This window comes from Dromiciops gliroides, chromosome 3 (assembly GCF_019393635.1).
Source record: "Dromiciops gliroides isolate mDroGli1 chromosome 3, mDroGli1.pri, whole genome shotgun sequence".
In the NCBI taxonomy this organism is placed as follows: Eukaryota; Metazoa; Chordata; class Mammalia; order Microbiotheria; family Microbiotheriidae; genus Dromiciops; species Dromiciops gliroides.
This window is the reverse complement of record NC_057863.1, coordinates 503952500-504183664: the sequence shown is the minus strand read 5'-3', so window position 1 is coordinate 504183664 and position 231165 is coordinate 503952500. Positions and strand designations below refer to the sequence as shown.

The window sequence follows — 231165 nt, the reverse complement described above, 5'->3', positions numbered from 1 at the left end:
AACACATTTTTCTATGCAGGAGAGGAGAGGGAGTGCCTAGCTCAAGTGGGTCCGGGTGAGAGAGAGAGAATGCAAGCCTCCTTGGTCCACCCCTGTTCCTTCTTCTGTCCGGGCAGCTCTTACATATTGCTCCAAGCTAGAATCATTCAATTTCATTGGTTGACTTGACTTAGGGGTGGTTTATATTAAAATGAGCTGTATTGTGCTGAGCTCAGGGTCCAGTGACAGACAGACCCCCTGAGGGCAATGGTGCTTTCAGGTAGGTGTGGTCTTAATCTAGTCTGAATTCCATTTCTATTGATTCTGGGCTGGCTTTAAAAGAGATCTGGTAATGGTCCTGAGCTAAGCCCTCCAGTGGGGGGGGTCCCTGTGTCCCCCAAAAATCCATTATTAATAATTATTTTCTCAGAAAAGAATGTCGACATACAGATAAAAAAAAATCACAGAATTTTGAGAGTAGGAAAGGACTACTGTGGTCCTCCAGTCTCTCCTATGCCCATAAGGAATCCTTGCTGTAAGACACCGAAGTAGTCATCCAGCTTTTGCTGAAAGACTTCCAAGGAGAGGAAACCCATCACCTCTCAAGGCAACATATAACATTTTAGACAGCTTTAATTGCCAGGAAGTTTTTCCCAACATCAAGTCTAAATTAGTTTTGTTTTGTTTTTTTCTGTAACTTCTACCCATTATTCTTGCTTTTAACCTGTAGAGTCAAACAGAACAATGTCAATCTCTCCTCCACATGATAGCCCTTCCCATATTTGAGGATAGCTATCCTCACCCCTCCTCCACCCCAAATCATCTCTTCTTCAGGATAAACCTCCCCAGTTCTTGTTTGTCTTTTTTTTTTTTGAGGAGCAATGAGGGTTAAGTGACTTGCCCAGGGTCACACAGCTAGTAAGTGTTACGTGTCTGAGGTTGGATTTGAACTTAGGTCCTCCTGAATCCAGGGCCAGTGCTTTGTCCACTGTACCACCTAGCTGCCCGCTCCCCAGTTCTTTAACTGGTCTTCATATGCCATAGACTCAAGGTCCTTGACCAACCTGGTTACCCTCCTCTTAGTGCCATTCAGCTTGTCAATATCCTTCTTAAACTGCAGCCCTGCAGATCTGAATGCAATGCTCCAGATAAGGTCTGCCAAGAACCGGGCACAGAGGAACTAGTAAGGAACATATTAAGAAGACAGGAGTAATGAGAGTTGGCATCATCCCAGCTGAGGGCTTTTTGTCAACCTGATATTAACAACTGAGATCCTTACCGTATTCCCAGCACACGTATGCAAGACATACTGGAGGACCTCCTAAGACATTCCAAACCCTATGGCCACTACCCACTTCTGTTGATCCACATGGACTGGACGCAAATGATACAACCAAAAGAAAAATGAAGTCTATGAGGTCCTGGGCAAGAAACTGAAGATCTTAGGGGGCATTTTAATCTCTGCTTACACTTGAAGGCAAAAAAGAGAAAGGTAGATTGGGTAGGTGAAGAGCTCAAAAAGATGATGCTTTCTCAGAATGGAATTTGGATTTTTGAACCCTGGTTTATGCAGACATCTGTTGGTATGTTCCCTCTCAACCAAAAATAGAGCAGTAGATAAGTTTTAGGCCTGGATGATAACTACATTCTTTCAAAGGTAGAAGAAGTATTAGAACAGCCCACCATCACTGGAGAAAGGTAGACTGGAGACCAAACAGTAAGAGGAGAGAGGATATTCTAGATTTTCTCTACCAAGTATGTCTGGCCAAGAAAGGAAAAGGAGAAGAGGGTACCAGCAACAAGGCTAGGTGCATGCTCTGGGGCAGGAAAAGGTAAGGAATTATGCTATCTATCTATCTACTATCTATATTTTTTTTAATTCCAATTTTTAAAAAGATGGAGAAAGCAGTAAAAGAAGTTGTTATTCTTGACTAGGACGTGACCAACAACATAGAACCATTTTATTGAAGACTAGAAATGATTGGGAAGGTGGTGAGGAGAGGGGGAAGCAAGTCATGAGTCCAGTTTGGAATTTGTAATGGAAAAAATAGAGGCATAGTATAACATCCCACAACAGGTTGTGAGAGAGTGAATTTCAAAGGGTTCAGGAAAAGGACGAAGTTAGGGTCCCATATCTTAAAATGCTACAAAGGAAGGGAGCCAAGATGACTCTGGGAAATGTAATTCCAAAGAAAAATAACTCCAACGAGAAAGAATTAACAAGGACAATAACCGACTTTTATATATTGCTTTAAATTTGCGAATTGCTTTCCATACGTAAGACCCCCAGGCTAGGCAAGGTAGCCTAATTCCTAGCTCCTTTTTTTTTTTTTAATTTTTGTGGGACAATGAGGGTTAAGTGACTTGCCCAAGGTCACCCAGCTGGCAAGTGTCAAGTGTCTGAGGCTGGATTTGAACTCAGGTCCTCCTGACTCCAAGGCCAGTGCTTTAACCACTGCACCACCTAGCTGCCCCCACTCCTAGCTTCTTAAACTATAAGTCACAACCCCATATGGGGTCCTGTAATGGAATGTGGGGGGTTATGAAAAATTTGGCAACACTAAAATGTTTCTTCATACCTATTTTATATACCTATAGACCTGGGGTCATGTAAAAATTTCTTGAGTGAAAAAGGATCTAGAATGGAAAAAGTTTAAGAAGTCCTGACCTAAATGAAGTAGCAAGACATCTTCAGGTCACAGAGGTGGCAGGTACCAGGTGGGTCAAACCCCTGACCTTGACCATTACTTCCCCTAAAAGCCCAGAAGGACCCAACATCTGAGAACCCCAAGAATTATGTACCCCTTCCCCAGCTGCTGCCCCTGCCCTAGCCTGTCGCTCACAGGCAATTACAAGACCAACCCTGGCAGAGAAGGGCCCCTCCATCCCTATGATTATCAACACCAACTGCTGACCAACTGTCACCAATGCGAAGTTAAATCTATGAGCCCTTGGAATAGTGGTACCCCCAGATTCAACACCCCTTCTGTGGCGAGTAAAACTATGTGTGGTTGCCTTATTTCTGTCCCAAGTTTGGGGAAAATTAGGTGGGGTTCCTAATATAGTTGTTACTTATAAATCAGAAGCTTTAGCACCAGTTTGAGGGCTTTAAGCATTTATTAAAGTATATTAAATATTAGTAAAGAGAGCACACATGTCTCTGAAAGTTAAGAAAAGGCCTATTTAACCTAGAGGAGAGAACAGAGCTCAGCCTGGCCTGCTTCTTCCTCCAAGTCCTCTGCCACCAAGAGCACTTAAGAGAGTCTGCCTTTGAGTAACTACATGTGGAAGCTTTTTCTGGGGCCTGAAGAGAGGTGGTCCTTACACACTGCTTCAAGCTAATTGGTTAGCATCAACCAAATCTGTTGGTTCACTGGACTTGAGGGTGGTCCCCTGTTGAGGTCAGAGTTCACACCCTCTGAGAACACACCCTCTTGAGGGCCAGGCAGGTGTGGTTTTAATTAAATTAACCTTAAGTGAGTTAATCAGCAAAATCGGTCAATCCAATCAATCTTAATCCAATCAATTTCCTCAGTGGAGGGCCTTGGGGAGTTCCCAAAACCCTATTATTTTCTCACATTCCTTCCCTCTCCTTTGTTAAGAAACAGGGTTTCCTTAAATGAAGCAATAATATTTTACAAAGGTCTCTCAACCACAGGACTTATGATCATTAACAATATAAAGGGGAGGGGGCAGCTAGGTGGTGCAGTGGATAAAGCACCGGCCCTGGATTCAGGAGGACCTGAGTTCAAATCCAGCCTCAGACACTTGACACTTACTAGCTGCATGACCCTTGGGCAAGTCACTAAACCCCCATTGTCCCACAAAACAAACAAACAAACAATATAAAGGGTAATGAAAAGAAAGAAGAGAATTTGAGCAACACGTAGACAAAAAACTAAAGGGGGCAGTCCCCTTTAGGAGGTGGATATTACAAATAGTGTATGCAATAGGAAAAGGAAAACAGGAAAATGTCCATTTAAGTCTTTCAAATTTTTATCTCAGATGATTCTTGGGATTCTGGTTGTGGCTTTGGATTTTGGCTCTGGATTCTGGGCATGGTCTCAGGTGTGGCTGTCTCAGTTGTTTCAGATGCTGATGATCAGCCAGAAAGTCTCAGATGGAAAGTTTTGGGTGTGTTTGTAGAGAAGTCTCTCGGGTGTTTCAGATGCTGATGATCAGCTAGATAGTCTCAGCTGGAAAGTTTCCTACAAAATTGATCTAGGGGCAGCTAGGTGGTGCAGTGGATAAAGCACCGGCCCTGGATTCAGGAGTTCCTGAGTTCAAATCCAGCCTCAGACACTTAACACTTACTAGCTGTGTGACCCTGGGCAAGTCACTTAACCGCAAAAGAATAAAAATAAAAATAATTGATCTTAACACAACTTTAAATAGCTTTGCCAATAACCAAATCAAACAATGAGTGTTCTCAAAAACATGTCTAAAGAAATTCAGAATCTTTTAGAGATTTTACAATTATTGTTCAGTTGTTACACATGAAACAAATATAAAAACAAAAATTAAAACATTTTCTAAAACTTAATATTACTACAAATATAAAAGTAGTCAGATTAATTTCAATTACAATAACTCCTTAACAAAAGTGAATGTCTCCTTAAGTTACTTGCAAAAGAGTCCATAAGCTTTGCTGGTATACCCTTCTTTAATACAGGGCTAAGACAATTTCAATATTAATTAAGAAAAAGGATTTATATCTTAATTTCATCACTTTTTGCCATCACGTGCCTAATTATCCTCATGCCATTATGAGAAAGTAAAGAATCTAATATAACTAGTAACAGATGCCAAGACCAAATTCAAAATCATGTTTATCATGACATCTGAGATAATTATAGGGTTACCATAAAAGAACAGAGAAGTAAAGAGAAATGAGTGTTGCCTAAATGTGGCTCTGCAGACAGCCAGTGCAGTATATTGAGGGGAAACTGAGTCAGGTGTAATTAGATGCATGGGATTGAGATATCCATGACATCAGGCATATAGGAGGGGGGAATCAAAGTCAGGTGTAGAATGAGATGGTAATGAGATGGGGGGATAAATTCCCATAATCCAAGGCTCATATGGATTTAACAACTGAGGATAATGACAACAGAAAAGAAAATGTGAATAGCTTTATGACTCAGGATATAATATACAATACACAATAATTCCAAATAATAACTACAAATATATAATCACAATCCATATAGTAGATGATAAATGTAAATGAGTGACAACATTATTATTCATTGCTACATAATTTCCATGAATGTATTACTTATCAAGTGTTGGTACTGGTTTTATGTGGGAGCAATGGATCCAAGAGTCCTTCTCTCTGATTTTCATGGCAGTTAGAGTTGTCAGCAATACCTGGAAAGAACTTTCCCAAGCTAGCTGGGTTAGAGATATAAGAGGCTTAGTAATTTCACCAAAAGAGGGTATCCATTGTCTGCAATACCCAGCTGCTCCCAGAATAACCCTAGCCTCTTCACTGCTGCTGCTGTCATCAAGGGAAATGAACCTTGTGGAGATCTGACTTGTCATCTGCAGGTCCTATAACTTCTACCTCCTCTGCAGCCATGGTGACAGCTGACCTAGAAATGAAATGATAGTGTGTTTATGTAACAGTTCATTTATTTGTTTATTTATTTATAGTGCCTGGAGATTTGAAAAGACCTTTACAAATATCTCATTTTATCCTCACAACAACCATGGGAGGTAGGTGCTATTATCCCCATTTTACACAGGAAGAAACCTAGGCTAAGTTTCCTCATTAGGTCACAAAACAAGGGAGAAATGGAGTGAGGAGGCCTTGAACCCAGATTTCTCCTGATCCCATTACACTGTACTGCCTTGCATCTTTCACATTCTGAAATCCCATTTGGCAGTAAGTTATATAAGATGAGACCAATTATGCTACTAATGACCTGCTTAGAGGAGAATGGCTCTGTCTGTGCCTTGGACTCTGACCCTGCCAGTTGTTGGGTATTGTTCCCGAGCTAAAAATTCAGACAAGGGAGATCAGTGTGGACTGAAGTGGTTGGCGGTGGTTTCCATAGAGAAAATGGGTCTTTTTCATTTTTATCACGAACCTAATAATTGTCAACAAGCTCAAACATTCCAAAATGTAAGGAAGAATCAAAGCCTTACAGCTTGTTTGTTTTTTAAGTATATATAAAATTTAATAAGGTGGTAATAAAACTACCTTGTTTGTGTAACATTCTGAACTTTTTCTTTTCCCCTCAGTATTTTTTTTAATGTTTTTGGTAAACATTTCTCTTACTTCCCACTAACTTATCTCTCACCTTCCCTTCACCCTAGAAACCCCCTTTTATATCAAATACACATAGTCAAATGCCAAAAAAAAAAAATCAATGCATTGGTAATTCTGAACCTCTAGTCCATCAACTCTCTGCAAAGATGCAGGAGGCATGTTTCATCATCATCCTTCTCAAGTCAAGGTTGACCTTCGTGTTCACAAAGGGGTTCTGAAATATTTCCAAGTTGTTTTCCTTCACATTATTATTTTTTTTTTTTAGTGAGGCAATTGGGGGTTAAGTGACTTGCCCAGGGTCACACAGCTAGTTAAGCGTTAAGTGTCTGAGGCCGGATTTGAACTCAGGTCCTCCTGACTCCAGGGCCGGTGCTCTATCCACTGCTCCACCTAGCTTCCCTTTCCTTCACATTATTATGGTCAAGAGGTAACTGTTCTATTGGTTCTGTTTGTTTCCCTCTATATCAATTCATATGGGTTCTCAAGATGAAGCTTATAGAAGATGGGTAGAATTTGGATAGGTGAAGAAGAGGGAGGACAGCATCCCTTCCATATTGAGAGAACATCAAGGACACAGTTTGTTATATCCCCAGAGCCATATGGTGACCAGCCTACCTGGAACAGAAGGGGTCACCTAGAAAGGTAGCAGATCTGGTTGGATATACAATGTGTGCCCGGATAATAAAGGGTATTAAATGCTAAGCTGAGGAGTTTGAGCAGAATTCAGATGTCTAGAAGCCTCCCGTGTATTTATGTATGTTTGCCATTAATTATAGGCTCCTAGAAGACACAGTTAGATCTGTATAATGTGTTTTGTTCAACACTTAGCACAGAGCCAGGAATCAATCAATAAACATTGATTAAGCACCCGCTATATGCCAGGCATTGGGCTAAGTGCTAGGGATATAAAAAGAGGCAAAAGACAGTACCTACCCCCAAGGAGCTTATAATCTAATGGAAGTAGACAACATGCAAAACAACATGAATCAGTGAATACCTGATAAATTATTTTTAATGGTCACTATGATTCTCACGGTTTCAAGTTTTTCCCCCTGGTGAGAGAAAAAGATTCAGGTTAAGCACCTTTAAAGGCATTTATCTTTAATACAGAAAGGCCAATTCAGTGTCTGGTTGTACCACCACTAGGAAGGCCTGAGAGCAGCTATAAAACATATACACACACTCGTACACTCCCACACTCACACACCAGCCTTTTGGTGCATGTTTTCAGCAACTCCTAATGAGGTAGTTTTCTCTCTGGCCAGGAGGTTTTCCAAATGTTTTCCAACAGCATGTGTGAATGTCTCTGGTTCAGAAGAGTTTCGGGTTCTTAGCCACACCCCAGAGGGTGAGATGTGATGGACTGTCTCACCTCAGAGTTCAAATGTAACCCCCTTGGAACTGAGGGATGGGGAATGGGTAGTGAGAGGGGGGTTAGGTGGGTCCCCACCACAGGCAATGTAGCCACCAATGATCACTCTGTTTGAGGGCAAAATCCCCAACAGTACCACTAGCCCAGCTGCCTCCCTCCCACCCTCCCCCAGTACACACATACATACAGGCACACACCCAGCTAGCTCTTTGAAAACCACTAATTTACTCGTTGCCTTTCTTATTGGAAGTATATTTTTTAGGTCAAAGTGTTGACAAGTTTGTCATTTGCAGACTCTGCCAACATACCCCACCCCACCCCACCCCCACCTTAGTTATTTGGTATTTTACCCCTCCTGTCTTTCAAAGAAAGGAAAAAAGTGAGCTGTGCAGGCAAAGAGTCTTATCCAAGGTGTCTGGCAGTGGCTCAACACTCTGGGAAAGAGAGATTTATGTTCCTGTTCTCTGGTTCTGTTTTGCCTTAGCTCACTTAAAACAACTGGGTAAATGAGTTCACTTTATCCATCAAGATGGAATGGGGGGCCCTGCACACTCCTGAGATTTGGGGGTGGGGTACAATTTTCATGTCTGTGTCACTTACCCTGAGATAAGCCTATATTATGTCTGTCTGAGGTCATTAAATCAGAGGGTTGTGGTGGAGGTGGGGGTTGAATGACATGATTCAAGCACACCACTTCATGGCTGGGTGGTTGCTTCCCTTTCAGAAGGTTGCCTATACTCTGAGCTACTCTCAGTATGAGCACCAATGGACTTTGATGACTTCTTCCTTGGAGGGACTCGGCTGTATTTCTGTTTTCAAGCAACCTGAGAGCAGGAATATGGTTTACTTCTCCACAGGTATACCTTGATACATCTTGAACACTGGTAGGTAGGTAAATTCAGTAAATGTATTTTAACGATGTGAAAATGAAACCAAGATGGCTCTCAGAACTAAGGTCTAATAGCTCTTCAGTTCCCATTAATAGGGAGAGGCAATAAGGTGGAATGGAGAGGATACTAATAAAATCAATCAATCAATGAAAAGACCTAAATTCAAGTCCCAGCCAATATATTTACTATGAGCAAGTCTGTACCTCTCAGTGCCTCAGTTTATTTATCTGTAAAGTGGGAATCATAACACTTGTGCTATCTACCCCATAGGGCTGTTGAAATGAAAGTGTCATAAATGTAAATCTACTATTATTAACAAGTTACCATCTGTTATCTGGATGTGAATTATCTACACAATAGATTGTGTGATAAATATGTAATCCCAGCTTTATTCTCTTGACACTCACCCCCACCCTCTTCCCTTCTGGCCTATGGCCATTCCTCATAAATGATAGGGCCAGAAAATAGAAATAATAGCTTTAATAAAAAAGGTCATCCTAGGCTCTGATGATGGCAATAGAGCACAGACTCTAGTAGGTTCTATCACACTGGAAAAGTTTTGAGCATAGTCTCAGCAATAGACTACGCCTGCTTCTTGAAAACTAGCTAAGTTCAGAGAAACTCATTATCCCTTTGGTGATTCAGTCTTCCCTGGACCCATTTGGTTTACCAGCAGCTGACTGCCTTCACTCTAGACATACTTCCTCTTCCTGCCCTTTTCTAAAAACTTCATGTCCCATGTTTGTGTAGTCAAGTCTTCCCTCCCCTAGCCAATTGCTAGCCTCTCTATCCTTGAGAGGTCAGAGAGGGCAGAACAACCAGATGTGCCTGAGAGATAACATATTCCCTACCTATAATACTCATGACCCTCACCAGCCTCAGGATGTCGAGGAGATGAGAACCCAGCCATCTTGCACATCAACTAGTAGGAGTAATGGAGAATTGACAAAACTAAGCATGCCAAGACCAAGGCTAAGGGAAGCTTATTTAGTGGTGGTAGTGGTGGTTGTTCAGTTGTGTTCAACTCTTCTTGACCCCGTTTGGGGTTTTCTTGGCAAAGATACTAGAGTGGTTTGCCATTTCCTTCTCCAACTCATTTTATAGATGAGAAAACTGAGGCAAATAGGGTTAAGTGTCTTGCTAGTCAGTGTCTAAGGCCAGATTTGAACTTAGGAAGATAATTACAAAATCTCAGAATCATCAAGTCACAGGACCAGAGATCTAGAGCAAGAAGGGATCACAAAGACAATCTAGTTCAATTTTTTTTCTTTTCATTTTACAGATGAAGAAAACCAAAGGAAACTAAGTAATTTGCCCAAAGTCAAATGAGTAATGACCATCAGAGTCAGGGTAAGTCACTTAACCTCTGTTTGCTTCAGTTTCCTCAACCATAAAATGAGGATAATCATAGCACTTGAGTGCTGCACAGGGTGTGGGAAAGATCCAGAAGGAGTCCAGAGAGTCTTGGGCTGAACTATGTCTGGAGTAAGCATGACTGACATGGCTGCTTCCTAAAATGGAGGTCCAGAGAACTCACCACAAGAGGAGACTGTGAGGTAGGAGCATCCCCATTGTGGAGATGGCTATTCGGGATAAGCTAACCTTCCCCCTCTCCCTCTCCAAAGCTTACCTCCTAGTGGCCCACTCCAACATACACATTCCACATAGCTAGACACAGAGAGGATGAAGAGCATTTAGCCCACATGCCCCTGAATCTCTTTAAAAACAACCCTTTCTCGGGGCGGCTAGGTGGCACAGTGGATAGAGCACCAGCCCTGGAGTCAGGAGGACCTGAGTTCAAATCCAGCCTCAGACACTTAACACTTACTAGCTGTGTGACCCTGGGCAAGTCACTTAACCCCAATTGCCTCACTAAAAAAAAAAAAAAACACCAAAAACCCTTTCTCCAAACCCATGTGCAACTTTCAATAATCCGGATTGATGAACCTGGATCAGGAAAGTACACTTTCTGAAGATGGAGACACGAGGCAACAGAATGAAAAATGCCCAGAACTTCAAAGAGGGCTGTTTAAATCCTGACTCCAACACTTGGAAGCTGAGTCACCCTAAGCAAGTCATAGAATCTTTCTGAGTTTGAGTTTTTTATTTGCAAAATAAGGACAAAGGACAAGATGATCTCTGAGAAGCTCCTTTTGGCTCCAAAGTCCTATAATTTTAGGCTAAATCTTATGAAAGACAAACTGCCCAGACCCCAGCCTCTGCCTTTTAAAAAATGTACTCAGCAACTTATTTGCTCTCTTACTATTCCTCTTATTATTGGCAACAGCCACCTCTCTCTGTGTTCTAGAAAAGCCAAGGCTTCCCTAAGACATTTTCTCAACTTCCTGACCCTGGGTAGGGACTGCCCCACCCCTCACCTCTCACCTCTCACCCTTCACCTCCTGGCTTATGAACAATCCTCTCTTTGAAGTCGCTTTCCCTAGGCCTTGCCGACAGCCCTCATCATATGAAGCTAATCAGAAGGAGCATGGTACTGCAGGAGGAATGATAAACTGTGTTTCTCATTTCAATAAAGTTTGTGCTGAACATTGGAAACATCTGTGGGCCAGGGCAGTTGAGCACACCAGAGCCTTTTGGGGGGCTGGTTAAAGATAAATTGGAATGCCTGTAGGCCCCATGAGGTCCCATTCAAGGGGGCTTTGCCATTCAGAAGCTAATTATGCACATCTTATCCTTCTACTGGATAGTAAACTACTTCAAGTCAAGGACTAGGAACATACCCTTGCCCTACCTGAAAGGAGTTTGTACTAGATATGTGAGAAAGGTGATTTAATTTATGTATGACTTGCAGAAGCCATCATCTCTGGAAGCTGGATGCAAGTCCTGGAAGCCATGTATTCTTTGGTTTGAAAAAGATATCCTGGAAGAATTGTAATTTTGGAAACACCAATGCATTGTTGGTGGAGTTGTGAACCAATCCAACCATTCTGGAGAGCAATTTGGAACTATGCCCAAAGGGCTATGGGACTGTGCATACCCTTTGATCTAGCAATACCACTTGCTAAGTCTGTATCCTGAAGAAATCATAGAAAAGGGAAAAGGACCACAAGTATAAAAATATTTATAGCAGTTCTCTTTGTGGTGGCAAAGAATTGAAAATTGAGGGGATGTCCATCAATTGGGGAATGGCTGAACAAGTTGTGGTATATAAATGCAATGGAATACTATTGTGCTGTAAGAAATGATGAGCAGGCAGATTTTGGAAAAACCTGGAAAGACTTATATGAACTGATGATGAGTAAAGTGAGCAGAACCAGGAGAACATTATACACAGTAACAGTAACATTGTGTGATAATGAACTGTGATAGACTTAACTTTTCTCAGCAATACAAAAATCTAAGACAATTCCAAAGGACTCATGATGGAAAATGCTCTCCGCATCCAGAAAAAAAGAACTGTGGAATCTGAATGCAGATTGAACCATACTGTTTCTACTTCCTTTTTTTCTTTTTTGAGGTTTTTCCCTTTTGTTCTGATTCTTTTTTCACATGACTAATGTAGAAACACGTTTAATGTGATTGTACATATATAACCTATATCAGATTGCTTTCTATCTTGGGGAAGGGGAAGGGAAGGGAAGGGGGGGGGGATTTGGAACTCAAAATCTTATAAAAACAAATGTTGAAAACTATCTTTACATGTAACCAGGAAAAAATACTATTGACTGGGAAAAAAAGAATCGTAATTTTGTTATTTCACAGACTGAGGATTGCCTGCCAGTTCCATTCAGTTCAATTCAGATGAAGCCAATGAATACTTATGTTTGTAACACTGTGGGAAATAAAAAATGAACAAGACAAAATACCTGCCCTTGAGGAGCTTATAGTCTACATGGGAATATACTGCATGGACACAAAAGCAAAATTAGCTATATTAAGAACACCTAGAAGGAGTGAAGTGAGAGTACCCATCATATTCTGCCCTATTCAGACCATACCTGGATATTGAGTTCTGGTCTGGGCACAGCATTTTAGGGAGGATGTCAAGTCAGAGAGTGCCCAGTAAAAGAGACACCAAGAAGGTGAGGAGGCTGAAGACTATGACATCAAAGACAAGGTAAAGAAAGCAGATATTTAGCCTGGAGAAGACTTAGAAGGGATACAAAAGTTATCATCAAGTATTTAAAGAGCCAGGAAGTAGAAGAGGGGTTATGCTTTTTCTATGTGGTCCTAGAGGGTGGAGCAAAGAACAATAGGTGAGAGCTGTGTGTAAGTAGCCCTTGAGCTGAACCTACAGGGAGAGGGGGAAAGATTATCAGGAAGGGATGAGAAAGAAAGGAGAAGTCTGGGGGCAACTAGGTGGTGCAGTGGCTAGAGCACCGGCCCTGGAGTCAGGAGGACCTGAGTTCAAATCTGACCTCAGACACTTGACACTTACTAGCTGTGTGACCCTGGGCAAGTCACTTAACCCTCATTGCCAAACCAAACAAACAAAAAGAAAGAAAGAAAGGAGAAGTCTGGTATAGGCCTGGGGGAGAGAATACTCTTTGAGTATTTTGTGGAAGGAGTAGTAGACTGCACTAGATAGTTTTTAAAGCCCCCTTCAACCCTGAGATTCTGCAAAACACTGATATTGTAAGGGGAGGAACTATGGTGGAATGTTAACACTTGAGGAGACCAAGGACAGAAGGAGGGATTGGTGAGGTCTGGCAACTGTCCCACAGCAGCCAAACCATTTGGGGAGCAACTGGTTTCCATCACAACATACAATTTCCTTCGTTAGACCAACTGAGATAACTTCTAAATGGTTGATGTGACTGTGTTTTTATTGTACAAATTTGTTCCAGGTCTACAAGCAGCAGACAGAGAAGCCAGTCAGAGAAATGGGCAAATCCTACCTCAACCTGCCTTTCTTCTACTTACTTGTGAATGTGTGTGTGTGTGTGTGTGTTTAAATGTAGTCTGTTAAAGAATACATTCAGGAGGCAGCTAGGTGGTGCAGTAGATAGAGCACTGGCCCTGGATTCAGGAGGACCTGAATTCAAATGTGACCTCAGACCCTTGACACTTACTAGCTGTGTGACCTTGGGCAAGTCACTCAACCCCAATTGCCTCACCAAAAACAAACAAACAAACAAAAGGAATACATTCAGAAGATTTAATATTATTTCTCATAAACACCTGTGGTTAGATGCTTATGTTGCTAGGCATCCCCTTGTTTGCAGCTTGAGGGTGCAGTAGAGCCACACAAGAAGAGAGAGGGATCTTTCCTGGCCAGGGCTGGGAGCTCAACCCCTAGCCTATTCAGAATCTCTGCTCTCTAACCAGAAGCAAAAGCAGGAGCCATTTCATAACTACCTTGTTAAGTGCAGAATTAGAATGAATATGGACCACATTTTACAAATTTGTCTCATCAACATAAGCCAAGGATACATACATATATTATTATATACAGCATTCATGCAAAATAGATACAATGTGACTTTGGGGAGAAAGTTACTTAGAAAGGGCAGACTTGAGCTGTACCATGAGTGAAACAGGGGTTCTAATAGGTGTAAATGAGGAGAGGCTCGCATGCATTTCAGGAAGGGACCTTTTGCAAAGGCAAAGAGATGGGAAATAGAATGTAATGTAGGAGAAAACCAGTTTGGCTAGACTGGAGTGTGTGTATGCAGGGAAGAAATATGTAATGAGGATGAAAGATAAGTTGGGGCTAAGATTTAGAATGGTTCTGTATGCCCAACCTGAGTTTATATTTATTCTGTTTCTATTTATTCCATATTTATTTATATTGTTGTCTTCCCATTAGAATGTACTTTCCTCTTAGTAGGGATTGTTTCTTTCATTATATTTGTATCACTGGGGCCCAGCACAGTACCTAATGTGACAATGGATGCTTGTTGACTGATTAGTTGTGATCTCATCACTGTAGGTACTGTCTCCCATTGTAACCCATATACATTTTCCATCTAGTCTAATTTTTATCCCTTTCCTCCTTAAAATCCTCCACAATGTCCACTCAAAGTACTACAACTGTCCTCTATATCTCTTGACATTTCACGGAGAGCCAAAGCTGTCCATCAGTTACCCCATTCCCACCACATGAGACTAGCCTATTTCCTTTTCCAATCATATACACCTCTGAGTCATATACCACTTCTCCTTCATAAGTCTTTTGTTAATATTTAATTTTTTTCCAATTGCATGTACAAATTTTTAACTTTTTAGAAAAATTTTGAGTTCTAAATTATCTTCCTCCTTTCTTCCCTTACCTTTTTCCTAAGATAACAAGCAGTTTGATATAGGTTATACATGTGTAATCATGAAAATATATTTCCATATCGGTCAAGTTGTAAAGAAAAACACAGACAAAAAGAAAAGAAAAGAAATATTTAAGTATGCTTTTCGTTGGAGGAAGATACATTTTTTATCATGAGTCCTTTGGAATTGTCATAGATCATTGTATTGCTGAGAATAGTTAAGTCAATAAAAGTTGATCAGTTACAATATTGCTATTACTGTGTACAATGGTTTGGTTCTGCTTACTTCAGTTTGTATCAGTTCATATAAGTCTTCCCAGGTTTTTCTGAAATCATCTCCTTCATCATTTCTTACACCACCATAGTATTCCATCACAATCATATACTACAACTTGTTCAGCCATTCTCCAATTAATGGGCATTCCCTTAAATTTCCAATTCTTTGCCACTACAAAAAATGCTTTAAATTTCTTTTCTTTTTTTATCTCTTTGGGATACAGACCTAGTAGTGGTATTGCTGGATTAAAGGGTATTCACAGTTTGGTTGTCCTTTGAACTTAGTTCCTCATTGCTCTTCAGAATGGTTAGAACAGTTCACAACTCCACCAACAGTGCATTAGTGTCTCAATTTTCCCACATCCCCTCCAACATCTATCATTTTCTTTTTCTGTCATATTAGCCAATCTGATTAATGTGAGGTGAAACCTCAGAGTTGTTTTAATTTGTATTTCTCTAATCAATAGTGATTTTGAGCATTTTTTCATATGATTGTAGATACCTTTGATTTCTTCATCTGAAAACTGCCTGTTGATATTCTTTGACCATTTATCAACTGGGGAATGACTTTATTCTTATAAATTTGACTCAATTTTTTATATATTTGAGAATTAAGGTCTTTACCAGAGAAATTTGCTGTTAAAATATCCTAGTTTTTTTACTTTTCTTCTAATCTTGGGTTGTTGTTTTTGTTTGTGCATTATTCTGGAAGAGGAGCATGACATTGGGGTGATTTCATGACTTGCACTGAATTGGATTTAAGTGAGGGAGGGCTGTGCAAAGTGACCAACCTCATTCTCTCCTCCAAAGCCATCTGGGTCCAAATGGCAAGATACATATCAGGACGACTGGAAATGGCCCCAGATGTTTAAGGCAGTTGGGGTTAAGTGACTTGCCCAAGGTCACACAGCTAGTAAGTGTCTGACGTGAGATTTGAACTCAGGTCCTCCTGACTTCAGGGCCAGTGCTCTATCCATTGCATCACAAACAACAATCTTGGCTATATTGGGGGGGGGGGGGTTTGCAAAACCTATTTAATTGTATTGGATCATTGTCCTGCTGAAAATAACTACATACTTCCCAGCAGATCATTGTTTAATTTAATGTAACAAAAATTATCCATTTTGCATCTTGCAATGCTTTCTATATCTTGTTTGGTCACAAATTCTCTTCTCCATAGATCTGACAGGCAAACTATTCCATGCTCCCCTTATTTGCTTATGGTATAACCCTTTATGTCTAAATCATGTACCCATTTTGACTTTATCTTGGTATACAGTGTGAGAAATTGTTCTATACCTATTTCTGCCAAACAGCAGTTTTTGTCAAATAGTGAATTCTTGTCCTAAAAGCTGGGGTCTTTGAATTTAGCAAACACTAGATTACCAAGGTCCTTTACCAATGTGTATTGTGTACCTAATCTATTCCACTGATCCACCTGAATAAGTCTTCATTTTTAATCTTCTACAGCCTATTCATGTTCACCCTGGGCCTCTGGTTTTTGGGTCACCTGCAACTTTCATTTTATTTATTCATTCATTCATTCATTTATTTATTCATTCATTCATTCATTTATTCATTCATTCATTCACTTATTCATTCATTTATTTGTTTATTTATTCATTCATTCATTCATTCATTTATGCATTTATGGGGGCAATGAGGGTTAAGAGACTTGTCCAGGGTCACAAAGCTAGTAAGTGTCAAGTATCTGAGGCCGGATTTGAACTCAGGTCCTCCCGAATCTAGGGCTGGTGCTTTATCCACTGCACCAGCTAGCTGCCACCTAGCTGCCCCCGGGGTCACCTGCAACTTTAACTCTTTGGAGGCTATTTGTTTTTGGTTTGTGTGTGTGTGTGTGTGTGTGTGTGTGTGTATGTGTGTGTGTGGCAATTGGGGTTAAGTGACTTGCCCAGGGTCACACAGCTAGTAAGTGTTAAGTGTCTGAGGCCGGATTTGAACTCAGGTACTCCTGACTCCCGGGCCATGCTCTATCCACTGCGCCACCTAGCTGCCCCCCTGGAGGCTGATATTTGAAGGCTCTTACCCATACTGCATCATCAGAAAAAAATGTTGGCATCTAGATGACCTTATCTGCCTCTTAGGGGCCCTAGGATACCTCTCCCCCTATGACTGGAGAAGATAGAAGGTAGATATCAAGAAGCTCCTTGAGATCCTGCATTTAAGGAGGGGGCCCAATGTAGCCAGGATACAGGTCTTCATCATGTCCCCCAGACTTGGTACTCCTCCTTTTAGCTTCTTTCTATATGCTGTTTTCTCCCATTTGATTCTGCTCCTTGAGGGCAGGGATTGTCTTTGCCTTTCTTTGGCCTATAATAGCTGTTAAAATAAATGTTGACTGAGTGACTCTAAGGATTCTCTCTATTTGGACTCCACTGGACATCCTCTATATGAGAGAGGCAAATAACTTTAGTCAGTTGACAATTTATGCCTAATTTTAATACCTTGATTAATATTAAGAGAGGGTTGAACAAAATTATTTTTGTAGTGATCTCTTTCATAAGATCCTTAGTAGAGAAAAGTTTTCAAAGTATCATTTAACTTCACTAAATCAAATGCGTTTTTTATGATACTTTTTTGAAAAAAAAAATCACAATGGGATCTTTCATTCTCATGTTTCAGTCAATTTTGTGGCTGTAAAAATGTTATCACTATAAAATATCATCTGTAACAGTCTACCTTCATCAAGGTGTTCTCAGTGCCTAAAGTAAATTATTCTTACAGAGACTGAATGGAGATGGGAAAGTGGTATATGGTATCCTCTTCTTTTTCATATATCTTGAGAATCAGTCCCTCAAAGCCCTTAGGGCTGTGTCATCTGCAGCACAGACTTCCACTGTGTATATAGCTGGTCAGATCCAGCTGTTTTTCCCACCTTTTTTTTTCTTTTGTGACATTCCTACTTCCTCAGGCAACACATCGGGGACTGTGATATTAGATTCCACATGTGGTGTCTCCATAGTAATTGATGGGGAAAAGAATTTGTCATAGAAATCTTGACAGATCTTTTTTTTTTTTTCCATTTTCCATTTGTTTTGCTGCCTTTCCAACTCCATCCTTAAATGCCCTCAGGACAAGTGGATTCAGTTGGCTCTCTTGCCAAACTTTCTGGTTTTTCCTCCAGGGCTTTTCACAGTTTTATGGGGTGATATTGCTCATAATCTTCCACCAGCCTCATCTGTAACTTTTTAATCACAACGCAAATAAAAAAAGTAAAAGCAACAAGAACTTTCCACTTGTTGAAGGAAACACCCCATAACTTTGAAGGAAGAGATTGTGCTGTACACATCTTTGCCTTCTCTGCAGTGTCTAACATCCAACAAAGCAGACAATAGCTTGGTAAACATGATGCATAGCAATAGTGAGTAGAGAGCATACCCAACATCAGACTCTCACTGGCTGTGTGTGACCCTAGGCAAGCCACTTAATCTAAGTCTCAGTTTCCTCATCTGTAAAATAAGTTGGACTCAATGTCTGACGTGCTTTCAACTCCAAATCTATGAGCTACCTTAGTCTCCAGTGGCAGAGCCATACTGTCCTTGGAGAAGAGAGAAAAAGCAAGAACTCCCACCTCTCATCCCCTAAGATTAGGGATCTGAGTACCCTCATTCAAGCAATCACCAATCCAATCACTAAGCATTTCTTGAGAACCTACTACATCAGCTTGTACCTCAGCAAACCTTTAGCTGCCTGGAGAACAGAGTAAGAAATCAGAATAAAGGAATGAAGAAAGAAAGGCTTTTTCACTCCCCCTCCTCTCTTTCCCCTTTCCTCCAAACCAGGTGGGTAATAATTTGAAGTAATGAGTAATTGAATCATTTTAAAATGAGCTGTGGAGCCCCAGGGCAGGGATTTCTGGGGAAGGGGACCTGGTGCCTGTTTACCTTGGCTGTCCTACAGAACTCCCTTCTACCCCCACCCCCATCCTTATTTAGTTGCTGGTTGCCAAGGAGATGGCTGACAATTTCCATTTTCCAAGTCTCTCTCCTGGAACTCCACCGAGACACTTTGGAAACTCCCCACTCCTCCCTGCTCCCCAGGCCAAAGAACTTGGGGATGCTGGCCAGGCAGGGGTGGCTGCAAAGTTTCCCGAGACCTCAGGCAGAAAGGAAGAGGGAGGGAGAGTCATACAGAGAGTGACTTAGAAAACTCTACTTAGTCTAGTAAACACCACGCTCCTCCTAACTCTTTCCCTATCCTGGCAGTTGAAGAAAGTGAGGCCAAGGTAGGTTTGGTGATGTGCCTCAGGTCATATACAAAGTATGTGGATTCCCTACAGGCCCAGTCCTTTCCCTTAAACCTACCTCCCCTTCTGACACCCCTATTTCTGAAAATGATGCCACCATTTTCCCACCTCCATTCCTTCCTGCAGCCCATTCCCCCAAGCCTGGAGTGCAGTCTCTCTCCACATCTCCACCTGTTGAAATACAGCTCAGATGCCATCTCCTCCATGAAGTTTTTTTTGCATCCACCCAACTGAAAGTGATATTCCTCTCCCCAAATCTCACCTTGATTTGTCTGGCTCTATCCTTTCCATTTATTGCATTTTACTTGTTTTAACACATTTATCACTATCTATTGCACCTAGAGAGTCAGTGTGGCATTATGGGTAGGGCACTGGATAGGGAGTTAGATCATCAGGTCTTCCATCTCTGACGTTTACTCGCTATGTCACCTTAGGCAAATCACTTAAAACTCTTTATGCCTCAGTTTCTTCATCAGTAAATTCAAGGGGTTGGGCCTGATAGATTCTAAGTTTCCTTTCAACTCTAAATCTATAATGTAATGACCCTGAAGAAGGAAACTGATATTTTTCTTCTTTGTAGCCTAAGCACCTAGCACAGAACCTTGCATTTAGTAGATCACTTAATAAATATGCAACATAATGTGCTTTCTAATAGGAAACAGGTGACATGGGCATCAACTGTTAGTACTAATTAAGAGCAGACTAGGGTTGGATACATAAATCTGGAAATCATCTGTGCTGTTCAGTTGTTTCAGTCATGACCAACTCTTTGGACCCCATTTGGGGTTTTCTTGTCAAAGATACCAGATTAGTTTGCCATTTCCTTCTCTAGCTCACTTTAGCAGATGAGGAAACTGATGAAAACAGGGTTAAGTGACTTGCCCAGAGTCACACAGCTACTAAGTAGTTGAAATTTGAACTCAGGAAGATGGGTCTTCCTGACTCTAGGCCTGGCACTCTATCCATTGTGACACCTAGCTGCTCTCATCTGTTAGAGATATTAAATCTATGAGTACTGATGATATATCACCAAGTGAGAGAGTAGAGAAGGAAAAAAAGAAGAAAGCCTGAGACAGAGCCTGGGAGGGCAGGGGGAACCCCATGGTTAATAGATGTGACATGGATGAAGATCCAGCTAAGCAAACTGAGAAGGAAGTCAGAATAGGAGAACCAGAAAAAGCAATATCAGAGAGGAGAGAATATCTAGGAATGGAAGAATGTAGACAGTGTCAGATGATGCAGAAAAGTCAAGAGGATTGAGAACTGAGAAAAAGCCATTATATCTAACAACTTAGAGGTCACTGACAACTTTGTAGAGGGCAGTTTTATTTGAGTGATACAGCCAGAAGATAGATCACAAAGGTCAGAGGAGTGAGAGGGGAAGAAACAGGCATTTGGTATAGATAACTTTCTCAAAGAGTTTAGTCAAGAAGGGGAAGAGAGATATAGGATAACAAGTGAGCATAGATGGTTAGATCAAGTGGAATTTTTTTTTGTTTGTTTTTGTTTTGTGAGGCAATTGGGGTCAAGTGACTTGCCCAAGGTCACACAGCTAGTAAGTGTTTTTTTGTTTGGTTTTGTTTTCTTTTTAAGGGTGAGGAGACATGAGTGTGTTTGAGGCAGCAGAGAAGGAGGGGAAGGGAGTAAGCATTGGACAAATGGCCTCAATTTTTTTAGTGATGTACGAGTTAAGGTCCTCAGCAGGAAGAATAGGAATAAGGGGTGCCATGGGACGCTTGAGAAGAGATAAGGTTTTGAACAGCCAACTGGGATTTCAAATCCATTAGGAAGTACTATAATCATTGCCTTGTTGCAGTGAAGGTCCAGTTGAGATTAGGTAACATCAATTGTAGTACACCCAATGAACTTGACTTTGTTATTTCCTCCAACTCTATTCAATAGCATGTGAATAGGAGCAAAGGGAGTATACAATGTGACTACTCTGGGGCTGAGGGTTGGCAAGTATGATTCCTGATAAGATAAGGAGGCTACAGGTAGCAAAAGTCGAGGCTAAATGTAGAGTTGAACTGGTTTACCAAGAAGTCAAGATGGGGAAAGGACAAAAGTATGACCTGTGAAAGACTGGATATTGAAGTGAGGGTAAAAAACACAGTTAGATTTTATAAGGCCTATATAGGGGAAGATAAAATGACAAAAGCTTATACTCAGAAAAAGGAATTTCAGAGTTCACATATATGGAAGTAGATTATTTGTGGGTGATGGTGAGATTCAGGGTATGACCATTTCTTTGTATAGCTGAGATAGAGTGGAAGAGTCGATTACAGAAACTGAATAGATTGAGAAACTTGAAAGTTAAGATATTCAAGGGAGCATCAATGGGTATGCTGAAATCCCCTAGCAAGAGAGCAGATGCAATGGAGAGACTTAGTCAAGCACCAAACTCATTGAGGAAAGAAGGAGAATATCCTGGGAGGTCAATAGATAATGACCAATAATATCTATACTGGGTGATAAATTTGTATATTGTGAACCTCAAAAGAGGAAGAGCTGTTGAGTAATGATGGTAGAGAAAAAATCAGAATATGACAACAGGAAGCAAGGAATATTCCAACTCCTCCACCTCAACCAGTGAGTTGGGGATTAGGGGAAGTATAAGAGAAAGTATAGCCAGTACTAGAAAGGGTGTTGGAAAAAGTAGTGTCTGTTAGCCAGGAGCCAAGTATTGATTGCAGTCAATAGAAAAAATAAGAAAGGAAAAAGTTTGAGATGAAAAGAAGTCTGTTAATCATAGAGCAAGCATTTCAAAGGGCACAGTGAAAGAGGTGGACAATATTTGGAACAGGATATTGTTCAGGGGGTAGGGTTGAAGGGAATAGAAATAAGGGAGCATGCAGTTATGGATATGGAATAGTATTTATACATTGGCAGAATCAGTAGAATGTGGAGAAATAAGAGGGTAGGAGTATGCTAACCACTGAGGAATGAATCCTAGCAGAATATTACTGGTTGCAAAGAGGACTGTAGAGGGTGGAGGTGGGGGAATAGACTGTTCAAAGTCCTCCCTCAGAGTCCAGTTTGAGAAGTCCTTGGGGTCTAAGACAGAAGCCAGTTGGTAGGTGGTGGAGTATTGTCATCATCCTTCCTAATATAGACCCCCCCATATGTCCAGTGTCCCCCAAGCCTCTCTGCCTCCACTACTATCCTGACTCAATATAAAATTACCAAACCATAGCTACTTCCACAGTGATGTTTTTAGCCAAGAGTAGAAGATACTGTTAGAGTAATAGGGAGGGGATCCAGAGACCCAGATGGATAGACCTGGGTTGACAGGTAGAGTACCTATTCTTATTCCTTTTGACCTTGAGAGATAGCATGAGGTAATGGGAAAAGCAATGAACTTGGAGTCAGAGACCATTGTTTCAGTCTCCAACACTTACTAAGATCTGAGTTCAAATCCAGACTGTGCTATTTAGTACCTGTATGACCTTGGGTAATCATTTCTCTAAGTCCTAGTTTCTTTTTTTTCCTTTTTTTTTGGGGGGGGACAATGAAGGTTAAGTGACTTGCCCAAGGTTACACAGCTAGTAAGTGTCAAGTGTCTGAGGCTGGACTTGAACTGAGGTCCTCCTGAATCCAGGGCTGGTGCTTTATCCAGTTCTAGTTTCTTTATCTGAAAAGTAAAAGTAATAATATTTGTTGGCATGACCCAAGTATTTTATTCTTTAAATTTATAGGGACTTAGTCTGGTTCAGCCTTAGGGACTTATTCCAAAATATCACCCTCTTTGGATCACTATTTCTTTACTCAGAGTTTAGGAAAATATCCTAATATAGCCCATATCTTTCTTCCCTTTTTCTTTCTTTCTTTTTTCTTTTTTGTGGGGCAATGAGGGTTTAGTGACTTGCCCAGAGTCACACAGCTAGTAAGTGTCAAGTGTCTGAGGCTGGATTTGAACTCAGGTCCTCCTGAATCCAGGCCCAGTGCTTTATCCACTGCGCCACCGAGCTGCCCCCAGCCCATATCTTGATACCTACATATGTGGTAAAAAGTGTCCCACAGATCCCATACAAACACACTCAGAGTAGAAATACATATAACAGGACTAGGACAGTATAGGGTGCCTCCCATTTACCTTGTTACCTAAGGGGAGGTATGTGTACATGTGAGTCTTTCAGGCACACCACCACATCCTTAGCCCATCCTTGACAGTCTTAGAGACTTTCTTATCAATAGTTTCCCAGGGAAGTATAGGTGGAGTGTGGGAATCCAAGACATGAAGAACGGAATATCCAAATTAGGAAGAGACTTCTGTTTGGCACTTAAGGTGCATACTGTATGAGCTAGCCAAACATAGGGAAGTCACACAACTTTTTGACCAATCAACCTCCTATGCAGGTGCCCCTATACCTCTGATTCAATCTTGCACAATCAAAGAAGGCTTTCTGCCAAGTATGCTTATATAATCTACATGTATAAATATCAGGCAAGGTTGGGGAGGAGCTAGACGGGAATTCCCATAATGTCTGCCAGTCGGACGGCCCTGACACTGACGACACCCCCCCCCCCAAATCCTTCCACCCACGTAAGTAAGTCTCCTTTAAATAAATTCTCTCTTTCACCCTGGAGTGGCCAATGGCTTTTGTCAGTATCAAGCTGTTATCTAGGGGGTATAAGGGAGGTATAGATCTGAGCCCTGTTTGTACCCAATAACTGACATCATCAGCAGGATACTGTACCCAACAGACAGCCTCTATTTGATCATGCAGAAAATGCAAAAGTTCATCAGTAAGTCAGCCAATAAGCATTTATTAAGTGTCTACTATTTGCCACACACTGTGCTAGACACTAGGGATACAAAGAAAGCCAAAAGCAATCCAGAAAAGCTTGGAATCCAGGGGTGAGGTGATGAGGACATACACCAGGGTGAGAGTTGTGACAGAAGAGAGAAGGGTGTATACAAGAGATGTTATAAAGGTATAATCTACATGACTTGACAACAGATTGGATGTGTGGGTGGGAGGTGGGAGGGAGTGCAGAGTCAAAGCTGACATCTAGTTTCAAGCCTGAGGAACTGGATGAAGCTGAAATAGGAGAACAATTTAGATAATGACCAAAATAATGTAAAAGAAAATAACTTGGAAAAACTACAGAACTCAGACCAATGAAATGACCAATCACAGCTGCAAAAAAGAAAGATAATTAAACCCCTGACCCACCTCTTAGCAGAGAAGTAATAGATTAAAGATACAGTATGACACATAAATCTTCAAATCTGATAAAGGTGTTGATTTGTTCACTATATTTATGTTACAAGGGAGGGTTTCTATTTGACAATGAGGATGAGTTATTGGGTCTAGAAAGAAGGAAGGAAGGAAGGATAGATGGAAGGGAGGGAGGAAGGGAGCAAGGGAGGGAGAGAAGGAGGAGGGAAGGGAGGGAGGGAGGAAGGAAGGGAGGGAGAGAAGGAGGAAGGAAGGAAGGGAGGGAGGGATGTAGGAAGGGAGGGAAAGAAGGAGGAAGGAAGGGAGGGAGGGAGAAAGGAAGGAAGGGAGGGAGGAAGGAAGTGAGGGAGAGAAGGAGGAAGGAAGGGAGGGAGGGAGGAAGGAAGTGAGGGAGAGAAGGAGGAAGGAAGGGAGGGAGGGAGAAAGGAAGGAAGGGAGGGAGGGAGGGAGGAAGGAAGGGAGGGAGAGAAGGAGGAAGGAAGGAAGGGAGGGAGGGATGTAGGAAGGGAGGGAAAGAAGGAGGAAGGAAGGGAGGGAGGGAGAAAGGAAGGAAGGGAGGGAGGAAGGAAGTGAGGGAGAGAAGGAGGAAGGAAGGGAGGGAGGGAGGAAGGAAGGGAGGGAGAGAAGGAGGAAGGAAGGGAGGGAGGGAGGGAGGAAGGAAGGGAGGGAGAGAAGGAGGAAGGAAGGGAGGGAGGGAGGAAGGAAGGGAGGGAGGGAGAAAGGAAGGAAGGGAGGGAGGGAGGAAGGAAGGAAGGGTATGATATGATTATGGATTTGAGTCAGATTAAACTCTGAGGATGGGGTCTGGAAGGTACCCAGCCCTGCCCCAGTATAGTTCGTTTAGAAGTTTATTGCTTGTCAAATTCTCACTGTCTCCTTTAAGTTTTATTGCCAATTAACAGTATTTTTACTTCTGCTCAGTCTCCCCACTTGTCAGCTACATATTAGTTTTGTCTGCAATCCATCATGTGTCAGAACCCCAGTCCCTGTTGAGTCCCTGGGTCAGGGAGTTAGCCTACCAATTCAATACTCGGGACTCAAGAAGAAAGGACAGGGCTCGGCACAGGATGCAGCAATTAAGTTGAGACCAGATGTTAAGTGACATGTCTCTTTTTCTCAGAGCAGAATCCCCTTGACCCTAGGGTCCCAACAATATGTTATTCTTTTATTCTTTATTCTATTTTTTTGACTTCCCAACATAGCCGAAGATAAATTTTAACCCTGTCATCCTTCTAGAATTAACATGACTACAGAACAATGCTGAAGCACCTGAGTGACTCTTCCTGTTATTCAGGTTGAATATCTTTAGAGACAGGGGCCGGGAGAGGGGAGTCAGTGGAAACCGTGAGATCTGAAACATCTGACTGTCACTCCCCTGTTTCCTCTTCCTTTGGTTTGACCTTGTTCCCCCTCCCCTTTTCCCCCTTGCTCCTGGAACATGTATGCATGTCTCCATACATTGATCACAAACTGAACACACACCCTGGGTGAGAAAGGATTGCATGTTAGATTGTGAGCTCGACCTAGTGTGTGTGGGGACTTCCCCTCTGACCAACATTCCTATAAAAGGTCAAGGCATGTATTAGCTGGCGCGGCTCAGGCATTAAGCTTGCCCATTCCTATGGGAATGTAATAAATCTGTCTCTGCTTGACTTGGTGGTCTCCTCGAGTTATTTGGGTAAACTGAGACAGTTTGCTCCATACAGAAGGAAGGAAGGGAAAAGAACTCTAAGGTGAAGAGTTCTCGGAATTTGCCCTTTAGTCAAAAGGAGTGTTTCTGGGCAAAGCTAATCCCTTGGAAAAGATTGTGTATGTGATCTCTGAAGCTGTATGAATCACTAGGAACCAAAATGAAAGTATCTAAGTTACTGTTCCCATGAGTTACTCAATGTGGGTCCATTGGGAAAAGGATTGTTTATCTAGTGACCCAAAGGAAGGTTCATCTTCCTTCCAGGAAAGTTCATGTCCTCAGGGTAGTGCCATAAGGCTAGATGCCTGAATTAGTCTTCTGGGTGACAGTGAAAGGAGCTCGCCATGTTAGGGTGCTGCCTGTCTCGAAACTCCACCACAGAATGCATGCACACATCTGTTGTATAGAACTCATCAGCCTAGAATGTAGAAGGGGCTACCTCAAACAACCCCAAATTTGTTTCCTTCTCAATCGGGGTTCAGATCTTAGGATTTAGCTATAAGTTTGAAGTACTTTAGACCCCTATGAAAATGGGACTCACTGAAAAGGAAAAAAATGTGTATATATGTGTGTGTATAGATATATATGTATATGTATATAGATATATAGATATAACCTATATCAGATTACCTGCTGTCTAGGGGAGGGGGGAGGGAGGGAGAAAAATCTGAAATTGTAAAGCCTGTATAAACAAAAATTGAGAACTATCTTTACATGTAACGGAAAAAATAAAATACCTTATATGTTAAAAAAAAAAAAGAACATTCCTATATTCTTCAATTCAGATCAGTCCTGGTCTTCTCTCTGTCCCTTACATGTAATACTCTAGTTCCCATTTTCATGTCTTTTCATAGACTGTCTCCCATGCTTGGAATGCATTTTATACTCACTTCTGGCTCAAAGAATCCCTCTTTTCCTTCAAGATGCAACTCCAGCACCACATTCTACATGCAGCCTTTCCTGATCTCCTCAACTGCTAACAAATTATTTTATTCCTGCTTCAACTGGGCTCTCACCACAATAAGGCAATCCTTTTATTCTTTATTTGATTTCTGGTCTTGCTCCTCACAAAAGCTTTTCCAAAACTTCTCTCCTCAAGAATCTCACACTGCCCATCCTCTCCCCCTCAAGCTATGGACTTAGCCTCTCTTTACTGAGAAAATTGAGGCTATTTTCCCTTCTCCCCATCTCCTTGACATTATTCCTCACCATCTCTTCCTTTCCACCAGTCTTTGACAAGCAGATGGACCTTTTCCTTGTCAAAATCAACTCTTCTACATGTGCTCTCATTTGCATTCCCTCCTCTTCAGCAGATTGCAACCTCAATTATTATGCTCCTCAACATTTCAACTTCTTTCAACTAGTTCTGTTCCTATTGCCTTCAAACATGCCTGTCTCCTCCAACTGCTCACTGCTAAATTACAAATTATCTCCTAATTGTTTCATTTACATGGTTGACCATCCTCTCCTCCTAATCCTATCTGCCTACCCTTTCCTTTTCAATCTCCAGCACTATACTAGCACTATACTAAGTGACAGGCACTATACTAAGCACTCTACAAATATTATCTCATTTGATTCTCACAACAACCTATTTATTTATTTGTTTGTTTGTTTGTTTATTTATTTATTTTTAGTGAGGCGATTGGGGTTAAGTGACTTGCCCAGGGTCACACAGCTAGTAAGTGTTAAATGTCGGACGCTGGATTTGAACTCAGGTACTCCTGACTCCAGGGCCGGTGTTTTATCCACTGCGCCACCTAGCTGCCCCCAATAATTTCTATAATGCTTTTTTGGGGGGATTTTTTTTTACAGGCTATGGGGGTTAAGTGACTTGCCCAGGGTCACACAGCTAGTAAGTGTCAAGTGTCTGAGGCTGGATTTGAACTCAGGTACTCCTGAATTCAGGGCTGGTGCTTTAATCACTGGGCCATCTAGCTACCCCTCCTCCCCATTTTAAATTCTAGGAAATGGAGGCAAACAGAAGTTAAGTGACTTCCCCAGGGTCAGACAGGTAGTAAGCATCTGAGGTCAAATTCAAACTCAGGTCTCTTTGACTCCATCCATTTGAATTCTGAATAGTTTAATTGCTCAGTAATAAGGCAGATAAGATTCAGTTTTACACCAATAGTAGCAATCCAAAATACTTTCACAATGCCCTGAAGGCTATTTATGGGCCAAAGATATTTGGTGCATCTCAGTTACTCAATGCTGATAGAGCCACATTGATTACTGATAAGGACATGATCTTAGAGAGATGGGCTGAACAATTCCCTTGTGTTCTCAACAGAAAGTCATCAACCAATGATGAAGCCACTGGCCACTTACCTCAGGTTGAAGTCAATCCCTTTCTAGCCAAACTTCCAATTGAGGAAGAGGTTTTGAATGCCATTAGGCTCCTCTCAAGTGACAAAGCACCTGGTGCTGATTCTATTCTAGCAGAGATTTACAAGGCAGGGGGTCCACTGCTCATACAAAAGCTGACTGAGATCTTTGGGGTTAATAGCAAGAGGAGATTAATCCCAAGGAGTTCAAGGATGCCTTGATTGTCCTTCTCTATAAAGGAAAAGGAAATAGATTGCCCTATGATAAGCAAAGAGGTGGGGCTTTCTCTCTTAGTCTTTGCTGGCAAGATTCTTGCTAGAGTCTTCCTCAATAGTTTGATCCTTCATCAGGAAGATGGTCATCTACCTGAGAACCAGTGTGGCTTCAGAAAAGGGTAAGGAATGGTGGATATGGTATTTGCTGCCTGGCAACTTCAGGAGAAAGGCCAGGAGCAGAACAGAGGTCTGTACACAACATTTGTTGATCTCACCAAGGCCTTTGATATTGTCAGTCGGGAAGGCTTATGGAAAATTATGTCACAATTTGGTTGCCCAGAGAAGTTCACAAGTACTGCACATCAGTTTCATGGTAGCATGCTTGCCCAGGTTCTGGATAATGGACAATGCTCTCACACTTTCCCAGTCACCAGTGGAGTGACGCTTGCTTATATGCTTTTTAACATGATGTTTTCAGTGAGTTTGTCAGACACCTTCAAGAGGATAAAAATGGCAAATGGCTGCATTGACTGTAAATTATTTAACTTGAAAAGGCTATAAGCCAACACTAAAGTGAAGGGATAATTGCACTCAATGCAGCCTCTGAGGCTGAGATGAAACAGAGTATGGATAGATTCTCTGCTACTTGGGCTAATTTTGGCCTGACAATTAACACCAAGAAAACAGAGGTGTTCCACCAGCTAGCACCACATTATCCATATATGGAACCACTAGTTACAGCAAATGGAGAAATTTTGAAATGTTGTGGATAAGTTTACTTACCTTGGCAATATATTTTCCCCTTTCGGGGAGGAGACCAATGGCATGAGCTACGCACGCCAGTCCACCTGCTGCACACATCAGACTGCCTGCTAGCACTCTACTTCTGGGGTGCGAGCTTAAAAAAACTGGCGTCTTTCAGTTATCCTAACCGACTGTCAAAAAAACTTTCATATTTTTTACCACAGTATACATAGATGAAGAGGTTGATGTAGGCATTGCCAGAGCTGGCTCAGTGATTGGAAGGCTCTGAAGGAAAGTGTGGGAGAGGAGAGTTACTAGACTGGCTACCAAACTGAAGGTCTACAAAACTGTTGTTCTGACCTCATTGTTGCATTCCTATGAAACCTGCACAGTCTACAAGCACCATGCCAGGAAACCGAATCTCTTCCATCTAAATTACCTTAGGAAGATTCTGAAGATCACGTGCCAAGATAAGGTACTGGACACTGAGGTCCTTTCTTGAGCTGAACTGCCAAGTACTCAATCTCTTACCAAAGACATCACAACTCTGGTGGGCTGGTCACATTGGCCTAAAAGACTATTTCACAGAGAACTCACACAAGGCAAGTACTCACATGGAGGTCAGAAGAAGCAATACAAGGATACTCTCAAGGTCTCTATCAAGAACTTTGGAATCCTTTGTGAGACATGGGAGACACTGGCACAGGACTGCCCAGCATGGCATGTCCACATCAAAGAAGGCACTGTGCTCTATATGCAAGGCAGAATTGCAATAACTCTAAAGAAACATGAGATGTACAAATTAAGAGCCATCTCCTCTCCAAATGTCCATATGGACTATTTGTGCCTGACCTATAGTAGAGCCTTCTGGGCTCGGATGAGTCTGATCAGCCACAGCCTAACCGACACACTGTACCTTGACCCCTACATAGTGTTGTCATTTTGGTCTTCTTCAAGAATGAAGGACAACCAATTGCCTCAGGTTCTTCATTTGTAAATTGAGAGAGTTGGACTCAATGACTTTTAAAATTGCTTCTAGTTCTAAATCTATGATCCTCTAAATCTGTGATCCTAAAGACAGGGAATTAGAATAGTAATGCTTAGGGGGCAGCTAGGTGGCACAGTGGATAAAGCACCGGCCCTGGATTCAGGAGTACCTGAGTTCAAATCCGGTCTCAGACACTTGACACTTACTAGCTGTGTGACCCTGGGCAAGTCACTTAACCCCCATTGCCCCGCAAAAAAAAAAAAAAAAAAGGAATAGTAATGCTTTACAGGCTTTTAATGCTCCCTGTACATTATCTCATTTGATACTCACAAGGGAAGCAGGGCAAGTATTGTCCCCATTTTCTAGGTGAGAAAACTGAGACCCAGAGGGTTTAAACAACTTGCACACGGTTATACAGAAAACAGTTCTGGTTCTTGGACTAGAACTCAAGTCTCCTAGACTCCAGTGAGAAGAAAGCCAGCTAGCTCATCAGGCAGGCTTCCCCTTCGTAACTGTAGTACTTTGAACCCCTTCTTCCCTCCCATTCCCTCTCCCCTGGCCACCCTGATCCTGTCAGGGCCTTGCTCATTTCCTCTCTTATCCTCTGGGAGCAGTTTATAAAGAGACTAAGCTGTGAGTTCTGGGGTCTCCTCTGCCCTGGATCCCCTCCCTGTCCGTGGCCTCTCTACTCTATTCCCTCTAATTCTTCCTCCCCTTCCCTTCCCACAAACTAGGTCTCAGACCCTACCTTCTCTGTTCCCCCTCACAAAGGCTGTATCAGTTCTCAGAGCCCATTTCTACTGCAGTCCTGCCCCATCTCCATCACTCTTTTTTCTGCAGGGGTCCCTGGGAGGGTCACAGACAACCGGTACATGGAAAAACCATTTGTCTTCTAGAGGAGCTGTTTCCTCTTTCCATTTTAGACTTCTCAATCCATCTCATCTCTAACAGCACCTGGAGGGCTAAAGCTGGGAAAGGCCAGTCAGGATTCCAAAGGACCTTAACAAGACTGGAAGGAGAGCGGAAACTAACAAGAGACCATTCAAGAGCTGGACAGGACTGCCCAGCACAGCATGTCCACATCAAAGAAGGCACTGTGCTCTATATGCAAGGCAGGATTGCAATAACTCTAAAGTAACATGAGATGTGCATGAGATGTGCTGCTGGAGCAACAAGTCCAACCTTGCTTTGAATTTGGAGATCCGCTCTGCAATATCCCTGACAGGTGGGCATGGGGCCACTGAACAACATCAGGGAGAGGCCACAGCCTCACAAAGTAAACAAGGGCATTGCTAGAGAGCACCTCCTTACATTGAGCTGCACCCTTCCTCCCCCCACCCCCCTTCCTCTCATCATCGCTCTTAGTTCCATAGGTTCACAGTAATGGTCTGCTCACAGTAACATCTCACATATTCAAACTCCTTCACAGGCTTGCCCCCATTGTTACAGGGACATTGGTGGGGTTTGGGGGTAGGGGTTCTTTAAATAATTACAGCCTCTTGAACACAAATCCAATTAGAATAAGATAATAGTTTATTTAGGGTGCTAGAGAAAGGAAACCAAGAGAGAAATCCTTGGACTTCTTCTCATGGGGAGAAGGCGTGGCTCTGAGATACCTATCTCCTGGAGCAGGAGACAGGGAAATCCTTTTATAGAGGCCTTATGGTGGTCCAATGAGGTCATCATCTGACTATGGAAAGTTCCCTTATTGGGAGAGGACCATCTCCCACTGGTGGTGGCTGGGGGAGTTGGGTGAGGGGTGGCTGTGGATCTCTCAAGCCATCTCTCTGCTCCTCATGCCACAAAGGCAGCAGCCACACCTAATCTTATCTCCCAAGGGTGGGGGAGACTGGAATGAAGGGTGGGGGTCCTGGAGCTAGCTCAGTCCCAATCAGGTGCCATTTATCTCTTTAGGTGTGTCTGTCCTTTGGTTTAGTTTCTCAAGAAGAAGGTTCCTTGATTTACCCCAGAGAATTTCTGGGGTACGCTAGGCCCATAACACAGTCTTCTTACTCTTTACTTCCTAACCTACTCTATGACCCAGTGACACCAGACTCCTGGCTGTTACACTAACAAGACACTCATCTATTGGCTCCCTGGCATATCGTCTGGTTGTCCCCCATGCCTGGAACTCTTTCCATCCTTCTCTCCAACCACCAGCCTCTCTGGATGCTTCCCTTCAGTCCCAACTAAAATCCCACCTTTCACAGGAAACCTTCCCTCATCTCTCTTAATTCCAGTGCCTTCCCTCTTTTAATTATTTCTTATTTATCTTGTAATTAGCTTACGTCAAATATAGTCATTGCATGTTGTTTCTTCCTTTCAAATGTAAGCTCCTTGAGGGCAGAGACTGGCTTTTGCTCCTTTTTATGCACAATGCCTGCCCTGTAGTAGGTACCTAATAAAATGTCTACTAGGGGCAGCTAGGTGGTGCAGTAGATAGAGCACCGGCCCTGGATTCAGGAAGACCTGAGTTCAAATCTGGCCTCAGACACTTAACACTTACTAGCTGTGTGACCCTGGGCAAATCGCTTACCCCCAACTGCCTCATCCAAAAATAAATAAATAAATAAACAAACAAACAAACAAACAAATAAATAAATCAATAAATATGTCTACTAAATGAATGAACAATGACCTACCTAAACAATACATATATCTTGCTATCTGCTTTCTGAGTAGGAAGCTATGAGATGCTGTTTTCTCCTCACCTAGGTGAGCTAGTACACAGACTACTCCTTTTCTTCTATAGAACCCTCCCCAGCAAAAGCCTCACTTTTCCAGAGTTTCTTTTGTCTTCCATGGGATATCCCTCCATGGGATTGCCATTCCCTTTCCAAGAGCAAGGGTGATGTTGATTTGCTTATTGTTCCAAAAACCAGAAATGGCAAAGGAGAAGAGGGATGCACATCAGAAAGCAGATAGCAAGATATATGTATTGTTTAGGTAAGTCATTGTTCACAAGCACCTGGCTTGTAGGACAGCTCCTAGCTCTATAGCCCTCTAGGTCCACTAACCCTGAATGCTTTGGCCCCAACTCCCTTCCCTTCCCACCACTCCCCCATAAGGTGTTTTAGCTTGCTATCAGAATGTCAGTTCCTTGAGGGCAGGGACTGTCACTTTTGCACTTGAATTTGCATTTGAATCCCCAATATCTTTTTTTGGCCGGGCAATGAGGGTTAAGTGACTTGCTCAGGGTCACACAGCTAGTAAGGGTCAAGTGTCTGAAGTCTGATTTGAACTCTGGTCCTCCTGAATCCAGGGCCAGTGCTTTATCCACTGCACCACCTAGCTGCCCCCCATTCCCAGTACCTTCTACCCAGAGGAAACTGAGGAGGTGAGAAGATCTTAGAACTTGTCTAGGAGTCTAACGTGTCAGAATGGGAATCTGAACCTCTGGCTCAGAAATCCAAACTTCCTATTGAGTGTAACGATTGGAATGACGCCACCTGCTGGAGACTTAACTGTAGAAGAGTTCTGCCCATGAAGCGAAGGTCTTTGAGGGCAAGACCAGGAGTCAGGAAGTGACGCGGGCTAGTGGGAGGAGGAAGGAAGAGACTGGCGCTAGCTCTCGGCGCTCTTTCCTCTGGACTCGGGTGGAGAGCAGAGCTAGAAATGTGCTCTCCCTTTAATAGATAGGAATCTAGGCCTTTTTCTCTCTCTTTACCAAATTCTTATTCTCCTTAATAAATGCTTAAAAGTCTAACTCTTGCTAAAGCTTATAATTTATTGGCGACCACTGTTTAACCAGACAAATGGGAGATAAGATCATGTTAATGCTTTGTTTTTGTGGATTTTCTATTTTTCTTTTTATTTTTGTTAAAAGAGCCAGTAACTTACTCACAGGAGGAAATATCTCTCCCTCTCCCAACCATGCTTTTTCAGAGAAACCTGAAGAGATTCCTGCTGCTTTTCCCAGTTCCAACACTAATTGTTGCTCTAATTTTGCATGCCTGGAGGCAATGACCCACCCTCTAGAAGCTTTTAATCCCCTAGCACCTGGAGGCAAAGTGGGGGAAGAGGAATCCAGGCCTGAGTTCAAAATCAAGTCTGATTCAAATTGCGCTGGTCCCTCCCCTCCTCTCCAGACCCCACCCTCTACTCCTCCCATGGCCAAGCCCATTGCTTCCCCTGCCCGGGAAGTCCAGAGATCTGATGCGCATGCTCAACTTTTTCTACCTGCATTTGCAGCTTCAGGCTCAGCCCTTCCCCGGCCTGGCTGTGCTTTTGAGACAATCTTAGAAAACTCTTTAAATTCCAGATATGCTTGTTTTGTTCATAATTTTGCTAACCTGCTTTTGTCTTTAATTAGTAATCTTATAAAGCATTTGTATGGTGAAAAGACTGACAGACAATATAAAGGGGTTAAAGAAGAAAAACTTAAGCTGAATAAGAATGACAACCATCAACATAGTTCAAGACTCTGCTTCTTTTGCCATGGAAGGGTATATATTTTAGAGAAATGTAGAAGTAAGCAGCAAGGTATTGATATGAGTGTTGGGGATTTTAGATATCGGAATCAAAAGTGTTCTGAATTCACTCAGAGTATTAATGTCAGTTCAGAGGTTACATAGGATTTCTATGCTATTATATATACATTTTGAAATTAATGGTATGGGTTTATTTTCATAGAGATTTTCATGCTTTTGAGATTGTGTCTTATACTTAGTTTTTAAAACAAGGAGAATATTTGTAAAAGCTTTTTATAGTCATGTGATCAAGTTTATATTTTATAGTACTCTTATTAATATTAAATTCATATTCATTTAGATTTCCCTAGTTTGAATTTCATTGTCTTTTATTATTCCACGTGTATTTTCTTCTATTCATTCATCTATCTAATTTTGAAACATGGTTTTGATTTCATAATACAATGTTAATTCTAGGAGTATTGTGCTCCCATATTCTGAGTTGTTTGTTTTTGTTATTTTTTTTTCCTCAACTGATTATTTGATCAAACTCTTTAAAGCATTTCCCTGGCAAATTGGTTGCCATGGCAAGTGTAAATTGATTCTAGAAGTATTATTTTTGATAAGCATATTCCCAAAAAAAAAAAAAAAAGAGGGGAACATTTGTAAAAGTTTTCTTTTTTCAAAAAAAAAAAAGTTCTTTGAGATTCTGTTGTGCTTTAACTTGTATTTAAGTATGTTCTGATTTTTCACAAAAGTAATTGTATACTAAGTAAAAAAAAGGGTATTATTTGAAATTGTTGCATAATTATATATTATATTTTGAGTCAAGATGTATTCACATTTTTTGCAATCATTTATTATCCTCAATTTTAAATCCATATGAGACTTGGATTATGGGAACTTATCATTTAAGACATTAATTGCCTTTATTCTGAGTTATCAGATGCCAGTTGGCCAAGATGCCATCCAATCACAAGAGGAATACATGCAAGAGCAGACACTGAACTGTCACATGAGGGGAGACATGCATGAAGTCAAGGTATGGCCGAGGGAACGGCTTTTGACAAATGTTGAGGTTGGATTCTCTTGGTTTAATATTTTATTCTCTTTTTCCCCACAATATTGTACAGATGGCTGGAAGTATTCATCCCACCCATCTCACTTCTACACCTGGCTTCTATGCTCCCTCCTATATGCCTGATGCCATGGACATCTCAATCCCATGCATCTGATTAAGTCTGACTCAGTTTCTTCCAATATGTTTGGTGGCATGGACATATATTCCATCCACCTATTTTAAGCCTGGCATACTGTATGGGCAGTACATATTGCTCAAGTGTGGGAATGCTCATATCCCATCATTTCTCTGTTCTTTTATGGTAACCCCCATAATTATCTCAGGTGTCATGATAAATACAGTGTTGAATTTGGCCTTGACACCTGTTACCAATTATATTAGATTTTTAAATTTCTCATAATGGCATGAGGATAATTAGGCAGATGATGCAAAAAGTGATGAAACAAAGATAAAAAATTATTTTTAATAATTAATATCGCAGCAATTGTCTTCTCAATTACCCTCCATAAGGGGGGGGACTATAGTAATATTATAATTTTAAAGAATGGTTCAATTTTTGTTTTATTATATGTTTCATGTGTAACAACTAAGATTCTGAATTCCCTTAGACATGTTTTTGAGAACTTTCATTGTTTGATTTGATTATTGACAAAGCTATTTTAAAGTTGTGTTAAGCTCAATTTTGTAGGAAATTTTCCTGGCTGATTACCAGCATCCACACATCAACCCCTGAAAAGACTTCCATTCCACGACTACACCTAGAGGACATCTGAGAAAAGACTTTCAGAGACTTTAAATGAACAGTTTTGATTTGTTGTTTTTTTTCTCTTTCTGTTATAATATACACCATCTGTAATATGTATTCTCTGCAGAGGCCCTCCCTTTGCAGGACTAATGTCAAAGCGTCGGTTCATGAGGACAAAAAAAAAAATCGCCCCTCTGGACAAAACTTTCCTCTCTTCCTTTTCTATATTGTTGTTCACATATTATTAGTTAGCAATAGTTATTATATTCTTTTTACTGTTCCGTCAAGGAAACATTTTGTTTCTTGAGGAACAACAGGGGGGACTGTAATGATTGGAATGACGCCACCTGCTGGAGACTTAACTGTAGAAGAGTTCTGCCCATGAAGCGAAGGTCTTTGAGGGCAAGACCAGGAGTCAGGAAGTGACGCGGGCTAGTGGGAGGAGGAAGGAAGAGACTGGCGCTCGCTCTCGGCGCTCTTTCCTCTGGACTCGGGTGGAGAGCAGAGCTAGAAATGTGCTCTCCCTTTAATAGATAGGAATCTAGGCCTTTTTCTCTCTCTTTACCAAATTCTTATTCTCCTTAATAAATGCTTAAAAGTCTAACTCTTGCTAAAGCTTATAATTTATTGGCGACCACTCATTAGATATTTTAGACAGTTTAGCTAGAATTTTAGCCCTTAACATGAGCTAGTCTGTAATTCATAGATGGCAAGACCTGGAGGGTATCTTGGAAGTCATCTAATGACCTCATTTTACAGAATTACAAACTGATGCTCCGGAAGGTAAAAAGTGACTTGCCTAGAGGTGCCACAACTAGATATTGACATAGCTAGGAACTCAAACCTAGGTACCCAAGCTCCATCCTAGACAGAGTAAATCTAATCTCTTTCTCACATGCCAGCTCTTCAAATATTTAAGGACAGTTTTATTTCTCACATCTCTTTTTTTTCAAGATGAATTGCATTATTTATCATCTGAGGTGGTTGGGAAGAAGGCACTTTATAACTTTAAAGAGCTATGCTCCTAGTTCCTCTGATCATCCTTCCTATGACATGGTTTCCAAACCCTTCATCATCCCAGTTTCCTTCTTCTGGGGAAGATCCAGTTTATCAGTATCTTTTTTAAAATATGGAAGCCAGAGTTGGATTCAACACTCTAGATGTGGTCTGTCCAGTGCAGAGTGCAACAGGGCTATTACCCTTCTCATTTTGGATGCCATATTTTATTAATGCAGTTTAGCATTCAATTAGCTTTTTCCATTGCTACACAATACCACCAGTTCCATATTGAGATTGTAATCCACTAAAATCCTCAGGTATTTTTCTTTCAAGTAAGGTCTCCCCAGTTCTGAATCTGCATAAATGGTTGTTTTTTTAGTCAAAGTGCCTATTGGATTTCATCTTGCAATATGGGAAATTTAAAATTTGTGTAAATTAAAAAGGATTTGGGAAACTCAGTGAACCACAAGCTCAGCATGCATCTACAATGTGATGCAGCAACAAAAAAAGAATTAAAATATTCAAAGGCTGTATGAATGATCAGGTATTAACAAAACTAATTAGGATTTCTGATGGCCAGGGCAAGTCTCACAAAATACACCTGTGGTGAGTAGCATGAAGATGTTCTCAAATCAAGTTTTTAAGACTAAGTTGAGGGGGCAGCTAGGTGGCGCAGTGGATAAAGCACTGGCCCTGGATTCAGGAGGATCTGAGTTCAAATCTGGCCTCAGACACTTGACACTTACTAGCTGTGTGACCTTGGACAAGTCACTTAACCCTCATTGCCCAGCCAAAAAAAAGACTAAGTTGATTGATTGGGAGACTTCAGATAGATGTTTCAGCCCTCGGGACATAGAAACCCTGAAGTATCCCATGGAGGACAGAAGGAAACTGGAAAAATGAGGGAGGCTGTTGCTGGAGAGGCTTCTACAGAGGAAAAGGAGTTTTTGTTGTTGTTTTTCAGTCATGTCTGACTGTTCATGACCCTGTTGGGTTGTTGTTGTTGTTGTTGTTTTAGCAAAGATAATGGAGTGGTTTGCCATTTCCTTCTCTAGCTCATTTTACAGATGAAGAAACAGAAGCAAATAGGGTTAAGTGACTTGCCCATGGTCACACAAGCTTTTAAGTGTCTGGGGCAAAGGCCATTCTGGTCATGCTGCTCTTGCAAGAGTTGTGACTAGGGGGGCGGCTAGGTGGCACAGTGGATAAAGCACCGGCCCTGGATTCAGGAGTACCTGAGTTCAAATCCGGCCTCAGACACTTGACACTTACTAGCTGTGTGACCCTGGGCAAGTCACTTAACCCCCATTGCCCCGCAAAAAGAAAAACAAAAACAAAAACAAGAGTTGTGACTAGGGTACTGCAGTCCCTTCTCAAATTGAACTGCCAAACATTCAAACCCTAGCACAGAAAGAGCAACTTTGATGGGCTCCACTCCAAGAATATGAAATATTTTCTTAACAGTTGTTTGGCACCAGTAGGCACGAGTCAGGTCCTGGGTTTTTGCAACTGACTGGGAAGCAATATCTAGAGTAGCGAAGGAGTTCCTTAAGCCTAGAGACAGAATATGGAGTGTGGAAAAATTATTAAATGTTTGTGGAGTGATAGTAGAATATCAGGGAGTAAGTTTGCCAGAGAGCAAATGCTTTGGAACCTCAGCACTGCTGGGTCAAGAATGAATGAGAGAATTAGTCTTGAGTCGTTGGCATGTGGGAAGAGAGTGGGGCAGGAGGCAAAAGCAGGCACCCCCAAGCCTAAGTAGCCAGCTGGAGAGGTTGGCTGGCCTTGGGCATGAATGAGGGGCCCTAGTGAGTTCTGAGGACAATGATGACAATTCCTGGCAGTTGTTGAGTAATCTGAGTAGCATAATTTCAAGCTCTAGTCATCTCTATAATGGAAAAGAAAGTACCGGAGGGTTAGGGTGGAGACAAATGGACCCTGAGCCAGAGAGTTAGAAAGTGCATGAGAGAGGTCCTGAGGCAGTAGAGGAAAAGGAGGGTGGGTTAAGGATCAGAGCTTCCCTCTTGGCTCTTCCAGGAGCTTTCTTTGTTACAATAACAACAATAAATTTTGTTTTTTAGGCTTACCATGAACTTAAACATTTCATTTAAGCCTCACAAAGATATTTTTGTCCCTGTTTTTCAGATCAGGGAACTCGAGATTAAATGATTAAGCTCACCATACTTCTACTAGGAGCAGAGATGTACCTAGCAAAGGAGATTCTGCCAATGACAGTCCTACCCGCTAGACCCTGGGTCTCCAGCCTCAGTTTTCCCAGTCAACTTCCTGGAGATTTCTCTTCATCCCCCAAAATGATACAGGGGATCTTTACTTTGACCCTGGGGCTATCATCTTTCATTACTTTTAAAATCTTCTCTGATCACATTGCTGCTCCCCAGTCCTCTCCTCCTCAAGAACTTAAAACCCACAAGGGTAGCTTCCTAGTGGCCCCTGGCCCCTGAGCCCTCTGGGCTTCTTGGTTTCAGAGATTTGTGTCACCAGATATCTAATTACCTTTTCCCTTCTGCAGCTGCCACAATCACTGGATACTCAACCTACTAACACGTGTTCTCTCTTACCTTTCTTAACCCTTGTAATCACACACTCCTGAACTGGAGTAAAGATTATAGGGTTTTATTGACAAGGAAATAGAATATATATTCATTCAAAAATAATGTGCCAAGGTAAAAGAATTGCAAGTACAATAAAAGACAAATTAATGAAAAGTTTAGCAGTTTAGTGGGAAAAGCCCTGGACCTGGACTGAGGAGACCTAAGTTCAAATCCTGGTTTTGATACAAGCAGTCACCATGGGCAAATCACATAACTGCTGTCTCAGTTTCTTCATCTATAAAATGGGGATACTCACCTTACCTACCTCACAGGGTTGTTGTGACGAAAAGTACTTTGTAAACTTCAGAGTCAGTTCTTAACTGACATACCCATGGACCTCTATCCATGGACCCAATAACTAGAGGGCAAGGGCATGGGCTTCAGGGCCTCTATTTAAAGAGGGGGCTGATAACCTGGAAATTAAGGAAACAATCAATATAGGAGAAATAAGGTCTTTAATCGGGGAAGAGGAACTATAGCTCATGGGTATAGCAAAGCTAGGAATACCCAAAGATGGGAACAGAGTACAGGGTTTTTATGGGGTAACAGAACAAAAAGGGAACCAAAAGATTGCTCCCGAGTGACAAATAGCTACTTAATGTAAATGAACCTTTAACAAAAGAAATAATAGAACTGCTTCTAAGTTAAGTATAGGTGTTACTGACTCTGAATAGGAACTACTTAATTTAGATGGACTCTTTTACCATAAAGTCCAGGGAACATTGGGAGGGAATAAGTTACTTGGGGGAAGGTCTGGAAATGACAAAGACAGTTGGCCCCAGGCAATTCATTTGCCTGGGAAAGAGGGGACTGGGTGGGGAATCAGTTCTCAGTAAATTTTGCTGTTCTCAGGGCACAGCCAGTTTTTCTCCCTATTTCTCATCAGCTACCCTGATTTTGGACTTTTCTGGAACCCTCCAACATACTTTCCTTCTTTAGTCAATCCATCTCTGGGAAATCTCATTATGCCTTTAAACTGAATAGTAGGCTTCTGCCAGTCACGGACGACCATGGATCAGCACCTTGAAGAGCCACAGGCCACAGTGTGGCTGTGCAACCCTGCAACATTGGACATTGGAAAACTGTGCTCTCTGTTGCCTGTCGGTTCCTGGGTCTCATTCATTTTTCTTCCTCCAGAGTTTGGGGGCCCATCTCAGCTGTGTGCAAGCTGCTCCTGAGTACTGAACTCCATCGGGCACGGTCCTTGGCCATCTCCTCCCAGCTGCTGGTGTCTATTCCCAGAGCCCTCAAGTCTTGCTTGCATACATCTCTGTATCAAAGCTGGGGGTGTCCAGCAGGTCTTTGGCCTGGGACTAACTTGCCATAGAGTAGGTCTTTAGGAATGTGCCCATCTTGCATGCGGTGCACATGACTGAGCCAGCGCAGCTGTCTTTGTTTCAGTAGCGTGTAGATAGTTGGTGATCCTATCTGACCAAGATATGCCAAGGATGCACTGAAGGCAGCGCATGTGGAAGCTGTTAAGCTTCTTCTCTTGTCTAGTGTATGTAGTCCATGTTTTGTTGCCATACAGTAAGGTACTCAGGACGCATGCTCTATAGACAGCAAATTTGGTTCGTTTCTTGTCAGTTTACTGTTTGCCCAGACATGTTTGAAGTAGCTTTCCCAATGCTCTGATTGATCTCAGAATCAAGTGACAAATTGCCACTGACAATAGAGCCAAGATATTGGCTTATGACATCCAACTGGTAGCTACCGATGTGTATCAATGGAGGCAACATAGCGCTCTGACACATGACTTTTGTCTTTTTAAGATTTGTTTTTTTGTTTTTGTTTTTTGTTTTTGTGGGGCAATGGGGGTTAAGTGACTTGCCCAGGGTCACACAAGTTAGTAAGTGTCAAGTGTCTGAGGCCAGATTTGAACTCAGGTACTCCTGAATCCAGGGCCGGTGCTTTATCCACTCCACCACCTAGCCGCCCCTCATCTTTTTAAGATTAATGGTTAGGCCAAAGTCCATGCAAATTTGGGAGAAGCGACAGGCAAGCTCGGCATCATCAGCAAAAAAGCAGGTCTCTAAGGGTGCTACCTCTCACTCTGGTTTTGGATCTCAGATGTGAAAAGTTGAACAGGCCTCCGTCTGACTGGGAATGCAGATAGATGCTAAACTGAATAGGCCTGGTATATTCCTTACCTTCTCAGCTTCTTTTTGTGTGTTGTCTTCCCCTATTAGATGGGAAACTCCTTGAGGGCAGGGACCCTCTTTGTATCCCCAGTGCTTACTTAGCACAGTGCCAGGCACATTATAGGTGCTTAATAGATGCTTGTTGAGTGACTCCACCCAATTGGTCTATGAATACATTTTTGGAGGGTCACGAATATGGATTGAGAAAAGTGAAATCTTTATTTTTTACTAACCTCTACCAGAAATTTAGCATTTCCTTGAGTTATTTAAAAACATTCTTCTGAAAGGGGGCCCAGAGGATTCACAAGACTGCCAGAGGGGTCCAAGACACAAAAGAGGTTAAGAACCCTCACCTTCAAACCCTATATAAATGTAAGTCGTTATTATTATTATAAGTAAAAGGAAACTATCCCAAGCCACATTCAGTGATACTTAAGGTATATGCTATTCCATTGAGCTATAATTCAGATGAATACAGAAGTAAACTCCATACTGCCCAAGAAACAAACCCTCTCCTTATAGGCTTTCCTAAAGTCTGGTTTATTTGTTAATCAGACCTTGACTCTCCACACACACTCTTGCTGAAATTTAGTTATCTGTCTGACTTCTTTGCCAGTAGCTTTAAGGGATGCAAAGCCAAGAAGGAAATGGGGTCCTTTAGACCCTAATGTGGGGATTTAAAAGGGCATTGTCCATGGAGCTATCCTAGAAAGGGTCTATAGGGCTCATGAGAGAAGGGCATGCCATTGTGAACATCTCTGTTGTTCTGGGAAGGAGTAGAATCCCAAAGAACTCAAGACAAAGAATGAGATCCAGTTGTTCTAATCTGAACCCATTCCTCTCCATCTATGCCTCTTTGTCTATCAGGAAAAAATACCCTTTTCCCATTCCCCACCCAGCCCTTGTGGATAAGTGGTACATGGTCAGACACCCAATCCCCCAACTCTCATGGCCTGGAGAGTCTACCATCTCGGCTTGCTCTGCCACAGGAATTCTATGTCCCCTATGGAGGATGGAAAACTCTGACCCCCATCTGTTTTTGTCATCCAAACAGGATGCTCCCAGGCCATCTGTGCTTTGGTATCAGAGAGCTCAGAAAAGGGGCCAGGAAGAAAGATATATTTCTAGACCTTCTGGGAGGACAAAGTCTGTTCCATTTCCCATTCCCAGGACTGCGCTAAGCTGGGGTCTTTGGATGGTGGCAGTGGAGAGGAATTTAGGAACTAGTAATTTATAATAAAAGGTGACTAAGATGTATCAGGCGCATAGTAGTGCTTCATTGCACATGAGAGCTACATGATACCTGTTGCTGGGGCGGATAGAGAGGGAATTCCTATATTGGGCAGAGGAATGTTGCTTAAGAGGACCTTCAAGTTTCTCTTCTCATACTAAGATTCTAAAATTCTATAATAGCCACTTAATGCAAAAAAGCAGGACATCTAGTAGGCCTCAACCTCTCCCCTTACACCCCTCTGAAACCTTGACCCTTCCCCTCTCTAACCAGTGCCCCTGGCCCCTTTCTGAATTATGGATGCTGTGAATCATCTGGTGTAAATAATTCACAATGAGTCCAGCCCAGAGAGTAACAGGAGAGCAGGAGAGTGAGGTGGGTATCCTAAGAGGCTGGAGAAGGCAACCTGAGCCCAGCCCCCAAGTCTCCTGGGGGCTGGTGTTGGGGCTGGTTCCTAGGATAAGGAGCAAGAAAGCCCAGGTGGGAAGTCGAGGCTAAAGTTTTATGTCTGGAGTTCTTGGGGGTGATGGAGCCATGGCTGGTGGGCTGGTCAAGGACCTATACCTATCCCTCTGCTTCCTGCTGCAGCTCCTTCTGTGGAGCTTAGGTAAGTGATGATCAACCTCCCTTCCCCACAAGCTGTAAGTTTGCTCCAAGCTCAAGCCTTATTCCTTCTTTCCCCACCAGCCACCGTCTGCCTTTCCTGGATACAGAATAATTACTGCCATTAGATAGAAGTTGCTTTTCAGATGACATATGGATCAAACTGATTTGGTGGCAGCACCCCAGCATTTGGTAGCCATGCTTTATACTTTCCATGATCTCAGTTGAGTCCACGAAACAGGTGGGACAGGAATTATTATTCCCATTTTATAGGTAAGGAAACTAAGGTCTAAGGAGGTGAAATTACTTTCCAAAGGTCACAGAGGCATTTAAGTGTTACTCAGAGAATCCACGTCTCTCAATTCCCAGTCCAATGTTCTTTCCAAAAACTATGGATTCATCTGCACTCTTCTTGTGAAATGAGGATTTGACTTGAGGTATTATTCTTGGACAGCTAGGTGGTGCAGTGGATAGAGCATTGTGGCTGGAGTCGGGAGGACCTGAGTTCAAATGCAACCTCAGACACTTACTGGTTGCACAACCCTGGGCAAGTAGTCACATAACCCTGTTTGCCTCAGTTCCTTCATCTGTAAAATGAGTTGGAGAAGGAAATACAAACCACCCCAGTATCTTTGCTAAGAAAACTCCAAAAACAGCCATGAAGAGGCAGATGCAACTGAAACAACTTTACAATAATATTTATTCCCTTCTTCTCTTTCATATCTTGTTCTTGTCTTTCTTTTCTCTCTTCCCTACTCCCATATTTTTTTTTTGTTCCCTGCCTTGGGGGAAAAGATTATGGTAATGATATAACCGAGCATCCTGTCTTGGAACCTTCTCAGAGGATCTCAAAGCACTTTGTAGGCAAGCAGTCATACTGGTAGCTTAGGGGAAATGGAGGGAAAGGACTTTTTAAATGGAGGGCTTTAATGGGAAGAATGGTTTCCACTGATGGAGAAGGATGGGGTATATACTACTCTATTCCAGAAGTTAGAAAATATGAGAGAACCAAGAGTTCAAAGTGAGAACTTGAGGGGCAGCTGGGTGGCACAGTGGATAAAGCGCTGGCCCTGGAGTCAGGAGGACCTGAGTTCAGAGCCAGCCTCAGACACTTAACACTTACTGGCTGTGTGACCTTGGGCAAGTCACTTAACCCCAATTGCCTCACCAAAAAAAAAAAAGTGAGAATTTGAGACCTTTCTAAGGAAGTTAAGGAATAGTATAGGCCCAAAACTCAATAACTACTTTGATTATTAGATTAATAGAGGGTGTCTTGTGCCAGGTTTTCCTAGAATTGTGATGGAAATAACACCAAATCACCAAGTCATCTCTTTTATGGGGGGGAGGGTGAAGGGTTGGGAGGAATATTGGAGATGAATGACTTCCCACTGATCACTATATCTAGTCACAGAATGGAATCTGGATAGCCTCTTATCAGGCATGTTGTAGAGGGGATTTCTTTTTCAGGTAGAGGCTGGATGAGATGTCCTCTCAGCTCCCTTCCAATTCTCAGATTCTGTTTTCTCCATTCTCTGAACAGGCACTGAGTATTAGGTAGACTCATTCCACTACAATTTTAAATGACCCCCTGGAGTCCTTTAGTTCATGCCTGTGACTCCAGAGGAGAATAAGGGAAGCTTCTCCAGACCTATGTGCAAATTTCTTCAGAGAAGATACCTTCCCTGAGCACCTGTCCCCGTAACTGTCTTAAAACTACCACCATCAGAAAGCTCTTAATGTCTAACTTAAATATCTCTCCTTGCTAGTTTAGTCTTTTCCCTGTAGATCTGGTCTTAGGGAGTCTGCATAGTAGGGAACAGGAGTACGGATTCAGAGAGCTGGAAAGACCTTAGCAAGCTTGTGTCATGGACTCCTTCTCAGAATCATGTTTTTAAATGCATAAAATAAAATACACAGAATTACAAAGGAAACCAACAGTTAGAACAACAAAAATTTATTTTTTCCTATCTGTGGTCTAAAATCTATCTATGGACCCCAGGTTAAGATCCCTTAACCTTGGCCAACAATCTCTTCATCTTGAAGATGAGGAAATTGAGATCCAGTGGTTCAAGTGACTTATTGCACTAGTTATACATCAAGCTAGAAGCAAAATGGGATGAATTCAGGTCTTCTGACTTCTGACAAAATTCCCTTGGTTTTAAACCATGTTGCCTCTTAGGGAGTAGAGAGGATGACTTGCCAGGGATTTTATGGAGGGGATGCTTCAAGGAGTGTTGAACTAGATAATCTCTGACATCCCTTTCCAGTTGAAAAGTGTTTGATGCTGGGATGCTGATATTCCAGCCAGGATATGCTGCCAACCCAACAGAGCTCAGGAACTCTGGTTTGTCTTTTTTCTTTCCCAGGACAGCCTCTTCCAACTTTAAGTGCCCCATCCAGGGAGGTGCCTATCAAAGGAATTCAAGGAGATGCTCTGGAGCTGGCATGTGCCACAGTTCCCGCTCCCCTGGTGGTCTTCTGGAGCTTTACCCCACCAGGTTCCCTGGCCCCCCAGCCTATAGCTGTCACCAATGGAGCTGAGGTCAAGGTGGAGCCAGGGGCTCTAGCTCTGGGGGCTGTGAGTCTAAGGAATAGTAGCCTGGTGCTGGAGGGTCTTCGGATAGCAGCCCAGGGGCGATTTCTGTGCCAGGTCTTGTATTCAGCTGGTGGTGAACTCCATACTGCCTATTCCTACATCCTTTTGTCAGTTTTGGGTGAGTGGGGGCGTGAGTCCAATAAAGAAGAAAGGTAGACTGTTCTCAGATTACTGATAATCTGCAATATTGTCTTGAATGGGTTTGTACATCATTTGCATATATTTGCATGTGGTTAATTTACTAGGCACCACCCACCCTTCTATCTCCTCCCCACTAATCACTAGAATGAGAAAAAAGGTGAAACTAGAACTCTTGAGGATCAGATTATGGAGAGGAAGGGGCTGTAATTCTGAGAAAGAAGTAGGCAGATGATATGGGACAAGAAGAGGGGGCTGAGAAACAGGATTTCTGCATCTGTAATAAAAGAGCCCCCTTTCTTCTACCAGTGCCTGTGTCCAAGCCCCAGGTGCGCCTGAGCAGCCCATCTCCAGTGGAGGGAGCATCCCTGGTTGTGGCATGTGTGATCCGAGAGGGCACAAGTCCTGTGTCCTTTTCTTGGCAACATCAGGGGCCTCAGGGATCCCGAGGGGTCCTGACAGAGAGAACTGAACAGTTGCTCCATTTGGAACCTGTGAATAGAACTCACACTGGCTGGTACATCTGCAGTGCTCAAAATGAGGTCAACAGGCTCAACAGCGAGAGAGTCTACCTAGATGTCATCTGTAAGTTGCCAGCTCCTGAGGGGCACCCATAGGGCAGGACCTCGCTCTTCCTCCAAACACTAATCCAATCCAAACCCTAGGCCTGAGAACCTATCTCCCAGTGTCAGTTCTCCCAGGTAGGAAGCCCAAGTGATACTCAAAGGAGAAATCGTCAAGGAAGTCATTCATTCATTCAACCAATACATTTATTAATCACCTACTACGCACAAGGCACTATGTTAGTCAGCAAGGGAGATACAATGATAATTAAGACATGGTCGGGGGCAGCTAGGTGGCCCAGTGGATAAAGCACTGGCCCTGGATTCAGGAGGACCTGAGTTCAAATCTGGCCTCAGACACTTGACACTTACTGTGTGACCCTGGGCAAGTTACTTAACCCTCATTGCCCCACAAACAACAACAACAAGACAACAACAACAAAAAAGACATGGTCTTTGTCCTCAAGAAGGTTACGATTTAGTAGAAGGATAAAGTATATACACAAATATCTATAATATAAAATAGAACATAAATATATGACAGATGTGAACATCTTTGTGTTATGAGAGACCCCAGAAGTAGAGTGGGGATAAGGGGAAGCTTGGTAAAGAAGGTAGTTTTGAGCTAAGCCTCATCAAGCAGAAACAGCATGAGGCATTTCAGGCATAAGAAACAACGTGAGCAAACACAGAAAAAGAGGAAAGCATAGAGCACCTAGGGAAGATGGCTACCACACCCCACAAAGTCTGATTAAATATAACCATTAGGTTTTTTGTCTTTTTGTCCCCAGTATCCAACATAGTGCTTGGCACATAGTAGGACATTAACGAATGCCTGTTGGCTGATTAGTTGATGAGGTCCATTCTTTGTTTCTTTCCTGCTTAGAGACATTTGTTTGACTGGATGTTGAGTGGACTGGAGGGGAATTAGCCTGAGGTTTCAAGAGCCCAACTAAACACTCATGGCTTGGTCAATCAATAAACATCTATTAAGTACCTACTATGTGCTAGGCACTGTGCCTGTTGCTGGGGATACAAAAAGAGGCAAAAGACAGTCTAGCTCAAGGAGCCCACAATCTAATGAGGGAGAGAACAAGCAAACAAATATATACAAACACTTTACATATGAAATCATTAACAAAGGAAAAGCACTAGAATTAAGAGTAGTTGGAAAAGGCTTCCTGTAAAATATGCGATTTTAGTTGAGACTTAAAGGAAGTCAGGGAAGTTGGTAGATGGAATTAAGAGTTGGGAGAGCATTCCAGGCATGGGACACAGACAGAGAAAATGCCTGGAGCCAGAGGTGGAGTGTCTTGTGCATGGGACAGGCACTAGATCAAAGAGTACATGGTGGAGAATAAGGTGTGAGAAGACTAGAAGGGTAGGAGGAGGCAAGGTGATGAAGGGCTTTGAATGCCAAGCAGAGGATTTTGTATATGGAAACGGGACCTAGAAGTTGGTGAGGAAAAGAGAACAGTGATCCAGTAAAAAGTTAGAGGTTATGAGATCCAAGTTCAAAGTCAGAGGGTGGGGGCCTTTCTATGCAAGCTAGTGAACAATACAGCCCCATGGCTCAGAGACTTTGGAAAACCAAGTGTGAGGTGCTTTTTTTTTTGGTGAGGCAATTGGAGTTAAGTGATTTGCCCAGGGTCACACAGCTAGTAAGTGTCAAGTGTCTGAGGCCAGATTTGAACTCAGGTACTCCTGAATTCAGGGCCGGTGCTTTATCCACTGCACCACCTAGCCGCCCCAGAGGTGCTTTTTTTTTTACATGGATTAAGATGTGGAGAGTATAAGAAACAAAGAGAAAAGGAACCCACTTTCTGAGAGGTCAAGGGGACTTTGAGAGCTCCATCTTGGGTTGATCCTATAAATCACTGAAGCAGAAAGGGAAGTCCAAGAAGAAGCAAGATTCAGGGACTGGATGGAGGGATCCAACATTCTATTCTGTCACATCCAGATCATAACTAGAGTCCTGTGTTTAGCTTAGCACTGTATTTTAGGAGGGACATTAATAAATCAGAGAAAATCTGGATGTGGGCAAACAGGATGATGAAGGACACTCAAAATGATATCATATTCATGAAAAGAATATTTCCTATCCATTGAAGCTGTTTAGCCTGGAGAAAGGAATACCTGGGACTTTGGGGGAGTGGGAGGGGAGATGGGATGTGATAAATGTACTCAAATTTTTGAAGGTTGTTAGGACGGTAGCAGGATTCGATTCCTTCTGGTTGTCCTCAGAGGACAGAACAAGGAGAAATATCTAGAAGTTTCATAGAGGGATCTCTCAATAATTAGAGCTTCCAAAAGTGGACATAGAGTCATTCAGGAGGTAGTAGATTCTCCACCCCCACCCTTCATTGGGCTCTTTTAAGCCAGGGCCATGTGACCACTTGTTGGAGATAATGGCTTTGAAGTCTCTTCTGTCCCTGATATTCAGTCATATAAGGTCTGTAAGAATATTCAAACATAATTCTTTTTTTTTTTAAATAAAGAGATTTATTGGGGGCAGCTAGGTGGTGCAGTGGATAGAGCACTGGCCCTGGATTCAGGAGGACCTGAGTTCAAATCTAGCCTCAGACACTTGACACTTACTAGCTGTGTGACCCTGGGCAAGTCACTTAACCCCAATTGCCTCACCAAAAAAAAAAAAAAAGAGATTTATTAGGAGAGGAACATATGGTTGGGGAACAGATCACCTTATTGACTGTCCCCTGCTGGAGTAAGAGAAGATTGGTCTTTTGTATCTTTACAAAACAAAAGGGAGGGAAGGACATTACAAAGAACTAGGAGGGAAATGCTCCACACATAATTTTAAACTGGACAAAGCTGAACTCTGACTATGCTGTATATCTGTTATCAACTCCTTATGTGCAATACATGTCCTGGTCAACTCTCACACTGGTAGTAAAAGGGATTCACTGTACTCAGGTCTCCTGGGTATTTGTTATTCAGTCATGTCCAACTCTATGTGATCCCCATGGATGACTGCATGACATTAGTGTTCATGGGGTTTTCTTGGCAAAGATATTGGAGTGGTTTGCCATTTCCTTCAATTGATTAAGGCAAGCAGCAATTATGTCACTTGCCCAGGGTCATGCAGCTATCAAGTGTCTGAGCCTGGATTTGAACACATATCTTCCTGACTTCAGGCCCCCTGATATATCCATTAAGCCACCTAGCTGCCTCCCTCATTAGTATACCTTACCTTAAAAGAGGGTATAGGCGAGGAAAGTTAGTACAAGGTTAAGTGTCCAAGGTTATAATACCTCTGAAGGAATTTCCACACGGCAGGGATTGGCAGGGTCACTTTCCATCTCTCTCTCTCACACACACACACACACACACACACACACACACACACACACACACACACGCACACACACACACTCCTTCCAACTTCTGTCCAGCCCCCAAAGACCTCCCTCTTCCCCCACCCTGACTTTCCAGGGCCATTTCTTGAGGAAGGGACCTGATCTACTTTCTCTTGCCCCACAGATGGCCCAGATGAGCCCATGATCAGAGTGGAGCCTCTGGCAGTCAGTGAGGACAGCTACTGGGCAAGTGAACGGGAGGAGGTGACCTTGAGCTGTCTGGCTCCTTCCAATCCCCCCAGCCGCTACATGTGGCTGCATGATCACATTCAGGTCTACTCTGGGCCCACCTACATCATCGCTCGTGCCCACCAGTCCCATGCTGGCCGCTACACTTGTCTGGCCCACAACAGCCACCTGGATACCCACACTCAGGCCACCATTCGGCTCACCATCTTCTGTGAGTAAACTCAGAACAGACCCAATTCCTCTTCTATTCAAGTCCTCCAGGACCCAGCAGACATTATCTAGCGTCCTCTTGCCTTTCCAGCATCTCACTTTATTTCCCACCCCCTCCACTGAGGAGGTTTCCTAGTTTCACCTTTTGGGCTCCTAGACCCACATCTGTGCACTGTCCTGAGTTGGGTCGGACCTCAACATTCTGGGAACAGGGCTAAATGAGGGAAGCAAGTGGGGCTGTGAATGGGGTTGTGAATATGTTCCTAAACTTAGAGCCCAGGCGAGAGGGAAGTGGGGTTTGCAGAGCCAAACTGACCCCCAATAAGGTATAGAGAAGATGGGATAGACAAAAGGGGGTGATATAAAGTTAGGAATGATGAAGAAGATATGACGAGATAAGGAGGTTTGGTCACCCACCTAGAGAATAATTCTCTCCATGGTGCTGAAGGGTTTAGGAGCAGGGGATAGAGGCACAGAGAGGAACAGAAGCAATTTTTTTAAAAAACAAAGAACAGACAAAAATGGTATCTTGGTTCCCAGATACATAGTTGCTGAGAAGAGGCAGGGGTTGGAGACAGGTTAGGTCAGGGTTTAGGGTTGGGTGGGAGTCACCTATTCCTTCTCAGGCTATTTGGAGGATCTGATTTCTGTCTTAGAAGTCAGCTGTGTCCTCTATTCCTTGGTGGAAATCTGGGGTGGGGGAAGGGTGAAAGATATATATCCTTCCCCTCCCCCTAACCTTCTCATTTCAGGCTCAGGATAAAGCTAGGTAGCGTGTTACCTTTCCTCTCTCCTTCCCCTCCTCTCCCCTATGTCCCACCTACCTTGCTTAGATCCTCCTCAGGGGCAGCCCACCTGTGCTGTGTTCCCTGACACTGGGGCTGTGGTCCTAAACTGCACCTGGCCTGGGGGACTCCCAGCAGCCCAGCTGCAGTGGGAGGGGCCTGAAGGTACCAGCCCCTCTGCCCCTACCAACCTCACCTGGACCCATCTGTCAACCCATCTGCCCAATGGAAGCATCTTCACTTGCATCGCCCAGCATCCTGCTCTGGCTCGACCTGTCTTATGTAGGATTACCCTTTGTGAGTACCAAAGTAACCAGATGGTGGTCAGGGATAGAGGGGATACAGTGTAAGGGGAGGGGGAGGGAGGAAAACATAGGAGTCAAAGGGCTTGAAGCTCCCAATTGGAGATGGGGGGATGCAGGGCAGAAGACAAGAGAGCCTGAGTTTGGGAAAGGGGAATATGATAGATCTTTTTTTTGTTTGTTTTTTGGTGAGGCAATTGGGGTTAAGTGACTTGCCCAGGGTCACACAGCTAGTAAGTGTCAAGTGTCTGAGGCCAGGTTTGAACTCAGGTCCTCCTGAATCCAGGGCCAGTGCTCTATCCACTGTGCCACCTAGCTGCCCCGAATATGATGGATCTTAATACTGCAAGTTAAGGGGGCTTTGGAATAGTTGTTGGGTCAGACTTCAGGTCTAATGAGGAAAGAAGCCCGGAACTCTAGTATACTCCATTAGATAGTGGGGAAATGTTCCTCTGGAGGAGTAGGAGGGGAGGGCTGCCCCAGGCCTGCTTCCTTGGTACCCCTCCCCATTCCTATGTCCTGAGCCATCGTTTCTTGTTCCAGGGGAGCCCAGCAGTAGCCCGACCTGTTCCACCAAGGTTACTGCGGGAGATCAGTTTGTTATGTTGAGCTGTGAGTGGCCTGGGGGGGCAGCCTTCCAGCTCACTCACCTGGTACAATACAGAGGAACAGTTACTGGGAAGCAGTAGAGCTTCACCTGCCATCCAACTCCTGAAGGCTCACGAAGGCCTAGCTGGCAAAGAGTTCACCTGTAGGGGAAGCCACCCCCTGCGGAGTCCTGACCCGGAGTGCAGACTCCAGCTAGGTATGCAGCTGCTTTGGAGGAGGGGGGGGTGCTGGGGCACATTCACAGGATAATGGCAACAAGGGACTTTAAAACCTTGGCCGTATTGCCCTGACGTTGTCATTTGCACTTGTATGATCTGTGTGTACTCACTATGTGCTTTGAGGTTTCATATATTGCACTTTTTTTTTTGGCAGGGCAATGGGGGTTAAGTGACTTGCCCAGGGTCACACAGCTAGTAAGTGTCAAGTGTCTGAGGCCAGATTTGAACCCAGGTACTCCTGAATCCAGGGCCAGTGCTTTATCCACTGCGCCACCTAGCCGCCCCCCATATATTGCACTTTTAAAAGTAGTGAAAAGGGAAGTTGGGTATGGACTATGATGTAGTAGGATGTCAGAAGCTCCCCTTCTTGGAGTGATTGACCCACCATCCTCATTGCTGGTCAGGCTATATCTGCAATATGATGTCCTGTTTCTGGCACCATATTCTAAGAGAGGAATGGACAAATTGAAGTACACCTAGAGGACACTGACCAGAATGACAAGAATGCTAGAAACCACACAGCTCAAGGATTGGCTGAAGGATCTAAGGATGTTTACTCTGGGGAAAAAATAGTCTAATGGAGGACGTTACGGTTATCTTCAAACATTTGAAAGACTGTCTTGTAAAAAGAGGTATTAAATTTATTCTATTCTTCTCTAAAGGGAAGGACTAGGAGCAAGGGTTGGAGGCAACAAAGAAGCAGAATTCAGTTCAATACAAGGAAAAATCTCCCAGTACTTTGAACTTTCCAAGAATAGAATGGGTTACCTCAAAGGAATGAGTTCCCGTATGACTGGAAGTATTCCAACAGAGGCTGGGAGACCACCTGACAGGGATGTTGTAGAAGGTCAGGGTTGGAGGTGGAATTGATTTTAGAATCTCAAATTTGGGATTACTGGCCTGGATTGTTCCCTGGAATTCCACCATTAGGGATTCATTGGGTGTTGAAGACTTTGGGGTCTTTAAAGACCATTATTAATCAGTCAGTATTCACTAAGTTCTTGCTTTGTACCCAGAATTATGCTGGGCACTGCTGGGGTGGAGTAGGGGCTAGGAGTGCCACAGAGGAAGAATAATTGATCAAAAACACCTATTAGGCACATAATTTCATGAAGGGGACTGTGCTAGGGAGAAAATGTCTAAGAGATAGGGCTTGAGGGGCAGCTAGGTGGCCCAGTGGATGGAGCACCGGCCCTGGAGTCAGGAGGATCTGAGTTCAAATTCGGCCTCAGACACTTGACACTAGCTGTATGACCCTGGGCAAGTCAACCCCAATTGCCTCACCCACCAAAAGAAACAGAGAAAGAGAGAGAGAGAGAGAGAGGGCTTGCTCTCAAACTTACAATCAAATGCCCCTGAGAAAGAGTTTTGCTGTGAGTGACCATGGTGCCACTTGTCTCTTCTTCATTCATCATCTTGAGAGTTATGCCTGTGTAATAGGAAGATTAATCTGGCATTGAGAAGAGCTAGAGGGGTTGATTCCATGGGAGACTAATCATTTAGTGGGGGTGGGGAACTTTGGAGCAAAGAGTCTTCAAGTATTAGTTAGATTAGATGGCCTTTGAAGTGCCTACCAATTCAGAGATTCTGAGAGGCTCCTAGAGGGTCAGGACCATATATATAATTTTTTTTTTTTTGGTGAGGCAATTGGGGTTAAGTGACTTGCCCAAGGTCACACAGCTAGTAAATGTTAAGTGTCTGAGGCTGAATTTGAACCCAGGTACTCCTGACTCCAGGGTCGGTGCTCTATCCACTGCGCCACCTAGCTGCCCCCAGGACCATATTTTAATTATTCTTATATCTATCTCATCTGAGTCTCAAAGGGTCTTACACATAGTCATTGTACACCATAGTTAATAAATGTTCGAAGAATAACTGAATGATATGGATGGAGCATGGAGGTATCTCCATTCTACAGATGAGGAAAAATGAGGCACTAAGAAGTTAATAATTAGCTCATGATTATACAGGTTAGTAATTGTCTGAGGTGGGATCTGAACTCAGATCTCCTGAGTCTAAGTCTTTGAAAGTACTGTGCAAGTCTGAGTTGTCATCTTGTCCTCCTCCTCCGTCTCCTCCTTTGCTTTATCCTCCTCTTTCTTCTCCCCTCAAAAGGTAGTGTCAGGTCACTACACCAACCCTTCCTTCTGTATCTTTGCAGAAGTCCCTCGGCTGGTAGTTGACCAACCTCGTGTTTCAGTGCTGGAGGGAAGGGAAGCCTGGCTGGGCTGTCTGCTGCAGGGGGGCAGTCCACCTCCTCAACTCCTCTGGCTGGGTCCTCAGCAGCTTCCTGTGGAGCCAAACACCCCCCACTATACGCTACAGCAGAGTGGCTCCCGGCTTAGCCTCATCCTCCATGACGCTGACCCTGTCCGTCATAGTGGCATCTACCACTGCTTAGCTTGGAATGCTTTAGGCAATGCCAGCCACAGCATCCTCCTGGAGGTTCAGAGTGAGTGACTGGGGCAGAGGGTACTGGGAAGGTCAGATCCAGTGATGAAGACAGAGACTTCTTTCTTATAAGCTCCTAGAAAACAGAGACTAATTGCCTTTGTATTCTAGCACCTAGCACTGTGGTAGGCACATGGGTGTCTAGCAAATGTTTCTTGGACCAAAGGGAATGGAATGGAATTAGGCTCCCCTGCTTCCAAGGAGAGAACAGTATGTGCCTTCCTGAGGGGTACTTGAAGGTGCTTGTGCTGTACTCTATCTTGCAGGCCTGAGTGTGGGTCTAACAGAAGGACCCAGAAAGCTTTACAGATGAGTGAGCCTGCTCACAAAGGGGAAATCATTTGCTGAAATTAACACAGCTAGTTAGAGACAGAGCTGGGAGGAAAACCCAGGTTTCCCAATTCATGGCACAGTAACCCCAGCTCTCCTCCATATGCCTCATTTGAGGTGTGTGTTTATTTGTGTAGATGTGGGGTAAGAAGGTGGGTAAATGTGGGTCGTGTGCATGTCCCTAGGGTTCCTTCCTAACCTTTCTTCTCTCTCTGCTGCTTCCCTTAGGATACCCTGCCCCACCCAATGTCACTATCAGCAGTCTGACTTATGGGAGACAGCGAAGTGAGGTGAGACTGCAGTGGGCCACAAAGGGTCCCGGCAACCTAACAGGCTTTATGGTCCAACGGAGGGCAAGCCCCCCCAGGCTCAGGGGCTGGAGTCTGGGAGAGAGCAGCTGGAGACATCGAGCCAGAGAGCCGAGGGCGGCGGTTGGGTGGCCTGGATCCCGGGGTCCTCTATTCCTTCCGTGTCTTGGCACTGAATCACCGCACAGCTGGGCACCCTTCTGAGGTGAAGACACCAGGTGCTGGCCCTCCTCTTTCCACCAAGGCACCCCCAAATCTTGTCCAACTTCTTCATGGAAAACTCTCCATTATTGCTCCTTTTGCTCAAATAGGGGCAAGCAGATAGAGCAGTCGATGGAGCATTGAGCTTCAAGTTAGGAAGACCTGAGTTCAAATTCAGTCTCAGATACTTACTAGCTGTGTGACCCTGGGAAGATCACTTCATGTCTTTCTGCCTCAGTTTCCTCCTTTATAAAATGAGGGTGATAATAGCACCATTTCCCAGGGTGGTTATGAGGACCCAAATGAAATAATAATTGTAAAAGTGCTTTGTGGGGGCAGCCAAGTGGTGCAGTGGATAAAGCACTGGCCCTGGATTCAGGAGGACCTGAGTTCAAATTTTGCCTCAGACACTTGACATTTACTAGCTGTGTGACCCTGGGCAAGTCACTTGACCCCAATTGCCTCACCAAAAAAAAAAAAAAAGGTGCTTTGTGTGGTGCTAGCATATAGTATTTGCTATATAAATGTGAGTTGTTATTATTATTTCCCAGTTCCAGCTTCAATTTCTTCTGCCTGATCCCAACATTGGTTACTGTCTCTTACTCAGTGTACTGGTAGTGTCATCCTTAGTATTTTTTTCTCTTTTCAATACTGGGAGGCACCAAAGGCTCCTATGTTCCTGAAGGCCAGCAAAGGCCAAGTTCAGTTAGACCTGAGGGGGCTAGAAGTGTGAGGTGGCTGATAACGTGGTGGTGTGTAGAGAGTGGATAGTACTGGAAGGCCTTGGGTTCAAATCTCACCTGTGCCACTTGTTATATGACCATGGCCAAAGTCACAATGTCTTTGAGCTTTAGTTGCCTCATCTGGGGTGGGGGTGGGGGTTATTTGGTCTGGACCTACAGTTTCAATCATGTTGGAAGCTCCCTGACATTGAAACTTTCTCCATTAATGGTAAATCAGCAACTGGTCTGTAATTTATATCCTCAGAATGTGGGGCAAAGAGAGACTAAAGGGAGCGGCCCATTATGGGTGACTAGTCTCCCACATTGCTAACCAGTATAAGATATAGGATTTGAACCCAGGTTTTCCTGATTCCAAAGCCCCTGCCCTCTCACCTTCCAATTCCCCATTCACTATCCTTGCTTCTCATCTAGTAAGTGAAAATATCACTACTATACCTCCCTTATAGTACTGTTGTAAGAGTCAAATGAGATTATATAAGCAATCTGTAAGCCACAAAGTGCTCCAAAATATTAGTACAGGCCCACTCCTGCCAATGGCCCACTCAGCCTGCACTACAGGTTGGATCCCCCAGGGAATAAGTAAGTATCCCAGGCTCACAGTTTTTAACTATAGCTCATAAGACCCCACCAACATATTTATATTTTGATAGCCAGAGGATACAATTAACTCAAAGCAAAAGCACATACTAAAGTGACATAGTAAGAAAAGTAGCCAGAAAACAGGAGCACACTCTCACAAATAGTAGGAAGAGTGGATGTCCATTGAGTTTGTAAGTGGAGATACATGTGGCCAAGACAACTCATACCTCGGCCACCACCAGAGACCCCAACATCTTCCTGTGATGTCCTCACACTGCTCCTTGTGGAGCAAGCCACTAGACAAGGTATAGGTACATGGACCTGATGAGAGGCCTTAGTGTCTTCGCTATCTCCAGCTACAAGTAGCTGAAATTCTCTTTTGGGGTACTGCTATATATTTTATATATATTTTCAGAAAGAACCATAGATGATCTATACCCTAGGACCAGCAGATTGTCTCTACTGTCTCCAGCTTTGGGCACAGCTGAATTTTGGGCCCAGGGTACTGCTAAGCCTTTTGGGGAAGAGATGGCATTTATACACTAGGACCAATAGGATTCTTGGTCCTGAGGCCTGTCATCTCCAGGGCAAGATTGCCAGAGTCCTGACTCTTCCCAACTCTGAAGCTGTCATGTTCCTTGGACACTGCTTATGCAGCAAGATGCCATGGCCGACTGGGTGGGGAGAGAGAAGAGATAAATCCCGGCCTCTGCCTGCTGCTCTCTCCAAGAGGCACAAAGGAAAGGATGAAGAGGGAACTCAACAGTTGGGTCTTTCTTCCAGAGTTGTCTAGGCCCTCTCTACCAAGGTTGGTGGTGGTTGTTGGGTTTTTTTGGTTTTTTTGGTTTTTTTGAGTGAGGCAATTGGGGTTAAGTGACTTGCCCAGGGTCACACAGCTAGTAAGTATCGTCTGAGGCCGAATTTGAACTCAGGTCCTCCTGACTCCAGGGCTGGTTCTCTATCCGATGGTTGTTTTAAAAACTTACTCTCTCCCATTTCCTCATTTCCATGAGTAGGCAGGGAAAAGGCAGGGCAAGTCCATCGTCTGCCCATCCAGAGCTTGGGCAGGCTTAGGGTTCTTAAAAGGTACAAATGTGCTAACTCAAAGTCCAAGCTCCTTACCAGGTGGGCTACTCAAGCATTCATAGTCTTACATCTCCCTTTCATCAAGTGGATCGAACTTCTCAGCTCTTGCTTTCCTTCCTTACTCCCATACCACACATAAATACACCCTTCTGATATGACAAGGACCACGGGAATTCTGCGTCTTGTACTTCAGCCTGGAAATCCCCAGGAAACTCCGTCAGTCCGTAGACTTTCATACGGAAGAGTAGAAGGGGGTTTGTAGAGACCAAAGAGCTCTATAGCTAACAAAACAGACATAGCTTTTGCTCCTTCAGAGGACCTCATCTCTTCAACTACCTTCAAAGAGGAAGGGTAGTACTGGGCAATGCAGAGAAAACTGAACTTGAAATAAAGGACTTGGGACTCTGCAACACAAAAGCTGAGTGACTTTGAGGAAACTGCCTCCCTGAGCCTTTGTTTCATCATCTGGAAAATAGGGATAATGTATTTATTTGTACTATTTACTTCATAGAATTGTGAGAAGTGAAACCACTGAATAAATGTGAATTATCAAGCGTTTTCTCCGAATTCCAAAGGTAGGCAAGGACGCAATTGGGAATGGAGTACCTTTTAGACAACTCTAGAGTTTGATGATCTTGTCTGCTAGCTAACTGGAAAGGAGCTCTTACTACTAACTCGAATATTGTTCCCATGCTCATCCAATGAATCTTGCCCTCTCCTCTTCCAGTGGATCCTCCCTTCAATGCCTACCCTGCTGTGCTGGGGGCAGCAGGCACTGGAATGGTAGTGGCTACAGTGGCCTCCCTGCTGGTGTTCCAGTATGCTGCTCGGCACCCAGAGACCTTCCCTCGTGAGTGGGAGTTGATAGACATTGCCTATTCTTGCCAACTCAAGCTAGAGTTAGGCAAGGGATGTAGGCAATCCTTGAACCCTAATCCTCTGCCCAGCTGTGGTTTCTACTAGAGGTCCTTTCCCTTGAGACACAAATGGGGTAACCCTCTTGGGTATAGTCTCAAAGATCTAGGCCAACTCCCACCCCCACCTCTGGGACCTGAGTTTCAACCTAGCAACATGATGTTGGGAAAAGGATATTAAAATTGTGCCTCTGGCCTTCAATGTCCCTTCCTCCCTAGACAACCCTCCCCCCACTTCGTTCTAGTATTGCCAAATTAGGGTGCTGTGGCTGGAGGGTTCTGTTGATGACTGCTTTTCTTTTTACAGGATTGGGCCGGCTGCTGTTCTTCACGTGAGTGTGGATTTTCCAGTCAGTTGGTGGGTGGGAATAAATGGACTCTCTTCCAACTGGAATGCCCTAATAGTAGTTGTTACTGGTGTTCTCCTTTTTCCCCTTCAGTGCCAGGGGGAGTCGTCAGGACAGGGGGGTCATGATGGATGCAGAGATGCAGGCAGGTGAGTACCCTACTCTAGGGTTTCCACTCTAAGCAGGGGAGGGACTGTCTATTTCTGAGTTTCGTACCTTGGCATGCACTATAATTAATCTTTTTGTTTTGTTTGTTTGTTTGTTTTTTGGTGGGGCAATGAGGGTTAAGTGACTTGCCCAAGGTCACACACCTAGTAAGTGTCAAGTGTCTGAGGTCCTCCTGAATCCAAGGTTGGCGCTTTATCCACTGTGCCACGTAGCTGCCCCCTATAATTAATTTTGGATACACAAGCAACGTGTCTTTGCTGAGGACCTGAAAAGCAGGCTACCCTCTAAGATTCCTGGCGCTTTCAAGTCTTTCATGTATTCCCTCTGTAGGTGAAGCCCCAGTCTCAACCATGTCTCCAGGCTCGCCCCTGGAACCTGATGATACTCCTGTGAATGTCACCATTACTGTGACTGCAACGCCATGAAGTTCTGGGGAAGAAAGACTGTGTAAATACAATTAAAGAAAGGAGGAGGGTGGAAGATTCAGGGGATCAAGGACGAATGACCCCATTTTAATTCCAGTTGATCTCATAAATTCAGAGGTGTGATTGGTAAAATAAAACCGCAGATGAAGTTTTTCCCTCTTTTACTGGTAAAAAAAAAACTTCAAATGTATCACCTACCATCTTTATAATTGAATTTCAAGCTCAATTCTGTCCCCAGTCCAAAAGAACAATTCCCCCCCCTCCCCCCTCCCCCACCAAGGTGGCATCTGCTTGAAGGATACAATCAGAAAGCCCATGGAAAGGGACATAATCACCAGATGAAGGCAAACGCCCAGGAACTAGGAAGAGATTCTATGCAAGTTAAGGAGGAGGAAGTACTTACCAAGAAGGAACTAGAGTTTTGTGGATAGAACAACTCTTTAATAAACCACACATACTGCTGTCATTAATTGGAAGCTCATCGTTATAATCCTTGCACTATCTCACAGGGTTTTAAAGAAAAGTGCTCTCTAAACCTTAAAATGCTCTTAAAAGGTTAAGCTGTTGAAACGATGTTTTTCTATACTCATATAAAGCAGGTTGACAGCCACCAGCAAAAACTGCAACCAGGTAATCTTTTTATACTTCCTAACTCACCGTCCCACTCACCACAAACTTTTTTTAAAACCTTTTTTCCTCCTCTTCAACCTCTCCCTCCCATAAGACTCCCTCCTTGCACACTCCTCATCTGAGAAACTTGTCTTATATTGCCCCCCCCAAAATGGAGACCATTTGCCAGGAGCTCTTTCTTGGAACACTCAACTCACTTCTCCCAGGTGCCTCCTGCCATTATTTCCACCTTCATCCATCTCACATGGCCTTTCTTGCCAATGCTTAACCCCTTAGGTGCAAGAGATCCCATTTCATTGTTTTCTCCAGTTAAAAATTGCCCCTTCTGTGACCCCCTATTCTTTTGATTATCTTCAATCTCTCCGTATCTATTGATTACTTCCCTACTACCTCCTGGTTTCCAGGGTTTCCTTTTAAGTCTCAGCTAAAATCCTACCTTTGACAAGAAGCCTTTTTTTTTTTTTGCAGGGCAATGAGGGTTAAGTGACTTGCCCAGGGTCACACAGCTAGTAAGTGTCAAGTGTCTGAGGCTGGATTTGAACTCAGGTCCTCCTGAATCCAGGGCCAGTGCTTTATCCACTGTGCCACCTAGCTGCCCCGACAAGAAGCCTTTCTTGACCCTCTTCATTCTAGTTCTTCCGGTGATTGTCTCCAATTTATCTTGTATATATCTTGTTTGAACCAACGGGCAACAGAGAACGCAGTTTTCTGATGTCCTTGTTGCGGCAGGAGCTGCATCTCCCGTATTGGACTGCAGTCACACTGTGGCCTGTGGCTCTTCAAGGCGCTGATCCATGGTCGTCTGCGACTGGCGGAAGCCTACTATATCTTGTTTGTACATAGGGGTTTGCATGTCTTCTCCCCCATTAAAATGAGAACTCTTGAGAGAGCAAGAACTGTCTTTTCTTTCGTTTTGATAATCCCAGCACTTAGCACAGTGCCTGTCACATAGTAGATACTTGATAAATATTTGCTGACTGATTGATTGACCAATGCTCTTCAGGAAACTAAAGTTAGTGGCCGGTCTACTTATTTGGGTTGGAAGACTTAAACCTCTATTCCCTCGATGCCACTGCAACAGAAGTTATACTTTAGAAGGGAACTGGGGAAAATCCTCCTAACTCTAAAGAAATTGAAATCCTTGTTATAAGACCTTGACTCCTACTGGGAATTTGAAGTTTGAAATGGTGAGAGGTACATGGAGTTATCTCCCACCAACTGTGCAACACTACCATTCTTTTCCCCCTGTTTCAGGAGCTATCACAGTCCATTCTGATACAAAGGGCTGGAAAGTACATGATTATTTCATCCCCATTCCTGTGCCAGAAGCCAAGTATAGAGGCATTACTGATATAGCCCCTGCCACCAGGCTGGGGGGGAATAGGCTGCCAGGCATGCTGGCTGCTCTAAAGTTACACTTCTGCCAACATGACTAACTGGTTCCAAGAGCATGTCTCTGAAATCTGGGTGAGACACAAATGTAGGCTTGTTTAGCTGGCCTAAGAAGACAGGCCTTGGAGAAGCTCAGCAGGAGGCCTGGATGAGAAGAGACAGCAGAATAGCCAACAGGACATCCTGCCAAAAACAAGGCGTCTGGAGATTGAAAGGCAGCTCATGGAAAACTGGCAGGAAACTTGAGATGTTAAAGGCTCGTGATAGATTTAGGCCATATTAGAGAAACTGTTTCCAATCCCCCCCTCCCCAAACCCCCTCCGACCCCTGCTTCCCTCTCCCCACCCTTTAAATGCTATTAGCTTTGGGACAAACAATTTGGGTCAAAGAAGCAGCATGGTGTAGTAGAAAGAACTGAGTTCAAACTCTGACTCTATCATTTACTGGATGATTTGGGAGCAAAAATGTTACCCTGTTACCTCATCTGTAAAATGAGAGGGCTGCACTAAATGATCCCCAAGTTTCCTTCCAGCCTCAAATCTATGATCCTAGGGTTGACCATACAAGTCAATAGGAAGTATTGGGGGAAAAAAAGCATACTAGTGAAAAGTGCTCCCCAACATATTCTGCCCCCACCCCCAACCAAGCAAACAAAATCCTATGTTTTTTGGGTTAAGAGAGGCACCCTTCTGGCTTTTTTTTTTTTTAAACACAATGGTTTGTTTTCAAAGAGTCTGTACAGGGGCTGGACTCAGGACAAATTATGGAAAAGGTGACATTTGTGTTTGATGTGACTCTGACCTCTGCTTTATCACTCACTTTCTTTAACCCTCATGTTACAGTGGCTATGTGGGGGGCAGTTAGGTGGCGCAGTGAATAAAGCACTGGCCCTGAATTCAGGAGGACCTGAGTTCAAATCCGGCCTCAGACACTTGGCACTTACTAGCTGTGTGACCCTGGGCAAGTCACTTAACCCCCATTGCCCCAGCAACAACAACAACAACAAAAACACAAAAAAAAGCAAAACGAACAAACAAATACAGTGGCTATGTTCATTCTCATCTGCCCCCCTCAGACACACAGGGATTTGGCTCAAGACATTTTCCATTTAACTGTCTTGTAGTTTGTACTCGGTTTTTCAATCAGAAATGATAAACTAACTGCCTTTGCTCAGGGATGAGACTTCTATTATTTCATGGCCTTTCTGGATGGAGACTCTATGTTAACCCCAAACAGTAATTCTAATGGTGGGAAGGAGCTGCAAGAACTAATTGGAGGTCAACAAGGAGATAGTCTGGGGATAGGAGAGGCCATTCAGTACATCTCAAACACAACACAGAGGTAGCAACAGCTCAGCTGGCTTGACTCTGCGGCTCAAGGAGTGTTATCAAAGCAGCCACCTCTTTAATGTAAATCATACCAACAATGAAAAACAATACCACAATCCACCTGCCAAAACTACATCTTTTAAACTATGTACAATTTCAAAAACAATATTACAACTTTTTGTTGTTTTTTTAGGAAAATATAACATACTTTTCTATATGATACAAAACATGCACCTCAAAGTCATTGCTTTCAAAGACAGCAAGACAGGTGAAACTCAAATATAAAATTTCTCTTCTAGGCAGTACTGTAGCTTGAGTGGATTTGTGACAAGGGATCAACCAGGATTCCATGTATAGGTCCTTACAGTCTCCATAGTGTCAAGAATATAACCCATGTTGAAAGGCTTTCCAAAAAGCCATGATCAAAGTCATTATTTGCTATTAACCTGTCTCCTGCACAGTACCTGCTACCAGATTCAGTATGTAAACCATACTCATATAATTTGCAGTGTATTCACCAGGAAATGATACAAATGATACTTTGAGTGGAAGGAATAATGGAGAGAACATGGAGTTAAATATTCAAATATAAAATCAAAATGAACAGAAAAAGGACTCTGGGAATAGATGGTACAATATTTTCAAGACCTAACAGTACATATAAAAAAGTATACAAGAGAGAATCTAATTTTCAGTAACGTGCAAGGAATGAGCAGCAAACAACTAGGTAAAAGGGAATACAGCTCTACCAATAGAGGATACAAAGCAGTGCTTTTGTTGATAAAATCAAGGCCTCAGATGGGAACAACAAGGGCCAAAGAAAACAGAGGCGGCAGCAAACAGTCCAACCAGATCTTTTATAAATTTTGGCCAACAGTGCCAAAGACAATGACCTCTATACTGTATCATCTTATTTCCTGGTGAAATGGTACTAAGGTAGAAGTGAATATAATAGATTGCTCCCAGTCATTTTGGGAGCTGTGCAGGATTTACAGGCTCACAATGGTCCACTGGTTGGTTAGAACTCACAACTCCTAAACATAAAGGCAATTATTATATATATATATATATATAATATATATTTTTTATAAATAAAATACCATAGAAAGGACAACACTTAAAACAGTGTTACTAATAACATAAATAAAACAGTCCACGATGAGATTGTGCTAACAAGGTAGGGTCAAGCGCTCTCTTCCTTGTGGGCAAATCCCATCTCCAAACTTAACTCTTTTAAAGCAGTTTATGACCCAAGGCTCATGCTAACCCACTTCTAGTTTTCTGAATGGCTGCCAACAAGCACTTGGCCCTCTGGCAACCCTCTAATATCCTACTCTGACAAGACCACACCAGCGTCATTTGAAAACACAGGGCTTGTTTTCATGCTCCGTGTTGTAGGAGGTTGTCCCCAGCTAGGCACAAGAAGTGCCCATCCCCCACCAAAGCTAAATGAATCTGAGGACCATGAAGAATGAATCCAGCATACTGCAGACATGGACATCTGGAATATAGAACCTGTTTGTCCAGCAATGTCCCCAGCACCCTACCATGAAACTGCGATCAACTATTTTCTACTGGAATAAACTCTTGCATAGTGAACAAGGTCAAACAAAACATTTTCACTGGAGCTTCTACTTATAAAATATCTGGACATTTCTATAAATCTATACATTTGTATAGACAGACATTTAACACATTACTGTGTTTATATATGTTGTCATTTCAGGGGAACTAGATTCTTTCCCCTCCCTTATGGCACTAAAACGACACGACTTAATTCAACTTAGCTGAACAGAGCACCTTCTGCTTCCCATCCCACCCCCACACCCCAAGGGATAGGCAACTTAAACCAGGAACAACATCCCATAAAAGCTTGACTCAAGTTTGCTATTAAACACACTTATCACTGATCTTCTCTTTTTTAAGTGAAGTCTCTCAAAGGCAGCTGTACTTGTCCCCATTACCCAAGGGCAACAGTAACTGAGATTAACAGGCCTTGTTAGCTAAAGCTCTAGATGGTTGTGTATTACTATGATGATATCTTTAAAGAATGGGCAGGAAGTAACAAACCACCTGCACCCTTGTCTTCTACATATACCTCACCAAAAATGCTGGTTCCTGATACCTGTTTTCTTTAAAAACCCGTATCTTCTAGGCAATTGGCCATGCTAAGCAAGTTGGAAAATGCCCCTTTTTAGATCATGTGGTACACCCTGGCTACAATCCACATGCTCCCCCTCCTCGGATATGAGCTGCAGTTCTCCCTCCTCCTCTTTAAATGTATGGTCTTTTCTCAAATTCACTTTGTAAAGTTTGGTTTTCTTCCTACCCTTTCAGAATGGCAACCGATTTTGTTTTGGGGGGGGGGACCTTGTATCTTACTGTCTATTAAAGTATATTAAGAGGGTTATTGTCCCTCCTGGCCTGTTTTTGGATGCCAATACTGTTATTGTATTGTAGAAAGTGCATCCAAACTTGTGTTCAACTACAGAGAGCAAGTTAACTCATTATTCCAATACCTGGGTGATCAGCGCTCTCACAGCTCATGTAAGTCAGATCTGTCAGGTCAAGGCATCCCCTTGTAAAACATTAAACTGTGACTGACATAAAAATGTCCTCAGATCTTGCTGCAAAAAGACCACACCAACCAGACAGCTCTCCATTTGACAACAATGTGACTGGCAGCAAACTTCAAAATGCCTGTGCAATTGCCCTTTGGCTCTAACTGCCAAAAGTCAAGATTCTCTACAGATAGAGTCCTCCCATAATTAAGGTTATTGGAAAATATGGGATGATTCCATTGGCTTTTAGATTCTTTTAAAACTATACAGAACAACACCACTTTGTACTGTAAGGGAGAAAGGGATGAGGAAGGGAATTTTTCAAGGCATAAATAATATAAAAAGGCAAACATTTTAAGATACATTCAAATGACATTACTACTACAAGAAAATAAATAATAACTTTGTCTCTGTTTTGAATTAATGTCTTTCCTGTAGTCCCTTCCCATGCCCATGTTGTGCAGTTACTGGCTTGAAGTTGGAACAAAGTCGCTTGCACACATTCAGGTTTCCTGGGATTGCTGAAGGTCCCTTGAAGTGTTGTCTACAGTAATATCAGCTGAAGACCAGGCTGTCTTTTCACTACAGTCCCTTGAAAGAGATGGCAAAATAAGGGAGCTCCAACTCAAAATGTGATTCTCGGTTTCAGAATGTAGACAGCTGTCTCCTGAAAGGCAAAGGAGCTATAGAAGTATGAAATGACAAAGGCAAATTCTTCAAGGCTCTCTCACTAATGCAACTTAAGAGTAACAAATGAAGGAATATGAGAGTTGGATTATCAGCTCAAGCATGGCCATTTAAAATGGCTAATCTTAACCCCTCCTATCTTCTACAGATGATCAACCCTGGTATCGAACCCACTTTTTCTAATCTTCAGTGTCTCCTTATCTACTAGTTCCTTCTGTTTTGCCTAAAAACACACCCAGGTCTCCCCCAACTAGATCCTACCATCTCTTTTCTGATAATCTCCTTGAAAAAGCTGTCTACAAAAATACCACTTCTTTTCCTTTCTTCAAAGCTCTCTCCAATCTAGCTTCTTATCATTAAAGTGAAACTGCTCTCTTCATCACCGAGCTTAATGGTCTTCTCTCAATCCTCACTGCAGCACTTGCTATGGTTGATCAGCTGCTCATTCTGCATACTTCCTTCTCTCTGGGTTTTTAGGATCCTCCTTTTTCTTAGTTTGTATCTCCAACCTGCCTGAAAACTCCTTCTCAGTCTCCTTTGCTAAATCTTTTCCCATATCATGTCCATTACCTGTGGGCAATGGTCTAAGGGTCTACCTTTCTCTACTCTCCCTCTCACTTGTCAATTTCACCAGTTCCCATGGGTGCAACAACCATTTCAATTCTGATGTTTACCAGATCGATATGTTTGCCCTAGTCTTTTTCCTAAGCTCCAGTCCCTCATCTCCACTACTTACTGGACACTTTGAACTGGACTGTTGCACTGGCATCTCAAATTCAATACAAGCAAAACAGAATTCATTATTTCCCCCAATCCTTCCCTGCTCACCTTATTTTGAACTTCCTAATTACTGTTTAGGTTACCATCATCCTCCCAGACACCCAGGTTTGTACCCTCAGTGCTATCCTTGTCCCCTCTCTCTCAAACTTCCCATATATGCGATTCATTGGCAAATCCTATTGTTTCTTGCTTTCATAAAATCTCCTGTATATGTCCCTTTCTTGCTATTTACATTGATACCTCCTAAGATAAGCCTTTCGTGACTCCTACTATGGTAACAGCCTTAAAATAAGGTTCACGGTCTCAACTCTCTTCCTACTCTAACCCACCCTCCATACAGCTGCCAGGGATTTTCCTAAAGTGAAAAGCTGACCATGTCACCCCATTCAAAACTCCAGGGTCTCCCTATTACCTTTAGCATCAAATATAAGCTCATTTGCTTGGCATTTGAAGTTACGACCTTACGACTTTCTCGGTTTTCTTACACATTACTCCCTTGCACACACTCTACAGCGGTTCTGCCAGGCCAGCATCATTGCTGTCCTTGCACATGACATACCACCTTGTATTTCTGAGCTCTCATACTGGATTTCTCGAGGGCCTGGAATGCTCTCCTCTCAAATTCTAGCTCCCTGAATCCCTAGATTCCTTCAAACACAAGCTCCTGTAGAAAGTCTTCCCCTCCATGGTTCCTTTCCATGCACTCTGCTGATATCCTGTATATACTATTTATTTACGTTTTTGGTTTTTTTCTGGCTGGGGAATGAGGGTTATGTGACTTTCCCAGGGTCACACAGCTAGTAAGTGTCAAGTGTCTGAGGTAAGATTTGAACTCAGGTCCTCCTGAATCCAGGGCTGGTGCTCTATTCACTGTGCCACCTAGCTGCCCCTATACTATTTATTTACAATCATGTTTCCCTCATTAATATGTAAGTTCCTTAGAGGCAAGGATTGATTTTTTTGGAGTTGCTTTGTTTTGCTTTTGCTCTGTATCCAGTGCTTAGCACACAAGAGACTTAAAGAAATAGACATTTGTTGAGTGATTGAATTGGGTGGGGATTAAAAAGAAATACCAACTTTCTGAGGGCATAATCTTAAAAAGCCTCAAGTTAAATACCTTTAAGAAAGGTTACAGAAGCAGAAGCAATTCACACCATCAGCCTTCTCCCATGAATTCTGGTTCAGATAGCAACTGGAGTCTATTTAAGTTTAGTACTTGTGATCTTATGAGATCACACCCCAACTAGAAGGGAATGAATAATAATGGAGTTTTTAGCAATCATTTTTTGCCATTATCTTTGACAAGAGTACTTGATAGCCCTAGTCCTTTGGGAGGTATTTATAAAGGATAAAGAATTCTATCACTGAAAGTATGCCCCGTTCCAATCAGAAGTAAGTTTCTGGTACATAGCTACCTATGTCCAAGAATGGTTACAGGACGGGGCAACTAGGTGGTGCAGTGGATAGCGCACCGGCCCTGAAGTCAGGAGTACCTGAGTTCAAATCCGGCCTCAGACACTTAACACGTACTAGCTGTGTGACCCTGGGCAAGTCACTTAACCCCAATTGCCTCACTTAAAAAAAAAAAAAAGAAAAAGAAAAAAATGGTTACAGGAGGCTCCATCCCCAAATCCAAAATTTGCTTCCCTGTTCTGTTGAATTCTGCTTACCTTCTGTGCAGTCTGAGTCAATCTGCTTCATGTTTTCCTGACAGCAAGGATGTTGGGTGGTTGCTGGTGCCAATTTGTCCTTGATGACCTCCTCAGGTAATTCGCCACATTCTGGAGCTGTGGAAGCTAGGCACATGGGTACCATCATGTGACTCAGGGGCTTCATCTCTAAACTATCTGGTTGATAAGGTGCTACCATCGGGATCACGGGAAGGGGACTGTTGCTGAAAGTGCCATTGGTTTTGGTGAAACACCTAAAATGTTTAATTTAGGGCAAAGAATTAGAGTTGTGTCCAACCCAACCTATAGTGAAGATATTTTCTATGCGTAACAGTATACAAAAGAGGAAGGGTACAGTGAAGCTGGCCAGGGTGAAATCAAGGCGGCTTTGCCATTTACTACCTGTGTGAAATGAGGCAAATCACCCTACCTTGCTAGGCCTCAGTTTCCTCATCTGTAAAATGAGGATGAATTGACCAGATAGCCTCTGGCATTCCTTTGGGCTCTAATCTATGACACTATGAAATTAAGGCAGGTTGGAACTGAATAATTACAGCACTGGACTATTAGTTACAAAAGCAGAAACATTCATGATTTGAGACACCAAGCAGTCAAAAATTCTGGCTGAAGTCAATAATCAAATGAGTCAGTAATACCCCAACAGCATTTGGAAGCTTCTAATAGCTTGTCACAAACGCACTCTTTGCCTCAGTTCAACAGATGCACTGGTATCAAACAGGTGTGAGAAATGGAAGATGTATGTTGAAAATTTGTTGATAAAACTCACTACTTTCAATTGGTTGTTCTCCTTAGTTCTCAGAGAAGACCAATATGACATCACTATGTTAAAGTCAAGTTACATCGTGTCCAACTATGGCTGATCGGACCAATACAAGCTCAGAATGCTCTATCACAGGTCAGGCACAAACAGACCACGTGAACATTTGAGGTGGATTCTCTACCATCTTGAGTTTGATTTGAGCTACTTCAATTCTGCTTTTCTCAAAGAGCACAGCACCTTCTCCAATGAGAGCACACCATGCTGGGTTGTCCTGTGTGTGTCTCCCATGTTATGCAATCAATTCTAAAGCTCTTCTTGGAGACCTTGAGAGTGTCCTTGTATCCCTTCTTCTGACCTCCATGTGAGTGCTTGCCTTGTGGGAGTTCTCTGTAAAATAGTCTTTTAGGCATTTGAACAATGTGACCAGCCCATTCTGGTTGGGCTCTCTGCAGTAGAGTTTGAATACTGGGCAGTTTAGCTTGAGAAAGGACCTCAGTATCTGGTAGCTTATCCTGCCAGGTGATCTTCAGAATCTTCCTAAGACAATTCAAGTGGAAGAGATTCAGTTTCCTGGCATGGCATTGGTAGAACTGTTCAGGTTTCACAGGCGTACAACAATAAGGTCAGCACAACAACTCTGCAGACCTTCAGTCTGGTAGTCAATCTAATACCTCTTCCCTTCTACACTTTCCTTCGGAGCCTTCCAAACACTGAGCCAGCTCTGGCAACGTGTCTATCAACCTCATTATCAATGTGTACATCCCTGGAAAGTGTACTGTCAAGGTAAGTGGACTTATCTACAGTATTCAAAACGTCTCCACTTGCTGTAACTGATGGTTCCATTATGGATGGTGTGGTGCTGGCTGGTGGAGAACCTGTATTTTCTTGGTGTTGTTAGGTTAAAATTAGCCCAAGCAGCAGAGAATCGATCCATACTTTGTTTAGCCTCAGAGGCTGCATTGAGTGTGCAATCATCTGCAAACAAGAAACCATGCACCAATTCTCCCTCCACTTTAGTCTTGGCATTTCTTTCTTTCTTTCTTTCTTTTTTTTTTTTTAAGTGAGGCAATTGGGGTTAAGTGACTTGCCCAGGGTCACACAGCTAGTAAGTGTTAAGTGTCTGAGGCCGGATTTGAACTCAGGTACTCCTGAATCCAGGGCCGGTGCTCTATCCACTGCACCACCTAGCTGCCCCTTGGCATTTCTTTCAAATACCATATATAAGGAAGAAGGATCAGCCATTGGTCAGGGCATAATGAGATGCCAGGGAGCACATAATCTCTGATAACAAAAAAGATATGGAAGAAGAAGCAACAAAAATACACTGAAACCCCTTGGAAGACACTTGTCAATTGAAATTGTTTTCAGTTCATTTTTGGCAGAATTAATTACTGAGTTTTACTAGAAGACTGTTGAGTTGCCACTTCAGCTCTGGCCTTTTTTTCTGTTGCCTTTCCCTAAAGGACTGTGTTTGATGCTCTTATAAATGGAGGCAGAGGTGGAATTTGGGGCAATGCAGAGAACTGTTTCAGTACTTTTTTTTTTTTTTGGCGGGGCAATGAAGGTTAAGTGACTTGCCCAAGGTCACACAGCTAGTAAGTGTCAAGTGTCTGAGGTCGGATTTGAACTCAGGTCCTTCTGAATCCAGGGCCGGAGCTTTATGCACTGCACCACCTAGCTGCCCCCAGTATATTTTGTTTTGACTTGGGCATGTGAAATGAAAAACACAGGATACACTAGTGACATGTTGGAGCCAGGGCCAGGAGAGAAGAAAAATGAGGAATCCTCAGATTTCTTCCCCTCCAACATGTCCCTGAGGCACATGAAAAATAAGAGGAAGTGAATCTGGGCAAATGAGATTAGTCCAAGTTATGAGAGCAGCAAATGGGAAGTATGGAGAAGATTCCTAGACCTGAAAAACAAATGAGATATTTGTCAGTAAACCAAGTTCTTAATTAAAAATTCCAAATTTAATTCAAGTAAAAAACACACTCACCACACACTTTAATGGAATCCAGGAACTCAGGCGAGTTGTCTGAAATACAAAAATTTTGTCAGGCACTTGTATATAGAATAGGATTTTAGTGCAAAGTAGGATGGCTGCAATTTTAATTTCTAAACACACAATAAAAATCCACACCAGATTTAAATGTGACCTGAGGGCCTGAAGCTAATCCCAATATCTACTTACACTACATTTTCATCCAGAGATGAAAAGCTGGCAGTTTTCCCCAAACCAGTTGTCTGTATTTATTGTTCTTCCCCAACTATCTACTCCTCTCCCTGACTTCACCATTTGCCAGTGTTTCTAGTCTCTCATGTTCTATACTTCTCTCCCTCACTTCTCCTATCTGATCAATCAACAAATCTTATTGCTTCTGCCTCCACACTTTATTTGAATAGTTCCACTCTTCCCATGTCTCATGGCTACCACCCAAGACTAACCTAAAGGCCTCCTAATAGGTCTTCCTATGCCTTCCAAACCACTTGCCACACTATGCTCAATTGTGCAATGAAGAGAACACTGGGGGGGCAGCTAGATGGCGCAGTGGTTAAAGCATTGGCCCTGGATTCAGGAGTACCTGAGTTCAAATCTGACCTCAGACACTTGACACTTACTAGCTGTGTGACTGTGGGCAAGTCACTTAACCCCCATTGCCTAAAGAAGAAAAGAAAAAAAAAGAGAACACTGGGCCTCGAGTCAGGAAGACCTGATTTCAAACCCAGCCTCAGGTACAACCTGTGTTACCCACGACAAGTCACATCACCTCGGTCTGTCACAAGTCTCTCCCCTCTAGTGCATTCTCCAGTCAGCTGTCAAACTGACCTTAAGTGCAGAACTGACCACATCAACTCTCTTCCCCAACCCACAACCCCCATTCAATAAATTCCAGTGGCTCCCTATTATCTCTTGGGTCAAATATAAAATCCTCAACTTGATATTCAAACTGCTTCAAATCCTGCTCCCTCCTATCTTTCGAGTCTCTCTCTTTTTTTTTGTTTTTGAGGCAATTGGGGTTAAGTGACTTGCCCAGGGTCACACAGCTAGTACGTGTTAAGTGTCTGAGGCCGGATTTGAACTCAGGTCCTACTGACTCCAGGGCTGGTGCTCTATCCACTGCGCCACCTAGCTGCCCCCTTTCAAGTCTCTTTATACCTTATCTTCCTTCTACCCCCTGTCCAATCTACAATCCACTGACTGGTTTCCTTGCTATTTGTTCCCATTAAGGAACGTGAAGGGGTTCCCTGAACTTGTTTTTTTTAAATTGTCATATTTTCCAGAAACACTGGATCCAGAGTATGCAGGAGGTCTTGAATGTGTCAAGGACAAAGCCCCTCCTGAGCTGACATAATTTTTGTTTGCCCCCCCCCCCCCCAAACTGGACTCTCTGTGTGTCCCTGGGAATCAAGATAGGTATCAGTCTGCACTAGACTAGAAACTACTTGTGCAGTTGGTGCCCTTATAGATGTCTAGCAGTTCCAGAAGGTAAAGAATATGAGTTCTGCCATCTTAATTATTCATGATTTCTCCTCCCCTGCCACTCCCATTTAGGCAGAGATTCCCATTTCTCTTCTCTTTGTTGCAGTTTCATAAACATGCAAGCTTCTGTTTGTATTACAAACACTTTGCCCTGGCTTAGGGTTCCACATGCATGTTCATTTCTCTTGTAATAAATCTAGTTGCAACACAATGTCTCATGGACTTGTGATGATGTTTTTGGTTAACATTCCTTTCACTCATCTCCCAACTCCAGGCACTTGCACTGGCTGTCCCTCATGCCTGGGATTCTCTCTCCCCTAGCCTCCCTGGCTTTAAGTCCTAGCTAAAATCCCACCTTCTCTAAGGAGCTTTGCCCTCTGCTGATTATCTCCAATTTATCCTGTACATATAATTTTATAGATAATTGTTTGTATGTTGTCTCCCTCATTAGACTCCGAGTTCCTTAAGACCAAAGACAGGTTTGTTTGGCGCTTTTTTTTGGCCTTATTACATACCATGCATGTGGTTTTGTATACAAAATTTGATAAGTAGGAAAAGATTTGGAACAATTTCACAACCACCTGTTTCTATGAGTGGCCCAATATGATTCTCTGCCTACATTACTGATTTATAACTCACTATAAGGTTTCCAAATCAGAAAGCTGAAATTTCTGTTTTTGAGGTGACAAATAAGGCAGTGGACAGTATGTGGTCAGGGGATCTGGAATCCAGCCCTGGCTCTGATACTAACTAGCTGTGCAATCCTGGACAAACTACTTAACCCTTCTTAACCCTTTTCCTTAATTATATATTCTAAAAGCAATGAAAAGAAAAAGAATGTATAAGCTTGACTCTCTGGTAAAAGTAAACTACACCAGATATCACTAAATCACCAGTAAAAGATTGCAAAGAAATAAGCTAATAGGAAAAAAACAGACAAGCTACCATTTGCATCAGCTCAAATTGAAAGCATGGGCAAACTTTTGCTGAATCCTCCTCCTCAAAGAAGGGCTTCTAGCTACCCAGAGTAGGGTCTTGTAAGCATTGTGCATTTGGAGAATGGAATTTACCATACATTTCCAGAAAGGAATTCAAGCCAAAGAATGAAGATAAGTGTAGATGTCCCAAAATGGAATGGGCTAAAGGATGGTAAACTTGATGGGATTTGTGCCTTGCGTTTTCACTGGCCTAGATGAAACTAGGGCTATGGCACAACACTACTTGAATTCTGCCTAAGCATACCCTGGGTGAAAATTATTAGTGGAGACAAACAAATGGTGTAGGACTAACTTTATTTTCTTTTTTGATATAGTTAGTAGATTGATAAATCAGGGAATGATGTAGACAAGGGAGACATGTAGGCTAGATGATCACAGAGTTTGGTGGTTTCAGAATTCCTTGACTATCTGAATTCAAAGAGTAATCATTAATGACTGGATGTCAGCTTAGAAGGCGTCTGGAGTTGAGTGCCTCAGGGACACATGCTTATCTGCTGCACCCTATGCTATTTAAGATTTTATCTATAACTTAGTGCTCAACAAGTATTGTCTGGCAAACTAGTTTCAGCTAAGCGTTCATCAACTTATACTTGCAATTATCTGTATGAATTTTCTGACTGGTATGACAGTGGTACCAAACTCAAATGGAAACTGGGTCACTAAACCATACATAAGGATCAAAGTGAGCCACATACTGACTGAGAAAACCATGTGTCAACGTAATGTTTTATTGTATTTTCATTTATTTTGTCAAATATTTCCCAATTATATTTTAATCTGGTTCTGGCCACATTCTGGTGTGTTGTGCTATGGGTTTTACATCCTTGCTGTTTGTTTCATACACACACAAAAATTTGTGAATCACTGGCCTAGATGGAGGATAGGGATGTAGGGTCGATAGTCAACATGCTGATTCCCAAGTTGGGATTCCAAAGTCATCAGTACAATGGTGTGCCAAATCTAGCAAGATTAAACTTAATATAGACAAATGAAAAGTCTGACATAGGCTCAACTTTGCAAGTACAAAAAAAGAGAGCTGGGCCTAGAAACTTGTCCACCTGAAAAAATAGCTCATAGCTTTAGTGTTCAGCTCTGGATACCAGATTTTAGGGAGGATATTGAAAAACTTGACAGTGTCCTAGGGGAAAGCACTCAGGATAGTGAACATTTTGAGATCCTGCCTTATGAGAAGGGACTGAAGATATCAGCCTGGAGAAGAGACAATGAGGTAGAGGTAGGGGGACATAACAGGTATTTTAAGAGCTATGATCAGTCAGTCAACATTTACTAAGTACCTACTACATACCAGGATACAAAAAGAGGCAAAAGACAGCACCTCTACCATAGATAGGAAGAACTAGACATATTCTACTTGGCTGCAGAGGGCAGAACTCAGAGAAGTGGGTGGAAGCTGCGAAAAAAAAAAAAAGCAGCTTTAGACTTTTAATATGAAAAACCTTCCTAACAATTAGTGTTTTATAAAGTGCTAAAGATACAGAATGAACCACTTGTTTATGCAACAGTCTATTTGTTTCTTTTCAATAGAGGAAACATAAAGATATAGGGAGGAACTAAGAAGATGTGAACCTAAATACAGCCACAAAAATATCTATCATAAAGGGAAGTTTTAATTAAGTAATAAGTAAGTATACTTGCCACAATTTTAAAGATGTCTGGGAAATCAGTGTAGCCATCTGAAAAAGTGGATATTTAGGTTAAATTATGTCTTTTAAAAGGTCTACCATTAATGAAAGCTAAAATTTTTGACATTTCAACAGAATAACAAGGACTCACCTGATAATGGGATGCTTTTAATCTTCCTGATTCGCTCTTGCATTAAAAACAAAGGACCATATTGGAGATTTTAAAATGAAGTCCGAGGATAGTGTAAGGCTTGGTTATAAAATATTCTTGTCAGGTAATAAAGCTGAAGTTTAACTGTCTAGAATTAAAAATGACTGGACAAGACTTGAAAGCTCTTGGGAAACTACAATGCATGGAAAGTATTTTGTAAAAGAGTTTATATGTAGCAAAATGATTTTATAAAACCCATAATATATAGAAATTTTAAATGAAATTATCCACATATGTAGCAACAGTGAAGTGAAGTCCAACTCATATGTACCATCTTCTGGTATAATTGCTTTCTCCCCTTTGGAATGAGAGTACTGTTCCTTTAAATAATAGACAGTTTTCAAGTATTTTCTCTGGATAATCTGACTCACATTTTAAACAACTTCAACTCAATTTTCAATATATTAAATAAAAATGGATTTCAAATCATTCCATTTCCTGAGCTTTAAATATATCATATAGGCACTCAAATACACATTAATTTACTTAAATAATGTGAAACAAACCAAGTCCCTTTTAAATTCAATTTCAATTGTGTTAATGTATCAGTACAAAATGATTATATCTGTAGGTCACATATTAGATTTAGACATAGAAGGATTTAATTTACTAAAGGAACAAAAATATTATGTTTTGAATATATATGGTTAACTTTTTTAAAAATTTAAGTACAACCTGAGTACAACAACATTGCTAATTTCAATCAATGAAAGGCCTGAAAAAGTCCTTATTTTCTAAGAACAACCACATAATTACCAAAATATTACACTTATGATAGCCTGAAAGAACCAAATAAATAAATAATAAGAATGAATCATACACACATTCTGCATAACCTATCACATCTGTGTTCAAAAAGTTATTCCCACAGCAAACAGTTTACAAATAGTTTGTGAAGGCCCTTTAGCCTGAGCAGTCACTGGGTTACTGGTCTTATAGGAGGGGGTTTTCTTCAAAGTGGTTCTGGTTCAAAGAAATGATTCACGATAATCCTAAATTATACAAAATTGGAAAAACTGAAACCCATGCATCTTGCCACAGACAAAAAAAATTGAGTTTTGGGTTTTTTTTAAACAAGAATTCAGGTGGTTAGTCACTGGGCTCAAAATACTACTCAGTAAATAGGGGAGGTCTGTTTTACTGCCTGCAAGGCAGTAAAATGACTCAAATTCTATTAGGGCTTCATGCTAAATTGGAAAATGCTTCCTATCCTCTAAACAGAAATTTTTGTGTCATTCCTTGTCAGGATCATCAACTATGAAATTAGAGAATCTACATGAAGCACTTTAGTACTTGCTCAAGGATAGCATTAGATATTCTCGACAAACTACACTTACAACTCTTAATTCTTTTCTGCATCAAGTAATCCATGGTTGAAAATACAGTGAAAATAAGGATTTACTGAACAGCTATCATTATTAAGCATACAGACAATTTCAAACTTATCTATGACATCTCCCCTGTCAAATGACAAATTCTTTTCAGGGTATGGACCATGCATCTATCTAAGTCCTTGACACCTAATAAAACATTGTATATTTATTACTTCTTTACTGAGTATATTCTCTCTCTCTCTCTCTCTTTTTTTTTTTTGTGGGGCAACGAGGGTTAAGTGACTTGCCCAGGGTCACACAGCTAGTAAGTGTCAAATGTCTGAGGCTGGATTTGAACTCAGGTACTCCTTAATCCAGGGCCAGTGCTTTATCCACTGCACCACCTAGCTGCCCCCGTGAGTATATTCTCAATTCTTTATTTCAAATTTAATATCTTGGAGATATCTTAAACCCACACATCTAAAATTGAATTAATTCTCTTTCCCCCAAAACACCTTTCTTCCAAACTTCCCTATTGTTGTTGAAGGCATCACCACCTTTCCAGTGTCTCAGGTTCAAAATCTTAGCATTATGCTGGATTCCTCACATTTCTGCACTCTATATACACACCATTAGTTGCCAAATTTTGCTGTTCCCATCTCCATATCATCTCTTTCATACAACCCCTTTTTGCTACTCACACAACTACCTACCACCTTAATTCAGGTTCTCATCACCCCTCATCTAGATTATTATAGTAGGCTCCAAAATAGTATTCCTATATTGTTTCTTCTATTCAAGACCATCCTATACCCTGCAGCCAGAGTAACTTTCCTTAGATAGGATAGAACACTTAAGAACTTTCACTATGTTAAGTACCCAGAATATAAATTGCAAGCAAAAGGATAGTTCTTATCCTCAAGAGTCTTACGTTTTAATGGAAGAAGACAATACATAAATGGGAAAGGAAACATGAAGGTTGGGGAAAAGTACACACATCAGGGTAAGGTATAAAAGTCTGGCCTAGGCATTTTCTCAAATGGAGGTTCCATATGGGAACTTGCCAATCGGAAGAGATCGTTACAAGGATAAAGTTACATCTAGGGTAAGAAGGCAGTCGTGATGATGCTGTCTCCCATTGTTGGAATACCCACCCCTCTTACCTGCACCATACAGAATCCCTCTCTTGCTTTAAGATGTACTGCAGACACAATCTTCTGCATGAAGCCTTACCTGATGCCTTCAAATGCCCCACAACCTACCTTGTATTTAACTATTTCACATACACACACACACACACACACATTTATCTATTTATTCATGTACTGACTAACTTTATATTAGTACTAATAGATGTATACAAATACAGACACATCTGGTTTTTTTAAATATGTACTTCTTATATCCCTCATTCAAATGTAAGCTCTCTGAGAGTAATAATTGTTTCATTCTTTGTATTTTTATTCCCAATGCCAAGCACAGAGCTGTACACATTACAGGCACTTAATAAATACTTGTTGATTGATTGGGTAGCTTTTGTTTTGTTTTGTTTTCTTTTCTTTTCTTTTCCCTATAGATATTATATGAAAACTGTCATATGAGCTGATTGAAATTAACAAGCATTTCAACCAAGAAGGTTTATTTAATTACCTATTATATGCCAGATATTGTGCCATGGGTTGAGGATATAAATGCAAAAGTGGGACAATCCCTAACTTCAGGAAGCTTATATTCTTATTGTTTGTTTGTTTTTTTGCAGGGCAATGAGGGTTAAGTGACTTGCCCAGGGTCACACAGCTAGTAAATGTCAAGTGTCTGAAGCTGGATTTGAACTCAGGTCTTTCTGAATCCAGGGCTCATGCTTTATCCACTGCGCCACCTAGCTGCCTCCAGGAAGCTTATATTCTAACGGGAACATACAATATGTTTGTACGTAAGAATATCAGGTATATATATACAAAATAAGTATATAGTGATGGGGACAGGGGAGAACATGAACCCACTGAAGGGAAAAAGACCTGCTAAAGGAAGTGGCACTTGAGCTAGGTAGCAAGGGTACTTAAGGGGACATCAACATGTTAAGTTGAAGTCCCCAAGGCTGGATTTTGGGAATAGAAGATGACTAGGAGCCAGATATTGAATTTAGCTCTCAAACTGATTTTCTAAAGTATAGGTTCAACTTTGTTACCCTCCTACACAATAAACATCAGTGGCTCCCTATCACCTTCAGGATAAAAAATCCTTTTGTTTGTTGTTTAAAGCTCACCACCACCACCCCCTTCCTGTACCTTATTCTCTTCCTCATAGTTTTTGATCCATATCCAGTTCCAATTCCAAGTATTTCATTGGCTATTTCTCATGCATAGAATGCTCTCCCTCCTCATCTTTGCCTCCCAATTCCTCTTAATTCTAGTGACACTGTTCTGTTGATTATTTCCTATTTATTCTCTGTAACCTTTGCCTTTCTTTGCATCCTTGGTGCTTAGCACACTGACACGTAGGAGGTACTAAATAAATGTTTATCGAATGATTTACTGACATGTGTTTCTTTTACATATACCCAGTGCAATAAGAATAATTTTGGGGGGGGTTGCCATTACAGAGAAACTTGAAGATCATTTGTTGTCCAAGTTTTCCAAGACATTATTTTCTTGAAGGTCTGTTTGGGCTTTGTTTTCACTATCAGCAATGCTGCTTGCTTTTTCTCAGATGAATTCTATACATTTTTCCAAGCTGATTTTTGCTTGGTCATTTCCTGTACCTTTCTAATCTCTGTAGGAAGCCTGATGTAATTTCTTTCTCCTTCCTGATGGGAGCTCCCAATTCAGTTATCATCTGTGAATTTCATTAGTGTCCTGTTTACTTTCTTTTCTAGATTATCAAGGACGATGTTAAATGGGACCAGACCCAGCATCAATCCCATGAACCCAACCATCCATGCAGCTGAAAAACGAAATTTAGCTTGGGTGTCCTGGACTATTTTATTACCTCCTAGGATAAGGGAGAGGTAAAGAAGAAAGGGGGAAGGGTGTAAGAAAAGAAAGAGATTAGTGATGGAAGCATCAGGCTTTTGTTTATTTATTTTTTTAAACAAAAGCTCTGATTAACCCTCATGCTGCCAAAATAACAAAGGAAGTCTTCAAACTCAAAAAAGGTTATTTATTAAACCTCTGGCTCCTGAGAGTTATTTGCAAACTCTATTTACATGTATATTATACCCTGGGAAAATATGTCATAGCACATTCCTCTTAGGGATTTATTTATAAGTATTCATATTAACTAAACAGAACTATCCCTTAAAGATATGCCACATCCATGGTGCTGACCAAATCTCTGTGTTTAAACATAGCTACCTCACACCCTGACACATGACAGCACTCTCCTTTTTTACCTAGCCCTAAATTTCCAACATCCAAATTAGAATGATACCTTAAAGGCAAAGGTGGTGTTTTCATTTCTGCTGCCTGTTAAAGTCAAGGGATTCGGAAGAGAAAGAGATTTGGGAACAGCTAGTTAAGACAATGGTACACATTTTAAAAAAAGGTGTATGGTTTTCTGTACCACAATTTAAAATAGAAGAATGGGGGGCAGCTAGGTGGAACAGTGGATAAAGCACCAGCCCTGGATTCAGGAGGACCTGAGTTCAAATCCAGCCTCGGACACTTGACACTTACTAGCTGTGTGACCCTGGGCAAGTCACTTAACCCTCAATGCCCGGCAAAAAATCCCAAAACAAAACAAAATAAAATAGAGAAATGATAGATTCTTGGCCAGAGATGCAGTACACCTAACAAATATAAAAAGTAATAATGTTTTTGCTTGGAGTCTTGCAAATTAATCAAAGGAGCCGTAAAATGAAAAGGAAGGTAGAAAGAAAAAAACTACTTTTTTTTTTTAATCAAAGGACAAGCCTTTATTGCCTACCATGTGCCAGGTACTATGCAAGGCAAAGGCATAAATAAAACAGTCCCAGCCATCAAGGAGCTTATATCCCACAGGAGACAATGTGTACATATGCAAGTATACAGAAAATAAGGACAAGGTAATTTGGGAGAGATGGCACTGTCCATTAGGAGGATTAGGAAAGGCTTCATATAGGATGCAGCATTTGAATTGAGCTTTACAGGACACCACAGATTCTAAAAGGTAGAGGAGAGGAGGGAGAACATTTTAGGGCACAGAGACAGAACTTTCTATTGAATAACTGGAAGTACATGAAGAGGAAGAATGTATAAAAAGGCTGGAAACTAGGGTGGGCCCAGGATAGGAAGGACTTTAAAGGTCAAACAGACAAGTAGCCACTGGAATTTATGGAGTAGGGGAATGGCACATTTAGACTACTTATATGTTGGGAATATCATTTTGACAGCAGTGTGAAGGACGGATTGAAGAAAGGAGAGACTATAGGAAAGGAGACCAATTAAGAGGCTCTCACAATAATCCAGGCAAGAAGTGATGAGTGTCTGAGCCGAGGTGGTGGCAGGTTGAGTTGTTTGTCCTTCATTTGAAGAGGATCCTGACTTGAGGGAGGTGATGTCATGACTTGCAGTGAATTGGATTTAAGTGAGGAAGGGCTGTGCAAAGTCACCAACCTCACTGTCTCCTCCAGAGCCATCTGGGTCCAGTGGCAAGATATAGATCAGGATGAAAGGAGATGACCCCAACGCAGTGGGAGACCTTGACCTTTTTAAGCTAAGGTCAGGTTTCAGTTTGCCTGAGGCAATACACATTCAGTGATTAAGACTTAGGTAAGAAAAGAGGTGAAGAGCAGCCTCTTTTAAGAAGTCAAAAAGAAAGAAAAACACACAAATCTTTGGGGGGTGAGGGTGTGTGTGTGTGTGTGTGTGTGTGTGTGTGTGTGTGTGTGTGTGTGAGAGAGAGAGAGAGAGAGAGAGAAAGAGAGAGAGAGAGAAAAGGGTGGGGGGGGGGGAGAAGGATGGACCATCAGGGTCTCTGGCCAAAATATAAACAAATGCTATTTACACCCACTCTGAGCCACCCATGGCCAAACAGGCTGGGACCTATTATTGGCGAATTAATGAGAGCCAGAGTTATTTGGGTTTAAGGCCTGGTTGAGTACAGACTGGAACAGTTATAAGAAATGTTACAGAGGTAGAATCCACAAGACTTGGATGACTTCAAAATTGTGAGCCTGATTGACTCGAAGGAAGGTGGTATCCTCAACACAAATAGATTGGTAGATTCCTGCTGTAAGGTAACAAATTTGGTTTTGGACATGCTGAATTTGAGTTGCCTACAGGAGAGCTAGTCTGAAATGTCCAATAAGTAGCTGTTGGTGAGGAAGTGGAACTCAGTAAAGAAATGAGGGTTGACTATAGAGATCTGAGCATCATATACATTGAAATGATGACTAAAAGCAAAGGAGCCAATGAGATTATGGAGAATAAAGAAATACAGGGGATGTGGCATTAATTATAATCCAATAAAGAAGACTCAAAAGAAATAATTAAATGCCAGGGAGGAGAATGAAGAAAGGGTGCTGTTACACAAACCCAGGGGAAGAGGAAGTGATCAGGTAGAGGGGGTGGTCAACATCATCAAAGTAAGGTCAATAAATATGAGGATTAAGTAAAGGCCACTGGATATGGCAACAGAGATCATTTGGAGGGAACAGTATCAGTTGAGAGATGAGATCAAACCCATGAGCAATCTGAGAGGCAGGAAGAAAACCAAGAGAAATCAGTGTCTCTAAAGTCAAGGGAAAAGAGAATATCTAAAAGGAAATGGTCAACAATGTCAAAATCTGCAGAAAGGGAATAAGGAAGAGGATTAAAAAAAGATCTGTTTACAAATAGTAGGTGCTCAGGTGCACCAAGTAATAAAGTAATCACATCCCAAATTAAAATGAATAAAGAACAACAATATAGCTATAAATTGTTTTGTTTTGGTTTTGTGGGGCAGTGAAGGTTAAGTGACTTACCCAGGGTCACACAGTAAGTGGCAAGTGTCTGAGGCCGGATTTGAACTCAGGGCCTCCTGAATCCAGGACCAGTGCTTGATCCACTGCACCACCTCGCTGCCCCACTATAAATTGGTTTTAAAACAAATTCACTGTTTTGAATTTTTTCTTCTTACATAGTCACTAAGTAATATGACTAAACTACCATTTGCTTGGTACCATGTAGCCAGGAGACATGAGGCTTGGAGTAAGGAAGAGCTGAGTGCAAAACTAGCTTCAGACATTTACTAGCTTTGTGATCCTGGGAAAATCACTTACCCTCTATATGCCTCAGTTTCCTCAATTGTATAATGCAGATAATAATAGCACATACTTAGCAAGGTTATTGGGAGGCTCAAATGAGATTTGTTAAGTGCTTAGCACACTGCTTGGCACACAGTAGGCATTATATAAATGGTAGTTATTATTATTACTATTATTATTCTTTCCTGTCTGTCTGTCTAATACTGTTCCAACTTAGAACAATGACAAAAACCTGAAATAGGATTAGGAAAATGTGATTTGCCACAATTCTACATAACATCACTAAAGATTTAAATGCCAGAGCTATCAAAGACCCAAATAATGAATGAGCATGCCAAAGAATACAAAACAATACAGACAGATGAATCTTGCCAACATAAAAAACGAGCATATACACTAATGGCCAGGGGCAGATGCAGTGGATAGAGCACTGGGCCTGGAGTCAGGAAGACCTGAGTTCAAATCTGGCCTCAGTCACTTAACCATATTTGCCTCAGTTTTCTCATCTGTAAAATGAGCTGGAGAAGGAACTAACAAACCACTTCAGTATCTTTGCCAAGAAAACGCCAAATGGGGTCATGAAGAGTCGAGACACAATTGAAATGACTGAACAACAACACTAATGGCCACCGGGTATCATAAAATTATAAGCCATGAAGCCTCCTTGGCCCTTCCCTTTATCCCTAATATGTGCAGGCAAATATATTAAAATACTTTTTAAAGATAATGGCATAATTTAATATTTTTATAACTCGGAGACAACTTTTATATCTGTAAATCATTCCAGAAGTATAAGGAGGACAGTGTGGCACAGTTAAATAAGCATTGGACTTTTGATTAGGAGAAACGTAGGTTGGAATCCTCTCTCAGATAATTACTGGCTGTGCACAAATCACTAAACCTCTGAGCATGGTTCCTCGTGTGTAAAACAGGGATAATAATATTTGTGGTACTTACCAGAGCTATCACAAAGATCACAAGGGAGAGTGTTTGTAAAAGTGCTTTGTAAGTGCTAGTTATTACAAATGCTTCATTACAAGAAATCTTTGTAGAACAAGACTGCCAAATACTTTATGGCAAACTTCTTTCCTACATCATAAGTACAGTAAAAATTCTGGTAGGACAGAAATTTGGTGATCCTCTTGGAGAGAGCGATAATGAAACCTGACCAAGGTTAACATTTTCATCAATATGGGAGTTGCATAGCAAATAAAGTGAAAATAAAGTAAAAAGGTATCATTTATCTTAAAGTTGTTCATTTGAAAATTCTAACATTACTTTAGGTGATTCTGTAAGAAAACTTTCATCAGTATACTATGAGGAATACAGTCAAGTACATTCCAGTGCCCAAACATCCACTTATATTCACAAAACATATGTGAGATAGGAAAAAAGACAGTATTAGATGAAAAAAGATAATAATATTTTTATTACCATTTTAACATAAAAACTTTAATAGCTTATTGATAACAGAGAAATTAATATTCTCATACTATTCCTAGAGAAATTGAGGCATATGAAACTAGGATTTTAGGGAAAGAAAAACACAATGAGTCAGGACTTCATCACTCAAAAGTCTCCACCTTAAGGAAAATAAACTCTAGACTCTATGTGCATACTTATGTGTACACAGTCACACTCACCTGTTGTTGTTTCTACAATTTCGGCAGTTAACACACTCCAAAGGGTCGGTCTGGGGCACTGCTGTATACATTCCACCGCTCTTGTTAAGGAAGACATGAAAAAGAAGATGACAAGTTATTAGCTCAAATAACCCGTCTACAAAATAGGTTTATGGTAAATAGATTATACCATAAGATAGATTTTAACAATGATACTCGGTAATCACACAAAATCAGCTTCACTGTCTTTGCGGCTGAGATATTACAAAGTGACATGATACTAAAATAGTACTCCATCAAATTAAATGGAGTATTTCCCAAGTATTTTGTAAAAATACTTGTAAAAAAGCAAATAAGCGCAAGGTAGAAAGAATATGATCTTATCTCTTCCCTGCTTTGAATCCAATATGGCCAAAATACATTTAATATGCACTTTACATAAAGTGAATATTATACTTTTTAATCATATATGAAAGAATTTCATGTGATCCCAGCTGGGAGAGAGAGGGTGTAAAGCCTGTTCATCTGATGTCACAAGATAAAACCTATTTTCATTTTCCTATAATTATTATGATTAGGTTGTTTCCCTTGACTATGGTGAGTTTTGAAATACGTTATATTTTTCCAGATGGAGTAGATTCCTAGCCAGCAATGACTTGAAGGGGAGTGTAATATTTTGGTGTTGCTTTTGGCAGAAACTGCCTGGCAATTAAACAAAACAACCAGATTAACACATACCTCATTGTGAAATGCTTACTTGACATTCACAACAGCAAGACTGGGAAATGCTTCTAAGAAGTGGGCTAAGCTTAGAGCTAGAATTCTGCTCTGTGACAAAAAAGTCAAACAGACACTGATAAACAATGGAAGAGGCTGAATTACACTTTGCCCAAATCAAGTCTTAAAGGTTGGGAAAAGTTCAAGCACAATACTTTTCATTTTTACGTGCCTCAGAAATATCAGAGTCCAAGTAGAATAAAAGCCCTCAAAATTTCTCTGAGGCACAGGGCTTCCAATCAATCAGAAGCAGGGATTACCTTTTTTAAATGTGGGAGAGAATAATCTTATGTTCTTTTCAGAGAACATAACTACACTCACAAGTCACCATTAATTTATAAATCCATGTATTTAATATGTATCTGAAAAAGTAAAAATTTACAAAATAAAAGTAAAAAAATCTCCAAGAAAATGAAAGAGTTTGAATCAAAGATACAAACCTCTAAGGAAATACACCTAGTGTAGTAACTACCACAAAAGTAGCAACATACTCTTCCAAAAACCCAAACTACTTGGGTTTAATTACTAAAGCAGACAATAGCTCCATTTTTCTTTATAGGAACAGCATGTGATCCTCAAACTTTCATGCTGTCTTCAGTTTTCTTGGGCAATTTTCAGTGGTTTTTGATTAGGAAGAAAAAGTTACAAAAAATTTGGTAATTCTGGAAACAAACCATTTGTTTCCACATGCAATAGTGAAATCACTATTCCCTTTCAGAAACGAGATATATTTAGGCAAATTAAACATTTTTCCATAGCACGCAAAGGCTGTTTTAAAAAGATATTTAAACAAATATATAATTTCAAAGCTTAAAGCAAAGCCTCATTAAAAGAGAATTTTATTTTTTGTTCAAGTTAGAAAAACAACAACTTGTATCTCTTCAAAATTTTGCTTGGTACACCTCATGACAAAATCATCATTATTCCACTTAAAACAGTAATATGGGAAATATACCAATGCTTAGTTCAATTAACTGTCATAAATTTTCTGACAAAATGGAAAATATGGACTCATGGCAATGTAATAAATCTAATTTTCTAATAAAGAGAATGAACCTTTAGCCAGAATTCATAAAGTATCTTACTCATGCATAATGTATCTTACTCAAATTTTCAATACCAAAGTAGATCAAACACCACTAAAAGAAAGCAGCTTTACAACTATTTCACTCAAGAGTGTGATATGATAATGTTAGATAGGAAATGAGAAAAACATAGGTGAAACATGTTTATCAGCCTGGTCTGTGTGCAATAACATTTTTGGCTGAGTGTCAAGAATAAACTCCAAAATCTATGCTGTGGAGTTGCTCTAGATGAAATGTTACCTACTAAATACAAATAAATTAACTCATAACAACTTGTACCTAAGAATTTAAAATTAGAATTATAAAGGAGAAAACGATGACTACCCTGTATCAAGGCACTACTAATGATACATTCCACTGAAGGGAACATGGAACATACAGTGCTTTCATGGCCAAAAGAAAGATATGCCGACCCTTTTTCTATACCTTGGCACCTTGCTGTTCATAGAAGGCTTTTTCTTATAAGTGGAAAGTCTCTTACATTCACTAAGTGGTGAGGATGCTCATATTCCACATGAGTTCTGGTAAGGGAGTTGTGTCCAGGGTAATGTCCTCCATTTACATTCCCATTCACGATCCCATTGAGTCCATTAGGAACTTTATGGTGGAGATGTGGGCAGCCATTGCTGAGAGTTCCATTGCTGATAAAGCTTCCATGGACACTGCCATTGATTCGGCTTGTGCCAGGCAGAGTGGTATATTCCATCACTGGTCCATTCATATCTGAGCCCTGATAGAGGTATCCTGGTGGGTCATATTCTGTTAAGAGAATGTGAGGGGTGAAAAAGTAAGAAGTTGAAAGGGGTATCAGTAAGTTTTATTGATGAAACTGAGCAACCAATCAGAATTTGTATTTATTCACTTTATATTTATGCTGTATAAAATTTTATATATACTTGCTTCCTCCCCCCTAGAATGTTAACTCCATGTGAGAAAGGATTGTTTCATTCTTTGTACTTGTATCCACAATGCCTAGCAAATGGCGGACACAATAAATATTTGCTGATTGATTTAGAATACAAAAACTAACCTATTCTTTGCTTAGCATCTAATGTCCCCATGATAAAAGAAACAATGGAAACCTTAAAAATAAATAGTACCCTATAAGCTACTACTTCAAAGCTCTACTATTTGGGAGACAAAACTGAACAAATCATCACTGTTATTTCCATTATATACTCCCTAGGCAGCTCTGAATCCTCCTGAATCAACTTTGAGATTCTTGATGAGAAGAAGAATTACCTAAAAGGCTCAAAAGAAAAAGCCACAAGCTGTGGAATATGGAACTACTCAAAGAAATACTGAGAAAAGATGCTTAAATTCACACAGACTTCAGTCTGGTAATAAGTTGGCATGCAGCATAAAGACTTTAGATTTTTAGGGAATAAATTTCAAAATAAGCATTCTAAAGCTTTTTTAGCATACCCCAATGGATAATCAAAGTATTTCAAGAGCCAGTTTTCAAAGGAAGAAATCCAAAGTATCCATAAACACATGAAAAAAATTCTCTAAATCAGTAATAATTAAAGAAATTCAAATTAAGACAACTCTGAGGTTCTACTTCACACCAATCAGTTTGGCAATGATAACAGAAATGGAAATGACAAATATTAAAGGGGCTGTGGGAAAACAGGCACATTAATACTTTGTTGGTAGAGCTGTGAAAATTGGGTTAGCCATTCTGGAAAGCAATTTGGAATAACACCCAAAAAGTCACAAAAACATGCACACCTTTTAAGGTTGCAATACCACCACTAAGAACAGACTCTTCCCCATATTTACCAAAAAAAATGTAGCAGTTCTTTTCATAGAAGCAAAAAATGAAAACTATTGGGAAATAGCTGAACAAACTGTGGTATATGATTATAATGGAATATTATTGAATCATAATTAATTACAAAATGAAGTTTCAGAATTTCTATGAACTGATGCAGAGTGAAGATAAGAACTAGGAAAACAATTTATACATGACAACATTATGAAGAAAAACTTTGAAAACCTTGAGAACTCTGATCAATGCAATGATAAACCATGATTCCAGAGGAGTAAAGATGAAGTATGATACCCTGCCAGACAGCTGATGAACTTAAAACGCAGAATGAGACAGTTATTGTCAATGTGAAAAGTCATTTCACTTGACGATGTGTATTTGTTATGAGGGTTTTCCTTTTTTATTGTTCAGTGGGGAGACGGAAAAGGAATGGGAGAGAAAATACATTCCTTGTTTTTTGTTTTTGCGGGGCAATGGGGGTTAAGTGACTTGCTCAGGGCCACACAGCCAGTAAGTGTCAAATGTCTGAGGCCAAATTTGAACTCAGGTCCTCCTGAATCCGGGGCCAGTGCTTTATCCACTGCGCCACCTAGCTGCCCCCAAATAATGGGTTTTGGGGAGACCCAATGACCCTGCCCCCACTATTTAACTTTTTTTTTTTTTGGTGAGGCAATTGGGGTTAAGTGACTTTCCTAGGGTCACACAGCTAGTAAAACTGTCAAGTATCTGAGGCTAGATTTGAACTCAGGTCCTCCTGACTCCAGGGTCAGTGCTCTATCCACTGCTCCACCTAACTGTCCCACATTACTTGTTAATTGAAAAATATTAATTGGAAAATTAAAATTTTTCAAAAAAGAGAAAAAAAGTTTTATAGTTATAAATTAGGCACCAGGAGGAAATTATCTGTCCATTTCCTAATAGTCTATTTACACAACTCCTAGAATATTGTAACTAATTTAGAGAAAAGACAAAAAAATCCAAGATGAGAGAAATGTCCTATTCCCTTTGTTAAAGAAATAAATTTAGGGGGCAGCTAGGTGGCGCAGTGGATAAAGCACGGACCTTGGATTCAGGAGTACCTGAGTTCAAATCCAACCTCAGACACTTGACACTTACTAGCTGTGTGACCCTGGGCAAGTCACTTAACCCTCATTGCTCCACAATAAATAAATAAATAAATAAATAAATTTAAAAAGAAAATGATACATAATTCTATTTTCTAATGGCACATGTACCAAAAGCAAGAACCAGACAGATATTTCCTGAAAGAATGGCATCTGAATATCCCATGACCCATTTGGTTTCTGAGAAACCCTTCCATAGCATCAACACTATTATAAAAACCCTCACTGAATGCTTTACTATGTCTTAAAAGAAACATGTTATAACTTATATCAGATTACCTGCCTTTTCAAGAAGTGAGGGAGGGGCAAGAGAAAATTTAAAACTCAAAATTTAAAAATTATTATTAAAAATGCTTTACATATAGTTAGGAAATACTTAATAAAATTAAAAATTATTTATTAAAAGGAATGTTACTTCACACTAATCTGGCCATATCAACCTGCTGTTGTTTGTCCTTTGCTTTCAGAGAGGACCAATGACATCACAGGGTGATGTCTTGACTTGCTCTTGGATTTAAGTGGGGCAGAGTTACACAAAGTCATCAGCGCCACTCTCTCTTCCAGAGTCATTAAAGTCCAGTGGCAAAGTCAGGATGACTGGTGACGGCCTGGGATGCAGCGGATGACCTTGGCATCTTCAATGTATGACCAAGCTCTAAGCATTTCACAGTGCCTACTTTAGCCATCTTCATGGTCACTGGAACAAATTGTTATCCACTCATTCCACTGGGGAAAGACTTCACGAGCTTGTGGTAGACACCCCTTAATTTACTGATAGATTTGTGGCCTAACAATTACCCTCAACCTGGTTTAGTCCATCTGCCAAGAGTTTGCCACAGTATGGCCACTACACATGCTACAGCTTCTTGGAGCCCCAGGTGAGATTTGAGTGTCAGGTGGACACCAAAGGTGGATGTGCAACCCTCAGACTAGAGATGCTTACCCTCCTTGAACACCCACACATCTCCCATGTCAATCTAGTCAAAAAGTCTATCAACATTTCAGGCATCACAGAGTATAATCAGATGTCTAAATGACACTGCTGTATCCACACAATTTATGACGGGAAAAAAATCCTGTTAATTAAATGTTCACTGCCAAATGGCACAATTTTCCATTGTAAATTAGAAGAAAGGTTCACTTCAAATGGAACTTGGTTGGTGTCAACTTCTGCCATTGCTGGCCATACTTCTACTGGGCCTCCCTTCCTTTTAAAATATTTCCCTTTACTTGAGTGAGGACAAAGGAATCTAAATTAAGACTGCAAATTTCACATTTAGTTAAAATCTTGAAAAGAAAATGGAGAAAGTGGGAAAGAAGATTAAAATCTACGTTTCACAATGGTACCTATGTAACTGTTTTCTACATAATCAATTAGCCCATAATATTTTCATGGAGAACCAGTCAGAAATTGGTTAGTTATCCCCTAAAACCTTACGTTTATGAACTATAAGTACCATGCAGTGTGATGGGGCTGATTTTAAATGCTGGACAATCCAGACAATGGTAACTTAGAAATTCTCCAGCACCTTCCTTTCTACTATATAGTGTTAACAAATGAAATTTGTAATACTAAGAAAATGGCTTGCTGTGGCTTCCTTATTGTTCTGTGCTGGTGGTCTAAAAATGCCAGTATTTCCCAGCACTAAATCAGTTATTTGTTTAGGGGCCAGGTTACTTTTGGCTTTGTTAGTATTGTTGATCAGAGCATTTCTTTCTTTTTCTTTTTTTGGAGCATTTATTTCTTCTGGGCAATTTAATTTAATGCCCTACTTATTTGGTTCACAAGTGAGAGCAGTAAGAGAACATTAGTGTTACACACTCTGAATGGATAGTTTTAAACATGTCTGTTTTGGTCCATGACACTTACATCCTATGGTAAAGATATTGTAAGTCAACATTTATTCCAACAATACTTTCTTGCCCATCCTTTTTTTGGAAAGATGAGTAATTTCTGAATTACTTACTCTGTATGGTATTTTGCTGTCGATTCTTCCACAAGCACATGGCAATGAAAACCATGAGAATAAGCACCATAACTCCAAGGACACAGCCTACAATTAGATAAAGCATATCGCTGCTGCGGGCAGGACCCAGCGCCAGACCAACATTCCCTCCACCTCCCAAAGAAGTCGGAGGGGTGCTCAAGTCCTTGACAGGATCCTCCGAAGCTCCAGGAACTCGCTTCACTAAGGGAAAAACAATGGAAAGCATGGCCTCAGAGTGAATATGGTGAAATGGCTTATTCATTGAAGGAGATTTGGATAGGGATGCAAGCCTGTCTGCTTACTCTTGTCATTGAGATGATCTGACCCTTGAAGCAACTTTAATCCTGAACAGCTTCAGTTTATAAAATTTAAAAGAAAAGAAAAAAAAAATCTGGTCTGCTATAAGCCTGTTTTGGCCATTTTTTGGTAAATATAGGATATCAATTTAATCATTGAATACATAATCTCCCAAAGGGGTAAAATATAACAAGTTTTTAAACTGTTAAGGAAAAAAGAATTTACTGCTGCTATTTGACCTCATCTGAAAATAGCCCAGAATGCATAGTTTGTATTTTTATCATATTATTAATATTAAAAGATGGTTTTTAGATGAGAAAACTGATCAGAATGCAATTTTTAAACACACTGAAAGTAATGCTTCAAACTAGACAATCCAAAAGAAAAATTTTATTCATGCTCTGAAATTCTGGTATATCTGAGATTCAAATTAAATAGTACTTTAAAATTTTGTTTTTAAAAGCAGCATAAATATCAAGGTCATTAACAGGGATAACATCCAAGTACATAAAATCAGGCACGAATATATCCAATGAAATCCACACTGATAACCTCACTTATCTTGTTACTTCAACTATCTGCAACACAGTTGAGAAACAGGAGGGTATGAGATACCTCCAAAAAAAAATTGAACCTTAAGTCTTACTTCTGATGTATAATGGCAATGTAATTACAAGCAGGTCACTTAGCCTCTCATTATTGCAGACAATTCTTTAAGGCAGAAACGAAAACATTAGCAGACATTCATATGGTGCTCTGAGGTTTGCATGCTCTGAGGTAGATGTTCCAAGTACTCTTATCGTCAGTTTGCAGATGAGAAAACTGAGGATTTCATAGAATCTAATAGTTACAAGAGGCCATCTAGTCCTGAAATGAATCCATACTGTTAACAGGTCCAGTGATATCTAAGATCACAAAGCTGATTAGAGGCTGGAAGTGGACTCCAGATCTCTGAGTCCAAGTTTGGCATTCTCCACACAAAACTGCAACAACCTCTGGTGGGGTGTAATAGCATCATAGTGAAGTGTGATATTCGGTACCCATAATGAAGGCATCAAACAAGCAGAAAAGGTTGTTTCCTATGTTTAGGAGGGCAAGGAAGTACATAATATTGTAGAAATACCTTCATCTTCATAAAGCATTAAAGAAACATTTTGTGGGAGAAAAGTATTTTCATTCAAAGGTAAATTTAGAAAAGTTTGAGTGTTTAAAGGGGTAATGTCAACTATCAAAATGCCGTTAAATCAATCATCTGATTGCCTGATATTCCTAGATAAATGAGGCATTATGTGTATTTTATATTTGCTGACATATTACATCCTCACTATTCTTATGCCATTATCATCTGTTGTCTCTCTAATGGAGAATGAAAGCTTCTTGAAGAAGGAATTTCTCTATAATCTCCCTTGATGAATAATAGAGTACTCTATATTCAACAAGAACTTGATATATGTTTAGTACCTAAACGAAGATAGGTATGTATACAAAAGCTGTGGGTACATTTTTTAAAACCATGGGTTCAGTATATTTGTGCATTGCTATTCTTGGTTTTTGAAGATGATGCTCTTTGGCACTGAATTTGTATGTCCAGGCAGGGCTGGAAAGGCCAAGGTGACACTAACGAGTACTTCTAACAACTTGAACTTAAGAGTGTTTTAAAGTTCACAAAAACTCTTTCCTTATAACAACCCATAAGGTAGGTTACATATCATCATCCTCATTTTAAACTGAGGCATAATGAAATGACACGTGCAGGTTCACAAAGTAAACCTCAAAGGCAGGACTCCAAAATAGTTTTCTGACTCCAGAACCAATGCCTTTCTCACCACACCTTGCCAACAGAAGGTCATGGGTTGGTGATTCTAATACTGGGAAGTTTAATTGCCTCAGTGAAAAGCACAAACACCCCTGCTCCTTACCTACCTTTGGTTTCACAGATCATCACATTGCTGAATTCACTTTCTCCCCCTTCATTAAAGCATTGCATTTTAATGTCATAAGATGTTTCTGGTTGCAGGTGACCAATCACATGCCATTGTTTTGAACCTGGAAGGAATGATATTTTTTAAAACATTAGCCTTGTTCACAATCATGGAGCAGGAAGGAACCTCAGAAGTACCCATATCATGAATCCTATCTACAGCATTACCACCCTCTGCTTAAAGTCCTCCAAGGACTAACTCCTAAGGTGCCCATTCCATTTTAGGACAGCTCTAATTGTTAGAAAGTTTTTCTTAACACCAGGCCAAAAGCAGCCTCATACTAACTTCCTCCCAATGGTCTAGTTTTACCTTACAAAGTACACATGATATAAAGGAAATACATACATATATATGTATGTATTTTTTCTTATCTCAATACTTCTAAGATCTATGTTTTTGCCAGTGTGGGGATTCTCTCCACTGAAAAAGATCACATGTACTCTTCCATGACTGTATACACGGTTTTTGAGAGCTACTGTGACCATCCTGGTTATGAGACAATATGGCTATTATTCAATATTTCTTGGGAACTGTGCTCATTCATCACAACGTGTATAAGATCTACTTGGCACAAAAGACAAGCATTTAACAAATGATTTTTATAATTTTCTTGCTATCTCAGAGAAATGAGTTAACAATATTTCTAACTATTAAGAAAATATTAGAATTACTTTAAAACACACTTATAGGATGATCTCAGGGCCAAATAAATATTTAATTTTTCCAAATTCTTATTTCGGTCTCAAATCATACAAAAAAAGGTATTAGTCTGTCCCTCTACCAGGAAACATACAAATAAGTGAGACCAGTCTTCTTTATCTTAAATGACAACTCACACAAAACAAGCAAAGATATCTTACTAAATTCTCAAATCTTCAAAAGGTTGCAGGCACATAAGATGAGCTACAAACAGGGACTTAGTAGATACAATCTCCTGAATGATAATGCTCAAATAAACTGTCCCACTAAGGGAAAGGATAGGCTCTTCCCCTCTTCTCCCAGCTTCTCTTCAGTCTCTTGAGTCAGAGACTCCAAACCAAATAAGCATGGCTAATAGAATGATTTTGTTATCACTGGCTCACTGCCAACTTTTCATTTTGAAACTCTCCTAAACCGAGCACTTCAGTATAACTCACTCTCCATCTTTGCTTTCATGGACTTGTGACAAATTTTAATAAATAGAGACCCTTCTTGGGTTTAATTAACCATTTGAGTACTTTTAATCCCTCTCAGAAAATGCTTCTTCCAACTGTTTCCACTGTTTCTTAGAAACTCAACTATACCACCTACTGATTTAAGGACTAATTAAAGGGTGAGTACACTCATGTGTGCACTGTCACTTGCGCGCACATGCACATGCACACACATCCACACACACCCTACTCAGCTTATAGGACCTGGGATCCTTTTTAATTCAACAGAGACAAAAAAATATTTCAAGCTGGAAACAACTTCCCTTACCAGAACACCAAACAAAACTCTCCACACATAGAGATTCACATTTTAAAAGGATTAAGATCTGCTTGTTTTAGAATTAAGAGACTGAAAGGTTCATTCAAAAATAATTCTATGCCCCATTTGTAAATGGTAAGAGGGCTCAAAAGAATATTTACTTAAATACTGGTTGAAGCTGGAAACTGGCCTATTTCTTAAAAGCCAACATTTTTCCAAAGCCCTCCTCCTCATCTCTTCTCTGTCCTCTAGGGTCTCTGACCCTGGCCCTACTCCCACCTTCCCATAAACATTCTTCTGAGTAATTATCACACCAGGTTTGAGGTTTCTATTTCACACCATTAGTGGAAATAGAATTAGTACAGAACTGTGCATCCTACACAGAATTATCTAGAGAAAGAATTTCAAACCATTCACTGTATTTCATGTTAAGTTAATATTCAATTGCCATAATGAATCCTCTAGTAACTGAAATTCCACAGCACAAAAGCAGGAGACAGATTCTTCTTTTCTTTAATATTAGAAAATTGCAAAAACAATGCATTTATTTTATTACACATTTTATTTTATTTTTTATTATATACTGGTTTAATTCTAACTAGAGCATCATCTGCGAAAAAAAGATTCTTTGCTAAGAGTAACTTAGAAAAGTTAAGGATTTACAAGAGGAAAGAACTAAGCACATGCTTAAGAATGATTAATGCTTTGATTTATTCAGTACTTAATCAGGCAAGATTAAAAAAAATTCCCCTCCCATCAAAATTTTTTTAAATACCCCAGAATCCTAGAAAGCAATTTCAGTTTTAAATGTTGAGCTTAACCAAGAGGATAATTTAATGAGTTTAATGAATTATTGTTCTCCTACAGTATGCTTTTTAAAAATAACTGAGTTTTATTTTATTTTATTTTTGCAGTGCAATGGGGGTTAAGTGACTTGCCCAGGATCACACAGCTAGTGTCAAGTGTCTGAGGCCGGATTTGAACTCAGGTATTCCTGAACCCAGGGCCGGTGCTTTATCCACTGAGCCACCTAGCTGCCCCTAATAACTAAGTTTTAAATGTTCTCCAAATGACTGAACAATTTTAGATTAAAAGAACATCGGGCAGCTAGGTGGCGCAGTGGATAAAGCACTGGCCTTGCATTCAGGAGGACCTGAGTTCAAATCCAGCCTCAGACACTTGACACTTACTAGCTGCGTGACCCTTGGGCAAGTCACTTAACCCTCATTGCCCCCCCCCCCCAAAGAACATCAGTGACTTAAAGCTTAATTTCAAAGAAAATTCTATCTAGGAGGGAGGGACACTTTAGTTCCCAGTGTTGAGAGAACTAAGCAGACTCTAATATCTTCAAAGTGCCACAAAAGGAATTCCTAATGCATAAACTTGAAAATCAAAAATAAGCAAAAATTTCACAGCATACTCAAGCGCACTTAAACATCTAATTATTCAGTGGCTTTCACTTGCACACAATTTCTGTGTACTATAAGACATTTACAAACAACATTCATGATTTGGAAGATTGCAAAAATTCAAAGTCCTAGTCAGAACTGAGCATACAGAACTAGTCAATAGCATAAGTATTTTTCAGCACTAGAAACTTCTGAGTTTCCTTTTATTTAAAACAGACTTTAGGAAAACAAATTCTTCTATGGTATTTCAGACTCAAGAAGGTGAACTCACTATATTCAGAGCTCAGACAAAGGACTTATTGTTTTTTTGAAAGAGAATTAATTTGCTTAATAAAAACTGAAATGATTGTTAAAATATCCAGAAAGTTGATACATCCCAATTAAAGGGAAAAGAGTAAGTAGCTGACAGATATGTATGTGGGGGCGTGGGGGGGGGAAGGGTTGGTTGGTTGTTTTGCCTTTGTAAGCAGAAGCAGAGTATTTGATCAAGAAGTCATTTGAAAAAATTTTTTCTTCAGGATCCATCTGTTAGGACAGTTAACATGTCAGAGAATCTATCAGGAGGGACTTAAGTCAACCTTCCCAATGTTAGAATATCTCCTAAAATTTTCCTGACAGATGTGCATTCATAAAAAGAACAGTGACAGAGAGCTTATTTCTCTGCAAGAGAATCCATTCCCTGGCTGAACAAATTGTACTTTAAGAAATGATGAGCAGGATGATGGGAGGGGGGTTGTTTGTTTGTTTTTGGTCTGTTTTCCTTCATGACATGACTAATATGGATCAATGAAGGGGGAGAAAGAGAATTTGGAACTCAAGATTTTTTTAAATGAATGTTAAAAATTGTTTTTACATGTAATTGGTGAGGAAAAGACAATTCACTCCCCATTGCTAATCATTTCTAAATGTTAGAAAGTTCTTCCTTATTTTGAGCTGAAAACTATTTCTTATAAATTACTTGTTCTGCCCTATGAAACACGCACTTGTTTTTCCCACAAAAGCCCTTCAAATATCCAAAGAGACCTATCGCATTTTCTAGTCGTCTTTTTCAGACTGCCTTTTCCTAGTTCCTTGACCTCTTCATCATATGACTTCCAGAATCGCTACCACCAAAGCCCTTCTCCTTTGCGTGCCCTGACGCTTACTAGTAATGTGTGTGACTTTGGGCATGCCATTGTACTTCTCCAGGCCTAAGTTTCCTCGGGGGTGTTGGGGAGTCGTAGATGACTGCTGAGGTCTAGTCTATTTCTAACATTGTAACACTGTCATTTTTAAATATCTCTCATAAATTTGACACCTTGGACCAAATGCACACCCCAGATATGATAAGACCAGTGAAGAAAGAGCTCAGTGATATTATCACACTTCTTTTAGGGGAAACTCTATAGCTATTAATGTAGCCTAAGAAAAAAACAGTGTTTTGTTTTGTTTTGAGCAGGTGCATCAAACTCTTGGCTCAAACTAAATTTAAGATTCACCAAGACCACTTACACCAGGTCTTTTTTGACATGAATTTATCAATATGTCTTCTCTATTCTTTTTTTTTTTTTAGTGAGGCAATTGGGGTTAAGTGACTTGCCCAGGGTCACACAGCTAGTAAGTGTTAAGTGTCTGAGGCCGGATTTGAACTCAGGTCCTCCTGACTCCAGGGCCGGTGCTCTATCCACTGCGCCACCTAGCTGCCCCTCTCTATTCTTTTTAAAGTCTAAATATAAAACTTAATTTACATTTATCCCAGTTAAATCTGAAGGTTTCAGTTCTATGGAAGAAATTACACGACAATGATTCAGTCTCATTGAGGATGGCTGGATTCCATACTGTTCAAAAAAAGACCAAAACATTTTTTTTTTTCATTTATGGAATATTTCTCATTGATCTCAGGTTGATTCTAAGTAGAGAGCACGGACAGAGAAATAAAGGCTCAATGAAATACAATGGGCAGGTTTATGATGGGGCACAATGGAAAGATACTGTCTAGAAAGAGAAGCCAGCTAACATCCTATTGGTTGCTGTCTTACGTAAGGCAACACTCCTATGTTGACCTCCTATGTACTACTGAATATCATGGGTTAATAGAGCACAATTAGGGATTTAATAGGAACCAATTTATGCTTTTGCACCTAAGGATTTAAATTCCTCCTTTAAAGTGCCAGCACATCTTAATGAGAAATAATAGCCCCTAACATTAAAAAATAAACTGGTAAGTTGTGAATAGAAAGTCAATACACCTCAAAGCCAGAACAGAGCATCCTTAGATATCAGCCAATCACTTGTACTTCTCTGTTAGGAACATTTCAACAGACTGATTTTAAATATATGGGAATCACAACGGAGGGAAAAAAAACTGCTTTCAAATTTCTCATTTCTACATCTCCCATCCACAATCTCCCTAGAACTCCTTCTTGGTCCTCCAGCCTAAAGACACTGACTTAAAAGGACTTACCTTCTACAACATCCCTCTTGTAATCACTGTCATTATCACTATCTGTTGGTCGGTAATAGATATAAAATCCTTGGATAGGTGTGTTATTGTTGCTTGAAGGAATGTACTGAAAAACATTAGGAAAGACTTATCAAATACAAGTTTCATTCATTCCAAAATCCTTCTGGCTTTATCTTCCTATCACTATGCTTGTACTTGAGATTAAAATAGAAAAAAAAAAAGAAGTCTATTTGGAATGCATAGCCTACTGCAGGGATAAAATAACAAGCAAAATAAAACAATTCACTGTGCTAAGCCCAACAGCATAAAAGTATATCTGGTCCCAAAATTTTCAACCATAAAATATGGTAGTGAACACAGCAGTTGGAAGGGAGCCAAAGAGAAAGTCACTTCACTTTCAGTACTACCATAGTTGTACCATGTGATTTTAAAAAGCTATTTAAAAGCTCTATGCCTCAGTTTACCCTAAATAAAAAATTCAAAGGCCTCCTTATCCACCATAGAGTTATCACAAGGCTATCTGATTACAACTACAAACAGAACAGAAAATGTGCCAAAGAGAAGATACTGCTACTCACCTTCCATTTCAACATAATCTGAGTATCACTGACAGCTTCGGTATATGTGATGTGAGGTCCGGCAACTGGAGGGTTGGAAAAGCGGTTGGGGAATCCAGCTACTTGGTAAGGGCGAGACGCAGAGCTTCGAAAACTCTCACCATAATGGTTGATAGCAATTACCCTAAATTTATATGTGGACCCTTTTGGAAGGAAAACACACAGCTTAGAAAATCATGAGCAGATAACATTAGACAAAGTATAATTTATCATTAAATATTTAAAATAATCAAGTTTCTTTCGGCTGCTGTCTTATTTACTCTAGGTTTGCCTAGTTTCCTTTTGACAGCCTCAAGACAAGTAGGTAATGCTCAAAAGTGACCCTGAAAAAGGACAAAGGTGCAGCTTATAAATTTCCATGGTACCAAACATTAACTGGAATTAACAGAGTTTGTGCCATCATCAGGACCAGGAAATTTTAGTCCAAGAAAATTCCAATTATTTTTTCTGTTAAAAATATGCACCCCAAATCCAGAATGATATAAAAGACTGATGTCAAACATAGATGTCTGGTAAAAGTACCTGGTTCTAAGCTACGCACTTCCACAGAAAGTTTGGAAGGAGGGATATCTTCAGCTGCCACTAGCCAATCACTATTCTTCATCCTTTTATATTCAACCTTGAAGGCAGTGATAGGAGAACCTCCATTTGCCCTAGGAATCCAAGTGACATACACAGAAGTCTCTGAAGCCATAGAAATAGTAGGTCGATCTGGTGCTTCTGGAACTAGAAAAGGAAATACATCGATAAACCACTTTTGAACACTAACAGAAACAGACCAACATGGTTTGAACAGTGTAAGTAAGTCTGAAACATCATTTTATTCAATACTCTGAACCTCTATTCTCATCAAATCTTTTATCACAGTTGTCAACCAATGGTAAAATTGACAAGTTTTGCCTTGCTTCCTTTCCTGACCTCTATTCAAGCTACTAGTAAGAAAGTAAATGCTCATGAAAAAAAAATGCACAGGAAGGTGGGTTAGCTGTACCAAGTCTGAAGCTCTACTATAAAGCGGTAGTCATCAAAACTACCTGGTACTGGCTAAGAAATAGAGTGGAGGATCAATGGAATAGGCTAGGCACAGGAGACACAGTAGAAAATGACATTAGTAATGTACTGTTTGATAAACCCAAAGACTCCAGCTTCTAGGATAGAACTGTTGGGAAAACTGGAAGATAGTATGGCAGAAATTAGACATAAACCAACATCTTACACCTTATACTAAAATAAGGTCAAAATGGGTACATGATTTAGACATAATTTACCATAGGTAAATTAGGAGAGGAAGGAATAGTCTACCTTTCAGATCTTCGGAAAGGAGAACAGTTTATGACCAAACAAGAGATAGAGAATATTATGAAATGCAAAATGGATGACTTTGATTACATTAAATTAAAAAGTTTTTGTACAAACAGAAGCAATGCATCCAAAATTAGAAGGGATACAGAAAGCTGGGAAACAATTTTTATGGCCAGTACTTCTGATAAAGGCCTCATTTCTAAAATATATAGGGAACAAAAAAACATTTATAAGAATCCAAGTCATTCCCCAATTGAGAAATGGTCAAAGGATATGAACAGGCAGTTTTCTGATGAAGAAATCAAAGCTATCTATTGCCATATGAAAAAATGCTCTATTGATTAGAGAGATGCAAATTAAAACAACTCTGAGGTACCACCTGACACCTATCAGATTGGTTAATATGACAAAAAAGGAAAATAATAAAGGTTGGAGAAACTGTGGAAAAATTGGAACATTAATGCATTGTTGGTGGAGCTGTGAACTGATCCAACCATTCTGGAGAGCAATTTGGAATTATGCCCAAATGGCTATAAAGCTGTGCATACCCTTTGACCCAATAATACCACTTTTGGGTCTTTTTCCCAAAGAGATCAGAGAAAAGGTTAAAGGACCCACATGTACAAAAATATTTATAGCTGCTCTTTTTGTGGTGGCAAGGAATTGGAAATTGAGGGGCTGCCCATCAGTTGGGGAATGGCTGTACAAGTTGTGGTATATGAATGAATGTAATGGAATTCTATTGTGCTATAAGAAACAATGAGCAGGAGGAGTCCAGAGAAACTTGGAAAGACTTGCATGAACTGATGATGAGTGAGATGAACAGAACCAGAAGAACATTATACACAGTATCATCAACATTATGTGTTGATCAACTGTGATAGATTAGATTCTTTTCACCAATACAATGGTACAAGAAAGTCCCAAAGGACTCATGATGGAAAAGGCTCTCCAAATCCAGAAAAAAAAAAAAAAGAACTGTGGAATATGGATGCTGATTGAACCATACTATTTCTTTTGTTTTTGGTGCTATTGTTTTTCTTTTTTGAGGTTTTTCCTTTTTGCTCTGATTCTTCTCTTATAACATGACTAATGCAGAAATATGTTTAATGTTAATATATATATCCTATATCAGATTACCTGCTGTCTAGGGGAGGGAGGGAGAAAAATTTGAAATTGGAAATCTTATTAAAATGAATGTCGAAAACTATCTCTACATTTAACCAGAAAATAATAAAATACTTTTATTTAAAAAAAAAAAGAGGAGGCAGCTAGGTGGTGCAGTGGATAGAGCACCAGCCCTAGATTCAGGAGGACCTGAGTTCAAATCTGACCTCAGACACTTGACACTTACTAGCTGTGTGACCCTGGGCAAGTCACTTAACCCCAACTGCCTCACCAAAAAAAAAAAAAAAAAGAAGAAGAAGAAAAAAAGAAAGTAAATGCTCAAAAGGCAAAAAACTATTGTAATGATTAGAAGAATCAGAGGCCATGAATTGTCTATAAACTAGATTAAGTATTTTCTGATAAATGGAAAATTGATAGGATATAATCATTATAACCATGTTATTTGTTATTTATAGACAAAAATTGCTAAAATTCAGCAATTTCTACTTGGCTTCTAATGTCAAATGGTTGCGATTTAGAATATGTCATTAAATATATTATTTCCCTTAATATACCTGAAGAATGAATACATTTCTGTTAGAGCATCCACCACCATAGTAGTATGCAGACAAATTGACTTAACAGAGCATCCTACAAATATACAGAGGTGATATTCTAAGAAAACACATGGACTGATAAAAAAAAATTGGTAAAAAAACATAAAATGATGTATGTTAACATTTTCTTGAGAGTCATTCCATCTTAACATATGGATACTTACAGAGTACTACTTACTCCATAAATTTCTTAAAGTATGAAAAAAGAACAAAATTAAGCAGGCAAATTTCATAAATACTTACTGGACTCACTTCAAATTAGAAAGCAATGGGAACAGAAAATGAATAAAACTGTTAGTAAATCTGATACTTTATAGTAACATTTGACCTTCATAATATTAACATATATATATATATATATACACACACACATATATATATATATATATATAAAACTAATGCTTATCTAGGAACAATCACAAAACAGATAAGTAAACTATTAAAGAAAATACAAAGCAAAAAATACATTTTAATAAGACTATGCCCAAGGAGGCCTAACAACTACATGTGAATAAATAGGATAGGGACAGTAAACATTCAAATTATAGCTTTCAATATAGGGAATTCTTCTTAGGTATAGACATACAGTAAAGCTTTTCAGACAGCTGAAGCCTTTCAGAAGGTTATTGTGCCAAAAGTAACAGCAAATTAACAAAGAGAAACTTGTTACTAGAGAAGCAGGTAAATTCTAGAGGGCAGAGTGAAAACTGTGAAGGTTTATACATTGTATGTACCATCAGTCCATATAAGATTAAAAAGAATACAGATGAAATGTTTGCAAACTTGCATAGGTAAGTGCAGAAATCTTATGCCTTTCAAAGGAGTCATGATATATGAGGCAATGCAACAAATGCAAATTATATTTCAACTGTGGGGCTAGTGAGTATCAAAATTTAACCATCAAGAAGTAACCTGAGCAAATCTTGGTGTTTAAGATTGCTAAAAACCACAAAATTATATGGGGCATTCACTTAATTTTTTAACAGGAATATTCTCAAAAATGGAATCTTTTAGAGCAAATGCTAAATTCTATTATACCAGAGAAAATATTCCAAAGCAACAATTAAGAACATGTCTCTGGGGGAAAAAAAAGAGGTGTTTAGATGACAATTTACTATATAAACTGGATGCAAATGACCAATTTCCAAATTTTTTCCCTTTTCCAAATAATAGCCATAAAAGCAGTTTCTATGAGCTTTGAAAATAGGATAACCTTTTAGATTCTTATATAAGAATTCACTTGAACACTATGCAAGACAAAGGGTCACCAATAATTGTGTACAACAATGTAATAACCCAAAGGGAAAAAAAGGACTCGACAGACAGAAAGTGATAATGTAGCATATAATTTAAACAACAAACAAAAGATTATGTTGAAAGAAAACATTTAATAAGAGATCTCACTTTATTTGATTATATAAAATGAATAGAAATACAAAGAAAATTACTTTTTTACCTCCACTATGCCTGGAGGGATCTGTAAGCACCACTCCAAAGTTGCTATTGGACCCCTCTGAAACAACAGGATGTTTCGGGATGCCCACTGGTGGAGAGGAAGCCTGAGTGTTTTTTGATGATGGTGTTTTCTCTAGCAAATTTACGAAAAATATCATGAGTTCAAAGAAAGAAATTCTGGAAAATTCCAATTGGATTACATGTATATAAATTTTTCTCTTTTACTAAATGTATAGTTTTAGTCAATTTTAATTTTTAGCTCATTAAATCTGATTTTGACATACACAGAATAAATATCTAGGTAATGTTGAGGTTCTCAAAAAAAGAAAGTTAACATGCTTCCTCTCATTTAGTACTTATGCAACCTTAGGCAAGTTATTTAACTCCTCTGGGACTCAGTTTCCTTACCTGCAAAATGAAAAGTTGAAATAGATGGCCTCTGAGGTCCCTTTCAACTCTCAATATCTGATTTTATGATCTTTAATTCACAAAATAACCTGATTTTATAGTTGGGAAAAATAGCATGCAATGACCAAGTCACATAGTGATCCATTCAATGAAGGCTCATGACTAATTAAGTCTCATTACTAATTCAGTTTTCTTTTCATAGAATAAGTCTCTTAATTCTAGAAATCAAAATCTGTTATCAAATAGTCTCTAATAAATGCCCTCTTGAGCAAGATACCAAAATTTTTAAATTAGAAAAAAAAATTGGTTATTTTAACAATTGAAAAGTTTATTGCAGGGGGGGGGCAGCTAGGTGGCTCAGTGGATAGAGCACAGGCCCTGGAGTCAGGAGGACCTGAGTTCAAATCTGGCCTTAGACACTTAACACTTACTAGCTGTGTGACCCTAGGCAAGTCACTTAACACCAACTGCCTCACCCCCCCCCCAAAAAAAAAAAGTTTATTTAGGAATAAATAGCATGTAGGTCAAAATCCAAAATTAATCCCAGGGATTACTTGCTAAAATTCATTACAAAGTTCTGATATATTCTGATACATACATGTATATACCCAAACTGTTATCTTTCCTCAAAAAGCACCTACCTATCACACTGCTATACTAGAACAATTTAAAATCTTCCTATGGGGGATAAACTATCCCATGATCATTCTTTTTATGGCCTCCCTTATAAGTATCATGCTACTCAGATTTTGCGAATGGCTGATAAAATAACATCCAGTTATTCCATTCCTCTAATGGCAGAGACCAGCTCCGTTACCTTTGCTAGTTCGGAAGGTAAGCATAGCAGGCTGTCCTTCACCTGCTGCACTTCTTGCTACCATCAACACTTCATATAGACTGGAAGGTTCCAGTTCTGTCAGGTGGAGTTCATTTTCACTTCCAGGAACTCTAACTGTGTGCCAATTTCCCACTAAACCAACTCCATCATCCAGCTGTATAAGAGGAAAACCAGAGGTGAAAACAGTGTCCGGCTAAGAGGAGTGAGGCTAGTGGAGAGAAGGAAAGGGGAGTCCAGAACAGAAGGATCATCTTCTTCCCTCTCCTTTCAATTAGTACTAAGCACTTGGGATCAGAACTGGACCCCAACCAGCTCCAGAAGGGATGTGGCATTTGGTAAAGCATCTGCAAGGGGAAACAAAAAACTACTTCATATTATACAGAAAGGAAAAATGGGAAAGGAGACCCAGTAAGTTCAGTCCTCTTAGTTAAGGACTCACTGAATTATAATTAACCACAAGGAGATTAGGTGATTGAAGATTCTACCAATTGAATTAACTATTTCTTCCAGAATTATTAAACTTTCAGATATTAGTATAACCAGTTAAGCTTACTATTATTATCACGATTATTCTTATTAGCAGCATAATGAATAACAATACCTCATATTTTTATAGCACTTTAAAATTTACCAAGTGCTTCGAAAAGTACTAGTTTACTATAGATTGTTCTAGTGATTTAATCAGGAGATATGACTTGAATATTTAACTCCATAAAAATGGTTTTTTTTTTCCTGTGCCATTTATGTTCAGGGAACTTGCTTGTCCCTCAAAAAAAAAAGCAAAGAAAAATGTTCATTTCATTCTAATGCATGACCCTAAGATAAAAACATTACCAAAATCCAACTGAAAAGGACCTAGAGTCCACCATATTGTCCAGTCTCCTTTGCCAGATCATCATTCATGCCATAACCACTGAGTGTTCTCCAAGATTCTAGGTTCCTGCTTTTCTTTCTACAATTTCTCACTTGCTAACTCCATCAGTTCCCATAGATCCAATTATCATCCATCATTAGGAGATGACGCTTAGTCTCTCCACTAAGCTCCGGTTCCATTTTGAATTGGATCTACTGCAAGTACCTCAAACTCAACTTGTCCAAAACAGAACCCTTATCGCTTTCCCCCTTCCCCAACCCATTATTCTTTCAAATTTTTCTATTACTGCCATCCTTCCATTCACCTAGGCTCACAATCTCCCATAAGTCTATCTTTACTCCAATCCATCCTTCACCCAACCCCCAAAGGGATTTTCCTAAAGCACAGGTTTAACTATTTCACAGTAAACTCCTGATGAGGCTCCCTATTACCTCCAGAACTAAATACAAACCACTCTGTTTGGAATTTAAAAGCTCTTCATAAACTGGCCAGTTCTTTCTTACCTTTCTATTCTTCCTGTACATTTTGTACATTACTCCCCCTTCCAAACGATATACAGTCTGGCCATATTGACTTCCTTGTGATTCCTTACACTTCACTGATACCCTGCTTCCATGTCTTTGCTCCCCACTCCTGGAACGATCTCTTTCCTCGATTCTACCTCTTGGAATTCCTAGCTTCCTTCAAGATGTCAAATCTCAAGTGCTACATTCTACAAGCTTTTATTGATCCCCCCATCCCAGTGCTAGTGCCTTTCCCCTCCCAAAATGACCTTCCATTTGTTTTATACATATTTTATATGCACTACATGTATGTCCAGGGAATATTTATCATGTAAGTTCTTTGAGGGCACAATTCATCCCAGGTCTTAGCATTACACCTGGTACACAGTAGAGACTTAATGAATGCTGTTTGACTGATGGATGACTCCCAGAAACTAGCTTTCAGTTCTAATGTTAATTGGCACTCCCTTGTCCTCAATTTTCCTACCATCTCATTACTTGGGGATATTTCCAACCTAGTTCTTGCTTCTTTTTCTTAAACTGGTGTAAAGGAGAATATATTTGTCCTATAAATTACCCTGAAAGGTGGTAAGATAAAGAGAAAAATATCTGAGAGATGATAAACACACCATTACCTTTCTATATTTCACAAAGTAGGCATTGATGGGTAGTCCACCATCTTTCCCTGATCTCCAGATCAGGTTGTAAGCATCTGGTTTGTGGGTCTGTGGGGGGCTCATTATGATGGGAGCATCAGGAGCAGAGAAACTACTGGTATTTCTTTCTATTGATGCCTCTGTTGTGTTGGAATATAACTTCATTGGAAAAATGTTCAAAGGCCTTGTTGCAGAATCATCCTTTTTACGTCCATCACTCTGTGTGGCATCAATAGGTGTAACTGTTTCAGCGTTAGTGCTTGTTTCAAAAGGAACTGCAAAAAAAAATACAGGAAACAAGAAAGGAGGTTATGATAAGAGAGTTTTTAATCAAAATTCACAACTTCAATGTATGCCACTCAATCAGAAATGCATTTTTAATTGGCTATTTTGTGAATATTACTGCAATCTGAGAAGAAAGAATTAAGACAGGCAACATCTGAATACCAACTAATCTTCCAAAATTTTGGAATTTGCTTATCTGGTTTCTGAGTTTCTTTTGACAGCAAGGAAAGCCTAGAAAGAACAGAAGAAAGTACAGGCATAGAAGGAAAGGAGATGAATATTATTCTGTAGGCTTTCCCCTGGTCACAGGTTTGTAATTAATATGGATAAAGTATATTTGATAACATTAGTTTAGAGTTTTTCTTTCTCATTCTATTTACTGAAACAAGCAAACAAATGAGAAAAATATCCTGAATGTGTTACTTTTAAAGAATTAAGAATGAATATTTCTGTAGCTTAAAGTTGAGTTATTTTTGTTCTTTCTTCCCTAGGGAGTAATCCTGAAAGAAAACTCTTAAAAAGCTGAAATACAAAAGTGAAAATATGTAAAATGAATGGGAAAACAGAAGAGTACTTTGAACTTAGCCTGCTTAAACTGTACTTAGGTTTCAAATATGAGAAATAAGTCATAACTTTAAGGAATGCTTTCTCAAAGAAACTTCTAAAAATTCTTTGTCTTTGAAAATTGCAGTTAGTGTCAATCATCTTTCATGTTTTCTTGATTCTCCCTTCTTAGAGGACTATCACTTCAAGTAGTGCTTTCCAAAATCCTTTTACTTCTCCTTCTACTAAGTCTACTAATGGCCTTTTAGTTTTAAACTTCTATCTATTTCTCTCAAACATAACTAATTATTAAGGCTTAGAAAGAAAGTTGGGGAAGGACCTTTTATTCAAGAAATCAACAGAATATCTGTTTTGTATTTTTAGTTAGCGAAATGTAAAACTTCAGTATCTTCTGTTTATCTTCCTGATTCCCTCATGAGAGAGAAAAAGGGTAATAGCACCTATGCACTTTTTTTTTTTTTTTAGTGAGGCAATTGGGGTTAAGTTACTTGCCCAAGGTCACACAGCTAGTAAGTGTTAAGTGTCTGAGGCCGGATTTGAACTCAGGTACTCCTGACTCCAGGGCCGGTGCTCTATCCACTGCGCCACCTAGCCGCCCCACCTATGCGCTTTTATACTAAGAAAATTGAAGTACAGGGCAAATATGTAACTTGAGCTATTATCATATATTGAATTTTATTTAATTCTTTAATACTACTCCATGCTGCCACTTCCCTAAATAGTTTAATATTCATGCTATAATCACTTGGCCATATTTTCTACCTTGCCTGTCCCACCAACTTGAGAATTGTTTTTAAGATAAAATGAGAACATGTGTGTAAGCAGTTGAAAAAGTACTATAAAAGATTTAGATGCAAGGTGATGGTATATATAACACCTATTATATTATGGGTACTCAGTTTATGTTAAAAGATGAAAAACTAAATTGAATTATCTTTTAATAAGATTTAGAAGAAAATCTTATTGTCTTGAATAACAAAGATTAATTTATAGCAAATAGAAGTTGAAATTTAACACTCATGAAGTTGGGCACTGTAGCATTCAAAATTTTCCCATGCCACTGAGTTGTGGTGACACTGAAAACCACTTCCCAGTGGTGGACTACCCAAAAGATCACTGGAAATAGTAATGGTAAAAGCTTCTCTCCTTCCTCACCACCCTAAGCCACAGCTAATTATCTCCACTAGTAAAGTCTAGTTTCCTACACTAACTCACACTCATAACCACTAGTCTACCTTCTGACTCACTACATAAACACAGTTGTTCCAAAAACAATATTCTTAACTTGTGTCCATGAACTTAGATTGCTTCCTAATTTTTTTTTTTTGCAGGGCAATGGGGGTTAAGTGACTTGCCCAGGGTCACACAGCTAGTAAGGGTCAAGTGTCTGAGGCTGGATTTGAACTCAGGTACTCCTGAATCCAGGGCCGGTGCTTATCCACTGCGCCACCTAGCTGCCCCCCCCAACTAATTTTTAAAGAATTAATTTCTCATCTTCGTTGGTGGAGAAATTTTAAGGAATACTTGTTCTATCTCAAATAGAATTGACTTTTATGATATCAATCCTTTTCTTTCCAGATTCTCTACTAAAAGCTTTTAGTCTTACCACAAACCTTATTTCAATGTAGGGGGGAAAAACATGTTGCTACTTCTGCTCTTTCCTCTTAAGAAGTAGCCCCAGACAGAAGATGCTCTGTTGTTAGCATTTGACAGAACTTCCAAGGCATTCCAATGTACCTGTGGCTGTCCCTGGTCAAGTTTTATCATAGTAGAGCCATTTCTTTTGCAAGCTTTGTCCAAGTCAGTCCCCATACAGAACCATCATCACCAACTTTCTCTTTGGCCTATCACCTACTTTTTACCTCCCTGAATACTTTTAGCTAAGTATTAAGAATTGCTATTTGTCTTGTGTACACACCTTTGAGATAACCACTTAGAGGTATTGATTTAGTCATAACTTTGACCAGACTTTGAGAATAATTTGCCTGGAATTAATTATTAAATATTTCTTACCTTGTGAATGTCAGTTCTACTAACTTCACTTCCTTTTTATGTGGCTAAACGTTCCCTTTATATGTCTGTAACATTCCAAATAGAACTTTCTCTTGGTTGTCTCCTGACTATCCTTAGCGACTTCTACTCAACTGAACTTGGCAGTTTTCATTAGCAGTTGTCACTAAAGCTTCATAACAACTGATATTACATTACCTGCTGCTGCTAGTTATAAGTAGAAGAATTAGAGGGAGGGAATTAAAGAAAAACAACAAGTTTTACGTATCAATCAATCAACATTTATTCAATGCCTACTATGTGCCTGGCACTGTGTTAAGTGCTGGGGATACAAAAAAAGGGCGAAAAGTTAAATTTATAACAAATACCAGGTATCTCAGTAAATTTTACCATCTCCCTTATGCCAGACTGTGTATCATCCACGCAATCTGATAAATATGATGTTTACAGTCTAATGGAGGAGATAACATGCAAACAAATTATATACAAAAAAAACCCTAAAAACAGGTTAAAGAGGAAATAATTAATAGAGGAAAAACATTAGAATTAAGAGAGGCTGGGGAAGGCTTCCTATAGAAAGTAAGATTTTAATTGGGACTTAATAGGAAGGGGGGGGGCGCATGCGCTCGGGGCTAGATGGCACAGTGGATAAAGCACCAGCCCTGGATTCAGGAGTTCCTGAGTTCAAATCCAGCCTCAGACACTTGACACTTACTGGCTGTGTGACCCTGGGCAAGTCACTTAACCCCCACTGCCCCGCAAAAAAACCCAAAAAAACCCAAAAAACCCACAAAAAACAAACAAAAAAAAGGAAGCCAGGGAGGTCAGTAGTTGGGAGTGGAAATGGGATACTATTCTAGGCATGGGGGACAGCCAGAGTGTAGCTGGTATATCAAGCGATTTATTTTTCTTGTATCATTGCCTCTTCCATGTGTACAAGAGAATTCCTCTTAAAAAGAGAACATGTGTGTAAACCTTTATATACTGTAAGAATTTAAGCTAAACCTTCTCAACTATCTCATTATTTTGCAACCTAGAATTAAATAAATCTACTGAAATTTTTGCTTAGAGGTCCCAAAGTTAAATTTATAACCAATACCAGGTATCTCAGTAAATTTTTTTTTTTAATTTTATTTTTTTTGTGGGGCAAACTTGTAAGTGTCAAGTGTCTGAGGCCAGATTCGAACTCAGGTCCTCCTGAATCCAGGGCCTGTGCTTTATCCACTGCGCCACCTAGCTGCCCCTCTCAGTAATTTTTACCATCTCCCTTGAGCCAAACTGTGTCTCATCCATGTAATCTGACAAATATGGTGATGAGATCAAAACCCAACTGACTAACTTCAAATTAAGTCCTTTAGTCTTTTATTATTTTTTACCAATACTTCAATGATAATAGAAGGTTTCCAAGTGACTCACACCAAAGACTGATGAAGAAAACAAGGATAAAAATCTGTTAATATAATAATGTTGTATAACCAACAACATTAACAAGTATTTAGTATGCCCTCCTTTGTCCCAGGCAGAGGAACAAGTTCATAGGTATTGTCTGACTAGACCCCAGATTGATGGTTCTTATGGAAATAACCTGTTAACACTCTAGACTTTAAACATCTGGTCAAGAACCGACTGGTGTGGGGTAGCTAGATGGTGCAGTAGATAAAGCACCAGCCTTGGATTCAAGAGTACCTGAGTTCAAATCCGGCCTCAAGACACTTAACATTTACTAGCTGTGTGACCCTGGGCAAGTCACTTAATCCTCATTGCCCACCCCACCCAAAAGAACTGACTGGAGAGAAATATATTCCTAAAATTGATTTATATCACTTTCCATCTACTTCAATTGTCCTTCAAGCTTCATAAAACATATTTACCATTTTTGTTTTTAATATGTAAATGTTCAAATGGCTATAAGGAGTATACTACAAAAAGATCTATGATAAAAGTTCCCCCATCCAACCTTTCTTAGAAATCTAAAGCATTAAATTCTAGTAAGAAGCCAATTTCTTCACAGTCTTGGTCTTAATATGAATCAGATTTCCATATGCTAATTTGTCAAAAATAGAGATGGAAGTCAAACCAATTCCAATTAGCCGAAGGACTAAGCAATACCAATCTAGATACCACCTTAGTATGAAAAGATGGCACCTCGATACCAGAAAATATTCACAAGCATACATATTATTATTTAAATATTGCTTGACTAAAGTATATTATCTCATAACATCCTCCTCCTTTTCAAAAAAAAAATCATTAAATAGAAAACAAATATCATGTCAACTCACCAACTGTAAGGAATGCCTCTGACAATGTAGAACCATGTTCATTTGTGGCTTCACAAGTATATTTTCCAGCATGTGCCAGAGTGACAGCCTGAATATATAGAGAGCTTGATCCAGCTCGAGACATGATGAAGTAAACAGGCTCTAATGTGACATCTCCAGATTTCGCCAAGTGTGATTTTCGTGACTTAGAGCGAAGTACTTGGGAGGGATGGCTGGTTATCAAACCATGGCTGTCATACCAACGAATAACGGGAACTGGCAGCCCAGTGGCATTGCAGGATAAAGTGACAAAGTCACCGCCTATCACCTTTGTGCTTGCTGGTGGTGTTACTATAATTGGTTTGGATCCACTGCCTATTAAAATGCAATCCACATACAGAATTTAAGAATACTGTCAAAACCCAAAGAAAAGTACTACTAATAGTTATATCCCCTCCACAAGTAAAAGGTCCATTAAAGATGGTCTTTTTCATAGTTAAGCTCCTAAACATTTCCTTTTTTTTTTTTTTTTTTTTTTTTTGGTGAGGCAATTGGGGTTAAGTGACTTGCCCAGGGTCACACAGCTAGTAAGTGTTAAGTGTCTGAGGCCGGATTTGAACTCAGGTACTCCTGACTCCAGGGTCAGTGCTCTATCCACTGTGCCACCTAGCTGCCCCTCCTAAACATTTCCTATGCAGGTTTCCTGTCCTTCAGAAAAGACATATGGATAAAGCAATATACTGAAAGCTTTCCAGGAATTGTCCTATGGCATTATTTGGAGTTATTTTTTGGAGTGATTGTGTTATGAGTTCTGAGAGCTTACTGCCTTTCTTCCCTTTCCAACAGGCAGGCTTACTAGGCATATATATGACTACTACAAATATGTAATATGAGAATATGTACCTCTGACACCAAAATCTCACACATTAAATGTTATATAATCTGTGAGAAATATAGAACTAAATGTGATTCCCTTGGGAAAATGATCACACTTTTAACCTAAAATTCATCAATCAAATCACAGATAGAGATGAACTGGCCAAAATAAAATGTATCATGGCAAAAAACATTTGACCATTTTGTATTACACAGGAATGAAAATCTACAAAACATATGAAGAAGTTCTTTATCTTAATTCCAAAGTAACTCCACCTCCTAAATGCTTTTATGGTATTTTTCTTTTGTTCCTAAGTTGTCAATTCTACCTCAACTTCTGAACCGACATGGAGGACTTTTTCAAGTGAATCCACAATGAAACACTGATTAACACTGATGTTCTTTTCCCTGCTACATCTTTATCCTTGTGCCTTGTCTCTTTCAAGTTTAAACTTTGTGGTCAATCCAATGCTCTACATGGTTTCTGTCCATTTCCTCTTTTTTTCTATAGCTGCCCCCCCCACCCCAATAACCTGCACAAGGAAAAATCCCTCTGTGATTTCAGTTATGGAAATGTATTTGAAATACCTAGAATGAGTTTATCACAAAACAGAAAAGAATCACAACTTCTTTAAGTATGACCGTCTCTGAAGGGTTTCCCTGGAGGACACTGTTTTTAATTCCATAGCTTGATCAGAAGCGATCTCTAAAGAAGTAGAAAAGGAAGAATCTTCTCCTGTTGGTTTATGAGTTTATTTTAGTAAAAGAAAGATAGAAAAGAAGTTTTACAATAACTTATATATTGTTTATCCAACTAAACAGGTAAGTCTCCTATTTAGAACCTTTATTAAGGCAGGGAGGTAAACAAAAACCTAATTCTTTGAGGCACTAAGCTAAAGGCTAAACTGAGTTCTCCAAATCTGTAACATATTTACAAAGAGAGACTGTCTAATTGCATACTGCCATGAATACATGGCAACATATAATTTGAGGAATGTAGAAGATGCTCATTTGTGGCTAGAAGCGAAAAAATCTTATTAAAATTTTAACATTATCTACTTTAACCTATATTTCAATCTTCATCAAGTACAAGATGAAGATGTCTACAAGTCATAAAAAGAATCTTCTACTCACAAAACAAGGCTAGCATTTTATAAAAGCCAAACAATTTTTAAAAAGTGAATGGTCAGGGGGGCAGCTAGGTGGCGCAGTGGATAAAGCACTGGCCTTGGATTCAGGAGGACCTGAGTTCAAATCCAGCCTCAGACACTTGACACTAGCTGTGTGACCCTGGGCAAGTCACTTAACCCTCATTGCCCCACAAACCAAAAAAACAAAACTTAACATAAAAAGTGAATGGTTGGGGGCAGCTAGGTGGCGCAGTGGATAAAGCACCGGCCCTGGATTCAGGAGTACCTGAGTTCAAATCCGGCCTCCGACACTTGACACTTACTAGCTGTGTGACCCTGGGCAAGTCACTTAACCCCCATTGCCCCGGAAAGAAAAAAAAAAAGTGAATGGTTAGGGGGCAGCTAGGTGGTGCAGTGGATAGAGCACTGGCCCTGGATTCAGGAGGACCTAAGTTCAAATCCGACCTCAGACACTTAACACTTACTAGCTATGTGACCCTGGGCAAGTTACTTAACCCCAACTGCCTCACCAAAAAAACAAAAACAAACAAAAAAGTGAATGGTCAGGGGCAGCTAGGTGGTGCAGTGGATAGAGCACCGGCCCTGGAGTCAGGAGGACCTGAGTTCAAATCCAGCCTCCTCAGACACTTGACACTTACTAGCTGTGTGACCCTGGGCAAATCACTTAACCCCAACTGCCTCACTTAAAAAAAAAAAAAGCGAATGGTCAGAGATGAAATGAAATGTATTCAGACTTACTTCTTGATATATTAAAAAAGACATGTTTACTATTGAAAGGAAAAAAGGAATATAAACTGTTAAAAATTAAGTCAGATTTAATAAACAAACAAGCAGAATTTGAGTGTTCTAAGCACAAGTAGAGGGAGTACTGCTACATAAGATATCTTTAAATTAAAAAAAATAAAAGTTTTTCATCCAATTTTTAGATAAAGGTATTTTGCAACAACCCTATGAGCTATTTATCAATAATCTTTAAAATTTTATCGATACTATTTGTTTCTGCATTACCTTCATTTCTGACCATATTCATCTCCCCTCCCCTCCCCAGCAAACCATCGCTTATAAAAAAGATTTTTAAAAGGGGTGGGGTGGGGTGGGAGGAGCAGTTCAGCAAAGCTAACCAACAAATCAACCAAATCTGACAAGATAAATGCTGTTCCAGACTCTTGTGTCCCCTCTCCCAATTCTGCAAAGAAGAGAGGTGATCAAAAACTTAACTAAGATAATTTTAACAAAATCTAAGAAAAGCATTAAATCAAATACTAAATTGAGTTCTGTAATATATTTACAAAAAGAGACTGGCTTCTCTGCATACTACCATGAACACATGAAGGCATATAATTTGAGGCATAGAGAAGACATTCAAGTTTGTGGTCACAAAAGCCACAATATTCCCCCAAAACAATCTGCACTGTTTGGCATAATAAACCAACCTATAAGAAATCAGGTTTGCTCAGATAAGGTTATTTTCCTCAAAACACAATGAATCTGCAAAACAAAATTTCTTCATTGTAACAAGACTTAGGAGCCTACCTGTTTCAATTTCAAGTCTCCCAGTAGACTGCATAAATCCTATCCCATTCTCCACCACACATTGGTATAACCCTGAGTCTTCCATGGCAACACCACTGATTCTCAACGTGTTTCCTACTATCATGTGCCGCAAGGAAGGGTGTATGGGCTCTGCATTATGAAACCAGGTAAGACTGGGAGCTGGGTTCCCATGAACAGTACATATGAAATGCACTGTGGCACCCAAGGAGACTGTCTGGTCCCTCAATCCTTTGGAAATTGAGGCTTGTTCTGAAAATAACATACACAAATTAGATACCAGCCCTCAAAATGCACTTTTTAAATTATCACATGTGAGTCATATGAAATGTTCTATATACCACTAACTTGCTAAGACTACGTTGTATTGTTTATTCACATTTTCTCATTTGCTGTGGCCATCAAAAAAATTTTAAATGCATTATAACTTGTCTCTAACAGAGCCCTTCATTAAGTTGAGGTCAAAGTCATATGTTACTAATAAGCTATAGTCTTCTTTTAATAGATCTCTCAAACCAAAAAAACATAAAAATAGCTTCCAACCCTGTATTCCTGTAAGTGTTTATGTTTCGAGCTGTTGGCTCCCTCTGTCATTCTCCCACCAGAATGGTAGTTTCACTGGATCTCACACTAAACAAGGGCTGAAACAAAAGGAATATATGTGCCCAGAAGTTGGATAATTTTCCTTTTAGGGTCTAAGAAGTAATATTTTTGTCTTGTTAGCTAAAAAAAATGTGTATATATTTGATCATTACTTGTGGGACACCAAGGGAAAAAAATAAATCCCACTTATTGTAAAGCTTTTATAAATTATTTCTTATTGACATAGACAATGTCAATGTTGGACAAGACATGTCCTAACAGTAAATACCTACAAAGAAACTAAAAAATTGAATTTATTTGGACCTTCCTTCCTACTCTATTTTTTTCTGGGTTTTCAAAGAAGTACAGGTAGAAGGGAAATATATTTTCTTTGAATAGCCATTTTATACAGTGACCTCAATGGCAAAAATTCAGGATGGCCAGGAAAAAAGAAGGGTTATATATAAAAATATGGCTGGAATCAAGGCTATTTATCAATTAGAGATACAAACAAAAGATGAAATTAAACCAGGTACTGTGTAAAGAGGTGATATTTTACAACTTTCCACATTCTTGCTAGCCTTTTGCCTTCATTGCCACCACTAAATTCACAGGATTTAGGGCTGGACAGCTTTGAGCAGCCCACAAAACTCTTGAGTACACCCAAACCAGATTAAAATGTAAGGGTCATGGTTTAACAAAAATATATAAAAATACAATAAAACATAGATAATGTTAATTTGTGTTTTTCTAAGTCAATACCAGCTCACAGGATCCCTTTCCATTTGACTTGGACACAAGTTATTTTACAGCTGGTGAACTGACTTGTCCAAAGTCCTAGAGAATTGTGATGCAAACCAAGGACCCTGACTCCAAATCCTGCTCTTTTCCACTCCTCCATCTGGCCTGTCTACTATATCATGCTTACTCTTGGGTAATTCTTCTTACATTCTCCTGCTATATTTTTCCTTTTTTATATATTTTATTTTTTCCCCAATTATATGTAAAACCAATTTTTAACATTTGTTGTTGGGGTTTTTTTGAGTTCCAAATTCTTCCTCCCTACCCCATTGAGAAGGCAAGTAATTTGATATAGGTTATGAATGCTCCTGCTGTATTTTTCAATGGACTGATTAACCTCATATCTACAGAAACTAGTGCTTGACAAGAGCAAAATCAAAGAAATAATCTAAACTAACTGACTTAAAAAAATATCCATATATATAAAATGTCTTACCAAGCACATTAACTGTGTAGGTCACACGTGTGAGTTCTCCAGACTTGTTTCCCACCACACAGGAATAGTTTCCAGCATCAGATGGGTCTATGCTATCTGTGACAAGGTGGGAATACAACTGTCTCCAGTTACCTCCCAGTAGAGAACCATGACCATCCTTTAGCCACTGCACTTGAGAAGCAGGCACCCCACTCACCACACATTCCAGAGTTACAGGATTGTGAGAAATAGCTGCCAATGACTGGGAAAAGATGGGGTGAATGATTCGAACATATTTTGACGAAGGGCCTAGAAGAGGTAAGCAAAATAGAAAAAAATAATCTGAAAAGGTCTCTCTCTTCAATCTATTTTCCCCTTTGACATCCTTAGTAAAGTTTTGAGCATTCCCAACATCTCATTGATTCTCCTTTACTTTCCTATCTACAGGGCTTTGTTATAGTTAATGACTATATAAAATAGATGACTAAGACGAATTGTTTCTGTAATGATGGCTGTTCCTGCTCTATGGAATTACAGAATTTTCAGGAAGTCCAGATGTGACACTCAGTTTGTAGTTTGGATATTCATTTTCCCTCAATCTACTTACCATCTCTTAGTCCTCTGTGCCCAGCCACAGACTGGCAGCCAGACTTTCTAGTTAAGGTCTATTAAGATGTGGAATACATGACATTAGTGAATTTATAAATTGGAGGAAAAAGATATACAAACACCATGAATTTTTTACCATATTTCCCTTTATACCATTTATATATTGTGCTTCATGAGAAGGATTGGATGGCACTATAAACACCACATCTTGGTTACTCCAATATAAATTAAGGAGAAAAAAAAGATGCTTTGATGGTACATTAGCAGCATTCTTAGCTCTTTCAAGCACTTGGCCTTTTTTTTTTTTTTTAAAGTGAGGCAATTGGAGTTAAGTGACTTGCCTAGGGTCACACAACTAGTAAGTGTTAAGTGTCCGAGGCCAGATTTGAACTCAGGTCCTCCTGACTCCAGGGCCAGTGCTCTATCCACTGCGCCACCTAGCTGCCCCTACTGGGCATTTTTTTTTATTCTTTAAAAAATATTTTTATTAATCTTGTTTTAATATCAATTAGATTTCCCTGAGTCACTTCCATTCTCCCTCCCCGAAACAATTTTTTAAAGAAAAAAAGAGAAAATGATCAACAAAATAAATAAAAATATTGGAAATATCTAACATCTTATGCAACATTTCAGTCCTGTAGCACTAGAACTTTGCAAAGAATTTGGGGGCAGGGGAGGGAAATACTTGTCTCTATTTCTATGGTGCCAGTTGTTCTTTTTCATTTTGCAACATTCAATTTCAATTGTCTTATGGTCACTCTTTCCATTCCTATTGTTGTAATCATTGGCTCTTACTTCACTCTGCACCAGTTCATACAAGTCTTTCCATGATTCTCTGTGTTCATCATGTTCACTGTTTCATACAGCTCAGCATTCCATTACATTTATGAACCACACTTTGTATAGCTATCTCCCAATCCATGGACATCTGTATTGTTTCCAGTTCTTTGCTACCATAAAAAGGCTGCTATAAATATTTTTTGTGTATGGAGAGCCTTCCTTTCTGTCAGTGACCTCTTGGGGATATATACCTAGCATTTGAGTAAAAGGGTTTAAAACTTTTAGTTTCTTTCTTAACACAATTCCACAATTTTGGAATTTCCAGAATGGTCAAACCAATCTACACCTTCACCAATGATGCATAAACTGGCCTGTCTCTTTATCAGCTCTCCAATAATGGCTATTCCCATATTTTGTCATATTTGCCATTTTGCTGGGTAGGTGAAACCTCAGGATTATTCTGATTTGCATTTTTATTTTTAGTAATCTGCAGCATTCTTTCATATGATTAATAGTTCATAATTCTTTGAGAAGTGTTCACATCTTTTGACCATTTCTCTATTGACATCTATAGTCTCTCATTTTTCCTTTGGTGCTTATGATTTGTAAGGAGTTCATTAAATAATGGATACTTTAAACTGTACCACTATGGTTGCCTTTTAGGGAAAAGGAGAGTTTCAGGCAAGAATAAAACCATGGGAGGTGAAGATTTATGTTATATGGTAATCTCCATAGTTTCTTTTCTTTTCTTTTTTTTGTGGGGCAATGGGGGTTAAGTGACTTGCCCAGGGTCACACAGCTAGTAAGTGTCAAGTGTCCGAGGCTGGATTTGAACTCAGGTACTCCTGAATCCAGGGCCGGTGCTTTATCCACTGTACTAACTAGCTGCCCCCTATAGTTTCTTCTATTGACTAATAAAGCTTATGGACAACATTATAACAGAGAGGAGGGCCTGCCATGTTTATCTTTGCATCTCAAACCCTGAGCATAATGCTCAGGACATAGTAGGTACTTGATTATTCCTGACAGGGACAAGGACTAAACTTGTGATTTTGTTGGTAGTTAAGTCAACAAGCATACTTGAAGGAAACTAGGCAGAACAAAAGATGGAGGTCAGAGGACAGAACACTGTCTACGGAACTCCCAGAGGAAGAACGGCATAGTCAAGAGGGCATCAGACCAACCAGGGCAAGTCATGTCACTTCTGTTTCTTTACCTGTAATACACAGGGCTTGGACTCAGGGGGCTCCAAGGTTTCTTTCAGCTCTTAAGCTCCCATCCTAGGATTTCAGAGCAAACAACATCTACCAAAGCAGGTCAGAACCTTCCTCCACCATCAAGTCTAGAAGAGTGGCCTAGAGCACTATGTAAATAAGGGCCTAAATCCTTCTTCATCAGCAAACAAGAACTAGCAGTTATGTTGCTGTTATAGAATCAAGGAAGTGGTTGTGGTGTTGGAAGAGGTGCACATGCACTACTATTCATTTGAAAAGCAAACCATCTTCCATCAGATGCATTTACTGGGGCAATGGCTACATCAGTTGAGGGGTACTGCACATATTCAGTGCTTGATCTCAATTTTTTTTGGGGGGGGGGCAATGGGGGTTAAGTGACTTGCCCAGGGTCACACAGCTAGTAAATGTCAAGTGTCTGAGGCCAGATTTGAACTCAGGTACTCAGGAATCCAGGGCCGGTACTTTATCCACTGCACCACCTAGCTGCCCTTGAGCTCAATTTTATCAACATAAATATGCAAGTTTCCACATTTGTGAACATTTTTCAATCACATCTTTAATCTCTGTATCCCAAGGTCACACAAGCGGCATTTGAATTCAGATCTTCCTGGCTCCGGGGCCAGCTTTCTACCCTTGCTTGTTGAATGAATCTTGGCATTTATTTTTAAGGATTCACTCCATATTAAAAAATCAGAACAAAATTTTACCTATGCATAGGAAAGCACATGAATACTCATTTGTCAACTTTTCGTGAGAGTAATTACCAAAGGATTTTTTTCCCTTAAGTACCACTAAAGGGAACCAAATACTTACGGTTCACAATGAGCTTGTGGCGTGTGGGTTCAACTTTTAATTCACGTGTGACAGGATTGTAAGCCGCACATTTGTACGACCCTTTGTCCTCTGAAGATACATTCAAAATCTGAAGATTTCCTGACGGAAGGATTAGGTAGTTATCTGGAAGGGGAAGGAATATGATTAGGGGTTCTTTTTTTGTCTTTACAACATAATTATAAACCAATTGGACAGTTGTTATAGGTTTATATAGAGATTGGCAACCTATAAGCAAGGAACAAAAAACAAGAAAATGCCTTCATAAAAAGCAAAAATGATTAAAGAAAAGAAAATGAGCCCATCAGTAACAATGGACCCACACTACACCATTATGCAGTAAGAAAACAAAAAACCTATTCAGCTACACAGATATGGACATGTTCAGTTTTGTTCACTGACTCCTTGCAACAGATCTTACCTGTGGAACTTTCCAGCCATTTTCCCCGGACCTTATAGCGCACCTGTGCTGAAGGATTACTTTCGGGTATCTTGCAGCCAATGAACCCAGCACTTTGTTCTTCTGCTATAATAACATGTTTTGTTGATGTACCAAAATCACTAAGGCCTTGGAAGTAGAAACCAATTTAGAAAGATTAATAAAGTTTTGCTTCTATTTTTCTGGAAGACATAAGTACTAAAAATTACATCTGTCCTCTAAGTCTATGTTTTCTGCTAATTCTAGAGAGTAACATGATTTTCTTCCAAAAAAAAATTAGGGGCAAAAATTAAAGAGGGGGCAAATAATAACAAAGGGCTACCTCCTTGCTTCTCTGTATAGTATTTAAAACCCATAACAACCTGACCCCTTGCTACCCTGAGTCTTCTTACACTTGAGTTTCCTCCACATACTCTATGATCCACTTTTAGACTACAGTCTACTTGCTGTTTCTTACACACAATATCCCATCGCCTGACTCAGTGCCTTTGAATTGGCCATCCCATATGATGGAATGTTCTGTATTACCTACACCCCTTCAGCACAATCTTTAAAACTCACTCATCCTATATGTCCTTATCTAATCCACAGCATTTCTTACTGCAATATCAAGTGCTAGACTATTTCTTAGTGCACCGCTTGAGTCATCTGAATATCAAAGCTATAGGGTCACAATGCCTCTCAGCCCCCCCTTAAGAAAACAAGTCTTAAACTGCTGGACCTTGTTCTCCCACCTGTGTGCAAGTTACTCTTTGTTATCTTCTCTTAATCTAAAAGCTTCCAGCAGCTTAAAGTTACTGCTTGGCGGGAACTAAATTAAAATGTAACTGGAAAGCACTGAACAAAATAAAAATACAATAAAATATAAGTAACATTTTACAACTAAATCAATATGCGGCCCGGCATAAAGGTTACTGGGTCCCATTTCTACCTGAGTTTGACACCAGTGGTCTAGGGTATTCAACCCTTTGTGTACTTATTGGAATACTAGCAGCCACCTCTTTTTTTTTTTGCAGGGCAATGGGGGGTTAAGTGATTTGCCCAGGGTCACACAGCTAGTAAGTGTCAAGTGTCTGAGGAGGCCGGATTTGAACTCAGGTACTCCTGAATCCAGGGTCAGTGTTTTATCCACTGCATCACCTAGCTGCCCCAACAGCCACCTCTTTTTGAAAGACAGACAGTTCAAACTAAGAAAACCACTTGCTCCATATTTTCTACCTCCATAGTTAGCACTCCTTTCCTAATAGACAATTCAAACCTTTTCTTGTGCTGTTTTTTTAATTGAATTCAAATCAATTCAGCAACCAAGGCATAAGAAGTCTATGTGGATAAGGCAATCAGATGTTTAAAAAAGATAATGGGTACTACAAAATAAAGGAATTCAGTGTCAAAGCAAACAATGAACTAAAATTGAATTTCAAAGTTTTAAAATATTAACCCCAGAAATTCACATGGGAAATTTGCTCACATTCAAATGGCTTTCAAAAAAACAAACAAAAAAATAAACCCAAAACCCTCCCAAAAAACCCAAAACCCACATCACTGGGTCTGCCTACTGTTTTACCTGTGGCAGGACTTCAAACCATAATGGGTGACACCAACTGAATAACTCATGCCATTTTAGGGATATACTATACATCAAAAGTTGAAATATCAAACTTACCTCCAATGGATACTGTCCCAGGCTTACTCACAATTGCACCAATGCTGTTGTTAGCGATGCACTGATACTGCCCAGAAAGAGAAGGGCTGAGAGAAAGGATAGTTAAAGTCCCCTGCTGAACCTCAATCTGCTCCACATTTCTGTCGAATTTTTTTCCATTAAGCAACCATGATATGTGAACAGTCACAGGTTGAGCAGAACATTGTAGTGTTACAGGTTCACCAAGTTTCTGGACAATAGAGTGTGGCTCAGAAATAAAACGATGGTACCAAATCTATAAGGAAAACCCCCCCCAAAACGGAAAGGGCATTACACTCTATTCCATTCACTTAACATTTTAAACATTTATTTAGTACCTAATAGGGCAAGTGACTCTGTTATGTATTGGTGATACCAGAAAGTTACCATTGTTGTAGTGCTTTAAGATTTCCAAAAGTGCTTTACTGATGATATTTCATTTGATCCTCACAGCAACTCTATGAGATTGATACTTTTGTCATCTCTCTTTTACAGAAGAGAAAACTGAAGCAGAAAAGTTAAGTGATTGGCCTATGTATAGAAAAATATAGTGGTTCCTGCCCTCAATGGGCAGGATTTTCTACTTATTTAATTTGATTTTTCTTGATAGCAACATTCTTATAACCCATTTTTAGAAGCAAAAAAAGATAAGAGTACTAGTTTGAGAATTAAGACTCTACCCTAAAAATTATAATAATTTTGAGATATCACCTCACACCTATCAAAGGGGCTAATATGATGAAAAAGAAAAATGTTGGATATTGGAGAGGATGTGGGAAAACTGAAACATTAATGCACTACTGGTGGAGTTGTGAACTGATCTAGCTGTGACTAAAGGGCTATAAAACTATGCCTCCCCTTTGAGCCAGCAATACCACTGTTAGAACTATATTCCAAAAAAGGGGGGAATGATGTATTTGTACATAAATATTTATAGCAGCTATTTTTGTGGTGACTAAAAACTGGAAATCAAAATATACCCATCATTTGGGGAATATGGTATTTGATTGTAATGGAATATTGTTGTGCTATAAGAGCTGACAAGGAGGATTTCAGGAAAACCTGGAAAGACTTATATAAAACTAATGAATAGTGAAGTGAACAGAATCAGGAGAATGTTGTACATAGTAACAACAATATTGTTAAGGTCAAAATGGCTATATGATTTACACATAAAGGCTGATACCATAAGCAAATTAAGAGAGTGTAGAATCATTTATCTGTCAGATTTATGGACAGAGGAATAATTTAGGACCAAAGAAGATATAGAGAGTAAAACAAAATGTAAAATAAATCATTTTGATTATATAAAAGTAAAAAGCTTTTGGGGCAGCTAGATGGCACAGTGGATAAAGCACCAGCCCTGGAGTCAGGAGTACCTGAGTTCAAATCCGGCCTCAGACACTTAACACTTACTGGCTGTGTGACCCTAGGCAAGTCACTTAACCCCAATTGCCTCACTAAAAAAAAAAAAAAAAAAAAGCTTTTGCACAAACAAAACTAATATAACCTAGATTACAAGGGAAGCAGAAAACTGGGAAAGATTTCTGAAACAAATATCTCCAATAAAGGCCTCATTTCCCAAATATATGGAGAACTGACTCAAGTTTTTAAAAATACAAGTCATTCCCCAATGGATAAATGATCAAAGGAGATGATCAGGCAATTTTCAGACGAAGAAATCAAAGCTATCTATAGTCACATAAAAAAATGCTCTAGATCACGATTGATCAGAGAAACGCAAATTAAAACAACTCTGAGGTATCACCCCACACCTATCAGAGTGGAAAATATAACAAAAACAGAAAATGTTGGATGTTGGAGGGGATGTGGAAAGCTAGGATGCTAATCTACTTTGGTGGAATTGGGAAAAGATCCAACCATTCTCGAAAGCAATTTGGAACTATGCCCAAAGGGCTTATAGAACTGTACATGCCCTTTGATCCAGCAATACCACTGCTAGGTTTATATCCGAAAGACATCCCCCAAAAGAGAAAAAGACTGATTTGTACAAAACATTCATAGCAGCTTTTTTGTGGTGGCTAAAAATTGGAAATGAAAGGAACGCCCATCAATTGGGAAACGGCTAAACAAACTGTGGTATATGATGGTGAGGAAATATTATTATTGTGCTATCAGAAATGACAAGCAGGATGACTTCAGAAAGGTCTGGAAAGACATGTATGAAATGATGTATTGTGAAGTGAGCAGAACCAAGAGAACATTGCACACAGAGACAGCAATATTGTTTGATGAAGGAACTGTAAACGACTTGACTGTTCTCAACAATACAATGATCCAAGACAATCCCAAAGGACGACTGATGAAACATACTATCCACCTCCAAAGAAAGAACTGATATTGAAGGAACAGACTGAAGCATGCTATTTTTCACTCTCTTTCATTTTTTCTTTTAATTGTTTTCTTGTACAAAATGATAAATACAGTAATGTTTTACATAGTTATACATGTATAACCCATATGTGATTGCTTGCCACCTCAGATACAGGGGAGGGAGGGATAAAAACTAGAACCAAAAACTATAAATAAAAATGTTTATTACATTTTTAAAAATTAAAATTTTTTTCATAAATTAAAAAACACAACAATATTGTTCAACCAAGAACTGTGAATGACTTAGCTATTCTCAGCAATACAATGATCCAAGACAATCCCAAAAGACTAATGATGGAGTGTACTATTTTTCACTTTCATATTTTTCTTTTTTTGGAATCTTCTTGTACAAAATGACTAATGTGGAAATGTTTTACATAATTGCACTTGTATAACCTACATCTGATTGCTTACCATCTTGGGGGGAGGGGATAGAATTTGGAACTCAAACTTTAAATAAAAATGTTTTAAAAATTGGGAAAAAAGACTCTGGGGTACTTGAGAGGTTTAAGAATAAAAATGTGTGCATTACTAGGCCTATATCCAAAGAAAAAGGTCTCATATATACATTATAATTATAGCAGTTCTTTTTGTGGTAGCTCTAACTAGGAAACTAAGGGGGTATCCATTAATTGGGAAATGGCTAGGGAAATTATGGAATATGATAGTATTGGAATACTAGTACATCACAGGAAATGTGAAAAGAAATTATTTCAAAGAAACCTCATAAGACTTGTATGATGTGATACAGAGTGAAGTGAGCAAACCAGGAGACAATTTCTCCAATAACAACATTATAAAGTTAAACAACTTCGAAAGACTTAAGAACTGAGTTAATGTAAGGACCAACTACATTAGATAGAATTCTAGAGGACTGATGATGAAATATACCTACCCACCTCTTGACAGAGAAGTAATGGATTCAGTGTGCTCAATGAGGACATATGGACATATTCTTTGGATGTAGCTAATGGGGAGATTGTCAGGCTTGACTATGAATATATTGTTATAATTATTTTATTTTTATTTATAGTTGGAGTATGGGAGGAAAATAGGGAGAGAAAATGGATTTTTTTAAGTAAAAGAAAATTTAAATTAGAAAGTTAAGCAATAAAAGAAACTCCTAATATTCACAAACAAAAGGATCTAGAATAGAAGGCAACACCCTATAATCTACAGCAAAGCTTCTTCTTCTTCTTTTTTTTTTTTTTTTTTTGGGTGAGGCAATTGGGGTAAGTGACTTGACCAGAGTCACACAGCTAGTAAGTGTCTGAGGCCGGATTGAACTCAGGTCCTCCTGAGTCCAGGACTGGTGCTCTATCCACTGTGCTACCTAGCTGCCCCTGCAGCAAAGCTTCTTAAACTATGGGTTATGACCCCATATGGGGTCATGCAACTGAATGTTGGGTCACAAAAAATTTGACAACAGTAAAAGATTACGTATACCTATTTTATATACTCATATACCTGGGGTCACAAGTGGAAAAAAGTTTAAGAAGCCCTTATCTACAGGACTTGCTCCCAACCTGGGAACCATAGACCCCCTAGGAGGCCACAGAGATATTCAAAGACTTCTAGATATGTTAATATGTTAAATATATTAAACAAGAATTTTCATTTTGATCTTTAATTCTAAGAAAATGTGTAGCATGATTCTGCATATTAAACATACCTTCTCTAGACCAAATGTCTTGCATATATATGTATATATAAAGTGTGTGTGTATGTGTTTAAACATTACTATTTCTCAAATGTAAAGAGATGCTTTGTGATTTTTAAAACAATCCATTGAAAAGCATTACTGATTTTATGGTAACTTTTTGTCATTTTCTCAATGTTAATTAGTAGCACATTTACTATAACAATACAATTGTCAAATTTTAGAAATTAAAAGGAGGTCCTTGGATTTAAAAAATTTCAGCACCATTATGCTACAGGATGCTCATACACTAACGATCTAGGTGACTGGTCAAAGCAGCCCTTGACTATGAAATCTGGTACCATTTCTACAGACTTACCTGAACTTACAGAAGAGCACAGGATCATAAAAGGAACATACAACAGTGTTTGTAATGATCCAAGATCTGGATTCATAGCGCCAGAATACAGGGGCTGATAGAATAGACTTCCAGAGTAAAAAACAGTTCTTGGCACACTGAAACAAATGAAAGAGAAAAAGAAAAACCTTTAATCATCTTTGCTATAAGTAGACAGAAGTGATGGCCTAAATCCTAATCTTTTTGTTAACTACAGATAATCATACTCTGGGGTCTTAATGACATAGATTCTCCTACAATATCAACTAATTTATGGAGACTAAATTAGGCATCTTAAAAGTTCCACTATGTGACAATTAAAAATATGAGAGACATAGTTTCTGGGTAATTTAATAATTTTATTAATAGGCTAAAAGGTTATTAATAAAAGGATAGTCAGTGGCTGTCTCTCTCAGACCAAAGATCCCTAATGATGGTGAACTCAAAGTTTATATACCCTTCTAACTATAGGCGGTTCATCTCATAGCACTTAAATCTAATTGGTTGACAATAGTGGAAGTGAGTTATATTAAAATCAAGTCTGGAGGCAGCTAGGTGGCATAGTGGATAGAGCACCAGCCCTGGAGTAAGGAGAACCTGAGTTCAAATCCAGCCTCAGACACTTGACACTTACTAGCTGTGTGACCCTGGGTAAGTCACTTAACCCCAATTGCCTCGCCAAAAAAAAAAAAAAAAGCAGTCTGGGATATAGGACTTAAGTCACTCAAATCTTGGTAAAGAAAAGACATCAGAGAAAGAATGTAGACCCCACTCAAGCTGATTGGAGCAACATTAGTTTCTTATCAGTAAAGTCCTTCAGTTATCTAGATAAACTGATTTGTCTCCATCCAAGATTCCTTGACCCAGATGAATCTTACTTTCAAGGAGAACTAGACCTTGGGGTGGTATGGGGTAAGAAGGACTAAGAAAGAAAGGGAGAACATTGGGTCCTCCCCAAGATATTAGTTATAATTATTTCTCACAACTAAATTTTCACATCATTAAGATTCCATTTTGTACCCAAGTAATTTATCTTGATATATCAGGCAATTCAATTTTCATAATCACCCAAATTAGTCATAGTTGCCACAGTTAGACAATGGAAAAACTGTACTTGCAACTGAATTATGATTCAAAATACAAGATCATGATGTTAAAGCCTTGATACCTTAATGATGCTGAATATAATGAATACTGTGTTGTTCTTTTGTAACATAATGTTACCAGTGGCCCACCTTTAGTGAGGTTTATTTTTAAGAGTTTTCAGCACTAGTGAAGAATTCTTAAATTTACCCATCCATTCTCATGTCACTCATTCATTTTCCTTTTGACTAACAGTATGCATTCAAGGTAGCTGTGTTAGAAAGGGAATGTATTGGCTATGCGATACTTTAAATTACAGTTTCTTTAATGGCATTTTAAAACTGCTCGAGATTTAGAAATGGGTATGGATATGGATATCTGCCCTATACTATAAGAAAAATACTTATACTTGATACAATTATAACATACTTTATTGTTGTTGTTCATCCTTCATTATATTTGACATAATCCCCAAATGGTATTACTTGGTATTACAATTTAATAGTATGAAGATAGAAGAAAGGATTCATCTAAGCATTACTTTCAAGAAGTCACAAATATTACCAGAATCCCTGAACCCTCAACAAAACAACATGTTTTCATTTTATATGAAAAAAAGCACCAGAGAAGGCTAGAAAAAGCTGTATTATAGGCTAATATTTAGCTCAGAATATTAGGTCCTCTGACAAGACTTTTTAGAAATTCTCCAACTGACCTTTTTAGTGAGCAAGAAAGGATATTTTTGGTAACACTCAGTTGTCAGAAGGGGCCAGCTGGGCAAAAATTTCTTCAGTTTATTTGAATTCTCACTCAGTTTCAAGGGCAAGAATTTCCACATTACTAGTAAGGATTCAGGGCAAAGGTAAACATTCAAATAACTTGTTAACAGGAGATACTTCCCTCAAAGGGTTGGGGGCGGGGTGGGGTGTAGGGGGATTCTTTTCTTCCTTTTGCCAAATCTTTGTTCACGTATTTATTTATAAAAAGCAATGAAACATATTCAGCATCAACTTTAAACCCTAGCCCATGAGCTACTGACTTCAGCTGCAGCTGTCTTAAAAACAAGGCAGAGGGGGGCAGCTAGGTGTCGCAGTGGATAAAGCACTGGCCTTGGATTCAGGAGGACCTGTAGTTCAAATCCAGCCTCAGGCACTTGACACTTACTAGCTGTGTGACCCTGGGGAAGTCACTTAACCCTCAATGCCCTGCAAAAAAACAAAAAACAAAAACAACAAAAACAAAAAACAAAAACAAAAACACAAACCCAAACAAGGCAGATTTATTATTACTATCTAGATAATATCCTATAGGAATACCTTTACCAACCCATTTTTACCCTATTGTTTATTGGGGTCTCTGCTTCAGATGTCAATATAGATGACTTTTTATAGCTATTCCTGTTTGATTTTGTAGACTAGAATAAAACTAATGTCAAAAGATAATAAGCTTGATATTTCAATGTATTTATGACTGCAATTCTTGTTATTACTCCCCACAATGGTAGAGATCACAACCCAGTCTCTCTCATATTCATGCTCCCATTCTTCTGCCCACTTGTAACTCATTGGGCAATCTGAAGTAAGTACTTACTAAAGATAAGGACTATGCCTTAATTACTTTTTATCTCCTCCAGGCCTCTAGGTACTTAACAAAGAGTGTTGAATGAATATTCAGCTATCTAATGAAAGCCCAAAGGTAGATGAATGGGTGAAATATGAATTCCCAATTCCATAATGAATTCCATGAAGCTGCAGGAAAACAACACTGTTGGGACAGCTAGGTGGCACAGTAGATAAAGCACCAGCCCTAGATCAGGAGGACCTGAGTTCAAATCTAGCCCCAGACACTTAACACTTACTAACTGTGTGGCTGGGGGGGGGGGGAAGGAAGGGGAGGAAAACAAAACTGTTGGTGGAATGGTGAATTGGTTCAGCCATTGTGAAGAGAAAAATGAAACTATACCCCCCAAATTACTACATTGTACATTTCCTTTTTTAAATCTTAGTAGTATTTTATTTTTGCTAATTATATGTAAATAGTTTTCAACATTCACTCTGTAAAATCTTTGAGCTCCAAATTTTTCTCTCTCTCTCTTTCCTCTCCCCTCCCTAAGACAGCAAGCAATCTGAAAGAGGCTATACAGTACAAACATGTTAAACCTATTTCCACATTAGTCATGTTGTGAAAGAATATGAACAAAAGGGAAAAACCACAAGGAAAAAAAAAAGAAAATAGTATGCTTTGACCTGCATTCAGATTCCATAGTTCTTTTCCTGGATGTTGAGAACATTTTCTATCAAGAGTCTTTTGGAATTCTCTTGGATCACTGCATGCTGAGAAGACCTAAAATCCATCATAGTTAATCACTGCACAATTTTGCTGTTATTGTGAACAATGTTCTCCTGGTTCTGCTCACTTCACTCAGTATCAGTTCATGTAAGTGAGAGAAAAGATCATATTTGGACCCTTCTCAGAGCCCTAAAGGCAGAGAGTGAGTCTGGTTTCAGGCCCTACAGCTTTGTTGCCCAAACCTCCCAGCAGGGGGCTGTCTGGCACATGAGGCTCTGAGGAGCCCAGGCTCCAGGGCCTCAGGCCCGAGCAGGGCCTGGGTTTTGTGGGAGTCGGGCTTGGCTGGGAATTCACCTTGAGGTGCCCGAGGATCCCCAGGTGACTTGGAGCTCAAGCCCTGATTTGAGTTTTGTTTTGAAAGGTTATGTTTACACAAGCACTGTTTGGGGGGAATGGGGACATTCTTACATTTTTTAAAATATCTAATGAGTGGTGGCCAATAAATTATAAGCTTTATCAAGAGTTTAGACTTTTAAGCATTTATTAAGGAGAATAAGAATTTGGTGAAGAGAAAGAGGCCTAGATGCCTATATCTATCTATCTCAGGGAGCCTGCATTTTTGCTCCACTCTCCATGAGAGGTCCTGACAAAAAGAGAGTGTGAGAGCGAGCCTTGCCCCTTCTTCATCCCACAAGCCTCCTCTGAAACTGGGAACATCCCATACACACACACACACACACCCCTCCAAGCTAATTGGCTGATAGCTTTGATAAACAGTAGTCACGAGCAAATGTCACTTCCTGACACCAAGGAACTGACCACATGGCTTGCCCTCAGACACCTTCTCCTCATGGCAGAGTTTTCCTACAGTAACTCTCCAGGAGGTGGCATTACTCCAATTGTCATATACTCTAGCTTGGGGTTGGGGCCTAAGGCCGCAATCTGATTGATCGATAAATGGAGCAATCTGATTGGTCAATCCTCAAGTCAGGTTTTCTCTCTTGAAGAGTTATGTAACACAGAATTGTTCTGAAGAAGAGTGGACACTCTTGCCCAGAATAGGTTATGACCTGGTATCATAGTTTGTAAAATCTGAATTGATCGATGGTACCACCTGACTAGTTTCTAGCACTGTGATTGGTCCAAATGGTACAATCTGATTGGTTGTTATTGTTATGCTGTATGCTGATGGGGGAAAGTATGTAAATGTGGAATAGTAAAATGCCTTATAATGTGATTGGTCTGAGGGGACCCCTTGAGGAGTATAAATAGAGGGAAGCCTTCACCCACCAACTGTTGCCTGCTTGGATTCTTTGAGCAGGGACCTGCTAGCAACACTAGAGCTGCCAACACTTGAGCGGCAACACTAGGGCCACTAACACTAGAGCTGTGCAACACTTATTTGAGCTGTTAGCCACGTTTCTAACATAAGTCTTTACAGGTTTTTCTGAAATCTGTCTGCTCGTCATTTCTTATAGCACAATAATATTCCATTACATTCATATACCACAACTTGTTCAGCCATTCCCAAATTGGTGGACTATCCCCTCAATTTCCAATTCTTTGCCACCACAAAAAAAAAGCTGCTATAAATATTTTTGTACATGTGGGTCCTTTTTCCTTTCTTTGATCTCTTTGGGATACAGACCTAGTCCTGGTATTTGTGCATTTTCTTTGATCCAACAATAACACTTCTAGGTTTCTATCCCAAAGAGATCCAAGAAGGAAGGGACCTTTACATATTAAAGATATTTATAGCAGTTCTTTTTATTATAGCAAAGAACCAGAAATGAAAAGGAGTAAACATTTATTGGTGAATGGCTAAACAAAATATGGTAAATGCATGTAATGGAATATTATGGCAGTATAATAAATGATGAAAGTTTCAGAGAAACCAAGGAAGTCTTTATGAACTGATACAGAGTAAAATAAGCAAAAACAGAACAATTTCTATCATAACAACATTGTAAAGGACAAACAACTTTAAAAGACTCTGATCAATGTAACGACCAACAATGATTCCATAGCACTAATGACATCTGACGGCAAGGTGATTAGAGTCAAGATACAGAATGTGACAATTTTTTGGACATGGCCAATGTGGAAATTTCTTCTGACTATGCTTATCTGTTATAAGGATTTTGTTTTGTTTTATTTTGTTTCCCCAATGGGAAGAAGTAGAAAAAAGAAAATGCAATGTACAAGTGAATAAAAGTTCAAAAAAATTTAAAGAAATAAATTTATGGGGGCAGCTAAGTTGCACAGCGCAAAAATCACTGGCCCTGCATTCAGGAAGACCTGAGTTCAAAACCAGCCTCAGACACTTGACACTAACTGTGTGACCCTGGACAAGTCACTTAACCCTCATTGCCCCGTGAAAGAAAGAAAAGAAAGAAAGAAGTTTATATAGTTAATATAGAATAAAGTAACTTTTTGTTTGTTTTTTGGTTTTGGTGAGGCAACTGGGGTTAAGTGACTTGCCCAGGGTCACATAGCTAGTAAGTGTTAAGTGTCTGAGGCCAGATTTGAACTCAGGTCCTCCTGAATCCAGGGCGGATGCTCTATCCATTGCGCCACCTAGCTGCTCCGAATAAAGTACTTTTATCCTTATTGGGAGGGCCAAATGAATTCCTTTTGAATCTAAGCAATGGATTGGGTGATTAGGGATGATGTTATAAAAAGAGATAAATCAAGGTAGCAGGAGAAAGCATTTAAAGTTGCATTCCCTTAAGCCTTGTGAAACTCAGAAACTCCAATTACAGAGTAACCACCCCTGACATAAGACCTCTGCTCTTTACCCAGAGCCTTTGATGAAATAGGGTAAAAAGTCACTGCAGATAAGTTACACAGCATGGTTTCAATTTGTTACATGCATATTCACAGATTTCATGACTGAGCATAGTTTTTCTTTCCTTCTTTCTTTCTTTGGGGGGGGCAGGGCAATGGGGAATAAGTGACTTGCCCATGGTCACACAGCTAGTGTCAAGTGTCTGAGCCCAAATTTGAACTCAGGTCCTCCTGAATCCAGGGCCAGTGCTTTATCCACTGTGCCACCTAGCTTGCCCCTTGAACATAGTAGTAGGCCTCCACCAGTCACGGACGACCATGGATCAGCGCCTTGAAGAGCCACAAGCCACAAGCTACAGTGTGGCTGTGCAGTCCGATATGGGGAGCTGCAGCTTCTGAGTGACTTATAACTGGTAACTGCCACATCCCGTGTTGTAATCTACCCCATGAGGAGTAGCTGGAAGTGTCCTCTCCAGGGTGCTGGCCTGGGCAGATCAATATGGAAAACAGGTTTTCCCTCTCCACGACATTGGTGGATCCAAAGGAGAGGCAGAGCCAATACAGTTTGGCACCAGTGCCGCAGGAGTTGCCAGAGGGATGTGATGTCCAACATCCAACTGCCTAAGGGACTCCGACTCCTGATTTTTCTTCGGGGTTAACTCCTGAAGCCTTTCCCATATATGGGTATAGCCGCAAGGCAGTGGAAGTTTAAAATCAGGGTTTTCTTTCCCCTAGGCAGGTTGCCTGCGAAGGGCTAACAAGCCCCGCCTGCCCAAAGCGACTGGTTTTAAGGTGCCAGTGACTCGCCCTTCGCCCCTTCTCCTGTTAGTGGAAACAGTCCTGCCACGAGAAGGCCAGGAGTTGGGCTTTGGTTGTCAGAGCCTATTTGAGACGCATGCCATTGGAGCATAGTTTTTTCTAAAAATACATACATATATTTTATTAACATTCAAAAAGGTACTGGCACTTCATGGAAAATTCTGAAGGCAATTTATTCAAAACAGCAAATTAGGAAACTACATATGTTTATATATATATATATATATTTGGGGGGGCGGGGCATGGGGGTTAAGTGACTTGCCCAGGATCACACAGCTATTAAGTGTCAAGTGTCTGAGGCTGACTTTGAAACTCAGGTCCTCCTGAATCCAGGGCCAGTGCTTTATCCACTGCACCACCTAGCTGCCCCCTATATATTTCTTTTTCTTTTTTTTTTAATATACATTTCTTTTTCAAAAAATCAATATCACCACACTAAAATTAATTCTAATGAAATATCATTATTTTAAGTATTTTCCTTTCTTTTCTCCACCAATTTTACTACTGGCATAATATACACAATCCCACAGTACCTTCAGTTTCCCTCAGTCTCTATCATCATCATTGATAGTTTTTACATAACAATTTAAGATTTGCAAAGCACTTTCCCTATGTGGTCATTCTGTCCTCACAATGCTTAAAGTTAGGTGCTACAGTATTCCCCACTTTACAAATAAGAAAACTTAGAGAAGTTAAATGATTTGTCCAGGGGTCACACAGCTATTGTAGGAAGCTGGCTTTGAACTTAAGTCTTCCTGATTCCAACTCCCACCTCTACCACCTAATTGCCTTCCTCAACCAGCAATGTTATTATTGTTATTGTTCAGTCATAGCAGTCATCACAGACTCTATATGATCCTATTTGGGGTTTTCTTGGCAAAGATATTTCTCTAGCTCATTTTACAGATGAGGAAAACTGAGACAACCAGAGGTTAAGTGACTTGCCCAGGGTCACACAGCTAGTACATATCTGAGGCCACATTTGAATTCAGGTCTTCCTGACTCTAGGCCTATCATTCTATCCACTGCACCACCTAGCAGCCCGGACCAGCAATAGAAAAAAAACAAACTCAGGAGAATGGAGAACAGGAGTGAGACATAAACTAAATCCTCAGCCTCAGATACTGTGTGACTAGTTAAACATGGCCTGTGTGATATCTGAAATAATGGACAAATTGTGATCATCTAAAATAATCTAGTTCATTGCAACCAAAGAAATATATTTGATTATCCACTCATACAAAGGAATAGAACTGGAAGAAATGTAGTCTTCCACTCCAAACCAGAGTCATTATATAGATGCAATACTTTTTCTGTGCAGTTCTGAAAGTGACAAAGAAAAATACTAGAGCAGGTTTTTAGAGCTGTCACTACTGCTCACAGGCACCTAAGAGTGAGCACTATCCTTCTTTATACACCTGTAGGAACCAAGAAAATGGGACAGCTAGATGCAATATCACCTCCAAGTATAAAGTATTTCCCCCACTAGGGAAAAAAATCTTAAATCTTTATGACAAAGCCTTTACTTCAGAGGGTGTCCTTAAAGTTATAGTCTTCTTCAAACCATTCACTACCTAGATGAAAAGCAATCTGCCAGTTTCTAATGGAAACAATGCAGAGTAAAGGGATAATGAGTAGGCCATGTAGTTAGGAAAAGCAGGCCTCACTGTCTTTTCACACTTCCTCCAGCAACTTTCTAAAAACTTAAAAACCTACTCATCACTTGTTTATCAGCATCAGTAGACGTTTCCACAAAAGGCATTTTGCATACCAATGAAATAAGAGGTTCAATTTTTTAAAAAATTCATGTAGTTTTCATAAAGATCTTTAGACTTAGAAAGTCTTCTGTTGAAAGAAGAAAAAAGAACCTGAGACTTGACTAGGATTTAAAAGGGAAATATTACCCTAAAGTTTACTTAACTTGCTTTTCAGGTTGTGAAACCTAGTGCTTTTATAACCTCTTTCCACTATGCTGTCAAGAAAAACCCTTTGGGGCGATAAAGTTGTGCATACCCCTTTGACCCAGCAATTCTACTTTTAGGTCTTTTGCCCAAAGAAATCATGGAAGGGGGAAAGGGACCCACATGTACAAAAATATTTATAGCTGCTCTTTACGTGGTAGCAAGGAATTGGAAGTTGAGGGGGTGCCCATCAATTGGGGAATGGCTGGACAAGTTGTGGTATATGAATACAATGGAATACTATTGTGCTGTAAGAAATGATGAGCAGGAAGAGTTCAGAGAAACCTGGAGGGTCTTACGTGAGCTGATGATGAGTGAGATGAGCAGAACCAGAAGAACATTGTACACAGTATCATCAACATTGAGTGTTGACCTACTGTGATGGACTATATTCTTCTCACCAATGCAATGGTACAGAAGAGTTCCAGGGAACTCATGATAGAAGAGGATCTCCAAATCCAAGAAAAAAAAAGAAAGAAAGAACTGTGGAGTATAGATGCTGATTGAACCATATTATTTCTTTTGTTTTGGGTGCTGTTTTTTTTTTCCTATTTTGAGGTTTTGCATCACTGCTCTGATTTTTCTCTTGTAACAGGATTAATGCAGAAATAGGATTAATGTTATTATGTGTATATATGTGTGTGTATATATCTATATCTATATGTATAGAGATATATAGATATAACCTATATCAGATTACCTGCTGTCTAGGGGAGGGGGGAGGGAGGGGAGGGAGGGAGAAAAATCTGAAATTGTAAAGCTTGTATAAACAAAAGTTGAGAACTATCTTTACATGTAACAGAAAAAATAAAATACCAATAAAACACTTAAAAAAAAAAAAAGAAAAACCCTTTGGGAAAAGCTGTTCCTGAATCTTTAGATTTATTTCCTTTGGTTTTGAAGCAAGGCCTTTGCTTTCACAAAGGTTGACTGCTGCTCTCTTTCTGAATCATTGTCCTTATATTAACCCTTCCCTTCATTTCATTTAGGCTTAGGAAGTAAGCAGGATGAATTTATGAACACAAACCAACTCTGGCGCAATATAATTTTTCAGAAGCATGAATTTTTAAAATTGAATTAATTTCCTTTTAAAGAACAACAGAAGAGATACTTAAAAGAAAAGAATCATTTCCCTACTCAAAAAGTACAATGGAGTCTGAACAAAGGATTATAATTTATTTTGAAATATACTGTGTCAATGTGTAAGTGGGGAAATTCTTCATTAACCAAAAAAAAAAAAAAATCCCATGTCTAAATTCCATCTCAATGCGATAGGTAACTCTCTAAAACTATAAGTTGCCAAGAAGGCTCTGTCTGACTTAAGCTGGTAGAGGAAGTTTCTTTTTTTATTTTTTTTTATTTTTATTTTTAGTGAGGCAATTGAGGTTAAAGTGACTTGCCCAGGGTCACACAGCTAGTAAGTGTTAAGTGTCTGAGGCCGCATTTGAACTCAGGTATTCCTGATTTCAGGGCCGGTGCTCTATCCACTGCGCCACCTAGCTGCCCCGGAAGTTTCTTATACCAATGAAATCACAGGTCCAGACCCTATGCCTAGGAATTCTTTATTAAGTTAGGTAATGGGGGACACAGCTAGATGGCGCAGTGGTTAAAGCACCGGCCCTGAATTCAGGAGTACCTGAGTTCAAATCCGAACTCAGACACTTGACACTTACTAGCTGTGTGACCCTGGGCAAGTCACTTAACCCCCATTGCCTGCAAAAAAACAAAACAAACAAAACAAAACAAAAAAAAAAGAAGTAGGTAATATCTCTGGTGCCATAACCCAGGCTGACTACCATCTCTATATATTGCAGTCCTCTACTGGCCTGAGCAGAGCAGAGATTTCAATCCCTCATGGGCATAGACCAACACCCCCTAGGATCCAATTCTATATCACTCCCCTTCCATGATCTCCTATTCTCTCTCCCCAATTTTAAAGCCCAGTTTCTCCTTCTGGCAGTGGGAAATTTTCTCTCCTAATGCAACTACAACCCAACAATAGTCTGTCCTCTGCACTACACCACATTCTCCTAAACTGCTTTTCTCCATGACAGAATTTCTAGTTATGGCTCATATACCTGGCCCCAAACTTCAATTTTTACATCTTTTTTTCATCCAGCACTGGAATTGAACAATTTTGTGAAAATCTCTAGATGTATTCTTAGCATTTGGGGGGGGGGCAGGGCAATGGGGGTTAAGTGACTTGCCCAGGGTCACAAAGCTAGTAGGTGTCAAGTGTCTGAGGCCACATTTGAACTCAGGTCCTCCTGAATCCAGGGCCGGTGCTTTATCCACTGTGCCACCTAGCTGCCCCAGCATTTTTTTTTTTTGCCAAATTTTATGGTTCATCACTTTTAGAATATTCCTTGTTCCCCCATTGCCATTTTCATAGTTCCTTCTACCATTATCACATAGCAACCTATCTTTTTTCTAAGATACTCATTATTTAAATTTATCACCTAATTCAGAGCCTGATGACCATTATCTACTGAACCCCCAGAATATTCTGTTTCCTTATTCAATGAGTTCAGTGCCTGGATCATACACAGTCTGCCAACTCTTGCTCTCATGCTAGAGGACTTCAATATACTGATGTAACCATAACAAGTAAATAAACTCCCTCAAAAACCTTAATTTCCAAGTTCCTCAACTGATTCAGTTTCTCATGACTTCTCTACACCACCTCAACCAAAAGGTGATCATAACCTTGACTTAACCATTACCCACAGATATTCTCTCCCTTTTGACTGGAGGGGTTGGAGAACTGAGCAAAAAATTCCTAAAGCCTCCCTTTATAAAGGGCTCAGGATTTTTCAACCATCTCTCCATTTCCCAACAGTTGCTGTGCTTGGTTTTGACTCTATGAACATCATGCTTTCTCAGAATAAGCTCATCCAGAAAGAAAGAAAAGAAAGAGGAAGAGAGAAAGAAAGAAAGAAAGGAAGGAAGGAAGGAAGGAAGGAAGGAAGGAAGGAAGGAAGGAAGGAAGGAAGGAAGGAAGGAAGGAAGGAAGGAAGGAAGGAAGGAAGGAAGGAAGGAAGAACTCATCATCAGAAATCCCATCTTCATGGCCATAAATTGCATCAGCTTTTTTTTGTGGGGCAATGAGGGTTAAGTGACTAGCCCAGGGTCACACAGCTGGTAAGTGTCAAGTGTCTGAGGCCGTATTTGAACTCAGGGTCCTCCTGAATCCAGGGCCGGTGCTCTATCCACTGTGCCACCCAGCTGCCCCCTGAAATTGCTTTAGCTTTGATACTCAACACCTTATAGTAACCTCAGTGACCACATCTCCCCTTTGACTGAAGGGCTGGAGCAAAGGGCAAAAAAAAACTTCATTTTGTGTATTGTCTTTACCCATCAGATTATAAACTCTTGAAGGCAACGACTGTATTATTTTTTTTTTAATTATTCCCAGCACTTAGCACTATGTCTGACTCAAAATAGGCACTTATTTACTATATCAACTCCTCTACTTTTATCATTCTACTTTTCTCTATGCCTTACAACCAGGAAGATTTAACCACTACCTGCAATCTCTCCACCCCTCAATTTTTTTCACAGAATAACACCTTTACACTGGCCATACTGTCCTCTCTCCACCTCTTGATTGAATCAGTTTAAACTATTGTTCTACACTCAAAATTTTTGTATCCTTTTCCCATCACCTCGCCAAAACCCCAAACCTTGGTATATCCTCCTATCATCTGCCTCCTTTGATCCTATTCTCATGTGGTACTGAATGGAGCCTGAGAAAAATCATAAAACATTACTTCCTATACTACAGAATGCCAAGTGATAAAAAAATACCTTTTAAGTTGATATTTGTTATAACTTATCAAAATGTCTTGATCTGACATTTTCTAGATTTATTTCCCTTTTAAAGTATATTTTCTTCTAAACACAATTTATTTAGCTAATGAAAAATCATTACTTAATTACAGAAAATTTCCAAGTGAAGGTTCTTCTACATTCTTCTGTGATGATTAAAAATATGAGACAGAGTTTCTAGGGTATTCAATCATTTTATTAATAGCCTGGCAGGTTATGTAACAAAAGAATTGTCAATGGCCATCTCTCAGAGCAAAGATCGCTAATGGTAGTGGACTTATAGTTTATAAATCCTGCTAACTGTAGGAGGTCATCACATAGCCATTAAATCTAATTGGTTAACAATAAAATATAATTGGTTGACAGGAGTGGAGGTATGTTATATTCAAATGAAGTCACTGGCAGCTAGGTGGCGCAGTGGATAAAGCCCTGGATTCAAGGAGTACCTGAGTTCAAATCGGCCTCAGACATTGACACTTTACTAGCCTGTGTGACCCTGGGCAAGTCACTTAAGCCCCACCCCCCCAAAAAAAAATTAAGTCAGGGATATTGACTTAGATCACTCATAATTTTGGTTTTAAAAAAAAAGACACAGAAAAAAGAATATAGACGCCCCACACCCAAGCTAATTGGAGCACAATAGCTTCCACCTAGTGTGGTTTGGTACAGGCTAAATCTCATCAGTAAAATCCTTCAGTTACAAACAGATCTGTTTCCCAAGATTCTTTGACCCAGATGAATCTTACTTTCAAGAAGAACTGGACCTTGGAGTAAGGGGTGGGGAGTGGCCGGTGAAGAGTACTGAGAAAGAAGGGGAGAACACTGGGTCCCCACCCCCAAGATATTGGTTAAAATTCTCATACTCTCAAAAAGTATTTAATCATTGCTTACTGTGTAAAGCAATGGGGGATGGGGAGACATCCTTGCAAACCAAATATTGACTTAGAAAACCCACATATTAACAGTATATATGTTCTATGTTTATTTTATTTATTTTGTTAAATGTTTCCTGATTACTTTTTAATCTGATTCTGCACTTGGGAGTGCTGTGGGAGACATGTTTGGCACCGATGGTGTAAAGCACTGCAGGTGCAATGCAGAATTCCATTATGAATCCTCCCCTCAACGTGCTTACTATCAAGTAAAGGAGATAAAATGTATACTTTAATACATAAATGGCTTGTAAAGAATCATGACTTAGAAACCCCTGCTTGCACCCTGGCTGGGGCTCAGGCACTGAGCCTCCCAACCAGCACAGTGCTCCACCCACCTCAGGCTATACGCCTATGTGGGCCTGTCCAAATTATGATGATGGGAAAGCCGGGTGAGGGCAGTCAGGTGACCATTCTACTACCGCCCGTTAAGTTTGTCAATCAGGGCTGTCAGCCAATTAGCTTCAGACTGTGTGTGTGTGTGTGTGTGGGTGTGTGTGTGTGTGGGGGTGTGTGTGACTGCTCGGTTTACTATGAGAGAGGGGGTGGGGCAGCTAGATGGCGAAGTGGTTAAGCACCGGCCTGGATTCAGGAGTACCTGAGTTCAAATCCGGCCTCAGACACTTGACACTTACTAGCTGTGTGACCCTGGGCAAGTCACTTAACCCCCATTGCCTGCAAAAAAAAAAAAAAAAAAGAATGAGAGAGGGGGTGCCTGGTAAGAAAGGAGGAGATTTGCCATTCTGGCTTGAGCTAGAAAGAGACAGGACGCAGCTGTGTGTTCTGTTGAGCCCCAGGCAGATTCAGGTCGTATTATTTTCCGTCCCCCATTCCTTTTTTTTTTTCCTTTCCCTTGATTCTACTAATCTTACTTGTGTTTTTAAGTTCGTTCTTGTTAATAAACATGTTCTGTTTTTTAAAAAGGCTGTTAATCTCCTTCCTTGCCCAATATTGCAGAGAGCCACCTAACAAACACTCCCCAATTAAAATTTGGCCCCTACAGGCTAAAGTAAAAGGAAATGGGGAAGTGCCTGTACGAGAGGTATAGCCTGCTACAGAAAATCAGGGAAAAAATCACTTTCAGCTATAGGAGGGCAGGAAAAACAGTAGGGTAGGAGAATATAGATAGATATGAATAAAAGTATATAGAGGGAAAGACTATGGATGATGTGTCATTCCAGCCTGGCACAAAGAATGGCTAGGATTTTGACAGATAGGAAAGCACTTCTGCCTAAGGAAAAGTTAGAAGCAAAGACACAGATATTAAAGCACAAAGAATGTCTAGGGAATAGCATGTACTCTAATTTGATTAAAGCATGGTGTAACATGTAAGAGGGGGAATAAGAGAAAATAAGGCCTCAGAGGGGAAGTTGAGGGAAGATTGTAGAAGGGTTTTAAATGGCATGCTAAGGAGTTTGGACTTTAGTCAGTAGATAATGGTGAACCAATAATTCACCCAGATCAGTAAAAACTAAGGAAGCCTAAAACTAGATAATCTCTGAGTCCTTTCCAATTCATAGCCACTCTATGATTTTTTTTTAAATTAAGAGAAAATATATGATCAAAGTTCTGCCTGCAGAATAGTTAATCTTGTCTGGCATACAGGAGGCACTACAGTAAGAGAAAAGAACTCAAAAAAGAGAGGTTAGTCACAACATTACTAGAATAGTCTAGGTGCATCTCTCTCAATCCCTTCTAAATGCTAGCACTTCTCTGCCTCTTCCAAACACAAGGGACTTCTTTTCTCCCCTCTCATTTCCATGACAGCTTAAATGACAATGTTGCACACAAAACCCCAGAATATTAAGAGGTGCTTTCTAAGATGCCTGCCATTTCAAGCAAAAACTGTGAAGAGCTTCTTGTCCTGTTGACAAATTAGTGATCTAGATAGGCAACAAAATCCACTACCTTCTACCATGTAAGATAGGAGAATTTTAGGAGCTACTTCTTGACCATGATGGAAGACATGCATAGGAATGCAATGAACTTTCAGTAACCTCACCTTCTGCCATACTAATGACAACAATCATTGTTTTTTCACTACAAATTTTCCTTAAAAACTTAAAAATAGAAATGTTCAATCAACTTAACAGAATAATTCCATGAAACATAGTTACCAACAAAAGAACAACTATGCCATATACACTATCCCTTTTGGAACAAAATAATTTAAAATTGCAAATGACTACATTCTAGATAGAATGAGACAGAGCATGATTCTTTTTTTTTTTTTTTTTGGCAGAGCAATTAGGGTTAAGTGACTTGCCAAGGGTTACACAGCTAGTAAGTGTCAAGTGTCTGAAGCTAAGATTTGAACTCAGGTTCACCTGAATCCATAGCCGATGCTTTATCCATTGCACCACCTAGCTGCCCCCAGAGCATGTTCTTTTTTTTTTTTTTTTAGTGAGGGCAATTGGGGTTAAGTGACTTGCCCAGGGTCACACAGCTAGTAAGTGTTAAGTGGTCTGAGGGCCGGATTTGAACTCAGGGTACTCCTGACTCCAGGGCTGGTGCTCTATCCACCTGCGCCATCCAGCTGCCCCAGAGCATGATTCTTAAATGACTATGCCAATGAAAACAAACTTTAAAGAGTTGTGTATAAAGAAAACCTATGACCAAACCTGGTTTGTTGTTTTTTTTAACTAATGGAATTAGGGAAGAACACAACAAAGGCTGCCAATTAATAAATTCTGGATCAAAACTCACCTCCAAAATTTTTTTTCTCTTTAATTAATCAAGTAATATTACTCCTTATTCTATGTTAATATTCCATTTATTGATACATTGTTTTGTAATTACTTTGCAGTCATTCTATATGTGTTATGTACCTCCCAATAACTATATAGTAAAGTCCTAGAAGGCAAAGTATTTAATAAGGTATCTTCTCCAAATCTAGTAGATAGATATTAACTACATAAAAATTTAAATAAAACTAGCTTTCTTCACATGTAATGAATAGGTTGTTTGTTCCGGTTTTTTATGCTTCCCTTGTTTGACATGAACGAGGGTTTTTTGTTCTATAACAACCATGGTAGCAAGGCAATTTTTAAGACATAACCTAGTTACAACAAGCAACTATGAAAAAGTCAAAGAAATATGGAGAGATCTGTGATGCAGAATGAACAAAACAGGAGTAAGAGAACAATATGCACAATTGCTATAAATATATAAATAAAAGCATTTTAAATAACAGACAAATTGACAACATTGATATTAATTTGTAAAGCACCCTAGATACAATTATATGCATTATCAGTTGGAATCAATATACTACACTTAACCATTTAAGGAGATTATACATTTTGGACATTTAAATGAGGACACTGGGGTTTGTACAATGTGATGAAACAAAATTTATTAATGAAAAAAGAAGGAAGAAAGCTTTCTAATGGGACAAAATTTAAGTATATAGCAATTTATTTTTTTATTTACTTTTTATATTCCAAATACAGTTGGCTCACATGAAAAATAGTTTAAAGGACCTTCAGACAAACAAATAATGGTCCAAGGGATGAAACCAAACACTCAGGCTTTATTTAAGTGAGCTGAGCAATATCATTTCAATTTCACACACCAGAACCCTTTAAAAGGTCCTGGAGTCTAGGGTTGTAAGAGAAAGTAATCAGACACATTCCTTTAGCTGTTGACTCCTCCATGATCACCAGAGCCTTTGATCAATGACTGTCTTCATGCTACCCACATGGAGTCTGAAAAAATGAGAGTAACAGCTGGTACACATCCTTCCCTGATTTTAATTGGGGACGGGTTAGGAGAAGGAGGAGATGATTAGCAGTCCAGTAGCAACAGATATACTGCCTAATAGTAAAAGTTCTACCCTTGCATGGGTTATTCTTAGTTCTTTTAAAAGCTACGAAATCCTTTAAAATAGTCATGCAATTGACACTGATGTATTCCTTGACACACCACACAGCTCAGTTAGTGGGAAAACACTTATCTATCTTATAAAAGCAAAGCTACTGGATATAAAATATGCCCCCCACAGCCTACCATCCATAACTCAATACCCTTCCCTTCCCAGTACTAAGACCCTCTCTCAATTTAAAAGGCAGCTTCTGAAATCCCTTCTCAAGGGCCTATTTTTTTTTAATACTTAATGATCTCATCAATCATTCACATGAACCTTTAAAAGAAAAACGTAGCACCTACAGGCTTCAATGCCCTTCCCCCAACTTCTCCCAGGCCTCAATCAAGTCAGCCAAGCATACAAACTGATCCTGTGGCCAGCAAAAGCATTTCCTTTCACTGTGGAGAGCCAAGAGCAGGGGAAGAAAATGGAAGTGACTTGGAATTATGGCACCAAAAAGGCCAGACGAGCAAGGAAATAATCAACTCCACATGAGCCACTTCAACCCTATCCCAAAGAAAGGGCCTGAGAACTAACCCCAGGAAAGGTCATTGGGATCAAGGGTCACAAGCAGAAAAAGGTGACAGTGACTGGCTGCCGGCTGCAATCAGAAATCAATGTGGTCCATAATACACACAGAGAGGGGAATGAGATCTGAGTTAGGGTTTATTAACAGCATTACTGCATTAAAAAAAAAAAAAAAGTCAAGTGTTTCCTGCTGTATTCTCTTCCAAATAGCCACTAAACTGACTATTTCTTCCTGCCTCTAGAACACAGGAAAACCAAGAACTCTGAGGAGATAAGACAATTCTGGCATCCACAGTATGTTATATACAAAGCTTTGGCCTAAGTGGGTATTAAGAGGCAGAGGTTAGGGATACAGAAATTATAAAAAAGGATTTAAGGAGATTATTCTTAAAATGACAAAATGTGGCAAGCATCAAGGGGATTTACTTTTCAAGTAGTATGCAAAATCCAGCATTTTACAACTAGGTAAGATTTGCAAGTTTGTCTTTGGGGGATTGGCTTTATAAGGGGAAAGACAATAACCAGCAAAACTAAAACACTGAAAGCATCTTCCAATTCTTGACAACAAATTCATCAATATGCCTAAAAAACCGAAAAACTAATGGGGAAGAACAGATACAAACTACATATCTAACTTGTGCTAAATTAGGGGAGGGGCAATGGGAATGAGCCCAGTTTTGTTTATCATATCTTAATAAGTAATATTGTTCCTACTGATTATTCCCTAAGTATAGTTTTTCTTGGGCAAATATTGTAGTTGGATCTGAGGTTGTAATTAACCAATTAAGAAATGGAGAAAGAGAAACCCTAAAAATACCCACATTTCTATAAAGCATAATCTGGGAGACAATGACAGAAGTAGAGAAACAACAGGCAAAATAAGGAAAATGTGGTACGCTAGAAAGGCACTAGGATTTCTGAAACATTACACACCAAGCACATTCCATCACAAACCCCTCTTTTTACAGTGATGAACTAGAACTCTGCAATTGATTTATGTGTCAGCTAAACCTATATTTTAAAAAATCTTAGGTACAGGTGAACTTTACCAACGTGAATACTGGAAAAATTGTCACAAAGCCTTTCTATCATATTCACTTGTTTTCTTGAGGTTGTTTCCTGAGGCCTGGAACATATACAGTACTCTAACATAAGCTTCCAGAGGTTTCAACAAGAATACTTTAGTATGACTACATAAAATGATTCAATAAAACTATATTCCTTGTGCAACTCGGCTTTGCTCCACTTATGATGGGAATTCGGTCAGGCAACATTACATGATCAATTTGCCACACTATCATAGAGTAGCTGCTGTACATCGCTGACAGAACTCTGAAAATATACCTGACATGTAAACCAAGTCCATGGATTATAGTGTGGTAGTAACAGTGCAAAAACTACTACAGATTGGTAAACCCAAATCCACCTGAGGATAAGTACTAATCTTCACCAAAAAAATCCTAGTGGAACAGTGAAACATTGCTAATGAAATCTGTTACCTTATGCTGTACTAAGCACATGATAACCAGAAAAAAAAAATCAAATCAATAAGAAAAATAAAGTCCTTTAGGGAAAATGAAAATATGGCATCCTAAGTGGCAATCCAATTTGAAGACTTACTCAGATGAGGTCATATCATACTTCTTATATGGTTGTGAGTCCTAGATCCATGACAGCTGTCATTATTATTATTACATAAGCATCACCTAAAAGGTTTTAATTAGCATCACCATACATTGAATGGCAAAACAAACAGACAACAAAAACTATATGTAACTCTCAGGTGAAGTATGAGAGCAATGAGCAAGTAACAAAGAAATACACCCATTTTAGATGTGCAATTTCTGTTTCACCTTATTTTTCTTTCTTTCTTTCTTTTTAGTGAGGCAATTGGGGTTAAGTGACTTGCCACGGGTTACCAGCTAGTAAGTGTTAAGTGTCTGAGGCGGATTTGAACTCAGGTACTCCTGACGTCCAGGGCCGGTGCTCTATCCACTGCGCCATCTAGCTGCCCCTGTTTCACTTATTTTTAAAAAGAAATGCAGGGCAGCTAGATGGCGCAGTGGCTAAAGCGTTGGCCCTGGATTCAGGAGTACCTGAGTACAAATCTGGCCTCAGACACTTAACACTTACTAGCTGTGTGACCTGGGCAAGTCGCTTAACCCCATTGCCCCACAAAAAAAAAAAATGCATATGGGGGCAGCTAGGTGGTGCAGTGGATAACGCATGGCCCTGGATTCAGGAGGATCTGAATTCAAATTTGACTTCAGACACTTGACACTTACAAGCTGTGTGGCCTTAGGTAGTCACTTAACTCCATTGCCTCCCCCCAATTGCATATTATATTGAATCTTTAGTTCTAGAAAATATATATATAAATTCTACCTATAAGAAGTCATATAACTTTGATGTTAATTTTAGATTTATAAGATATTGTTGGATTATCCCTTAGCTGAATCTATTTTTTAAGGTCCACATGGTATGGAAAATGAAATCAAACATGTATATGGACAAAAAGAAAAGTCTCAGTCTCTTACATTAGCACTACATAATATCCTTCTGGATGGCTTCATGGTTAGGTGGAAAGAGCACTGGCTTAATTAGTCAAGGTCTTGTGCTTAAATACCACCTCCAATGCTTATGAGCTGTGTGACCTTGGACAAGTCACTTAAAATTCCACCTGTAGTGGGGTTTTCAGTTTCCTCATCTGTAAATGAGGGGGATTAGACTAGATTGCCAAGGGACTCCCTTCTAGTTTTAAATCGGTGATCATCTGACTTGAATTACATATAAATGGCATAATTTTGTTGTTTTTGCTCTAGGAAATCTCCAATGTGACAAGGGAACTGAACTGCTTTGCATTTCAGATTACAAATGAAGCACAATGAATTATTTTCAGTCTTTTTCCTGGAAAACTTCTAGTAATATAAGTAATTATTATTATGGGACAGTTTAGGTTTATAGGTAGAAGAGAAATCTCAAAGTCCTTCCAGCCTTAGAATTCTATGTTAAATATTAAAAAACAGACTAAGAGAAAGAGAGAGAGAATGAAAAGCCTGGTCCATACTTATGATGCTATAGTTTTACATCATACTGACAGGATATTCCTGATGATAAACTAATGTGATGTGGCCCAGGAAGGGGGGGTGGGGAATGGGAAACATCATAAAATTCCAAAACCAAAATTTCCACTCTATAAATCAATCAAAACCGACAAGCAGCATTTAGACAAAGCTTTTTATTATACAACAGTACAAAGAAGACACTTTATAGATAAGGGTTAAGGGAATAGACTAACACCTCTATCAGAATAATCTGGGAAGGTTCCAACCACCTTCTTGGTGAAACAATAGCTAGGACAGGCAATAAAGCAGTAGAAACATTTTAGAAACAGATATGAGCACCTGGTCAGTTAAGCTTTCATAAGAAGATGGCCTCATGATTATGTCAAGTTTTTGTTTATAAAAAAATAAGTATGGGGGGGGCAGCTAGGTGGCACAGTGGATAAAGCACCAGCCCTGGATTCAGGAGTACCTGAGTTCAAATCTAGCCTCAGACACTTGACACTTACTAGCTGTGTGACCTGGGCAAGTCACTTAAACCCCCAATTGCCCCGCAAAAACAAAACAAACAAAAAACAAACAAAAAAAATAAGTATGGGTTATAGACAAAGTAACATTTGGTCTGGCTATTTGGCCAGTTGTTAATCTAACTGCACTTTTATCTAGCCCATATCTTATTCAGGAAACTTTACCACTTTACTAAAATATAGGCAAATTTTATCTATAATATGTCCTTGATTCAACTTGTCTAATAACCCCTGTCAAAAAAGGAAAGTAATGTTTAGCATAGCATCACCTTTTTCCCATAGCACCATTGTCAAATCACAACCCTTGGAACGACAACATATAACATTAATTTTCATATAACAGTCTATATAAGAAGGATGTCAATTATGTCTCCCTCTTATCAATGACATAAAGGGGATTATTCCAACATAATCAGTGTACTACACCAAAGTCTTCTTACTTAAAATCACAGGATCTGAGTTCACATTCCCCCTCTAATACTTGGCAGCCACATGGCATAGGGAAGTCAGAAGATTTTGAACTGCTATAATATTTCCTTTTTCTTTGAATTCTTTGTGGATACAGACCTAGTAGTGGTATTGCTGGGTCCAAAGGATAGGTATAGTTTTTTATAGCTCTTTGGACATAGTTACAAATTGGGCTCTAGAATGGTTGGATCAGTTCACAACTCCACCAACCAAGTGTGCAACAATTGAGTGACACCACCTACTGTAGGAAAGCTCCGCCATGAGGAGAAGGCATCTGAGGGCAAGCCATGCGGTTTTCCTTGGCATCAGAAAGTGACGTTTGCTTGTGGGTACTGTCTATAAAAGAGGTGAGTCTTGCTGTCTTGCTGGAGGACCTCAGTGGGGAGAGGAGCTGGAGACATTAGCTCCCTGAGATGACAGCTGAATCTAGGCCTCTTTCTCTTCACCAAATTCTTATTCCCTTAATAAATGCTTAAAAGTCTAAACTCTTGTTAAAGCCTATAATTTATTGGCTACCACTCATTAGATATTTTAGACAGACTAACCCTTACAAATGCATTACTGTACTAAAGGAAGAATGTTAAATATATTAAGGAGCATCATGGACCAAACTACAATTAACAGACACTTCCTGAGATCACTGAAATATATCTATACCATATCTGATTGCAAAGCTTTTGCTGATGCTTTGAAACACATTTTGTAAAAATAAAATAATATTCAAAGAAAAGCAAGTCTTCTACATAATGCTGAATTTACAAATATCAAAGTCCCAACTTCATTATCATTTGACATTTCAAATGCTTTGTCTATGCTTAACAGAACTATAGTATAAAAAGCAAAAGTCAAATGACCATATAGAAAATGGGGGGAGGGGCAGGGCAATGAGGGTTAAGTGACTTGCCCAAGGTCATACAGCTAGTAAGTGTCAAGTATCTGAGGTCAGATTGAACTCAGGTCCTCCTGAATCCAGGGCTGGTGCTTTAACCACTGCGCCACCTAGCTACCCCCTAGAAAAAAATTTTAAACTAAGAACATATTCTTTATTATCTTATTCAAAAATGATTTTGTTTTTAAGAAATGAAAACATTGTTTTAGAAACAGAAAATTAGCATAAGCACAAGAATTATTAGTTTCAAATTCAAGAAAATAAGAAATATATTCTCCAACTATATTATACTATACTGCCTGGATTAACAGAAAGAAAAGGAAAAAAAAAGCTAGATATAATGGCTTTTGTACTACTCTTCTCAATTTACCACCGACTTACTGAGCCATCTTCACAAATTTACTATGCCTTGGTTCCCACTCTCATGATCCCTTAATGAAATTGGATAATACTTACCACCAAACATCCCTGTGATAGAGAATGAGGAAACTTGGACTCAAAGTACAAATATCCCCATGATACAGAATGAGAAAACTTGGGGCTCAAAGTAATAACCTAATACCTATATACAAAGTATTGGAACTTAGATCTCTGACCCCCCCCCCCCCCAATCCAGTGCTTTTTTCCAGTTGAGCATGTTGAGAAGCCATGAAGAACAAAGGAAAAAATGTTAAGAACTTGGGGTCAGAGGAACTGGGTTCTAAGACCAGGGCTCTGAAATGGTTACAATCTGTGAGACCATGAAAAAGTCCAATTCCCCTCTAAGAGCCTCAGCTCTCCTCAGATGTAAAATGGGGGGAAATGATACATGCATGGGCTTACCCTCACAGGACTACAGTGAGGAAAGCCCATTGTACACTCTAAAGCAAATTATATTAATTATTTGTTTAAACTTAATGCAACCCAGGTTTCCCCATTTTCCTTTGTCTTTTGCCAGTCAAAGCATCCCTCAAATATTGGCATAAAACCACATTCACAGTCCCAGGAAATTGTTTTCTGTTCTCTAAGTCTTACTATAAGGCAAAAGACCAACTTCATAAAAGGAAAATTAATAAAAGATTAATGCAACCAACTTAACTGGAAATATTCTCTTAATCAAAGTGAACTTGACAAGAGGTAGCTAGGTGGTATGGTAAAGTGCTGACTTAGAGTCACGAAGACCTGAGTTCAAATACTATCCTAGAGACTTAATAACTTTTTGATCCTGAGCAAGTCCCTTAACCTCTCTGAGCCTCAGTTTCTTCATATGTAAAATGGGAGTAATAATATAAGCTACTTACAGCTACTTTTGTGAGGATCAAATGAGGTAACCACATCTGAAACACTTACAAAACTTTCAAGTTCTATATAAATATTAGCTATTATTATTATTATTATTACTCTACTAATTCTAAGTATGTATAAACCTAATCAGGTTCCTCCCCTACCCTATTTTAATTTTAATCAAACCACTCAAATGGATCCATGAGCTCATCAGTTTGGGAGTTATGCTCCAACAATACATTTCTGTTCATTTCTGCTCGTCTTGTGTGACTCCTATCCACGTCCCCTCCCCCCAAAAGTTCTCCAAAAGGTTCAAACCAATGTGTTACAGGCTTTCTTCACTTCCTCCAGATGCTGTATAGGTGCCAACAAAGCACTAGGCCAATCTTCTATCATCCATTTCTCTCACCATGTCAACAATCAGCCCATCTGCTCTTTCTATCAAACATTCTTTGATGACATCATTTATTTCTGTTCTTCTCCAGAGTTCCTTTTTGGTTATATATTGTGGTCTGTTTATACCATCACATGCCTTTTCCTTGCCTTCTGTGTGATGTTCATCTTTAGTTCCTCAGAAGCAGTGATGCTGCAGGTGTCCATCATAGAGGCACATCAGTAATTTGTTTTCATCAAAAAGATGGGCTTTGCTGTTATGGAAAGCTGGAGAACAATAAGTGTATTTTGCAATTTCTGAAAGCAATCCAGCCTTTCCTCCTTTTCAACTCTGGTCTCACTCACCATCTATCTGTGCCATCTTCACCAGATATATGTACTATTGGATAAGTTCTATAGGGTGTTGAAAGTTGAACCAAGGCAATAAACATTCTTCAACTTTTTAGTTTTTTCCTATAGGATGAACAGTCCAAACTCCTTTGAGTGATTACAGATCTCTTCTAGAAGCCTCTGAAATGTCTTGGAGCTTATGCAATCGACATAATGTCATCAGCAAATAGATGCATCTGAAAGACTGACCATTCAAGGGGTTCCTTCCTCAACCTGATTCTGTGCTGGATCTCCTGCATCACAGTGATGAATAATTTTGGCAAGCATATATACTCCCTGTTTTATGACTCATCTGATGTCCCTTATCAGAGCACCCTGGAACAGGGTTTTTCCTGTTGTAACATATTCCAAGGAATTTTGGACAATCTTGGCATGTGAAAGGGAGACATGTTTTTGTAAAAGAGCCTAAAAGGTGGAATGTTGTTCTACTGAGTCAATGCTTTTTCATCATTAACAAATAATAGCACACTAGAGTTCTTATTTTTTACATCTTTCAGTCACCTGTGAGATAATAATGATTTGGTCCATTGTTGAATATCATGTGTAAAAGCTTAATTGTTCCCTACTCATACTCAATATTCTCATCAAGGATGCCCTCAATTTGTATGTAGCTGGACATTTATACAAAGATTTTGTATAAATGCTTGAGTAGACATTAAAAAGTTTATAGCTGATTTTTTCTTGGTCACTATTTTTGGTATCAATAAGATCTAAAAATTTTTTCCACAGTTGACAATCTTCCCTTCCTTCAGATATCCTGTAATCAATTTCTCAATGCCCTGATAATTTATTGCCTCCAGAATATACCTCCATTATCTATAGTTGAAGCAATCCAGTAACTATTCCCTTATTCATTATCTTTAATTCCATTCTTGTTAACTCCGTAAATGCCTCAGGGACTGTGATGTCCAATAGACCAAGCCAATCAAGAAGTATTTATTAAATGCTTATTATGGGGGCAGCTAGGTGGCACAGTGGATAGAGCACCAGCCCTGGATTCAGGAGGACCTGAGTTCAAATTCGGCCTCAGACACTTAACACTTTAAAGCTGTGTGACCCTGGGCAAGTCACCTTAACCCCAACTGCATCACCAAAAAATAAATAAAACTAATAAAAATTTTAAAATGCTTATTATGTGCAGACACTGTCTATGTGTAGTAGTTCCACTATCTTGTTGGAGAAAAGTTTATTTTTTAATAATTTCGGTACATCTTTTCCTTTTTCCTCCGTTGTAGTATTCTTTCAATTTTTATTCTTGAATGACCTTGGGATGACTTTACTTGGCTATCTTAAACAAGCTTTATTTAAACTGATTTTACATTCTAATGGTTCTGTTTTATAAAATGATACTGCTCCTAACTGTACATTAGCATTCTTCACAAGAATTTACAGACAAATTTATATTCTTTTTTTTCTTTTCTTTGTGAGGCAATTGGGGGTTAAGATGACTTGCCCAGGGGTCACACAGCTATGTGTCAAGTGTCTGAGACCGGATTTGAACTTCAGGTCCTCCTGAATCCAGGGGTTGCTTTATCTACTGCGTCAGCTAGCCGCCCCCAAATTTATATCTAACTCCGTGTTGCCTTTGGCAACCATTTCTCTCTCTCTCTCTTTTTTTTGTTTTGTTTTTTCGGGGCAATGGGGGTTAAGTGACTTGCCCAGGGTCACACAGCTTAGTACGTGTCAAGTATCTGAGGCCCGGATTTGAACTCAGGAACTCCTGAATCCAGGGCCAGTGCTCCTATCTACTTGCGCCACCTAGCTGACCCACATTTCTCTCTCTTAAGCAAGTAAGTCAAATGTTTTCTGACTCAGTTGCTTTCTGGGCTTTTTTGGTCTCCTAGTTATAGACAGTAATTTACAATGGTTTGAAATTAATATAGTATATTGAATGGATGAAATTAATATAGTAGTTGTCATGTCCATGTCTGTTGTTTCATTTCTTTTTTATTTTCAATACCTTGTTTAGATAATTCCAAGGTTAAAGCTTAACACTGCATGACATAATTTTAACCTCCTTTATTTTTTTAAGGCAATAAACATTGCTATTTTGGGGTGTGGGTTCCCCATTTTTATTCCTCCTTCCCTCCATCCCTGAGGCCATAAGCAATCAGATATGAGCTATACATGTATGATTATGTAAAAACATTACCATATTAGTAATTTTGGTACAAGAAAAAACTTGAATAAAAGAAAAAAAAAGGAAAGTTAAAAAATAGCATGCTTCATTCTGTTCCATCAATATCAGTTCTTTCGTGGGAGGTAGATAGTATGTTTCAATAGTCATTTTGGAATTATCTTTGACCATTGTATTATAGAAATAGTCCAGTCATTCACAGTTCTTCATCAAACAATATTGCTGTCTCTGTGTACACTATTCTCTTGGTTCTGCTCACTTCACTAATACATAAGTTCATACAAATCTTTTTCCAGGCTTTTGCTGAAATCATCCTGCTTGTCATTTCTTATAGCACAATAAGATCCCATCACCATCATATACCACAGCTTGTTTAGCCATTCCCCAATTGATGGGCATTCCATTTGATTTCCAATTCTTAGCCACCACAAAAAGAGCTGCTAAAATATTTTTGTTCAAATAAGTCTTTTTTCTCTTTTGGGAGAATTTAACCTCCTTTATGAATATGAAGTAGAAGTGATTAATAGATTTAAGGGATTACATCTGGTAGACAGAGTGCCTGAGAACTACGGACAGAAGTTTCCAGTATTGTATAGGTATTAGCAACAAAAAAAAACATTCCAAAGATAAAGAAGAGTAAGAAAGTAAAATAGCTGTCTAATGAGGCTTTACAAATAGCTGAGGAAAGAAGGAAAAAAGGAAGCAAAAGAGAAAGGAGAAAGGGAAACATACACCCAATTGAATGCTGAATTCCAAAGAATAGCAAGGAGAGATAAGGTTTTCTTAAGTAAGCAATGCAAAAAAAAAAAAAAACAACAAAAAAAAGAACAAAACAATAGATTGGGAAAGACAAGAGAACCCTTCAAGAAAATTAGAGATATCAAGGAAAAGTTTCATGCAAAAATGGGCATGATAAAAGACAAAAATGATAGGTACTTAATATAAGCAAAAAAAAAGAAGTGGCAAGATACAAACTAGATCTTGACATCAATGATAAACATGATCTTGGTTGTGCTTACTGATCTAGAGCCAGACACCCTGGAGACTGAAATCAAGTGACCTTAACAAGCATTGCTAATGGAAGTGATTGGACTTCTAGCAGAGCTATTTAAAACCCTAAAAGATGCTGCTACTACAGTGCTTGTATTTAATATGCCAGCAAATCTGGAAAACTCAAGAGTGGCCATAATGGAAAAGATCAGTTTACATCCCAATCTTATAGAAGGGTAAGGCCAAAGAATGTTTCAAATTACCAACAACTGCACTCATTTCATATACTAGCAAGATTATGCTTAGATTCCTGTAAGCCAGGGCTTCAATAATTGTGAACTGATAATTATCAGAAGAGAAGGCTGGTTTTCAAAGGCAGAGGAAGTAGAGACCAAATTGCCAGCATTCACTGATTATGGCAAAAGCAAGGGAGTTCCAAGAAAAACAACCTCTTCTGCTTACTGAATACATTAAAGTCTTTGACTATATAGATCAAAACAAAATGGGCAAGTCCTCAAAGAGAAGGGAGTACCAAATCAATCTTATCTGTCTCCTTAGGAACCTGTATTGTGGTTCCAGAAGCAATCGTTAGAACTGAACATGGAACAACTGATTGCTTTAAGGTTGGGAAAGGAGTGTGACAAGGCTGTATATTGTCACCTCATTTAACTTACTTTAGAGTACATCATGTGAAATGTCAGGCTGGATGAATTAAAAGTTGGAATTAAGATTCAGGAGAAATATCAACAATCTCAGATATGCAGACAATGCCACTCTGATGGCAGAAAGGGAAGACGAATTAAGAACCTCTTAATAAGGATGAAAGAGGAGAACATAAAAGCGGCTTTGAAGCTTACCAATCAAAGTAACTAAGATCTTGGCACCTGGTCCCTGTCATTTTTTCTGCAATCACAAAGGGAGAAGAAATGGAAAGCAGTGTCGATTTTATATTTTTGGGCAGATGGTGACTGCAGCCATGAAATTAAAAGATGCTTCCTCCTTGGAATGAAAAGCTATGGAAAATCTGGACAGCATACTAAAAAGCAGAGCAAAGGTCCCTATAATCAAAGCTATGGTTTTTCCCGTAGTAATGTATGGCCTTGAGAGCTGAACTAAAAGGAAAGCTGAGCTTCACCACAGAATCAATGCTTTCAAACTGTGGTGCTGATGAAAGACTTTGAGAGTCCTTGGACAGTAAGGAGATCAAATGAGTCAATACTTAAAGATATTAATTTCAGACTCTTCACTGGAAGGTCAAATACTGAAACTGAAGGTTAAATGCTTTGGTCACATAATGAGAGGATAGGGACTCATTGGAAAAAAACTGATGTTGGGAAAAATTGAAGGCAAAAAGGAGAAGAGAACAATCAAAGGATGAGATATATGGATAATGTCACTGAAGCAACAAACATGAGCTTGGACGGGCTTTGGAGATAGTGGATCTGAGCTCTGATAAGTGGATGGTATGGACAGTGCAAAGAAAGCTGCCTCAGGGATGACTCCCATTTATGTATAAAGTCTTCATGTATGTAGTCCCTATTTCATTCTTAAGCTGTCACTTAGTGCTTCCCATTTCCATCAACTACCATTCCCATTTTTTGAAGAAACTGTTGTCAGATAGTGACCTGAGGCTTCTGCTTTATGGCTACAGGGACCAAGGTCCCTTTCTGGGTAAAGGCCACTCCCCAGATCATAACATCTTGAAGCACTGAAAAACTTGTAGACCCTCTAGGACTAGTTCTGAAAACAGTATCACAAAAAAGTTTGAAACTTGGAACAGTGCCTCCCCACCCCTAGGTGAGCAAAGTCCAAATTTAACATAAAATTCAAAGTTAAGAAGTAGGCTGGAAAAATAAGCAAACAACAACAACAACAACAAAAAAGTTGATCATAAAAAGCAACCATTGTGGCAGGGAAGACCAAGACATAAACTCAGAAGACAACAATGTGAAAATAGCTACAAGCAAAGCCTCAAAGAAAAATTGCTAATTAGATATAAGCCCAACAAGAATTCTTGGAAGAGTTAAAAAAAGAGATAAGAGGAAAAATTGGGAAAAGAAATGTGATGCAATAAAATTAGGAAAAGAAAATTAACAGCTTGGTAAAATAGGCAAAAAATAAAAAACAACAAAACAATGAAGACAGTAACACCTTAAAAAACAGTTGGCCTGATGGTAAAAAAAAAAAAAGCGCAAAAGTTCACAAAAGAAAAGAACTCCTTTTAAAGCAAAATAGAACATACAGAAAAGGACCTACAAAAATTCAGTGCAAAAAAAAAAATAGAATTGGGCAAGTGGAAGTTAATGATTCCATGAGACAGCAAGAAACAATAAAATTAAAGAATGGGAAAAAATAGAAGAAATTGTGAAATATCTCATCAGAAAATTAACTGACCAAAAAATAGTTTGAGAGAAATAATTTAAGAATTATTGGACTAACTGAAAACCATAATTTAAAAAAAGAGCAACAAACTATCAAGGAAAACTGCCCAATATCTTAAATCCAGAGAGTAAAACAGAAATTGAAAGCATCTACCTATCACTTCCTAAAAGAGATCCCAAAATGAAAACTCAGGAATTTTCTAGTCAAATTCCAAAGCTTCCACATCAAGGAAAAAATATTGCAAATAACCAGAAAGAAATCGTTCAAATATTGAGGAGCCATAGTCAGTATCAAAAAAAGACTTAGCAGCTTCCATGTTAAAGGAGTGGAGGCTTGGAAATATATAGTCCAGAAAGCAAAGGAGCTAGGAAGGATTATAACCAGAATAACCTATCCAACAAAACTGATTATAATCCTTCAGGAGAAAAAAAAACCTGATATTTAATGAAACAGAGGACTTTCAAGTATTCCCTGATGAAAAGACCACAGCTGAACAGAAAATCTGACATTCAATGCAAGACTCAAGAGAACCATTAAAAAGTAAACATGGGGCGGCAGCTAGATGGCCCAGTAGTTAAGCACTGAGCCCTGGATTCAAATCTGGCCTCAGACACTTGACACTTACTAGCTGTGTGACCCTGGGCAAGTCACTTAACCCCCATTGCCCTGCAAAAAAAGAAACAAAAAAAAAATTACAAATAAAAAGTAAACCTGGGGATGGGGAGGGGGGTTGCAGCTAGGTGTCTCAGTGGATAAAGCACCAGCTCTAGACTGAAGGCCCTGAATTCAAATCTGACCTCAGACACTTGACACTTCCTAGCTGTGTGACCCTGGGCAAGTCACTTAACCCTCATTGCCCAGCACCCCCCCCCCCAAAAAAAGTAAACATGAAGAGTAACTAAGGGACTCATAAAGTCAAACTGTCGACATCCCTATATGGGAAGATAATACATGTAACTCATAAGAACTTTATCATTATTAGGGCAATTAGAAGGAGTCTCCATATAAACAGGTCATGAGTGTGAATTAGTTATGTCTGGATCAAAAATTTCTCACAAAAAAGAAACATACAAGGAAAAGCTTTTATAGCAGAGGGGGAAATGGGGAATGGGAGTGTGGCAAGCAATGCTTGAACCTCACTCTCACTAGGATTGATTCAAAGAGCAAAGAATATTTATATATACTCATCTTGGGTATAGAAACATCCTGCCCAATACAGAAATAGGAAAGGAAGGGGATAAGAGATATGCAAGGGGGAAGATAAAAGGGAGGGTAGATTAAGGGAGGCAGTGGTCATACACAAAACAGACTTTTGAGGAGGAACAGGATAAAAAGGATGAATAGAATATAATAGGATGAAGGAAAATATACTGTAATCATAACTGAATGGGATGAACTCACCCATAAAACAGAATTGGATAGCAGAATGGGACTAGCAATCAGAATCCAACAATCCGTTGTTTACAAGAGACACACTTGAAACAGAAAGGACGCAAGGTTAAAATAAAGGGCTGAAACAGAATGCTACCCTTGCTTTTTTTTTACTTCAGCTGAAGTAATCATGATCTCAAAGTAAAAGCCAAAACAGATCTAAGTAAAAGAGATAGTCAGGGAAACTATATTTTGTTAAAAGGTATCACAGAGGGGCAGCTAGATGGCACAGTAGATAGAGCACTGGCCCTGGATTCAGGAGTACCTGAGTTCAAATCCGGCCTCAGACACTTAACACTTACTAGCTGTGTGACCCTGGGTAAGTCACTTAAACCCAACTGCCTCACCAAAAAAAAAAAAAAGAAAGAAAAAGGTATCACAGACAATAAAGTAATATAAAAAAATTTTACAGCAAGTTTCTCTAATAAAAGCCTCACTTCTCAAACATATGGAAAACTGAGTCAAATATATAAAAATAAAAACCATTCCCTAATTGATAAATGACCAAAAAATATGAACAGGCAGTTTTCAGAAGAAGAAATCAAAGATATCAATAGTCACATGAAAAAATGCTCTAGATCACTATTGACTGTTGTTATTGTTCAGTTGTTGTTCGGTCGTTTTTCAGGCATGTCCAATTTTTTATAACCCCATTTAGGGTTTTCTTTCTTTTTTTTTTTTTTGCTGGGCAATGAGGGTTAAGTGACTTGCCCAGGGTCACACGGCTGGTAAGTGTCAAGTGTCTGAGGCCGGATTTGAACTCAGGTACTCCTGAATCCAGGGCCGGTGTTTTATCCACTGTGCCACCTAGCTGCCCCCATTTAGGGTTTTTCTTCACAGAGGTTCTGAAATGGTTTGCCATTTCCTTGTTCAGCTCATTTGCAGTTGAAGAAACTGAAGCAAACAGGATTAACTGACGTGCCCAGGATTCACACAGTTAATAAATCTGAGGCTGTATTTGAGTCTTCCTGACTCCAGGCCCAGCACTCTATCCACTGTGCCACCTAGCTGCCCCTACAACTGATGAGATAAATGCAAATTAAAACAACTCCGAGGTACCACCTCACACATATCAGAAATGACAAATGCTGGAAAGAATGAGAGAAAATAAGTACATTAATGCACTGTTGGTGGAGTTATGAACTGGTTCAACTATTCTGGAGCACTATCTGGAACTAAGCCCAAAGGGCTAAAAAAAAATCCTTTGATTAAGCAATACTACTACTAGGGTCTGTACCCCAAAGAGATCAAAGAGAAGGAAAACGACCTACATGTACAAAATATTTATAGTAACTCTTTTTTTATGATGCCAAAGAATTGGAAACTGAGAGGATACTCATCAATTGGGAAATGGCTGAATAAGCTATGGTATATGATTGCAATGGAGTACTATTGTGCTATAAGAAATGACAAATGAGGTGGTTTTAGAAAAATACATAGTAAGATCTATATGAACTAATGCAATATAAAGTGAAAAGAACCAGATCATCGTGTGCATTAACAGCAATGTTGTAATATGTTCAACTGTTTTGAAAGAATTGGCTGCTCTGAGCAATACAATGATCCAAGACAATTTCAAAGGACTAATGATGAAAAAATGCTATCTACCTCCAGAGAGAGAACAGCTGAACTAAGTGCAAATTGAAGTACAATTTTTCTCTTTATTATTTTTATTTTTGTGATACAGATAATAAATTGGAAATAAATTTTGTGATTTCTTATGCATAACTGATACCATTTTGCTTGCTTTTTCAGTAGTCAAGGGAAAGGTAGGTAGGAAAGAGGAAGGAATTTAGAACTCAAAATTTAAAAAGAAAAGAATGTTAAAAAAAATCAATATTTAGGGGGCAGCTAGGTGCACAGTGGATAAAGCACTGGCCCTGGATTCAGGAGGACCTGAGTTCAAATCCAGCCTCAGACACTTGACACTTACTAGCTGTGTGACCCTGGGCAAGTCACTTAACCTTCATTGCCCCACCCCCCAAAAAAAAACAACAAAAAAACCAACAACAATAAAAATCAATATTTCTTAAAATAAAAAGAAAAATATAGATGTGAAATAAATTTTGGTACCAGGTATGATGGCACAAGCCTACAATCCCTGCTGCCAAAAAGGGATTGCTGGAGGATTGTTTGAGTCCTGAGCTGAAGCAGGTTAGACTAATCAGTTGTCTACACCAAGTCCTGCATCAATGTAGGGAACCATCAGGCTTCCTAAAGAAGCCTAGTTTGGAAATAGAGCGAGTTCAAGCCCCTGTGCCAATCAGTGGTGGGATCAGGGCCCATAAGTGGCCACTGTACTTACCAGCCTGGGGGAGGTGGGGAGACCCAGTCTTTAAAAAAAAAAAAAAAAGTTTAGCATAGTGCAAGTAGCCATTATATACACCTCAGCACTCTCCTGTAATGTGGATATTGATTGAAATTCCAGTTCAGGGTAGAGAAATAAAAGTACTCTATTTCTAATGTGTAGGCTACACTTACTTCATAGACCTAAAACAGTTACTTGGTCTATCAGTCAGGCAAGCATTCACTACTTCTAAAAATTCCATTTATGCTGTTTATTGAGAGAATGGAATTTTAATCACTAACAGTTATTTTCCAAGATCTACAATTGAGAATACTTATTTGTGCTTTCGTGCTGATTTGATTTTAAAGCCCATATCCTACTCTCTTAAGCATAAGGTATAGCTCATGCCATTCCTGCCTCAGGGGTTCTTAATCTGTTTGGTGTTATGGATCCTCTTGGCAATCTGGTGAAGCCCATGGCCCTCTTTTCAGAGTTATTTTAAATGTGTAAAATAAAATACTATATATAGTCATCCCACTATACTTCAATTTATGAAACTGAATCTTGAAAAGCTGAGTATAAAACAATACTTGAGGGACTTAAAATTTTTTAAAACTTTATCCAGAATCACAAACTGTCAGATCTCTTTATTTTGCAAATTATTAGCTCTAGAACTTTTAAGTAGGTATCTAATAAATGTTTGCTGAATAAATTAGACTGCATGATCTCTAAAGCCCTTCCAGCCCTAACATTATTCTGTAATTCTGATACAGATGTTTCCTAAATTCTGGTTTTTGTACATCAGATTTTCTTAAATCGAGGACATATCTGTCAAAAATGTGTCTGTGGACACATAAACAATGTGTGTCAATAAAAGTATGAAAGTCATAATTTGCTTTCTTAAAGAAAGAATGATTACTAAGGATTTTGTGATTGCCTTTTTAAAAAAATCACCCTGGCTACACTAAACCAAATAAGTCATTATGACAAAAGAAAGGTAAAGATGAGTATAATCAGTCCAGATAAACTGGATCACAGATAATCACTAAGAATCAGTGAATAGGGAAGCACATCTACATCAGCAAAGAAAACCTGCAAGTTTGGGCTTCATACTTAAAAGTTCTGTGTTTGTTTTAAATGTAAGGGGTTTTTTCTGTTATGTTTTTGTTTTTGGGGTTTTTTTTGTAGGGCTATGGGGGTTAAGTGACTTGCCCAGGGTCACACAGCTAGTGTCAAGTGTCTGAGGCTGGATTTGAACTCAGGTACTCCTGAATCCAGGGCCAGTGCTTTATCCACTGTGCCACCTAGCTGCCCCTAAATGTAAGTTTTTAACTAAAAAGGTCTACTTAGGTAGATATCCTACAATTCATTTTCTAGACAGGTTGCAATGGAAGAGATCAGACTTGAAGTCAGAAAGACCTGAATTCAAATTCTGCCTCAGAGAATCAAGAGGTAACACATTCACCACTTCCATTTTTACTAACTGAAATTCTCTTATCTGATCACAATCTACTGGTATTCCACCTCACCCTCTGCCTTCTATAATCAAACCTTATTTTTTGTCACACAGTGACCTCCTATCCCTCATCCCTCATATCTCTCCTAGACCACCACATCCATCTTTCCCTATTTTGATCCAGTTCAACTCTTCATTGTCCTTTTATCTTGAATCCTGCCAAGCATCAGCCTTGGATTATTCTCACCATCGACTGCCTTCACTCCTACATATGCCACCGAACAAAGACAGAAAGTCAGGAAGCCATGATGACCTGGGTCCACTACAAATATGGGTTACATAACCTCAAATGGTTACCTCAACCTCCTTGCTACAAAGCAATTCTTTTAGACCTCCCTAGTTAACTCACTATCTCACTCACCACAGCCACTCTTTCAAACATTTTCATCATTCCTCAAATTTCTATGGCTCACTACTCTCTCTTCACCTTCTCAGCTGAGAGCACTACCTCATTTCCTGGGAAAAAACAAAAAATTGAATCCATTCATTAAGAGCTCCCTCTTCTTCCCTCCACCTTACCTCACAACACCTAAAATGCCTTCTGCCACTATTTCTTTCACCTGTGCCTCGACATGATGAGGTGGCCCTTCTCCTTGTTAAGCAAACCCCTCCACATGCAAAAAGAAGCACCCTTTCAACGGGTCTTTTCTAAGAGATTGCCTCTTCTGCCAGGGAATTTTAAGGGACCTAGTAGCTCAGTGCATGGGCCTCACTAAGGAAGATCTGGATTCAAATCCGACCTCAAACTTTCACTAAGTCTAGATAGCAATTTTCCCATTTGTCTCAGTTTCCTCAACTGTAAAATGGGAATAACAACAGCACTTCCTTAAAAGGGTTGTTGAGGTTCAAATGAGAATATTTTAAAAATTTTTAGCACAGTGCCTAATACAAAGTAGATGCTATATAAATAAATGTTTATTCTTTTCTTTTTTTTTTTTTTTAGGCAGGGCAATGAGGGTTAAGTGACTTGCCCAGGGTCACACAGCTGGTAAGTGACAAGTGTCTGTGGCTGGATTTGAACTCAGGTCCTCCTGAATCCAGGACCGGTGCTCCATCCACTGTGCCACTTAGCTGCCCCCTATTTATTCCTTTCTAATATCTTCCTTCACCGAATCACCCATTATTCTTACTCTCTCACTTATCTTCAATCTCTCCCAGCCTATTAGTCACTCCCCTACTACATGCCTATGTCTCCACTATCCTCAAAATATTCTCACTTGATCCATCCATACCTATTAACTATTATCCTATATCCCTCCTCCTTTTTGTGACTAAACTTCTTGTGATTGAACCAAATTTTCCTTTGCTGTAGCTATTAATTATTCCTCTAAATGTGTAACGGTCAACTAAATTTTTTTTTCTTCTCACTCTTTTCTTAAATCTCTGAAGTCTGGCTTCTAACCATTCAACCAAACCACTCTCTCCAAAGTTACTAATGATTTCTCAGTTATCAAATCTTAGGAGCTTTTCTAGATCCTCATCATTCTTGACCTTTCTGCAGCCTCTGCTATAGCCTATCAAACTCTTCTTCATACTTTCTTCTTTCTAGGTTTTCATGACACTCTGATATCTCCAAGTTCTCTTCCTATTTGGTTAACTGCTCCTCTTATGGTGGATCACTATTTGGCAGAATGGGTAACTATAGTATTTTTGTCCACTACCCAGATACTAGATAGCTATGCTTTTATTACTGGGATACAGTCTCTTTAAAACTCTGAAGGACACATGAAGGTATAGCTACATCGTGTAAAACAGAGTTGCCAATTAGCTGGTATTTGACTTGACTTGGTCATTGTGCTATCAAGAAAGTCCACTGCTTTTCACTGATGATGTTAATGTTATGTGTACATTATGTTAAGTTAGAGTTTCCTATTTTTTAAGTTTTTATTTTTATATACTGGCCCAGGCACAAAGCCAATGGCGGAGTGTTACAGCACTGACCCAAACTCAGGTCTTCTGGATTTCAAACTCAGTGTCTTTCCCACCATACAATGCCTCGTTTACAAAATGTTGCTAACATCATAAATGTAACTGACCTAGGCATAAGTGTAACAATGATTTACCATTCAACACAATCACCAAATATTCCTTTTCTATAGCTATTATTCCTCCAGATATGCAAAGAATATTTGACTAAAAAAAGAAAAGAAAAGACCAATACAAATAAATTAAGCGTCTATGGAAATTGCATTTGAAGTCTGAGGATAGTAGGGTATCTTTACACTGGGGAAAAAAAAAAACCTCAACAGCATTTTAAACTACTAAAATAAACAAATATAATCTTGAGGACTCTGGCCCAATTTAGCATCAATTCTTACTTGGCTGGGGTGTGTTGGTTCAATTTACATAATATTTACCTGCTTAATGCTTTTTACAAACCCTCATTTTCACTTCCAATTCAATGAGAGAAAAATTACTATAAGAAATACACTAAAATTATGGAGAACACAAAGGGGGGGAAATCATTAAACAAAGGGAAAACTGTTCCTACTAAAATACTGACCCCAAAGACAATATATCACAGATCAAAGAGGTCACTTAGTCTTGCACTTTACAAATGAGCAAAACCCAGTGAGGCTCAGGAAAAGGTTAAGGGACTTGCCCAAAGTTAAACCACAGTAGTAAAAATAGAAAGTTAGGATTTGAATCAAGGTCATTTGACAACAAATATAATGGTCTGTACTTTGTTATCTCTTCTATGAGCAGAGAACAGCTCACCGGTTAAGAGTCCTCCCCCCCCCCAGGCAGCTAGGTGGCGCAATGGATAAAGCACCGGCCCTAAATTCAGGAGGACCTGAGTTTCAAAATCCAGTCTCAGACCACTTGACACTTACTAGTTGTCTGACCCTGGGCAAGTCACTTAACCCTCAATTGCCCTGCAAAAAACCAAAACAAACCAAACAAACCAAAAAACCCTATACTTAGGGGCAGCTAAGTGGTGCAGTGGATAGAAGCACTGGCCCTGGAGTCAGGAGGTACCTGAGTTCAAATCTGGCCTCAGGACACTTAACACTTACTTGGTGTGTGACCCTGAGCAAGTCACTTAAGCCCAATTGCCTCACTTAAAAAAAAAAGAAGAACAAGAGTCCCCCCCCCCCCCCCAGTGCCTTGGATATTTCATACTGCCAACACAGTCAGAAAGTAATCATTATACTTTTGTTGGCCATTCCCATTATTAAATACAAAGTATAAATTATAATTTTAAAACAAAGATGATAATACCATTACTGAACTAATTCTATTCTTGCTAGAATATGATCAAATATTCACTTGATTTGATATTTTTACACATTAAAAAGCTATTAAAAACAGTGACCATTCAAAACTTTAAAAATCAACCATGCATTTTTTATCATCTTACAACAATCATCTAATACTGCAATCTTATCAATCTTAACTCATTCTGTTCAAACTTGTAGTGATCCTTTTTCCCCATGATCCCTAGAGGAAAATACAAACCATTAAACTCACACTATAAACCAAAGTTTTTAACAATCCAATCTGGTGTTGTCTTAAGTCATAAAGGTAGTTTAGGAGCTTGTAAAACATCAAAGCCCAGAAAAGGATAAGTGAACCTAAATTATAAAGGAAAGTTCAACTTTTTTTCCATTTGACAGACAAATCCTTAGCGATCTAGTCTCTTCTGATGGCAATCAAAGTCTCATACTTTAAAAGCAAGAAGAAGAATACTAATTTGTATCAGGACTTTTGAAGTTCGTGAAGCAATTTACATATGTTATTTCATCCATGCATTCTCCTCTATATATTAAGCCAAGTTCCTGTCCAAACAAATACCTATCTTCCTGGTCCCCTGAAGAAGATTCTATTTACACTACAGTAGGCATTCATTTAATCAACCAGCATTTTATTAAGCACCCATGTAACAGGCAATGTGCTATTTAATTCTGTTTAAATTAACTAGCAATAGCAAGTTAAACTGCCCAGTTAACCAAAATTAGTCTAAATTATGTATTTCATTAAGTCAAATTACAAGATTAATTTCCTCACATAGCTCAAAAGCTCATAGCAAACTGTAGATTTAAGAATAAAGAAGGGAGACAATAGAGTCAAAGAGGAACAGATCAATTAGCTTTGTATGTTTCATTTATTTATCTTTTTTTTTCTTTTTTCTTTTTCTTTTTTTTTGGTGAGACAATTGGGGTTAAGTGACTTACCCAGGGCCACACAGCTAGTAAGTGTCAAATGTCTGAGGCTGGATTTGAACTCAGGTCCTCCTGACTCCAGGGCCCGTGCTCTATCCACTGCACCACCTAGCTGCCTCTTGTTTCATTTATTTATGGAGTTCTCTGACATTTGTACAAAGTTAAAATGTCTACATCAAAACTCAAGCCTTTATCTATTCATGGCTATTTTCAGTGATCTACATATACACAACTATACAAGTTATTTGCTGATTTCACTTGGAATAAATTAAGTTGTTTTTGTCAGGCTGACTTATTATCAAGAATGTAATTTTTAATACCATATATGTACTTCATAGTCACCTTGGAAAAATGCAGATATATTAGTGGAAAGCATATGATTTGCCAAAAAGAATTTGTTTTATAAGATTGATAGTCCTAAAAAAAAGAAAGGACTTTGATTTTATCTGTCAACTTCAATTTCAAAGTAAGGCAAAAGACAATTCTCATTTTAGTAAGAAATTAATATCCTCTCTAGCTTCATTTCAAGTCACAGCTGCTTTTATTTTACAAATAATAAAAAAAAAGACAGCTATTCCCTGAAGCAAGGAATAGTAAAGAGAAGAAAAAAAGCATTGTGTATACTGTTTGTAAGGGCTAAAATTCTAGCTATACTATCTAAAATCTAATGAGTGGTTGCCAATAAATTATAAGCTTTATCAAGAGTATTTAAGTGTTTAAGTATTTATTACAGAACATTAGGATCTATTTCTTTTTTTTTTGGTTTTGGTTTTTTGGTGAGGCAATTGGGGTTAAGTGACTTGCCCAGGGTCACACAGCTAGTAAGTGTGTAAAATGTCTGAGGCAGAATTTGAATTCAGGTCCTCCTGAATCCAGGGCCAGTGCTCTATCCACTGCGCCACCTAGCTGCCCCTAGGATCTATTTCTAAGAGACCCCATCATCTGATCCACCATAGCAAGGTCAGGAACCAAAAGAAACAGCACCCTTTCATCCGTGTCTGCTTCCTACTTCGTGTCCTCCTCCCAGAAATAGGAGGCTCCTCCAGTTGATTGGCTGGTAGTCACTTTGCTAAGGACCTTGACCACATGGCTTGCCCTCAGAGGCCTTCTCCTCATGGCAGAGCTTTTCTACAGTATGTCTCCAGCAGGTGGCATCATTTCAATTGTTACATGTTTAAGGGTGTTTAGGTGGTGCAGTGGATAGACCAGGATAGTCCTGGAGTCAGGAGGACCTGAGTTCAGATCCAGCCTCAGACACTTGGCACTAGCTGTGTGACTCTGGGCAAGTCACTTAAACTCAATTGCCTCAGGAAAAAAAAAAAGACTAATAATAACGAGCTTTTATATAACGTGCCAAAGTTTATTATGGACTTTAAATTTTATTTAAGCCTAAGATACCTATTATCAACCCATTTTTGCAGACCTAGCTTGTCAGTGTCTGAGGCAGACTATGAACTTAGGTATTCTCTGACTCCAAATGCAGTGCTCTATATACTGTCCCATCTAACTGCCTCCTAAGGTTTAGACTAAGGTTGTCAGGAGAACCAAGTGAAGTTAGATTTTAGTAATAAAGCACATATTAATTTCATTACTATATATCAAACCAAGCATTGCTAAGAATGAGTTCAAAAGATGAAACAATACAAATGTCCTTAAAAGCATCTCTGAAAGTTTGGAGAAGAGAAATATGGCCTGTAGTACAACACAGTGGACAGAAAGGTAAGTGGTCTCAAATTCAGAGAGATCAAAGCCTGATTCTGCCTATGAAGTACGGGCCTTGAGGTAGGGGGATATTTTGAAATCTTCCCACCATCTGTTTCCATCAAGAATGGGGGTAATAGGGTCACTGTGTTACATATGGAAGTAGTGTCCTCTCACAGTCTATACCTCTCTCACCCCTCAAATCCTCAATCATTTATGTTAGCCAGCTCTATGCCCCACTGATCTTTCCACTGAATCAAAGTTGGTACTAATAAAGTGGGGGGAAAGCATGTGGTGACAGCAATTTGCTGTTCTTCCTCCGTTCCCACCTCCACTTAGTTGCTCTTCTCCCACGGATTACTGCCATGATTGATCCACATCCCACTCACAGGACTGAGGCCAAAGAAACATTTCCCCAGGAGGAATAGGTATGTAGAACTAGCATGTTCACTTATAGTTGGCAAGTTTCAAATCAAAGGGAGGCAGGAGGGCAAGCCACTATTGTTACCAGCTTAAAACAATCATCTCCTGCTTTTGACTAGTTACTAGCTCCCTCTTGGGGGAAAAAGCCAGGGTGGGCACTGCCAACAGGACAGGTGGAAAGAAGTTGGGAATTACAGGGGACCACTTGTGGATCTGTTGCTTCACCACTTCTACCTCCTGTATTTAGCTTCCCTTCCACCAGGGCATACCACTTCTGCCTTTCAGGATCTCCTTTCGGACAAATAACACCAGTGATGATGATCTAGAAGTAAATGGGAATGTGACTAGAAGTGGGGGTGCCAAAAATTCTCCTAGTAATATCTCTATCTGATGAGTACTAATTTTAAATGTTATATATCTTCTTTTGGAGCAATTCACAAATGATGATCCCAATAACAAAAGACTCTCCTTTTCAACATGATGTGCAAACACAAAATGCCTGAAATTTTTAAAAAGTACACAAAAGACTAAAGATCATTATTAAAGTATACAGACACATATTCCAAGAAAGGCAACATTTGGACTTTTAAAATAAAAATGTATCATTTTTTTAAAAGGTGGCAGAAGCTTCCAAAAATAACTACCCTTTACTTTTTTAGAATGGATGCATTCCTAAAAGTTTAGATACAAAATATGCCCATAAGTAAATTATATTTTCCCAATCATAAGAGAAGAGTTATCTTCATATAAAGAAAAATACTACAAAAGACCAAAATGAAAATTTAAGATAAGAACAACCAAGACAGTATCTGGATTGTCTCACTAAATTCAGTAGGCTCTAGAAAAATTACCGAGCTTTTCATTTTCCTTCATGGACCCAACCTTACTGTGCCAAAGTAATTCTGTCCATTCTCATGCACACTTGCAGCTGCCAGATTTTTTTTTCTTTTTAAAACTTTTTTATATCTAATAGAGCTGAACTGCAATATCCTACTTTGCCAGTCGGAGAATCCCTTAAGTTTAATGTTTCAATTAATATAAAACTTGTTGAGCCCCAGTTTTATCAATTCAGTAATCATAAAAATCTATATATCACAAAATGAAGCATCTAATGCTTCCACAACCATGTCTGGTAGGATAAAGATTAAACTAAAAGTCACTACAAAATTTCCCTTAATTGGAATCACTCCACTGTAGCAAAAAATATGATCACACTCAATATCATATTTGTTAGCAGCAGGAATGAAACAAGGAATTGTCTTAAATTTGCAAGTGGCCAGGAGTACCATTAGTCAGTATTAATAATATAATATTCTGTTGTACTTGTCAAAATCATTTTCTTATCTTATTGAATAGCTAAAGTTAAAGAAATGTCCCCAGATTAAAAACAAACCACTTCAAAATGAATCTTTATTTTATTCAAGTATTGTGGTGAAGGGGAAATCCATTATAGGTAAAACACTCAGTGGATCTGACTTCAATGGAACACCACAAACAAGATGTTTAAAGACATGAAATAGGATCTTCAGAAATGTAATTAAATATTTTAAAAGCCAAATTAAACAATCTTTAGGTCTACAAATATTACTTTAATACTCTAGAGCCACGTAGTTATTTGTTAAAAATTATAGTACAAAAATTAATGCCATTCACTATAGTATGAAACTATTATATGTATGATAGTACAACTATTTTCATCTTAGTTTATACTTGTTCACCAGAGAGCTACATAGGTAGTATTCATTCTTGTTCAGTTTTTTCTTTTTTTCCTTATTTTAAGCTCACAGAAAAAGCTCATCAATCACAAGGGGGGGAAGGGGACAGATCCTGATATTATATGAGCTCTGTCAGCTTTAATCAAATTGCTTGCCAGATCCCAGATAAGTAATGACTTGCTTAGGTTAAGCAAGGCCAGAGTTTTCCTTCTGTCGTATATACATTTCCAAAGTGAAAATAAACAGCCTCACACCTCTTGCTGGGAGCTGGTCTCTGTTCCCATTACAGCCTCACCCTGTTCTCTACCATCCTAAAGAAAGCTAGTAAATTTAATTTTTAATAATGTTTTATTGTCTTTAAATCTGCTCTATCAAATTAGAACTCCAGTTTCTTGCAGATACTTATAATCTTTTACTTTGCTAAGTGTAATAATTTTAGGTTCCTAAATGTCACTGACTTTAAGGTCAATGACCAAAAGTCCACACTACAGGAGGCTATCACCAACTTAAGCTGCTAAAACCATGCCATTTTACTTTTTATTTTAACTCAAGATTGTATGGTACTGGCATACATAACCCCAAATATCTATCTACTGCAGAAAGCAGGGCATTAAGCTGCAAGATTCGGTCAAGCATCCTATTGCATCCAAGCAATTAGAACAGATTTTTTTAAATCTCAGTATTTACCAGATACTGAAGTAGTCTCTTCTGGTACAGAAGGTACATTATGTTATTAAAAGAGAAGAAAAAGGGGCAGCTAGGTGGCACAGTGGATAAAGCACCAGCCCTGGATTCAGGAGTACCTGAGTTGAAATCTGGCCTCAGACACTTACTAGCTGTGTGACCCTGGGCAAGTCACTTAACCCCCATTGCCCTGCTAAAATTTAAAAAAAAAAAAGAGAGAGAAGAAAAAGAAATACAACAGCAGTCTGGATTTTACATTTAGCTTGCCACTAACATCACAGAAAAACAGCTTTACTGAAAAATCCCTTTATGTTTTGCTCAGGTTACAAGTAAATTGGAAAAAAAGCTCTCAAACCCCATAGAGTTAAAATGTTATTGCTCCTAAGCAGCCAAGTATTTTCAGTGCTGTAATGATATGCCTGCTTTGAAAAATGTACTGAAAAACATTAAGGTTTCCTACAGCTACAAGCAAAAGTGAAAGTCACTTAGGAGTCAAAAGAAATAAATTTGGGGGGCAGCTAGGTGGTGAAGTGGATAAAGCATCAGCCTTGGATTCAGGAGGACCTGAGTTCATATCCGGCCTCAGACACTTGACACTTACTAACTGTGTGACCCTGGGCAAATCACTTAATCCTCATTGTACTGCAAAAAGAAAGAAAGAAATTTGAAGTAACCTCTTCAAATAGAAGGGGCTGGGTGGTATGTTCACTGTACCATGGGCAAAAAACAACTCAATATTATGACAATAAAATCCATAGTTTAGGACACATTTATAAATGGCATCATTTTTACTTATCTTAAGAGAAAAACTCATGGCAAATATTTACATTTTATAATTTCAATCATTTTAATCTATGCTTAAATCCACAATTTCATGCTACAGAAATTTCAAAACTATTTTATATGTTACAGTGGGACTAAAATTGTGATTTCAATGTTATTCAGAACTTCCAGGTAAGGAAATGCAAGTCAACTGTGGAAAATTTATTTTGATTTGGAGACCCTACCTTTAGGCTGAGATTAGAAAGCCTTAGGCCCTCAGAGTCTCCCCCCTCCTCCTCAGCTTCAGCTGAGTGAAAAAGCCCCGTGGCCTATACAAGACGCCAGGTCAGACAGCTGGGGGAAAAAAAAAGCCCCCAGCTCCCTCCGATCTGAAGGATCCCGGATGGCCTGTGCTGAGGCATAAGGCTCGAGAGCACCCCGCCCCCCCAACCAGCTGCAGCCCTGGCTGGCGGATTAGCTTGGTCTGTGGGGGTGAAGGAAGCCCCGAGATTTGAGTGGAGAGAAGAAAAGGTATATATAGACCTGGGAGTTAGATAGAAAAGAAAGGAGGGAGACTCGGAGACAGACTAGAGGGGGGAAACGGAGGAAGGCTGACTAGAGCAAGGGAAGCTGACTAGGGGGACGGACTAGAAAAAGAAGGAGCGCGGACTGACGAGATAGACAAGATTAAGGAGAGAACGGCTGACTAGAGCGAGGAAGGAGACGGATGGAGGAGACGGACTAGAGAAGGACGGACTAGGAGAGAAGCTGATTAGAGGGGAGCCCAGACAAGTACGGAGGAGAGTTCCGTTCGGAAAAGGAGAGACCGGGCTGACAAGGTTACGGGCCTTAATACAAACCAGGGGAAAGTGTAACTTGCCCTGAGGCCGGAGGCGGCTAAGGCCCTTATTGTATTCAAGAAGTTCAAAGAGCAGCAGGGTGCGAAAGAGAGAGGAAAGAAACCCCAGGAAAGCAGTCAGGTTGTACACTTTATTTCCCTATATTTCCTGTTTTGAAATAGTATCTCATAAATAAACTCTGCTTTGATTATTTGGTTAAGAGGCTTCTTAATCTTTAGTCTATCAGTTTGGGAGCAGTGTGGTGGAACTTTATCAACGGCCCATATTAAATTAGCGAAGTCAGCAAAATAGTCAAATGTCCCCAGTTTAGTCATCCATAGCAGCAAGTCCCCCCAAATTAGGCTCAGTCAATTTAAAAATATTTCACATAGCATTTTCTCTCTAACTTAGAGTCTTAGAGAGCTACCTAGACCAGGACTACTTAAACTTTTTCCGCTCACAACCCTTTTTTGCCCAAGAAATTTTTATGTGACCCCGAGTATATATGCATATAAACAGGTATACATAACCTTTTACTGTTGCCAAATTTTCACAACCCCCACAATTTAAGTAACTCAAAACCCCATATGGGGACTCACAGTTTAAGAAGTTTTGGCCTAGACCACCGAGAGATTAAATGACTTGTCCAGAATAACACAGCCAACGTGTGTTAGAGGAAAACCCCTATCTTCCTGGTTCTGTGGGTTCGTCTTTTGCCCATTATACTATATAGCTTCTGATATCAAAAAGGAAAAATGCTTAAGCATATGCCTCTTATCCCTACAAGCATCAGCATCTAACTTTGAAGTGGATAAGAAACCCTCAAACTTTCTCACTAACTACTGCCTCCATGTTTTTGCTACTCATGGAAATACTACCACCTACTAATCTTAGACATTTATTGTGAGAAAACAAAAGGAAGGCAAATAACTGAAAATATATATGCTCAAAAATACTAAAGGAATGACAAAATTATTCCAGTGCAGGGGAAGTGAGAAGGAAAAGTATGCTGTACATAGAATAAAAAAGTCCAAAATAATAGTTTCAATTGTTAAAACAGTAGCTTCTCAATAGGGAACCTAACTAGCTCAAAAGAGAGAGTTTGTTCTGATTCCCCACATCTATGCATGCAAAACCCAATGATTTTCCCCTTCAAGTCCCCTGGAAAACCATTCTTGTGGGACTGAAGGGCTTGGAAGTAGACAGGCTTGCTCTGAAGAAGCAAGACTTGTCACTTCTTTGTTACCACCCAACCTGTCTAAGCCATATGATTTACTATTAAATTGTCTAAGGGTACCACAGGATGTATACTCTCTCCACTCACAAAAGATCCTATCATTTCTCAATGAACTAGAGAAGACCTTTACAAGCAATTACACTTTGTTTAACCGCTAAACGTCAACTATAAAAGGGTTTTTTCTTCCAGAAAATTCACATTTCAACAATGAAGAATGAAAAATCCTAAATTCTGAAATATAGAAATCAGTGTCCTACTCTTTGATTTTAAAAGCTTCCAGAACATGATACGGGACTCTCGTTAATGTGACTCCACAGCCAACGAACATCTATAATCATGACCAAGCTCAGTATTCTGGATATAATCCCTATCTAGTTTAAGCAAAGAGGATGTTCAGCCATTAGTGTTCTATAGTGCTAATACGGTTCTTCTCATTTCCTTATTAACCTCTTATTTAAGGTTGGAAGTCATTAAAAAGGACAACCAAAACAAGGCTTTTTTTTTTTTTTTGCGAGGGGCAATGGGGGTTAAGTGACTTGCCCAGGGTCACACGGCTAGTAAGTGTCAAGTGTCTGAGGCCAGATTTGAACCCAGGTACTCCTGAATCCAGGGCCGGTGCTTATCCACTGCGCCACCTAGCCGCCCCCAAAACAAGGCTTTTTAAAAAAGGTTTACACCACTGCTCAAGGAGGGGAAGAGGGGAGGGGAGAAGAGAACCACACCGTGGATTTACCAAAGATTACATTTAGCATGACATACAGAGATTTAAGCTGCAAAATTCCAGTTAGCATTAATAAGAATCATGTAGCTAATTCCTAAGCTGCAATCACTGGAAAATGTCTTACTACATAATTAAAAGCCCTACTGTGGGTGCTGTCACAATGTAACAACTGTCAAATTATTTTAAGACCTAACCACGATAACAAAAACTTTAAAAATGAACCTCAAACACAAACTAGCAATATTGTTGGCAATACAAATAACACACCAATATCAACAACACTTATAATAACTTCAAACTGTCTTTCTGTGCTCTTAGAAACTTCAGCAGTAAAATATGTACTAAAAAAAATCACCTCAAAGAATATCAATCATAAAAAGGCCTGTATTGTTGGTGGAGCTGTGAACCGATCCAACCATTCTGGAGAGCAATTTGGAATTATGCCCAAAGGGCGATAAAGCTGTGCATACCCTTTGACCCAGCAATACCACTTTTGGGTCTTTTTCCCAAAGAAATCATAGAAAGGGGAAAGGGACCCACATGTACAAAAATATTTATAGCTGCTCTTTATGTGGTGGGCAAGGAATTGAAAGTTGAGGGATGCCCATCAATTGGGGAATGGCTGGACAAGTTGTGGTATATGAATACAATGAAATACTACTATGCTGTAAGAAACGATGAGCAGGAGGAGTTCAGAGAAACCTGGAGGGTCTTGCATGGGCTGATGATGAGTGAGATGAACAGAACCAGAAGAACATTGTACACAGTATCATCAACATTGAGTGTTGATCTATTGTGATGGACTATATTCTTCTCACCAATGCAATGGTACAGAAGAGTTCCAGGGAACTCATGATAGAAGAGGATCTCCAAATCCAAGAAAAAAAAAAGAAGGGCAGAGTATAGATGCTGAATGAACCATACTATTTCTTTGGTTTTGGTGCTGTTGTTTTTTCTATTTTGAGGTTTTTCATCATTGCTCTGATTTTTCTCTTATAACATGACTAATGCAGAAATAGGATTAATGTTATTATGTATATATATATATATATATAACCTATATCAGATTACCTGCTGTCTAGGGGAGGGGGAAAAGGAGGGGAGGGAGGGAGAAAAATCTGAAATTGGAAAACCTGTATAAACAAAAGTTGAGAACTATCTTTACATGTAATGGAAAAATAAATAAATAAATAAAAATGCAAAAAAAAAAAAAGGCCTATAGATAAAACCTGACCAAGGTATATATAATACCCAGGGATATTTAAGCTCTCTTAGCAGAAATCTAGCTAAACAAATAATCATCTTTAAAAAACTAAATATTATTCAGTCTATCTTTCCAGTCTTATTTCACTTGACTCCCTTTCCTACACTCCACTATACTGACTCACATCCTTCTCCTAAATCTGCCATCCCTCACCAAGCTTCCCTACAATTCTCTCCATAGTTCTTCTATTCATTGATATGCATCTCTCCACTTCCAAGAAGTCTTTCCTGAACCATTCAGCCCAAAATGCTCCCTCCTTTCCCCAAATTTCTAGTAGTACAAATTCTGGAACACTCCTTTACCCTTATCACATCCTGTTTCTAACTCTTGCTTTATCAAGTCACTTTAACATCGTTGGGCCTTGGTTTTTTTCATCTTTAAAATGGTGATAACATTTGTGCTACATTGTCATTATCACGACAACAAAAACTGAGAGGAAACATGGAGCAGCAGATACAGGGATAGCCCTAGAGTAAGAAGCACCCTGGATTCACCTCCAACACCCATTAGGCATGTGACCACAACTTCTAGTACTAGAGCTCCTCAAGAGCTGCCCATTTGGATAAATGAAAGAAGGTCCCACGGGAGTTCTCTACACCAATGAAATCACAGATCTGAATCAAGAAGTAACTGACATGGAGGTAGTACTTTACAAAATATTTTAGGGGCACCTTTACAGGTCATAGATTTTATGATAAATATATAGATATATAGATATAGATATAGGTATAGGTATAGGTACAGATATATACACACATGTATTTATTTGTTTATCTAGTTAGTTAGTTTTGGCAGAGCAATGAGGATTAAGTAACTTGCCCAGGGTCACACAGCTAGTAAGTGTCAAGTGTCTGAGGTTGAATTTGAACTCAGGTCCTCCTGAATCCAGAGCTGGTGCTTTATCCACTGTGCCACCTAGCAGCCCCCAGTCATGGATTTTAGAGCTAAAGGGGATGCAGAGATTATCTGGTCCAACTCTCCCATTTTACAGAGCGGGGAAATGAGACCCAGAGAGGTTGTGATCTGTCTAATGTTACATGGGCAGTAATAGAGGCAGAATTTGAAATCATGTCCTAAGACTCTGAATTCAATGATCTTTCCACTCATTTTTTATTATTTTATTTATTTATTTATTTTTGCAGGGCAATGGGGTTAAGTGACTTGCCCAGGATCACACAGCTAGTAAGTGTTAAGTGTCAGAGGTCGGATTTGAACTCAGGTCCTCCTGAATCCAGGGCCAGCACTTTATCCACTGAGCCACCTAGCTGCCCCCTTTCCACTCATTTTAGCCTCATATCTACTCTGGTAGGTATTATAAGAATTATTATATTCACAAGTGCTCATGGCACATAGCTATAAGTGTCAGAGGCAAGATGTGAACACGTATTTTTTTGACTCTATGTCTGGAAACTCTCCATTCCAAGTTGCTCCTCATTTTTTATGAAGAAACACTCTGGGGCAATTAGGTGATGCAGTGCATAGAGCACTGGTCCTGAAGTCAGGAGGACCTGAGTTCAAAACAAGTCTCAGACACTTTACTAGCTATATGACCCTAGGCAAGTCACTTAACTTTGCTTCTCCAAAAAACAAAAAGAAAACACTTGGTAGGTCTTAAATTATTGAACTGGTTTATTATATCCTTATATCATATCATATTATATTATAACCTTATATCACATTTGCATCTTTATTCCCCTTTACATTTGATTGTAAATGCCATTTATGTATCCCCAAATACTTAATAATTATCTGTTCAACTGTGACTAATGATTTAAGATTTTAAAAGGATAATAGATTTAGATCTGGAAGACCTTAAAGGTCAACTAGTCCAAATTCTCTCATTTTACAGATGAGGAAATTAAGGCCCAGAGGTTAAGTGATTTGCCCAAGGTCATTTAGGTGGAGGAAGAAAAGATAATTTCCAAAGGAAAAGCCAGACAAGGCTTCATACAGGTCTTTGAATTCCCTTTGAGCTTCAATGACGATTGGGAACAAAGAGCAGAGCTGATGGGTATCTTGATTTAAATGAAAATGGAAGTGGGTTTTAATATTTCAATAAGATAAAAATATATTAAAACCTCAAAACTATATAAATTACTCTAATATGCTACATATTCAAAATTTTTATAAATTTGGTCAACTGGAAGTAAAATGTTTAGTTTTGTTTAGAATCTATTGAAACCAATTCAGAACCAACCACAGGGTAACTTGCTATAATATGATATAATTTTCTAAAGAGCAGAAATAAGAACTTAAGGTAAATTATTACTGAATTGCACCTAAGCAACTAAATGAAGTACCAAAATGGCATTATAATAAAGATGGTCTCACCAATAATGAGCAACTCACTGAGAGGAGCAGAACCAGGAGAACATTGTACACAGTAACAGCAACATTGTGTGATAAACAATGGGGACAGACTTGGCTTTTCTCAGCAGTGCAACAATCCAAAACAGTTTCAAAGAACTCAGAATAGAAAATATTCTCAACATCCAGAAAAAAAGAACTGAATTATGAACGCAAATTGAATCATACTGTTTCTACTTTTGGACTGTTTTTTTCCTTCTTGTTTGAGGGTTTTCCTTTGTGCCCTGATTCTTCTTTCCCAAGATGACTAATGTAGAAATATGTTTGATGTGACTGTACATATACAACCTAGATCAGACTGCTTTCTGTCTTGGGGAGGAGGGAGGGAAGGGAGGTGGGGAGAAAAGAAAAATTTGGAATTAAAAATCCAGTGTAAACTAATGTTGAAAAATATCCTTATATGTAATATGTAACTGGAAATAATAAAATAAAATTTAAAAAAATAGACTATATGAAGAAAAAATTCTTTATGTTAAATTCCATACTAAACATGTATGTTTTCCTTTTATTTCCAAATCAGATCTGGAAATCTGAAGGGTACAGAATATGTATAACAGTTTAAGCTCTAAAAGAGTTGGCTAGTTAGCAGTTTGCAGTACAAATGAATACCAGTTGAAACCATTCTCCCCCTTTCCCCCCACAAACACCCCAGTCTTATTGCTTGTTATCAACTGTGATGTTAGTTTATTGTACAACACATGCCCAGAGGCCAAGACCATGAAAATAAGCCAAAATAAATGAGAAAAGAATTAATGCCTCACCCGCAGCTTGTGATGCTATTTTTCTTTTTATTAAAGCAAAATAAACTGCCAAGTTCTGATGTCACAACAATTTCACAGCCTGATAAAAGTAGCATTTTATCCATTAATCATTTCCCTTGCCAATTTCACCTCCAAGTAGGTAGTGCATGCAATTATCTACAAATAGACATCAAATTATAGTACAGGAGCAAATACTAATTGCTTGCGTTCTGTTACTTTACACAGAAAACAATGCTCAGTTTGTTTCTTGGCAAGAGAAAGACCAGGATGTAGTTTTAATATTTAAACAACCTAAGACACTATGAATGACATTAGTTCACATTTATGTTTTGCAATTTACAAAGTTCTTTCCTTGTAACAATTCTGCATTCTTTTAACCAGACCTGTGATTTTTATTACTATAGAGAACTCAAAGGAAGAACTCTCTTTTCCAATGCAGATTAGTACCTTTTCTAAAGGCCTTAAAGAAATGCCTGGACACTGAGATATTAAGCAAACTGCCAGGGTCACACAGCCAGTATGTATCAGGGTAGGATTTCAACCAAAGTCTTCCCAACTTTAAGGCCAGCTCTTTAAGCACCATGCAACTTTGCCTCTAGTGACATTATTATTACCATCATTAAACCATTGATAAAACTGACACTCAATGAAATTAAATGATACAGGAAGGTCAGAGCTAGAAATCAATCCTAGGTAGTCTGGGTTCAAGTCTCAATGATGCTACTAAATTCCATATATATAAAACATATATATTTTTAAATTTTACCATTGCCTTTTATTTTTAAAGCCAGTCACTGCCCCTTCACCCACAAGAGCCCATTTTGTAACAAAGAACTAAGCAAACCAACCAACATACTGGCCACAGGTGACTAGGTAGCCACATTTCATACCCATATTCTATCACCTCTCTAGCAAAAAAAGAGAAAGTGTGTTTTATCATCTGGCCTCTGGAAGCATGAGAGGTCATTGCATTTAACCTGAGTTCATTCAAAAGGCATTCATTAAGTGCCACTATGTGCTAGGCTCTGGGAACAAAAAGTCAAAACAAATCATTCCTGGCCTCAAGGAGGTTACTTCCCATGGTGAGGGGAAAAACAACATGTATATAGAAAAGTAAATACAAAATACATACAAAGTAATTTGCTGGGGGAAGGGGGCGGGGGTTTGGGTTAGATAGTTACTAAGAACTAAAAATCAAGAGGTACTGAGAGTGTGCAGGAAGTGGTACTGAGAGTGTGCAGGAAGTGGCACTTGGGCTGAACTTTGAAGGAAGGTAGGGATTCTACTAGACAGAGTTTAAGGGGGTACATTCCTTATACACATGACCTTAGCAAAAGCAGAGGAAGAATAGCAAGTAGGCCTTTATTTTTTTTTTACCATTTGTATTATTGATAAGCTTCTCCAAACTTAGCTATTCTCCAACAACTCCTTGATTTGAAGCCTTTCCAGCTAGGTTGGGGCTGTTGGCCTATATTCTCCTTGGACAGTCTTGGATTCATGCTATATGATTAGTGCAAGTAGGTAGGAGAGTTATCTTTCATATTTGTATTATTGTAGTTATTGTATATAGTCTCCTGGTTCTGCTTCTGTCACTGCATCAGTTCATTCAAGTTTTCTCATATTTCTCTTAATTTATCATCATATTCATCATTTCTCAAGCACAAAAAAATTCCATGACATTTATACAATTTGTTCAGTCATCCAACAAATGGTGGGCATCTAGTTTGTTTCCAGTTTTTTGTTACCCCCAATCATATATTTCAAACATCAATTCTGTGGATAAAGTACCAGCCCTAGACTCAGGAGGACCTGAGTTCAAATTTGGCCTCATACACTTGACACTTACTAGCTGTGTGACCCTGAGCAAGTCACTTAACCCCCATTGCCCTGCCCCCCCCCAAAAAAAGACAGAATTTCCTATCACAGTTTTTCCATTTCCTTTGACATCCATGACATAACAACTTTCCAAGTTTCATCACCCTACAAGATGGAGGGTGATGGTATTGGCAAAAAGGTCAAGTGAGGAGGGAGCATGGTACATATATATGTATATGATTGATAAACATACATATTTAAAACCTAAATTAAAGGGATCATTTAATCCCCTTTCTGTTTAATAGCAGGATTTTTACAGCTTTCAATACAAAACTTTCCATATAATATTATAGTCTGATCCTTGGAACAAAACAAAGAGACAGGGAGGAAAAGTATTATTTTCCACTTTTGACAGAGGAGAAAATTAAACCCCAGAAAAATTAAGTGACTTGCCAAAGGTTACAGAGCATAACATGCTACAGAACATAATTTAGCCCTTCCTTGATGTTTCAGGGATTTACAGGGACTCCAAGTCATCATTCTAAACATCAATTGTCACTGAAAAATATAGCTGTAGATTAGGAGGTATAAAATATTGGGCTAAATGTGCATTCTGACCTCAGTATACTCTGGAAAATGGTTTGAATAAATCTTTCATTTATTAAAAATAATTTTATATAAATGACTTGCTTGTTTCTCCTAATACTCAAAACACCAAAGGAAAAGAAAATCTGCTTAACCGGAGTGAAGGTCTCCTTAAGTTCTAGTTAATGGGTTCGGTTTTTTTATCACTTATGTTTCATGCAATTGTGGTATAAATTAGAGAGGTAGGATACAGAAAGGGAGGTGGAGGTGGGGAAGAGAATTCCAATAGGTCAAAGAATATTTTGGAAAGTTCACAGGTGTGTTGAAACCGAAAATACTAGATGAGAAAGGTTTATATTGATATATTTCAGAAAATCCCTTCCCTTCTGTTTCTGCCACTCTCCCTTTAGTGAGAGTACAGCAAACAGACTTAACACTTAACTAATTAGGATAATACGAGAATTAATAGAGTTCCTTAGATGAAAAAGGATAACAAATAAAGGTAATTCCCAATTTACAAAAGGAATATACTCCCTGAAGTTCATTTGTAATCTGTTTGTTTGAAAGTGATGATACATTCTCCTCTTAAGAATGTTATAAATGGTGGTTAGGTTCCAGACCACTTCACAAGTCTATTTCATAGATTTATAGAACACTAGAATTGGAAGGGACCTTATATAAAAAACTTTTCAATAACCCTGATATTGAACAATTCTAGAAACAGGAAATATTATTTTAGTCTGTATATTAATTGGAGTAGCACAACAATAGAAAAGTTACTCATAATGATTATTATGCCCCTCTAATTACCACACTTCAAGGATTTGTATTTCATCAACATGGGTACTTCTTCTACCAGTGCAGATGGATATACACAGATATGCCCTACTGTACATATTCATGAGTTGCTATAGGCAAAAATTTTCATCAGTTGGTAGCTAGTTCTCTGATGATAAGCTTCTCCAAACTTAGCTATTATCCAACAACTCCTTGATTTGAAGCCTTTCCAGCTAGGTTGGGTCTGTTGGCCTATATTCTCCTTGGACAGTCTTGGATTCATGCTATATGATTAGTGCAAGTAGGTAGGAGAGTTATCTTTCATATTTAATCCCAAATATAACTTAAATATATATCTAATACCATCTTAATAGTTCATCACCATGAATTTGTCTCTCTTCACTTTACCTCACTCTGTAACTCTTATTCTGGTATGATTTTTGCCTATCTTACTTGCCTCTACTTCCCAAACTGCTCCAAGTCAAGCTGCTGTGCCTTTCCAGTTCCCCTTAATGTGTTATCTTTCCCCATCAGAATGCAAGCTTCTTGAGGAGAGGCAAAGTTTTGTTTTCTTGTGTGTGTGTATGTGTGTGTGTTCTTCATACTTTGCACAGTGCCATGAACATAGTGAGTACTCAATAAATGCTTTACTTATAAAAACATATATATTGGAGGAGTAGTAATACTATGTATTGCTTCTGAATGCCTTTACCAAGTATCCCTACAGCAGTTAAAACACACTCCTCTCCTCACCACCTCCACCAAAAAATAATGTCCCTTGGGGGAAAGAATAGTGTTTCAACTAGATGTGAGATTCTTCCAGAGTAGGAGAAAGCATTAGATTTGGAGTCTGAGGACCTTACTCTATGTGACCTTGGGCAAATCAGAACCCCTCTGTGTCTTATTTTCTCATCTGTAAAATGACTAGATGGGATGAGATCATTTCTCTTTTTTCTTCTTTCTTTGTAGGGAAATGAGGGTTAAGTGACTTGCCCAGGGTCACACAGCTAGTGTCAAGTGTCTGAGGCTGGATTTGAACTCAGGTACTCCTGAATCCAGGGCTGGTACTCTATCCACTGCACCACCTAGCTGCCCCCATGAGATAATTTCTAAGGTCCTTTTTAAGTTCTAAATCTACAGCACAACTAGAAGATACATTTTGTAGAAAGTAATCAAAAGCAATACAGAGCGGACAGCTAGGTGGCGCAGTGGATAAAGCAAAGGTCCTGGATTCAGGAGGACCTGAGTTCAAATCCCAGCCTCATACACTTGACACTAGCTGTGTGACCCTGCCCAGGGTTTTACCCAAATCACTTAACCCTCAGTGCCCCACCCAAAAACAAACAAACAAACAAAAACAGAAAGAGGTTTGGGGTTTTTTTCCTAATGCCACCCAAAATAAGAAATGGCCAGTTTCTTTGTAAATTTTTCTAGTTACAATAACAAAATTCTGCATACTCATTAATTTCTACCATGTATCATGTTGTTCTTGTTTATAGTTTAAGGCAAAATGCAAATTTCCTTTACATTGAGAGAAATGTTGCTAATTTGCAATTCTGAGTATAACCTCTGGTCTACTAAGCAGTTAAAATATTAAGTTCCTTAGAAAGTACTACTCCTTTCTGATATGCTACATTTTACATCTCCTATTGCTCAGTTCCCAAATTCTGTCCCCTGAGAATTGGAAGACATGGAAAGATTTTGTGGAATGTGGGCCCTGAGGTGGTTTTATCACAGCCAGCACATGTTTGTTGATTAATAACTTTGTTTGTTTTTTAATAACATAATTATTTTCTTAAAAGTAGCAGAGAACAGTGGGGGAAAAATACTGGACAGAAGACCTGGAAAAGAGTCCTGACTTCTGCTGCAGTGTGACCTTTGGTAGATCACCTCACTTCTTCTGATTATCAGTCTTCTTATTTGCCAGTAGAGATGAAAAAACTCATCTACTTCATAGCTGTTTAGAAGATCAAAAGAGATACTATAGGTAAAAGCATTTTTTTAAGCTGTAAAGCACTAAACAAAAGCAAAAGAGTATTATTATTACAAAAGGAAAGCTAGCCAACAGGAACTGATTTTATGCTGCTTCTAGGAAAAAAGTTCTTTTTTTCACTGGCCAGGAACCTAACAAAAATTACTAATAAAATATGCCATTGAATATTTCATAACACACATACTTTATTCAGATTTTTAACAAATGCTAACAATACTCTGAGATTATAGGTTTAGATAATTCTATATTATTGCCAACAACTAAAAACTCCTCATCTTATAGCATTTAAAAGATAGTAAATCTGAATAAAAGATCTATGCATGTTAAGTTCAGAAAAGGATGACACATTCTCAGGGCTAGAAAAAAAAATTCTCTATCAACTTCCCAATTCTTTGTTTGCATTTGGGTAATTTAAAAATAAAATAAAGTAATCCCTTTCAAGTGAACAACTAAGTAGTAGCATTACCTGAATAGACAACTTGGTATAACCACTGCATCTTTTTCTCAAGTAAGGTATGTCTGACTACTGGCTAACTTCCTTTTGCTTCTCCTTTCTAAAGAAAATGAAAATGAAATCCTAGAATCATGTTTTTAAAAGTATTATACTGACTTTCAGAAATTAAGCCCCTACTCATATTCAAAATGGTTACTGGAAGTATAAAATGTTCTTTGGAGAACTTTTTATATTCTAGCCATCAAAATATATCTTACAGTAAAGCAACTAAACAAATGTAAACCCAAGACATAATCAATGTAATGTTGAACTTCACTGTTTACTCTGATTCATTCAATAAGTCCTTTCCACTTGACTATGAATAGCAGATGGTACACAGACATTCAAAAATACTTCTTAATTTTGCTAAGCCTGGCTTACTACAGGAAGAATTTGGTAGAAGATAATTGGGAAGGAAAGTGAGGGACAAGAGATCCTGTCAATGACAAAATATAATCACTATATCTTCAAACATGCATACTGAATACTTGCCCAAAGATACATGGACTTTAAGATACAGTGGTACCTTCTACCAGTGGAATTCACCATCAGCATTAACTTTACCCAAAGACAAAAATTATTAATATTCGTAATTAGAGAGCCTAGGTTATAATTCAGCATGGATCCCCACAGAAAAGCATATCAGAAACAAAGTGGACTAACAAATTCTAAATAATATTCATATCCATACATTGTTACTCAGAACATTGCAATTTTTGAGATTTCATTGCCATCATATTTTTATTTAGTTTTGTCTCCTACCAAGACAGCATAGCAGAGCTTGAAAAAACTCCTAAAGCAATGCTAGAAAAATGTCCTCAAGTAACAAATATAAATTCTTAATATTTTTTTAAAAGATCAGAATGTTAAATTAGTGAAAATTGTATCATCCCAATGTATATGAATAGAAGGATGGAAATAATTTGATTTTTTAAAAAAGCTTAAGTAATGCCTAATCAAACAAGGTTGCCACCTCTGCAAAATCAGTTTCACTGGAAATAGTCTGATTTGCTTTCACCTGCAAAATTCATTTCAAGACATCAACATTTAGAGCCAAGTACAAATTCTAATACAACTTTACATACTTATCAACAATAATTTTTAAAACTTACCGTTTGCAAACGTGTATATGCTTGTGTTAATTTCAACAAGACAGTGGAAGAGTCAATTTCTATACCTTAAAGTGAAGTTCACTTCAATGTAAAAGACATACCACTATAGCTCCACTTTTAATAAAGTCCTGACTATAAGTCTGCCTTTGGGTTGGGCTTTTCTCTTACAAGATAAGCTGTTAAGTCATGCCTTGATTTTAGATCTGCTAACATATGGAGTCTTCTAATGTAGCCTCCTCCCCCGCCCATCACCACTCTGCTATGTTCTCTCTACACACGCACACATACACACATACAAAAAAGGCACTGCAGGGCAGAAATTCCTCAGGTGCTCGCTAATGGAATTCCCAGGGTCTTGGAGCCGCTTCGGGGATCAAGAGATCTCATAGCCCCTGCTGGGGTAAGGAGCAGCGAGTCTGTTCCATTTAATCAAATACAGAATGAATTTTCAGCTCTATTCACTAGCTTGTCTCCAAGGCTCTCAAAAGGCACCAGGCAGCTAGAATCACACACATGTGGCTCTTTTAGGCAAGTATAATTAGTTTGATTTTAAAAGGCCACATTAATAATATCACCTCAGGACTATTATTTAGAAGACAGATGACAATGATACTGTATGTTTTAAGCTTGACAATGGTAGAAAGCCACAGACAATAAAGGAAAACTTGAAGGGGGAAAGAGACAGGTTTTTTTTTCCTAATCCAAGATTTTCAAACTGACATGCTGTATTTCCCATATCATGATTCCTTAATTTTAACTGAAAAGGATAAAATAAAATCTATACCCCCTTCTTTATTTCCCCTCCCTCCCAATTCTCTTGAAAATGAACTAAAGAAAAGCACACAGCAACAACATCAAATGGAATTTCTCAATGTAATCCAAAGATTTTAAGTGAAAACAGCAAAGCATTCTTCATCAATTCAACCCAACAAAATTCTCTTTTAAAAAGGCACTAAGAAAAATATGGGCATATCCTTCGACACTGTACATTTAGTAGGTTGGACTTAAAAACATCCCTCTCCTATCCCATTAATATTTAGTTATTGTTTTTAATTGTCAATCTAGCTCCTCTTTGTATTTGCCTATCCATAATTTTATGTAACACAAACACTAATTAAGGTGATGCCTTATTAAAACTTTTTAAAACAAAAGCCATTTTCATATTTTGGAACTAGGTCATTCAATGCCCCATCCCTATTAGCTCTCTGTCCTCTGATCCCTGAAACAGTGTGTAATCCTTGCAATTATTTCCCAAGAAGTATAGAGGGCACTGATGTAGCCACTTTTCAATATGTAAGAAACATCTAAGTAGAGAAATTTTGCTTCAATCTTTATCTCAATAAAACCAGAAATAAAACAAACTAGAACATAAAATAATTAAACATGAGCAAATTAAGTTACTAAAACCTAACAAACCAGGGAAGGGGGGGGGGGGAGGCAGAAATAAGAACTATTAAGAAGGCTTCCCTGGCCCCTTTAGCAGCAAAGCCCTATGACAGAAATTGGCTATTCTAGTACTCTGTCCTGAGCTAGCCACCTTGCTGACCTGAAGGAAAGGTTTGTGTTAATTCCTCCCAAAGCAAAATCAAAGCACCTGCAAGGGAGGTGAGGGCAGAGATAGACTTAGAAGGCAACTGCCACATGCTAGATTAACATGATCTAAAAGTCTTATGATTCTTTGTATGGTACTTTTTGGCATTCAAGTTCAAGCTGTTTAAGTACTTTCCACAGAAAAAGAGGTTGATAAGAGCCATAGTAATCAAAGCATCCATCCCATGTGAAACAGCATAGTACTTCTAGTAATTGATTTTCCTGGTTGACTAAATTCATCAAAGGCACGATTTCTATGACCAAGTTTTTACATGAATTTTAAAAATACACATTTTTCTGCATTTCTTAATAGAGGTATAAAATGTTTCAGCTTTACACATTGCCGAACATACACCCAGGATATATGTCTTTACAAAATGAAACAGGTTTTATCCATTCTTCTCATATAACAAAGTATGAAGCAGTTTATTTCAACATATGCCTAACAGATACTGCAACACAGTATTTTGTGCCTCTCCAGGTTACTAAAAATGTTCTCTGGTTGAGCAGTTATATTAAAATAGCAGCTAATTAAAAATTTTCAGAAATCTTCCAAAGTTTTTTCTATCTTATCGAAAAAGCAGAACTGTCTCCACAATTATCTAAAAATAGACAACCAAAAGTACAAATACAACTACTAAATAATTGTCACTTTAAAGCTTTCAATGAGTTTCAGTGAGAATTAACTCATCTCATTCAAATTTACCATTAACCCTCTACCAGACATCACCCTTAGGTAAACCAAGTTCGCTGACAGTTTGGGGGTTATCACATCGATGAATTATTTCTATCAAAAGTTAAATAGCTTCCTGTGCTCTCACTGGTCAGCATAAATCTCAAATCACCTTTTTAGTCCAAACCTTATTTTCCAAGGTGTTCGGGTTAGGAAAGAGTGTTTGTTGATGACGTCTCCCAAGTTCTAGTAGAGTTCACTATTAAGAAGTCTGACTTTACAAAGCACCTGCCACCCTTGGTCCAGAGAAGCAAAAGCAGGCACCCCGAACAGCAGTCTCTGCAGCCTTCCACCTGATTTGGAGGGGCTGGGGAGAACAATAAGGGGGAAGGGTGAGGGAGTCTATCTATCCTCCTCCGGTGATTTATTATTGAAATTCCTAGATGTGAGGAGAAAGCAAGCACACAAAGGTCTGGAAGCTGGAGACTGAAATAAATAGTGAGCTGTAACGTATTTGGCAAATGATAATGCAAACCACAGAAAGCTTTACACAGAAGGAAAAATACACTCCCTGGGGCTGGGAAGTAACTGAGTGTGTGGAGACAGAGAAAGATACATTGTGGAGGAAATTTCTCCGGCTTCTCCCTACACATAAATCACTGTCCCTCTCCGGGGCTCCGCGGGGATCGATAGTGAGGGAGTAGAAGGAGGAAAGGGGGGGAGGGTCGGGAAGGGGGCTGCGCCCCGCGCCGCCCCCACACTGCACGCACACCGCTCGCTCTTCACCTGCCTCGGCGGATCATTGTCAACGAGCGGAGGCGCTGACACCTCATCCCCTCGGCGTTCCCCGCCCCCCCCTCCCAGTGCCCCGGGTAGGGGATCCGTCTCCCGTTCCCCCCACCCGCAAGCCCCGCGGGACTCCCGCACCTCTCAGCGGGGCTGGCTAAGCCCACAGACGTCCTGCGCGGCAGCCGGCTCCGGGAGCCACCCCCAGGTCATCCCCCAGCTCTGCGGCGGCGGTGGCGGCGGCTGAGGCTGCGATCCGAACGGGCCCCTCCATCCACCGGGCAGGAGGGGCCGGGAGAGCACGGCGGCGCCTCCCACACCGGGGGCGCGGAGGCGGTGCGTGCGAGCGCGAGGCAGGGCGGGCGAGCAAGCGAGCGGCGGGATCCCCACTCTCCTCACCCCCGTGCTTCGGCGCGAGCCGGGGCAACCGGAGGGGGGGGAGGGAGGCGGGAGCAGAAGGCGGGGCCAAGAGCGCGTCCCCGCGGCCGCGCGCCGAACTCCAATGGGGGCGCGCGAGCGCGTAACCCTGCCGGCACTGGGCCAGCCGCGAAAGGGGCTGGGCGAGGGAGAAAGAGGCGGATCTCAGGGATACACTCACCACTCTGGGGAAGTGGGGCGGGGGGGGGGGGGGGTGTTCTCTTGGCGGCGCGCGCACTCTGCCAGATCTACTACGGGCGAGGGGGGGCGGGGGAAATGGGCCACACCAAATCTGAGCAAAGCACGGGGGAAGCGCTAAATGGAGAAGTAACAGTCCCTTCGTCTTTGCACTCTCCACGGGCTTCTCAGGTAAAAGACTTTAATCAGTCTCTGAGTACAGATGCCCCAAGGGGTGACAGTGGGAGGGAAAATGTTTTTCCTGGCATCCGTATAATCTTCACACACAGCGTACCCCTCACCTGTCCTTTTATGGAAGAGGCTACATTCCTCATCTGGGACTGCTGGAGGTCCCACCTTCTGCCGGTTTCCCCACTCTCTCAGACAGACCTTGCAGTCATTAGCTAAATCGGGCCCTGAATCACCTACCACTTCTTTCTCCTCGTAGTCCTCCTAACGGCCTCTTCAGTAGATTCAGCTGCCACATAACGCACACGTACCCTTCCTATGCTTCAGTTTTCCCATTTCTTGAAAGGTCTTATGTGTCTTGCTGTGCTTAGAGCCCAGAAGTAAGCACCGACTGAAGGCATAAATGCAACACATTCTAATACGAAATAGAAAATGCCTTCTAACTTTCCCCTAGATTTTAACTGAAATGCTTCCAAAGAATTTCATGCGTTTCTTGGCCCATGTGATTGCCCCTCCATCATATGGACAATAGGCATTCTTCATCTTCTTGCATTTTCCTTTTATATGGGCCAAATTTTTGAGTGATTGCGGAACTTGTTAGGCGGATCTGTGATGTACCAAGCTTGACCAAAGCTGCAAAATGTCATCCACAAATAAAGGCATCGGAAGGACACCACCATCTCTACCGAATCCTTCGAACTGACCTAAATCGAGCTTTAATTAAGCACCTACTACGTGCCAGGCACCGGGCTAAACTGAGAATACAAAGAGTTCACAATAATCCAATGAGGAACTGCTCCATGATGGTGGCAAGGATGTTTCCCTGTTTTAGTGTCTCTTGATATCACTCACCAAAGGGTCTTCTACCAAAGTTATTTCTATTTTATCTTTAAGACAATCTTTTGATTTTTGACATGCACAGATGTTGTTTGTCCTTTGTTCTTGAAAAGGACCACGGCACCAGGGTGATGTCATGACTTGCAGTGAATTGGATTTAAGTGAATGGGCTGTTGCAAAGTCACAAACCTCACTCTCTCCTCAAGAGCCCTCTGGGTCCAGTGGCAAGATGTAGATCAGGGGGCAGCTAGGTGGCTCAGTGGATAGAGCACTGGCCCTGGATTCAGGAGGACCTGAGTTCAAATCCAGCCTCAGACATTAAACAATTAATAGCTGTGTGACCCTGGGCAAGTCACTTAACCCCAACTGCCTCACCAAAATAAATAAATAAATAAATAAAATTTAAAATATATAGATATAGATATAGATCAGGACCCCTGGAGATGACCCCTGATGGGTTGGGGGTTTTTTAAGGCAATTAGGGTTAAGTGATTTGCCCAGGGTCACACAACTAGTAAGCATCTAAGAGTGAGATTTGAACTCAGGTCCTCCAGACTTCAGGGACAGTGCTCTATTCACTGTCCCTCCTAACCGCCCTGCATAGAAGATACCCTGTTGAAGGAGATCTTTTAGAGTGATATTTTGTTCCACCAGTTTACATGCTTTTTAAAGTAAAGAAATATTGTATCTCTATCACTTAAAGTCAATTATGTGGCTATACAGATGTGTTCTATTATTGAATATTATTTGCAAAATGTTTTTGCCTGTTCCCTTATGCTTGCTTGACGAATGCCCTCAATACATGTATACATTTTTCTCAGAAAATTTTGTAGAGTTGGCAAAGTAAGCACATCAGAAGCTACTGGTATTCTCTTGGATTCCTCAACAGCTTCAAAATTGTCAAAATTTGAGGGTTACCCAAAGGGCAGTTTAAAAGGTAGGCATGAGTAAGCAGCAACATATCACCAGTAAAGAATTACAGAGGAGAAGCAACATACAAGATATCATCAAAGAGATGCATGACTAGAAATGAAGGTGGGCCAGGCACATACTAGCCTTGTCCTTTATTCAGTAACTCTGAAACATCAAAAGATCTAGAGAAATGTCCCCAGGAAGTTGAGTGGCTCTATTATAAAGAATTTATAGTAGGACCTAAACAAAAGTCACATAGGATGGGAAGACAGACAGACTGCAATCAACATGCATACTGATGAAGTCAAAGATGGAAAAGTCTTACAGTGGAACTCAAAAAGGGGAATCACAGATAGGTAATAATTTTTTGAAAAAAGATGAAGAAGCCAGTCTAATACAGTGAGAAAAATGCTAAATTTGGAGTCATAGTTAAATTCCAGCTCTATCACCTGTTATGTGTATCCTCAGGCAAGTCATTTAACCTTTCTGGGCCTCAGATTCCAGAAAAATGAAGAGCACTCTAAGACCCCTTATAGCTTTAAATCTAGGTAGATCCTATTATCTAAGGGTTTTAGTGACCTGCAACAAACTTGGTGTGAATTAACACTGTGTTATGGCAACAACAAAAAAAACTAATGCAATCTTTGGTTACATTTAAAGTATAGTGCCAGGTCTAGGAAAGTGATCGTCCCTTTATACTTTGCCACAGCTGGAATATTGTAGAGGCAATTTTAGTATAGTAACCCCTTTTAGACTACTCCCCAAACTCTAGAGGATTGGGTCCCCAGAAGACAGCTGCTACCTCAGGTTCTATGGGTCTACATCCCTGAAGCTACAGCCTACAAGCCCCTATTGGTGTGCTTCCCAATAACAATCAGCCAATCAATTCAATTAGCTCTTAGCAAAAGCAATTTCTCAAATAATAATCAATACACATATATATGTATGATTATGGTTATATGAGGCTTTTATTTTTCCTTCATTCTCAATGTAGGGAGGGAGAGAAGGCATATTTTATTGGTTAAACATATATATATATATACATATATAAATTTTTAAAAGAAAATTATAAATTGTTATTGTTGAGTCGTATCCAACTCTTTGTTAATTCATTTGGGGTTTTCTTGGCAAAGATACTAGAGTAGTTTGCAATTTCCTTCTCATCTCATTTTACAGAGGAGGAACCTGAGGCAAACAGGGTTAAGTGACTTGCCCAGAGTCCCACAGCTAGTAAGTTTCTGAGGCCAGATTTGAACTCAAGAAGATGAGTCTTCTTGACTCCAGATCAGGTAATCTGTCTACTTTGCCACCTACCTTCCCAATAATAATTTACATTTATATAGCACTTTTAGGTTTGCAAACTTATTTGATCCTCATATATCTCTAGGAGGCAGGTAGTATTATTATCTCCATGTTACAGATGAAGAAACTGGCAGAAAGTTTAAGTGACTTCCCTAGAGTCACACAGCTAAGGAACATGTCAGAGGCTGTATCTGAACTCATATCTTCCTTAATATAAGTCGTCTGCTCTATCCACTGTGCCTCTTTACTGCAGATGGCTATAAAAAAGAATTATAGTCCTAAAATACTCCCTTCATAATCCCAGGCTATACTTTCCAAGAAGTATACATACAATCTCTAAGTTAATGGAATGGTGTCTTCTTACTATATATGGGGGATAAAGAGGATGCCAGATGATAACAGGGGAATAAATGGATTTTGAGCCTGGGGAATTAACTGTAAATCTTTAAGAAATATTCACTGCAGCTTTATGGGATGAGTGCTCTCAAAGTTTACTGAGGCACATGTGGAGGATTCATATGTAGCACATGCTACTCACTATTCCTCTTACTTGAGATCCTAGAAGGCATCATGTTGTTTTCATTGGGTACTGGATCTCTGCTAGATAGGTTGCACAGTTGGGTTCCTAGATTTTGTCCTTCCTCATGTTCAGCTTTGTTACCAGGGGTTCCCTTCCTCACAGCTGTTTCTTCCCTTGAATAACTGCTTCACTGTATCAGTGTCTACCTGAAGAGAACATTTCTGCTGCCTGCTGGATGCTGTGTCTCCTAGTGCTCAGGTATTACCCCTTCAAATATACATAGTCTGGGGGCAGCTAGGTGGCACAGTGGATAAAGCACCGGCCCTGGATTCAGAAGGACCTAAGTTCAAATGCAGCCTCAGACACTTGACACTAGCTGTGTGACCTTGGGCAAGTCATTTAACCCTCATTGCCCTGCAATAAAACAAAATAAAACAAAACAAAACAAATATACATAATCCATGAAGGGTAGAAAAGAATATACTTCCTCTCCCCCTGGGGGGGGTCTCCTCCACAGGCAGATCCTGATTTGCAATCTCTCCCACTTTCCAACTGCTGGAATTCATCTAGGACTTAACTATTTAAAACCCTCAGATGTGTGGCTACACACATCCCTGATTGACTCATTCAAAAATGTTCACATCTCATAATGGGATCACAGGATGTTATACTTTGTTGAAACATCAAAACCTAACTGAATTTAGGAGACAGGAGAGAAAGAATTATACCTATTCCTTACATTAGGATGGACATTGATAACATAGAAAGTGTCCTCTTGGGCAACCAAGCTGTTGAATAGCCTCAAGACCATGCTATACAAAAATTGGTTGAAGGAACTGGGAATGCTTCACCTATAAAAGAAAAAAAAAAAACTTAAAGAGGGACAGAGTAGTTGTCATCAAATATTTGGCATGGATGAGAGAATCCTAATAGGTGTAGTCTACCTGACAGACAGGTTTAATCTAAATTGTAAGGAAAACCCAGATCATTAGAGTGACACTAAAGTGGAATGGTACCTTGGGAATGGGTTCCCCCTCATTGGAAGCCTTTAGGAAAAGGCTTGATTACTACTTGCTTAAGATGCTATAGAGGGGGGCAGCTAGGTGGCGCAGTGGATAGAGCACCGGCCCTGGATTCAGGAGTACCTGAGTTCAAATCCAGCCTCAGACACTTGACACTTACTACCCGTGTGACCCTGGGCAAGTCACTTAACCCCCATTGCCCCGCAAAAAAAAAAAAGAAGAAAAAAAAAAGATGCTATAGAGGGGATTCTTGTTCAGGTATGAGCTGGACCAAATGGCCGAAAAGTCACATCTGGCTTTTTACTTCTGTGATTCTATGATCTTATTGGTCAAGTATATTTCAATAATCTATTGTTAGGATGAAAGTCAGCATGGCAATGGATACAAAACTGCTAATGTTGGGGTCAAGAAGACTTAGGCTAAAGTTATCCTTCTGATACATCTTTACTATGAAACCTGGACAAGTCACTTATGCTGTATCTGCCTCAGTTTCCTCAGATGTAAAGGGGGAACAATAATAGACCTCACAAGGTAGTTGTGAGGATCAAATGCTGTCATTTTAAAGCACTTAGCGCCATTGCCTGACATATAGTTGGTGCTTAATAAATGTTTATTCGCTACCTTCCCCTTCACAGGTAACACTAAAAAAAAAATTACTCATCTGCATCGATGGAGGGAATTTCCATTCTGGGAACCACGCACACTGATGAAAATAACTAGTCCAGAATAAAAACAAAACAAAATAAAAATAAGAAGTGTTGAGATAGTAAACTCCTGGTGAGTGAAATGGTAAACCTTCTTGGCTAAACCCCTTATTACCTATAAGTATTTTAAATACTTTGAAGATCAAACAGATTTCAATATATCCAGTCCCTGGCTTTGATCTTTTATTTTATTTTGATTCTATTTATGTGTTAGAATCCAGACTGTATAAATTACAAACTGGAAGGGGACAAAAAAGAGGGAAAATACACATCCTAGAAACCATTTGGTTTCTGACCTTTCTTTTCATTATATGGTAAAGGTACCAAAGTTCAAAACAACAACCCAACCCCAACAATAAGTTGGACCCAGAAGGCTAAACAATAACAGAAATAGGCTTGTCTCCATTTGGATGGCTTCCAAATTTTTACCACAAAGATCCCATTAAATATACAGGAAGCTCTGATTATTTATGATGTAACTTAATATTGACAGCTTATTAAATTCCCTGACCTTCTCCACTAACCTTTGGAATTATACAACTGGCAGCTGCATGACACCTTGGCTATCAAGGTAGGGAAAAATGCAAATCATCCATTTCTTTTTGCATGATCATTTTTACTTTCTCCAGGGCAAAAAAAATAAAAAGGAAAGGAAAGGAAAGGAAAGGAAAGGAAAGGAAAGGAAAGGAAAGGAAAGGAAAGGAAAGGAAAGGAAAGGAAAGGAAAGGAAAGGAAAGGAAAGGAAAGGAAAGGAAAGGAAAGGAAAGGAAAGGAAAGGAAAGGAAAGGAAAGGAAAGGAAAGGAAAGGAAGAAAGAAAGAAAGAAAGAAAGAAAGAAAGAAAGAAAGAAAGAAAGAAAGAAAGAAAGAAAGAAAGAAAGAAAGAAAGAAAGAAAGAAGGAAAGGGAAGGGAAAAAAGTAACCCTCAATGGGTTGACTGCATTCCCCCTGTCTTGTACATTTCCTGAAATGTGTTCGAGTAGATTTCAGAGAGAAAGAGATTTCTATAGCCTTTTATATGCTGAACAGGCTCAACTCAGAGCCTACTGCCTAAACCTATTATACACAGATCACCTAACTCTGTTACTGAGTTTGTGATGCCAGATTAATTTACCCATACAACAAGTCAAGAGAAAACGACTTTACACATCTTTTTTTGCACCAATAAAGAATGCAAAGATCATTTTACAGGAAAGAAAAAGACAGCTCGGTAATGGAGCCCTCTATTAAACAGACTCTGATGCCACCTTTCCTTTCATTTCATACGGTGCCATGGGACAAACAAGACCCTTGCTGAGTAGTGAAAGAAAGAGGAGAAGGAACTGAAAGAGAAAGATGAGGAGTTGGGAATGTTTGGGGAAGGTGGCGGTTGAAGAATGGGTTATTTGAGGCTGGATGGTTTCATAGAAAGAGGAGGGCACAGAGAATTGGGAGCTCTCCAAAGTATTATTTATTCCCAGCTCTGTCATTATCTTTTTTGTCTTGCTGTGTGAACTTGGGCTAATCACCTAGCTTCTCTGGTACAGTTTCCCTTATCCCCTCAAAGGAGGGATAAAGGAACTATGATATAGCAGATCCTCTAAAGAACCTGGCTATTACAGATTTCAGGCATTAAAGCAAATTTTAGTAACCTTAACTAGGAACTCTAGCATATGTTCAAACACTGAGGATTTGTATATTGTCTTAGCTGACAACAAGGATTTGATTTTAAGTTTCCAAAAACCAAAGAGCATGTCTTAGCACTTAAGTCATAGCTCTGACTAAATTAAGCCAATAAACTCAGTAAGTACTATGTTTGATAGTATTGTCTATGCAGCCCAATTCTTTAACAAATTTGAATAACTCACTGAACAATATTGTACATGCAGCTACCATAGTAATAATAATAATAGCTAGCATTTATATAACAATTTAGTAGTTACATAGCCCTTTGTATATAATTATCACATATGACCCTTAAAACAATCTGATGAGGTAGATAGAGCCATTATTTATTAGCTTTATTTTACGGATCAGGAAATGGAAATGCAAAGAGTATATTAAATGGCAGAGCCTGATTTCTAACTAATTTCCTAATTCCAAGCCTGTTTTTTTCCACTGAATTACACAGCCTGTTCATTAACATTTGTTAAAAATTCCTTAACAATGCCACCAATTAGTTTTATTAAACTAACTTTAATTCTGGTTAATACAGTATTATTTCACCTGCCAAATATCTATCTAATTTTCCTAATTTTGAGCAGATGATGGTTCTATATGAGTAAGAGAAAAACAAATATAAATGAAGACAGTTTGGTGTTATAACCAAATAAAACTTACAACATAGGAATAATAGTTATTGTGTATATAGTAATTATCCAGCATCAAGAACTTACATAAAACTATTGTTATCAGCCTCTCTTTTACACATTCATGTCAAATATTTAATTTTTCTCTTCTCTTTTTCCTTCTCCAGTACTAGAAGCAAAGCCTTAGCTCCAGGTCAGGGGACCTGGGCTTACTTGCTAGTTTCCTTCAAAGTTTAGCTCAACCATCTCCTACATGAAGCCTTTCCTGATCCCCACAGCTGCTGGTGCCTCCCCCTGTCCCCAAATTACTTTGTACCTATTACTATTTTTTTAATATATGTACATGTTGTTCCCCCTTTGTCCCTCAAAGGACACAAGATCCTTGAGGACAGAAACCATTTCAATTTTGTCTATCTCCAGAGCCTGGCATTGTACTGAACATATAGCAGGCACTTAAAAATCCATTGATTGTTGATTAAATATGTAAAGTGCTTTGTAAACTCTAAAGCATCCTACAAGGAGTTAGTCCAAATGAGCAAAAATGCAAAAATCTATTAGCTGGGCCACACCTAGATGTGAGCCTAGTGTGTCAGCTCAGGATCTAAGATCAAGGCCACCTACCTCCCAACCTCTGTTTTTACCGCTAAAGACTTCCTAGGGGCCCTGTGTCAGCCTTGATCTAAGCCACTGACTTCTCTTCCCTTCACTCCAGACATTTCTCTAGTCCTCCAAAAGTCTTTCCCAGACCAGTCCCACCTCAAATGCCATCTCCTGTCTCCCAACCAGACTCTTAAAATGTGTACCTTCCCCTGATCCTGCCTGCTATGAAGCAGGCCTCCTTGGACACAACATTACCACCTGCTACAAGGTCAGACTGGGCCTTAAACAGCCATTAAGTGCCTTCTTCAGTGGATCACTCTCCAGCCACTGATACTCAGTCTGGACCCATTCCTCAATGGTTAACAGACTTCCTTCCACTCATACTTTCCCCATCCCACGGATTTTGAACCTCCAACTGCTGAAGTACAAACCCTAATCCCCATTCCCTAACTTCCTGCTCTCTCACTCCCATTCCTCTCACAAAGGTAGCAAGTAGGGGGCAGCTAGGTGGTGCAGTGGATAGAGCACCGGCCCTGGAGTCAGGAGTACCTGAGTTCAAATCCAGCCTCAGACACTTAACACTTACTAGCTGTGTGACCCTGGGCAAGTCACTTAACCCCAATTGCCTCACTAAATAATAATAATAATAATAATAATAATAATAATAATAATAATAATAATAATAATAATAAATGTATGTTGCTCTTATTAAAAAAAAAAAACAAAGGTAGCAAGTGGCCAAAGTGGATTCCTAAGCTACAAGCTTCAGCTCCTTGGCCTTAAAGTGGGCACTCTCTAAATAAACCTTAGAATAGTAGCTAACATTTAAATCATGCTTTAAAGTTTTCACAGCACTTCGAATTCATTGTCACATCTGAGGAGCAAACAACCTTGTGAGATAGGTTCTACAGACATTGTTATACCCATTTTACAGATAAGGAAATTGAAATTCAGAGAAGTTAAGTGATATGTCCATGGTCACACAGCCTGCAAGTGTCTGAAGTATCATTCAAATACAGGTCTTCCTGACTCCCAGTTCAGCACATCATCCACTGAGCAAGCTGTCTCTTAAGGAACAAAAAGATGCATTTCCTAGTCTTCCCTCTCAAGTGCATGCAATTCTATTTCTGCCACTCTGTTATTAGAACTGCTTCTGCTCCAGGGTCCACATTTCCTTCAAGACCCAGTTCAGGTGCCATCACTTCTTCAAAGGCTTCTCTGATTCCTGCCCCTCCCCTCATTTTAGTGTTCTGTCCTCAGTATACCTTGTGTCTAGGTTGTATTCAAAGTAGAATGTTGCTATTTGCAGGCAGATCCTATTTAAGTTTTTTGTTGTTTTTTTTTTAGTCTCAGGCCTAGCAAAGTGCTTTGTACTTTCATGGGTATTTTTAATAAATGTTTGTTGAATTAAATGTTACTCAGAAATCAGGACTTTATAAAGTGGTTCTGGGCAGAACCTAGAGGGGAATAGTGCTACTAATGTGGGTACAGCTGGCTATGGGGAGAGTACTTTGGACCAAGGGGGTAGACTTGGTACCCAATTAAGAAAAACCTGTAAACCAAGGATCAGGGCTAAAGGAGTGAGCGGTTGACCTGGGAAAGAAACCTAGGGAGGATCATTAAAGGTCTGACTAATGATTTAATGTGCATCGACCTAGTGTGGGTGATAAACCTGAGTATTCCAACTTTTCTACCCTCACGATAAATATTGTACAAGAACAGTAGACTTGAAGTCAAAAGATTTGGATTTGTATCTTGACTCTTCCACTTTGAAAAGGAATAAGCATTTATATAGTACCCACTGTATACCAGCCAATGTGCTAAGTACTTTACAAACGTTATCTCATTTGATCTCAGAACAACTCTGTGAGGTAAGTGCTCTTATTATCTCCATTTTAAAGTGGAAGAAACTTAGGCAGGCAAACATTAAATAACTTGCCCAAAATCACAGTTAGTAAGTGGCTGAGACTGGATTTGAACTCGTCTTCCTGACTCCAGCCCTACAGTGTGTCACCCAGCTGTTTGCTGTACTTCCTACTCCAGTGGCTTTAGATCTCAAGGCCTCAGTGACTTCAGATCCCAAGGCCTCAGTTTCCTCACCTGTAAAATAAAATGGTTGAACTAGGTCACCCTTAAGGAACCTAGAAAAAATGGAAACAATCCTAAGAACTAAGTCAAAAGCAGAGAAAACCCCGACCCTTCAGTTGACAGTAGCAAAAAGTTACTAGCAGTAGAATGCCAGGTAGCTTTCTGCCTGAACCAATATCATCATAGAAAACAATGACACTGACTTTGAACATCCAGTAAATTGTGGTCCTTGTCACATTCTTTGAGGAAGAGCTAGCTGACAACTTCAACAAGAATTATGTGTCTACTAGTTTTCAGATAAAGAAATCAGTTATCTATTGCCACATTAAAAAAATGCTCTAGGGGGCAGCTAGGTGGTGCAGTGGATAGAGCACCGGCCCTGGAGTCAGGAGTACCTGAGTTCAAATCTGGCCTCAGACACTCAACACTTACTAGCTGTGTGACCCTGGGCAAGTCACTTAACCCGCATTGCCCTGCCCCCCCCAAATGCTCTAAATCACTATTGATTAGAGAATGCAAATTAAAACAACTCTGAGGTACCACCTCACACCTATCAGATTGGCTAATATGACAAAAAAAGAAAAATAATAAACGTTGGAGAAGTTGTGGAAAAATTGGAACACTAATGCATTGTTGGTGGAGTTGTTAACTGATTCACCCATTCTGGAGAGCAATTTGGAACTATGCCCAAAGGGCTATGGGGCTCTGCATACCCTTTGACGTAGTAATACCACTACTAGGTCTGTATCCCAAAAAGATCATAAAAAAGGGGAAAGGACTCACATGTACAAAAATATTTATAGCAGCTCTCTTTGTGGTGGCAAAGAATTGGAAATCAAGGGAATACCTATCAATTGGGGAATGGCTGAACAAGTTGTGGTATATGAATGTAATGGAATACTATTGTGCTATAAGAAATAATGAGCAGAGAAAAAAAGAAATAATGAGCAGGCAGATTTCAGAAAAACCTGGAAAGACTTAAGTGGACTGATGCAGAACCAGGAGAACATCTTACACAGTAACCAAAATGTTGTGTGATGACCAACTGTGATAGACTTAGCTCTTCTCAGCAGTGCAATGATCTAAGACAATTCCAAAGAACTCATAATAGTAAATATTCTCCACATCCAGAAAAAAGAGCTGTGGATTCTGAATGCAGACTGAACCATACTGTTTCTACTTTTGCTTTTGTTTTGACTTTTTTGAGGATTTTCCCTTTTGTTCTGATTTTTATTTCTGCATTAGTCATGTTGTAAAAGATGTTTAACATGATTGTACACATATAACCTATATCAGATTGCTTTCTGTCTTGGGGAGGGGGGAAAGAGAGGAAGGGAGAAAAATTTGGAACTAAAAATCTTATGAAAACAAATGTTGAAAACTATTTTTACATATAACTAGAAAATAATAAAATACTTTTATGATTAAAAAAAAGAATTATGTGCCCTACTATGAGTACCCAAGGCACTCTACTAGATACTGGGGTGCTCAGAAGCACTTCAGGTACAAAATTTAGTATTTTTGTTGTTCAGTCATCCAATCATATCCCACTCTTTTTGACCCCATGGACCATAGCTCATGAGACCCTTCTATCTTCTACTATCTCTTTTTTTTCTACTATCTCCTGAAGTCTAAGTTCATGTTCATTGTTTTGAGATTGTTCATATTTCTCCTGACAACCTTAATTCCAACTTTTGATTTATCTAGCCTGGCAGCTCACATGATACACTTTATATATAAGTTAAATAAATGAAATGACAATATGCAGCTTTGTCATACTCCTTTTCCAATCTTAAACCAATCAATTGTTCCACATTTGGTTCTAACTGTTGCTTCTTGACCCACATATAGGTTCCTCAGGAGACAAACAAGATGATCTGGTACTCCCATCTCTTTGAGGACTTGCCACATTTTGTTGTGATCCACACAAAGTCTACAGGAGTAGACTTTGTTTGTTTGTTTGTTTTTTAGTGAGGCAATTGGGGTTAAGTGACTTGCCCAGGGTCACACAGCTAGTAAGTGTTAAGTGTCTGAGGCTGGATTTGAACCCAGGTACTCCTGACTTCAGGGCCGGTGCTCTATCCACTGCGCCACCTAGCTGCCCAGGAGTAGACTTTTTTTTTCTGGAATCACCTCACCTTCTCCATGATCTAGTGAATGTTGACAATTTGGTCTCTAGTTCCTCTGCCTCTGAAAATCAACTTGCTCTTCTGGTAATTCTTAGTTCGAGTATTACTGAAGCCTAGCTTACAGAATCTTAAACATAATCTTGCTGGTGTGTGAAATGAGCACAATTGTTTGGTTATTTGAACATTCCTTGATTTAGCTGTTCTCCGGAATTCTGCATTCAATTGGGTATATCTTTCCCTTTCTCTTTTGTTTTTCATTTTCCTTCTTTCCTCAGTTATTTGTAAAGCTTCATCAAAGAGCCATTTTGCTCTCTTGTTTTTCTTTTTCTTTGGACTATTTTTTGTTGCTGTCTCCTGTACAATGTTGTATAATATTTAGGATTGGGACATAAACCAATCTTTTCCAATTCAGTGGCCACTGTTGTGTTTTCTGAATTTGCTGGCATATTACATGCAACACTTTAGCAGCAGCACCTTCTAGGATATTAAAGTGCTCAGCTGGAATTCCATCACTCCCACTAACCTTATTATTAGCAATACTTCCTAAAACCCACTTAACTTCATTCTCCAGGACGTCTGATTCTAGATCAGTAACCACACTATAGTGATTATCATCGATGTTAAGATCTTTCTTTTATAATTCTCCTGTGTATTTTTGCCACCTCTTCTTAATTGCTTCTAAGTACCTACCATTTTTTGTCTTTTATCATGCCCATTTTTGTGTGAAACTTTCCCTTGATATCTCTAATTTTCTTGAAGAGATCTCTTATCTTTCCCATCCTATTTTTTTCCTATTTCTTTGCATTGCTCATATAACAAAACCTTATCTCTCCTTTCTGAATTCTGCATTCCATTAGGTATAATCTCAAAAATGACAGAATGATATCTGTTCCAATCCAAGGCAAACCATTCAACATCACAATCATACAAGTCTATGCTCCAACCACTGATGCTGACGAGGCCAAAGCTGATCATTTCTATGAAGATCTACAACATTCTCTAGAAATAACATCAAAGGGGACACCTAGATGGCACAGTGGATAAAGCACCGGTCCTGGATTCAGGAGGACCTGAATTCAAATTTGGCCTCAGACACTTGACACTTACTAGCTGTGTGACCCTTGGCAAGTCACTTAACCCTCATTGCCCCTCAAAAAAAAGAAAGCAAGAAAGAACACCCAAAAACATGTCACCTTCCTTGTCATGGGCCCCCAAAGTACCCCAGAAGTTCTCTGGGGTGCATTGAGGAATCTTCCTGAGAAACTAAACCAGAGGACATATACACCTAGAGAGATAAGCGGATCAGATCAGACTGAGCTAGCTTCGGGACCTCTACCCTTCATTCTGATCTCCCTTACCCCTGGGGAGATAAGTTTAGGTATGGCTATGGCCTTTGTGTCCTAAAGAGAGAGATGGCTTGAGAGATCCATAGCCACCCCTCACCCAATTCCTCTAGCCACCACCAGTGGGGGATGGTCCTCCCTCACTAAAGGAACTTTCTACAGGTGGTCCACCCCCATCAGTCCCCTATAAAAGTACCTACCAGCCTCCTGCTCCAGGAGATTGTTACCTCAGAGCCATGTGCTTTGTGCCTTTCTCCCCAAGAGAAGTCCAAGGATTTCTCTTGGTTTTCCTTCCCTTCCCTTCCCCTCCCCCCCCTTCCCTTCCCTTGCCCCTAAATAAACTACCATCTTATTCTAACTGCTTTTGTGTGCAAGAGGGTGTAATTCTTTAAAGAGGAATTCCTAAGAACCCCAACCCCTAACCTAAACTCATACCCCATTCCCCCCATAACATTCCTCATTGGGGACTGCAATGCTAAAGTAGGAAATCAAAAGATAACAGAAAAGTTTGCTCTTGGAGTACAAAATTAAGCAGGACAGAGATTTTGTCAAGATAACTCACTGATCATAACAAACACTCTTTTTTAAAGACCTAAAAGTCAATGGTACACATGGACATCAGCAGATGATCAATGTGGACATCAGATTGATTACATACTTTGCAGCGAAAGGTAGACAAACTCCATATACTCAGTTAAAACAAGAACTGGAGCTGACTGTGGCTCAGATCATGAGTTTCTTGTTGCAAAATTCAGACTTAAATTGAAATAGGGAAAACCATCAGACCACATGGTTATGACCAAAATAACATCCTTATGAATATGAACTGGAGTTGATTAATAGATTTAAGGAAATAGATCTGGTAGAATGCCTGAAGAACTATGGACAGAGGTTCCCAACATTGTACAGGAGACAGCAACAAAAAACATTCCAAAGAAAAAGAAAAGCAAGAAAGCAAAATGGCTGTCCAATGAGGCTTTACAAATCTCTGAGGAAAGAAGGAAAGGGAAAGATAAAGGAGAAAGGGAAAGATATACCTGCTTGAATGCAGAATTCCAGAGAATAGCAAGGAGAGTTTTTTAAAAATTGACTTAAATGAGCAATAGAAAGAAAACAAAATTATTATAATATAATATATTATAATTTATTATAATATAATAATATTTATTATAATATAATGTAAATAGAGAATAGAAGATACTTGGAGAAGGGAGTGGGAATCCTAAAAGAGAAAGAGACCCCTGAAGCGACCACTGAAGAAAGATAAGGATTCTAAGAGACTGAGATGATGAGGGACCACAATCCAAGTTAGTGTGAAGGCAAAAAGGTGAGGGATGGAATGCTGAGTTTGGGAAACAACAGCCTATATAGTCCAGTTGGCTAAAATACAGAATGTGTTCAGCAGAACAGCAATAATATGAAATAAAGCTGGTGATGTAGGTTAGAGCTAGATTGGGGAGGGCTGAACTAAGGAATCTAAATTTTAGCCTAGAAGCAATTGAGAGCTTTTGTTTGCTTTGTTTTGAGCAGTTCCCTTCAATTCACTAGACACTCATTAAACACCTACTCAGTCCTTGGTGCTAAACTAAAGATTACAATCGGGGGCGGGGGGGCTGGCGGGGAGAAGGACAAGCACTCTGGTTTTATGATAACAGATTTAGAGATGGAAGTAAAACTAAAGGGATGGAGTAAGAGAAAATTATCAAGGGGTCATCAGTTACAACTCCTTTATTTTACAGATAATACAATGAGGCCTAGGGAGATAAGTGACTTGCTCAGGGCCATGCAACTATGTGGGAGAGTGAGAAGAGTGCCAAGTAAAAAAGTAAAATATCCTTTTCATCTAGGAGGGTAAGGAAAAGCTTTTTATTTTTATTTTATTTTATTGGTAGGAGGGAACATCTGAGTTGTGCTTTGAAGAAAGGAACAGCTAGAAATGAAGAGTGAGGAATAGGGTGAGGTGGAGTCTATTCCAAACCTGAGGGACAAGGGGAAGGGACTGAGAGTAATCTAATAGGACTTAAATTATAGATGGTGTGAAGGGAAATAGTATGAAATGAGACTAGATGAGCAGGTTGGAGTTTAGTTTTAGAAAACTTTGAATGTCTTATTGTCTCCCTGCCCCTCAAGAATGGATTAAATCTCTAATGGTGTAATTTAAGCTACTGTGTCAAGGAGTTGGGAGAGATAATCAAGTAGAAACTAGGGCTTGGGCTTATGAGTAAAACTGAATTCTTTCTGCCTTTCCTCTTCCCCCAAAATTTGTAATCTCCCCAAGTGACAAAGCAATGCTCTAAAATCTCAGATTAGCACCCTCCTACCTACCTCTCCAAAAAGAGGACTCATGGGAAGACTAGAAGCGCCCATTCACTAACCTCTTTCTCTCCTCCCCTTCCCTCCCCTTCCCTCTTCTTCCCTCTGTCCCCTCCTTCCTCCTTCCTTCCTTCTCAGGCTCCTACCTGCATTCCTGGCCATCCCCCTTTCCCTCTCTTCTGTTGTATTCATTTCAATTAGATTTGTTAAAAGCTTAACACTGAGCCAATTAGCCCCCCCCCCCCCCCAGCCCGATCTCTTCAACTCTTTCACAAAAGGTTTCCACCATGATTAAAGGAAGGTGCCTGAGGAGATACTGTGCTTAACATTCCTCTGGAATGCCTAAAGAGGAGAGAAGGGGAAATAGGTATTTAGAGAAGAAACAAAGCAAGGGGACCTAATCCTAAAATAAACCAAACTAATCAAAATAGTGGAATATTAAAATGAGCTTGTGAAATAAAGTTATTTTCTCTCTAACTTCTCAAAGAAAAACTAGATGACACAGTGAGTGGATAGAGTGCTAAAGTCAGGAAGACCCAAGTTTGAATTCTGCCTCAGACATGGACTAGTAGTTTCAACTTCCTCATCTGTAAAATGAGAGTGTACTTGAGGGTCTCCAGAGTCCTTTCCAGTCTGGTGTAGCAGAAAGAGTGCTAGATTTGAGTTAGAGAGCTTGGGTTCAAATCCCAGCTCTTCCACTTCCTAGCTGTGTGACCTCAGCAGGTTACTTAATGCCACTGAGGCTCAGGACCCATCTGTAAAATGAGGGGGGTAGACTTGATGACCTCTAAAGTCCCTCCTGTCTCTATGTCTATGATCCTATGAAAGGGCCCTTTTAAGGTCATCTCATCCATCCCCCAGACACTCCTAACCTGTACTAAATAGCTCTCTCCTCTTCTTCAAAATGTACCAGTAGAAAGTCTCTCTCCAACTTGCTTCAGTAATGCATTTAAATATCCAATCAGCCCGCCACTCCCCAGCCTAGTTCAAATGATTTGGCATCCTGAGTAAATTCCTGGTGGCCTCAGTATTTTGCTATTACCCCAACCCTCTGTTTTCCTATTTTATGCAGAAAGCTGCATTGATTATTTGAGGTATTTGTGCACATATACTGGTGAAAAGTTGTCCTCCATTCTCCTAAGGACAAGGTCAGAGGTTGTCTAAAGAGGATCCTCCAAATGAGGAGGTTTATAAGCAAGCAAAACAAACAAACAAAAAAACCCAACTCTCACCAAATAAGTAGTTGCCATTTTCACCTTAATTTTTTTTTCATAAGACCTTCAGAGTTGTCTTGGATCATTGCTTTGCTGACAACTCTGAAGGTCTTATGAAAAAATCTGAATACAGATTGAAACATAATTTTTTTGTTCCTTTATCTGCAGTTTTGTTTTTGTCTGTTTTCTTTCACAACCTGGCTAATGTGGAAATGTTTTGCATGACTGCTCATTTATAGCTTATATTGAATTGCTTGAGTTCTTGGTGGGAGGGGTGAGGAGGGAGGGAGGGAAGAAGAGAATTTGAAACACAAAGTTTTTTAAAACTTGATATCAAAATTTATATTTTACATGTAATTTGGGAAAATAAAATTCTAAATAAAAATAAAGGTTTTATAACTATGGGACATCTAGGTGGCTCAGTGAATAGAGCACTGGCCCTGGAGTCAGGAGGACTTGAATTCAAATCCAGTCTCTGGTTCTTGACATTTACTAGCTGTGTGACCCAGGGCAAGTCACTTAATCCCAAGTGCTTCAAACATCCAGAGCCATCTCCAGTAGTCCTGATAATATACCCCTGGATACAGATGGCTTTGGAGGAGAGTGAGGCTGATAACTTTGCACAGCCCTTCCCTCATTTAAATCCAATTCATTGCAAGTCATGATATCACCTCCTGATGTCATGGTCCTCTCATGGGAAATGGGTGGTGGGGTTCCTTAGGTATTCCTTGGCAAAGAATTACAACTTTCACTCACAGTCCAATTAGAATAAAATGGTCTTTTATTTGGGCACTAGAAAAAGTGACTGACAGGGAAGAGGAAGACTTCTTCTCAAGGGAAGGACATGACTTAGAAACATTCTCCTCTGAGAATGGAAGGGAGGTCAAAGCTTTTACAGAGGATGGATGGGGTGGCCAATGACAATAGAAAGTTCCTTTTGGGGTTGGGGTGGGGAAAGATTCCTGAGAGTCAAGAGGACTTTTCTTTGGAAAGATAGTTGTGACCTCTAGAGTCATCTCTGTCTCTTTAGTTTAGGCAGTAGCCACACCCAACTGACTTTTCTGTTATAGAATTCAATCTCCCTCTACTTCTTAGGTGTGTCCCTCCTGGTATCTAGTTTAAACTTTAATAGTCCCTTAATTCCTCAATATGTCCCAAGCCCCAGGTCAGTCCCCTTCAAGAACAAACAATAAACAACAAGAATAGCACCTAATATAGTGCACTTAATAAATTCTTATTGACTAACGAAGGTTAAGTGACTTTCCCAGGGTCACATAGCTAGAAAGTGTCTGAAGCTGGATTTGAACTTGGATTTTCCTGACTTCAGGTCCAGGACTCTATCCACTGCCTCATCTAGCTGCCTTATCAACCATACTTGGATTTCTTTTTCTGTCAACACTAATAGCTTTACAACCTCAGACTTAACTTCTCTAAAACCTCCATCAAGATGGGCTCACAGCTTTCAAGATGGTTCAGAGATTTGAATGTTCCAAAAGACAAAAAGACTCCCAGTGGATGGTAGAGATTCCTGATGTGATCTTTCTTTCTTGTTCTTCCTCCTTCCATTTGTTTTCAATCTAGGTCTTTTTTTTTTCCAGGGCAATGGGGGTTAAGTGACTTACCCAGGGTCACACAGCTAGTAAGTGTCAAGTGTCTGAGGCCAGATTTGAACTCAGGTATTCCTAAATCCAGGGCTGGTGCTTGATCCACTGCGCCACCTAGGTCTTTTAAGCAAGTCACATCTAGACCAACTGCTAGCTGAAACATGAGTCCCATCAATAACATCCCTGACAATGGACAAGAGTCCATTCAGCTTCCTCTTAAAGACCTTCAATAACAACTCACTCTATATTTGGACAACTCTAGTTATTAGTAAGTTTTTCTCTCTTTTGGATCTAAATATTCTTCCCTATAATTTCTACCCCTGGTCCTAGTGCTGTCCTCTTGATTCAAGTCTTCCTTGTGACAACCTTTCAAATATTTAAATACCAAAATCATGAATACCTTGCCCTCATCCTCCACCCATCCTGCCACTTCCCACACCACTACCCACACTATCTTCTTTTCTCTAGGTTCAACAACCAAGTGTAAAAAAACCACCGATCCTCATATAACCTTATTTCAAGTCCTTTTTGCCATCCTACTCCCCTTTTCTGAATGCACACCAACATTTCAATGGTGTGTTCCAGATGGGGTGCGACCAGTGTGGAACAGGGCAGGACTAGCCCTTTCGTATTCCTAGCTACTCTATTTTGATTAATGTAACTTGTGTTTTCATTATCTTATATGGCTACTGATCATACTGCTGCCCCATATTGAGCTCACAGGCCACTGAAATCCTCAGGGTTTTTCTTTTTGACATGAGTTGGAATGTTTGTTACCCTATCCTATATTTGTAAAACCATCTTGGCAGACAGGCTAAACCAGGTGGAGGGTAACCAGCAGGCCTCAAACCCATCAGCAAGGGCAATGTCTACCCTAAGTATGTGAAGATTTCCCTGGTGGAACGGGCAGATGAGAACAATTTGTTCCAAGGACCATGAAGGCAGCTGAAGCAAGTGCTGTGGAATGCTTAGAGCTTGGTCAGACATCCAGATGCTAAGGTCATCCACTACACCCCAGGCCATGGCCAGGCATCTTAACTTTTGTCTCCAATGATTCTGGAAGAGAGAGTGAGGCTGACAACTTTGTGCAACTCTGTCCCACTTAAATCTAATTCAAGTCAAGTCTAATTCAAATCTAAATGCAAGTCGAGACATCATCCCATGATGTAACTGGTCTTCAAAAACAACAGACAAACAAGAACAACTTGTGCACTTTATCTCTGTTACATTTTCCTTTTTTTTCTCTTATCCTTTTGATTTTTAAGTCTACCTAACTGTAAATAAAACTCCATGATGGCTTCTTTTGTTTTTTTTTTTAATTTTTTTTTTTAGTGAGGCAATTGGGGTTAAGTGACTTGCCCAGGGTCACACAGCTAGTAAGTGTTAAGTGTCTGAGGCTGGATTTGAACTCAGGTACTCCTGAATCCAGGGCCAGTGCTCTATCCACTGTGCCACTTAGCTGCCCCCATGATGGCTTATTTTCTTAACAGGACAGTGTGCTGAACTCCAAAAAGATCCATGAGAAAAACCAATTATTATTCTTTTTGTTGCTGAAACTAAAGGCTGCTTCAAATCTAAAGGTATGCTTGATGCTTAGGGGTTTAATATACCCATCAGTAATTTGAATAAATGTGTAGAAGGTATGCAATCAAATTTTCAAACGGCATAAATCTGGACAGGGTAGCAAACATGACTGCTGATGAAGTCAGGATTCACAGGTTTTGGCCAGCTGGAACATTAGCTGATTATAAGATGAAATTTAATAGGGATGAACATAAGATCTTTCACTTGGATTCCAAAAAATCCAAATGAGATGGCACCAGCATGGCTAACGTGCAGTTTATTTGAAAAAGATCTTGGGGCTTTTGGGACTACATGCTCAATCCTAGGCAACACAGTGGCATGGCAACTACTAAAACTAAAGTAATCAGGCTGTATCTTAAGACAAGCACCAACCCTGACCTAGACCACAGCTGGAGTATTGTGTTCAGTAAACTTTTTGTCCACAGTGCCTAGTTCAGTGCCTTGCATACAATAAATACTTAATAAATATTTGTTGACTTGAAGGAAGGACATTCATCAGCTGGGGAGAACACAGAGGAGAGCAACAAGAATGGTGAAGGGCCTCAAATTCTGCCAATTTGAAAACTGGCTGAAAGAATTGAGGGTGATAAACAAATAAATAAATAGACAGACAGACAGACAGAAAAAAAATAAAAGAATTGAGGGTGCTTAGCCTGGAGAAGATGAGACTAGGGGGCAGAGTTGTATGAGCAGTGATTTATCACCATCACTAGCACCACCACCACTAACATTATAGAGCACTAAGTGCTTTATTATTATTATCTCATTTGATCCTCACAATAACTCTAGGAGGTAGATGATATTATTATCCCTAACTTATGAGGAAACTGAGGCAAATAATGACTAAGTGACTTTCCCATGGCCACACAGCTATTAAATGTCTAAGATTATATTTGAACTCAGGTCTTCCTGATTCCGGGACTGATATCTATCCATTGTACCACCTAGATGCCATCCTAAAATACTTTGAGTCCTCATGAAGGCAGAACTAGTGACAATGAACTGAAGGCAAATTTATGTTTGCTATAAGGAAAAACTTCTTATCAGTTAGAATTATCCCAAAGTAGAATGAGCTGACTCAGAAGGTAATGGTCCCTTCTTACTGGAGGTGTGCAAATATACTCTTCAAGTATGTTGTAGAGGGTATTCTTAGTACCTTCCAACTCTGAAATTTGATTATTTTCTATTTACTCTGTGCTATGCTAGGTATCTTAAGACTGTAAAAGAAATATTGTGGGGCAGCTAGGTGGCGCAGTGGATAAAGCACCGGCCCTGGATTCAGGAGTACCTGAGTTCAAATCTGGCCTCATACACTTGACACTTACTAGCTGTGTGACCCTGGGCAAGTCACTTAACCCATTGCCCCACAAAAAAAAAATAGAAATATTGTATAGTGAGTGTAATTCAATAAATGTTTAGTAGCATCTATGTGTTAGGCTATGTGTTGTAGTAGGCTCTGGGGATACAGAGGCAAAAGCAAAAATCAAATCATTTTTTTTTTTTTTTGGTGAGGCAGTTGGGGTCAAGTGACTTGCCCAGGGTCACACAGCTAGCAAGTGTTAAGTGTCGGAGGCCGGACCTGAACTCAGGTACTCCTGAATCCAGGGCCAGTGCCCTATCCACTGCGCCATCTAGCTGCCCCAAAATCAAATCATTTTTACCATCAAGGACCTTGTAGCCTACTTTCTTGATGACAATATAAAACTTATCATTCACACTCTGGATTCTAGAAATATAACCTTTGTACTTGTGGGCTTTTTATCTTTTTAAATGATATGAAATACAATATAAAACAATATGAATAATCATGGACAAGCAGGATGGCTTTGAATGTTATATATTGAATTTATTGTATATTTTAAAAGAATAGCAAGCAGTATATAGAGATCTGCAATTCCATGCACAATTTTCTTTTTCTTTTCTACTACATGTATGGAAATGCCTGTTTTATTATTTGGTGTTTGTTAAAATCAGAATATTAATTTATATACTTATTTTTAAAGGACCAAAAAGAAGAACAACATCAGGGGGTTAGATTTTGACTGCTAGATAAAAGGCCAGAGTAGAGAACTGGTTGGAGAACAAGGGAGGAGAAAGAAAGGCCAAAAGAGTAAAAGACTCAGAATTAAACAGAGGAACTCAATTTGATTTACAAGGATAAGGAAGATAGCATAGAGTTCATTGTCTGGGACATTGCTAAAGGGGGAGAGATTATGTGTTTGGAAATCAGACATATTATTGTGTCTTAGGATGGCAACTAAAACTCACACACACAGAAAAGAAATTCCTTACAAAAGCCCTGACAAGGGGGAAGCTAGGTGGTGAGACAGATAAAGCACTGGCCCTGGATTCAGGAGGACCTGAGTTCAAATTTGACCTCAGACACTTGACACTTACTAGCTGTGTGATCCTGGGCAAGTCACTTAACCCTCATTGCCCTGCAAAAAACAAAAAACAAAAACAAAAACAAACAACAACAACAAACCGTGACAAAACAATGCTATTATCCTTTCAAGAGCTGGAACACTCTTTGCAAATCTCAAAGATTGGTTATACTCTGCCTAAGCACTCAGGTGGAGAAGATTTAAGGCAAGAGTGTGCTGGAGCCAGCTCCAACCAGTTCTTTTTCTTTCTTTCGTGTGTGTGTGTGTGGGGGGGGGGGGGGGGGACAATGAGGGTTAAGCGACTTGCCCAGGGTCATACAACTAGTGTCAAGTGTTTGAGCCCATATTTGAACTCAGGTTCTCCTGAATCCAGGGCCAGTGCTTTATCTACTGTACCACCGAGCTACCCCTCTACCTCCAACCAGTTCTTTTTTTTTTTTTTAGTGAGGCAATTGGGGTTAAATGACTTGCCCAGGGTCACACAGCTAATAAGTGTTAAGTGTCTGAAGCTGGATTTGAACTCAGGGACTACTGACTCCAGGGCCAGTGCTCTATCCACTGGGCCACCTAGCTGCCCCTCCAACCAGTTCTTAATAACCAATCGTTAAATTTTCAGTGTGAGTTTTTACACACAAAAGTAGGTAAGCTACCAATCAGGGCTTGATTTATTGTTTTATTAGTTGTCTAGAGTTAAGAAAATGATGGAGAAAATGTTAATAATGCAGATTAGATTTAAAATTGAGTCATGTCTCATGTGAACTGATGCAAAGTGAAGTGAGCAGAACCAGAACATTGTATATAATAAGGGCAATATTATATGTGAGCAACTGTGAATGACAACTATTCTCAGCAATACAATGATCCAAGACAATTCCAGTTCTTTTTTTTTTTTTTTGCAAGGCAATGGGGATTAAGTGACTTGCCCAGGGTCACACAGCTAGTGTCAAGTATCTGAGGCCAGATTAGAACTCAGGTCCTCCTGAATCCAGGGCCAGTGCTCTATCCACTGCACCACCTAGCTGCCCCCGATCCAAGACAATTCCAAAGGACTTATGATGAAAAATATTGTCTACTTCCAAAGAAAGAAATGATAGAGTCTGAATACAGATCAAAGCATACTATTTTTTTTAAAACTTTATTTTTCTTGGCTTTTTTTTGGTCTGTGTTTTCTTTTGTAACATGGCTAATATGGAAATGTGTTTTGTATGACTACACATATACAATCTACATCAAATTGCTTGCCTTCTCAAGAAGTGAATAAAGGGAAGGAAGAAGAGAATTTGGAACTCAAAATTAAAAAAAAACCAAATATTAAAACTGTTTTTACATGTAATTGAGAAAAAATTAAAAATAAAAAGTAAATGTCATTTTCCCCCCAGGGAAGCAGTCTTAAACATTTACCAATGCATTCCTGACATTAGGAATATGTTAGATCAATGGTTTTCAACATGTTGAGTACATGATAGTTAACATTTATATAGATAGCACTTTAAGGTTTGGAAAGTGCTTCAGGTATGGCAATTCATTCTATAAGGATATCTTTTAAATATAAAAAAATTGAAGATCCTCCCCCATCCCAACATGATAATAGTGCTATTAAAACCTATAAACTGAAAAAATACATGATGTGATAGCTTAAGGGACAAAAATGCAATGGGGAGTACAGACTTTATTATTTACAGCTTCTATTCTCATTGATTCAAGTTCCTTATCTCCTTTTATATCCAACCTATTTTTTCAGAAATCATCTCACAATCAACAGTTGAATTAGATTAGTAAAAGCATGAGTAAAGCAAAAAAGCATCAGATGCATGTATCATAAATTGAAACATCCCAGTTACCTTGAAATGTCAATCACCCTCCATTGTTTGGTTCTATTTTTGATTCTCTTTGGTCTGCCAGGCTAGAAGAGGGATGTGATATGAAAGTTGTATCTTATAATAGCTTTCCACCTTCCAGGAAATTGGAAGCAAGACATAAGCAGTTAATTCACAGAAGGTTTCCACAGTTCCACAAACATTTTTGGTGTTACTCTTGGACAACAGGATCCCTGAGTCCATGGTCCTATGGCTCTCAGATCCCAAGCATTCTTGCATCAGTTTATCCTTGCATTCCCAGGCCAGAAAAATGGGTACTACTTAAATACCCCAACGGTTGTGGGCTGTTGCCTATAATTTTGAGGACAAATGGTAGGTATCAGAGAGCAATGTCACACTGTGGATATCCCCCTAGGCTCTGTCCTGGGCCCTATTCTTCTTTCCTCTCTGCATTATTTCACTTGATGACTTCACAAGGTTTCATGAGTTCAATTATTATTTCTATGCAGATGGCTCTCAGATTTATCTCTCCAACTGTAATCTTTCTCCTGAGATCCAGCCGTACATAACCAATTTCTTGTTGGACATTTTAAACTGTATATCTCACAGGCATCTCAAATTCAACAAGTCCAAAATGGAACTCATTATCTTCTCCCATCCCCATCACCCCTCTTCCTAATTTCCTGATTACTGAAAAAAGCCTCACCATCCTTCCAGCCTCCCAAGTTCAAAATCTCATTGTCATCCTCAACTCTGCATCCTCATTTACCCCAGATATCCAGTTTCCGTGTCATATCATTTGTTATCTCCAAAGCATCTCTCATCTATATCTTCTCTTCATGAATACAACTGCTGCCTTAGTTGGGTTTTCATAACCCAAACTATTTTGATAGCCTTTTAAATGGTCAAGTCTTTCTCTACTCCAATCTATCCTTCACCAACTATCAAAATGATTTTCCTAAAGTGTAAGTCTGATGATCACATCCCTATTTAATAAACTCCAATGGTTCCCTATTGCCTTTATGGTCAAATATCAATTCCTCCTTTTAGCATTTAAAGTATCTCATCTTGACCCCCTTTCCTACCTTACATGTTATTTCCCCTTCAAGGACTCAAATGATGAAGTCATATTGGCCCCCATGCTGCTCCTCCATTTCCTGTTACCATGCTTTTTGCATTGGCCATGCCCATCCCTAGAACATCCTTCCTCATCACCTCTGCCTTAGTGATAATCAGATCATGTACCACTTCCTTCAGGAGGCCGTCCTTTCTTAGTCTCCCCAGTTGCTAATGCCTCCTTCTCTAAAGTTACCTTTATGTATTTTGCATGTGTCCTGTGTGCAAGTTGTCTCCCCCTGTTGTATATGTACTCAATGTCTCTCCTGATAGGTATGTAATTTAAAATTCTAAATGTGGGTTCTAATCTATTCCCCCAGTTTTGGGGGAAACTGACTAAAATCACTGTTAAAAACGAGTTTAGATTTTTAAGGGTTTATTGAAATATAGAAAGAGAAAGATTGAGAACAGAATTCTTACAACCTCGAAATCCTATCTTTCCTCAGCTCCTCTCTGTCTTTTCCTGCCATCACCACCAAGTCAGGAACCAAAAAGACAGCGCTCTTCCGGCAGGCTCCCCTTTCCTCCTTCCTGTCCCCTCCCAGAATGGGGAGGTTCTTCAAGCTGGTTGGTTGATTGGGCCAGAATGTCAAAGTTTTTTTAGATTCTGAGAACCATGCTTTCTTAAGTACTCTCAAGAACCAGCCAGATGTGCTTAGAATCTAGTCAACTACTAATCCAGTCAAATCAGCCAGTAATCCACTCAGGTGGGCTCCTGAGTATCTGCCAAACCTCATCTATCACATTCCATTATCTTGACATAGGCTATAAATTCCTTAAAGGCAGGACCTGTTTCATTTTTGTCTTTCTATCACCAGCACTTAACACCATACTAAATCAGTGTTTATTGATTGATTGGTTGGTTGGTTCTTTCCCCATCTCCTCCAAAGCCTGAATACTGCTCCTAAATTTCTTGTCAGATCTACAGTCAAATCAACCCAGACAATACTGGCAGTTGTTCATCCTTCATGTTTGAAGAGGACCAGTGGCATCATGATGTGATGGGTGATGTCTTGACTTGCTCAGGAATTGGATTTAAGTGAGGCCAAAGTTGAACAAAGTCACCAGTCTCACTCTCTCTTTCAGAGTCATCAAAGTCCAGCAGCAGGAAAAAAAGTCAAGATGCAATAGGATACAGTGGATGACCTTGGCATGTCTTACCAAGTTCTAAGCGCTTCACAGCATGTGCTTCAACCATTGGAACAAATTGTTCTCATCAACCCTTTCCCACTGGAGAGTGCCCTCAGTACATGAAATCCCTGTGCAATTATTGTTTCCCAAGAGATACATTCCCTTCAGTGACAAAAACTTCTAGGAATTCAGCAATACTTTCATATATGTTTATACTTCATTACTTACAACAGCATCTTTTTTTGTTTTGGGGGGTTTTTTTGGTGTTTTTTTTTTGCAGGGCAACAGGGGTTAAGTGACTTGCCCAGGGTCACACAGCTAGTAAGTGTCAAGTGTCTGAGGTCGGATTTGAACTCAAGTCCTCCTGAATCCAAGGCCAATGCTCTATCCACTGCGCCACCTAGCTGCCCCTAACAACAGCATCTTAAAACATCTAAATTTGATAAATATACACATGAAAGATGTAATTCTAGTGGCTTGCCTCTGTTGATTATCTACAATTTATCCTGGATGTAGCTTGTTTGTACATAGTGATTTGCATGTTGTGTCCCATGACTATGAGCTCCTTGAGGGCAGGGACTAATTTTTACCTCTTAATCCCCCAGCACTTAGCACAGTACCTGGCACATCAAAGGCATTTAATAAATGTTTATTGACTGACTGAGAAGGTATCTTTGCTTATGTATTATATTGAGTCACTTAATGAAATAGCCAGTACTATTTTGCAGCTTTCAGAGACTGGAAATCTGGTGAAGTTTTGAAAGTTTCAGCTTTGGATCTCTTTCTACATCCAACTAATAAGTTGTGTTTAGATTTTAATGTAACAAGAACCTATGAATTCACAGACTATAATAACTCTATGTTCCTCAGGAGGCTTTGGCCACAGGTGAGGAAACAGCCTAAACCAGTAGACTTCATCTCAGGTACAACACCTAGAAGGAACATATTTTCTCCCCCTCCCCAGCCCTGGTATAAAGAGTGTGCTCACCGACTCTCCTAACCTATCACCTCATTCAGCTCCTGGTCCTGAGGGCTGCCACCCCTCAGGGTCCAGTGACTGTCACACCCCTCCTTTAGGTCCCACTGAGGCAAACTGCCTCCAACATATAGCCTGTCCTGGGAATAGACACTGTGTACGCTCCATAACATCAGTGTGGGATCAGCATAGGGTTCAGTCTCAGGAACAGTCTCCACTTCTCCAATCCCCATGGTAAACCTAGCCCTAGTGTTTTTCAGTCCCCTAATACCCACTCTGACCTCTGGAATTCTCTTCTATTGTTATCATTTGCCTTTATCCTAGCTCTCTTCTTCTACCATTGCTCCCATCTCCCATTGCTTACCGAAATCTATTTTTCTCTTGAAGACACCACATTTCTTGTCAGCCTTCCCAATGCTGGCTGGTCTTTTTCTCATACCCCATAACAGAGTACAAAGAGAAGAAGCCGGCATACTCCTTGTTTCCCAATGCCACTTTCAGACTCTCTGTTACCATAACTCTCCTCTAAAGTTCACTTCAGATTGTCCAAATCCTTGTTGCTGTCATCTATAAATATCTAGATCTCGCTCCCTCCTCCCACAATGAGTTCAGTACCTGCCTCATACATTATTTTTCTCCATCCTTCAAGAACCCTGGTCTCCCAGTTCTTCAACCTCCCCATTTCCCATTACTGATCACTAGTCTATCTCAGTCACACAAAGGAGTGATCATACCTTAGCCGCCTCCTCTCCTCAAATGAATTTGATTTTGCCTCAGGTTGCAGGTATTCCTAGGTATGGCTCAATTGGGAACCACTGGATTAGATAATGTCATCTAGCATATGGAGGATTCTGTGACCACACCCGTACGTGTCCTAAAATGCTGGTAATGTGTGGAGTATTTTTTAGTCCACAGAATAAACTGTTTCAATTGCCCGTACAGTTTGCAGAAGTCTGTAGAATATTAGGACTGTCTGTCGCCTCCAAAGCAATGTGACTGTCTCTGTTCCTTGGCCAATCAGAAAAGCAAGGCAAGGTAATGTCTGCATGAGTCAGAGTTTATTTAATGCTTGCAACCCGACAGTTTTTTTTTTTTCTAACTGATGAAAATGTTTTGCAAACAGAACCTGGTCCTGTTTTTCTCCAGTCAGCTCTGCACTCCCTCTCACTGCCAAATGTTGAGGGAGAGGCTGGCAGAGTCAGTGCTAAACTAGTAGAGATGATGAGATACAATCTCTGCGTCTCCTTGTAACACAAAACATTTCTTTTTTAGCTAGTGAACACAATGTTGTAAGGAGTCCAGGGTTTCTGAGAGCAGGGGGAGGCTTGGTTTTCTTCCACACTGGATAGCTTGGTTTGGTTGAGTTTTCCAGCTTCTCCTCTAAGATTTTTGCATTTCCTGTCACAAAGCCTGTTCTGGGAGGCAAATAAACCACCCAGACCTAGAAAGGTTAGGAAAACTGCCCAGGCAGAAGGAGAAGATGAGCCAACACTGGAGAAAACAACAAGACTTGCTGTGATGGGAAAGGCAAGGTTTCGTGACTCACTTCTTAACCCACTCACTCACTCCCAGCAATCTGACTATAGGATTGAGAGCCTACATATAAGAATCTGCCATTCTAGTCATATCTTGGGTATCATCACCAAAGGAGAGCTCAACAAAGGGACAATGTGCAAAGAGCATGGCTTGCTGGGTCAGTTGATGGGCTCCTCTCCAGGACCTGGTAGTCACTAGAGATTGTGAACATATGTTGAAGTCTCACACAGCAGTCTGCAGAAGTCTTCCAGGATGGTGTTAGTTCTCCCACAGAATCTACCTCAGAGTTTTCAGAGTCTGGGGCCAAAGAAAAAGATTTAGGGGAGTGGCAGTTTACACAAGGCACCACATGCCCAGAGAAACCTAAGGAACATGGTTTAGGAGAAAGAACTTTTTCAGGAAGTCAGAGACCTAGGATTTAGTCTCCAAAATAGATCTTCAGCATCCCCACCAACATGAATATTGCAAGATTTTAAAGCTTTATGATCTGGGCACACATGTTGATCTTCCATTTTCTTTTTTTGTTTGTTTGGGTTTTTTTGTTTTTTTAAAGTGAGGCAATTGGGGTTAAGTGACTTTCCCAGAGTCACACAGCTAGTAAGTGTTAAGTGTCTGAGGCCAGATTTGAACTCAGGTCCTCCTGACTCCAGGGCCTGTGCTCTATCCACTGCGCCACCTAGCTGCCCCCATCTTCCATTTTCAAGGCAATCGGATTCCTAGATCTGAGTGTATGATTTGGGAGTCTATGGTGTTCCTCGATGTTGTAGATGACTATTGGACAAGGTAGCCTCTGAAGTCCCTTCCAAATTTAAGATATTATGATTCCTGTCCCTGATAGTACTCCCTGGGGGTCCTAACCATCCAAAATCACCTTCTGCTAATTTAGGAGAAGACTTTCCACCTCTCTGAATCTCTTGAGATTAATAACCATTTCTGATTTTGCCTTTGACATCCGACCCCTTCTATGAGGTTCTCAGCATCAGTCAGAAGCAGAAAAGCTCAGTACACACTTATGGCAATTGGCATCAGAAGAGATCTGCCCTGGTAAACTGGTCCCCTCAAGGAGATTAGATTTAAACTCAATTTATCATATGCATAGACCTTGTTAGTTCCCAGGGACACTCATTTTCACTTGGGAAAGATATCATCCCCTCTCCTGGGTCAGATCATGGCTCAAACCCCCTCCATAATCCCCTGAGTTTATGAACAACCAGGGACTCCTCCATCCCAACATGTTTATGCTAATTTTGCATGTTCCACTTCTGATCATTGGGACTTGAACCCCACTGGATTGACATTTCTTCTAAACTCACCCCACACAGTCCTGAACCCGCCTTTCTGAGAAAAGAGAAGCAGGGAGAGAGGGAGAAAGGGGAAAGGACCTGCAGGGGGTGCGGGGTCCCTGCCTCTCACAGTGCAGGAGCCAAAGCTGAAGGAGACAAAAGACAGCACAGTGCCGGGGTGATTATTTCCCTTGCTCTATCACCCAAGCTCAATGGGGCATTCTGGATCCCTGCCCTCGAATGCTCTGGACCTTATTAAAGGACCTCAGCTGTTGCCGAAAGCCCTTACCTCACCCAAGAGGGCTTCATTTGCATAATAATGCCCTCTTTGGGGGGAATTACTGCTTAATTAAAGAACAGCAATCACTTTAATTAGCATGTCTCCTTGCTCTCTGGTACTTTGCATGGATTCAAATGAGCTCCTCATTAGGTATTGGCACTTGGACAAAACCAGGCCTTTGGCTAGCATGGGAGGGAATCTTAGTGAAGGCAGCTCCGCCAGGACCTCAGCAAACACAGGCTGTGGGGGAGGCCAGGTCCTGACAAACCCACAACTGAAGCTTTGTGGTGAGAGTAGCAGGTGGGACAACAGACAGGGGCCTGGAATCAGCTTCCCTCTGGCCCTTAGACCCAACACGGCAGGCCAGGACCAGGAATGAGAACCTGGAGTGCTAACTCCCAGTTCCCAGTCTGCTTCCTTTCTGCCTCGGCCCATACAAGCTAGGAAGGAACTCAAAATCACCTTTTCAGCTGTTTTTGCCGTGTCCATTATAGCTGATATCCAATGGCACACCTCAACTCCCAGTTTGCTAATCCATCAGTCCTGACTACCTTTGCTCACTCCAGCCATTTCCTTTCAAATCCACTTTGCCCCAGACTTGGAATAGAATTTAACCTTTGGGGGGCAGCTAGATGGCGCAGTAGATAAAGCACCGGCCCTGGATTCAGGAGTATCTGAGTTCAAATCTGGCCTCAGACACTTGACACTTACTAGCTGTGTGACCCTGGGCAAGTCACTTAACCCCAATTGCCCTGAAAAAAAAATTTAACCTTTGGCTTAAAGTTGAGAGGGATCGGGACTACTAAAGAACATTAGTCCAGACTCAGAAAAACCATCATTATTCCGTGTGTGTGTGTGTGCGCGCGCGCGCGCGCGCGCGGACTACAATTCATGCTCTTTAGGAAACTTTCACACTGGGAAGGTTTTATACTCAGAATACAAATGAACACAAATGCACACCTATGTTTATAGATGAGGAGGGACAGAATCCCAGAATCCTAGAAGTGGGAGAGGCCTCAGAGGCTGCCAAATCCAACACATACCTGACCAAAATCCCCTTGCTAACATCTCCAAGTGGTTATCCCCCCTTTGTTTGAAGGAAGACTTCAAGTGAGGGGAGAACAAGGATGTGCTGGTAAATGTTTTACAAGCACCTCTCAGGTGGGAGGAAAGTGTGTGGCTTGACATCCTTTCAAGTTTAATATGCATTATTAACATTTCCTCCATTACTTTCTTATGTCTATAAAATCAACAGAAACACTAAAATAATATGCCATTTATAGCATTTGCTTGTTTCTGAGGTATAAATGATCACACTGGAAATATAACAATTGAATCTTGGGTACCTGCTGGCTCCAGCATATATTGGGGGTCAAGGAGAGACTTTCTTGAGCCTAAGATTTAGGGGTGGGAAATTGTGTTATGAGATGCATTTTTTTTCATTTGGTTTTATATCTATTCAATTATCTTATCTAAATCATATTTTACATCCCTTAGGGATATATTATAAATCTCTTAAATGTTTTTCTTGCCACTGAAACCCCCAAGCATCACTGAGGATAACTTCTTTTTTTTTTTTCTGCAGGGCAATAAGGGTTAAGTGACTTGCCCAGGGTCACATAGCTAGTGAGTGTCAAGTGTCTGAGGCCATATTTGAACTCAGGTCCTCCTGAATCCAGGGCTGGTGCTTTATTCACTGTGCTACCTAGCTGCCCCCGAGGATAACTTCTTAAAGGTCCTTGCCTTTCCCATTCTTCCTTCCACTTCAGTAATCTGTCCCCAGACTCCTTCTAATCTCACAGGAAACAAATTTAGAGTTGGGAGAGACTTTAGGGGTCAATCTTGTCTAACTCCCACTTTTTTTGATGATGAAAATAAGATTCAGAGAAATTAAATAACTTGTCCAAGAAAAGAGAGGGAGGAAACACAAACACTTGTTAAGCACTCACTGTGTGCCAACCACTGTGTTTTACAAATATTTCATTTGCTCTTCACAACAATCCTGGGAGATAGGTACCATTATTATCCCCATTTCACCGCTGGAAAAACTGAGGCAGGCAGAGGTTAAGTTCCCGAGGCTAGATTGAAACTGAGGTCTTCCAAACTCCAGGCCTGGCGCTCTAACCACTTTACCACCTACCTGCCAAGGTTACAGAGGTTGTAAATAGAAGAGCCTGCCTGCATTCCTGCTCGGGTCTTCTGACTTCAAATCCAGCCCTCTTTCTACTACACCATCCCCACCTGACCCACCTTGTACACGGGACCAGTTTACCCAGAAGTCTATGCAGCCTTCATTAAATCCCCTCTTGCCTTCTCCATAAAAAGGAAACAAAGTCCACCTATGACCTCTATGATATTGGGCAAGTCGCTCAATCTCTTCCTCAATTTCCTCAGTAAAACGAAGCAGTTTTACTAGATGACCTCAAGCTCTAGATCCATTATTCTATGAATCTGCTCCAAACTCCAGTAGAATTTGCAGTTTTCAAAGGGAAAAATCTCAGAATCCTGTAAAGGAAAATCCTGTGGAGGACAGTCAGCTCACCTCACCCCCAACCCTTAAGGTAGGTTACATTCCTCTCAGTCCGAAGCCAGTCCAAAGAGTATAAGGAAAGGTGGGTGGGGAAAAATTCCAGTTCCCCCCATTTCCATCTGCCTCTTTCTCCCCCAGGTTCAGATCTCCCAGGGTAGGCAAAGTTAAGTCTCTCTGCCTTTAGGGTCATTCTTTCTTAGTGTGGATAGAGAGAAATTCTAACAGAGATTGTCTTACTTATTTGTCTTGTCTCTTGGGAGAGGTCATAAAGGATCAGAGGAGTGAGAGTAGGGAGGCTAAGGTTCTAGTTCCAGCTCTGCCACTATTTGTCTTACCTTGGGCAAATGAGTTCACTTCTTCATGCCTCAGTTTCTTCTTTTGTAAAATGAAGAGGTTCCTTCCTTCTGTAAAATTCTATGAATGGCATTTGCTTTGGGGAGGTGTTAATTCTGAGGGAAAGGAAGAAAAGAACCCCCTCTGTAAACCCTCCCCGAATTATCCTGTGGAGTGAGTAGCAACAAATCAGAGGTAAATCTACATCCTGGCAAGGAGTGGAAGCTGAAACCAGATGAAGCCACAGAGGTTCAAAGGGAGTGTGACATCCAAACAACAGAACAGCTCCTAATCCCCCAGAGAAAGATGCAAATGGAGAAATTGGGCCCAGGAGGGAGACTGGCTGGCTTTGTTTAACCAGGATTGAATAAACAGCCCTATTGAGAGCCTTGGGACTATGAGACGCAGACCCTGAGGTACAGTTGCCAAGTTGAAGGCTGCTTGGGGCAGCCCAAGGCTGCCAGCTTTTACCTCTTTAGTTCTGAGCTTGGCTATAATGAGGTGAAAGGATGGGACTTTTAACTGGTTAGGTCAAAAAGGTTTCCTTATTAACCAAACAATGCCATTAGCCCGGGGCTTTTGAACTGCATGTAAAAAAAAAATGGAGCCAGCCACTGGTGCACCCTGCCCAGCTCCTTAGGGCTCTCGTCCCCAAGAGGCTTCTGATTCAGACAAGGTCGGTCATCAGAAAGGAGGGGAGAATTAATATTTTCATGGCAGAGCCCCCTTCTAATGTCATCAATCACAACTGAAGTAGACCACCAAGAGGAAATGATGTAAAACGGGGACGGAAAAGCTATGAAGTGACAAACAGGTGGGTATAAGTCAAGGAAGCTTGCTTCAAGAAGTCAGAGACTGGGAGAATATAAACTAGTAGAGAGCAGCTTTCACTGGGCTGGCCTGAACAGAGACAAGGCCTGGGTGATATTTCCATTTTCCTCTATTGTAGCGTATCAAGTCCACAATCAGAATCACTTGCTATGTGCCAAGCACCGAATCAATGCACAAGGACACCATGCTATGTGGGATATAACTAGGAATTCGCTAAGGAAGACCATAAAGATGCCTAAGCATCTGCCTGGGCGCATTTCTGAGAGGCTCACAGACACAAAAGCAGAACAGCTTTTTTCACTGTGTAGGGGTCGAAGGATCTCCTCTGACCATTCTGCTGGAACATGCCTGCCTTCTCATATCCGGCCCAGATGTGTTGACTCACATACACTGTGCAAAAAAGGGGACTTTTCTCAGCTACCATACAGCTGCCATGTTGGCTGAGGGAATCCTTCTACAGAAGCTGGGATTGACCACCTGTTGGGTGAACTGGTTTTTGCCCCCAGGGGACCGCTCCATAATGCTCTGGATTTCCCAATTTTCTCTTCTTCCTCCAAGTCACTCTTCCCACAGGTGGTTCTCATCTTTCCTTTATCCAAAATAAATCCACAGGACCTGAAGTTCTTTCTGCCTTTTCATTCAGGTTAGGGTCTTTTTCTTTCTTTCCTATCATAATCCCTTTCATTCCCCACAGGCTTCTCTGCTTTGATTATTTAGGCTTTATCATAGAATCATAGAACAGGGAAAGCCCTTGACAACACCACCACCCACACACGTATGTGTATGTATATGTATGTGTGTATATACAAATATATATGTATATGTGTGTGTATATGTGTATATACACATACACACATATACAAATGGGGATATTGAGACCTAGAGAAGGCCAGTGATCTATCTAAGTTAACACAGAGGTAAAGCCAAGGTTAGGAACCAGGTTTCTTGACTGTCAGTGTGATATTTTTTTTACAGTACTTTTCCTTTAGGTGTTGGTCAAAAATAGGCTAGCTGCTTTGCTTCAGCTCATAATTCTGTTCCCATCTGCTATCATAAGCTAGTTGCACCACCATTCCACATTCATTCAACAAGCTTACCACTAAGCCCTGGAGGATATACAAAGATAAAAAGAGTGGTCCCTGACCTCAAGTTGCTGACAACTCAGAACCACTGTGTATTCTCTCATACTTCTCTTTTGATTTTCACCTTTCCCCCCCCATCTACTCCCCCTCCTCCCATTCTGCCCCCAGTGACTGCTGGAATTGCTCACATCTGTGCAAAGAAGCACATACCAATCTTGCCCCTTAGGGTAACCTACCTGCCTGAATTATTTTAAGCTAATATTCCAGCCCTTTGTCTTGGCAAATGCCTCTTTTTGATTTATGCTCCCAAGGTCACCAACCATCTCTTTCCCAATCCCCTTCCCCCACCCCCTTCCTCTACTTCTCATTGACTCCTGATGGTCTCAACTTTTTCCACTATGCCATCATGTATTTCTGAAATTAACTGGGAGTCGCTTGAAAGTTTTCTTCTTTGGAGTTTCTGGTATTCCATGACTTTCAGCCACTTAGCATCTAACTTCTACATAAGGTTTACTATGGGTCAGGTACTGTGCTAACACTTTACAAGCATTTATGAATGTAAGAACAATGCTGGTGAAAAGCTAGGTTTTTGTATCAGAAGCAGATTGTGATCACTGAAAGTATTGTGCATTTCCCTAGGTGCAATCCAGTGTGCTTGCACCCTTCTATTTCTGACATCTCTGGCAATTTCCTATTTCTAACAAACTCATATTGATCTAAACAATTATATTAGGGATCGCAAGTATTCTTATCCTCATTTCACAGACAAGCAAGCAACCTTAGAGAGGTGAAGGGCTTGTTCAGGGTCGCAGGATTGACCAGAAAAAGTCACAACTGGGATTTGAACACAAGAGACAACTCGAAGTTCAGCACTCTTTCCATCACCAGTCCTGGGTTATGTGGCAAGCACATATCTTTTCCCGAGCTGCAGGTCTTGGGGACGAGACTTTTAGATTTTGATTTTTTTGTGAGGTGGGCAGCCCGGCCCTTTGAGCATTGGCTGACAGGGGGATGTGGAAACCAAGAAAAATTTAATCTAAACCTCTTCATCCTAGTATTCCCCACTTTGGTCAGGTAGAAAAACAGTCCAGGCACAGAGGCCTTCATATAACAAACCATCACAGTTATTTAACTTCTTTAGGCAACCCCTCCAAAGGCTGAATTGTTCTCCCTCTCTTCCTCTGGGACCCCAGGAGCAGGATGAGAGAAAGGGGCATTTGGGAAGAGGGCCTGGTTTCCATTTCAGTTGGAAACTCTAATTGATTCAGACCTGAACCTCTTCACTTATTACAAGGAGAGCCACTGAGTTCCTTTCATGTTTCAGGAGAAGGAGGCCTCTCTCTTTGCCGAAAGAACATTAGCTTTAACCCATTCCTGGCTCACAGTGGTATTTGTGTGGAGGGGGGAAGAGTGGTAGTACCCAAGATATAGTAAGTCTCCTTTCCAAGCCTAGCAAAGAAGAGATGAGCTGGTGGATTACTCTACATTCACTATGTTCCCAATTTTGATTCATGTGCCTAACTATTGGGTGTTGGTTTTTTTCTGTCAACATTTCTGTCCTCCACTAATGCATTGTTGATGAAGTTGTGAACTGATCCAGCCATTCTGGAGAGCAGTTTGGAACTATGCCCTTCGATCCAGCAATACCACTACTGGGTCTGTATCCAAAAGAGATAAAAAGCAAGGTGGGGGGGGCGGAGAAGCTATTTGTACAATATAAAAAAGGGCTGCTATAAATATTATACAAAAATATTTATAGCAGCTCTTTTTCTGGTGGCTAAGAAATGGAAATTAAGGGGATGCCCATCAACTGGGAAATAGCCAAATAAGCTGTGGTATGTGATTGCAATAGGATATTATTATACTATAAGAAATGACAACCAGGATGATTTCAGAAAAACCTGGAAAGACTTACATGAACTGATACAGAGTAAAGTGAGCAGAAGCAGAACACGCTGTCCAGCTCTAGAAAAAGAACTGATGGTGTCTGAATACAGAATGAAGCATGCTATTTTTTCTTTCTTTTCTTTTTTCTGTTTTCTTCGATAGAATGACTAATATGGAAATATTTTCCACTATTGCATATATGTATAACCTATATCAGATTGTTTACTATCTCAGGGAGGGGCCAGGCAGGAAGGGAGGGATAGAATTTGGAACTCGAAATTTTTTAAAAATCTTTTAAATTGTTTTTACATATAATTGGGGAAAACATATATAATGTTCTTGGTCATCCCATCATATGTCTGCTTCCCAGTAGCTAGGCATGTTTTGGGAAAAGGGGATTGAAAACTAGTAGCCTACTGTTGGGAATGCAAGGTTTTGACTGGTCCCAAAATGTATTTAATGACTGCATGGCTTAGACAATTTGTGGAAATGTCCAACCAACCTGTAATGGGTCAGGGTTGGGGTAGGGAATAGTCATCATGGTAGCCCCAGACTAATTTAATGAGTCTTTCCATGAACTTGATAAGATTAGAGGGTATGGATCTTTATCAAAGGGTACCTACACCCCCCCCCCCAACACAAGGAACTCCAGATTGGTGCCCAGTGGCTGGGACTGTCTCCAAGAGAACTGAGGTTGAGAATGGGACCAACTTGTCAAAATAACCACCTTTTACCCGGGTCTATAAAAATGAGCACAGCGAAAGGCTTTTCCCTTTTTCCTTGTCCTACATTTTCTCTCCTTGGATTTCTAGACTAGGGTATGGCTGAATGATGAGTAATCCCTAGCCACTCCTCTTCCCAAGAACAGGAAATGGTGACTTGAAGGAGAAGTCCATGGCAAGCAGCCTATATTTGTTGTTGTTGTTGTTGTTTGGTGAGGCAATTCGGGTTAAGTGACTTGCCCACAGTCACACAGCTAGTAAGTGTCATGTCTGAGGCCAGATTTGAACTCAGGTCCTCCTGACTCCAGGGCCGGTGCTCTGTCTACTGTACCACCTAGCTGCCCCCAAGCAGCCTATATTTGCCCAAATAATCCTGAAAGGACAGTTATTGGAGCACTGGTTCCTCATAGTCCTCTGG

General features: G+C 39.8%; 2 protein-coding genes across 2 annotated transcripts; one reads left to right on the top strand and one right to left on the bottom strand.

Moving 5' to 3' along the window:
- The first annotated feature begins 31579 nt into the window (after positions 1 to 31579).
- On the top strand, positions 31580 to 60784 carry VSIG10L2 (V-set and immunoglobulin domain containing 10 like 2). The gene is given in 14 exon segments (XM_043993656.1): positions 31580 to 31700; positions 46612 to 46959; positions 47289 to 47564; positions 51044 to 51319; positions 52152 to 52400; positions 52949 to 53028; positions 53030 to 53210; positions 55394 to 55684; positions 56242 to 56372; positions 56374 to 56539; positions 59658 to 59780; positions 60152 to 60176; positions 60285 to 60340; positions 60690 to 60784. Coding segments are annotated over 14 exon segments (2418 nt in total).
- Positions 60785 to 64208: 3424 nt separating this feature from the next.
- On the bottom strand, positions 64209 to 191871 carry CDON (cell adhesion associated, oncogene regulated). The gene is given in 21 exon segments (XM_043990730.1): positions 64209 to 67362; positions 69833 to 70086; positions 86126 to 86205; positions 88448 to 88725; positions 92829 to 93050; positions 95070 to 95192; positions 100433 to 100538; positions 101011 to 101192; positions 101572 to 101775; positions 105532 to 105663; positions 106756 to 106930; positions 108789 to 109084; positions 113951 to 114304; positions 117490 to 117759; positions 119327 to 119614; positions 122743 to 122886; positions 123182 to 123328; positions 124863 to 125124; positions 125126 to 125136; positions 129293 to 129429; positions 191740 to 191871. Coding segments are annotated over 20 exon segments (3768 nt in total). The 5' UTR covers positions 129369 to 129429; positions 191740 to 191871; the 3' UTR covers positions 64209 to 67198.
- Between the last annotated feature and the right edge of the window lie 39294 nt (positions 191872 to 231165).